The sequence below is a fragment of the Ranitomeya variabilis genome, chromosome 1 (genome assembly GCF_051348905.1).
Source record: "Ranitomeya variabilis isolate aRanVar5 chromosome 1, aRanVar5.hap1, whole genome shotgun sequence".
NCBI classification, from domain to species: Eukaryota; Metazoa; Chordata; class Amphibia; order Anura; family Dendrobatidae; genus Ranitomeya; species Ranitomeya variabilis.
In genome coordinates, this window is record NC_135232.1 from 185566835 (window position 1) to 185800729 (window position 233895).

The 233895-nt window shown below is 44.9% G+C and overlaps 1 protein-coding gene across 6 annotated transcripts; it reads left to right on the forward strand.

Annotated features, from left to right (window-relative positions):
* The first annotated feature begins 40778 nt into the window (after window positions 1-40778).
* On the forward strand, window positions 40779-190988 carry CSNK1G3 (casein kinase 1 gamma 3). Of its 6 annotated transcripts, XM_077291080.1 has the most exons (15): window positions 41124-41254; window positions 50068-50168; window positions 72921-73343; window positions 111700-111740; window positions 112495-112564; window positions 141081-141229; window positions 144093-144327; window positions 151876-151961; window positions 153082-153166; window positions 167406-167554; window positions 169067-169162; window positions 178022-178117; window positions 182110-182216; window positions 182954-182977; window positions 188490-190988. In XM_077291080.1, the coding sequence occupies exons 3-15, from the start codon at window positions 73166-73168 to the stop codon at window positions 188542-188544; spliced, it is 1371 nt and encodes a 456-aa protein (XP_077147195.1). In that variant the 5' UTR covers window positions 41124-41254; window positions 50068-50168; window positions 72921-73165; the 3' UTR covers window positions 188545-190988. The 6 variants fall into 6 exon arrangements, with proteins under 6 accessions (XP_077147185.1, XP_077147212.1, XP_077147222.1 ...); XM_077291070.1 differs by lacking the exon at window positions 50068-50168 and having other exon boundaries at window positions 40779-41254; XM_077291089.1 differs by lacking the exons at window positions 41124-41254; window positions 50068-50168 and adding an exon at window positions 71888-71909.
* The last annotated feature ends 42907 nt before the right edge of the window (window positions 190989-233895 follow it).

Consider the following 233895-nt stretch of genomic DNA (forward strand, 5'->3'; position numbering starts at 1 on the left):
ATTGCCGTTGCTGACTGATTTGTTTGCTCGCATTAAGGGGGCCAAGTGGTTCTCTAAGATTGATCTCCGTGGGGCGTATAATTTGGTGCGGATCAGGCAGGGGGATGAGTGGAAAACCGCATTTAATACGCCCGAGGGCCACTTTGAGTATTTGGTGATGCCTTTTGGTCTTTCTAATGCCCCTTCAGTCTTCCAGTCCTTTATGCATGATATTTTCCGCGATTTTTTGGATAAATTTATGATAGTGTATCTGGATGATATTCTGATTTTTTCGGATGACTGGGACTCTCATGTCCGGCAAGTTAAGAGGGTTTTTCAGGTTTTGCGGTCTAATTCTCTGTGTGTCAAGGGTTCTAAGTGCGTTTTTGGGGTTCAGAGAATTTCCTTTTTGGGATATATTTTTTCTCCCTCTTCCATTGAGATGGATCCTGTCAAGGTTCAAGCTATTTGTGATTGGACGCAGCCCTCTTCTCTTAAAAGTCTTCAGAAATTTTTGGGCTTTGCCAACTTTTATCGTCGATTTATTTCTGGTTTTTCGGATGTCGTTAAGCCATTGACTGATTTGACTAGACAGGGTGCTGATGTTGCTAATTGGTCCCCTGATGCTGTGGAGGCCTTTCAGGAGCTTAAGCGCCGTTTTTCTTCTGCCCCTGTGTTGCGTCAGCCTGATGTGACTCTTCCTTTTCAGGTTGAGGTCGACGCTTCTGAGATCGGAGCTGGGGCAGTGTTGTCGCAGAAAAGTTCTGACTGCGCCGTGATGAGGCCTTGTGCCTTCTTTTCCCGTAAATTTTCGCCCGCTGAGCGGAATTATGATGTTGGGAATCGGGAGCTTTTGGCCATGAAGTGGGCGTTTGAGGAGTGGCGCCATTGGCTCGAGGGGGCCAGACATCAGGTGGTGGTATTGACTGACCACAAAAATTTGATTTATCTTGAGACCGCCAGGCGCCTGAATCCTAGACAGGCGCGCTGGTCATTATTTTTTTCTCGGTTTAATTTTGTGGTATCGTACCTACCAGGTTCTAAGAATGTTAAGGCGGATGCCCTTTCTAGGAGTTTTGAGCCTGATTCACCTGGCAACTCTGACCCCACAGGTATTCTTAAGGAGGGAGTTATCTTGTCAGCTGTTTCTCCAGACCTGCGGCGGGCCTTGCAGGAGTTTCAGGCGGATAGACCGGATCGTTGTCCGCCTGATAGGCTGTTTGTTCCTGATGATTGGACCAGTAAAGTCATCTCTGAGGTGCATTCTTCTGCGTTGGCAGGTCATCCTGGAATTTTTGGTACCAGGGATTTGGTGGCAAGATCCTTCTGGTGGCCTTCCCTGTCACGAGATGTGCGAGGCTTTGTGCAGTCTTGTGACGTTTGTGCTCGGGCCAAGCCTTGTTGTTCTCGGGCTAGTGGATTATTGTTGCCCTTGCCCATTCCTAAGAGGCCTTGGACACACATCTCGATGGATTTTATTTCAGATCTGCCTGTTTCTCAGAAGATGTCTGTCATCTGGGTGGTGTGTGACCGTTTTTCTAAGATGGTTCATTTGGTTCCCCTGCCCAAATTGCCTTCTTCTTCCGAGTTGGTGCCCCTGTTTTTTCAAAATGTTGTTCGTTTGCATGGTATTCCTGAGAATATCGTTTCTGATAGAGGAACCCAATTTGTGTCTAGATTTTGGTGGGCATTTTGTGCTAGGATGGGCATAGATTTGTCTTTTTCGTCTGCTTTTCACCCTCAGACTAATGGCCAGACCGAGCGGACTAATCAGACCCTGGAGACATATCTGAGGTGTTTTGTGTCTGCTGACCAGGATGATTGGGTTGCTTTTTTGCCATTGGCGGAGTTCGCCCTCAATAATCGGGCCAGCTCTGCCACCTTGGTTTCCCCGTTTTTCTGTAATTCGGGGTTCCATCCTCGATTTTCCTCCGGTCAGATGGAATCCTCGGATTGTCCTGGAGTGGATGCGGTGGTGGAGAGATTGCATCATATCTGGGGGCAGGTGATGGACAATTTAAAGTTGTCCCAGGAGAAGACTCAGCTTTTTGCCAACCGTCACCGTCGTGTTGGTCCTCGGCTTTGTGTTGGAGATTTGGTGTGGTTGTCTTCTCGTTTTGTCCCCATGAGGGTCTCATCTCCTAAGTTTAAGCCTCGGTTCATCGGTCCGTATAAAATATTGGAGATTCTTAACCCTGTTTCCTTCCGTTTGGACCTCCCTGCATCCTTTTCTATTCATAACGTTTTTCATCGGTCGTTATTGCGCAGGTATGAGGCACCGGTTGTGCCTTCCGTTGAGCCTCCTGCTCCGGTGTTGGTTGAGGGTGAGTTGGAGTACGTTGTGGAAAAAATCCTAGACTCCCGTGTTTCCAGACGGAGACTCCAGTATCTGGTCAAGTGGAAGGGATACGGCCAGGAGGATAATTCTTGGGTCACTGCATCTGATGTTCATGCCTCTGATCTGGTTCGTGCCTTTCATAGGGCCCATCCTGATCGCCCTGGTGGTTCTGGTGAGGGTTCGGTGCCCCCTCCTTGAGGGGGGGGTACTGTTGTGAATTTGGATTCTGGGCTCCCCCGGTGGCTACTGGTGGAATTGAACTTGTGACATCATCTTCCCTGTTCACCTGTTCTGATTAGATCTGGGTGTCGCTATATAACCTGGCTTCTCTGTTAGATGCTTGCCGGTCAACAATGTTATCAGAAGCCTCTCTGTGCTTGTTCCTGCTCCCAGACATCTACTAGATAAGTTGGACATTCGTCCATGTTTTGTTTTTGTATTTTGGTTCCAGTTCACAGCTGCAGTTTCGTTACTGTGTCTGGAAAGCTCTTGTTGATCAGGAATTGCCACTCTGGTATTATGAGTTAATGCCAGAGTCCTAAAGTAATTTCTGGATGTGTTTTGTTAGGGTTTTCTACTGACCATGAAAGTATGCTTTCTGTCTTCTGCTATCTAGAAAGCGGACCTCAAATTTGCTAAAACTATTTTCCTGCTGCGTTTGTTGTTTCATCTCATATCACCGCCAATATATGTGGGGGGCTTCTGTCTCCTTTTGGGCATTTCTCTAGAGGTGAGTCAGGTCTTATATTTCCCTCTGCTAGCATTATTTAGTTCTCCGGCCGGCGCTGGGCATATAGGGATAAAAAGTAGGACATGCTACCTGGCTACTTCTAGATGATGCGGTAGGTTTAGTTCATGGTCAGTACAGTTACATCTTCCAAGAGCTTGTTCCTATAGAGGCTTATGCTAGTTCTCTGGCCATGGAGATCATGACACTGGTACTTTATTGTGCATACATAGTTTTATATTTTCACATAGAAAGGAGTGGTTAGGGGTTGTCAGGGGTGGTTAGTTAATTACCATATTGTCTAGCTCCTCTGTCAATGGTTATCTAAACATATATGGAATATTGTGACTAATGCTCATATGACAGCGGATTAAGCAACTAAACTTGAGTTCTGTGTCTAGGACAAAGTGGAGACATCTGATCAGCAGTCACCAAACATCTGACACTCTTCTGCTTTTGAGAGATGGAAAACCCCATACAATCTGTCTGGCTCATATCAGTTCATTGTCAGCCATTTTAATCCATTGATTATAATGTATATATTAGCTGTGAGCATATGAGTATATATGATTATAGAGGGGTATACATGCAAGTGAGATCTACATGATATATATATTTCTATCACAGCGGTATGTGCTGAATACATTTTCATATGAATTTGGGAACATTATCGAATGTCTGTTCTATTTCTGATCTAAGGATCTAGGCTTTTAGTTGAGATGAATCTGTGCTGCACTTTATGTACATGCTCATTAGTGAAGCTCCTTCTCTACAGATCAGGGGAAAAAGGCACTGGGAAGGATTGCCTGCACTCATCTCAGAACTGCTAGAGTGAACAGAATTAAGGCAAGTAAATAGCTTGATTATTGTATCATAATGGTGATGAAAAGCCTGCTGTTACCATTATACTACAGTAAATGTATCACTTATACCTGAGCCATGTATGAGGAAGTTGGAGTCAGGGAGATTGAGGAGTCGAAATGGGAGGTTTGGCTTACCAACTCAACAGCCCTGCTCACTAGTGCACTCTTTTTTGGCAGAATGTACAAAACCTGGAATCTACTCCAGACCCTTTACCCGCATTAATAATGATGGATTAAAGAGGGAATAGCCCATGCAGACCCTTAAAGAGCTTCTGAGATAATTGTCCAATTTCTTTTAATCCCTTTAAAAAGAGGAAGCTACACATTAAAAAGCTGTAATTTCTAAACCTTTACTCCAATTAGAAAGGCAGCCTAAGGGGGCGCTAGCGGGAGCACAGGGAGATGAGGAACAAGGCAAGCAGTGCACACAGGACCTGAAATAGGCAGGTCACGTGATCACTGCAGGGACAATGGGGGCGGAGCTACCATGTGAGTTTGGAGGGTCTACCAAAAAACGCAGGACACAGAGTACTAAGACAGAGATGTAGTCAAAGAACAAACTGAGGGTCGGGAGCCAGATGGGAGCGAGGTACCAAGAGGCAAAACAGCAGATTAGTCAGAGACAAGCCAAGGGGTCAGAAAGCCAGGACAGACAGAGAAGTACCAAAGAGAAAACAGGGGCAGAAGTCAGGATGCAAACCGGGTCATACAAAGCTAGGCACACATGCACAGAGGCACAACGATTGCAGACGAATAACCTGGGTCAGCTATCTCAAACCGAGTAGACAGAAGTATAACCGACTCAGAACCCAGGAACTACCAGCATTAAATAGCTGTCCAAGAACCAAAGAGAGGCAGACTAATTTAACCCAGACCTGACCAGGAAGGAGCCAGGACCAGCCCATCCAGAGTCATGACGATCCCCAAATTAAAGCTGTCCTTTAAGCACATATTCATAATATAACTACCGTATATCTTTAATATGTTTTGGTAAACATCTAAAATACCAAAACTTGTGTCAGTGTCCAAATATTTCTGGACCTAACAGTACTTGTACATATTGGTACGGCTATAATATACCGTACTTACATGTTTGTATGGCTATAATATATTTACATGTTGCTACGGCTATAATATACTTGAATATTAGTACAAACATAATATATCTTGTTGGTATGGCCATAATATACATAGAAGATGGTATGGCTATAATATACTTACATGATTGTATAATGTAACAATGCTACTTACTTGGGAGCGATATGAGGTATTACAGTTACCGCTAATATTTAAAAGTCTGGCTGGTTTATTGCAGTCCTCATAAACCACATCACAGAAAACACAAATACAGCCCTTATCCGGCTCAAAGTATAACATAAAGCAAAAAGTCCATACAATAGTGTTGGTTAGCCTGCCTGGCTTAGAATCCAGATCCTTAACCAAAGGTATTCAATCCTGGAGATCTGCACACCTCCATACACACAGCCCTGTGTGAGACAACAGCTCTCAATTTACAAAGTGAACCACACCCAGGGGTGGAGATATGGTGAGCAGGTGTCTCTCCCAACTCTTTACCTGCTCAAAATCAATGTGTCACGTGATAGGTAGATAAAGTCAATGGCACACCCTCTCAAAGCAAAGGAATGGGTCTGAGATTAAGCTAACAGGACTCATAAAGTACCTTCGCCCTCCACCAGCGATGGGTTAGGTAACGATTTCTGACGACTGCATCCAGTAGCACTGTTACCTTTTTCATCAATAAATGCTAGCAAAAGTAAAAAAGTTGTGTATTTTAGGGATGTGACTTAAAAGGGAAAAATTTCAAAGTTAGATATAAAATACAATAATTTTTGGATGACCATTTAAACATTTCAGGGAAAAAATAGTGATATTCATCCCTGACATTGTATATTTTTATGTCAAACCTATGGATACTAATGGAATCTAATGTAGCTTAACTATAACTATAATGAGGCTGTTTGATTTCAATTAAGGTAGCCAGCATTTGGCAGATGCCCTAATGGAAAATAAACAGACATCCATTATAGATAAAGGGATACGTTTGATAGGTTTTGCGTCCATCATGGGACAAATACAGCTTGCACAAAACTGATGGTGGTTCTGGTGGTGTATTCATGTACTGTCAACAGAACAACCTTTAGTACAGTGGGTTCGGAAAGTATTCAGACCCCTTTAAACTTTTCACTTATTGTTTCATTGCAGCCATTTGGAAAATTCAAAAAAGTTCATGTTTCTTCACATTAATGTACACTCTGCACCCCATCTTGACTGAAACCCCCCAGAAATGTAGACATTTTTGCAAATTTAATAAAAGAAAAACTGAAATATCACATGGTCATAAGTATTCAGACCCTTTGCTCAGACACTCAGATTTAAGTCACATGCTGTCCATTTCCTTGTAATCCTCTTTGAGATGATTCTACTCCTTCATTGGAGGCCAGCTGTGTTTAATTAACCTGATAGGACTTGATTTGGAAAGGCCCACACCTGTCTATACAAGACCTCACAGCTCACAGTGCATGTCAGACCAAATGAGAATCATAAGGTCAAAGGAACTGGCCAAGGAGCTCAGAGACAGAATTGTGGCAAGGCACAGATCTGACCAAGTAACAACAGAATTTCTGCAGTACTCAAGGTGCCCTAAAAGCACAGCGGCCTCCATAATCTTTAAATGGAAAAAGTTTGGGACCACCAGAAGTCTTCCTGTACCTGGCCGTCCAAACTGAGCAATTGGCAGGCTGCGCAGAGCCGCCTGTATAATAAAAGAGCTACCAACAGGACCTTTAAAGTAGGGGACCGGGTGTTGGTACTAGTGCCCACTGCAGAGAGCAAGCTCATGGCCAAGTGGCAAGGGCCATATGAGATACAGGGGAAAGTGGGAGAAGTAAATTATAGAGTTTACCAGCCCGGGAGAAGAAAACCTGAACAGCTGAACAGCTGTATCACGTCAACCTGTTGAAAGCGTGGAAGGACCGGGAATGTTTAGTTGCAGAGGCGACCCTGGTTGTACCCACAGGGAACCCCCTGTCACCATCCGATTCCCAGAAAGGCCCTATCTTGCTTTTTTGAGAGGGTTTTTTGGACAGTTTTGGATTGCTTCCACTTTATCTGGAGTTTGATTTCGCCTCTACCTACTACGTGTACAAGGTATTTGGCCTCGTCTTTCCCCATAGCACATTTTTTTTGGATTTAAAGAGAACCCCACCTTCCTAAATGCATCAAACACTGCCTGGACCTTTCCCAAATGACCAATCCGAGCTGAAGATTACGATATTGTCCAGGTATGCTGCAGTGTAATTCTTAAGTGCTTCGAGGATACGGTTCATGGCCCTCTGGAAGGTTGCCGGAGCTCCCTGCAGTCCGAATGGCATCCAGACATATTGGAAGCAACTGTTGGGTGTAGAGAAAGAAAGCAGTCTTCTTGGATTCTTGTGACATGGGAATATCCCTTTGCTACATCCAAGATGTTTAAGTACCTTGCTGGTCCAAGGCTCTCGTTCAGTTCATCGACACGAGGCATCAGATATGCACCAAACTCGGAGACTTTGTCCAGCCTCAAATAATCAATTCCAAATCTCCATTCATCAGGTTTTGGAACGAGAACAATCTGGTTAGACCACCCACTCTTAGATTCTGCAATGACTCTAATATTTAGCAGAGGCTTAATTTCCTTGGAGGTCTGTTCTCGGCAGGCCTCTGGAAATTGTTAGGGCTTTCAATTCGTCCACACAAGGGATTTCTTCAGAACCTCATTTTCTATGACATTTATACACCCCGGCAAATTTGAGGACAGGTCCCGGTTCAGCAATTCCTGACATTGCTGTTTTTGGGCCTTTAACAGTGTTTTGGCTGCTGTGACGTATTCAATGTCCACTACTGGCTTAACCCGCAAACTTGGAGTTTCAACGGGGTCCCTGTCTTAAAATCCTAGAATGTTAGAGTTGGAAAAGACCTCAAGAGTTATCGTGTCCAACCCCCTGCTCAATGCAGCACAGGATTCATTAAACCATCTCAGGTTGTCCAGCCTCTGTTTGAAGACTTTCATTAAAGGAAAACTCACTACCTCTCATGGCTGCCTGTTCCACTCATTCATCACTCTCTCTGTCAAAAAAGTTTTTTCTAGTATCTAATCTGTATCTTCTCCCTTTCAGTTACATTCCATTGCTTCTTGTGTTTCCATGTGCAAATGAAAATAAAGATGATCATCAGTCTACACTGTGACATCCCTTCAGATATTTGTAGACAGCTATTAAGTCTCCCCTTAGCCTTCTTTTGCAAGCTAAACATTCCCAGAACCTTTAACTGTCCCTTGTAGGACATACTTTGCAGTCCGCTCACCATCCTGGTAGCTCTTCTCTGACCTTGCTCCAATATTTCAATGTCTTTTTTTTAAATGATGTGCCCAGAACTGGACATGGTATTTCAGATGAGCCTTGACCAAGGAGAAGAGGGGGATAATTACTTAAAGTGATCTACACGCTTCTCTTAATACCTCCTAGAACTGTGTATGCTTTTTTTGCTGCTGCTTCACACTGTTGACTCATGTGCCCAAGTCTTTTCCACACGTGCTGTAGCTTAGTTCTATTCCTCCCATTCTTTAGATGTAATTTTCATTTTTCTTGCCCAAGAGAATCTTGCATTGCTCCATTCTATTAATCACTGCCCATTGTTCAAGGTTATCTAGATCCTTCTGAATACTTTCTGTCTTCTCTAGTGTTAGCTATCCCTCCTAGCTTTGCATTGTCTGCAAATTTGATCATTTTTCCTTCAGTTCCCTTATCTTATCTAGATCATTTATAAAATTGTTGAACAACACTGCGGCCAGAACAGAGCCTTGTGGTACCTCACTTAAAACATTTTTTCCAACTGGATGTGCTACCATTTATTACCACTCTTTGAGTACGATCACTGAGCTAGTTATGAATCCACCTAACCGTAGCCTTGTGAATCCCATACTTGGTCATTTTTTTCAATAAAGTATGAGATGAATTGAGCAAAGCATTTGATAAACTGAGATATACTATATCTACCGTGTTTCCCTGATCCACCAAGTCAGTGATCCCATCATAGAAGGAAATTAGTTTAGTCTGGCATGACTTATTTGTGACATACTCATTTTGGCTCTGGTTAATTACTGTATTCTTATTCAAGTACTTATATACATGCTGGTTCTGTCTTCTTTCTTTTTTTGAAGATCGGAACAACATTTACCCTTCTCCAATCTTCTGAGACTTCTGTTCTCCAGGATTTTTCAAAGATACTGGCAAATGGTTGTGCAATTTCCTCTGCTAACTCTCTCAGTACCCTAGGATGTAATTCACCTGGACAAGGAGATTTAAATTCATATAAATTAGCTAAGTGTTCTCTCTCCACCCCTCTCGTTATAGATAGCATGGATTCTTTTATTCCTTCGATGGCATAGTGAAGATCAGTTGACATTACATTTGATTTCTTAGAGAGCATACAGTAGATGCAAACAGAGGCGTATCTAGGGTTTCTGGCACCCGGGGCAAGAATTCATTTTGGCGCCCCCCCCAGGACATATGCGATTTGCACACTTAGTCATGTACCCACGAGCCGCTCTCCTTAATGCTCTCAATATTCAGTGAAAAACTGAGAGAAGCAGGAAGAGAAGCTCGTTGTCACAGGACCATAAGTATGAAAATCACATATGAGTGAAGTGTCCATGTGACGACTACTGGAGCCTGCAGAGCTGAATCCTGACATCGCAGCTTCTGAATTCTCACAACGCATGCACTGCACACTTTTAGGATTCTCCCTTGCCGGTGGACAGTCATGTCAGCACAAGCATGTGATTTGTATACTTCTGACCACATTCCGACCAGACGTGCCCGGCCTCACTCAGTTAATTTTCATAGAGTGAGGTCACGCATGTCTAGGCAGCATGTGACCACATGTATGTAAATCGCCGGCACGAGAGAATCCTGACAGCGTGCAGGGCGCACTGTGAGAACTCAGAAGTCTGCAGTCACACAGAATGACTGCAGACTCATTACAAACCTGGACATCCCCTTTAATGCTCCTAACATAAATAAAAACATGAGAATTAGTATCACAAATAACATTTACATCCAGGTACCTTAGTACCTTATAGATGACGTCGTCTCTGGAGCCGATCTCCTTCTTTTCTTCATCTTGTCCAGATCCCATGATGAGTTTTCTCATCTACAGCCGTCTCTGCAGACTTCCATCTTCTCCGCTCTTTTGCATAAAATCTCCACATGATGCCATTAAAGATACAAGTGTCATTATAATGCTCCTGAATAAAAAATTGCCCCTCACTATATTGTCTGCATAAAATATGACCCCCACACTGTCCCTCTTATGGTACATGCTCTTCACACTGACCTCTCCTTTCCATACCGGACCCCTCTTCACACTGTCCTCTCACACTGTGTCCCCCCTATAGGGCCCAGTATTTATACTGTACTCTCTCATCACACTCCCCCTCCTTGGTATACTGTCCCCTCCTGGCTGTGCCCTTACACTGTCCCTCCATGCTACGCCCCCAACACTCAGTTTCTATTCTATGCCCAATCACTTTTCTCCCCCCATACTGTCTCCTCACACTATTCCCCTCCCTCCTCATACTGTCACCTCTCACATCCCTCCTGTTCACCATACTGTCTCCTGATATATTTACCCCCTCACTTTCTATACTGCCTGCTCACCTGACTCCCCATTGTGCCTGCACACATACCATCACCCTCACTCCCCGTACTCTGTAAACATGCATTTTTCACATCGCTACTCATACTGTGCCCGCATACATTCCCCCATTCGCTCCCCATACTGTCTGCACCCATCCCCCCGTACTGTTTCCTTATACATGCCCCACATTGCCCATACATGCCCCCTATTCTCCTTTACTGTTTCCTCATATATGCCTATTATTTTCCTCTACCCCACCCCATCATTGCTCTCTTCACCACCTCCATCTTTGCCTTCTCCACCACCACTATCATTGCTTTCTCCCCCACCACCCCATAATTTCCCATTCCACCACCTCAATCATTTCCTCCTTTGTCTTTTCCACCATATCCATCATTTTCTCTTCCCCCACCATCCCCATCATTGCCCTTTCCACCACGATCATCATTGTCCTTTCCGCCGCCATCCCCATACTTGCCCATTCCACCACCTCCATCATTTTCTCCCCCTCCAATATCATCAGTGTGCTTTCCACCACCACCATCCTTGTCCATTCTACCACGTCCATAATTTCTTCCCCCCCTCATTATTGCCCTTTCCACCACCTCCATGATTTCCTCCTCCCCACCATCATTGCATTCTCCCCCCACCACCATCGACCATTCCAATTTCCACCTCCATCATTGCCCATTCCACCACCTCCATCATCTCCTCCTCTCCCTCCATCCCAATTATTGCACTCTCCCCGTCAGCCCCATCATTGCCCTCGCCTCTCCTCCCCGTACACACTCACACAAAACCATTTACCTCTCTGCACATTAACCCGCAGCGCTACGCATGCACGCACAAACACACACACACATATTGCGTACAGTATAATGGCCACACCTAGTTACTCCTACACACGCGGCTGAGCTCCGTACACCTTGCACACACGGCTCCGCTCCGTACACCTCGTACACACCCAGCTCCACTCCATACACCTTGCACACACGGCTTCCGCTCCGCACACCTCGTACACACCCAGCTCCGCTCCATACACCTTGCACACACGGCTCCGCTCTGTACACATCGTACACACCCAGCTCCGCCCCATACACCTTGCACACACGGCTCCGCTCTGTACACCTCGTACACACCCAGCTCCGCTCCATACACCTTGCACACATGGCTCCGCTCTGTACACATCGTACACACCCAGCTCCGCCCCATACAACTTGCACACACGGCTCCGCTCTGTACACCTCGAACACACCCAGCTCCGCTCCATACACCTTGCACACACGGCTCCGCTCCGTACACCTTGTATACACCCAGCTCCGCCCCATACACCTTGCACACACGGCTTCCGCTCTGTACACCTCGTACACACCCAGCTCCGCTCCATACACCTTGCACACACGGCTCCGCTCTGTACACCTCGTACACACCCAGCTCCGCTCCATACACCTTGCACACACGGCTCCGCTCCGTACACACACGGCTCCGCTCCATACACCTTGCACACATGGCTCCACTCTGTACACCTCATACACACACGGCTCTGCTACATCCACACAAACCACTCCTGACCCCACACAAAACCTTACCCTCATCCCGCACCATGAAAACCAGCCGAGTCCTGCACTACACAGAGGTCCTCCCGTCCCGATCATGTGACTCTGACTCCTCCCCTCCTGTGACCTCATCCTAGGTCCTGTGCGCACAGAGCAGCAGCAGCCATAGTTGTGGTGTGCGGCTCTCTGAGGTGGAGGGGCTCTGCTTCGGGACAAGTGCAGTCCCACTTGCGACCGCGGTAGTTACACTGCTGACACTTGGGATTCCACGCGCAGCACTTTCTCTGAGCCAGCTGTCAATTTGACAGCCGGCTTAGAGAACGGGACTATAATCTCAGTGTGGGGGCGGCAGAATGCCGCCGACGAGGAGCCTCCTTGGACCGCCGCATCATCAGGCGGCCCGCTGGCGCCCCGTCGGCTGTGCCCGGGGCACATGCCCCGGCTGCCCCCCCTCCTGGATACGCCACTGGATGCAAAATAGGAGTTTAAAAGTTCGGTCTTCTCAACATCATTTTTGACCACTTCACCCTTTTCATCCTGTAAAAATCCTATAGCATCTTTGATTTCTTTTTCTTTTGACATACCCCCAAAAACCTTGCCATACCTTGATGGGTAGTGGCATGAGGGGATTTCGGAATGAGAGGTTAACTGGCAGGTGGGATAGGACTTGCAATACCTTAGGATTTCCTGGTGACATCTGGGCCAATTGAACCTCCACACGACCCGTTCTTGAGTTTTGTCCACCCCCAGATGGCCACCCGACATGTGAATGGGCAATTAAACATCCTCCATCTTTAGGGTCCTGGTACCAAAAACTATTCCACTATCTCCTCCCTAACCTTAGTATCCCAGTACAATAAATCCCCACTAAACATGAAATAGGGAAACCTGGTGTCAGCCCCCAGTTCCTGTGCTATGCTGTCTATAGTGCTTACCTTATTGAACACTTCATTTAAAGTTAGGTCCCTATGTTGGGGGGACCCAAAATTTTATCCAGTACTTATTATGTCTGCCTCAGGGAATATTACCTCATATTTCCTCATTACACAGAAGAAATACCCATCAGACTTTGGATTTGGTGAGACTTCTTTAGGGCCAACCCGCTTTTTACCTGAGCACTCGAGGTCTCTGCCCCTCCCCAAGTCCCAAAACACAAAAGTCCCAACCTATGATAATTGGTTGCAAGAAATCCTGGACCACACAAACCTCATGAGACTCAGTACCTCTGGCTGTCTCAATGACTACTTTGGCCACCAGATAGTCTTTGGCATCCCCGTGAATGCTGCGGATGTACACCTTCTACCCAGGGGTCAATTAGGGAGATTGGTGACCCTCGTGAGGATCACACTCCCTCTCCAAGTCTACTAGTCCAGTCATTTTCAAACCATTCACTTTCAGAGGACAAGCTTGAAGCCCTTCTCCGGGTGGACAGTCCAAACTTCAAGCCAGGTATAGTGGGGAATTGTGCAAGTTCTCACACTTAAAAAGATGAGAGAGGCCTGTAATTGACATCATAGGTAGACCACAACTATAAGAGTCAAAATGAGAAAACAAATCCAGAAAATCACCTTCTCTGATTTGGCAAGATTTATTTTGCAAATTATGGTGGAAAATAAGTATTTGGTCACAAACAAAAGTTCATCTCAATATTTTGTTATATATCTTTTGTTGGCAATGACAGAGGTCAAACAATTTCTGTAAGTCTTCACAAGGTTGGCACACACTGTTGGTGGTATGTTGGCCCTTTCCTCCATGCAGATCTCCTCTAGAGCAGCGATGTTTTGGGCCTGTCACTGGGCAACACGGACTTTCAACTCCCTCCAAAGGCTTTCTATGGGGTTGAGATCTGGTGGCTGGTTAGGCCACTCCAATACCTTCATATGCTTCTTACGAAGCCAATCCTTCAATGTTCTGGTGGTGTGCTTGGGATCATTATCATGTGAAAGACCCATTCACGTTTCATCTTCAATGCTCTTTAAGAGGGAAGGTTTGCACTGAAAATCTCACGATACATGGCCCCATTCATTCTTTCATATACATGGATCAGTCGTCCTGGTCCCTTTGACGAGAAATAGCCCCAAAGCATGATGTTGCCACCCCCATGCTTCACAGTAGGTATGATGTTCTTTGGATGCAACTTAGCATTCTGTCTCCTCCAAACACGACGAGTTTTGTTTCTACCAAACAGTCCTACATTCTACTTTCATCAAACCATATGATATTCTCCCAATACTCTTCTGGATAATCCAAATGCTCTCTAGCAAACTTCAGACAGGCCCGGACATGTACTGGCTTAAGCAGGTGGACACGTCTGGCACTGCAGGATCTGAGTCCCTGGTGGTGTAGTGTGTTACTGATGGTAGCCTTTGTTACAGTGGTCCCAGCACTATGCAGGTCATTTACTAGGTCTGTGGTTATGGGATTTTTGCCCGCCGTTCTTGTGATCACTTTGACCCCAAGGGGTGAGATCTTGCATGGAGCCCCAGATTGAGGGAGATTAACAGTGGTCTTGTATGTCTTTCATTTTCTTATTATTGCTCCCACAGTTGATTTCATTACACCAAGCTGCTTGCCTATTGCAATTTCAGTCTTCCCAGCCTGGTGCAGGGCTACAATTTTGTTCCTGTTGTCCTTCGACGGCTCTTTGGTCTTCACCATAGTTTGTAGTGTGACTATTTGAGGTTGTGGACAGGAGTCTTTTATAATGATAACAAGTTCAAACAGGTTAAATTACTACAGGTAATGAGTGGAAGACAGAGGAGCCTCTTAAAGAAGAAATTACAGGTCTGTGAGAGCCAGAAATCTTGCATGTTTTTAGGTGACCAAATACTTATTTTCCACAATAATTTGCAAAATAAATCTTACTAAATAAGACAAGGTGATTTTCTGGATTTGTTTTCTCATTTTGACTCACATAGTTGTGGTCTACCTATGTCAATTACAGGCCTCTCTCATCCTTTCAGTGGAAGAACTTGCACAAATGGTGTCTGACTACTTTTTTTCCCCACTGTATGCCTAGAATGATCACCAGCGTCCCATGCTACAGTCTATTTGCTCGGTGGTCATGGGACAATGGTCAGCTATAAGATCTGGGCCGTGACATCTACAGCAAATTACATTTCCCGATGAGACCCTCAGCATGATCTCCGATGCCCCCTTGGAAGCTCCACCACCTTTTTAGCCTTTGCCCACAGTATGGAGTGGTTTGCCTCCCCCAAGGAACCGTCAACCCCCTGATAACTATCGACCAAGTCATCAGCATTCCGTGGATCTCTCTGGGCAACCCAAGTCTTCATCCGGCTCGTCAGGGAGTGTATAAACTGGTCTATTACAACTCGCTCTACCATCTGCGCTGGGGTAGAGGACTCCGGCTGCAACCACTTTTGGAAGAGGTGCAGCAGATAAAACATTTGGGAATGAAGGAGTTTGTCACAGTGGTATGCCCAGCAGTGGATCCGTTGTTCCCTGACATTGTCACCCCAAGCATGCCAAAATTTCTAGTTTCAATTTTGCATATTCTTGGGCATCCTGTAAGACTAAACCATAGTAGTGTCATGGTCTGTATGTGAATTCTCGTTTAGTGCTGTAGAGGTTAATGCTTTTGGCCTCTCTCTGGTTCTGGGAGGGCTTTAAATAGCCTCATTTGGGCTCTGTCAGTTGTCATTGATACTTTTGACCTCGGCTTAGTTCCGGACCCTGTGTATCTGTGGATACTGTCTGCCTGTGTATGTTTGCTCGTGTATAACCTGGTTCGTTCTTGTTTATGATATTGCTGCCTGACTCTGTACTTGTTTTGTCTCTCTGTTATGACCGTTGCATGTCCCTGACCTCCTGTTCCATTGCTCCTGCCTGTACCGCGCAGCTATCTCAGGTTTCCAGACTCTGCTTTGTGACTGACCATGTCTGTGTCTTGCTCCTCCTGTACTGTGCCATCTCCTGACTTGGACCCGCGCCTGCCCGACTACTCTCTGGGCTTCTCTAGCCCAAGAGCCGGTCTCCGGAGCGCCAGGGCTTGTCTCCGCCCCCAGTCACTCCCCCAGCAGTCATGTGCTTCAGGTCCTGTTTACCTGAAGCCCGCATCTCCACCTCTGCCGCACTGCTTCACAGGTATCTTGGAGCATAGTTTGTTCAACTCAGGACACGCACACTGGCTCAGTGAGCAAGTGCAGTGCGGTGTTCTTGACAAGTAGGCCTTTTTGTAGCTTCCCTGTTAAGTAAGGCGCCAGGACTTCCTGTCACTGCTTTGGCGAGGGTTTTTTCCTATTGGCAACCCTATGGAAAATGTTTAAAATGGCCTCTAATCGTCACTTGGAATCATTTTTTGCAAGGATCTCCTCACCACCTTTCAGATAGAAAAATCATCCGACCTTGGAGTTGGAGCTGCCACTGTGCCACGAACCACCTCTGTAATTCAATGTACTGCTGCTGTTGTCAGTGCAGGAGCTTTTGCGTAAGCAGCTTACCTGTCTCATGCTGTGCCTGCTGTTGCTTCTGCTGGGCTTGCACCAGGTGTCTAATCAGGTCCTTCATGCTGTCTGACATTGTTCTTTGGTTAACAGATGCCTTAATCGATGACATGCAGCACTTCTGTAGCAGTCACTCGTGTTCCCTGGGAATGCTGCTTGCACGTCTAACACCAAATGATATGCAGTATCACAGGAACCGTTTATATTTAAAAGTCCGGCTGGTTTATTTCAGTCATCATAAAATGCATCACAAGAAACTCAAATACAGCCCTTGTCCAACTCAAAGTACAACATAAAGCAAAAAGTCCAATAGTGGTTAGCCTGCCTGGCTGACAGTCCAGACTCTTAGTCCTTTTAGCAAAGGTATTCAATTCAGGAAATCTGAACACCTCTATACACACAGCCCTGTGTGAGACAAATAGCTCTCAATTTACAAAGTGAACCACACCCAGGGGTGGAGATATGATGAGCAGCCATCCAGGGCTGCCACTAGGAATTTCAAGGCCCCATACTGGCAAAATTTTTGGAGCCCCCCCCTTGAGACTCCGCCCAGGCTCCACCCCAGCCCCGCCTCCACCCCTTGTACCATCCACAGTCCCACTGCCCTCTCTTGCAAAAACTCCACTTCTGCACCACATCCTCACCAATCACACATTTACAGTTCCCATCACCACATACATGGCCAGCAGCTTTTGTTTTGGCCAAAAGATTTTTTAATCCACCACCAAGACAAGGTAGACTCTTTAGGCCAGGCTCTACTCTACTGTAACTTACTAAACATTTGTTAAAATATCCAATACAATTTAGGTATATTTTTATTTATTTTTCAATTTTTAAATGACCAATAATATCACAAACAAGATAAAATACCTCCACACCATGATTAGACACCATATTACTACCACATAGTGACCTATAATACCACATACAAGAAATAAATACCGTCACACCATGTCAAGATCACATATTACCACCACATGGTGACCAAAAATACCACATACAAGGGACAACTACCACCACACCATGACCAGACCACATATTACCACCACAGTGACCAAATAATAGCACATACAAGGGACAAATACTGCCATCCCTTGGCCGGACAACATATTACCACCGCATAGTGACTGAATACTGCAATACTGATCATTAATAAAAAAAAACCCACAATACTATCACCATAAGTGCCATTATACACAGGAGATCTGTACTTAGTATGCAGTGTCTGTGTACAGGTAACACACTAACTCACCAGTGACATCACTTGGTGAAGTCCTTCAGCCTCGCTTTCCATCTTCATCCAGCACAGATCGCCATCACTTCTTCCAGCCAGGGCTCGTCTCTGCAGGAAATAACATAGTTATCTAGAGCTCCGCTTGCAGAACACATTGCTTAATTTTTTCCCGAATTCTATACTACACCAGATGAAGAAGTAACAGTAACAGGACCGCCCCCCCCCTTTAAAACAGTATCCTCAAAAAATAAAATAAATACATCACTGCAGTAATATTATCCCTTAATTAGCCCCTATGGTAATAATATTCGCTGTTATGACCTGGTGGTTAGGAGCACCTGGAATGACCTGATGGTTAAACTAGACGACAGGACAAGCTCTGGGGAGTGGGATCTCTGCTGACCGCAAACTCTAATTCTATCACACACACTAGAAATAGCCGTGGAGCGTACCTAACTCTCCCTAGACGCCTCTTCACAGCCTAAGAGCTAACTACCCCTAAAGATAGAAAATAAAGCCTTACCTTGCCTCAGAGAAATTCCCCAAAGGAAAAGGCAGCCCCCCACAAATATTGACTGTGAGTTAAGAGGAAAGTCACAAACACAGGAATGAAACAGGTTTTCAGCAAAGGAGGCCAGACTTACTAAATAGACTGAGGATAGGAAAGGGATCTATGCGGTCAGCACAAAAAACTACAAAAAGCCACGCAGAGTGTGCAAAAAGACCCCCGCACCGACTCACGGTGCGGAGGTGCCACTCTGCACCCCAGAGCTTCCAGCTAGCAAGGCAATATCATTTTAGCAAGCTGGACTAGAACTTAGCAAGTACTAATAAATATATTCAGTACACAATGAACAACAAATGAACTAGCAGGGACTTCGCTTCTGCTGGAGTAGACAGGTCATCAGAAAGATCCGAGAGAGATCTGAACCAGTACCGATACATTAACAGCTGGCATGAAGTAACGATCTGAGTGGAGTTAAATAGAAAAGCCAGCCTAGCCGCAAACGAGGGCAGCTGAGGAAACAACCTCAGAACCAGCAGTTCCACTCACAGCCACCAGAGGGAGTCTGTTATGACCCCAATGGCGAGGGTCTCAGAGAAATCAGCAAGTCTGCGAAGTACAAAAATCCAGCTCATAGGGCAGTGGTAACTGGGTTGACCATATATCTACTCCTAACGCCAACACTAGAAGTAGCCGGGGAACATGCCTACGTTGGTCGCTAGATGTCTCGCGCCAGCCGGAGAGCTAACTACCCCTAGAAGAGGAAAACAAAGACCTCTCTTGCCTCCAGAGAAAAGACCCCAAAAGTAGGATACAAGCCCCCCACAAATAATAACGGTGAGGTAAGAGGAAATGACAAACACAGAGATGAACTAGGTTTAGCAAAGAGAGGCCCACTTACTAATAGCAGAATGTAGTAAGATAACTTATATGGTCAACAAAAACCCTATCAAAAATCCACGCTGGAGATTCAAGAACCCCCGAACCGTCTAACGGCCCGGGGGGAGAACACCAGCCACCCTAGAGCTTCCAGCAAGGTCAGGATACAGATTATATACAAGCTGGACAAAAATGCAAACAAAAACAAATAGCAAAAAGCAAGAAAGCAGACTTAGCTTAATCAAGCAGGAACCAGGATCAGTAGACAAGAGCACTACAGATTAGCTCTGATATCAACGATGCCAGGCATTGAACTGAAGGTCCAGGGAGCTTATATAGCAACACCCCTGACCTAACGACCCAGGTGAGCATACAAGGGATGACAGACATACCCAGAGTCAAATCACTAGTAGCCACTAGAGGGAGCCAAAAGGTAAATTCACAACAGTACCCCCCCCTTAGTGAGGGGTCACCGAACCCTCACCAAGACCACCAGGGCGATCAGGATGAGCGGCGTGAAAGGCACGAACTAATTCGGCCGCATGCACATCAGAGGCGACCACCCAGGAATTATCCTCCTGACCATAGCCCTTCCACTTGACCAGGTACTGAAGCCTCCGCCTGGAGAGACGAGAATCTAAGATCTTCTCCACCACGTACTCCAACTCGCCCTCAACCAACACCGGAGCAGGAGGCTCAGCAGAAGGAACCACAGGCACAACGTACCGCCGCAACAAGGACCTATGAAATACGTTGTGAATGGCAAACGACACCGGAAGATCCAGGCGAAAGGATACAGGATTAAGGATCTCCAATATCTTGTAAGGACCAATGAATCGAGGCTTAAATTTGGGAGAGGAGACCTTCATAGGAACAAATCGAGAAGACAGCCATACCAAATCCCCAACACGAAGTCGGGGACCCACACCGCGGCGGCGGTTGGCAAAACGCTGAGCCTTCTCCTGTGACAACTTCAAGTTGTCCACCACATGATTCCAGATCCGCTGCAACCTATCCACCACAGAATCCACCCCAGGACAGTCAGAAGGCTCCACATGTCCCGAGGAAAAACGAGGATGGAAACCAGAGTTGCAGAAAAATGGCGAAACCAAGGTGGCAGAACTAGCCCGATTATTAAGGGCAAATTCAGCCAACGGCAAGAAGGTCACCCAATCATCCTGATCAGAAGAGACAAAACACCTCAAATACGCCTCCAGAGTCTGATTAGTTCGTTCCGTTTGTCCGTTAGTCTGTGGATGAAAAGCGGACGAAAACGACAAATCAATGCCCATCCTACCACAAAAGGATCGCCAGAACCTGGAAACAAACTGGGATCCTCTGTCCGACACAATATTCTCAGGAATGCCGTGCAAACGAACCACGTTCTGGAAGAACACAGGAACCAGATCAGAAGAGGAAGGCAGCTTAGGCAAAGGAACCAGATGGACCATCTTGGAGAAACGATCACATATCACCCAGATGACAGACATGCCCTGAGACACCGGAAGATCCGAAATGAAATCCATAGAGATGTGTGTCCAAGGTCTCTTCGGGACAGGCAAGGGCAAGAGCAACCCGCTGGCACGAGAACAGCAAGGCTTAGCTCGAGCACAAGTACCACAGGACTGCACAAATGACCGCACATCCCTTGACAAGGAAGGCCACCAAAAGGACCTGGCCACCAGATCTCTGGTGCCAAAAATTCCCGGGTGCCCTGCCAACACTGAGGAATGAACCTCGGAAATGACTCTGCTGGTCCATTTAGCAGGCACAAACAATCTGTCAGGTGGACAAGAGTCAGGCCTACCAGCCTGAAATCTCTGCAACACACGTCGCAGATCTGGAGAAATAGCTGACAAGATAACTCCTTCCTTAAGAATACCCACAGGTTCAGCGACTCCAGGAGCATCAGGCACAAAGCTCCTAGACAGAGCATCGGCCTTCACATTCTTAGAACCTGGTAAATACGAGACCACAAAGTCAAAACGGGAGAAAAACAATGACCAGCGGGCCTGTCTAGGATTCAGGCGTTTAGCAGACTCGAGGTACATCAGATTTTTGTGATCAGTCAAGACCACCACACGATGCTTAGCACCCTCGAGCCAATGACGCCACTCCTCAAATCCCCACTTCATGGCCAACAACTCCCGATTGCCCACATCATAATTTCGCTCTGCCGGCGAAAACTTCCTAGAGAAAAAGGCACAAGGTCTCATAGTAGAGCAACCAGGGCCTCTCTGCGACAAAACGGCCCCTGCCCCAATCTCCGAAGCATCCACCTCAACCTGAAAGGGAAGTGAGATGTCAGGCTGGCACAAAACAGGCGCCGAAGTAAACCGGCGTTTCAACTCCTGGAAAGCCTCCACGGCAGCAGGAGCCCAGTTAGCCACATCAGAGCCTTTCTTGGTCATATCCGTCAACGGTTTAACAACGCTAGAAAAATTAGCGATAAAACGACGGTAGAAGTTAGCAAAACCCAAGAACTTCTGAAGACTCTTAACTGACGAGGGTTGAGTCCAATCATGAATAGCTCGGACCTTGACTGGGTCCATCTCCACAGCAGAAGGGGAAAAAATGAACCCTAAAAAGGGAACCTTCTGTACACCAAAGAGACACTTTGAGCCTTTAACAAACAAAGAATTTTCACGCAAAATCTTGAAAACCATCCTGACCTGCTCCACATGCGAGTCCCAATCATCAGAAAAAAACAGAATATCATCCAGATAAACGATCAAAAATTTATCCAGATACTTCCGGAAAATGTAATGCATAAAGGACTGAAAAACTGAAGGTGCATTAGAGAGCCCAAATGGCATCACCAAGTACTCAAAATGACCTTCGGGCGTATTGAATGCGGTTTTCCATTCATCTCCTTGCTTAATGCGCACAAGGTTGTACGCACCACGAAGGTCTATCTTGGTGAACCACTTGGCACCTTTAATCCGGGCAAATAAGTCTGACAACAGCGGCAAAGGATACTGAAATTTGACAGTGATCTTATTTAAAAGCCGATAGTCAATACAAGGCCTCAAAGATCCGTCCTTTTTGGCCACAAAAAAGAATCCCGCACCAAGAGGGGAAGAAGAAGGACGGATATGCCCCTTCTCCAGAGACTCCTTGATATATGAACGCATCGCGGTATGTTCAGGTACCGACAGATTAAACAGTCTTCCCTTAGGAAACTTACTGCCTGGAATCAAATCTATTGCACAGTCACATTCCCTATGAGGAGGCAATGCACTTGACCTAGACTCGCTGAAGACATCCTGATAATCAGACAAATACGCCGGAACTTCCGAAGGCGTAGAAGTAGCAATAGACACGGGCAGGGAATCTCCATGAATTCCATGACAGCCCCAACTTGACACTGACATTGCCTTCCAGTCCAAGACTGGATTATGGGTCTGTAACCATGGCAAACCCAAAACAACCAAATCATGCATCTTATGCAGAACAAGAAAACGTATCACCTCCCGATGTTCAGGAGTCATGCACATGGTAACCTGTGTCCAAAACTGCGGTTTATTTTCTGCCAATGGCGTAGCATCAATACCCCTAAGAGGGATAGGATTTTCTAATGGCTCAAGAACAAAACCACAGCGCTTGGCAAATGACAGATCCATAAGACTCAGGGCAGCACCTGAATCTACAAACGCCATGACAGGATACGATGACAGTGAGCAAATCAAAGTTACAGATAGAATAAACTTAGGTTGCAAATTACCAATGGCGACAGGACTAACAACCTTAGTAAGACGCTTAGAGCATGCTGAGATAACATGTGTAGAATCACCACAGTAGTAACACAAGCCATTCTGGCGTCTATGAATTTTCCGCTCATTTCTAGTCAGGATTCTATCACATTGCATTAAATCAGGTGCCTGTTCAGATAACACCATGAGGGAATTTGCGGTTTTGCGCTCCCGCAACCGCCGGTCAATTTGAATTGCCAGGGCCATGGAATCATTCAGACCTGTGGGAATGGGAAAACCCACCATCACATTCTTAATGGCTTCAGAAAGGCCATTTCTAAAATTTGCAGCCAATGCACACTCGTTCCACTGGGTCAGCACGGACCATTTCCGAAATTTTTGGCAATACACTTCAGCCTCATCCTGGCCCTGAGACATAGCCAGCAAGGCTTTTTCTGCCTGAATCTCAAGATTGGGTTCCTCATAAAGCAAACCGAGCGCCAGAAAAAACGCATCAATATCAGCCAATGCCGGATCTCCTGGCGCCAGCGAGAAAGCCCAATCCTGAGGGTCGCCCCGTAAAAAAGAAATAACAATTTTCACTTGCTGAGCGGAGTCTCCAGAGGAACAGGGTCTCAGGGACAAAAACAATTTACAATTATTCCTGAAATTTCTAAACTTAAATCGGTCTCCGGAAAACAGTTCAGGAATCGGTATCTTAGGTTCTGACATAGGATTTCTGGTAACATAATCTTGTATGCCCTGCACACGAGCAGCAAGCTGGTCCACACTTGTAATCAAGGTCTGGACATTCATGTCTGCAGCAATCACAAGCCACTCAGAGGTAAAGGGGAAAAGAAAAAAAAATGAGAGAGAGAAAAAAAAACTCAGAACTTTCTTTCTTATAATCCCGCTTCTGCAATGCATTTAACATTTAATACTGGCCTGGCAAACTGTTATGACCCCAATGGCGAGGGTCTCAGAGAAATCAGCAAGTCTGCGAAGTACAAAAATCCAGCTCATAGGGCAGTGGTAACTGGGTTGACCATATATCTACTTCTAACGCCAACACTAGAAGTAGCCGGGGAACATGCCTACGTTGGTCGCTAGATGTCTCGCGCCAGCCGGAGAGCTAACTACCCCTAGAAGAGGAAAACAAAGACCTCTCTTGCCTCCAGAGAAAAGACCCCAAAAGTAGGATACAAGCCCCCCACAAATAATAACGGTGAGGTAAGAGGAAATGACAAACACAGAGATGAACTAGGTTTAGCAAAGAGAGGCCCACTTACTAATAGCAGAATGTAGTAAGATAACTTATATGGTCAACAAAAACCCTATCAAAAATCCACGCTGGAGATTCAAGAACCCCCGAACCGTCTAACGGCCCGGGGGGAGAACACCAGCCACCCTAGAGCTTCCAGCAAGGTCAGGATACAGATTATATACAAGCTGGACAAAAATGCAAACAAAAACAAATAGCAAAAAGCAAGAAAGCAGACTTAGCTTAATCAAGCAGGAACCAGGATCAGTAGACAAGAGCACTACAGATTAGCTCTGATATCAACGATGCCAGGCATTGAACTGAAGGTCCAGGGAGCTTATATAGCAACACCCCTGACCTAACGACCCAGGTGAGCATACAAGGGATGACAGACATACCCAGAGTCAAATCACTAGTAGCCACTAGAGGGAGCCAAAAGGTAAATTCACAACAGGAGTCCACGGACAGAACTCGCTGAAGTACCATTCATGACCACAGGAGGGAGTTCGAGAACGGAATTCACAACAGTACCCCCCCTTGAGGAGGGGTCACCGAACCCTCACCAGAGCCCCCAGGCCGATCAGGACAAGCCAAATGAAAGGCACGAACCAAATCGGCAGCATGGACATCGGAGGCAACAACCCAGGAATTATCCTCCTGACCATAGCCCTTCCATTTGACCAGGTACTGAAGTTTCCGTCTCGAAACACGAGAATCTAAAATCTTTTCCACCACATACTCCAACTCCCCCTCGACCAACACCGGAGCAGGAGGGTCAACGGAGGAAACCATAGGCGCCACATATCTCCGCAACAACGACCTATGGAACACATTATGGATGGCAAAAGAAGCTGGAAGGGCCAAACGAAACGACACAGGATTGAGAATTTCAGAAATCTTATAAGGACCAATGAAACGAGGTTTAAACTTAGGAGAAGAAACCTTCATAGGGACATAACGAGACGACAACCAAACCAAATCCCCAACACGAAGTCGGGGACCAACACGGCGACGGCGGTTGGCGAAACGTTGAGCCTTCTCCTGGGACAATGTCAAATTGTCCACTACATGAGTCCAAATTTGCTGCAACCTGTCCACCACAGAATCTACACCAGGACAGTCCGAAGGCTCAACCTGCCCTGAAGAAAAACGAGGATGAAAACCAGAATTACAAAAAAAAGGCGAAACCAAAGTAGCCGAACTGGCCCGATTATTAAGGGCGAACTCAGCCAATGGCAAGAAGGTCACCCAATCATCCTGATCAGCAGAAACAAAGCATCTCAGATAGGTCTCCAAAGTCTGATTAGTTCGTTCGGTTTGGCCATTTGTCTGAGGATGGAAAGCTGAAGAAAAAGACAAATCAATGCCCATCTTAGCACAAAAGGACCGCCAAAACCTTGAAACAAACTGGGAACCTCTGTCCGACACGATGTTCTCCGGAATGCCATGCAAACGAACCACATGCTGGAAAAATAATGGAACCAAATCAGAGGAGGAGGGTAATTTAGGCAAGGGTACCAAATGGACCATCTTAGAGAAGCGATCACAAACCACCCAGATGACCGACATCCTTTGAGAGACAGGGAGATCTGAAATAAAATCCATGGAAACATGCGTCCAAGGCCTTTTTGGGACTGGCAAGGGCAAAAGTAACTCACTGGCACGAGAACAGCAGGGCTTGGCCCGAGCACAAGTCCCACAGGACTGCACAAAAGAACGCACATCCCGTGACAAGGAAGGCCACCAAAAGGACCTAGCCACCAAATCTCTGGTACCAAAAATCCCAGGATGACCAGCCAACACTGAACAATGAACCTCAGAGATAACTCTACTAGTCCATCTATCAGGGACAAACAGTTTCTCCGCTGGACAACGGTCAGGTCTATCAGCCTTAAACTCCTGCAGCGCCCGCCGCAAATCAGGCGAGATGGCAGACAGAATTACCCCCTCTTTAAGAATACCAGCCGGCTCAGGAACTCCCGGAGAATCAGGCACAAAACTCCTTGAAAGGGCATCAGCCTTCACATTCTTAGAACCCGGGAGGTATGAAACCACAAAATTGAAACGGGAGAAAAACAGCGACCATCGAGCCTGTCTAGGATTCAACTGCTTGGCAGACTCGAGATAAGTCAGATTCTTGTGATCCGTTAAAACCACCACGCGATGCTTAGCTCCCTCAAGCCAATGTCGCCACTCCTCGAAAGCCCACTTCATAGCCAACAACTCCCGATTGCCAACATCATAATTACGCTCAGCAGGCGAAAACTTTCTAGAAAAGAAAGCACATGGCTTCATCACAGAGCCATCAGAACTCCTTTGAGACAAAACAGCCCCTGCTCCAATCTCAGAAGCATCAACCTCGACCTGAAAAGGGAGCGAAACATCTGGCTGACACAACACAGGGGCCGAAGAAAAACGACGTTTCAACTCCCGAAAAGCCTCAACGGCCGCAGAGGACCATTTCACCACATCAGCACCTTTCTTGGTCAAATCAGTCAACGGTTTAACAACACTAGAAAAATTAGCGATGAAGCGACAGTAAAAATTAGCAAAGCCCAGGAATTTCTGAAGGCTTTTCACAGATGTAGGCTGAGTCCAATCAAAAATGGCCTGAACTTTAACAGGATCCATCTCAATAGTAGAAGGGGAAAAAATGAAGCCCAAAAAGGAAACCTTCTGAACTCCGAAGAGACATTTAGACCCCTTCACAAACAAAGAATTAGCACGAAGGACCTGGAACACCATTCTGACCTGCTTCACATGAGACTCCCAATCATCCGAAAAGACCAAAATATCATCCAAATATACAATCATGAATCTATCCAAATACTTTCGGAAGATGTCATGCATAAAGGACTGAAACACAGATGGAGCATTAGAAAGCCCGAATGGCATCACCAGGTACTCAAAATGGCCCTCGGGCGTATTAAATGCTGTTTTCCATTCATCGCCCTGTTTAATACGCACCAGATTATACGCCCCTCGAAGATCTATCTTGGTGAACCAACTAGCCCCCTTAATTCGAGCAAACAAATCAGACAGTAGAGGCAAAGGGTACTGAAATTTGACCGTGATTTTATTAAGAAGGCGGTAATCTATACAAGGTCTCAGAGAACCATCCTTCTTGGCCACAAAAAAGAACCCTGCACCCAACGGTGACGACGACAGGCGAATATGCCCTTTCTCCAAGGACTCCTTTATATAACTCCGCATAGCGGCGTGTTCCGGCACAGATAAATTGAAAAGTCGTCCCTTAGGAAATTTACTACCAGGGATCAAACTAATAGCACAATCACAATCCCTATGAGGAGGTAGGGCACTGGATTTGGGCTCATCAAATACATATCGGTAATCCGACAAAAACTCGGGGACTTCAGAAGGAGTAGAGGAAGAAATTGACAACAACGGAACATCACCATGTACCCCTTGACAACCCCAACTGGACACAGACATCGATTTCCAATCCAACATTGGATTATGGACCTGTAGCCATGGCAAACCCAACACGACCACATCATGCAAATTATGCAACACCAAAAAGCGAACATCTTCCCGATGTGCAGGAGCCATGCACATGGTCAACTGAGTCCAATACTGAGGTTTATTCTTGGCCAAAGGCGTAGCATCAATTCCCCTAATGGAATAGGATACTGCAAGGGCTCCAAGAAAAAATCACAGCGCCTGGCAAACTCCAAGTCCATTAAATTCAGGGAAGCGCCTGAATCCACAAATGCCATAACAGAGTAGGACAACAAAGAGCAAATCAGAGTAACGGACAAAAGAAATTTAGGCTGTACAGTACCAATGGTGACAGACCTAGCGAACCGCTTAGTGCGCTTAGGACAATCAGAGATAGCATGAGTGGAGTCACCACAGTAAAAACACAGCCCATTCTGACGTCTGTGTTCTTGCCGTTCAGCTCTGGTTAAAGTCCTATCACATTGCATAGGCTCAGGCTTCTGCTCAGAGGATACCGCCAAATGGTGCACAACTTTGCGCTCACGCAAGCGCCGATCGATCTGAATGGCCAAGGACATTGACTCATTCAGACCAGCAGGCGTGGGGAACCCCACCATAACATCCTTAAGGGCTTCAGAAAAACCCTTTCTGAAAATTGCCGCAAGGGCACACTCATTCCATTGAGTAAGCACAGACCACTTTCTAAACTTCTGGCAATATACCTCCGCTTCATCCTGACCCTGACACAAAGCCAGCAAGATTTTCTCGGCCTGATCTATAGAGTTAGGTTCATCATAGAGCAATCCAAGCGCCAGAAAAAACGCATCTACATTTAGCAATGCAGGATCTTCTGGCGCAAGGGAGAATGCCCAGTCTTGAGGGTCACCACGTAACAAAGAAATAATGATTTTCACTTGCTGAATGGGGTCACCAGAGGAGCGGGGTTTCAAAGCAAGAAACAGTCTACAATTACTTTTGAAATTCAGAAATTTAGATCTATCCCCAGAAAACAAATCAGGAATTGGAATTCTAGGCTCTAACATCGGATTCTGAACTACATAATCTTGAATGCTTTGTACCCTTGCAGTGAGTTGATCAACACAAGAGGACAGACCTTGAATGTCCATCTCTACACCTGAGTCCTGAACCACCCAGAGGTTAAGGGGAAAAGAAAGACAAAACACACTGCAGAGAAAAAAAAATGGTCTCAGAACTTCTCTTATCCCTCTATTGAGATGCATTAACACTTTGCGGGCCAGCTGTACTGTTATGACCTGGTGGTTAGGAGCACCTGGAATGACCTGATGGTTAAACTAGACGACAGGACAAGCTCTGGGGAGTGGGATCTCTGCTGACCGCAAACTCTAATTCTATCACACACTGTCATGATTCTCAATGGCGAGAGAACATAGCCCAGCATATATGAGAACTAGCTCTTGGAAGATGGAAACTATACTGACCATGAACTAAACCTGCCGCACAACTAGAAGTGGCCGGGTAGCATGCCTACGTTTTTTAACCCTAGATGCCCAGCGCCAGCCGGAGAACTACCTAATCCTAGCAGAGGAAAAGACAGTCCTGGCTCACCTCTAGAGAAATTTTCCCAAAAGGCAGACAGAGGCCCCCACATATATTGGCGGTGATTTTAGATGAAATGACAAACGTAGTATGAAAATAGGTTTAGCAAAATCGAGGTCCGCTTTCTAGATAGCAGGAAGACAGAAAGGACACTTTCATGGTCAGCAGAAAACCCTATCAAAACACCATCCAGAAATTCCTTTAAGACTCTAGCATTAACTCATAACACCAGAGTGGCAATTTCCGATCACAAGAGCTTTCCAGACACAGTAACGAAACAGCAGCTGTGAACAGGAACAAAATGCAAAAACACACAAGGACAAAAGTCCAACTTAGCTGGGAGTAGTCTAGTAGCAGGAACAAGCACAGAAGGCTTCTGATTACATTGTTGACCGGCAAGAAACTGACAGAGGAGCAAGGTTATATAGCGACTCCCACATCCTGATAGGAGCAGGTGAACAGAGGGGATGATGCACACAAGTTCAATTCCACAAGTGGCCACCGGGGGAGCCCAGAATCCAATTTCACAACAGTACCCCCCCCTCAAGGAGGGGGCACCGAACCCTCACCAGAACCACCAGGGCGATCAGGATGAGCCCTATGAAAGGCACGGACAAGATCGGAGGCATGAACATCAGAGGCAGTGACCCAAGAATTATCCTCCTGACCGTATCCCTTCCATTTGACCAGATACTGGAGTCTCCGTCTGGAAACACGAGAGTCCAAGATCTTTTCCACAACGTACTCCAACTCACCCTCAACCAACACCGGAGCAGGAGGCTCAACGGAAGGCACAACCGGTACCTCATACCTGCGCAACAATGACCGATGAAAAACATTATGAATCGAAAAGGATGCAGGGAGGTCCAAACGGAAGGACACAGGGTTAAGAATCTCCAATATCTTGTACGGGCCGATGAACCGAGGCTTAAACTTAGGAGAAGAAACCCTCATAGGGACAAAACGAGAAGACAACCACACCAAGTCCCCAACACAAAGCCGAGGACCAACACGACGACGGCGGTTGGCAAAAAGCTGAGTCTTCTCCTGGGACAACTTCAAATTGTCCACCACCTGCCCCCAAATCTGATGCAACCTCTCCACCACAGCATCCACTCCAGGACAATCCGAAGATTCCACTTGACCTGAGGAAAATCGAGGATGAAACCCCAAATTACAGAAAAACGGGGACACCAAGGTGGCAGAGCTGGCCCGATTATTGAGGGCGAACTCCGCCAAAGGCAAAAAAGCAACCCAATCATCCTGATCCGCAGACACAAAACACCTCAAATATGTCTCCAAGGTCTGATTAGTCCGCTCGGTCTGGCCATTAGTCTGAGGATGGAAAGCAGACGAAAAAGACAAATCTATGCCCATCCTAGCACAGAATGCCCGCCAAAATCTAGACACGAATTGGGTCCCTCTGTCAGAAACGATATTCTCAGGAATACCATGCAAACGAACAACATTTTGAAAAAACAGAGGAACCAACTCGGAAGAAGAAGGCAACTTAGGCAAGGGAACCAGATGGACCATCTTAGAGAAACGGTCACACACCACCCAGATGACAGACATCTTCTGAGAAACAGGCAGATCCGAAATAAAATCCATCGAGATGTGCGTCCAAGGCCTCTTCGGGATAGGCAAGGGCAACAACAATCCACTAGCCCGAGAACAACAAGGCTTGGCCCGAGCACAAACGTCACAAGACTGCACAAAGCCTCGCACATCTCGTGACAGGGAAGGCCACCAGAAGGACCTTGCCACCAAATCCCTGGTACCAAAGATTCCAGGATGACCTGCCAACGCAGAAGAATGAACCTCAGAGATGACTCTACTGGTCCAATCATCAGGAACAAACAGTCTACCAGGTGGGCAACGATCAGGTCTATCCGCCTGAAACTCCTGCAAGGCCCGCCGCAGGTCTGGAGAAACGGCAGACAATATCACTCCATCTTTAAGGATACCTGTGGGCTCAGAATTACCAGGGGAGTCAGGCTCAAAACTCCTAGAAAGGGCATCCGCCTTAACATTCTTAGAACCCGGTAGGTACGACACCACAAAATTAAACCGAGAGAAAAACAACGACCAGCGCGCCTGTCTAGGATTCAGGCACCTGGCAGACTCAAGGTAAATTAAATTTTTGTGGTCAGTCAATACCACCACCTGATGTCTGGCCCCCTCAAGCCAGTGACGCCACTCCTCAAAAGCCCACTTCATGGCCAAAAGCTCCCGATTCCCAATATCATAATTCCGCTCGGCGGGCGAAAACTTACGGGAAAAAAAAGCACAAGGTCTCATCACGGAGCAGTCGGAACTTCTCTGCGACAACACCGCCCCAGCTCCGATTTCAGAAGCGTCGACCTCAACCTGAAAAGGAAGAGCAACATCAGGCTGACGCAACACTGGGGCGGAAGAAAAGCGGCGCTTGAGCTCCCGAAAGGCCTCCACAGCATCAGGGGACCAATCAGCAACATCAGCACCCTTCTTAGTCAAATCAGTCAATGGTTTTACAACATCAGAAAAACCAGCAATAAATCGACGATAAAAGTTAGCAAAGCCCAAAAATTTCTGAAGACTCTTAAGAGAAGAGGGTTGCGTCCAATCACCAATAGCCTGAACCTTGACAGGATCCATCTTGATGGAAGAGGGGGAAAAAATGTATCCCAAGAAAGAAATCTTTTGAACCCCAAAAACACACTTAGAACCCTTCACACACAAGGAATTAGACCGCAAAACCTGAAAAACCCTCCTGACCTGCTGGACATGAGAGTCCCAGTCATCCGAAAAAATCAGAATATCATCCAGATAAACAATCATAAATTTATCCAAATAATCGCGGAAAATGTCATGCATAAAGGACTGGAAGACTGAAGGGGCATTTGAAAGACCAAAAGGCATCACCAAATACTCAAAATGGCCCTCGGGCGTATTAAATGCGGTTTTCCACTCATCCCCCTGCTTGATTCGCACCAAATTATACGCCCCACGGAGATCAATCTTAGAGAACCACTTGGCCCCCTTTATACGAGCAAACAAATCAGTAAGCAGTGGTAACGGATATTGATATTTAACCGTGATTTTATTCAAAAGTCGATAATCAATACACGGCCTCAAAGAGCCGTCTTTCTTAGACACAAAGAAAAAACCGGCTCCTAAGGGAGATGACGAAGGACGAATATGTCCCTTTTCCAAGGACTCCTTTATATATTCTCGCATAGCAGCGTGTTCAGGCACAGACAGATTAAATAAACGACCCTTAGGGTATTTACTACCCGGAATCAAGTCTATGGCACAATCGCACTCCCGGTGCGGAGGTAGTGAACCAACCTTGGGTTCTTCAAAAACGTCACGAAAGTCAGACAAGAATTCAGGAATCTCAGAGGGAATAGATGATGAAATGGAAACCAAAGGTACGTCCCCATGAGTTCCTTTACATCCCCAGCTTAACACAGACATAGCTCTCCAGTCGAGGACTGGGTTATGAGATTGCAGCCATGGCAATCCCAGCACCAAAACATCATGTAGATTATACAGCACCAGAAAGCGAATAACCTCCTGGTGATCCGGATTAACACGCATAGTCACTTGTGTCCAGTATTGTGGTTTATTACTAGCCAATGGGGTGGAGTCAATCCCTTTCAGAGGTATCGGAGCCTCCAGTGGCTCCAAATCATACCCACAGCGTTTGGCAAAGGACCAATCCATAAGACTCAAAGCAGCGCCAGAGTCGACATAGGCGTCCGCGGTAATAGATGACAAAGAACAAATCAGGGTCACAGATAGAATAAACTTAGACTGTAAAGTGCTAATTGAAACAGACTTGTCAGGCTTCTTAGTACGCTTAAAGCATGCTGATATAACATGAGTTGAATCACCACAATAGAAGCACAACCCATTTTTTCGTCTAAAATTCTGCCGCTCGCTTCTGGACAGAATTCTATCACATTGCATATTTTCTGGCGTTTTCTCAGTAGACACCGCCAAATGGTGCACAGGTTTGCGCTCCCGCAGACGCCTATCGATCTGAATAGCCATCGTCATGGACTCATTCAGACTCGCAGGCACAGGGAACCCCACCATAACATCCTTAATGGCATCAGAGAGACCTTCTCTGAAAATCGCCGCCAATCGGCGCACTCATTCCACTGAGTAAGCACAGACCATTTGCGGAATTTTTGGCAGTATATTTCAGCTTCATCTTGCCCCTGAGACAAGGACATCAAGGCCTTTTCCGCCTGAAGCTCTAAATGAGGTTCCTCATAAAGCAACCCCAAGGCCAGAAAAAACGCATCCACATTGAGCAACGCAGGATCCCCTGGTGCCAATGCAAAAGCCCAGTCTTGAGGGTCGCCCCGGAGCAAGGAAATTACAATCCTGACCTGCTGTGCAGGGTCTCCGGCAGAGCGAGACTTCAGGGACAAAAACAATTTGCAATTATTTTTAAAATTTTGAAAGTGAGATCTATTCCCCGAGAAGAATTCAGGCAAAGGAATTCTAGGCTCAGACATAGGTGCATGAACAACAAAATCTTGCAAATTTTGTACCTTTGTGGCGAGATTATTCAAACCTGTAGCTACACTCTGAAGATCCATTTGAAACAGGTGAACACAGAGCCATTCAAGGATTAGAAGGAGAGAAAGAGAGGAAGGCTGCAGTATAGGCAGACTAGCAAGTGATTCAATTAAGAGCACACTCAGAACTAGAGGAAAAAAAAAAAAAAATTGTAGCAGACTTCTTTTTTCTCTCCTTTCTCAGCCAGTAATTTAACCCTTTTTCGGGCCGGTCAAACTGTCATGATTCTCAATGGCGAGAGAACATAGCCCAGCATATATGAGAACTAGCTCTTGGAAGATGGAAACTATACTGACCATGAACTAAACCTGCCGCACAACTAGAAGTGGCCGGGTAGCATGCCTACGTTTTTTAACCCTAGATGCCCAGCGCCAGCCGGAGAACTACCTAATCCTAGCAGAGGAAAAGACAGTCCTGGCTCACCTCTAGAGAAATTTTCCCAAAAGGCAGACAGAGGCCCCCACATATATTGGCGGTGATTTTAGATGAAATGACAAACGTAGTATGAAAATAGGTTTAGCAAAATCGAGGTCCGCTTTCTAGATAGCAGGAAGACAGAAAGGACACTTTCATGGTCAGCAGAAAACCCTATCAAAACACCATCCAGAAATTCCTTTAAGACTCTAGCATTAACTCATAACACCAGAGTGGCAATTTCCGATCACAAGAGCTTTCCAGACACAGTAACGAAACAGCAGCTGTGAACAGGAACAAAATGCAAAAACACACAAGGACAAAAGTCCAACTTAGCTGGCAGTAGTCTAGTAGCAGGAACAAGCACAGAAGGCTTCTGATTACATTGTTGACCGGCAAGAAACTGACAGAGGAGCAAGGTTATATAGCGACTCCCACATCCTGATAGGAGCAGGTGAACAGAGGGGATGATGCACACAAGTTCAATTCCACAAGTGGCCACCGGGGGAGCCCAGAATCCAATTTCACAACAACACACACTAGAAATAGCTGTGGAGCGTACCTAACTCTCCCTAGACGCCTCTTCACAGCCTAAGAGCTAACTACCCCTAAAGATAGAAAATAAAGCCTTACCTTGCCTCAGAGAAATTCCCCAAAGGAAAAGGCAGCCCCCCACAAATATTGACTGTGAGTTAAGAGGAAAGTCACAAACACAGGAATGAAACAGGTTTTCAGCAAAGGAGGCCAAACTTACTAAATAGACTGAGGATAGGAAAGGGATCTATGCGGTCAGCACAAAAAACTACAAAAAGCCACGCAGAGTGTGCAAAAAGACCCCCGCACCGACTCACGGTGCGGAGGTGCCACTCTGCACCCCAGAGCTTCCAGCTAGCAAGGCAATATCATTTTAGCAAGCTGGACTAGAACTTAGCAAGTACTAATAAATATATTCAGTACACAATAAACAACAAATGAACTAGCAGGGACTTCGCTTCTGCTGGAGTAGACAGGTCATCAGAAAGATCCGAGAGAGATCTGAACCAGTACCGATACATTGACAGCTGGCATGAAGTAACGATCTGAGTGGAGTTAAATAGAAAAGCCAGCCTAGCCGCAAACGAGGGCAGCTGAGGAAACAACCTCAGAACCAGCAGTTCCACTCACAGCCACCTGAGGGAGTCCACGGACAGAACTCGCTGAAGTACCATTCATGACCACAGGAGGGAGTTTGAGAACGGAATTCACAACAATCCGCATCCTGGCCTTGTGTATCTCATTCCTGGCTCCAGCCATATGTTCTCCCATCCTGACCTGATGAGTATCCATTCTGCCCCATATGATCTCCCCATCTTGCCCCATGATCCTGCCGCCCCATCTGTCTCCATCGTATCCATCCTGCCCCGTGATCCTGCACCATGATCCTGCCATCTGTCTCACATCCAGCCCCCCTGTATCTCACATTCTGCCCCGTGTCTCACATTCTGCCCCGTGTCTCACATTCTGCCCGTCTCACATCCTGCCCCGTCTCACATCCTGCCCCCGTCTCACATCCTGCCCCCGTCTCACATCCTGCCCGTCTTACATCCTGCCCCGTGTCTCACATTCTGCCCCGTGTCACAAACTCTGCCCCGTGTCTCACATTCTGCCCCCATGTCTCACATCCTGCCCCGTGTCTCACATTCTGCCCCGTGTCACATATTCTGCCCCCGTGAATCACATCTTGCCCCGTCTCACATCCTGCCCCGTGCCTTACATTCTGCCCCATGTCTCACATCCTGCCCCATCTCACATTCTGCCCCGTGTCACAAATTCTGACCTCTGTGTCTCACACTCTGCCCCGTGTCACACATTGTCCCCCTGTGTTGTTTTCATTCCTGCCCCCTGTGTTTTCATTCCTGCCCCCAGTGTTTTCACTCCTGCCCCCCTGTGATGTTTCCATTCCTGCCCCCTGTGGTGTTTTCATTCCTGCCCCCCTGTGATTTTTCCATTCCTGCCCCCAGTGTTTCATTCCTGCCCTCAGTGTTTTCATTCCTGCCCCCAGTGTTTTCCTTACTGCCCCTGTGGTGTTTCCATTCCTGCCCCCTGTGGTGTTTCCATTCCTGCCCCCTTGATTTCATTCCTGCCCCCAGTGTTTCTATTCCTGCCCCCAGTGTTTTCATTCCTGCCCCCAGTGATTTCATTCCTGCCCCTTGATTTCATTCCTGCCCCCAGTGTTTTCATTCCTGCCCCCAGTGATTTAATTCCTGCCCCCTGTGGTGTTTTCATTCCTGCCCCCTGTGGTGTTTCCATTCCTGCCCCCAGTGTTTCCATTCCTGCCCCCAGTGTTTTCATCCCTGCCCCTCTGATTTCATTCCTGCCCCCAGTGTTTCCAATCCTGCCCCCAGTGTTTTCATTCCTGCCCCGTGTTCTTTTCTTTCCTGCCCCGTGTTCTTTTCTTTCCTGTCCATGTGTCCCCCATCCTTCCCTCCTGTCTTTATTATGCCCCGGGCTTGCCGCATTTAGTAAAAAAAAACAAAACAAAAAAACACCTTACCTGGCCGCTGTCCAGCGCCAACATCCTTCCCGGGCATTTCATCGCGGACTCGCCGGCAAATGATGATGACGTCATACGCCGGCGACATGCGTGCTGACGTCAGCTGCCAGCCTCTGATTGGCTGGCGGCCTTAACTGTTGCCTTGCGGGCCCGGACGGGGCAGTATGCCCTGATGGCGGCCGTGCAGCCATCTCTCCCAACTCTTCAGCTGCTTATAATCAACCTGTCATGGCCAATTAATCCCTATTAGTCCTATATGTACTAAAGCATTAGGGTACCGTCTCACAAAACGATTTACCAACGATCACGACCAGCGATACGACCTGGCCGTGATCGTTGGCAAGTCGTTGTGTGGTCGCTGGAGAGCTGTCACACAGACAGCTCTCCAGCGACCAACGATGCCGAGGTCCCCGGGTAACCAGGGTAAACATCGGGTTACTAAAAAAACAGTACATACTCACATTCCGGTGTCTGTCAGGTCCCTTGCCGTCTGCTTCCCGCACTGACTGACTTCCGGCCGTAAAGTGAAAGCAGATCACAGCGGTGACGTCACCGCTGTGCTCTGCTTTCACTTTACGGCCGGGAGTCAGTCAGTGCGGGAAGCAGACAGCAAGGGACCTGACGGACACCGGAATGTGAGTATGTACTGTTTGTTTTTTTTTACATTTACGACGGTAACCAGGGTAAACATCGGGTTACTAAGCGCGGCCCTGCGCTTAGTAACCCGATGTTTACCCTGGTTACAAGCGAACGCATCGTTGGATCGGTGTCACACACACCGATCCAACGATGACAGCGGGAGATCCAGCGACGAAAGAAAGTTTCAAACGATCTGCTACGACGTACGATTCTCAGCAGGGTCCCTGATCGCTGCTGCGTGTCAGACACAGCGATATCGCTGGAACGTCACGGATCGTACCGTCGTAGCGACAAAAGTGCCACTGTGAGACGGTACCCTTACTCCAAGTTTATCTCCCAACCAATAGATGTCCATCTTACAACAGATATAATATACTCACATGTTGGTAAGGCCAGGATATTCCTATGGTATTAAAAGATCAGGGGCCAAAGCCCCAATTATACCTATGCAATTATATACAGCTATATAAACACTAATATAGCTATACCAGGACCAGGGCTGGCGTTAGCAGCAGGCAGACCAAGCAGCTGCCTAGGGCCCCCAGCCAGTGGCGTGCCACCACTATAGGGCCCGTGAGTCAGGGGGCCCGCCTGCCGCCAGCGCCGACTCCCCCCCCCGCAGCCGCATTCAACTATGCTGGCATCTATGACGCCGATACAGTTCAAAGCAATGATGGAGGAGAGAGAGCGTCAGATGATGCTCCTTCTCCCATCAATCCTGTCTGCCTCTGACACTGAGGGTGCGCGATCACGTCACTTCACCACACACCCACTGTGTGCCGCCACTGAGACAGGAGCCGAGCCTGGAGTAGTGCAGGGCAGAAGGAGAGGTGAGAATCGTGTGTGGTTTTTTAAAAAAAATTAATCAGTGAGTACTGGACCGTGGGGCTATTCTAGGGGGGGGCTGTATTCTATGGGGGGTTACAGTATATTCTATGGATGGGCTGTATTATATTCTATGAGGGGGCTGTATTATATTCTATGGGGGTTACATTATTTTCTATGGGAGGCTTTATTATATTCCATGGGGGGGTTACAGTATATTCTATGGGGGGCTGTATTATATTAAGTGGGGGGTTAGAAGTATATTCTATGGGAGGGCTGTATTATATTCTATGGGGGGTTACAGTATATTCAATAGGGGGGCTGTATTATATTCTATGAGGGAGGATTGCGTCATACTCTTTGATGGGGCTACATTATATTCCATGGGGAGGTGGGCTGTATTATATATATATATATGCATTATATTCTATGGGGGCTGTATTATATTCTATGGAGGGCTGTATTATATTCTATGAGGGAGGATTGCATCATACTCTTTGATGGGGCTATATTTTATTCTATGGGGAGGTGGGCTGTATTATATTCTATGGGGTTACAGTATATTCTGTGGGGGGCTGTATTATATTCTATGAGGGAGATTTGTGTCATACTCTTTGATGGGGCTACATTATATTCCATGGGGAGGTGGGCTGTATATATATATATATATATATATATATATATATATATATGCATTATATTCTATGGGGGCTGTATTATATTCTATGGAGGGCTGTATTATATTCTATGAGGGAGGATTGCATCACACTCTTTGATGGGGCTATATTTTATTCTATGGGGAGGTGGGCTGTATTATATTCTATGGGGCTACATTATATTCTATGGGGGGCTGTATTATATTCTATGGGGTTACAGTATATTCTGTGGGGGGCTGTATTATATTCTATGAGGGAGATTTGTGTCATACTCTTTGATGGGGCTACATTATATTCTATGGGGACATGGGCTGTATTCTATTCTATGGGGGGCTACATTATATTCTATGGGGTGCTGTATTATATTCCATGGGGGGTTACAGTATATTCTATGGGGGAGCTGTATTATATTCTATGGGGGTTACATTATATTCTATGGGGGGCTGTATAATCCATGGGGGGTTACAGTATACTCTATGGGGGGCTGTATTAAATTCTATGGGAGGCTGTATTATATTCCATGGGGGGGGGGTTACAGTATGTTCTATGGGAGGGCTGTATCATATTCTATGGGGGGTTCAGCATATTCTATGGGGGGGCTGTATTATATTCTATGAGGTTATTGACGTACTCAGGAGAAATTGCACAACAAATTTTGTGGTCCTTTGTCTCCTGATACCCTTGTGAAAATAAAAAAAAATTGGTTCCAAAGTACATTTTTTTGTGAAAAAAGTAAAATGTTAATGTTTTCCTTCCACATTGCTTTAGTTCTCGTGAAGCACCTGAAGGGTTGATAAACTTCTTGAATGTGGTTTTGCGCACCTAGAGGGGTGCAGTATTGTGAATGGTGACACTTTTGGGTAGTTTCTGTTATATTGACCCCCAAACTCACTTCAAATGTGAAGTGATCCCTAAAAAAAATGTCTTTTTAAATTTTGCTGGAAATATGAGAAATCGCTGGTCCCATTCCATTTGGGCCAGGCTGGAGGGACCGGGTTTTGATGTGGTGCTCCCTGTTCTACATGTCTGCAGTGTGGTATCAGTGGCCCAAAGTCTTTTAACCCTTTGATTAACACCCTTCGGCGTTTTTAGGTGTATTCACATCAGGGTACCTCGCTGAATTGTGTATTATCGCGATGCTTATTTTTTGCTGTTAAACTTATTAAAAAAAACAGAAAAGAAAAAATTGCCGAATAAAAAAACAACTTGAGCCTCGTCAATAAACCTTCCTCCAGTCTATGCAGGGGCGGACATATCCTTGGTGCCCAAGACGTAAGGGGCCCATTTCTACCTTCGAAACAGGTGCACTTTTGCACTATTTTTCTCGCACAGGGGCCCTTTTCTGTCTGTGTCCGCCAGTGAGTCTACGGCACACCAATGCTAGACTGGGCGCATGCGCACACGGCAGGCCGGTTCGGGGCCCCTACACCTCGGGTACATTCCCGGACTCGGCTGAGAGCAGTGTGCCGGCGATTCTCTATGCCGGACATTAGACGCACAGTCCGTGGCGTTGCGCTGTATGAGGCTCTCCTGCAGCTGTCCGCAGGCTGCCGGCCACAGATGAGAATACACCACATCTGGGAAGCCGGCGCTGGCACAAGCGCTCGCAAGCTGTGACGCGGCTGGCTGGCAGTGCCATCCCTATGAGGTGACTGCCTCGCCCCATCCCATTGGCCAGCACCAGCTCTCCCGCCCTCCCTGGGGAATCCCTATGATTGACACCAGCAGCTGACCAATCTGACAATGCGACCTAAGTAAACCCCGCCCCACAAGGAGGCGGAACCGTGCGAACCCCCCAGACCAGAAACACTAGCGTGTTCCCAGTAGTAGGTGATGGTGACCACGCCCCGGTCTCGCCACTGTCTGGAGGATGAGGGCGTGGAAAGCTTCGGGATGCCACCACGTGATTGGTCAGCGCTCTCGAGCAGTAGGCGGGGTTTCTGCGCTCTCCGTTTTCCCCAGCGCTGCCGCCCCCTGGTGGTACCGCGAGTAAAGGGAGGGGTCGCCGTCACTTGGCTGCCTGTTCTTCCAGGCCGGAGTGCGGGGAATGGGCTGAGCGCGGCCCTGCGAGTCCGGAGCCCTGTGTTGTCGCGGAAGAGGCGGGCCCGCTGCCAGGGGTGGTTTCCGCTGCGCGTCCCCTCTGACACGGAACATTTCCCTCCAGTGTGTGAGGTCCCTCCTCCTCCTCCTCTGGCCATCTTTATTACATTCATTACCGCAAAGGAAGAGCGAGCCGGCCCTGCCTCTCACCGACGAGCATCCGCGCCCTCCACAGCAACCGTTACCCGGGGGACGGACGGCGGCAGCAGCGGCGGACTCTACGTCATCGGGAGCCCGGGACATGGTCTGCTGGGATCGGGACGTGTGACCGCGCAGACCCTGGTGGGTGACGGTGTCAGGTAGCGACCCCCGTGTGTGGGGGCTGGGCACATGGCTGCCAGGTCTGTGTGCGGAGGTCACTGCCGGGGCACTCGGCTCCAGCCCTGCCGGCGGTGACATCACGGCGGGGATGACGTCACCGCCCGCATTGTTGTGGTGTCAGCGCACATCCGGGACCTGCTGAGTGTATGCTCTCTGTTATCAGCCGGAGGGCTACCCTCGTGGGTTAGTAGACTTCTGTTATGTAAAGGGATCCTGTCATGTGGGGGACATTGGTGTAATCCTCATTCATTCACATCCCTGGTGTCTGCAGCGTTAAGAGTCCAGTGGGCGGTGCTACTAGTGACTGACAGTCCTCCCTGTATGACTGTGCATGCAGACATAGCTGTCGGACTCTAGTAGGACCGCCCACTGGACTCTCCTACACAGAAGCACCAGGGAATACACTACCAGTCACAATCCGATTTATCGTTCTGCTTCTCTGGACCCCGCTGTCCACAGATCGGAGTACGGGTACAGTGTGACAGGTTAGGGTCGCTGCTCCCGGTGCCTCCACGTGACCCAGGTTTCCTGGTGAGGCCTTAAAACTCCGCTCTAGATAAAACCCCCCATATCTCTGACATTGTATGGTGGATGTAGAAAGCAAACTTACAGGGGAGCAGCAGGAGTAAAATGAGCACCCGGCTGTCGGCTTGGAGCCAGGTACACTCCTGGAAACGTTTTGGCATTTCAGAGAAAACCTACTTTGACGATCCGGCCAGGTAGGACAACCAGAGACCAGCGCAGATGACTGATGGTCGTTCTCTTGCATGTACACGGGGAACAACCTGTCAGTATTTTCCTAAATGTTTCCACTTAGGACCAGACAGGATCATTATTTGAGAGCTGAGTACAGTGCTACAGTGGTGGTAGCATTTATGGAATTCCAGAAAATCCCTTCATAAAGGGCCTATCACCACGTCAGAAGTGGCCACATTTTGTTCCTCTTGCTCCTCTGAGTAGTCCATAACTTATTTTTTTTTTCCAATTGGCCTCTATTTTTCTAGAAAGATGGGCCTTTTAATCTGTTCTTTACTAAGAATGCATTGCTCACGGGATAATAAATGCTATGTATTCACAGACGTAATGGTGATCTGCAGGTAAATGGCATTTAAATCATGCCTGGAAGGCTTACTGGAGCGGCGGCTTCAGGGAGAAAATGAAGCTCTATCTTCCCTGCAGCCGCTGGCTTCCAGTGATCGTAGTGGTGCAGGGAGCTGTTAGTTACCACTCGCGATACAGTGAACGGCTCTGTGATCTGTCTCCGGCACTGTGGCAGCCTCTGCAGAACAGGCTGTTAATCGAAATGTCGGGGGGGTGATCACATGCTGAGTCCATAGTGAGCGGGGACAGTCACAGCTCACGTCTCCACACATATTATTGTGACTGATAAAAAAAAAAAAAAAAAAAAGTTAATTTTCTCCCTGTAGCCGCTGCCCCGGTAAGCCTTCTAAACAGGATATATACGCTATTTACCTGCAAATTACCCCTATTTATCCAGGTAATTAGGTTGCTTTGAAATGACAAGTTCCATTTAAATAAAATATAGGAGGAATAAAATGTTGGCAAAACTGTCCGCTATTGACCCGGCGACAGGTCCTCTTTACACTAGGAGACTCATTATCTTCATGTGTAATATAATTAGAAACCTACAAAGTGATAGAATTGCAACTTATTTTTGGATAACTGCTGTCTAAACCGTGGGCAGCATGAATCCGAGCCTGGCTGCACAATAGGTGCCAGTTATGTGTTCCTCTATAACGCCAGAGAGTCCGGCTCCATCCCCAGCCTGCCTCTCCCAGCTCTTCTACAGGTGATTGACAGGTCTCTCCCCTAGGGTGACCTCTCACCTCCAGCAGCACTGATGGAGCGGACTACTCCAGCTATGGTCCCTGCCTGATGTTTACCTGGCTGCAGTTGTGGAGCTAGGCTTTGTTTCGTGCTTCCCATAGTGTGGGAAGCATGGATCTGGTGACAGGTTCCCTGTTTGTACGTTTCCATACTCAAGGACATGCAGATAGGGAATTTAGATTGTGAGCCCCAATGGGGACAGTGATGTCTGAAGCGCTGCAGAATATGATGGCGCTATATAAGCAAAGCATAATTTAAAATTGGAGATGTCACTGTATCTGGTGTGCACGGAGGCCTTGTGTTTTGAGTCCGCACACTGCTGTCGATATCTAGTACATGTAGGGGGATAATAAAGAGCCGGCTGCAGTCCATCCGTTACAGTAGTGTGTATGCTGTAGAAGCAGATATGGTAATTAGAATATGATACCTGACCCCCTAAGGTAATGGTCAATATGTAGCACGGGAGCCATAAAACTTAGCCATTACTATCCTAAATTAAAATTGCTCACAGAAACAGCAAAAACACCAATCAAATCAAAACCTTATGACAAAATAACGACCATGGACAAAGTGCCCACTGTGACAACCGTGCAGAATAAAAGAAATTGGATAGATCTCACCCATTCCTGTGGAGATCAAGGACCACTCTGGAGGCAATGGGGGATATCTGGTCCCTATTATCCCCTGTCATGCCCCATGCGAGTGGCTCCTGCCCTAAGACGGACAGTACCCGAGTGTAACCTAATGATGAAGCCCAAAGTCCTTGCGCCTCATCACGGCAGAGTGTATTGTGGGGGAAGTATTCAAGAGAAAATAGTGGTGCAGTGTCACTTTAGACGGGTAGATGGGTCTCGCCTTGCAATGTCCCTGATGGCAAGGAGGCTGTGTGTCCGGGGCTGTGTCTGGGGACCCACCGCCTACTTGCTATCGGGCACATTGCTAGGCGAGTCCTGAGAGATCTATCCAATTTCTTTTATTCTGCACTATTGCCGTGGGCACTTTCCTTATTCATTGTCATTATTTTGTCATCAGTTTTTTATTTGGTGTTTTGTCTTTCTGTGAGCAATGTTTAATTTCTGATAGTAAAACGTATGCTGTCCCGGTGTCCATCTAGGCTTCGTTTACATGTAAAGTGGTTATTAATATGTGGTCTTTAGTATCACAGGCCTTCATGGGTAAGCAATGACCCATGTTGGCATTCCAATGACTTTTGAGACCACCTATTCAGAGTGGAGAATGGGTCATTCATCCATCAAAATGAATGGAACAGAAAAAAACAGGCCTGTGTGCTCCTTTTGCACCACTGTAAAGTGAGACCACCTATCTGCCAAGAACAGAGATCCTCTTCTGCACAGGTTAGATGAGATGCTTAATCCCCCATTTATCATGTGTGCCTCATTCCCATAGTTACTGGGGGCATGCCTGCTACCTCCTCCTAGATGGATGCGGCTGCACCCATGGAGCAGGTCACGGTCATGAATTACTTGTGTGTTTAACCTTAATTGGAATGTAGCCTTAAGGAGAATAAATCTACCCCTGGTAGACATGTAAGGATCGTTCATGGTTGGACCGTGTAGGTGACCGTCTTGGACAATGAAGGTATCGGTTGCAGTAATATATTTCTATCCGATCTCTGACCTAGTCTCCGTGTGTAATGATGCACATCTGTCGTTACGGAATGACTACAGCCCTCGGCATCGGTGGTACACTTTTTGGCAGGTATGTGCCATCAGTCGTCATGGATCAGTCTTGTTCATGTGATGATAGTTGGCAGAAAAAGGCCTCTTTGGCCATCTGAATTCTCAAGTGTATGGCCAGCTTTGCCATCCAATTTTTTCTTATGTTTTCGGGATATTTGTGGAGGAGCCAGCAGTGATGAGTGTCGCTGAGATTTGTATGTCTTATGGACGTTTTTTTGAGTGTACATAACTTGAGCTTGTAGGTGTTTGGTCAAGGCAATTGTTACTTTCTCCTGGTAGTCGTCAATGCTTGTTCCTCGTCCTGGAGAGGTAGGTAGCCGGCGTCCTGTTATCCACCCCTGACTGTAGAGGTATTTGGTGTGTTTAACACCTTGTGTTCAGCGGCTCAGACTTCTGGTAATATGGAAGGAACATTTCCCTTACATCAGAGGATCTGTTTATTCCTGGCTATTGATTTTTCCCTTTCAGAATCTGAGCCGGGCGGTAATAGACGGCCGAGGCCCGGTGCTTTATTGGGCGTTTGTTTATGCATTGAAAGGAATATGGTTTGTGAATTCTATAAATTGTTAATGGTAATTATTGTCTCAGAACTGCAGTAGAAGAAATGACCAAGTCTTGGGAGAGGAGCAGCTGTCAATACCTGCCTGGCGGCCGATGCTTTAGGGGTTGTCAGGACTATAAGACTGTAGTCACCACTGGCAATGACTGGGCTGGTGTGATGCTGCTTTGGGGAGAAAGCTGTATGGTTTTCTCCAATTTTTATTGGATGCCATGGGACAGAACCATGGTTGTTCCTCTCTCCATCCATTTCCAATGATCATTTTGGACCAAAATGACATCTCTCCTATACCTAATAGAGTTCTTATGTTTGTATATGATTCTGGCGACCAACTTGAGCTTTTAGTTCCTATGGTTTTGGGGAAAATGTTTTAACATTTTTATGTTTTACTTAATTGTCTTTTTGGTCTACACACAAGGTAAAAGACCACATAACTGCTGCCAAATAGATGGTCATGATTGCAACTTTTTAATAAATAAAAAAAAAAAAAATATATATATATTATTATTATTATTATTATTATTATTATTATTATTATTATTTATATATATTTTTTTTTATAACTCCAGGTACAGGGGTACATAGGGGTGTTTTTTTTTTCTGCAAAGGAAAGACTATGGCATTCAGGGTATTGTGAAAGTGACCCCCATCCTAGCATCAAAATGCTTTAGCTGTTGTTTTGGGACACACAGATTGAATTACCAACAGTGAATGTCCGGGGGGGGGGGGCACACAGCGGCTTGTCAGGTGAGGTGTTGGGCTGTTATTGCGACATGTTTCTCCATTTGACATCAGTAGTGTAAAACCACATGGTGTATGTGTATATATCTAGATCAGTGGCTTGTTGTGTGCTCAGCATTAATAAGCATGTATCCTGCAAAGCGTTGACATATTGCTCCAGCGTCACCCTTGTAGCTTGGACCCTGTGCGCTTTTCGTGATGTTGGTGTGTCTCTAATTTTTTTTATACCCTTAACAGTGCATTAACTTTGTAGATCTATAATTAACGTGCCAGAAGGACGTCTGGTCAGTGAAAGGAAGAGATGGGAGATCTGACTGCAGACCTGTTTATGCCCATGTATTCTACATGCAATAGGTTTGTATTTAAGAATGGCACTAAGGGTATGTGTCCACGTTCAGGATGGCCGGCGGTTTGGACGGAGCGGCAAACCCGCTCCGCCCAAAGCTCCTCCCCCTTCTGTAGACGCGATGATGCCGGATGTGTTCATTGCACACATCCGGCATCATCGCACCCCACACATAGGGCCCTGTGATTTACCTGGCGGCGGCGCAGTGTCGCCGCCAGGTACACGGACATGCTGCGATCTTAAAAGACGCGCAGCATGTCCAGAATCGCAGGGCCGCCGGATGCGTGTTACCATGCATAGTGGAGACGGAATTTCATAAAATCCCCTCCACTATGCTGTAACATCTGGACGCTGCGTTTTTGACGCTGCGGCTCTGCGCAGCGTCAAACGCGCAGCGTTTCCTGAACGTGGACACATACCCTAACAGGAAAACCTCTGTATGTTATGGAGGTGCCTGAATGGCTGCATACTGTGTAGGGCGGTACTGTGCCACCTTAAAACTCGGCTTTTACAGAGCCATAATATGCTTTTTTACATGAGGGCACCACACAGATATTAAAGTGATATCCCAAAAAAAAAAGTCCGCAGTCCCTTATGTGACTGCCGACTCGTGAGAGCCTGCGATGTGCACACTGTCAGGATTTCTTTGTATTTCGTGTGTGGGTGGAATTTGCATGACTACACTTATGTGATTTGCATATATGCGGCCACATTTCGAGCAGTCTTACCTGGATTTTCTCAGTAGAAAATAATTGATAAAAATACAGGAGCTTATTTCACATGTATACGATTTATATATTTGCAGTCACATGCACTTACATGAATGGCCTCCCGCGCTGGTAATGTAGTGTAATAGTCCATGTGCTCAAGGCCCACCATCATGATCCTGTGGTAACATAGTGACTTCAGACTTCTGAGACTGGACAACCCCTCTTTAAGGATGGGGCTACATGGCAGCTTAGTTCGTGACACAGGTTGCTCAGCAGTAGGCTCCCTCCACACGTTCGCTTTAAAAAAAGTATGTTTGAGGCTTTCTGTTTTTACTATCCGTGTGGTTTTCTGTTTGCCGTCCTTGTGTGCCATCCATGTGCCGAAATATAACATTACAGATGTTTAGGGATTAAAGATGTGCAAAGATAGATATGAGGTAAATAGATGATGGATATGTCATATTGGTGCCTTGCTTGTATAGTTTACTGTAAATGTATTAATCTAATGGGGAAAAAAATGACACTGGGTCCCCACCATTTTTGGTGACCAGCAAAGGTAAAGCAGACCGCTGTGGGATGATATTATCAGTCTGGGAAGGTCCATGCTTATTGGGCCCTTCCCAGCCCAAAAATACCAGCCTGCAGCCACCTACAATCCGATTAGATGCGCCAATTCTTGCGCTTTGCCTTCACTCTTCCTGATTACCCTGTTGTGTTGACAGTCGGTGTAATTAGTAGTTGGTGTTGGCTGTGAATTGTCCAAAAACACAGTTGACATCAAGCCCTAGTGTTAGTAATGGAGTGGTTTCTATCTATCTTCCCAGTTTCCGACAGACCAGGACAATCGGGAAGAGCTGGGTAAAGCGCCAGAATTGGTGCATCTCATGTGATGCTCTACTTCTGTGGGCTGGTATTTTTAGGTTGGGAAGGGCCCAATAACCATGGACCTTCTCAGCCTGATATCGGCTCTCAGCTTTACCTTTGCTGGTTACCAAAAAATTGCATTTTTTTTTTTTTTTCATTTATTTATTAGGTTAATACATGTGCAGTAAATTACATGCGCAAAGCACTAATTATATATCTCACGGCTATCTATCTTTGCACATGTTTTAACACAAAAATCTGTCACTTCTATTTCCGTATGTGTCACACTGATGTCATCCTTGTTCGGTGAATGTTATCTGTGCTTCCGGGAAAAAAACTGGTATTTATGTATGTATGTCAGATCGCAGGGTGGTCCTAGTCACCTGCATTACACAGCCATCTAGCATCTGCATAGAATGATTTTTAGTCTCAACCAATGTGGCTAAAATCGTTGTGTAGCCACAGCCTATAAAGGTACCGTCACATTAAGCGACGCTGCAGCGATATAGGCGACGCTGCGGCAATATAGACAAGGATGCCGATCGCTGCAGCGTCGCTGTGTGGTCGCTGGAGAGCTGTCCACAGACAGCTCTCCAGCGACCAATGATGCCGAAGTCCCCTGGTAACCAAGGTAAACATTGGGTTACTAAGCGCAGGGCCGCGCTTAGTAACCCGATGTTTACCCTGGTTACCAGTGTAAATGTAAAAAAAAAAACAAACAGTACATACTTACATTCCGGTGTCAGTCCCCCGACTGTGAGCGCCGGCCGGCCGTAAAGTAAAAGCAGAGCACAGCGGTGACGTCACCGCTGTGCTGTGCTTTACGGCCGGCCGGCGCTCACAGTCAGTGCGGGAAGCAGACGGCCAGGGACCTGACGGACATCAGAAGGTGAGTGAGTATGTACTGGTTTTTTTTTACATTTACAATGGTAACCAGGGTAAACATCGGGTTACTAAGCGCGGCCCAGCACTTAGTAACCCGATATTTACCCTGGTTACCATTGTAAAACATTGCTGGCATTATTGCTTTTGCTGTCAAACACGACGATACACGCCGATCTGACGACCAAATAAAGTTCTGGACTTTCAGCAACGACCAGCGATATCACAGCAGGATCCAGATCGCTGCTGCGTGTCACACAACGATATCGCTATCCAGGACGCTGCAACGTCACGGATCGTTATCGTTGCAAAGTCGTTTAGTGTGAAGGTACCTTTAAAGCAATATTCCAGCAACAGTAATTAGTTTTTGTTTATTTAGTCTGTCATGGACTGTTACTAGAGAATAATGGGCAGGTTCTGTGTAAACCTGTTTTAGTGATTTTGGAAATGGTTGCCCTAAATAAGAGGGGATAGTGTCGTCACCATCTTTTTACTCCTATCTTCCCATCACTCACTTTGGAACACAGCGGAGATGAGTCTTAAAAAAGGCTATGTTCACACATTGTTTTTTTTCCATTGTGTTTTTTTTATTCAAAATTTTAGCTGCGTCTTACAGTACCTGTGAAGTCTGAGATTTCAGAAATCTCATGCACACAGCTTGGTTTTTTTTTTTTTTTTTTTTTTGTTCTCAGTATTTTTTTGCAGTATCTTTTTTTTTTTTTTTTCAAATACAACATGTCACTACTTTCAGTGTTTTTTCACTCATTGAAAGCAATGGGTGGTACAAAAACGCAGATATTTATTTTTTTTTTGGTGCCAAAAACTAAAAGAAAAATGTACCATGCGTTTTTTGTTTTTTTGATTCAAGTTTCTTACTGCTAAGAGAGTAGGTTTTTGCCTGCTGAGAAAGACGCATCTATTATGCAATATGTGAACATAGTCTAAGTATAGGGTCACATCTAAAGCGGTCACCTTGTTGTTGGCTAATGGGTTTTGCAACACAAAAATTGTAATATTTACCTGTTCCTTGTCTCATGCATTTTTGCTTCTTTTGTGATTCTTTAAAAATTAATTTGCTGATGTTTCCAGGGCCAGTGTGTCACTTGTCTCTCCTGTTCTGGCAGCTCCTGTGGCCCACTTGAGATGACGTGGGTGATTGTAGGGCAGTTCTGTCGTACAGTTGTAGTATAGGACCTCCTATAAACGCCCTTGGCAGTTATCAGTGGTAAGTAATACATCACACACTAAAGTGAACATTTTCCGTTATTTAGTCAGTGTTGGGGCTCACGCAAATGGCCATATTTGTCCTACTGAGAAGGTGGTCACTAATGTTCTTCTATGGTGATTTGCATGGTTGAGTGCTTCTATCAGTCGATTTAGGAGAGATGTCCAGATTACTTGACTTCTAGTCTACCTGCTTGAGATTGATTTATGGCAGATCTCATGTTAGAATGCCAAGAGAAAAACAATGGCTTACTTTACAAAGAAGTAATAAAAACTCTTTCTGTGACCGTCCATAAAGTGGTGAAGTGCCATAACCTAGAATTGCTGCAGACATAGGCCATGAATAAGTGTTTTGCTCGTTCATCAGTTGATCGGTAGCCTGTTTACACTGAAAATATCTCTCGCTTCATGATATTTCAGTGTAAGTGGACCTTTAAAAAAACAATCAAGCTGAGATTTAACTACCTTCTCCTGTATATATACTGCTGCCCCAGGCTGTGATGTTTGGCTGCAGCGGTAATGGCATGTTTGCAGCGTTGCAGCCGCTGAACCGATGTAGGCTGCCTGAGCCGCTAAATTTAGTGATTAGCTGCATGGGTGATATCATGTCGACAACACTGCAGCCAAACAGTTGCTTCAGCAGCAGCGATAAAGCTCTGGACCCAGGGAATGGTGTGTGTATGTTTTTTTCAACATGAGACATCCCCTTTTCCTTCATGACAGCTTTGTATGAATTTGGAATCTCAAGATTCTACCTTGATCCGTACATGTTTGATGAGCTGGTGTCTGACCTACTCAGATTCTGAGAATGAAGTAGCCAAGGTTCCTAGATATGTTGTTTATGTCTATGGAGAACAAGGCCACTAAGAAAAAACAAAAAACAACTTGTTACCCAGTTCCATCGCTCCAGAAGGGGTGATAACACAGTCTAGCTTCCTAATTTTGAAAATGAAGTAATGTACATATATTTGGTGGTTCTTTATGCATTCAGTGAAGGCTGCCATACGAGCACCTGAATCCGGCCCGGGTGCCCATTACCTTTGCATTGATTGTATACTTGGTTGCCCTGCCCATAAACGCTGGATCAGTGATGACTCCCCTAATTACGGTATCGTGCTGGCCTCTGCAGAGGGATCTCCTTGCAGATATGGATTACATAACTCAGATGAGAGATTTCTAGCGTTGTACACGTTTAGTTATGTCACATGGACTGGACAAATCTCATGAGCGTGGTAGACAAGCTACTCGAAATGATTGGCTAGCTAGCAACATTTTGGACTTAGAAGTTGAAACTTGGCTCCCGGAGTGGTTTGTCTGTCTGTGAAAGCCTGAGGTAGTTTATCATTGCTTTGTTCAGCTTCAGGGATCAGCTCATTGTGGAAAGAAAAGACCTTTTACTGACTGTTGTCTTCACCGAGCCGATTGTTCACTAAATGTCACACCTAATGCCAAGATGAGGCTGCCGCTTTTTCCAAGTACAGCTCTGTCATATAACTGGTCACTTTCTCAGCCTTTTCTCCACAGTTTACCACACGGAGATGGCGTTAGTAACCCTGGCTGTGGTAAGCGTCGGACTTCAGCAGTGTGTAGGCCTCATCCATAGTAACCAGTCACAGTTAGGACCGCAGCTACAGTGGGGGAAATAAGCATTTGTTACACTGCCGATTTCTGTAAGTTTTCCCACCTACAGAGAATGGAGAGGTCTGTAATTTTTATCGTAGGTGCGCTTTAACTATGCAAGACAGAATCTAAAAAAAACAAATCCCGAAAATCACATTGTATGATTTTAAATAATTAAATTTTATTTTATTGCATAAAACCAGCGTTTTTACCTACCAGCAAGAATTCTGGCTCTCACGGACCTGTTAGTATTTCTTTAAGAAACCCTCCTGCTCTGCCCTCATTACCTGCATTAAATGAACCTGATTGAACTTGTTGCCTGTATAAAAAACACCTGTCCACACATTCAATCGATGACACTCCAACCTCTCCACCATGGTCAAGACCAAGGTGCTGTCCTAGGACACTAGGGACAAAGTTGTAGACCTGCACAAGGCTGGGATGGGCTACAGGACAATAGGCAAGCAGCTTGGGGAGAAGGCAACAACTGTTGGCACCATTATTAGAAAATGGAAGAAACACAAGATGACTATCATTCTTCTTTGTCTGGCGCTCCATGCAAGATCTCACCTCGTGGGGTAAGGATGATTCTAAGAAAGGTCATGAATCTGCCCAGAACTATGCTTGAGGACCTGGTCAATGACCTGAAGAGAGCTTGGGGCAACAGTCTCAAACATTCCAGTAAATAACGCACTACGCTGGCATGAATCAAAATCTTGTGCTGGTGGGAGCAGGGGACCTTGCACGTCCTACATGTCCAGTTTGAAGTTCACCAATGGCAATCTGGATGATGCAGAGGAGGCTTGCGAGAAGGACATGTGGTTAGATGAGACCAAAATAGGGTTTTTTGGTATCAACTCCACTCGACGTGTTTCGGTGCAAGAAGTTGGAGTACAACCCTAAGAACACCGTCCCAACCGTGACGCATGGTGGTGGACAAAAAAAATCATACTTTGGGGCTGCTTTTATGTAAATGGGACAGGATTAGCAAATAGCTTCGGAAAACTCCCTATCCGAATAGCTATAGCGCTTGCTGAATAGCTGCATCATGAATCCGGATAACTGGAGTGCTCCCAATAATCAGCTGTTCAGCGGCGCAGCTGCATGTGTCGCGGCTGTGTGACAGTCACAACATATGCATGGAGAGCCTTTTTGTTGGGTGCTCCATGCATGGGTTGTGACTGTCACACAGCCGCGACACATGCAGCTGCTGTGCCGAACAGCTGATTATTGGGAGCGCTCCAGTTATCCGGATTCACGATGCAGTTATTCGGATAAGGAGTTATCCGAAGCTATCCACTCATCCCTAGACAGGATGACTGCACCGTGTTAAAGGGAGGATGGATGGGGTCATGTATCACAAGATTTTGGCCAACAACCTCCTTTCCTCAGTAAAGGTACCGTCACACTAAGCAACGTCGCCAGCGATCTGTGACGTTGCAGCGTCCTAGGGAGCGATATCGCTGTATTTGACACGCAGCAGCGATCAGAATCCCGCTGTGAAATTGCTGGTCGCTGCTAGAAGGTCTGCACATTATTTGGTCGCTAGGTCGCCGTGTATCGCCGTGTTTGACAGCAAAAGCAACCATACCAGCGATATTTTACACTGGTAACCAGGGTAAACATCGGGTTACTAAGCGCAGGGCCGCGCTTAGTAACCCGATGTTTACCCTGGTTACCAGCGTAAAATGTAAAAAAAAACAAACACTACATACTCACATGCTTCCCCCGGCGTCCGCTTCCCACACTGACTGAGCGCCGCAAATTGAAAGTGAAAGCACAGCACAGCGGTGACGTCACCGCTGTGCCCTGCTACTGCCGGCGCTCAGTCATTACAGGAAGCGGACGCCGGGGGACGCATGTAAGTATGTACTTACATTTTACGCTGGTAACCAGGGTAAACATCGGGTTACTAAGCGCGGCCCTGCGCTTAGCAACCCGATGTTTACCCTGGTTACCCGGGGACCTCGGCATCGTTGGTCGCTGGAGAGCGGTCTGTGTGACAGCTCTCCAGCGACCACACAGCGACGCTGCAGCGATCGGCATCGCTGTCGCTATCGCTGCAGCGTCGCTTAGTGTGACGGTACCCTAAGAGTATTAAAGATGGGTCATGGCTGGGTCCTCCAGCATGACAATGATCTGAATCACACAGCCAGGGCAATTAAGCAGTGGCTCCGTAAGAAGCATTTCCAGGTCCTGGAGTGTTCTAGCCAGTCTACAGACCTTTGGAGGGAGTCGAAACTCAATGTTGCCCAGCGACAGCCCCGAATCCTAAAAGCTATGGAGAAGTGTGCCAAAATCCCTGCTACAGTGTGTGTGCAAACTTGGTCAAGAACTACAGGAAACGTCTGGCCTCTGTAATTGCAAACAAAGGTTTCTGTACCAAATATGCATTTTTCTATTGACTCAAATACTTAATTTCATATAATAAAATGCAAATTAATTAGGTAAAAATCATACAAAGTCCTGGAAGCAGAGGTAGGTGCTGGGGGAGGGTGGGAGGCCAGGAGGAAGTCCGAGAGAGCGACTACCACTGGTCCGCTCATCCCTAATGCTGACATGGCTCCCATTACAGAGGTCCTGCCTCTAATATGGTAGTGATTACAGCTTAGAAATGGTCAAATATTACCATGTGATGAACTGTACCTTGGCATGAATGCCACTAATACAACCATTTTCACATTACCAGGTTAGACTCCTTTTGTTTACGAACTTTGTTCAGATAGGGTAAGATAAGTGTATTGACATGATCCTTGACGTTAAATCGATTGGCACAGTATCCTGGATCCGTGCGAAACTGACAGTATTCAGCCAAATGGACAGGGGGAATGATAAGACCTAGTTGTCATTTTATTCCTACTTTTATCTCTGACATTGCTGAAGATCTCCACATCCTAAGAAAAGATGCTGCAGAATTGTTGGGAAAATCAAGTAATTACTAAATCGGACATTGAGAGGGGTTGTTGTTATGATCTGGTGACCTTGGAGCCGCATGAAACTTTCTCTGGAGTCGGTGGAACCTGTACTGACCGCAAATCCTGAACTAACACCGCAACTAGAAGTAGCCGTGGGGTGTGCCTAACAAACCCTAGACACCTCGACACAGCCGGAGGACTAAATACCCCTATAGATGGAAATAGGAATGCTATCTTGCCTCAGAGCAGACCCCCCAAAGGATAGGCAGCCCCCCACGAATAATGACTGTGAGTAGGAGAAGAATAGACACACGCAGGTAGAAAACAGGATTTAGCAAAAGAGGCCACTCTAGCTAAATAGGAAAGGATAGGACAGATTACTAGGCGGTCAGTATTAAAACCCTTCCAAAAATATCCACAACAGATAATACAAAAAGTTCCACAATCTAACTAAAGACATGGAATGTATATCTGCCACTCCAGAGAATCCAACAAGACTGAGAGAATACTGACACAATCTAAGCTGGACAAGAAGACACAAAGAATAGCACTGAATTGTGAAGCACACAGCATGTGTGCCACAGGGAAAAAAAACCAGACACTTATCTTTGCTGATTTGGCAGAAAGGCAGGAGGAACCAGGCAGAGGTCCTACACCTCCCAACAACAATTGACAACTGGCAAGGACTAATGAATACTGCACACCTAAATACCCCAGTCAGAACTGCAATCAGCAGACACACCTGACCAGGACTGCAACCCAGGGACAACTGCATTACCACCTACTGCCACTGGAGGGAACCCAAAAGCAGAATTCACAACAGGTTGTCCAGTATTAGGACATCCCCGTCTCATTCTGAATATTTGTTGCCTTATAATAGAACACTCGCCTCCCATCCTCCCTGCCGTTCCAGCGGTGTTGGCTCTTGAGTTCCCATGGATCACGCAAGGTTGTTGGATCACGTGAGCCCTCTGCCCAGGCGGCGCTGGTGTCTCTGTCCCTGCCTTTGGATGTATAAGTAATCAACCTGAAGTGAGAGCTGCGGTAAACGCTCTTCCTGTTTATTACGTAAATGTCCGAAATGGGGGACGGTAAGTGCATTTCTGATTGGGCGGAGGGCTGATGTGACATAACAACCTCATGTAAGTGATGGCACTGCTGGAATGTCGCCGGGATGGGAGTATTAGTGTTTTTTACTTTCAGAATGAGAAAATGGTTGTCCTAATAGTGCACAACCCCTTTAAGGAAGGTTGAAAGACTACAGCAGACATGTTTAATAAAAATGAAGAGAGTCTATACTGTTTGCTCTGACAGACTGGTTTAGGTACCTCTATGCAGCTAAACCACCTCTCTAAACCGCTGCGGCCTCCATGATTTTAATTTTTTTATTTTTTCCTCTTCTTAAAGGGAACCTGTCACCCCCCCCCCCCCCCCCCAGGCGTTTTTAACTAAAAGAGCCACCTTGTGCAGCAGTAATGCTGCATTCTGACAAGGTGGCTTTTAGTTCTGGGTGCTGTAACTGCCGAAATAATCCGTTTTGTAATTTGTCCTAAATACCTTGTCTTCAGTCCTGGAGGCAGGCCTTTCCCCCCTGCTGCAGACGCCACACAGCCGTCACTCAAGTCTTCTTGGCACCGGGCGCCGCCTCCTCAGCGCTGTTTTGAATTGATCCGGCTCACTGCGCCTGCACCAGGCAGGAGAATAGAGCGCAGGCGCCGGATCATTTCAAAACAGCGGTGAGGAGGCGGCGCCCGGTGCCAAGGAGACTTGAGTGACGGCTGTGTGGCGTCTGCAGCAGCGGGGGGGAAAGGCTTGCCTCCTTGACTGAGGAGCAGTTATTTCTGACAAATTACAAAACGGATTATTTCTGCAGTTACAGCACAAATAACTAAAAGAGCCACCTTGTCAGAATGCAGCATTACTGCTGCACAAGTGGCTCTTTTAGTTTCAAACTCCTGGGGGGGGGGGGGGGGGTGACAGGTTCCCTTTAACAAGACATTGACTGCTGGAAGCTATTGGGATTTACAAGATGACTGGAGCAGGGTTTTGCCACTACAAACGCGCTGGTCAACCCTAATTTTTTATTTATTTTTTTTTTTTTTTAAGGCTGTGTTCACACGTTCTGGTGTACAACTGCAATGTTGTTGTTGTTGTTGTTGTTTTTTTTTTTTTTTTCTTTTTCTCTCCCAGGGATGTTCCAATATTTTGACACTTGCTGTGGTTTTCCTAAAGTCATGTAAGGGAAGGGGGACAAAATTATTTATATCATTTTTTTTTTCCTGTTCCCATAAATTGCCTGAGAAAATGCTGTGGCTTTTATGCATCATTCTTAAAATCCACTTTGCTATATTTTGGAAGTCTTGACAAAAAAGGAAAGCTTAAGAAGCGGAGTCGCTCCATATGTGAAATCGGTGGGATAAAACTGAGAAATGGAGAAAAAAGGAGCCACTTGCCTGGTAAAGTTGTGCAAATTACAAGCACAACACTGCATAGGGCAAATGGTAGGACATGGCTGCTGCTTTACCTGCTGAACCTAACCAGCCAGGCACGGAACTTTAGGGGGGTTGAATGAATTCATAGTTTTTCTTAGTTTCTTTCATCAGGTAAAGGAGTTGGAATAACTCTGAAATGTGTTGTCGATAACATTAGCCTCTTTCTAACCTCTCGGTTACCCTGCTTCCTCTGCGGGGCTGTGGAGTCAGTGTCCATTTTGGTGGACTCGGTATAAAATGAATGGACTCCGACTCCTAAAATATATAATGCATTGGATTCAGTACAGGAAATTTATGAAATATCCTATAAATGTCTGTTCTATTTCTGATCTCTGTATTTAGTTGAGCTGAATCTGTGCTGCACTTTATGTACAGGCTCAATAGTGACCAGTGCTGTGGGGTCGGAAGTCAAGGAAATTTTGGAGTCTGAGTCGGTGGTTTAGCTTACCGGCTCCACAGCCCTGTTACTCTGGACTCCGCAGCGCCCACAAACACGTTTTCCATATTTTTATTTATTTATTTTTAAACAGGGCGTCAAGCACCAAAGCGATTGTTCATATGATCGGTTATTTGTCACTAAAACCTTCCCTTGTGTAAGTGGGCGTCTGCATGTCTCCTGTAATAGAAACTGTATGGAGGAAGCCGGGATTGGGTTGGGAGCTTATTGTTATTAAAAAAACAAACAACAAAAAAAACCTAACCACGTATCAAATGCTGGTTGATTTATTGGGCTACATTCCCACAATGAGTTTTTGATGTTGCAGATTTTTGAAAAACAACAAGTAGCCTATTTTATTGGGTGCAGAAAATCTGCAACATCACAAACTCCCCCAAAACTCATTGTGGGAACTCTGCCTCATACCATCAATCTGTGCAGTTTGTCTGCTAGTGTGAAAGTTGTAAAATTGCAATGACATGGCCTGATGGTGGGGATTGAGTGAGATTGGGCTCTAGGATAAAGATGATTTTGTGTCTTTGTTCTAAAGTATAATATACTTATGTTCTGACATGAGGGTACCGTCATACAGTGCCATTTTCATCGCTACGACGGCACGATCCGTGACGTCGCAGCGTCGTATGATTATCGCTCCAGCGTCGTAGACTGCGGTCACACGTTGCAATCACGGCGCTGGAGCGATGCCGAAGTCCCCGGGTAACCAGGGTAAACATCGGGTTACTAAGCGCAGGGCCGCGCTTAGTAACCCGATGTTTACCCTGGTTACCAGCGTAAACGTAAAAAAAACACAAACAGTACATACTTACATTCCGGTGTCTGTCCCCCGGCGTTCTGCTTCTCTCCACTGTGTAAGCACCATAGCCGGAAAGCAGAGCGGTGACGTCACCGCTGTGCTCGCTTTCCGGCCGGCAGGCGCTCACAGTGCAGAGAAGCTGAGACGCCGGAGGACAGACACCGGAATGTGAGTATGTACTGTTTTTTTTTTTTTTAAGTTTACGCTGGTAACCAGGGTAAACATCGGGTTACTAAGCGCGGCCCTGCGCTTAGTTACCCGATGTTTACCCTGGTTACAAGCGAACACATCGCTGGATCGGTGTCACACACAACGATCCAGCGATGTCAGCGGGTGATCAAGCGACGAAAGAAAGTTCCATACGATCTGCTACGACGTACGATTCTCAGCAGGGTCCCTGATCGCTGCTGCGTGTCAGACACAACGATATCGTAACGATATCGCTAGAACGTCACGAATCGTACCGTCGTAGCGAAGAAAAAAAAAGTGAAAGCTGCAAATGCCATTAATGTTTATCAATTTAAATTTCTCCAAAAATAGGATTAAAAATCCAATGTTGGATATTCATGACACATCCAGACAGTGGACATCTTCTTCCGCTTTATCTGGCCCATGATATACCGTAGTTGTGTTCTTCTGTGCAGTGTTCTCATCCACGGGCAGCATAAATCAAATGCTGGCTGCCGTCTACTCTGAAATGCTGCAAACGTTGGGGGGAGAGGTCTGAGGAGTCTGAGGATCTTTCTGCAGTTGGGTCTATAACCATTCACCTGTCTTAGGCTACGTTCACATTTGCGTTGTGCGCCGCAGTGTCGGCGACGCAACGCACAACGCAGCGTTTTGTGATGCATGCGTCCATTTTTGCATGGTTTTGGGTGCAGAAAAAACTGCAACTTGCTGCGTCCTCTACGCCCTGACGCATGCACCACAGTGACGCATGCGTCACAAAACGCAAGTGCAACGCATGTCCATGCGCCCCCCATGTTAAATATAGGGGTGCATGACGCATGCGGCGACGCTGCGGCGCCGAACGCTAATGTGAACATAGCCTAAGGCCGACATCAGATGTGTATGAGAAATCGTGTGGCTTTTTGTTTTTATGCATCAACTGTTTGAAATGTATGTGATCCAATGCATTTTCCGATTTCCTGGGTTAATAATGGCAATGGATCTGTTAAAATCAAATGCTATACAGAAAATCTGTAAATTAGATGATCATCTGAGAACTCAGAAGACTAGTGCATGCTATATATTCACATGTATATTATAATACAGAATTTTGTTTTTTTTCCTGTCCACGCGGTCTGTGTGATACACTGGTCAGTGTGCTGGCGGACTACATATGTAGAACGCGCTCATCTGAACTGGTGGTTGGAATTATTCTGCATTTCTGTTGAAGGCTCAGAACTTGTGACTGAAACGAACCGCTCCTATCCACGACATAAATGGCGCCAGATGTTCCCCGTTGCTTTGTTACTGTGCATGTGATTTTAACAGAAAAAAAAAATAGTGCAACATGGTAATGGAGGCCCGAACACAAGTGTGAACCTAGCCTAAGTGTGACATGTAATGCTGAGGAAACTTGGATTGTGCGTGGCTTGTGGCGCGGCCTCGGTCTCCCGGGCTTGTAGCCATAGAGGCGGCCATATTTCCAGGTCTGAGGTTCCCTTGGCAGTTCTGAATTCTTGCAGTTGGTGCCAGTCTGATGTTCCCTGAATGGCTCTTCCTCCTTGTGACCTTCATGAAGTCGTCCTGACCCTCATTAGCTCTCCATTTAGGCTCTACATAATTCTTCTCCTTTAACATTCTCTGTGAGAATCTCTGAAGATCAGCGTTTTCTTTTCCTCCTACAAGTCTGGGCATATTTCTGAACGGTGGTGTGTGAAACACATTGGGAGATGTCATTTACATGGATATGAATAAACACAGGCATTACGGTCTGTGTGGAGAACCTTAGTTGCATACTAATACCTAAGTCAGCAGTTTAGTATTTTTTTTGTTTTTCCCTTTTTCTTGGTCTGTGGTTGTGGTGCACACTTGTTAACAAGGGAATTGTATTATTAGCACCTCGCTCCCCTATGAAAGGAAATGGAGGTGTGAGACGTGTCATGCGTCCTGTATAATGATCTTTAGCCTGTACCCACAAATGCAGCGATACACCAAAACCGTGCAGAGAAAATGAATGCGTTGGGTCAAAAAATAAAGGTTTATGTTTAAATGTAAAGGAAATTATGACTAACACCTAAAGGAAACATATCGGGTCCCCCAATGCTTTTCAACTGCCTCCATTACCTTTTAGAGCTATGCAGAGGTGCTTGCCCAGACTCTGCCTGCTTCATTGTTATTGGCACTGTACTCGCGACAGTCCTATGGGAATGAATGGATCAGAGGCCGAGCATACATCTCTGCGGACTCCAGGTCTCTGGATCACTGGTGGTCCCAGTGGTCAGACCCTTCTCCTATCCATTGGACATGAGAGAACCTGTTAGAGCAGTTGTCTGGTCTTGAGCTCCATGTCTCCACTCTGTGACTGCAGACTTGTGAATCTTCACATCGCGTGCACTGTGCGCTCTGAGGCTTCTCCAGTGCCGACCCCAGGAGCGAGCTGCCATGTGACTGCAGGTATGTGATATGAGTACTCCCAGCTCCATTCTGACACGGACCATCTATTCGGAATGTGTGGGAGTATTAATATACAATATTTGTGGTCACATGAACTCTAGCTCCCGACAGCAAAGAATCCTCAGAGGGCGTAGTTCATTAGATGTGAGGATTGACAAGTCTGCAGTCATAGTGACTACAGACTTGTAGCTTAAAGGGAATTTGTCACCAGGATTTCACTACCTTATCGGAGAGCAGCATAATGTAGGAAAAGAGACCCCAATTCCAACAATGTAGTGCGTAGTTTACTGGTATACAGCTTTCTATATACATTGTCTATTGACCGCGAGCTGCTTATTACAGGATGGGGGTGCTCTCTTAGGCTACTTTCACACTAGCGTCGGGCACTGCACGTCGCAATGCGTCGTTGTGGAGAAAAAATGCATCCTGCAAAGTTGCCCGCAGGATGCGTTTTTTCTCCATAGACTTTTATTAGCGACGCATTGCGACACTTTTTTTGCACATCGTGACCGCCATTTTCAACTGCGGCTGAAAATACACCCCCCCCCCCCCCTCCTCCCTGGGCCTTACAATGGTGCAGCGGAAGCGTCGTAAGACTGCTTCCGCTGCCCACGTCGGGTATTTTTTTCACAGTATGCGTCGGTACGTCGGGCCGACGCAGCGCGACGGCCCCGTACCGACGCTAGTGTGAAAGCAGCCTAACAGACCTGTGAGCCTGGCACTGTTAATATTCTGTTGATACAATGAAGGTTTTAAGTAAATGGCACACCCTAATAGGTGCCTGAATTCAGTATTTTTTTTTCTGTTTAGCACTTCTTCAGAAGCAGGAACAGTATGTACGACATACAGCAGTAATGAGCTGTGTAGCTGTGAATCAAGCTCTGTACTGCTGTATAACATGTTTAAGGTTACAGCATCAGTCTGTCACTGCTGAGGGCTCCCCACCCCCTTCCATTTTGCCACTGAGTGAAACAGGAGATGTAACCTGACACCTCAGTAATTGATCTATTTTTCAGCAATTGTTCAGGGGGGAGTGGAAGAGGTGTCTAGTAAGTGTAGCTAGGATAACTTATACAGTGTTTTACATTTGGCTGTACTATTGGTTTATGAGAATCTTGTTGAAATGCCAGTGGCCATTTAAGAAACACATGCAAAAATCATAATAAACCTGCAATATCTGAGCATGGGCCTTGTAACTACTTTTTTCAAAGCTTTAAACTAGTTGCTTGGAGAGTATAGTTTTATGATGGAATTAATGGTGCTATATAAATAAATAATAATGATGCTGAGGTATGATCCTGGAAGCCAAGGGCAGGCTGATAGTAAGTCCTGCTCATGGGGCACCGTGCCCGTTCAGTTTCAGAGAATGTTAGCAGCTGACGCTTCTGTTCTGGTTTCTGTGATCTCCTTGCTGAGTGCTGCCAGATCGCTGGTTTCTTCAGCAGCACATGGACGTGACAGATGCTTTACCGCCATTGCTGATTTATGCGAACAGTGGGAAATGGATTTGTTTCAGCTAAATATTGTGTGTAGAAAGCCTTTATTTCATATGCAAATATAGTGGAAAGTCCCGAAATGGCTGTGTTCTACTGACGGAAGCTTTGTGTTGCTGCACATGTGATCATGGTGCTCAAAGGTTTCATTACCTGCAAAAATGTATTTTATTTCACATGTAGGAGTGGAATCTTGCCTCTAGTTTTGTCATTATTTGCCTGTAGTTAAATCATTGACCCGCCTGCCCGACTATTGCTGCGTTTTTATATTACATGGGCCAAAACCCGTATATATCACTAAACAGGTAGTGATATGCCTTTTAGGGGTCGGTAGTGTCCCTTTCTAAGAGGAGTAGAAATCTGTCTGCATCCATGGAGAAGTGCTGCATTTCAGTATTCTAAACTAAATTATAATATTCTAAACCCATCTAGGTGAGGGCACAATTGTGTGATAGACATGATGGTACGGATGATTCTGTGATGTTAAATATCTGTGTTGTCAATATGAAATGTAAAGCATTGGGAAAGGGCATCCTGGTGAAGACTGGGGGGTTTGCACCTGTAGGTCTGGCCGTTTGGACTGATATCGCAGAACTATATAGGTCAGAAGAATGGTTTGTTAGGAGCTGTAGCTTGGACATTTGGTCCATTATTGTGGCTCCTTGTCGGCCTCTATCCAGACTCCCGATATGGAAGTATTAAAACGTACTAGTCCATAGAGCCTGTAGGGGAGTCTGACAATAAGAAGCCACACAAGTTCCTCTAGAACAATTTTAAACTCCGATTTTTGTGCTACGTGAATTATGTGCAAGATAATAGTCTACCATCACTGTTTTATTTACTGTTTTTAGAGGGAAAAAAATCATACAACATAGGAAAAATGACTGACTAGGTGTAGGCGAGTAATGGGCAACCAACAGAATCCACTGTCATGACATGCACGCTGCTAATTGGGTGTAATTGACTCAATGAAATGGGTGTGTTCTAATTAATAGTAGTGCGGAGTTCAATTAATAAGGTTATTCATTCTGTGTAGACACCGGTGTCCATTATGGGCCTTATTTAATGGAGGGCAGCAAATGTTGTACCTGCTGGTTGCTTGGTTCCACACATTGTACCAAAGGAGTAAGAACTTTGGATCAGAAAGCTTGTAAAGGCTAGAAAATAATTGACTGCTCTGCTGGAAATATTTGTAATGCTTTTAAAATGGTAAGCAAAGCCCGAAATACGTGGCAGGAAAATAAAAGATCAGAAGCATGGCGAAGAAGCATCCAGTGATCAGGTCCAGGGAGATCTAAATAGATCTTCAGTTACTCAGTCCTGCAACTATCCGAGGATGCCTACATGAAGCCAAACTATAGGCAAGAAGCCCTCGTAAAGTACCATTGCTGCAAAAACATGTATTGACCAGTTTGCCAAAGAACACATTGGCCTAAAGAGAAGTGGCGCAACATTCTATGGACAAATGAGGACAAGATTGTTCTCATTGGGTCTAGGGGCCGCAGACCGTTTGTGAGACGACCCATAAATGCTAAATTCAATCCACAGTACACTGTAAAGACTGTAAAACATGGAGGTACCAGCATAATGGTTTGGGGAGGTTTCTCATGCTATGGATTTGGGCCCATTTATAATACCAGGCACCATGGCCCAGTTTTAATATGTCAAAATACTGGAAGAGCTCATGTTCTTGCTCTTGCAAATGTGTGAATGAATTGACAGCTGAACCCATCCAGATTAGGCTGGTTTCACATTTGTGTATCTGCGCCCAGCGTTTGCTCCGCGTGCGTCTTGCGTACCTATCTTTTACATGGTGTATGCAGGGACATGCGTTTGCATCAGTTCGCATGCGGCGTTTTGCAGTGTGCGGCAGGGTCTGGCAAACGCAACATGTTGCATTACTGTCTATGTGAACGCATTGGTACGCAAGGACATGCCTTCGATGCGCTTGATTACTTCGCATTGCGCATGTCCAGGAACTGATTGGGACATGCCCTCCTGGAGAGAGCAAACACATGCACATAAGCAAAGGCAGGCAAAAACGCATGCACACGCAGCGTTTTTTTTTCTGCCGTCATGCGTAAGCTCATGCAGATAAAAAAAACCGCTGCGTAAACATGCATTTGCATGCGTTTTGTCATGCATTTGCACATGCAGATGATATGCTGCGCACAGAAACGCTAATGAGAACCTAGCCTTAATAACTGTTCATCTACGAGTCCTAAATTTCCAAAAGTAGTAACACAGAAACAGCACAACAGAGTAAAAGGATGCCCTAGAAATGCTATCCCATGGAGAATACCAGTTTTCAGCAAAACAGAGTTCTGACGGTCTTAAAATAAGAAAAATGGTGTCCTGCATGTCTCCTTCCTCCTCTAGCTGTCATCACATGACCGCTGCAGCTAATTAGTGACCCCCCCCAACCACAATTTTTTAACATAATCATGGATTCATTTTACATGAAAGAAAATAACTTGTAGATAACCTGTGGGTTTTTGTTTTTCCCTTTTTTCTTTTCTCTTGTTAATTGTTCTCTGAGCAAAACGCTGGCTAATTACTTACTAATGAGGTTTATGCTAATACATGATGAAGCGGTTTCCATGCATTTAGTGTTTACATACCGATGGCATTGCTTGGCATGGTGGTTAGCTTGGCACGGTGACATACTTCTTGGACTGATCATGTCCCTGGAACACATGTCACATGTACCTTGGCTGACATTCGGGTGTGCCACATACTCTGGCATACCTGAGACTTTACAGCATTACATATTTATAAGTGTTACAATTTGTAGATGATCACCCCTTTAAGGCTATCTCTCAATGTTATGTCTTTCATATCACTCTTACCTGGAGGAGTGCATTATGGGAAAAAGAGTCCTGGGAATGTGGTTCATCAAGATACATTGGGTTCTGATTAGTGAGCTGTCGGTGGAGTAAGGAGAGGTCCAGGCAGCATGCACAACACTGCGTGCATCATTCAGCGTGAATGGTGGCTTATCGTGCGTCAATGTCTGCTGTGATCTTGCGTGCAGATTATATCTAGGTGAGGCGATGGCTGAACTTACAAATGTGTTGTGAAATGTCTGCAACTGAAAAATGGTTTCCATATTTGGGGTTGTTTCTGCAGTATGTGCGTGGCTTTCCATGTGCAAATGTGCCCTAGGGCCCTGGATTGACAAGATACGGTATTTTTTGCAGATGAGAGGATTAAGAATACGTTGAAATTGTGACTTCCTTTCAGAACTGAAATACAATAAAAATGCTCATTTTCCATTACCTTTCATTATTGCCCTGGGCTTTTCTCACGCCGTTCTCTTCTTATAACCTTTTACTTGAAATCCTAGCTGATGCCCCCGCCATGCCGTGCTTGGTCTCTTAATGGAGCAAGGAATTCTGTCTTCCCCAAGTGTGCCCTGACCTTTCAGAATGTAGAGAAGCGCTGACCTTAGCAGACGTATATTGGGGTCTGTTGCTATAAGAACTAGATTGCATTTGTAGTAACTTGTCTTTTCAGTTTACATCCTAGATGCAAATATGAAAGGGGTTAACCCAGCAGCCAGGATGGTGAATCAATAGCCCCAATTCAACAAAGCAATGTTAGACAACAAAATTATGCTATTGCTTTGAAAATCCGCTAAATTTTGGCTCACTCAGTTGTAGAAAAATGTAGCACGTTTGGCAATTTCATGGCAGCTTCTCACAGGTCTGCCAAAATGGACGGAGCCGCGGTGGGATGGGGGGCATGCCCCATTTAGTAAGTCTGGTGTTGTGCATTTCATTAAGAGGCGCACACCACTAAACGAATCTGGCATATCTTACAAGTGGCGTGCGCCTCGCCAGAAATCTTCTTGGTCGGGGTCTGCAGTAACCTTTCTGCAGCAAGGTGCCCTTGTGCCTACAGAATGTGGTAGGTAGTCGTGTAGTTGGAGCTCTTTGGTGAATGGCACTAAGGGCAGCTGACAAGAGCATGGACCATGATTGTCTGCCTATCAGCCTGACGTACAGTATGTCATGGTCCGTGCGCCCGGCTGTGGCCTTCATGGGTTCTTGGAAAGGTTAAACAATGTAGGTCCAGGTTGAGTTTCAAACACCATTTAGCACGATGACTGTGATCAAGTGTCGCTTTTTATTCCCAGTGATCTCTGCGGCCTTTCAAATGGCCAATCAATTTCTTCATTGCTGAAACATTCTCTCTTTTTGCATAGTGATGCCTGACCTCTCTTATGTAGGGCATTGATGATGATTATTCTCTTTTTAAGCTCTTAAGCATTGCAGCACAATGCCATCATTTATTATCTAAAGGCTAAGTAGTAAAGATAGTATTTAGTCTTGTCCCACTAAAACTAATTGTGCCCACCATCATTGATTGTGCACATTACTCCATAAATATGTGTGGCCTCATATTCTGAATATATTGGTCAGTTGTATTTTGGGGTTGTCATCCACACAACTTGATATTTGGGTGATTGTTCAAACCACATCTCCCCATCTATATCTAGTATTTTCTATTTAGTTTTTGGTCAGTAATGATTGCTTAGAGGCGGCTTATGTGCTACAAGCTCCCCCTAGTGGTGGCGTTCAGCAAAAGTTTTCTGATGGAACTCTGTTTTCCAGAGGCAGATTAACAATATACCTTACTGACAAAGCTCTCACTGCTATATGTGTAGGGAACTCATCTAATCTTGGGCTAGGATTGTGAGTAAAATCTTTCCCAACAGGGTTTTTTTTTTTGTTTTGTTTTTCGTTTTAACCCTCCAATGTCTGATAATGTACAGTTTTTAGTTGAGACTGCAAACCAATAGATGCCACTTTAGCTAACCACCCAAATTTTTTTCATTGCACCTTCTGCTTGCAATCTGAAATCTGCAATTAATCGTGGCTAACTTATCATAGAATGTTAGAGTTGGAAGGGACCTCCAGGGTCATTGTGTCCAACCCCCTGCTCAATGCAGGATTCAGTAAACCATCCCAGACAGATGTCTGTCCAGCCTCTGTTTGAAGACTTCTATTGAAGGAGAACTCACCACCTCTCATGGCAGCCTGTTCAACTCATTGATTACTATCACTATGAAAAAGTGTTTTTCTAATATCTAATCTGTATCTTCTCCCTTTTAGTTTAATTCCATTGTTTCTCGTGTTACCATGAGCAAATGAGAATGATGATCCCTCTACACTGTGACAGCCTTTCAGATTTTTGTAGACACCAGGTTTGGCCGATACGAGTTACAGCCACCGCCTTCTAGTGCTGATATACAGCATTCTATAATGCTGTAGATAAGCCCCCGATCTGACCTGTAAGAGAAGAAAAATAACTTTTATTATACTCACCTGTGGGGGGGGGGGGTCTGGTCCGATGGGTGTCGCAGGTCCTGGTCCTGCACCTCCCATCTTCTTGCGGTGCCGTCCTCCTGCTTGCTTCATGGCCTCCCCGGCATCGCATTCCTGTGCAGGCGTATTTGTGTCCTGTTGAGGGCAGAGCAAAGTACTGCAGTGCGCAAGCGCTGGGTGCCTCTGACCTTTCCCGGTGCCTGCTCACTGCAGTACTTTCCTCTGCTCTCAACAGGACACATGAATACGCCTGCACAGGAATGCGATGCCGGGGAGCCTGTGTGGATGACGCAGGGACGCGTCATCCACATGAAGCAAGCAGGAGGGCGGCATCACAAGAAGATGGGGGGCTGTAAATAAGCCCTGAAAGGCAGTGGCTGTAACTCGTATCGGCCAAACCTGGTGACAGGTTCCCTTTAAGTCTCCTCTTAGCCGCCTTTTTTGCAGGCTGAACATTCCCAGCTTCTCGTAGGTCAGTTTGCAGTCCGCTCACCATCCTGTTGGCTCTTCTCTGAACTTGCTCTTATTTTGCTTTCTGGGTAATATCACCCTATCAGTGTCTGGTGCACTTAGAGAACTTTGCGCCTTTTTGCTCTGATTGTTGCTTTTTATATTCTTTGACTAGTCCAGACAGACTTGGTGGTTGTCATGTGTAGCCTGGCACTGGTGTCATGTTTTCAGCATTAAAGCATAGTTGAGGTGACTGCTCAGAATAAGATCTTGGGGCCCATAAGAAAGAACACTATTCCTGCTCATTTGACATGTTTCCCACCAGGTTTCCCCTTGTATGCTTTCTAATTTTCAGTTGTCTCTAAGCTAGTGGATGGAGTGCTGTAATTTTTCACATACTGTACACACAGAAACATGACGGATTCCTGCTTATGTGTGTATCACATGTTCCTAAACAGCAACATGGAGGACATTATACAGTTGTACTGAGCTGTGTAGCTGAGAGTCCATTGAAAGAGGTAAGCTAAAACACAAGGGAGCAGCAGCTCTGGCTTTGATTTTCAACCTGTGCTGTTGGTCCCTCTCGCCCAATAGAATATTTCTATAGACCTCAGTAGGCAGCTGTAATTTGATACCTCAGTGAACCGGCAGTCTGACTTGTTTTTGACCAATTATAGCAGTGTTTGAGAGTGATTAGTCCAGTGGGGAGAAGAAAAAATGCCTTACAAGTGGATAATGAAGCATCTTTTTCTGATTAAATACATTAGTTTGTTCACTAGTCCTATTGATGTATTTAAAGTTTGTTGAAATGGTAGGCTATTGGGATTTTAGTACCAGACTGCTAAATGTACATGATAGTAAGTCATACTCGGTTGCCAGGAAAGATATATTTACCCTGGATTCTAGGTTTTGAGTAGCTGGGATGTTGGCGCCTACCATATGTGTGTGTAAGCTGATGGTATTACAATTGATTGGTCTGTGATTAGTATCTTGTACTCACTCGTGCTGTAAAAACGCCTTTTATTTCCGCATTACTTTTCTTTAACAGCACTAGGTTGTTCTAGCGCCCAGTCTGATAAATGGGCATAAACAGACAGGCTGGCGGGTACTTTAGTTGGGTTGCCTTCCATGTACCGTTCAATTAATAATGTATTAATTCTGTTTATTTCACTTTGCCTCTGAAATGGAATTCTAGAGGTCTTACATACTCGCATGGCTAAAGTCCATAAATCATTTTAATTGCAGGGATCTGAAAATCAGGTTTGGGAAGGATATTTAAGTCGAGGTTTGTACAGGCCCGACAATTGTGCTTTAAATTCTTAGATTATTTCACATGGCCTTTAATCCTGCTGAAACATTTCATGATGAAAGGCAAAATGTCCTCTCCTATATTGTACAATGGACGATGGGAATATCCAGCTCACCCGTGTAGGCTTCAGGTGCAGTTCGGAGCACGGACAATGTGTCTGCTGGACGCGGCAATGCAGCAAGGAAAGGTGAATCCATCTTCATGTACTTATTCGGGTTTAAAATGCACACATGGCTTATAAACACGTCCTTCTACTTACGTACAGTTAATAAAGAAGACTGTTTGTCAAGCTGGATAGAAACATGTCAATCTTTGTTTGCCCGATGGGGAAAAAAACAAACCAAAAACTAATCCTAGCAGAAACGTCTGACGCTCTTCGGCTACGTTCCCACACTGACTATTTGGTGAGTTTTGGTGAAGCACCACTCTAGCATTTTTTTTTTTTTTTTTTTTTTCTTTTGTTATTTTACTTTCAGGACTGTAGTGGTGCCCTAACCCTAGTCACAGATTTGTCTGCTGCCATCCCAGAGCAGCTCTGCCATCTTGTGACAGCATCTTCTCACTGACTGGGAGTCAGAGGGAACGATCATCAGCTTTCAGTGTAGGTCTGAGACCCTCGTTCTGGCTCTTGGATGTTGAGTTGTGACTTCCGGATAGGCCAGCAAACACTGGAACGATCTGTCAGGTGACCACCTACAGTAAACTGACTGATAAGTAGAATACTAAGGGCAGGGAACTTACATTAGTAGCAACGCTGCAATAAAAAAAAATAGCTGGAGTGGGGCTTTAACTAAACTTGGTTACGAGTGAGTTTTTTTTGTTTTTTTATTCTATTTTTTGTGTTCGTTATGTTTTGCTTTTTAGTCTTTTGGCTTTGACAACTTTATTGATACAGTTGTGTGGATTGCATGAGTTTTTTTTTTTTTTTTTCCCTGCACATTTTCCGCATCTAATGCAATGCTATGGGGAAAATCTGCACATATAACTTTGCGTACCCACAAGAGACATTAAAACTGGCAGCGTTAAAGCACATCGGGCATGAGTTTCTATCTATCCCATTCTCCTTGCTAGAACTGCAAGACACCGCTCCTTGCACAGCGAAAATGAGGTGTAAAAAAAAAAAAAAAAAAAATGCTTTTACACAAAAAACTGCTAGAGCCATCATTAGCATTAACATATTTACCGTAGTGAAGTTCCAGCAAGAACAATTTTTTTTTTTTTTTTTTTTTTTTTTCTTTTCTTTTTCAATGAGATGACCCCGGGGGGCTTGAGCCATCAGTCTCGCTGCTGACACTTTACTTTCCAACCATCACTGCAAGGAATATTGTGCAATACCAATTCTATTAATTGGTCGTCAATGTAACGCCAGAAGGTGCTCTTCACAATGATTAGTCACTCTAGGACCTAGTGTCTAGGTGAGCTGAAGAAAGACCCAGTAGGGATCCATCATTGTGATTTTAGTTGCTTTTGACCAACCTGATACAAATTACGGAGTTTGGCAAAAAAAAAATGCCTTCCTTGAAATGGATGCCTAAATTTGGCTGCCTGAGCGCTCAGGATGACCCAGTATGCACAAAGCTGAATGCCTGAGCATGTAAGGAAGTGCTGCAGACGGCGCTGTGACAAGGCCCAGAAAAGGTGAATTTCTACTGATAGTTATCAGCTTTGTGTGGTGTTTGGAGTATTTTATGTAGGTTGTATGTATAACATGGAGCTGGCTCTGTCCTGTAGAAGAGGCAGGATCTCTGAAGACACGAGAGCTGGTCAGCAGACGATGAACAATGGTGTGATTCCAGCAGACCATCTTGGTACTAGTGATGTAACTTGTGCTGACTCTGTGTTTTGGAGGTTTTGTTGTCTTTGTGGTTTGTGTGTTAGAATGTGGTCTAGCAGTACTGAAGTCTTCTACAGAAAGCAATGTGGTCATGTCGGTTCTGCAGCACATTCGCTCAGCTTTCACCTGCCGTCTTATATTACATGACTGGAGGGTATTGATAAAGTTCTCACTATTTTTCTTTCCTCTTTCAGTATTAACTTTAACTGCTTAGTAACCAGACAATGACTAGAATGATTTTTTTTTTTTTTTAATCTAGTTAAAGGGAACCTGTCAACCTGGTTATGCTGCATTGGCTAAAGTTTTGATGCACCTTCCAGGCATTGATTGGGTAAATGGGGACAAACTGTGACGCAGCAGCTTGGGCGTAAAGAAACCCCACATATCATGTATACATCTGACTCCTGCCCTCACACCAAACAGATACGTGAGTTTTCAGGCACTGCATCGCTGTAATATAGAAATGGGACAATTTAGTCAATATATGCAACCAGTGACTGCACAGCTTTTATTTTTTTGAGTACTATAACAAGTGAAAGCCATGCTGTGATTGATTGCCAAGTCAATATCCCGGCTTACATCTCCCCCGCCACACTAATTATCGATTCTCTACAACATCCTTAGGCTAAAAAACCTTATGTCCTCATTCACCAGGACGGCTGGTAGTGTGCCGGTCTAAATGACAAGTGCGCTGGAATAAGCCCCTGAACGAAATAAATCCTCCAGGAAGAGATTGGAGCATACTTATGGCGTAAATTTGTGATTAACTTGTCTGCCGTGTTCTGTTGGTGGAGCTGACCGAATCTGGCATAGAAACACCAAGTCTTTACATTTTTGCGCACCTACGGACTATTCAAAAAAAGTCTTACATTTAAAAGCGTCTTGCCAGTGTTCTGTCGAAATTGGATTTAAGACGAAGGTCCAGATTCATCAAAGTAGCTGCACAAATTGCTCATTTTCAATTATTTTTTTTTCTCCCAGATAGTCCAACATTGACTCTCCAGTTGGGCACCCCTCTTGGCACAGTCGTATTCTGTATTCCTGGCATCGTGACTCTCATTGCTGAGCAGTGATGCTTGTAGACTGCTGAGACCTATGTCCGGGAGCAATGCAAAAGGTTCGGTGGTGGATCAATGGGAGAAAAATAGTAGTTACCGTACGTGTTTTTTTTAATTTATTTATTTTTTTTTATTTGGTTTATACAATTTTCAAGTTCTTTAAAAACAAAACAAAAAAACAAGCAAATGTATAGAAATTGAATGCATAAGGATGGTATTTGAAGATCTGACTCAGGGCAAGCGCTGCAGGTTCCGCCATGTTTTCATTTCCCTGTACATTTCTTAATGGCTATGCTGGGTAAACTACTATGTCCCATCACTTGTTTGTCTTTATATGACTTTATTTGACGTTTGCATTACCAAATCTTTTTCTCTTCCAGGTATCTGGTCCCGGCCATTTGGATTGACGAATTGACGCGGAGGACATCCTTTGCTGTGCGGAAGTCCCCAGTGGAAACTATTTGCGAATGGGATGAATCCGCCTTTGCTGAGCCCTCATTATCAGCTGAGAGAATAAGAACATCCAGAGGGGGGCTTCTCTAGTTATGTTTCCATTTTTACAACACCCCATTTAAGTTTGCTTGTCTTTAAAAAAGAATTCAAAGTGGAGTACCGTAAACTTGATATGGATGGCAAAAAGAAAGACAAGGACAAACCTGATGAGAGGATGGCCCGGCCTAGTGGTGGACGGTCGGGTCATGGCACACGTACTGGTTCCTCAAACTCTGGAGTACTGATGGTTGGGCCTAATTTTAGAGTGGGAAAAAAGATTGGATGTGGAAATTTTGGTGAGCTTCGATTAGGTAAGTGCAATTACCACGCCTGGAGGTTCAGACAGACACCTATAAAAACTGTAGTCTATTCTACTAGAAGTTCCAAACTTATGAAGAAGCATCTGTAATGTATTCAGAGAGGGCAGTAAATTAATAATGAAGTTTTCTCATTTGTGCGCATGAACCATCTGTCAGTTGCTCGAGGGAATGGATCTTCCTAGAGAGTTTTGGATCATTTTTGTCGACTTTTTGCTCCGCTATCACATTTGCTCTGCCAGGCCAATATTCTCATAAATGCAGACTCATCTTAAAGCCTTCCTGTGTCCTGGGTTCTGCTTATTTTAAAGGTAACCTCTCATGTAAAAAAAACAACCAAACAAAAAAAAAAAAACTCTTAACCTGCAGATATGGGGTTAATAGCGTTCTAAAGCCATGTGGTCACTGAAAGCCCTGCTGCTGGGAGGTAATAAAGTTTATTATTCCTTCCTCACGGTGCGGCTCCACTTGCCGCTGTGACTGTAACCTCTCCCGGCACTGACTGACAGCTGGCTGAGCACTGATGCACTGTTGAGCCGGCTGTCAGTCATTGCCAGGGATAGGTTAGAGCCGCCATTCACTATGCTCTAAGGGGTAGCTGTAGCGGCCGCACTTCTGACTGAAAGCCTGAGACTGCTGGGAGGAATAATTTAATTTTCTCCCGACATCTGGACTTTCAGTGCAGCAACGGCACAGTTTTAGAATGCTATAACCTGTCGATTAACCCTCACATCTGTTAGTTAATTGGTCTTTTTTGACCAGACAGGTTCCCTTTAAGGACTATGGGAATAGCTCCTTGTGTGCACCGCCAGACTGTTGGGAAAAATAACTATTACTAACCCACAACTGTTTCTGGCCTGGACAAGGCCAAGTCGACATATTACACAAAGTAACGAGTTATGCGACTCCTTCCCTGAAGGATTTCTGTCTGTTGCTCCATTATGTCTCCCTGAGGTCCCTACTCTCTACTTGTTGGTTGGTGGTCATTCAACTTGTCCCCATGGTAGTGTCAAGCATCGGAGAGGCAAGGGACAAAGTGGGTCAACACAATACCCTCATCTTACAGAAGCTGTGTGGTCTGACCAATTGATGACCTATATTTTCACCAATCTGAGATCAGTGTTGATCCGATACTCGAAACCTCCACTGATTTAGCTAAAATCTTCTGCAGCTGCGTGATGTAGGTGGTGGAAACAGTCAGCATTGAGTAAGCAATGTACAGGGCCGCCGAGTACTGGAATCTCCCGTTGAAGTAAACACACTGCAGTAATGTACAGAGCTGCTCTTCTGCTCTCGCCATTGGTTATATCTGGCGACTATCTTAGCTGACTTCTGCTGATCAGCGGGGGTGAAAGGTGACGGACCCCCTCGACCTCATCTTGATGACCTATCCTTTGGGTTGGTAATCGATTGTTAATTCATTGAAGACCCCTAGAGGTTTCTCCACAGCATAACCAGATTGTTTCTCTGCACTAGTTTTCATGTTTCAGGAGTCTCTTAACCTTCTTGTATATGATCTGGCACAGTATTTCCCAAACTCCAGTCCTCACAGACCCCACGGGTCATGTTTTCAGGATTTCCATAGTGTTGCGCAGGTGAGACAATTCCTGATGCCTTGATGATACTTCCAGTACTTGTGCAGTACTAAAGAAATCCTGAAAACATGACCTGTGGGGTCCGTGAGGACTGGAGTTCAAGAAACATTGACATATGTGTGTGAGCCTGTATATTCTGTGTCTACAGGTCTCATCTGGCATATACATGTTTGATCCTGTGTATTCTGAGGGTATGTGCACACGTTCAGGTTTTTTCGCGTCTTTTCGGGAGAAAAACGCTATAAAAACTCATTAAAAACACATACATTATGCATCCTATCATTTAGAATGCATTCTGCATGTTTTGTGCACATGGTGCGTTTTTTTTCCGCGAAAAAATGCATCGCGGTAAAAAAAAGCAGCATGTTCATTAACTTTGCGGATTTTCCGCGTTTTTCCTGCAATTCTATGCATTTGGAAAAAAACGCACAAAAAACGCGTCAAACGCATAAAAAAGGCATGCGGATTTCTGGCAGAAATGTCCGTTTTTTTTCAGGAAAATTTCTGCTAGAAATCCTGACGTGTGCACATAGCCTGACTCTCTGGGGCTCATCTCGCATATGCTGTGAGCTGTTGCTGGAGTGATAAAGCTTATGTTATATAGTAATGCATGTTGCACTTCTTACATAAGAACAGGACAGGAGCATCCTGCTCCACAGCCGCCCAGGGCTCAGATTACACTGCAGCTCCTCTTGTCAGAGTCTAGGAAGGGGGAGGACAGGACAGTGGTCTCGCAGCATGCCCACCCTATCTGCACAGATACTGATGTAATATAGGACAACCATGTCCAATGATATGATATTCACAAATGGCATTAGATTTCTCCTCTATAGAGCCTGTTCACAACAATATTTTTGGTTTGAGTGTTGTCTGTGGGAAAAAATATAAACGGACAGGTCTCTGGTGCGTGCGTGTGTGTGTGTGCGTGCGTGCGTTTAAAAAAAACAACAACTCCATATGCACAGTTTTTTTTCTCGTGAATTGGATGTCTCGCCCATTTAGGTCTATGGGTACATAAAAAAAAAAACAAAAAAAACAATCTCCTGCAATACAGAGACAGAATATGTAATTTGATTTTTACAGATGCATTGCGATTTTGTAATATGGGAAACTATAAATGGTCTTGCAAATGATTATTAGCCGTTGCTGTAAAAAAACGGATTGTATACGGACTGCACACAGGTGACTAGTAAGAAGAAAAATAAAAGAATCATCCCTCATTTCTGGATGAAACTGAATATATATAAATACTAGCTGAAGAGCCCGGCGTTGCCTGGGCATAGTAAATATCTGTGGTTAGTTATAGCACCTCACTTCTCTTATTTTCCCATCACGCCTCTCATTTTCCCATCACGCCTCTCATTTTCCCATCACGCCTCTCATTTTCCCCATCACATCTTTCATTTTCTCCCTCACACCTCTCATTTTCCCCCTCACTCCTCTCATTCCCCCCTAACACTTGTCATTTCGACCTCACATCTGTCATTTTCCGATCACTCCACTATTTTCCCTCACTCCTCTCATTTTGCACTCACACCTTTTCATTTTCACCTCACACCTCTCATTTTCACCTCAGTATATACATGTTTGTCATCTCCCTTATATATAGTATACACCTGTATGTCATCTCCTGTATATAGTATATACCTGCTGTGTCATCTCCCCTGTATATAGTATATACCTGTATGTCATCGCCTCCTATATATAGTATATACCTGTATGTAATCTCCTCCTGTATATAGTATATACCTGTGTGTCATCTCACCTATATATAGTATATATCTGTGTGTCATCTCCTCCTGTATATAGTATATACCTGTAGGTAATCTGCTCCTGTATATAGTATATACGTGTCATCTCCTCCTGTATATAGTATATACGTGTGTCATCTCCTCCTGTATATAGTATATACCTGTATGTCATCTCCTCCTCTATATAGTATATACCTGTGTCATCTCTCCTCTATATAGTATATACCTGTATGTAATCTCCTCCTGTATATAGTATATACCTGTGTGTCATCTCACCTATATATAGTATATATCTGTGTGTCATCTCCTCCTGTATATAGTATATACCTGTATGTCATCTCCTCCTATACATAGCATATACCTGTATGTCATCTCCTCCTGTATATAGTATATACCTGTAGGTAATCTGCTCCTGTATATAGTATATACGTGTCATCTCCTCCTGTATATAGTATATACGTGTGTCATCTCCTCCTGTATATAGTATATACCTGTATGTCATCTCCTCCTCTATATAGTATATACGTGTCATCTCTCCTCTATATAGTATATACCTGTGTCATCTCTCCTGTATATAGTATATACCTGTGTGTCATCTCCCCTGTATATAGTATATGTGTGTCATCTCCTCCTGTACAGTATATAGTATATACCTGTGTGTCATCTCCCCTGTAAATAGTATATACCTGTGTCATCTCCCCTGTATATAGTATATATCTGTATGTCATCTCCTCCTGTATTAGCCCTCGTTCACACGTTATTTGGTCAGTATTTTTACCTCACTATTTGTAAGCTAAATTGGCAGCCTGATAAATCCCCAGCCAACAGTAAGCCCACCCCCTGGCAGTATATATTAGCTCACACATACACATAATAGACTGGTCATGTGACTGACAGCTGCCGGATTCCTATATGGTACATTTGTTGCTCTTGTAGTTTGTCTGCTTATTAATCAGATTTTTATTTTTGAAGGATAATACCAGACTTGTGTGTGTTTTTAGGGCGAGTTTCGTGTGTCAAGTTGTGTGTGTTGAGTTGCGTGTGGCGACATGCATGTAGCGACTTTTGTGAGATGAGTTTTGTGTGGTGACATGCGTGTAGCAACTTTTTGTGTGTCGAGTTGCATGTGACAGGTTAGTGTAGCAAGTTGTGTGTAGCAAGTTTTGCGCATGGCGAGTTTTGCGCGTGGCGAGTTTTATGTGTGGTGCCTTTTGAGTATGTGCAAGTTTTGTGTGAGGCAACTTTTGCATGTGGTGCAACTTTTGTGCATGTGGCAATTTTTCCGCGTGTGCAAGTTTTGCGTGTGGCGAGTTTTCCATGAGGTGAGTTTTGCACGTGTGGCGAGTTTTGCATGTGGAGAGTTTTGCGCGTGGCGAGTTTTTGAGCGGCGACTTTTGTGTTTCGACTTTTATGTGGCGAGGTTGGTGTATGTGTGGTAAAATGTGCGCTGAGGGTGATATATGTGTTCGAGCACGTGGTAGTGTGGCGCATTTTGTGTGTGTGTTCATATCCCCGTGGTGGTGTGGTGATTATCCCATGTCGGGGCCCCACCTTAGCAACTGTACAGTATATACTCTTTGGCGCCATCGCTCTCATTCTTTAAGTCCCCCTTGTTCACATCTGGCAGCTGTTAATTTGCCTCCAACACTTTTCCTTTCATTTTTTCCCCATTATGTAGATAGGAGCAAAACTGTTTGAATTGGAACGCGCGGGGTTAAAATTTCGCCTCACAACATAGCCTATGACGCTCTCGGGGTCCAGACGTGTGACTGTGCAAAATTTTGTGCCTGTAGCTGCGACGGTGCAGATGCCAATCCCGGACATACACACACATACGTACATACATACACACATTCAGCTTTATATATTAGATATATATATATATGTATGTATGTATTGAGAAGGGGTTGTCCAAGTAGTGGCCATCCCCTTTATGTTGACTGATCCTGCCGAGTCTGCTGTGTATGGGCTCATCCCTACTCGCCACCTCGTGGCATCCTGTTCCACTGCCATCGCTATCAGTGGTCGTATGTGCACAGCCCACCTAACTCTGGGCTTTTTCTTTCCCCATTCCCTTTTTGAGATTGGATCTGTAGGGGGCTCCAGTGGGGCTTAGAATATAACCTGCATTTGTAGTGCACAAAGCACGATCTGTCATTTAATGGTGGTTCTTGCTGTACCTCTATATAATTGCCTTGTAATGCTTTATTTTCCTGTTCTGTCCAGATGTCACCGTATCCCAGAATTCCAAGCGGAGCAAGTTCACTGTCCGCCATATTGGGACACCCAAGTGATGGCTGTCTCAATATGGAAACTGCTGCTGGTACCACCAGCGGAACACCGTCGCAACACTTGCACACTCACGCAGCCTCTTGCGCGGTACCACCAGCGGAACACCGTCGTGAACACGACGGAACACAGTTGTGAACATTTTGTGAGGTAAAATATTTCACTGACTGTTTTTAAAATAATATTTTACCTCACAAAATGTATCCTCTGCGATCTCCTGTGTAATGTCAGTATTGTCTTTTGCTTCCTTCCCTGCCCAGGAGCTGTGGTATGTTCAATACATGGTCAGACACAGACAATTTTTTAAATGAACGTTTGTTCGTAGGAAAACCCCTTTAAAAAGCAAATATCAACACCAACATGGGCTCCTCATAAAAAGTCCGCCAATGACAATGAAAGGAAAGCCGCAAAGACAGAACGTCGAAGACAACAAAGGGCAAATGAGACTCTTGAAGAGCAACAGCATCACTGGGACAAAAACAATGCATATAAGCGTATGGCGTCAAGCACATGAGTCCCCTGATGCAAAAGTCATTACATTATCACAGGATGCCATTAGGTAACAACAGCGCTGCATGCCAGCCCCATCGTGACATTACCACTGTCCCGATGCAATAGCATTGGGCCTCCATCTAGTTCAATGTTTCCCAAACTCCTGTCCTCACGGACCCCACGGGTCATGTTTTCAGGATTTCCTTATTATTACGCAAGTAGTGGAAGTATCATCAAGGCATCAGGAATTGTCTAACCTGCGCAACACTATGGAACTCCTGAAAATATGACCCGTGGGGTCCGGGAGGACTGGAGTTTGCGAAACACTGATCTAGTTGTATAATAAGTATCAAGAATTGTGACAATAGCTAAAGACTCTACAGCTGACACTCTGGGGTTTCTTTTGTGATGTCCTGTTGTCATTATTCGGGCCAGTCCCTGGCATTTTTCTTCTGTGCTGCATGCTGCTTCTGCTGTACAACTGTATTCTCTGTGTAAACGGGTACATAATAATCTCCCATTTTTCTTGCATTCGATTTGTCATGTTAGATTTAATGGAGACTTCACATTCACTGTGGTGACGGCTTCCTTCTATGTGCAGTTTACCCCACGGCAGAACGGCTTTTTCTTTGCATCAGCTGCCCCTCCATATGGCCGGCGTTCTGTCCGCGTGGTGAACGGTCATGTATAATTCAGATTAGATTATACTTTGTCATTTAGGATTCATGCTAAACAATGCACCATTTTACAACCGCCATTAAGGCACCACCTTATTGCAGAGTGTAGTGTTTTTTGTTTTTTTTTCCTTTACATTTGGGTCATGTTCACATGATGCTCTGAACTTATGGAACCAGTTCCACAAATTGCAGATATGCCTGGCTCCATATCAGAGCTATTTACGTGCTGTTGTCTGGTCCGTAAATGACTCAAGCTATAGCATGCTGCAATTCATCTCACACTGCGCATAGGTCCATATGACCTAACATGTAGGCTAACATTGGGTCCTTGTATTTAGTTGTCACACAGTCCGAAAATATGTTCTGTTGAGTGCACCCTTAAAGTGCTGCACGAGCCGTCCATGCTGCCTTGGAGCAGGTGCCTGGCTGTTTAACCCCTCATTTGCAATGCTTACCGTGGTTCCACCTTGACACAATCAAACGCTGGGGACCCCCCTATACAGTCAGTTTGGGGTTCTTGGAAATGACTTCATGGATGTCTGTGCACTAAGAACGCTATAATTCTTCAATGCAGGCCTGTGCAAACCGGCCCATGAGCCACATCTGTCCCTGTGATGGGGAATAGAGGTGAGATACTGCGGCGGTGCTGCGCAGACTTCTAGGGCAGTGTGAACCTAACCATCGTGGACGCGAAGAGACTTGGGTCAGGTGCACACAGGAAGTTACACACTGCGCACCTACGGTGTGCGCTCTTCTGGGTGTTCTCCTGTCTGCAAATACTTATCACAATGTAATAGCAGCTCCAATGCTGCACCGCCTGAAAAGTGCACCCTGTACTCCATAGTAAACCGCCATTTAAACATGTTCAATGGCCCAGTTATCTTTTCACTTGGCACGTAGTGTAGTTCTAGAATAGTGAGTCGTCTGTTCCAGAATTGCTTTGGGTCTGATGATGATATTTGGGCCCCATGCACATGTTGAATGAGTATTAGACTTTAATCACATGTTCATGAGGCACAAATATCCTTTATTGGAAGTTGAAAATGTAACATTACTACATATTCCCAATGTGTAACCCACCCCTTAAAGTTCTATGCTATTGGACAGCCCCCTTTTTTAAGTTCCTTTAAAATGTATTGAGAATATATATATATATATATATATATATATATATATATATATATATATATATATATATATATATATATATATATATACATATATACATATATACACTCACTCACCGGCCACTTTATTAGGTACACCATGCTAGTAACGGGTTGGACCCCCTTTTGCCTTCAGAACTGCCTCAATTCTTCGTGGCATAGATTCAACAAGGTGCTGGAAGCATTCCTCAGAGATTTTGGTCCATATTGACATGATGGCATCGCACAGTTGCCGCAGATTTGTCGGCTGCACATCCCAAAGATGCTCCATACAAGGCAGGATGGATCCATGCTTTCATGTTGTTTACGCCAAATTCTGACCCTACCATCCGAATGTCGCAGCAGAAATCGAGACTCATCAGACCAAGCAACGTTTTTCCAATCTTCTACTGTCCAATTTCGATGAGCTTGTACAAATTGTAGCCTCAGTTTCCTGTTCTTAGCTGAAAGGAGTGGTACCCAGTGTGGTCTTCTGCTGCTGTAGCCCATCTGCCTCAAAGTTCGACGCACTGTGCGTTCAGAGATGCTCTTAGGCCTACCTTGGTTGTAACGGGTGGCGATTTGAGTCACTGTTGCCTTTCTATCAGCTCGAACCAGTCTGCCCATTCTCCTCTGACCTCTGGCATCAACAAGGCATTTCCGCCCACAGAACTGCCGCTCACTGGATTTTTTTTCTTTTTCAGGCCATTCTCTGTAAACCCTAGAGATGGTTGTGCGTGAAAATCCCAGTAGATCAGCAGTTTCTGAAATACTCAGACCAGCCCTTCTGGCACCAACAACCATGCCACGTTCAAAGGCACTCAAATCACCTTTCTTCCCCATACTGATGCTCGGTTTGAACTGCAGGAGATTGTCTTGACCATGTCTACATGCCTAAATGCACTGAGTTGCTGCCATGTGATTGGCTGATTAGAAATTAAGTGTTAACAAGAAGTTGGACAGGTGTACCTAATAAAGTGGCCAGTGAGTGTATATAAAGTCATGGCGCACTTTTGACCAGTCACAAGATCTGTTTATAGTTTACATTTTGGCGCCCTTTCTCTGGCTCAATCATATCGTCCCTGTTCATGGGGAGAGATAACAAGAACCAATCAAACAAATTCATTTAAGCTGTTGCTGAGCCCCCAGTCAGGTTAACCCCTGATAAACTGAACTCTGATTAATACACTGCCAGGTCTGTGACATCATGCAACCACAAGCTTATGCCAACTGTGTGGTTTTCCATGCCAGTTGAGATGTGGTCGGTACAGAGGAAAGTTCAGTGTGTTCTGTGGCTAGCTAAATTTGAATCCGTGACCAAAGTGCTACGTGAATATTGGCGAGATTATAACGAAGTGCCACCACATAGGAATAACCTTACTCGGTGAGATAAGCAGTTGAAGGAAACCGGTAGTTTGGTGGAGAAACCCTGTTCTGGTAGGCCATCAGTCAGTGATGAGTCTGTAGAGGCTATATGGGATAGCTACCTAAGGAGCCCTAAAAAATCTGTGCATGTGTGTGTGCTCGACGGTTACACCTAAGGCTACAGTTCATAAGGTGATAAAGAAACATCTCTGTTTTTACGGGGTACAAGTTACTGTTGCATGCTATCAAACTGGCGGATAGACCCAAACGATGCGCGTTTGCTACAGATGTGCTTCATGAGATAAACGATGCGAGATTTTTGCAGAAGATTGTGTTTGGCGATGAGGCGACCTTCCATATCTGTGGACATGTTCATCGCCATAACTTCCGAATATGGGCTGCTGAACATCCTCATGCCTACGTTGAGTACCAACCAGGGCTGTAGAGTCGGTAAGCCACAGTTGCGACTCCGACTCCTGGATTTTATCAGGTTCCGACTCCGACTCCTTCATAAATGGCCAATTCGTAACAATAAATTTACTGTTGTAAAATATTAACATCGTGCTTATTCAGTTTCTCACCATCATATAAGTAATCAGACCACTTAGAGCAAAAACTATATTTATTAGAATACAATTAGAGTATAGCAAATAAGTTTTATAAACTCTTGTAAGTAAATATGCAATAAACACTGTTATGCAGTTAATAAGAAGAAATCTATACATTTGTCCTCAGAAAAATATTGCCTCTGTCAGATCCTCCTTCATGGATGCCCTCAAATCTGATCTAATTATTTTGAGAGCAGAGAACAACCTCTCTACACTAACTTGGGTTGGTGGCAAAGCAGTAACCACTCGGGCAACATCTCTGACAATGTCCGGATACAGAGGAATCGCTTGTTGCACTGTTATTTTTGATGAACGGTCAAATTTCTCAATTTCTTTTAGTGCACATGAAAAATTCTGCTGAAATGTACTGGCTGTGTTCTTTGATGGGGATGACTCTTCTATGCGGGAATGCTTTGCACGGTCCTTGTGATCCAAATATTTTTCGAAATTAAATTCTTCATCAGTTGATGAGGGTGAAGAATGTGGCAGGACGACCAAATTCTTCTTGTTCCTCCTGACTGTTGTGCAACCCTTTCATCCTTACTGCTATTTCAAACAGAGCTTCTTTTCCTTTAGTTAGCTGTTGATCATCTAGAAGAATCCGATGCATTGGGTCTACATAAACAGCTGCCAAAAGAATGTTATTTTGTAATACTAGCTCCTCTCTCCGTTTCATTGATGTAGCAATGCCACTTGCAATTAACCCTCCTCTTTGGGACAGGCGAAACATCAGGTTCTTCCACTCCTTTAAGAAAATACCTGGAGTTAAGTCCTCTGCTTGTAATTTTTTAGTCACTGTAAATGGGTGCTCTAGCAATTTTTCCAGCTCAGTCACCTGATTCCACTGACTTTCATTTAGCATCAGTTGAGGGTTAGCCATGTCTACAAGAGAGGTTTTCAGTTCAACCAAGCTCTGAATCATTAAGTAAGTACTGCCCCATCGTGTGGCTTGATCAATAATTGCCTCTTTTCCAGCACGTCTCTTCAAAATTGAGTCAACTTTAGGGGTTCTGGCAACAGTAGCCAATTTTCTCACCTTGCCAATCAGTGCAGCAGCATGTCCTTCTTGCAGACTGTCTCTTATGTAGCCAGCTGTAGCGTATGCACAACACAGCGCATGTGATGAATGAAAGAACGTATTGACACAGTTTCAACAAGATCATCTAAACTATCATGTTGCTGTTCATCTGAAGCAACTTCAGTTTGCTCCTCAGTTACAATACTGTGTTCCTCTATTTCAAACATTTCTGTGTCTGTGGACCCAGAATGTTCTTCTAGCTGCTGGTCACCATCATTACTCTCATTCATTAGCTTAATAGTACTTGTCTTATCATATTTGAAGCATTGTCAGTTACGACAGAACATATCTTTTTTAAGTTAATAGTCTTGCAGAACCTTTTCCACCAAGACCTGGAGAAACTCGCTGGTGTGATGAGCTTTGGTGTCTTTTACTGCCAATGTCTTGGTAACTATTTCATTTTTGTCACAAACAAATCGGACATTGATGGCAAAATAGTTCACTCTGTGACGTGTGCAGGCATCCATTTTAAGAAACAGAAAGCGTCCCTTGAGAGTTTTCTTAAGTTCTTCCTTTTGTTTAAAAGCTTCTTCGATAACTAATTTTCTAATACTCTCTCTCTCCAGAGAAACGCCAAGCTTGCGGGCCATTTCCCCATTCAGACACACAAAAGCTGGTCGTGAAAATAATGAAATAGGCACACTATCCTTTATAACAAGCTCTATGATCTGTTTTTTAAATGTATCTACTGTCATTGTCACAATAACTTTGTCACTGACAAAATATCTTGCAACTGATGGCTGCAAAGTTCTCTGCTCCTTTGTTTGGCTGGAAGAGCTGGGCACTGGTTCATTGGTTTGGATGCAGTCTTTCTCATCCACTGCTTTCAGTACTTCTGGATGGAAGCGCTGTAAATGTCTCTTTAGATTAGAAGCTCTGGTAGGAGCATTTTTATCTTTGCCTGAATATGCACTGATCTTGGCTTCACAGCATTTGTTTTCGTCTGGATAATTTGTCATACAGTGACAGACATAATGTTTTCTATCTTGAGTGGTGGTGAAATGTTCAAATACAGCTGATTTAATGTGACGCTTCTTTGACATTCTCAGGTTTTTAATTCTGCATTCACAATCCAAATGACAATTGTTTTTCCTAAAAACAATTGTACAAAATTATTGCCAGGTCGTACAACTGATATAGTGGTCAGTAATACTGTTATTCCTCATGTACTCACAGTTAACTGATACAAAGTTTGTTGAAAGGATAATACTTCTTACAGTCTTCCTCTTCTGAGTAGCAGCTGTGAGATGCTTGGAAGACGCACACCTAGTAAACATCTAGTCTAGAGGAGGAGCTTTACTACTAAGAATTTGCAACACACTTTCACTTTCAGTTTCATACATTGTAAGTAGGGGGGTTGGGGCAGCATGAGGTTAACCAAGTATAAGATTAGATAAGGGCAGTGGAGAACAGTGACACACAAGAAGTAAGAAATGTCTCGATCTCCAGCAGAACTGCTTATCACTGTTCATAGTTTGACAGAACATATATATTTGAGTAACATTTATAAAATTCATATGAAAGTTCAATTATGAAGTATTAATACATTTTTTTTAAAGCTGGAGTCGGAGTCAGTACATTTCTACCAACTCTGACTCCAACCAAAACTAACTCCGACTCCACAGCCCTGGTACCGACGTAACACCCCTAAAATGAATGTGTGGTGTGGCCTGATGCATAAGGCTTTTTTTTTTTTTTTCTGCGGAGCGGTCTGTGACGGCAAACGCGTATCTTGACGTGTTGCAATTGTATGCAGTGCCAACATTTCCAGAAGGTGTCGTCTTTCAACAGGACAGCGCTCCTCCACAATACTCCACCACTGTTCTTGAGTTTCTGGATAGAACATTCCCCCGGCGGTGGATGGGCAGGGGTTCTGTCAAGCCATGGCCAAGACGATCCCCCGATCTGACAACCTTAGACTTTTACACTTTTGGGGTTGTGTGAAGCACCATATTATATGTACATTGAATATATCAACGACATTAATCACTTAAAACGGAGAATCACAGATGTTCACTCTTAGGCTGTGTGCGCACGTTGAGTTTTTTTTCGCATTTTTTCGCCATAAAAACGCATAAACGCATACATTATGCATCCCATCATTTAGAATGCATTCCGCAATTTTTGTGCTCATGATGCATTCCCCCCCCCCCAAAAAAAAAAAAAAGGCATCGCGGTAAAAAAAAAAATGCATCGTGTTTATTTTGTTAATTTTTCCTGCTATTTAATGCATTGGAAAGCTCCGGGAAAAAAAAATACAAAAAACGCATCAAAAACACGAAAAAAGCGCATGCAGATTTCTTGCAGAAAATGTCCGTTTTTACTCAGGAAATTTCTGCAAAAAAATCCTAAACGTGTGCAGCCTTACACCAAATGTCCATACCCGTGTGTGACAAGAACTTCACTATCGATTGGATGTGTGTATGGCAACAAATGGAGCCCACATGGATCTGCACTGAATAGGTATGAAACTGGGAGTTTTTCTTTTATTTGGAGCAGATTTCACATTTCTATTGTTTTTTGTTGCTTTCCAGTGACTGGTCAAAAGTACACCATGACTTTACGGACACACTGTATATAATATAATATTTCCTCCTGCCCTAGAATTCACTTTCATATGAGTGTATGATTAATTCGCGCACTGTTCATGTGTGACACAGTCCTCACAAGGACCATTTAAAAATAGTTTGCAGTGCCCATGGCCGATTTTTCTGACTGACCACTTGTATGGGGAAAAAGGCATTGGCGTGTGCTGCTCTGGGGCCAAATGATTCATGCAATGTAAAGGCGGTTTCGGCCCACGTCTGCGGTCAACTCCATGGCTGCACAAGTACCCAGTCACATCTGCCATTTGCAAATGTAAGGCTACTTTCACACTAGCGTTAACTGCATTCCGTCACAATGCGTCGTTTTGCCGAAAAAACGCATCCTGCAAAAGTGTTTGCAGGATGCGTTTTTTTCACCATTGATTAACATTAAGTTTCGCATTGTGACGGATTGCCACACGTCGCACCCGTCGTGCGACGGATGCGTCGTGCAGTGGCGGACCGTCGGGAGCAAAAAACGCTACATGTAACGTTTTTTGTTCACGACGGTCCGCTTTTTCCGACCGCGCATGCGCGGACGGAACTCCGCCCCCACCTCCCCGAACTTCCCCGCACCTCACAATGGGGCAGCGGATGCGCTGGAAAAATGCATCCGCTGCCCCCGTTGTGCGGCAGAGACAACGCTAGCGTCGGGAACGTCGGCCCGACGCATAGCGACGGGCCGAGCCCGACGCTAGTGTGAAAGTAGCCTAACTCGCCCATTTTTCAGTGCAGCCGTCTGAGCTCATGTTTAAAGTTTATATTCAAGCAAAAAAGTGTATCCAGCGAGCGTTCAAAGAACAGTGATAGACATTTATGCAAAGAACTTATCAATATTTAACCCCTTCCTGACATCAGACGTACTATCCCGTCGAGGTGGGGTGGGCCCGTATGACCACCGACGGGATAGTACGTCATACGCGATCGGCCGCGCTCACGGGGGGAGCGCGGCCGGGTGTCAGCTGCATATCGCAGCTGACATCCGGCACTATGTGCCAGGAGCGGTCATGGACCGCCCCCGGCACATTAACCCCCGGCACACCGCGATCAAACATGATCGCAGTGTACCGGCGGTATAGGGAAGCATCGCGCAGGGAGGGGGCTCCCTGCGGGCTTCCCTGAGACCCCCGGAGCAACGCGATGTGATCGCGTTGCTGCGAGGGTCTCCTACCTTCTTCCTCCCTGCAGGTCCCGGATCCAAGATGGCCGTGGCATCCGGGTCCTGCAGGGAAGGAGGTGGCTTACCGAGTGTCTGCTCAGAGCAGACACTTGGTAAGCCTGCAGCCCTTCACAGCAGATCGTCGATCTGGCAGAGTGCTGTGCCCACTGCCAGATCAATGATCTGTGATGTCCCCCCCTGGGACAAAGTAAAAAAGTAAAAAAAATTTTTTTCCACATGTGTAAAAAAAAAAAAAAAAAAATTCCTAAATAAATAATAATAAAAAATAATATATTATTCCCATAAATACATTTCTTTATCTAAATAAAAAAAACAAAACAATAAAAGTACACATATTTAGTATCGCCGCGTCCGTAACGACCCAACCTATAAAACTGCCCCACTAGTTAACCCCTTCAGTAAACACCGTAAGAAAAAAAAAAAAAAAAAGAGGCAAACAAACAACGCTTTATAACCATACCGCCGAACAAAAAGTGGAATAACACGCGATCAAAAAGACTGATATAAATATCCATGGTACCGCTGAAAACGTCATCTTGTCCCGCAAAAAACAAGCCGCCATACAGCATCATCAGCAAAAAAATAAAAAAGTTATAGTCCTGAGAATAAAGCGATACCAAAATAATTATTTTTTCTATAAAATAGTTTTTATCGTATAAAAGCGCCAAAACATAAAAAAATGATATAAATGAGATATCGCTGTAATCGTACTGACCCGACGAATAAAACTGCTTTATCAATTTTACCAAACGCGGAACGGTATAAACGCCTCTCCCAAAAGAAATTCATGAATAGCAGGTTTTTGGTCATTCTGCCTCACAAAAATCGGAATAAAAAGCGATCAAAAACGGTCACGTGTCCGAAAATGTTACCAATAAAAACGTCAACTCGTCCCGCAAAAAACAAGACCTCACATGACTCTGTGGAGCAAAATGTGGAAAAATTATAGGTCTCAAAATGTGGAGACGCAAAAACTTTTTTGCTATAAAAAGCGTCGCTGGTTTCACACTTGCGTTTTTGTCTGCAGCGTTTTTTGCACAAAAAAACGCATGCTTTTTTCCCTATATTTAACATTGAAAACGCATGCGGTTTTTTTTGTACGCGTTTGGTCGCGTTTTCAAACGCATGCGGTTTTTTTCTGCATGCGTTCATTTTCAGAAATACAACCTGCAGTATTTTCTTGCGTTTTTAAGCACATGCGTTTGTTTGCGTTAAAAACGCATGCATTTTTATCGAAAAAAAAACAGAAAACACACTGAAAAGCCACCCACCACCATCAAGGTGATAAAGGGATCCAAACCCTAACTCTACCCCTAACCTCACCCCTAACCGTTTAATGAACATTTTCTGACAGTCATAGTGCCACGTATTTCAGTGCCACGTATTTCAGTGCCACGTATTTCAGTGCCACGTATTTCAGTCACGTTTAGGGTTAGGGGTAGGGTTAGGGCTAGGGTTGGAGGTAAAGTTAGGGTTGGGGCTAAAGTTAGGGTTAGGGTTTGGATTACATTTACGTTTGGATTAGGGTTGGGATTAGAATTATGGGTGTGTCAGGGCTAGGGGTGTGGTTAGGGTTACCGTTGGGATTAGGGTTAGGGGTGTGTTTGGATTAGGGTTTCAGGTAGAATTGGGAAGTTTCCACTGTTCAGGCACATCAGGGGCTCTCCAAGCGCGACATGGCATCCAATCTCAATTCCAGCCAATTCTGCGTTGAAAAAGTAAAACAGTGCTCCTTCCCTTCCGAGCTCTCCCGTGCGCCCAAAAAGGGGTTTACCCCAACATATGTGTTATCAGCGTACTCGGGACAAATTGAACAACAACTTCTGGGGTCCAAGTTCTCTTGTTATCCTTAGGAAAATAAAAATTTGGGGGGCTAAAAATCATTTTTGTGGGAAAAAAAAGATGTTTTATTTTCACGGCTCTGCGTTATAAACTGTAGTGAAACACTTGGGGGTTCAAAGTTCTCACAACACATCTAGATAAGTTCCTTGGGAGGTCTAGTTTTCAATATGGGGTCACTTGTGGGGGGTTTGTACTGTTTGGGTACATCAGGGGCTCTGCAAATGCAACGTGACGCCTGCAGACCAATCCATTTAAGGCTGCATTCCAAATGGCGCTCCTTCCCTTCCGAGCTCTGTCATGCACCCAAACAGTGGTTCCCCCCCACATATGGGGTATCAGCGTACTCAGGACAAATTGGAAAACAAATTTTGGGGTCTAATTTATCCTGTTACCCTTGTAAAAATACAAAGCTGGGGGCTAAAAAATCATTTTTGAGAAAAAAAATTAAAATTATTTTCACGGCTCTGCGTTATAATCTGTAGTGAAACACTTGGGGGTTCAAAGCTCTCAAAACACATCTAGATAAGTTCCTTAGGGGGTCTACTTTCCAAAATGGTGTCACTTGTAGGGAGTTTCAATGTTTAGGCACATCAGGGGCTCTCCAAACGCAACATGGCGTCCCATCTCAATTCCAGTCAATTTTGCATTGAAAAGTCAAATGGCGCTCCTTCCCTTCCAAGCTCTGCCATGCGCCCAAACAATGGTTTACACCCACATATGGGGTATCATCGTACTCAGGACAAATTGCACAACATTTTTTGGGGTCCAATTTCTTCTCTTACCCTTGGGAAAATAAAAAATTGGGGGCAAAAATCATTTTTGTGAAAAAATATGATTTTTTATTTTTACGGCTCTGCATTATAAACTTCTGTGAAGCACTTGGTGGGTCAAAGTGCTCACCACACATCAAGATAAGTTCCTTAGGGGGTCTACTTTCCAAAATGGTGTCACTTGTAGGGGGTTTCAGTGTTTAGGCACATCAGGGGCTCTCCAAACGCAACATGGCGTCCCATCTCAATTCCAGTCAATTTTGCATTGAAAAGTCAAATGGCGCTCCTTTCCTTCCGAGCTCTGCCATACGCCCAAACAGTGGTTTACCCCCACATATGGGGTATCAGCGTACTCAGGACAAATTGTACAACAACTTTGGGGGTCCATTTTCTCCTGTTACCCTTGGTAAAATAAAACAAATTGGAGCTGAAATAAATTTTGTGTGAAAAAAAGTTAAATGTTCATTTTTATTTAAACATTCCAAAAATTCCTGTGAAACACCTGAAGGGTTAATAAACTTCTTGAATGTGGTTTTGAGCACCTTGAGGGGTGCAGTTTTTAGAATGGTGTCACACTTGGGTATTTTCTATCATATAGACCCCTCAAAATGACTTCAAATGAGATGTGGTCCCTAAAAAAAAAATGGTGTTGTAAAAATGAGAAATTGCTGGTCAACTTTTAACCCTTATAACTCCGTCACAAAAAAAAATTTTGGTTCCAAAATTGTGCTGATGTAAAGTAGACATGTGGGAAATGTTACTTATTAAGTATTTTGCGTGACATATGTCTGTGATTTAAGGGCATAAAAATTCAAAGTTGGAAAATTGCAAAATTTTCAAAATTTTCGCCAAATTTCCATTTTTTTCACAAATAAACGCAAGTTATATCGAATAAATTTTACCACTAACATGAAGTACAATATGTCACGAGAAAACAATGTCAGAATCGCCAAGATCCGTCAAAGCGTTCCAGAGTTATAGCCTCATAAAGGGACAGTGGTCAGAATTGTAAAAATTGGCCCGGTCATTAACGTGCAAACCACCCTTGGGGGTGAAGGGGTTAATGAATCCAAAAAATGTTACATGTATAGACAAAAATTTATATACCTCCACAACACTGTTTCTAATATTATTCCCGATTTACCCACCTCACATTTTAAGATAAAACTCTGAACAGGTTTAAAGGGAACCTGTCACCTCGTTTTTTCGGTATGAGATAAAAATACTGTTAAATAGGGCCTGAGCTGTGCATTACAATAGTGTAGTTTGTGGACCCCGATTCCCCACCTATGCTGCCGAAATACGTTACCAAAGTAGTCGTTTTCGCCTGTCAATCAGGCTGGTCAGGTCAGATGGGCGTGGTGTCTTCCCCCAGATCTTGCGTAGTTTTCCGTTGGTGGCGTAGTGGTGTGCGCATGTCCAAGGTCCCGACTCCTGCACAGGGGTGTGAAAATAGCAGCGATGTCCGTTATTCCATTGGTGGTCGGTGGGCGCGGCCATCTTGATTTGGCCGCGCGTGCGCAGAAGCGGCGCTCTGCTGGTCGCGGCTTCAGGAAAATGGCCGCCGCGATAGCCATCTGCGCACGCGCGGATGCCCGCGGCCATTTTCCTGAAGCCGCGGCCAGCAGAGCGCCGCGGCCAGCAGAGCGCCGCTTCTGCGCACGCGCGGCCAAATCAAGATGGCCGCGCCCACCGACCACCAATGGAATAACGGACATCGCTGCTATTTTCACACCCCTGTGCAGAATTCGGGACCTTGGACATGCGCACACCACTACGCCACCAACGGAAAACTACGCAAGATCTGGGGGAAGACACCACGCCCATCTGACCTGACCAGCCTGATTGACAGGCGAAAACGACTACTTTGGTAACGTATTTCGGCAGCATAGGTGGGGAATCGGGGTCCACAAACTACACTATTGTAATGCACAGCTCAGGCCCTATTTAACAGTATTTTTATCTCATACCGAAAAAACGGGGTGACAGGTTCCCTTTAAATGTCGTCTTGTTTTTTTTCTGAAAGCCTATTTAACATATTAATTCGTGTGAAACTTAAAAAAAAAATAAAAAATAATTATATATATATATATATTAGTACAGTCAACAAAAGTGGCAAACAGATCTTGAACCTATGTAGGAGTTTAGGACTTCATATTCTTAATGGTCGCACCAAGGGAGACTCCCTGGGAAGATACCCATTAAACTCCCATGTAGGAAGGAGTGTAGTAGAGTACACCATTAAAGATATGGACATGGAAAATATCGGCGGCTTCATAGTCACCCCACAAACGCACCTGTCAGATCACAGCCAACTTCTTTTGTACACAAAATCTACAGGGAAACCATCGGCACAAAAGCCTCAGCAGAGCGGCCTCTTCTACCTGCCCCCATCCTATAAATGGTCCAAGACATCGGCAATAAAATATCAAGAGGCTCCCAGCAGACCCAGAATACAGGAGATGCTCCACCACTTTTACAACTAAGAGTACAAGCCTAATCAAGAAGGAGTGAACCAAGCTACAAAAGACCTCAACGATATATTCTACACCATGGCCGAACTGTCCGACCTTAACCCCTTCCTGACATTTGACGTACTATCCCGTCGAGGTGGGGTGGGCCCGTATGACCGCCGACGGGATAGTGCGTCATACGCGATCGGCCGCGCTCACGGGGGGAGCGCGGCCGATCGCGGCCGGGTGTCAGCTGCCTATCGCAGCTGACATCCGGCACTATGTGCCAGGAGCGGTCACGGACCGCCCCCGGCACATTAACCCCCGGCACACCGCGATCAAACATGATCGCGATGTGCCGGCGGTGCAGGGAAGCATCGCGCAGGGAGGGGGGCTCCCTGCGGGCTTCCCTGAGCCCCCCGCAGCAACGCGATGTGATCGCGTTGCTGCGAGGGTCTTACCTCCCTCCCTGCCTGCTCCAGACCCGGATCCAAGATGGCCGCGGATCCGGGTCCTGCAGGGAGGGAGGTGGCTTCACAGAAGCCTGCTCAGAGCAGGCACTGTGAAGCAGCCTGCACTTCTCGCAGATCGGTGATCTGTCAGAGTGCTATGCAAACTGGCAGATCACCGATCTGTATTGTCCCCCCCTGGGGCAAAGTAAAAAAGTAAAAAAAATTTTTTCCAAATGTGTAAAAAAAAATAAAAAAAAAAAAATTCCAAAATAATGAAAAGAAAAATAAATATTCCCATAAATACATTTCTTTATCTAAATAATAATAAAAAAAACCAATAGTACACATATTTAGTATCGCCGCGTCCGTAACGACCCGACCTATAAAGCAGGCCCACTAGTTAACCCCTTCAGTAAACACCGTAAGAAAAAAAAAAAGAGGCAAAAAACAACGCTTTATTATCATACTGCCGAACAAAAAGTGGAATAACACGCGATCAAAAAGACTGCTATAAATAACCATAGTACCGCTGAAAACGTCATCTTGTCCCGCAAAAAACGAGCCGCCATACAGCATCATCAGCAAAAAAATAAAAAAGTTATAGTCCTGAGAATAAAGCGATACCAAAATAATTATTTTTTCTATAAAAAAAATGATATAAATGAGATATCGCTGTAATCGTACTGACCCGACGAATAAAACTGCTTTATCAGTTTTACCAAACGCGGAACGGTATAAACGCCTCCCCCAAAAGAAATTCATGAATAGCTGGCTTTTGATCACTCTGCCTCACAAAAATCGGAATAAAAAGCGATCAAAAAATGTCACGTGTCCGAAAATGTTACCAATAAAAACGTCAACGCGTCCCTCAAAAAACAAGATCTCACATGACTCTGTGGACTCAAATATGGAAAAATTACAGCTCTCAAAATGTGGTAACGCAAAAAATATTTTTTGCAATGAAAAGCGTCTTTCAGTGTGTGACGGCTGCCAATCCTAAAAATCCGCTAAAAAACCCGCTATAAAAGTAAATCAAACCCCCCTTCATCACCCCCTTAGTTAGGGAAAAATAAAAAAATAAAAAAATGTATTTATTTCCATTTTCCGGTTAGGGTTAGGGCTAGAGTTAGGGCTAGGGTTAGGGCAAGGGTTAGGGCTAGTGTTACGGCTAGTGTTAGGGCTAGTGATAGGGCTAGGGTTATTGCTAGGGTTAGGGCTAGAGTTGGGGCTAGGGTTGGGGCTACAGTTAGGGTTGGGGCTAAAGATAGGGTTAGGGTTTGGATTACATTTACGGTTGGGAATAGGGTTGGGTGTGTCTGGGTTAGAGGAGTGGTTAGGGTTACTGTTGGGATTAGGGTAAGGGGTGTGTTTGGATTAGGGTTTCAGTTATAATTGGGGGGTTTCCACTGTTTAGGCACATCAGGGGCTTTCCAAACGGGATATGGCATCCGATCTGAATTCCAGCCAATTCTGCGTTGAAAAAGGAAAACAGTGCTCCTTCCCTTCCGAGCTCTCCCGTGTGCCCAAACAGGGGTTTACCCCAACATATGGGGTATCAGCGTACTCAGGACAAATTGGACATCACCTTTTGGGGTCCAATTTTTCCTGCTACCCTTGGGAAAATACAAAACTGGGGGCCAAAAAATAAGTTTTGTGGGAAAAAAAGATTTTTTATTTTCACGGCTCTGCGTTGTAAACTGTAGTGAAACACTTGGGGGTTCAAAGTTCTCACAACACATCTAGATAAGTTCCTTGGGGGGTCTAGTTTCCGATATGGGGTCACTTGTGGGGGGTTTGTACTGTTTGGGTACATCAGGGGCTCTGCAAATGCAACGTGACGCCTGCAGACCAATCCATTTAAGTCTGCATTCCAAATGGCGCTCCTTCCCTTCCGAGCTCTGTCATGCGCCCAAACAGTGGTTCCCCCCCACATATGGGGTATCGGCATACTCAGGACAAATTGGACAACAACTTTTGAGGTCCAATTTATCCTGATACCCTTGTGAAAATACAAAACTGGGGGCTAAAAAATCATTTTTGTGAAAAAAAAAAAAGAATTTTTATTTTCACGGCTCTGCGTTATAAACTGTAGTGAAACACTTGGGGGTTCAAAGCTCTCAAAACACATCTAGATAAGTTCCTTAGGGGGTCTACTTTCCAAAATGGTGTCACTTGTGGGGGGTTTCAATGTTTAGGCACATCAGGGGCTCTCCAAATGCAACATGGCGTCCCATCTCAATTCCAGTCAATTTTGCATTGAAAAGTCAAATGGCGCTCCTTTCCTTCCGAGCTCTGCCATGCGCCCAAACAGTGGATTACCCCCACATATGGGGTATCAGCGTACTCAGGACAAATTGTACAACAAATTTTGAGGTCTATTTTCTCCTGTTACCCTTGGTAAAAGAAAACAAATTGGATCTGAAATAAATTTTGTGTGAAAAAAAGTTAAATGTTCATTTTTATTTAAACATTCCAAAAATTCCTGTGAAACACCTGAAGGGTTAATAAACTTCTTGAAAGTGGTTTTGAGTACCTTGAGGGGTGCAGTTTTTAGAATGGTGTCACACTTGGGTATTTTCTATCATATAGACCCCTCAAAATGACTTCAAATGAGATGTGGTCCCTAAAAAAAAAATGGTGTTGTAAAAATGAGAAATTGCTGGTCAACTTTTAACCCTTATAACTCCGTCACAAAAAAAAAATTTTGGTTCCAAAATTGTGCTGATGTAAAGTAGACATGTGGGAAATGTTACTTATTAAGTATTTTGCGTGACATATGTCTGTGATTTAAGGGCATAAAAATTAAAAGTTGGAAAATTGCGAAATTTTCAAAATTTTCGCCAAATATTCGTTTTTTTTCACAAATAAACGCAAGTTATATCGAAGAAATTTTACCACTATCATGAAGTACAATATGTCACGAGAAAACAATGTCAGAATCGCCAAGATCCGTTGAAGCGTTCCAGAGTTATAACCTCATAAAGGGACAGTGGTCAGAATTGTAAAAATTGGCCCGGTCATTAACGTGCAAACCACCCTTGGTGGTGAAGGGGTTAAGGTCAACAATAAAAGGCCAAAAGAAAAACAGGCCAATGGTTGGTTCGACAGAATGTAAAGCCATACGGAAGACCCTGATAACAGCTTCAAACAAGAAATACAGAGACCCCAACCATCTGGGTCTGAGGAATGTCTACGACACCATACAAAGGCAATATAAAACCATCCTCAAGAGGAAGAAACAGAGTTACATCTCCACCAAACTTAACCAACTCCAAGACGCCCTCCATGACAACTCCTTCTGGGAACTATGGAACCAAATGGACACAAAAAGCAAGAAAAACATCATCCATATCCAAAATGGCAATATCTGGCTTCAGTATTTCAGAGACCTCTACGAAGACATCCCGAAGAAAGAACTAAACCAAGAACAGAAAAACATAACTGAAAAACTAAAAGCTATGGAAGAAAAAGACAAATTTCTAAAACCCACTGTATACGCCAATCACACTATAGGAAGTTACAGAGAATCTCTTCCATGAGGTGTAGAAAAGCCAGTGGCCCGGATGGAATCCCACCAGAAATGCTGAAATACAGCCCACCGGAAATACAGGCAGCAGTGGTTAAACTGTTCAATATTGCGCTGAGAGCTGGCTACTTCCCTCGTACCTGGAATCAAGGCCTCATCTCACCCATTCACAAGAGTGGGGACAGGTATGACCCTGCCAACTATAGAGGAATATATGTCAGCAGCAACCTGGGGAAACTGTTCAATAGCATCTTGAACAAAAGGATCTTTATTTTCCCTTCCCCCATGACGGCACACCTGAGAGAGGGGATCCGCCCAGTCAGGACAGGAACCCTACTGAAAATAAAAGGGCGGTACCTCTCCCTCGCTCCAGTTGGGTTTCCTGTCCTGACAGGGACCCTTGTGCTGAACACGGCGGTTCGACTTACCCAGGTCCCGTCCCGGCGTGGAAGAACAGGCAGCGCCTGTGCGTCGGAGGTTCGGGTCCTGGAGGCGCCGTCCGCAGGTCCCCCCGGGTCACTGCGTCCGTGCGGGCGTTGTGCAGCATGGTTGGAGGACCGGGTTCCTTCCATGGCTGCCACGCCGCCCACCCCTCTCTGCCGGCGCGGCGGCCGCTTCCGGGTCGCTCTTCTGACGTCGCACGTCAGGCCCGCTGTGAATGGGCGTGCCCGTGTGACGTCGGAGGCAGGCGCCGGATCCAAGATGGCGGCGCCCATGAAGAAAACGCCGGCCGGTGAATGAAGACTCCGGCGGCATGGCAGAGAGGGGGAGGGATCACTATTGGGCACCGGAGAGGCGGGGAGTGCAGTGGTCGCCCCATAAAAGGGTGCTGGACCACAGAAGACGCGCTCATGTCCAAAAACTTCGCCATGGAGGTAGGACAACAAGAGCAGCTGCAGCAGTCTTCTTCACAGCAGCAGCAGCCGGAGCTCTCACCAGATGCCTTGCCGAGCCACCAACATACCAGGAGCAGCCGCTCAAGTGGTAAAAACAGTGGTCGTTCCGTCCGGCAAGATTCGTCAACGTCCAGGAGGGACGCTTCACGTGCATCTGTCCAGCCTCAAAAATCGGTACCCTTGATTGTCGGCGGTGGTGAGTGATCTACGTGAATGTATCCCTTATGGTAACAGGGTCCATTTTTCTGTTTTGATCACTAGGGGTCCAGGAAAGCTACCGGTAAAACAAAGAACCGAGAGTGTGCCCTTTGTAAAAACCCGCTCGCAGTGCAGTATCGGAAGGATCTCTGTGCTGACTGCATAAATAAGACTATTCAAGAAGAAACCCCTAATTTCACCACTAGCCTTAAAGCCATAATACAGGCTGAAATAAAAGACTCCTTAAAATTGGCCCTTAGCGAACCAAGAGGGGGAAGCCGTAGGGCGTCTACAGAGTCGGATACCTCTCAGAGACAAGGGAGTCATAAAACATCCCGATCTCCCTCTACTTCCCCAGCCTCGGTCCACTCTTCAGATTCCTCCTCGGACAGTGATTCAGGAGGTCGTCCGTGCCTTCCCACGGAGGACGTGGACAAATTAGTCAAAGCAGTTAGGTCTGCTATGGGCCTTAAAGAGGAGAAGACACCTAGGTCACTAGAGGATGTTATGTTTGGTGGCTTAGAAGAGAGGAGGAAACGCACGTTTCCAGTTAATGCAAAAATAAAAGCATTAATTGAGAAAGAGTGGAAAAGACCTGAAAAAATGGGTTCTTTGCCCTCTTCATCCAAAAGGAGATATCCCTTTGAAAATAAAGACTCTGAACCTTGGGAAAAGATCCCCAAAATTGACGGAGCGGTAGCCAAATGCTTAAAAAAATCATCCCTTCCATTAGAAGACTCGGGTGTTCTTAAAGACCCGCTTGACAAAAAAGCAGATGGTTTTCTCAGACATATCTGGGAAGCCTCAGCGGGGGGCCTGAAGCCAGCAATCGCTGGAACTTGTACGGCCCGCGCTCTGATGGTCTGGCTACAGCAGATAGAGGATCAGCTAAGGGACAAGGTACCCAGATCCGACATCCTTGCCAATATATCCTTGGTGCAAGGGGCAGCAGCCTTTTTAGCAGACTCTTCTGCGGATTCCGCAAGACTAACGGCCAGAGCAGCGAGCTTGTCTAATGCGGCAAGAAGAGCCCTCTGGCTCAAAGGTTGTCCGGGGGATTTACCATCTAAACACAAGCTGTGCTCCATCCCATGTGATGGCCAACTCCTCTTTGGGAAAAAACTTGAAGAAATCCTGGAACATGCAGGAGATAAAAAGAAAGGCTTTCCCAATATCCCTAAAGAGTCCAAAAAACCCTTTTTTCGGAGGAGAAGATTTAATAGAGGTCGCCCCCCAGGAGAAAGAAAAAACTGGGACTTTAGGGATAAGAGAGGCTCAGGCTACATGTTCAAAGGGCCCTCTACATCGGCAAAGAAATCCCCCCAATGACATTACGCCAGAAGTGGGAGGAAGACTCTCCCTCTTCTTTCCGGCCTGGGTAAACATCTCCCCCAGTACCTGGGTCATAAATATAATCAGAGACGGCCTCAAAATAAAATTCACCTGTCCACCCAGACGAAACTTTATTATAACTCCCCGAAGAAAGTCCCAGCAGGAACAATCTGCCCTAGAAGCCGAAGTCCTGGGACTTATCCACAAAAAGGTTCTTCTGGAGGTTCCGGTTCAGGAGGAGGGAGACGGGTTTTACTCCCCCCTCTTCTTAATCCAAAAACCGGATGGTTCTTGGAGAACTATTATAAACTTAAAAAAACTCAACCAATCCATAGAGAACTACTCTTTCAAGATGGAGTCTATAAATACGACCATAAAACTCCTTTTCCAACACTGCTTCATGGCAGTAATAGACTTGAAAGATGCGTATTATCACATACCAATGCATCCGGAATATCAGAAATACTTGAGAGTAGCTCTCTATGTCCAGAACCAGATGAAACATTATCAATACACAGCCCTTCCGTTCGGTCTGTCTACAGCTCCCAGGGTGTTCACCAAGGTGATGGTGGAAGTAATGTCATACCTCCGGTCCCGGGATGTAGTCATTGTCCCATATCTGGACGATTTCCTGGTAATAGGAAGATCAGAGTCCCACTGCACTCATCAAGTATCAGTGGTAACATCAACTCTAAGGGAGCTGGGTTGGATAATAAATATTCCCAAGTCCAGACTGCTGCCAGTAAAATTACAGTCCTTCCTGGGGTTAATACTGGACTCCGAACGTCAGCTCTGCCTTCTTCCAGAAAACAAGGTAGACAAAATAATAAATCTGACCGGTACAGCAATACGCCAGCCGACAATGACTCTGAGAGAGGCAATGTCCCTTCTAGGCTCGTTAACATCGTGTATTCCGGCAGTAGAATGGGCACAATTCCACCTAAGACAACTACAGTGGGAAGTTCTCTCAGCCCAAAGACTGCTAAAAGGGCATTTAGAAGGAAATCTATGTCTCTCCCTGGGCGTAAGGGATTCCCTAGTTTGGTGGACTGTGAGAAACCACCTGACAATGGGGGTCCGGTGGCAAAATCCGGTCATAGACATCATCACGACCGACGCAAGCGGTACAGGTTGGGGGGCTCACCTGAGGTCTCACTCTGTACAAGGGACCTGGTCCATACGAGAAAAGAACTATGGATCAAACGAAAAAGAGCTGTGGGCAGTGGAGAAATCCCTAAGACATTTTCTTCCTTTACTCCGGGGTCGCCATACTCGAATCCTGACGGACAATCGAGCAGTGGTGGCGTATGTCAATCATCAGGGGGGAACGAGGTCCAAAGGCCTCATGCAGGCATCAAACATACTCTTTCAACTAGCAGAACAACACCTGTCATCTCTGTCGGCATTGCACATCAAAGGCACAGAAAACACTCAAGCGGACTTCCTGAGTCGCAGAGGCTTAAGGCAGGGGGAATGGTCATTAAACCCCCAGATATTTCAACAAATAGTCCAAGCCTGGGGCACACCAGAGATAGACTTGTTCGCCAACTCCCACAACAGAAAAGTCAGGAGGTTCTGCTCCTTGAATCCGAGAGAACATCCCTTCGCAGTAGATGCCCTACTGATACCTTGGAAGTTTTCTCTGGCCTACGCATTCCCCCCGATAGTGATGATTCCAGCTGTGATCCGGAAGATCAGAGAGGATCAGGCGAATATCATCTTCATAGCTCCTTTTTGGCCAAGGAGACCTTGGTTCTCCCTTCTAAGGCAGATGTCGGTAACAGACCCATGGATCCTGCCAGAGGTTCCGGACCTGCTAACCCAGGGCCCAGTGACCCACTCTCAGGTGAAGGGCTTCCATCTCGCAGCCTGGAATTTGAGAGGGCGTTACTAAGTCGCCAAGGATTCTCTCCAGGGTTAGTCTCCACCCTGTTGAAAAGCAGAAAACCCATAACCTCTAGAATCTATGGTAGGACATGGAAAAAATTTCTCGACTTCCTGGGGGAACCATTGGGGGAGGTGGCTCCAATAGGTCCTATCCTAGAGTTTCTGCAAGCAGGATTACATCTTGGGTTAGCAACCAGCACCCTTAAAGTTCAGGTTTCTGCCTTGGGGGCCCTATATAATTGTAATCTTGCCTCAAATAAATGGGTCTCACGATTCATAAAATCTTGTAGTAGATCTCGGCCAGTTATTATCCCAAAAATCCCTCCTTGGGATCTAAATTTGGTCTTAGAAGCCCTGACTAAACAGCCCTTTGAGCCTTTGCAGGAGTTATCACCTAAGTTACTTACCCTTAAAACAGTTTTACTAGTAGCCTTAACATCGGCACGTAGGGTAAGTGATTTACAGGCCCTGTCAATATGCCCTCCTTATACTCAGGTTTTTGATGACAGGATTGTTCTAAGACCAGACCCGGCTTATCTCCCCAAGGTGGTTCAAAAGTTCCATAGGAGTCAGGAGATTACTTTACCATCTTTCTGTAGTAATCCTAAAAATCCAGGGGAACAAAGGTTCCACATGTTAGATGTGAGAAGATCTATGTTACAATACATGTCTGTGACTAATCAGTGGAGGAAAGACCAAACCCTATTCGTAGCCTTTCAGGGTAGCAAAAGAGGGTGCGGGGTAGCTAAAAGTACCATTGCTAGATGGATCAGGGAGGCCATTAGTTTATCCTATTCTGCAAGTGGCACTCCGGTTCCTGACGGCATCAAGGCTCACTCCACCAGAGCCGTGGCTACCTCCTGGGCAGAGAAAGCTGAGGTATCAATTGACCAAATTTGCAAGGCCGCTACCTGGTCCTCACCCTCAACTTTTTTCAAACACTACCGGCTAGACCTTTCCTCCTCTGCTGACCTAACCTTTGGTAGAAGGGTGCTCCAAGCGGTGGTCCCTCCCTAAGGTTTCATTCTACAAAATTCTCTCAGGTGTGCCGTCATGGGGGAAGGGAAAACACCAAGGTTACTTACGGGTAGCCGGTTTTTCCGGAGCCCATGACGGCACCCGTATATTCCCCCCCTTTTTTTCACCCTTTCGGTGTGCACTATTGTTTTGGGTGTGTTTAGTTAATATAATGTGGTGTTGGATTGCCATGTATACTAACCAGGGGGGCCTCTCATGCTCTGAAAACCAACTGAAGCGAGGGAGAGGTACCGCCCTTTTATTTTCAGTAGGGTTCCTGTCCTGACTGGGCGGATCCCCTCTCTCAGGTGTGCCGTCATGGGCTCCGGAAAAACCGGCTACCCGTAAGTAACCTTGGTGTTTCCTCACCGAGCATAACGTCCTCAGCAAAAGTCAAGCGGGATTCATGCCAAACCACCGCACTACTGACCACATCTACACCCTGCACATCTTCATTCAGAGTCACGTCCACAACACAAAGCACGGGAAGATGTACGCTTGTTTTGTGGATTTCAGAAAGGCTTTTGACTCAGTGTGGCACCCGGGCCTGTTATTGAAACTGCAGGAGAGCGGAATAGGAGGGAAGACCTACGATGTCATTAAAAGCTCCTACACCGAGAACCGTTGCAGCGTGAGCGTGAATGGTAGAAGAACGGCTGATTTCCAGCAGAGCTGCGGAGTCAGACAGGGCTACACCCTAAGCCCAACGCTCTTTAACATTTACATCAATGAGTTGGCCACCGTTCTGGAATCTTCCTCGACACCAGGTCTCACACTCCATGATGCCCAGGTGAAATTCTTGCTGTATGCAGATGACCTACTTCTGCTGTCACCAACTGAGAAAGGTCTCCAAGAAAACCTGAAAATCCTGGAGGAATTCAGCTCCACATGGGCACTGCCGATCAATGCAAAGAAAACCAACATTATAGTGTTCCAGAAGAGAAAGCCAAGGCTGAACCAGCATATTCCATTCATGCTAAACAACTGTGCTCTTACAGAAATGGACAAATACACCTACCTGGGCTTGGAAATTCACCAGTCAGGGAGCTTCAAACAAGCCATAGAGACTCTGAAGGACAAGGCCTGCAAAACCTATGCCATCCGAAGGAAACTACCATCTGAAGCCGCCAGTGAGGGTCTGGCTAAAAATCTTCGATGCCATAATCACCCCAATCCTCCTGTACGGCAGTGAAGTCTGGGGCCCTCACACATACCCAGACTGGTCAAAGTGTGATTCCAGTCCAACAGAAATATTCCACCTGGAATTCTGTAAACACCTTCTCCAGGTCCATCGGAGCACCACCAACAGTGCCTGTCGGGCTGAGCTGGGCAGATTCTCACTGCAACTAGCAGTCCTGAAGAGGGTGCAATCCTTCCTGGCTCACCTACAGTGTAGCAACCCAAGCTCCCATCACCATAAAGTCATGGTACATATAGGTGGTCTGCACAAACCAGGACCCCCAAAACAACTCACCCAAACCCAACCTGACCGAACCATCAACCAAAACAACCTGACAAAAGTCACAATCAGGAAGATGGTGGAAGAGGGACAGGAAGTATGTCGGTGTCTGGAGGAATGAGATCAGCAGCTCACAGAAACTGACCGTTTACCAGAGTCTACAGAGAGACTACAGACTGGCTCCATATCTGGAGAAACTCTCGGATCCTAGAGACCGCCAGATCCTGAGCCGGTATAGACTCAGTGCCCACAATCTGGCCATCGAGGTCGGCCGGCACAGACAGAGCTACAAGCCCAGAGAAGATCTCTTCCCGGATTTCAGCTCCATGAAGGAGGAAGAGAAAACATATATCCTGCTGGGGGAAGAAGAGAGCGCAGCGGAGATAGCAGCGCAGTATGTGAGCGCGTGCCATAGACTGCGAGAAAGACATCCATTATATGCCATGGACTTCCTTAGCCCCCTCCCTGTACCCCATCCATCGTCCCCACCCATTATCCCCACAGTCCCTACTCCCTATTCCCTACTGTACACGTGCTTTGGCATAACTAATGTTTATTTGGACCTGCCAATAAAGATTATATATATATATATATATATATATATATATATATATATATATATATATATATATATATATATATATATATATATATATATATATTATAATATATATTATAACATAATATATATTATACGAATGAAATTGTTGCACATGTGGCGATGTTCAGAAGTCAGCTTTACGTTTGTGCACCATCCTCTATACCGGGGGTGGAGGACCTCAGGCCCTGGGTCCATTTACATCCCTCTATGACCATTTATCAGGTCCCCCCCCCCCCCGAACATATTCTCGGGGACCACATTCTTGTGCAGGGAGGTGTATTTTGATTACAACCAGCTCATTAATTTCTTCCTGCTGTTAGCACACACATGAAGGGCATGCAATGAAAGATTACGTCCTGACACCCGTGCCAGTCAGGGTGCACTTTGTGGGCGGAGTTTGTACGGCCCCCGAAGGATGGTAGAAGTATCCAAATGGCCCTTCCAGAAAAAAAGCTTCCCCACCCCTGCTGTATACTGACACAAAAAAAATCACATCAGCATCCTCTCTCCCAAAATAGCCCCACAGAAAACATTATAGTTGGTAATCAATCAAAATCTGTATAATCCTGATCTTTATGGGTCAAAGGGCATTGTCTGATCTACTGTGCCGCGTTACTTTCTCCACTCTCGCCATCCGCTGCTTGCCTCCCAGTGTGTAGTAACTGTCTGGGAGAATCCTTCCATCACTCATGACTGTTTGCGTATGTAGCTGCTCTCTGGAATCGGTCCAGGATTTTTCAGCATTCCCAGGACAATACTGGTATTTTTCTCAGCTTGGGCTGATTGAAATAATTGTCCACTAATGGAACTTTCTGTAGCTGGGTGACTTTGGTGACTCAATTAGCTGCTGTGAATAATTCTGCTTGGGGTCCGTGTGTTATTTCTGCAGAAGGATCTGTGTGTTCCTGACTGTGTCTCCGGATAGATAGCGGATAGCACATATAAAATATTTAAGACTGAAGGCTATTAGAGGCTTGCAAACCGTTCACTTCATGAAAGCACAAGGTCATCAAACTGGAAGCTGAATTCTCTGTAATTATTGATATTACTGCAATTATCATCCTCGGCTTTCTTCACAATCTAACAGATGTTGGGAGGGATCCAGATAAATCCCCGGACCCAACAGGACTCAGTGCGTCCCTTCCTCATTGACATTAAGAGCAGCCCCTACCTATTTCCTTGCAGCACCCTAAGGAATGACTGCCGCTACCTGTGGTCATACAGATGAGTTAGTGCCCAAGTGATACGTGCCCTGGACTGCCTGAGCGCGGCTTACTGCTCTTATTCCAAAGCCTTAAACCACCTATACACACAAGACTTCAGGCTGGCTGTTACCATCTTTATCATTAACTAGATGGTGGCCCGATTCTAATGCATCGGGTATTCTAGAATATGTATGTAGTTTATTTATGAAGTTTTCAGAATAATGCAATTTATACACAGGATTCGGCCTGCCGCAACCAATTAGCGAAGCGTGGTTCAAATTCTGCGCTAATTCGTGGGTGGACTGCGCCTGTCGCTAAATGATCACGCCTGGCCGCGAACAATCAGGGAAGCCAGGGCCGGCTCCAGGTTTTTGAGGGCCTCGGGCGAAAGAGTCTCAGTGGGCCCCCCTCTTTAACACATACCACGATTCATGATGCACAGATACAGCAGAGAAATATAGCACAGCCCACGTAGTATATAGCGCAGCCCACGTAGTATATAGCAATGTGGGCACCATATACCTGTTAAAAAAAAGAATTAAAATAAGTTATATAACTCGCCCCCCGGATCCAGCCCAGGCATTTACCGATGTTCCTCGCAACGCCCACCTGTTTTAAGGCTGTGCGCCCATGGTGCGTTTTTGTTGCGATTTTTGCAGCATTACCCCCCCCCCCTTGCGAAAATGAATTACAAACACTAGGGAATCCTTACGCAAGCTAATTAATGAGAATCCCGAAGTGCTGTGCGCATGATCAGTAATTTTCTATTGAGTATTTGCAGTGCGTGGTTTTTTTTTTTTTTTTTTTTTTTTTGCAGCTTGTCAATTATTTGCTTTGATTTTTAGCCTTTTTCACCCACTAACCTCAATTGAGTCAGTCAAATCCGCAGCAAAAACGCAGGTGCAAAAATATTTGCAGCGTTTTTACAGACTTCCTATGGTGTTTCCCAATCTGTGACAGCGTGAGAAACACCGACATTTCTGACTGGTGGTAACTTTACCCCCGTCAAATCACTGTGGGGTCACGCTGTCAGATGTGGGCATGACCCCGCAGCTGTGACTGAGGCTCGCAGGTTACTGCAGGTGTCGGCTGATGAGACTACTATTTCCATCAGGCTATGTCTGCTGTCACTGATAAGTGATGGCAGTCGCCGCTGATGGAAGAAAGTCTCTTGACAGCCGGCTCCTGTGCTCAAAGTTTAAAAAAAAAAAAAAAAAAATTGAATAAATACATATTCAAATAAAAATATGTATATAAAAAAAACATACTCACCAAATCCCTGATGCCCTTGTCTGCTCTAAACAATCAAATTAATAAACAACCATATATTTTCTTGTCTGCCATAGTCCACGTAATCCAGAGTGTCCCATGGCCATCTCACTTGTAGACTAGTCACATCGGGAGATGTGACTGTTCTAACTGGCTGCCGGCTTCATACTGACAAGCGAGATCACCAGGGCCCATCAGCTGATGAACTCGTGGGACCACTCTCATGGCAGCTCAGCGCTACACACTGCAGGAGTGATTACCTCCGGTGTCAGTCTGTAGCCGGCTGTCCTTGAGCGCAGTCACATCAAGATAGTTGTGGGACATTATGAATTATTTTATCTGCGGATAGGTGAGGAATATTGTTTATTATTTGAATTCAGTTACAGGAGACCATGGCTTCAGTGGATTGACCAATGACATCAGTATGGTTTAACTTTAGATTTAATAAGTCTGCGTAATTATTTCAAAAAGAGAACCTTCAAATAAAGGCTAAGCAAACACCTGTGAGCGGATATTAATAGCCTGGGAACCTTTATGGATATTGGCTCCCACGCAATTTTTTTTAAAAAAATGTAGTTATCGTGGTGCAGGCTGATTTCTGCCAGTTGCTCTTCGGTTACAGCCTATGAAGGTTCATTCTGTTAACGCTGCTACATAGGCTGGTGACTGTGTGTGTGTGTGTGTGTGTGTGTGTGTGTGTGTTTAACTCTTACTCTTACTTACCGATTTAATAATGAGGGTGTCAGGCTGACACCTCTTCATTACTAAACCTAGGCCTTGGTGTCAGCACCTAGCCCTAATCCTATTTCCCTGATGCCACTGCATCAGTATGAAAAAGCAGGTGTTGAACCAAGAAATTACATCATAAAACATTTTTTATATTTTTTTTTATTTTTAGATCTTTATTTAGCTAATAAAAAAAACCTTTATTGCTGTACAAAACCACACTAAAATGCATGTCAAAACGCGTGTTTTTGCTATCAACAGATGCAGGAACCTTGCAGAAATCTCTGCAAGCAAATGCTCAATTTGCGTACATACCCTTAGGCTAAGTTCACACTAACAGTTTTTGCAGCTTGTTTTTAATGGTATTTTTATGCAAATTTTCTTTTGTGTTTTACCGTACCAGCAAAGTCTGATATTTCAGAAATCTCATGCACACAGCTTTGTTTTTTTTTGTGTGTTTTTTGTCATCAGGGTTTTGCGCTTTCCATGTCTTTTTTTTTTTTGCACAATGGAGCATGACACTTATTTCCGTGTCTTTCACCCATTGCAATGAATGGGTAGTGAAAAAAAAAAACAAAAAAAAAAAAGCTGAAAAAAAAAAAGAGGTTAACACGTAAGGAGCGGATAGAAATTGTGTTGATGTCTGGTGAACGCAGTACCCGGGTCATTGCAGCAGATTTCAATGCAAGACACCCTACGCGAGGAAACTGTCACCATTCCCATGTTACATAGGTGTATCCATATAAATGGCCCACCCAAAAAAGTTTGCCTCATCACTGAACATAATGATCTGTGTAAACTGAGGGTCCTGTTCCAATTTTTGTTTTGCCCATTCTGCAAATTTAACGCGGCGATCTGGCATCAGTCGAACATCCCTTTGGGGGATATTAGCTACTCACAAATGGTACCCTTACAAAATCCAACTGCTGCAGCATCTCAATGAGGATGACCCAGATCGGCGCACTGAATTTGCAGAATGGGCAAAACAAAAATTGGAACAGGACCCTCAGTTTACACAGAACATTATGTTCAGTGATGAGGCAAACTTTTTTGGGTGGGCCATTTATATGGATACACCTAAATAACATGGTAATGGTGACCGTTTTCTTGCGTAGGGTGTCTTGTATTGAAATCTGCTGCAATGACCCGGGTACTGCGTTCACCAGACACCAACACAATTTCTATCTGCTCCTCACATGCTAACCTCTGCGACATGTCAATGGCTGTAAACAAAGAGAAACTTGTAAATAACTCATGAAAGACTAAAGTTATGTTAAAACCAAGCACACCATTGTTTTCTTGTGAAATTCTCAATAAGTTTGTTGTGTCACATGACCCTCTTCCCATTAGAAAAAATAAAGTGGCCAACTTCAAAATGGCCACCATGGTCACCACCCATCTTAAAGTTTTCCCCCTCCCATATACTAATGTGCCACAAACAGGAAGTTGGTATCACCAACCATTCCCATGTTACTTGGGTGTATCCATATACATGGCCCACCCTGTAGATACCGGACACTCTGCCAATGCCTGTAAAGTTCTGCATGTCATGTTATCCTTCTTTGCAATTTTGTATCGAAACCTGAAAGTGTGTAACAAATCACCTGATGAGACACAGAACACCTACAAATAAAAGTTCAGGATGTGCGGAGTGTGTACGTGTCTGTGTACGTCTACATGGACACATCACCTGTTCACCAGGAGTAAATGGATGTTGAGTACTTGGATGTGTCCACTGCTGTTTGGATAATGATGTTCAGGTTGTCACAAGTGTTAATGCAGCATTTGCATGCGTTCCTCCATGTGTTTGATGTGTCTCAGTGGGCGTGTCTAAATCAGTTCCTGGACATGCGCAGTCCGAAGTACGCCAGCGCATCGAGCAGATGTGTACGCAAAGACACGCATACGCATGTGTTCCCATAGACAGTAATGCATTTTTTTTACGCACTCATCCGCATGGCTGCGCATTTTTGACGGAAACTTGCCGCCTCAAAAATTCCAACGAGGTGTGTTAGCTGCTCCCCGCCGCACACCGCGAAAAAACACACGCACCTGCGTCTACAATGTTATAGATAGGAAATCAAGACACATGCGGATGTATGCGTCCGAAACGCTGAAGACACAACCGCAAATGTGAAACCAGCCTAAGAGCGACTCATTTTTGGCAGGCACGTTCTGGCTTTGTATTTGGAATTTCTCGCCCAAGGTTTCCTCTAGCAAAATTGTTTGCTTGAGGGGTGTGGAGCAATTGATATGAAGAGAGCGGGGGGGAAAAAAAAGATTTCTGATGAGACAACCACTTTATATATAAAAAAAGTGGGTGACAGCAAATGGTTCTAGAGTAAGGCAAAAGCTGCCTAGTTGCTTTCTGGGATTCATAACTGGCTGTCCTGGGAGCTCCCTTCTACCTTCTCACTGAACTTCAAGTAAGCAAAGTGAGTGTAAAACATGCAGTGTTTGACTGTTTTGTCATTTATTTTTTTGCATTTCAGGTTTTTTTTGCCATTGTAATTGCATGCTAAAGACCTATACCAGATTGAAATGTAACGATTATGTATTAGGCGACATAAATGGCTTTGCTGTTTTCAGATGACCACCCACTTGGGCACTGTCCACTGATAGTTATATTCAGCCATGTTGGATTCTTTGGTTTATGGCCCTTGCTCCCTCCTGACGAGTGCTGTTTATGGCCCTTGCTCCCTCCTGACGAGTGCTGTTTATGGCCCTTGCTCCCCCCTGACGAGTGCTGTTTATGGCCCTTGCTCCCTACTGACGAGGGCTGTTTATGGCCCTTGCTCCCTCCTGACGAGTGCTGTTTATGGCCCTTGCTCCCTCCTGACGAGTGCTGTTTATGGCCCTTGCTCCCTCCTGACGAGTGCTGTTTATGGCCCTTGCTCCCTCCTGACGAGTGCTGTTTATGGCCCTTGCTCCCTCCTGACGAGTGCTGTTTATGGCCCTTGCGGCCTCCAGACGAGTGCTGTTTATGGCCCTTGCTCCCCCCTGACGAGTGCTGTTTATGGCCCTTGCTCCCCCCTGACGAGTGCTGTTTATGGCCCTTGCTCCCTCCTGACGAGTGCTGTTTATGGCCCTTGCTCCCTCCTGACGAGTGCTGTTTATGGCCCTTGCTCCCCCCTGACGAGTGCTGTTTATGGCCCTTGCTCCCCCCTGACGAGTGCTGTTTATGGCCCTTGCTCCCTCCTGACGAGTGCTGTTTATGGCCCTTGCTCCCTCCTGACGAGTGCTGTTTATGGCCCTTGCTCCCTCCTGACGAGTGCTGCTTATGGCACTTGCTCCCTCCTGACGAGTGCTGTTTGCCTCTATACAATTAGTTGTATTTTTAGCTAGACAGGATGGTGATGTCATGGGCACATCTGAATCCTCTTTTTTGGGCAATTAGATGGAAGCCCACAGGGTAATTGAGAATGGTGTGAATTTTGGTGCTCCGACTGGCTGCAGGCCTTGTGATCTTAACTGTCAGCATCCTATATGTCCGAGGCTTCCTAGCCAGCTCAGGAGACACAAGGCCGGTTCATACCACACAGTCTGAATGTGTGAATCTGCCTTTAGACACAACTAGAGGAAAATAAATAAGTACACAGTTATATATGTGGGTTGTTGGCTTGGCCATGTGCAGTTCCATCTTCCATCACTGCAGACTCCTTACAGCTGAAAGTCTCCGAATGAGGGAAATCCGTAACTTTATTATATAGTGAATGGGTTTTGTAACAATCGCCATTCACTTAAGCGGTGGCTGACCGATAAAGGCAGACTGTTTTTTACTTTGCCATTGTCAGTTCTTGGCAAACCTCTTAAATAAAAGGCATTGGTTGGGGCCTGATTGATGTATGTGGACTTTGGATTCTGGCTCATTGCTCACTTGTTTCTCAATGCTTTGCTATAAACCTAGTCCTGGCAACCTCTGACATTCTTGTTTTCTGTTCTTCTCTTCAAGGGAAAAATCTGTACACAAATGAGTATGTGGCAATTAAACTGGTAAGTTTTTAATTAATCTTTTATATCATATACTTGCATTATCCTGTGATGCCAATGTGTACGATTAATATTTGTATGTTACATGTGTGGCATTAAAAAGTCTGAATTTTTTTTTTTTTTTTTCTTTTCAAACTGTAGTTGTACAAAAATGTTATCCTTCTTTGTGTTGCCCATTACACTTTAAAATGAAAAGGGTCATAGTTTTTTTTTACTATTATTTACGTTAGCAACATAATGACATGCATCTGCGCCCCCTCGTAGCTTGTACATTTGTGTCCTCTGGTACATGGGCTGCCCAAAATGTGGCAAACCTTTTAAACAGGGTTGGCACTTAGTAGATGCATTTTAACCAGCACACTTGTAATGAAAGTGAACCCGTCAGCAGTTTTGGCCGATATAAAGTTATATCCGATGCCTGAGCACGCCATGTGCCTTGTGGGACCCCGGTCTTTGGCCTCGGATGTCTGAATTTTGCCCTGTGAAGCGGTGGTGCATACGGTTGGTTACGTGGTACCCTCGGTATAATCCCACGTGGCAGAAGCGTGCATATAAGAGTAACCACCATATTCACATGTAGGGGAGTGTCCACCGCTTTCTCCTACAAACCTGCCACGTGACTGTACTGTTGGTGGCGCCGTAGAGCTTTCTTTTCGCCACTGGCATTGTTGGGTAAAGGGGCATGTGCTACTAGTAGAGTCCTTTAATGTGGCCCGAGTCTCCGTTTTTAATCTTTAGTCTGTTTATTCCTCACCAGGAACCCATGAAATCTCGGGCGCCACAGCTGCACTTGGAATACCGATTCTACAAGCAGTTGGGGTCTGTTGGTAAGTCGTCGTTGATTTTCCGAGATTCTGCACTTTTGTTCAAGGTGAAAAGTGGCATTTAGCAAACGATAAAGCAGTGTATTGTGTGCGTCCTCACAAAGGCGGTGCAGGCAGTGTGCGTTATTGTGCTGTTCCCTGGAGCACGGTAGCTATGGTTTCTGTGTTCTACACGTCGCCATGGATACCACTGTCAAGGCTTTAAGAACTGAGATTGTTGCATGTGTCTGATTATGGTTGGGCTGTGTGTGAGAACATAACCTGTTTTCACTGGAAAACCCCTTTAAAATCCAACTAATGGATTGAATTATTGGTAGTCTCTTGCCTGTTTCTTTGGCTGTGGTGTGTTGCTTTCCTATCCTGCTGTGCTGTCCAATGGGGATGAAGAGTCTGATTGCCGGAGACAACAGGTTGCAGATATTCTAATCCAGAAAACATCAGAAAAGTTTTTGAAAGAAAAAAACCCTTACCTGCTGCTGTTTGGAGGGAGGAAAAAGTCTAAAAAAGATTTTTTTTTTTTTTTTTTTTTTTAAAGTGCTGGGTGTAATTATGACTCCATTTTGCTACTTTAAAACCAAATCTATTTTGTATCCACTAGAAACAGTAGTAGGTGCAGTCATTACTTTTTTTTCTTGATTTTTCTGTAATTACACTGGAAGAATTAAAGGATCAATAAATGCAGAAAATGTCTGCTAACATTGCCGAGTCCTGCTGCTTGGCCAAGAGGGGCGCATTAGAGGGGGTTCTCTTACTATAACAGTTAATCCTGAAGGGCCTAGGAAGGTGCATGGCAAGAAGCAGGCTGTGCCTGGCTGCCTGTCCGGACCGCTCCTCCACTCTGTACTGTTACCCGCCTTTCTCCAGCCGTGAGCATCCGGTAGGGACCGTCAGGTGACTGCTGCAGTGTTGACCTACCAGCCGCACAGGGCGAAATGCAGGCAATCAGTGAAAACTGCAACTGATGAGGAGCACAGGAACCCATTTGTTCGCTGCAGGATTTCTAGAAAATTCACTGTTTCAGGATCGTATAGAAAATGACAGTTGTAATGTTACGTTTGACAGTGACAGTCGGCATCATCGGTCAGCCGGAAATAAAGGGATCCAACATTGCCACTCACATCCGCTGCACCTATTTTGTGTTTAATATGGTCTGTGAATAAAATGTTAATAAAATGAAATATATTCATCATTAAAGGTGATTTCTGGTTTAAAATAAAAATGACTGCAGACTTTTATGAATTCTCCCCCCCCCCCCCTAGTACATGCACTGCGAGGATTTGCTAGTTTCTGAGCTGTGAAAGGCGGTGATGTATGCAATATGCATACTCCCCGGGCAGAGCCTGTCTAGTAGGGGTGGCCTTGCTCCATACACATGTATGCAGCCCACTAGATGGCCTTGCCCCCCTCTCCATACACTTGTATAGATCGAGGCTGTGCCCACTATATGGCATTGTCCCCCTCTCCATACACTTGTATAGAGCGAGGCTGTGCCCACTAGATGGCATTGTCCCCCTCTCCATACACTTGTATAGAGCGAGGCTGTGCCCACTAGATGGCCTCGTCCCCCTTTCCATACACTTGTATAGAGCAAGGCTGTGCCCACTAGATGGCCTCACCCCTCTTTCCATACACTTGTATAGAGCCAGGCTGCGCCCACTAGATGGCCTCGTCCCCCTCTCCATACACTTGTATAGAGCCAGGCTGCGCCCACTAGATGGCCTCGTCCCCCTCTCCATACACTTTTGTATAGAGCGAGGCTGTGCCCACTATATGGCATTGTCCCCCTCTCCATACACTTGTATAGAGCGAGGCTGCGCCCACTACATGGCCTCGTCCCCCTCTCCATACACTTGTATAGAGCGAGGCTGCGCCCACTAGACAGGCTCTACCCCGGGAGTATGCATATCACATCTATCACTACCGTTCCCGGTTCAGAAACTATCAAATCCTCTTAGCACACTGTGCGTGCGCTGGGGGGAGATTTTGAAGTCTGCAAATTCTTCATTTTAGACCAGACAACCCCTTTTAGAGGATTTTCTCACAAATGATGGGTAAGAAATGTCTGATCTCTGCGTGCCTCAATGTTGGGACCTCCACTGATTAATCAAATGGGAAGCTGAGCCCTCATTACTTCCTGGCATTGTATGACATGGCGTTACTTACTCAGCGCGCCGCATCCTCATTCTTGGTCTATGGAACTGGTTGAGACCGCAGAATACGGCAGTTGGCTGTCACTGTCAGTCAATCGATAAGTAGCAGTCATTTCTAAAAAGTGTTTCATTCACTCCTGACTAGAGTTGAGCGAATTTGTTCGCAATTGGTCGCCGAATCTGAATGTGCCAAATCTTCATGTCATATTCGGCACCGTGGCTCAGTAGTTAGCACTGCAGCCTTGCAACACTGGGGTCCTGGGTTCAAATCTCACCAAGGACAACATCTGCAAGGAGTTTGTATGTTCTCCCCGTGTTTGCGTGGGTTTCCTCCGGGTTCTCTCCTTTCCTCCCACATTCCAAAGACATACTGTTGGGGAATTTAGATTTTGAGCCCCATTGGGGACAGTAATGATAATGTGTGCAAAACTGTAAAGCGCTGCGGAATATGCTAGCGCTATATAAAAATAAAGATTATTATATTTGGACCCTATTCTTACCAAATGTATGTTTGATGTTCTGATCCGAACATATTCGGTATTTTTCTACTCCCATTGACTAATGATGTTCGGCTGTGTTCAAGGAATATTACAACAAAACCAGTATTCGCTGCCGATCGTATTCGGAACTGAATCCGAACAAATTTGCTCAACTCTACTCTTGACCAGGGAAGCGGGACCACCCATTCTAGTGATTAGTAGGGCCCCAACAATCAGATATTTATCATCAAAATGATAAATATTTGGAGAGAAATAAATACTAAACCATTTTTTCCTTCTTATCCCTTGGTCTGACTGTCCTTCCAGTCTTTGCTGCAACCACTTGTAAACAATCGGTGGCCTTAGTGGTCATGGGCAGCACTGCTGAGGACATGGCTGCCATCGGGGTGATACCAGTGATTTGTGATTGCTGAGGCTACTGGGGGCAGCAGTCCAAAACTATACATGAAAACATGGAGCATTGCCAGTCTTGATAAAATTTCACCCCACCCCCCTTATGAGAACAGCCCCTTATAACCTCAGATCTTCCGTTCCACCATAGTTTAAGCATACTTGTCATCTTATGAAGGAAGACCTCCTCACTGGTATCCCTACTTGCAATGCAATTTAGATAATATACACAACATTGAATCACTTTAGATTTTCCCTTTTTATATGTGAATTGTGTATTTTGGGGTTATTGGTAACTGTACTTTGTCAGATTACTGGCTGGGATATGGTATAAGATACTGGCTTCGTTCTAGATTGGAGTTACTGCTTAATTTTGATCTTTGTACAAGTAGAGCTGAACATGTGGCAGTGCTTCAATGTAAATTGCTGGCTTGGCTATATAATGCACGGTTTTACCAGTGTGTCTTAAATGACACGTGGCGTGATGAAGTGTTGTGGACCAGTAAAGTGCGGAGTGTCCGGGTTAGTAGGATCAGTGCGAAAACTTCAGTGGGGATTTCCAGGAATTGAAATGTTTTTCAAGTGGTAGCAATGTGGGGAATCAAAATGTCTGCAATTTACCGTGATTACAAGTTGAGCTGGATTGGACTACTCTTTTCTTGTTTCCTTCAACACTTTTTAAGTTCTAAAGTACTCATCTCTGAACGCTGAGGAAACTGATCCCTGGTGGAGATGTCTGTCACCACGTGGCTCAGTATGTCAGGCCTCTCTGCTACAAGCCACAGCTCATTGGTCGAGTTTCCCTAGCATCGGCGGGCTCAGACTCTTCAACAGCATGGCTAATGCCACCCTCCTAGCTCTCCACCCCACATCCTGGCTCCATAACAGGTGGGCGCAAATGTTGTACCCCCGAGGCCCCGTAACCTTGGTGCTTGAGTGGTTATGGCTATTGCCAGGATGGATAGATATGTATGTATGTATGTATGTATGTACGTACGTACGTACATACATACATACATACATACATACATACATACATACATATATATGTGTATGTATGTATCTATATACACATACATATATATGTATGTGTGTGTATATGTGTGTGTGTGTATATGTATGTGTGTGTGTATGTGTATATATATATATATATATGTATATATATATATATATATATATATATATATATATATATATATATATATATATATATATATATATATATATATATATATATATATATATATATATATATATTTTATTATATACTTTATTATATACGCACCCACATGCGTTGTTGCTTTTCGGATGCGATTTAACTTATACCCTCAGGTACATTATCAAGATATTGCACAGCATATCCACTTTACTGACAAGGACAGAAAGCCAGTAGCACTAAAAATATCTTTACAGGAAGATGCAGACTAGGAAATATATATTCCACCTCCTCCCATTACTGCGGCTGCCTCTCGTATTGTCAGTTCATGTAAGTGGGGAAGAGGTTTTCCAGGACGCCTCTGACGTTTGTTCGGGATTTAGCATTGATGACAGATGAGTATTGTCGCCTTTCCTTTGTTGATGGGCGCGGTTATACACATGGCAGATATTATGACATATACCAGCTTTTGCACTGAGGCGTACGTTGTGGGTGAGGTCTGCAGCCATCCTATTGTCATCTCAGGACAGGATTACAGTCATGCCTAATGCCTCTATTATAAAGCTGGAGCAGACGCCACGGTCACCTGCGGACAGTAGGTGGCGCTCACAGCTTGGCTCTTCTTCTTTTGTTTACTATTACTATCCAATCAGAATGGTAGATTCTTCACTATCCTCCTTACTCCTATGATGGCGTCTTTCTCCGTTTCTGCCTTTATATGCCATGATCCTGGCTGCTTGTGTTCTCTTCTGTCATACTCACCTTTTCCCCTGAGGGTCTCGGAAGATCGAGCTTTCCACAAGCATTTTCATTTTTTCTCCCTACAAGAAGTACATTACTGTTGTATCAACAGGCAGCTACTGAAACATTTCATTCCCAGGAGTACATGCAAAAATAACAAGATGTCTGGCGCGTACAACTAGCAGCCTATCGACATTCCGCATTTGAGAGTAGCATGTGAGGGGTTAAACAACCAAGGTTGTAATTCTGATCCTCGATTATACTGAAGTATCAGCTATATTATAATGCTGGCAGACCCTGTGCTGGCCCTATTACATTAACCTCATATTGCCAACGTTGTAAATGTGTGACTCTGTGCCAGTCTTTATTTCGGTGAAGTTGGACATTTTGGTTCTCATTCACTTTTGTTCGACTTCAAGAACGATTAGTCATCACCCTCGTTAAATTTTTGTACTGAAGCCTCTGGCAATACACAGTGGAAATTCTGCACCAAGTTGAGCATTTTTTTTTTTTTTAATAGAAAACAGCAAATCGTTGGAGTAATCTGCATAAGACGTAGACCACTCGATAATTTGGATTTGGTCTTTACATAATTTAAAGTTAAAAATTGAACTCTACCCTTCCATTGAGCAGTCGTAGGTTTGTGCTAGAATGTGAACCTCCTTTTTAAGGCTTCAGACCAAATAAATCTGTCTATGGTTCACACCTCTGCTGGTGAACCAACTGTAGTTTTTCAGCTTTTGGCAAGCACTTTATAAGAAGTAAAACATTTTGTCCAGTTTGCACAAATTCCAATTTTCTAAGGCTCACTTTATGCCAAAAACGGTTGTTTTTACTTTCCGGACTTTAGCATTTTGAGAGAAGAAAAATAGTAGGTAATCCTCAGAAATATCTGCAATAATTAAGGATTGATTGTGGATTTTGGCTTCCCACTTGAACACACAACCTTTGACCATTTCACAAAGCAAGTTTAATGTTTGTGTCCGCTTACCCTAAGATCATTTTCTGAATTGTGGATAAGGTTTGGTACTTTTTATTTTTGTGGCAAATCTAGAGAGAGAACCTGCAGCGCTTCCTCCTCCAAGGCTGAATGTTGCAGAAGAATCAGGCCAGTCCTTAGCATATTCACTTCTAAATAAAAATTTACCGAAAACCTGCTCAACATGGCATTATTAAGGTCAGATGTCAAAAGACGAGAGTAAGGGCAAACCTATGATAAAACCAGAGTCGGAGCCCATTTTGGTGGAGTCGGTGTCATGGAATTTGAGGAGCTGGAGTCGGAGGTTTGGCTTACCGACTCCACAGCCCTGGATTAAACTCGAATCGATGCTTATTTGAGGCCTTTCTACGTGGGGCGTTGCAAACCACATAGGTGTAAGCAATCCTTAATACGATGAGCTGATTTTTAGGCCAACAAAAGATGTGATCAGATGACAAATAAGCTTTGTTTTGTCTGATCACTACATTGTTCACGTGACGCAAGAATCCAAAGCATGTTAGACTGTCGTCTGTTATACGCATGTTCTGTGTACAGGAGACCTGATTTATTGTGGGGGCAAATATCGGTACAGCATGTCCGATTTTTGGCTGATGATATTGTCTCTTGGAGAGGAGACTGTCGAGTAGCGGCTGTCTCATGGAGAACACAGGAGCGCTGAACCTTGATTCTCCTGTGTATGGGAGAGCCGGCCATGGGGACTGCCAGCCGACCACCATCTAATGTGTATGGCGGACCTACGGCACTATTGGGCATGTTTATGGTGGGGGTCGAGAGAGCACTTTTTCTAACCACTACTTTCATGGATCTGGCGAGCTTCCTTATCCCACGTTCTGTTAAACAATAACTTCTCCAGTCTCCACATTCACATTACAGTATTTATGTGGGGATTCTGCATTTTCTTTTTTTCTGCATAGAATCTAAGGAAATTTGCATGGAAATGATCAGTAATGTAGAAAGGTGCAAATAGTTGTTTTCATTGTGTCAACCGGAGCTTCACAAGGACATCAGTGTAGGTGCCACAATCCTCTGACTGCAGTATTGTTACCGCTTCCTTTTACATATAGTACAGCTGGAACCAGCAGCTCTTTATTTCTACCGCGTATTACCGCCCATGTAGCAATAGAAAGTGAGACCACGGTCAATATGATCACCATCTCAGACTGTGGGAAATTCTCTAAGAAAACTTCTCTGGATCGTTACACTGCCCTGATCCCAGTCCTTTGTCACAATAAGTATTTTGGGGATTTTTTGATGTTGCAGCATTTCTGCACCAATTAAGTAAGGTAGGATGCTTGCATTTTTTTTTCTTTTTAAATATGCAGCGTAAAAACAAAAACAAACTTCTACGGAACGTAGACTAAATAATAAAATGGTTAGGTGCAGATTGGTATATTTGTATGAGTATCTAATAAGGCAACTGATCATTTATTGCTAAAAAAGAAAAAAACAAAAACCCAAACATAAAAATAGAAAAATATATGTACCCTTCAGGTCCAGAAATATTTGGACAGTGGCCGAGTCTTTGTGATTTGGGCATTACATACCACTATTTTTAATTTAAAATGAAACAACTGAGTGGCAACTGAAGTGCAGACTTTCAGGTTTAATTTAAGGGGTTCAACAGAAATATCCTGTGAAACATTTAGGAATTGCAACCATTTGCCTTCAAAGCCTCCTAATTTTTGGGGTTCAAAAGTAATTGGACAAATTAACTTTACCATAAAATGTCCATTTTTAATAAGTTGTAGAGAATCCTTTGGAGGCAATGACTTCCTGAAGTCTGGAAGACATGGACATCATCAAGTGCTGGGTTTCCTGCTTTGTGATGTCTGCCAGGCCTTTACTGCAGATAACTTCAGTTGTTGTTTGTGTGTCTTTCTGCCTTAACAGCGTTTCTTTTTCTGGCGACAGGTTCCCTTTTAGTAGTGTTATTAACCCACTTGTCGTCCACACTTGGCCATACGCTGCTGGGAGAAAATGAACTTTACTCTCCCCGCAGCGTTCTGGTTTCAGTCACAAGGGCGCGCCAGTTCAATCACCGGTCTGTATATCGGCAGCTATTACCGCTCCCCTGGCCCTGACAGACAGCTGACCCTAATGCAAAGCAAGTGTCTGTCAGGGCAGGAAGTGCGGATACAGCCGCCACTCTATACACAGAGTAGTGACTGGACCATCACCGCCCCCGTGACTGAACCGGAAGGGGTTGTCTGGTCTAAAACGAGAAGTCTAGAGTGACTTTGTGACTGCAGATTTGTGAATCCGCCCGCACATGTACTGTGTGCTGCAAGAATTTGTCAGTTTTCCCCTGGGACTGACGATCAAGTACGCAATATGCATAGTCCCGGGCAGAACCGGTCTACTGGGCGCCACCTCCCTCATGTTGATCCAAAGATGACAACTCCTATTAAGGTGGTCTGGTTAACCTTTTTTAATAAATACTTTACTTCTGAAGTGCTGATCTCCTGCCTTTTAATCAGGAAAGATTTGCAGATCACACCCTCGTGGCGCACAGACTAAAAGGAGACTGAGTAGTGCAGATGTGTATTGTGGGCGCACGTCGTAGGGCTTGAAGGAACCAAGTTCATCTGCTCTGGAGTTCCTCCTTCCATCTCAGAATAGAATGAGCAGGAATCCTCCCGGCTTATACACAAGTCATCTATTCACGGTATAAGTACAGTGCTGAAATACATGAAAGGCCACAGGATTCTCTTCTTTGTCACAGTCATGTTGCTGAACTGGTTTCTAATGTTTAATGTTTTTTATCTTTAACTTTGTTCTGCATAAGAAAGACCTGACATGCTGAGAGTATAAAATGCTGGGCAACAACGCTTTTATCAGGCTGCAATAAAATAGTTTAATGGTCTAGCGAATCGCCACAAGTAAAGTTGCTAGGGACCTGTGTGGGATTGTAAAGGATTCTGGAAATGTTGGCATGGAGGGCGTTCTCTTTTTGGATTGGTACTGTAATGAAACGTTCTACAACTTAAGTGATCTTTTTGAAGGACTCAAAATTTTTAGTAAATGTGATGAAATTTTAAAAAATCAAAGCCGTGCGAATTCTTTCTGCTCACAGTCCGACTTTGTGGAAGACCACTTTGGTCCATGATGAGAGATGGAGATATATCTATTTTAAAATGGGAAGAAAAGTTAAATGTTTTTGCAGAACAAATTGATTTTCGAGAGAAGCGAAATTGATTGCAGCCTCGTTCCCCCTGAAGATGCCACTAATGGTGAAACTTAATGGGGAGGCAGCTGGTTATATGGTATAAATAGCAAGGAGTTGTATCTGTCCTAACAGGCAGCGAGTGGTGGTCCATGGCCACATAGTGAAGCAGATATAAGAATGAATCTATAGGATTGAGAGTTATAGCAGCGCAAAATCAATTTAAAGGAGGGGATATCAGATCAGTAATTCCACACTAACGAATCCTAAACATACTGTTGAGAAAAAGATTAACAATAATGTATTAAATTAATTGAGAATTTCCACTAACATCACACTAAAAAGTGCATATAATTAAATTAGATACATCTAGCAGTTGTGGATCTTGAATCCCAGATTTTGGTGTACAAAAACATCTATAGATCCATAAAATGATCGGGCCCAACACACAGGCTCTCCATGCACGTGCTGTGACAGGGACACGGCCGGCGAGACATGCAGCTGATCGGCGCTCCAGGTATCCGGGTTCCCTCTGCAGCTTATTCGGCAAGTGCTATAGCTTGCTGAATAAGTGGGGAGCCGAAGAAATTTGCTCATCTCTACCAGTGACTTGTCTCCTACAGGAAACTCAAGGAACCAAGATTTAGGACAATAAATTAGAAGTTATGCTGAATCTTTCCCCACAAAACAATATATCTACCTTCCTGCTCTATAACATGACGCCTGCAGAATCTACTGCATTTTCATTGTGACAGGTTCCCATAGAATTGGCACGGTGGGTGCAGTATTTGCCGTTTTGAAGGACGTCCTGGCACTAGTGATCCTATTACCACTAGAGAACTAGAGGTGGTCTTCCTGGATGGCTCGGCTCCTGATTAATCACCTTTGTGTAGTGTTGGAAGTGACTGTAACAGATCTGCTGTTTCCTGCTGCCGAGCATTTCAGACATGGTTAACTAAAAGGGAGCGTTGTTTCTACATTTTGACTTGCTTAAATTACAGGACTTGCATGTGGTGTCTCAATAACATATGCCATGGCTCAAGCATTTGAACTATTTGGCCCATTGCCATCTTTATACCAAACTACCTTTCTATTTTCCCCTAAACTCTTTTGCTCTTATTTTCCTTCTTTCTATGTTTTGCTCCAAGGAACAAACATTCTCATTTTCTGTTTTTCAGACTTCTGCCGTACAGGCGAGAACAGCAGCTGTTCTGTGCCGTCATCTTTCTCTGGTTTACGGTTATCAGTCTTTTACTAATTTGCAAAGGGTGGTCTTAACTCCTGCTATCACATTTGTACATATGATGTCTGCTGTGGTTTTTATGGGATATTACAGTGAGGGCTGAAAAGGTGTGATGAAATGATCCTTGTATACGCTCATGGTACAGCTGCTAGCCAGCATAAGTACATGTGGGGGTTGCCTGGTAGCTAGGGAATCCCCACATGTACTTATGCTGGCTAGTAGCTGTAAATCATTCAGCTGCGGCGATGAAAACTAAATCTCCGAGCACTAACAAATACTCTGAGGACCCCCGAGCGTGCTCGGGAAATCTCGCGTAACGAGTACACTCGCTCATCACTAGCTAGGTTTCCAAAAAGGGAGACTATTTCTCGTCCACAGTAGATCCCTGATTTGGGAAGTAATCACATTTTATTGGACAAACCTCCCAATGATAACAGGATTTCTTTAAAGCTAAAATAACTCAATGCTCTGTTCCAAATTTTTATGCACAATTGTTTTCAAACATTTTATAGGTAATAAAGAACTGAGACTAATCATTTTGTTGAATTTTGTGCATTAACCAATTCACGACCAGAGGTATTTTTGGTTTTGCGTTTTTGTGTTTTACCCTCTTTCTTCCCAGAGCCATAACTTTTTTTATTTTTCCGTCAATATGGCCGTGTGAGGGTTTGGTTTTTGCAGGACGAGTTGTACTTTTGAACGACGCCATTGGTTTTAACATATCGTGTCCTGGAAAACAGGGAAAAATATTCCAAGATGAAATTGATCAAATTGCGAAAAAAAGTGCAATCCCACAGTTGTTTTTGTTTTGCTTTTCTACTGTGTTCACTAAATGTTAACTGTCCTGCAATTATGATTCTACAGGTCATTACGAATTCATAGACACCAAACATGTCTAGGTTCTTTTTTTTTTTTATCTAAGTGGTGAGACAAAAGAAATACCAAACTCTGTTTAAAAAAAAAAAAAAAAATTGTGCCATTTTCCTATACCTGTAGCATCTCCATTTTTTTGTGATCTCTGGTTGGGTGAGGGCTTGTGTCTTGCGCGCCAAGCTCACATTTTTAATGATACCATTTTGGTGCAGATACGATCCGTTATTGCATTTTAATGCAGTGTCGCGGCAACAAAAAACCCCCATAATTCTGGCTTTCAAAACAGCTGACGTGATGGGAAAGATGTGGGCTCACAGCTGGAGCCCACATCAAAGGCAGGGAGTCCGACGTGGGCGTAATATTATGCCCAACGTCGGAAAAAGGGCTAAGAGGTCACATTTACTGAAATCGAAAGATTTTTCAATCAAATACATCTTAACAGGCCAAATTATGTTATCGTAGTACCCCTCTTTGATATCGTCATAATTCCTGCATCCACTGAACTTGAGTTTTTGGATAGTCTGCTTGATTTTTTTTTTTTTTTTTTTTGCATCTCCTGGCAGAAAATGCAGGTGCAGATTTGCCGAGGATTTTATGCAGATTTTGTGCATTTTTGTTGCGGAATTGATGCGGATTTTCTGAATTTTTTACCCCTGCGGATTTCTATCATGGAAGGGGTCAGAAACGCTGCAGTTCCGCACAAAAGTAGCATGCTACTTCTTTTGATCCGCAGCGTTTTTCATGCAGATTTTTCCGCACCATTAGCACAGCATTTTTTTTTTTTTTAGCCATTGATTTACATTGTACTGTAAATCACTTTGCCGAACTGCAGCGTTTATGTGCAGAAAAATCCGCTGCGGATCCGCACTAATTCCGCATCGTGTGCACACAGCCTTAAGGTTCTCAATAGGATTGAGGGGAGGATGGAGGCCACACAATTAGTTTCTCTCCTTTTATGCTCATAGCAGCTGAAGCATGAAGATCCATTTCACACCTTTAGCCTACTGGCTCTCCCCATGGTTGTGGCCAAAAAATGACTGTCCTCTACTTGCTGATCATGGTGATCCACTAACTGTCCACTACAACATCCATCTGGACCATCCAGGGTTGCACGGCACTCACCAGTAAACAAGACTGTTTTTTAAAATTAGTCTTCATGTTTGTCTGGGCCCACTGTAACTGTTTCAAGTTGTGAGCACTGTTTTGTGGTGGCCAAATAGTAACATAGTTAGTAAGTAAGGCCGAAAAAAGACATTTGTCCATCCAGTTCAGCCCATATTCCATCATAATAAATCCCCAGATCTACGTCCTTCTACAGAACCTAATTGTATGATACAATATTGTTCTGCTCCAGGAAGACATCCAGGCCTCTCTTGAACCCCTTGACTGAGTTTGCCATCACCACCTCCTCAGGCAAGCAATTCCAGATTCTCACTGCCCTAACAGTAAAGAATCCTCTTCTATGTTGGTGGAAAAACCTTCTCTCCTCCAGACGCAAAGAATGCCCCCTTGTGCCCGTCACCTTCCTTGGTATAAACAGATCCTCAGCGAGATATTTGTATTGTCCCCTTATATACTTATACATGGTTATTAGATCGCCCCTCAGTCGTCTTTTTTCTAGACTAAATAATCCTAATTTCGCTAATCTATCTGGGTATTGTAGTTCTCCCATCCCCTTTATTAATTTTGTTGCCCTCCTTTGTACTCTCTCTAGTTCCATTATATCCTTCCTGAGCACCGGTGCCCAAAACTGGACACAGTACTCCATGTGCGGTCTAACTAGGGATTTGTACAGAGGCAGTATAATGCTCTCATCATGTGTATCCAGACCTCTATCCTGTTTGCCTTGGCAGCTGCTGCCTGGCACTGGCTGCTCCAGGTAAGTTTATCATTAACTAGGATCCCCAAGTCCTTCTCCCTGTAAGATTTACCCAGTGGTTTCCCGTTCAGTGTGTAATGGTGATATTGATTCCTTCTTCCCATGTGTATAACCTTACATTTATCATTGTTAAACCTCATCTGCCACCTTTCAGCCCAAGTTTCCAACTTATCCAGATCCATCTGTAGCAGAATACTATCTTCTCTTGTATTAACTGCTTTACATAGTTTTGTATCATCTGCAAATATCAATATTTTACTGTGTAAACCTTCTACCAGATCATTAATGAATATGTTGAAGAGAACAGGTCCCAATACCGACCCCTGCGGTACCCCACTGGTCACATTGACCCAGTTAGAGACTATACCATTTATAACCACCCTCTGCTTTCTATCACTAAGCCAGTTACTAACCCATTTACACACATTTTCCCCCAGACCAAGCATTCTCATTTTGTGTACCAACCTCCTGTGCGGCACGGTATCAAACGCTTTGGAAAAATCGAGATATACCACGTCCAATGACTCACCGTGGTCTAGCCTATAGCTTACCTCTTCATAAAAACTGATTAGATTGGTTTGACAGGAGCGATTTCTCATAAACCCATGCTGATATGGAGTTAAACAGTTATTCTCATTGAGATAATCCAGAATAACATCCTTCAGAAACCCTTCAAATATTTTACTAACAGTAGAGGTTAGACTTACTGGCCTATAATTTCCAGGTTCACTTTTAGAGCCCTTTTTGAATATTGGCACCACATTTGCTATGCGCCAGTCCTGCGGAACAGACCCCGTCGCTATAGAGTCCCTAAAAATAAGAAATAATGGTTTATCTATTACATTACTTAGTTCTCTTAGTACTCGTGGGTGTATGCCATCCGGACCCGGAGATTTATCTATTTTAATCTTATTTAGCCGGTTTCGCACCTCTTCCTGGGTTAGATTGGTGACCCTTAATATAGGGTTTTCATTGTTTCTTGGGATTTCACCTAGCATTTCATTTTCCACCGTGAATACCGTGGAGAAGAAGGTGTTTAATATGTTAGCCTTTTCCTCGTCATCTACAACCATTCTTTCCTCACTATTTTTTAAGGGGCCTACATTTTCAGTTTTTATTCTTTTACTATTGATATAGTTGAAGAACAGTTTGGGATTAGTTTTACTCTCCTTAGCAATGTGCTTCTCTTTTTCCTTTTTGGCAGCGTTAGTTAGTTTTTTAGATAAAGTATTTTTCTCCCTATAGTTTTTTAGAGCTTCAATGGTGCCATCCTGCTTTAGTAGTGCAAATGCTTTCTTTTTACTGTTAATTGCCTGTCTTACTTCTTTGTTTAGCCACATTGGGTTTTTCCTATTTCTAGTCCTTTTATTCCCACAAGGTATAAACCGCTTACAGTGCCTATTTAGGATGTTCTTAAACATTTTCCATTTATTATCTGTATTCTTATTTCTGAGGATATTGTCCCAGTATACCAGATTAAGGGCATCTCTAATTTTGTCAAACTTTGCCTTCCTAAAGTTCAGTGTTTTTGTGACTCCCTGACAAGTCCCCCTAGTGAAAGACAGATGAAACTGTACAATATTGTGGTCGCTATTTCCTAGATGCCCGACCACCTGCAGATTTGTTATTCTGTCAGGTCTATTAGATAGTATTAGGTCTAAAAGTGCTGCTCCTCTGGTTGGATTCTGCACCAATTGTGAAAGATAATTTTTCTTGGATATTAGCAGAAACCTGTTGCCTTTATGGGTTTCACAGGTTTCTGTTTCCCAGTTAATATCCGGGTAGTTAAAGTCCCCCATAAGCAGGACCTCATTATGGGTTGCAGCTTCATCTATCTGCTTTAGAAGTAGACTTTCCATGATTTCTGTTATATTTGGGGGTTTGTAACAGACCCCAATGAGGATTTTGTTACCATTTTTCCCTCCATGAATTTCGACCCATATGGACTCGACATCCTCATTCCCTTCGCTAATATCCTCCCTTAATTAAAGTGGACTTTAGACAAGACTTTACATAGAGACAAACCCCTCCTCCTCTCCGATTTTTACGATCCTTTCTAAACAGACACTAACCCTGTAAGTTAACTGCCCAGTCATAGCTTTCATCTAACCATGTCTCGGTTATTCCCACTATGTCAAAGTTACCTGTAGATATTTCTGCTTCTAGTTCTTCCATCTTGTTTGTCAGGCTTCTGGCGTTTGCGAGCATGCAGTTTAGAGGATTTTGTTTTGTTCCAATCTCCTCGCTGTGGATTGTTTTAGAAATGTTCTTACCTCCCTTCTGAGTATGTTTTCCTGGGTCTTCTTTGTTCGAGTCTAATGTTTTATGCACAGCTGCAAGACTGTGGAGGATCCTACATATTGTTGTTCAGAGACCAGCCGTTTCAAATACCTGTTTGCTGCTTTGTAATGGTATTTTAGCAGCTGCTCTACTGATCCAGTGAATTTGTCAGAAACCTTTCTCGTTATGCCTTTATCTGCACGAATCCGTGTGTGCTCTGTAACAGCCACACGTGTCTTAACCGAATGATGATCATGGTTAAGTTTTTGTGAAATATCTTATATATTCATACTTTTTCCAAGGCATTGCACAATTTGATGCTTTTTAGCAGCAACAGATCCTTTTTTTTCCCATTCTGCTTGAATCATGTGGCCTGCAGCCTGCTTAATGATGTGGAATGTCATTGTTTCTTATTTTTCCGTTAATTGGCTCACCTGGCAAACTAATTATCACAAGTGTTTGAGATTCGTTTCAGTGATCCAAAGAGCCTGAGACCATCCATGAGCTTATTTGAAAAGCAATAATTACATATTTATGACACTTAAATCCAATTTATATAATTGGAAACTTGATGTAGACAGATTTTTATTTTTTACACTGTTAAGCAATAGGGAGCTTAAATAGATAATAGATGAGAATCCTGAAAAGTTACCGATAAAGCCCTATTCACACTGCAGCTATATTGCCTATTTGGCGTATGACGCGGGAAGGCTCCCCAAGCATCCTCTGAACAGGTATCGGTCAGGTCTGCATACTCTTTATTCAGTTACAGTAGGTGGCTCATCGTTGTAAGTAGACTGCAGTATTTTAATTAATTTAGAATGATCACGTGAGCCGCTGTCTAATATGCCACGATGTGTCTCCTGTGGCGTACGTTGGAGGCTTTCTGGGGTATTTCATGCTTTTTACTTTTTTGGGCGCTGCAGAAGCTGCATGAATGAATGGAACCTTTTGTGTGTGCACCACTCGGCTCCAGGTTGTCCAGCCCTAAACTAATGTTGTGAAGAAATTTAGTACATGAAAAATGTCACTATCCTACTCTATGGTGTGCTACCTGGTGTTATTTATTTTTTGAAGCATTTTCAGACTTTTAGATTCATTAATAATAATAATTTTTTTAAGCTGAAAAGCTAGTCATAGGTGTTTGCCCTCACTAGCCATCTCTGCCGACTGCCCTATACACTCACGACTTCTCACGCCAGCAGTTTTTTTTTTTTTCAATCGTGAGAAATCTGTAGCTTATTACCTGGAGGAGAAAAGGGTCGGGGGTCTAAGTTAAGACTCCCCAAACCTTCTCTCCCCATACGGATTATGGCAGGGACGATAACTGTGGGGCAGATGGAATTGGCAGTTCTTCCTTCCATATTCGATAGTAATATTTGCAGACTTGGATGATATAATTTTCCTTCACTGCTCCTATACTGATGTGATCCTGGTGCTTAAGCTCATCTCTGTTGACCGAGGTCTCATGATGTGTTGCATCGACACGCAATTGCTACAGTCTGTATCTGCAAAAAAGCCAAATATATATGGTGATGAACGACCATGCTCGGATAAGGTGTTATCTGAGCATGCTCGTGTGCTAACCGAGTGACGTTGCGATACAGCCATGGTGACTCATATATTTTTCATGCATGCCGAAGTCACTTGGTCAGCACACGAGCGTGCTCAGGCAACTCTTTATCCGAATATTTTTGCTCCTCCCTAAATACAATATTTTATATTGTAACAATGCACACATATATTTCAGAATTGTCCATGTGTTGTCTGGAATTGTATAAGCAGACTATGGACTCTTGCGCTGTGGACAGTTTTCCACTAATCAGGGTGTCGGGGAGATGATGGGATTGACAAATCTTTCAGATCGGTTATTCTTTGGTCCTAGTGCCACTGAAATAAGAGAAATCTTTACTGTTCCTGAATCTCTATTGAGGCTATGCTAAATCTTTTTTTTTTTTTTTTAATGTGTTGTCATGTGGTACTGATCTGTTCTGACCATGGCCTTAAATTCTCCAGGTCTAAAGTAGTAGTTTTACAGTTTCTATATAATTTTTTTTGAAGCAAATGTATTGGACATAACAATCAATCCATCGTAATTGTAGGTGAATGTTGTCCTATCCCGCCCTAGTAGTGCGGCTTTAAAAAGCTCTTCTCAGTAAATGGTACAGTCAGTCCTATCAGCAAGCATGAAACCTTTCTAATCTGTGCGCTCCAATGCCAAATTGTGTCTTGGGAATGGACAAGCAAATTGATTCTAGATGGAATTAGCGGTGATATTGTATGTATTGTATATAATGTGTATGAAGAAGGTCCAGCATTAGGTCTACCGCTCTTCCATTTCTGTAATATTACACCAGCACGCCGCCTCCTCTGTCGCACTAATCATATCGGTCAGATCACTTAAGATGCGTCTTGTTGTGACCAAGAAAAATCTTTTTCTAGTATTGATCTTTTGTTTGTCTCCTTTAATGTTGTCGGCATGTATCATGGAAAAGTGTCATCTGGTGAGGAATAAGAACACTTATAATAATTCCCCCGAGGGCGTCTGATCTCCTAATAAACAATGCTGTAAGGAAGCGATCAGCCTTTCCAAGAAGGTGTCAAATCTGGAAATGTGCTTTTTCATTACATTTGTTGAGGACGTTCAGTCACCGACCTCATTAAAAGTAAAAATATCATAGGACAAAAAATTAAAGTTACCGCTGGGAATAAATTAAACTCTAAGGATCATGTATTCGGATCAGTGCAGTTCCCTCATCTGGACTGGAAAACCAGTGGAATACTGTAGCAATGGAAAATCGTGCACTGCCTAGTTGTAAATCGTGTCAATTCTTGAGAATTTCCCCCATCATTATCTTCAATTCAATAACAAACCCAAAACTTCAAATACTTCTTTATATACACTGCTCAAAAAAAATTAAGGGAACACTAAAATCCCACATCCTACATCTCACTGAACGAAATATTCCAATTGCAAATCTTTATTCATTACTAGTGAAATGCACTGAGAACAATTTATATATATATTTGTCTAAGGGGTACTTCCATCTTTCTGTCGGCAACTTCCGTCACGGAAATCCCGCGTCGCTGATTGGTCTCGCCAGCTGCCTGTCATGGCTGCCGCGACCAATCAGCTACGGGCACAGTCCGATTAGTCCCTCCCTACTCCCCTGCAGTCAGTGCCCGGCGCCCGCTCCATACTCCCCTCCAGTCACCGCTTACAGGGTTAACGCCAGCGGTAACGGACCGCGTTATGCCGCGGGTAACGCACTGTTATCGCTGCTATTAGCCCTGTGTGTCCCCAACTTTTTACTATTGATGCTGCCTATGCAGCATCAATAGTAAAAAGATGTAATGTTAAAAATAATTTAAAAAAAAACAACAAAAAACCTGCTATTCTCACCCTCCGTAGTCCGCCGAGCCGCACGCGGCTGCCGCCATCTTCCGTTTCCAGAGATGCATTGCAAAATTACCCAGAAGACTTAGCGGTCTCGCGAGACTGCTAAGTCATGTGGGTAATGTCGCAATGCAACCTGGGAACGGAAGATGGCGGCAGCCACGCGCGCATCGCGAGATCTTCACTGGATCTCGGCGGGTGAGTATATAACTATTTTTTATTTTAATTTTTTTAAACAGGGATATGGTGCCCACACTGCTGTATACTACTTGGGCTGTGTTATATACTGCGTGGGCTGTACTATATACTACGTGGCCAGTGTTAGATACTATGTGGGCTGTGCTCTATATTACGTGGCCAGTGTTATATACTGCGTGGCTAATATATATATATATATATATATATATATATATATATATATATATATATATATATATATATATATATATATATATATATATATATATATATATATATACATACATACTTATATAGTGCATGGGCCGTGTTATATAGTGCGTGGGCTGTGTTATATAGTGCGTAGCCACTGCTATATATTGCGTGGCCTGTATTAACGCATCGGGTATTCTACAGTATGTATGTATGTATATAGCAGCCACATAGTACGTGGCCTGTGCTATATACTATTTGTCTGCTATATACTACATGGCTCCTATATACTACGTGGCCTGTGCTATATACTATGTGGCTGATACATACATACATACATACGTACATACATACATACATACATACATACATACATACATACATACATACATACATACATACATACTCTAGAATACCCGATGCGTTAGAATCGGGCCACCATCTAGTAAAACATAGAAATGATCAATGTAACTCAAAATTAATTGTCTTTGGAATGATACACAAAAGCAAAGTGGAAAATCAAATTACAGGCTGATTCAACTTCAGTGGAAATGTTTCAAGACATGGAAATGATGCTCAGTAGTGTGTGTGGCCTCCACGTGCCTGTATGACCTCCCTACAACGCCTGGGCATGGTGCTGATGAGGCGGTGGATGGTCTCCTGAGGGATCTCCTTCCAGACCTGGATTAAAGCATCAGTCAACTCCTGGACAGTCTGTGGTGCAATGTAAGAAAATTAAATCACTGCACTCATCTTAGTTCAAGTCAATTTTGCTGGGGTGAATATATTTATTGAGGTAAGGTAGAGTCAATAAGGCAAAAAAAGGCAAAAAAAATTATATATAACGTTTCGGCCACACCGTGGCCTTGTTCACAAATGATGCTGTAAAAATAGAAAAAACAGTGTATAAACATATCATATATACAGTGGTTAAATGTACAATATATACAAGATATACAAAGAGCTGTCCATAGAACTATGGACAAAACGGACAACATGTCAAGAACCCCCTATTGGTAGCCAAAGACAAATGTTTCTTCCACAGGTAAAAACGACCTATATTCCAGAGCAAAGACATACAAGCAAAGAATGGGTTTATAGAGGACAGTACACGCACATATATAACATCAGAGGAGGGGTATTGCGGTAAGTGAAGGCTGAGATGACGTACCCTTGGTGGTTTGTTCATATAGCGCCTTTATTATAGTGGGATGGTATACTCAAAGTTTAGAAGTGGCCCAGATTTCTCCTGTTTGGAGGCAATAGGAGAACATGATGTAGTAAAGAAACATATGGTCTCATATTGATGTGCATATCCAAGCGGTTATCCTATACAGGTGCATATAGACACATGTGGTGTGTGAAATTATTGTGGAGGTCTGTACAGGTGGAATAAAACACATGGAGCGGTATTTACCCAGATAGTGGAGAAAAAGGCCCTCACTTTAAATGGTGACTGTCCAGGACAGTATGTCTATAATTCTGAGACATCTGTTATACGATGGACTGGCTGAAAATATAGATAAACATATGTAGGGTGAGTATAGCACTAGAGTTGTTCATACGGCCACCTGTTAGGTATGTCAGGGGTATTTATACCTTAATCTTTACATGTACCATATAATACCGCAGGACCCGGACGTGGACAGTGGGAGCAAAAATTTCCACCCCGGATTAATTAATCAGTACGGGGTAGGCGTGCCTGTAAAGAGCCATGAATGGGATATATTATAAAGACGTATTATTATAGTACTGTAGTACTTATCTTGTAATGCGTCAGTATTCTCACTAAGATTGGTAGCACAGTGTGCGCGCAATCCGGGGTCGAGGAGTCCGTATGGCAGGTCCGATGGGAAGCGCCGACACAAGCTGTGTCCTGGCGGTGGGAGCGGCATTACCAAGTCAGGGGAAGCCCCGTTATAAATAGAGCGCTAATCGGTCCTTGGACCGGAACTCCGTGCAGACGCCGGCGCCTGCGCAGTACCCAGAGGCAGCGTGTGTTGCCGGCGCCTGCGCATTATGGAGAAGACCGGCGCATGCGCTGTGTAGAATTGGAGAGAGCGGAGCCGGCTAGTGTAATGGGTGGCCAGTATGCACGGTACTTGCGTAAAAGGGACGCAGTTAGCGTAGGTACTGTAAAAGCGATCCGGCTGGGATTGTCTGATTGTTGAAAATAGGTATCATGATATCGTGACTTACTGGGGCTCACTGTATAGCACGACAGTACATGGTGGGTACTAGATAGTGTGTCAAAGTTGTAGCTTACTTGGAGATACTGGACAGTTGACAGGCAGATTGAAAAAAAGGATATACATTTATCAATATACCACAATGCCCCTACTTCATGCTGGGGGGGAAATTCTATAATATCTAAAGCAAGACATACTAATAATATAGTAGGAGTCCAAACTGTAGCTGATTATTCGCAGTAATGGAGGCACCTTGAGTTGAATGGGTAAAAGGAAGACCATATAGTACCATACCAAATGAAATAAATATCATGTTAGTAGATGAAAGAATGAAATAAATAAACAAAGGAAGGAATGAAAGAAAAGAAGGAGAAATGAAAAAATGAAAAAAATAAAAAAATAAAGAATAAAGAATAAAAAATGAAGAATAAAAAATAAAATAAACAATGAAAAAATAAATGGGGTAAAAATGGGAAAAAAAAAAAAAAAAGGGGAAAAAAAAGGATAAAAGGGGGGGAAAAATAAAAATAAAAATAATAAAAATGATAATGAAAATATAAAAAAGTAAAATAAAAATAAAATAATAAAATAAAAAAAATAAAAAAATAAAATAAAAATAAAAATGAAAATGAAAATAATAAAAATAATAAAAATATAAATATAAATATAAATAATAAAAATAAAATAAATAAAAATAAAAATAAAAAAATAGTAAGAGTATACGTCTTACCATCCTGTAGAAGTGCGATATGGTTACCACCAGAGCAGTGGATTAGTTCGCCTAAGGAAAAATAAAAAACGTGTTAAGTTAGCCACTCAATTTCCCTGTTGAGTCCTCTCGGGTGAAGTGTATCTAGCGTGTAGATCCAGAATGTTTCTCTTTGTTTAAGCATCTGAATATGGTTACCCCCCCTCCTAGGACGAGGGACTTTCTCGATAACCTGGAAACGTAGTTGAGCCACTGTGTTGCGCTTCTTTGAAGTGGAGGGGTAGTGGCAGCCAGGTTTTACCACATCTTATAGTCGATTTGTGGCTTGAAATTCTATTCCTGATTGCTTGGGTGGTCTCACCCACATAGAGTAAGCCACAAGGGCACTTGATAATATATACCACAAAGTTCGATTCACACGTGTGATACTCTTTAATGGGAAAAGATTTTCCAGTGCGGGGATGTAGGACTTCATTGCCCTTTATTATATTTGAGCAACACATGCAATTAAGGCAAGGGAATGTACCAGTTCTTCTCTGGCCTGTGAGTGTCCTAGGTAGTGGTGTTCTGGATGTACCCAAATGGGTGCAATGTGGCATTGGTGGATTGAACGAGACTTGATGTTCCAGATGTGCTCGATTAGATTCAGGTCTGAGGAACGGGCGGGCCAGTCCATAACATCAATGTTTTTAGCATGCAGTAACTAGTGACACACTTCAGCCACATGAGGCCTAGAATTGTCATGCATCAGAATAAGCACAGTTCGCTTGTAAATGGTCTCACAATGAGTCTGAGGATCACATCCTGGTACCTAATGCAGTCAGGCTACCTCTGGCGAGCACATGGAGGGCTGTGCGTGGTCCTCCAAAGAAATGCTTCTCCATACCATTACTGACCCATTGCTAAACTGGTCATGCATTCTCCACAGCATCTCCAGACTCTCACGTCTGTCACATGTGCTCAGTGTGAACCTGCTCTGATCCGTAAAGATGACAGGGCACCAATGTCTAATCTGCCTATCTTTGTGTTCTCTGGCAAATGTCAGTTGCCCTGCACACCGTTGGGTTGTAAGCTCAACACCCACTTGTTGACTTAGGGCCTTCTTAACACCCTCATTGAGTAGGTTTCTGACAGTTTGAGCAGACACATGAATGTTAGTGGCCTGCTGTGGGTCATTTTACAGGGCTTTAGCACTGCTCCTGTTCCTCCTTGCGCAAAGGAAAAGGTAGCGGTCATACTGATGGATTGATTTCATCCTATGGCATCCTCCTCATCTCCTGGTGTACTGGCCTGTTTGCTGGTATATGATCCAAGCTCTGGGTACTGCTGACACACAGCTACCCTTCTTGCCGCAACTCACATTGATGTGCCATCCTGGGTGAGCTGCACGATTTGAGCAACTTAAGTGGGTTGTACTGTAGACACCGCCTCATGCTACTGTACCTCTAGGAGTGAGAGCAATTACCATGCAAAAGTGACCAAAACAGCCGAAAAGGATGAGAACAGGGAAATGGTCTGTGGTCACCACCTGCAGAAACACTCCTTTATAGGATTGTCTTTCTAATTGCCTATCCTTTCTACCTCGTCTGTTCCATTTGCACAGCAGCAGGAGAAATTGACTCAAAATCAGTGCTGCTTCATAACTGCAAAGACTGATTTGACAGAAGTGTGATTGACTTTTTTTGTGTGTGTTTACATACACAAATGTGTGGTGACCATGGAATTCTTGTTTTATATGGTCAGCGGGTTTCCACATAATTTTGCTACTGGTGATGTTTTCTGAATTGTTGCTGATTCTCCTCCTCCCCTACCCAGGCATCACACGTGCAGTTTTTGTTGAAGGATTTAATGCAATTTTATTTGTAGCCGGATTCTTGAATGCATACAAATGGGAGGGGACGGATCGAGGTTTCCCTTTTATGCTTTTCATGGTTAATGGATACCCTCCTAGCTTTGGCTCCAAGGCTTTGTACACCTTTTTGACAACCAATTATTTTATTGCTGTCACTGGTTACCTACATTTGGTATATTGGTGTGAGTTAGGGACAGACCAAGTGACATTCTGATCTGCATAGGAGATGTAGACAAAGGAAAAGAGAACCTAAATTTAAAGGGAACCTGTCACCTGAATTTGGCGGGACCAGTTTTGGGTCATATGGGCGGGGTTTTCGGGTGTTTGATTCACCCTTTCCTTACCCGCTGGCTGCATGCTTGCCGCAATATTGGATTGAAGTTCATTCCCTGTCCTCCGGAGTAGACACCCGCGTAAGGCAATCTTGCCTTGCGCTGGCGTGTACTCCGGAGGACAGAGAATTAACTTCAATCCAATATTGCGGCCAGCATGCAGCCAGCAGGTAAGGAAAGGGTGAATCAAACACCCGAAAACCCCGCCCATATGACCCAAAACTGGTCCCGCCAAATTCAGGTGACAGGTTCCCTTTAAGAAGTACTTTTAAAATCAAAGGTTTCTTTTTAATTTTATTTCTGCATTATTATATGAAGACCCCTATCGTCACAGAATATTAACATTTATAGTCTTCAAGGTTCAGCAGCTTTTCTTCGCTTTCCTTGCAAAGTTGCACCCTCTGTTACAGAAATGGCACTCCATTCTTTCTGTGCGTGTCCCAGCAGCCGGACCCCCTCTACCTACCATAACATTAGAATACAGAAAGCAAGAGATTGGTTTTTAGATTTTATAATACAGATATTAGAATGGTTAAGAAGGACTTTTTGATTTACCCTTGGGATCACAGTGATAAACCAATCTAAGCAGATTTGTTGACATCTGCTGAACCCAGCTGCACGGTTGGCTGCGCCGCTGCACTACTGCTCCTTTTAGGAAGAGATTTGTGTTTTTGGGACTGACAGGGTATTGGTATAATTTACTGCATGTATGTGGGCGAGGTTATACGGCTGTGCACACAAAGTATAAAAGTATTATTTGTGCTGTTCACCTTTTGGAAGAAGGTACTGTAGAATGTTATTTATTGCATTTTTTTATCCCTTCTTTTTAGACAATTTTTACACGCATTTGCCTACGCTGGTTTGGCTATTTACACCTTCTGGCTGATGAGATTGTTTGTTTTTTTGGAAAGAATCTGTCACCATGTTTTTGATGGCAGCCAAATGTAGGTGCAGAGACCCTGATTGTAACGATAAAAAGCTGCTCATCTGCTGCAGCTCTTCAGGAGTTCCTCATATATAATATTTGCGATTCATTAGACCTTGCTATCGCCACCCATGCCCTGCAGCTGTCACCAAACGCTGTGATTATATGGAGCTTCTCATTGAGAGTACTAGCAGAGCTGCACCATAGAATACAGTGATTTTATCAAAACTACAGCAAGAAACCCAGTATGTGACACATTGCTGATATTTGGGTCCTGGTGTTTCAATTTTAGGCTGTTGTCAGATTGGGAAGATTTTAACCTGGTGACTGATTCTCTCTTTAAATATTAACTTATTTTCAATTGAATGAGTTGTGAACTTGTGATATGTTTTTGGCTTCATAAATTCCTCAGGCCTGATTTTAATAATGCATTCCTGGCTACTCACTCCTTACAAAAGCAGTTCTATGGTAGTATTTGCTCCTTGTTAGCACCCTCCAGTTCCCTGGATTACCAACATTTATTATCAGTTTATCATCTATCAATGTGTAAAAAATAAATAAATAAATAAAAAAATACCACTGCAACAATTACCGTTTTTAAAGGCCTTAACAAAGCCAATGGGAGACTTGATCCACAGCCTGGTTGTTTTTTTGTGTGTATTTACAAAACACACACACACACACACACACACACACACACACACACACACACACACACACACACACACACACACACACACACACACACGTGGCCCGATTCTAACGCATCAGGTATTCTAGAATATTCTGACTGACAGAACGTGTTCAGTAAACGTGAGTGAATTATGTCGCACTGTGACTGACAGAACGTGTTCAGTAAACGTGACTGAACTATGTGGCGACCAATCAGCGACGCGGGATTTCCGTTACAGACAGACAGAATTATATATATATATATATATATATATATATATATATATATATATATATATATATATATATATATATATATATATATATATATATAATATATTATAATTTTTTTTGGTTTCTTTATAGGTTTGTTTTTGTCTTCTACAAAACAGAGAAAAGAAATGTTTGGGGAGCTATGAATGCTCATTGTACCATGAGTTTATCTGAAATTTAGCACATTTCATGTGTATGTATTTGTGTGTGATAATATTTTGGTGTTTTCTCTTCAAAAACCTAACCGAATAAAAAACTGTTCTCCAGCCTGACCAAAGACCATTTCCCGTCCATTGCTGACGGCTCGCATTGTATGAACACCAGGAGCCGTGCACCGCTCGTCTTGTACCGCTCCTATTGGATTGTGATTCTCCGCTCTATTAGGAAATATGTCATAGATAAATCCTTTTTTTGTCCATACTCCATATGCTTAATCCTTCCTAATCTGGTATATTAAACTGTATTCATGAATACATGGCTAAGCCGGTGCTGGATTTGTGTGTACGAGCAAAGATGGAATCTGAACAATTCCTGCAAACTGTGACTTTTGCTGTATCCGTGCGTGTCTTGCGGCAATGTGTACTTATTCTGTCACTAGAAATGATCTGGATGTTAGTAGCGGCCTCCTTTGGATCACTTCCTGCTGCCATTTGTACTTGTGTGATGGAGTGGAAAATGTGTATTGGAGGACACCACCCTCTTGTTTGCATTGTGTTTTCTCTATGTATTTTGTACGTGTCTTTTATAATATCTGAAGTGCACACAATGGTGAATAGTTACAGCAAATACATTGTTTTTTTTTTTTGCTTTGCCTTTTATTTTTTTGATCTACCGGTATTTTTTTATTTTTATTTTTTTAAGATCTTTTTTTGTTGCCACTTCACAGGAATCTTCGTACAAATGGGCGCAATGGTTTTTGGTTATTACAATACCCAGCTTTTAGAACTGTGACTTACCCCTGCACGCCCATCATGTAGTCAGGACACCTTTATACCCGCTGGAAGTAAACTATGAATTTTCCTATGAAGTGGCTGAAAGTTGAGATCTTGAAAGATGTGACAATTTGATTAAAAAAAAACAAAAGGGAAAATGTGCTTCCATTATTGAATTGCCCAGGTTAATCTACAAGGCACTTTCCGAAGGCCCCAATACACATCAGACTGAAGCAGCTGAGCCAGCAGCTGAATGTGTATGGGGGTCTCCTGACTCTCCCCTGACAGAGGATGTCGGGGAGCTAAGGATCTGCCCTGTTTGATTTCAGCTGCTGACCCTTTTCTCATGGGAGATGTGTCGCTGCCAAAGAAATCTATCAGTGTCTCCTTCATAGAATCAGCAACTTGCCTCCCCAGAGAGGAAGAGGACTAGAACTCTAGCGCCACCTATTGGAAGTAGCAATCCTAAAAGTCAATATTGACCCTTTAACGAGCCGTGCCATACAGCGTTGGATAAAAACCAAAACAGAATCTCCATTTGCAGACATTTTTTCGGGGTATTGCCCCTCGTCAGTGCAAAGTGTGAGATCCGATTTGGCTTAGTGAGAGGCATCTTACCGGGATCCAAGGGGTAACGTTTCTCCTTACAGAGAGTGACGCTGTCCTCAAGGAGAAGCGTTACCCCTTGGATTTCTTTCATGGAGTACACAGGAGCACTCTGCAGAGCGTTTCTTTTGTTGGTGTTGTTGGAAGATGGAGCGGTCTGATCGCCTGATGGCAATCTATCATGTCCACTAATCATCCATTAGGACAGATCCAGCAGCAATCCATTGACAAACCATATTGTACAGACACAACTTTTTTTTTTTTTTTTTTTGTCCAGCTATAAAAAAACAGTCAGCTGGATCTGTAATTAAACAATGAATTTTATGGAAATTGGATCCATTAAATAGCCACCAGTTTTCTTCCATTTGAAAAGGATCTGTTTTTTTTTTTTTTTGCTTACAGGGTCAGTTTCCAATGGAAGAAAACGTGACTATTTAACGGATCCATTTTCCATAGAATTCAATGCTAAGGTTTGTTTTTTTTGTTTGTTTTTTACCGGACAAAAGCCTGCATAATTTATTTTTATTTTTTTAGTCCATGCATTGCTGCTTCATCCATTCTAACAAATGATTACTGGACATGAGGTTATGTCCGCCTTTCCAGGTTTCGACTCTAGTGTCATTAATTTGTTTTTTGAAGCGTTGGACAATAAAGAGAAAATGACTTGCACACACTAGCCAGTTAGGACCATATTGGGGGTATTTAGACACACCGTAGCTTGGATTATGCACTGAATCCAGTTGTCTTCCGTGAAATTTCTAATACTGTAAAGCCATTAATTTAAGATTACTATGTATAGAAGAAATTAATTCTTCTGTTTTGTTGATTATGCGGTTGTATTAATATTTCTCTTTTCTCCTCCATTAGATGGTGTACCTCAGGTTTATTACTTTGGTCCTTGCGGTAAATATAACGCCATGGTGCTAGAACTACTGGGGCCAAGTTTGGAAGACTTATTTGACTTGTGTGACAGAACGTTCTCCCTGAAGACAGTCCTTATGATAGCCATACAGCTGGTAAGCTAGCTTTTCTCCCTTTTTACATTAGTGACTGTGTTGTTCATTGTCGATCAGTTTTTACAGTAAAGTTGCTGCTGTTTGCGGTATCATTAATGTCGCATCACATAACCATGCCTCCACAATTAAACTTGTTTCAAAATGTAAGCTTTTTTCAGTGTTTTCTTTTTTTTTCTAAGTAAAACTTAAAGAAACACCGTGGCATTTTTTGTTGCCTATATATTGCAGCATATGCTAATAAAGAAATTTGTAGGGGCTTTATAGTATGTCTTGTGTATGCCAGTTTTAGTTGATGTGAATTTTATGGATTGTCAGTTATCTCTGCTCAGTCTCCTTCCTTTTGATATAATTTCCCTAAATTTCCTTGATGCCTTTTGCTCTTCAAAGGCATAAGGGTGCAGAGTCTTGACACGCTGTACGCGTGCTTTAGTCAAAATACTATCTGAGGGCAGCAGTTGAGAGATTAGTGATAGACTAGCTGCCTCCTGATGTATACTGCAGTGTCTTGTTGTATTTTCTGTACTACAGATTCAGCCTGCTTCCTGCTTATGATGGGTTTCTCCTTGTCAGCCTGCACAAGCAGGAGTCAGGAGAACAGCGTAAAGCTGCATTTTGTAGGAATACACTAGTGTCTGGATTCTGCACATCCGAAATATATAAACAGAATGTGAGTCAAGGGACATCAGCATGTAATCTTTGTATTGGCTACTTTGTTACTGTACTCCTGGTCCCTTTGGTAGGGCAGAAATGATACCTTCAACAGGGCACACTCAGGAATAAGGAAAGCAGAGCTGGTTGGGGAAGGAGCTTATCGATTTTGATGCTATTCTCAAGTACATATGAAATCAGACCGACGTGTCTACTTGGTAGAGAACGTACTAAAGGCCATAGCAACATGTGACCACTGCAGCTAATCCCTGGAAATACTGGTCATATCTTCAGGCAAACAGCCGCAGAAGCATCAACTTTGGGGATTTACTTTATCATTGATGACCTATCCTTAGGATTGGTTATCAATATCTTATTGTTTGAGATCTGACACCAGGCACAAACACCCCCCCCCCCTACCCCCACCCCGATCAGTCCCTGCTGCCTCCACAACCAGAAGCAGCTCCCCAATCGAGCAGTTCCTGCCAACAGATCGGCGGGGGGTGCCTGGTGTCGGACCCAAACTGATCAGACATTGATGACCTATCCCAAGGATAGGTCATCAATGCTAAAGAAGTGGACAACCTCTTTAAATCCCCGAAGTTGATGCCTCTGAAGTTATTTGTCTGAAGGAAAGGTATGATCAGTATTTCCAGCGATTAGCTGCAGCGGTCACATGTTGCTATGGCCTTCAGTACTCTAGGAATGTAAACAAAGGCTGATGGGGACCACCATAGCATCCATGGTGGAGTAATGTATTTTCCTCTTAGGGGATGTGTCCACTTTCAGGATGGCCGGCGGTTTGGACGGAGCGGCAAACCTGCTCCGCCCCCTTCTGTGACGCGATGATGCCGGATGTGTTCACTGCACACATCCGGGATCATCGCACCCCACACATAGGGCCCTGTGATATACCTTGCGGCGGCGCAGGCGGCGCCGCCAGGTAAACGGACATGCTGCGATCTAAAAAGATGCGCAGCATGTCTGGAATCGCAGGGCCGCCGGGTGCGTGTTACCACGCATAGTGGAGACGGGATTTCATAAAATCCCCTCCACTATGCTGTAACATCTGGACGCTGCGTGTTTGACGCTGCAGCTCTGCGCAGCGTCAAACACGCAGCGTTTCCTGCACGTGGAAACATTCCCTTACATTTCCTTCGTCTACTTTAATGTGTTCAGCTCTCAGACAACCACTATAAAGGAATTTTCTGAGCCGCCCTCTTAATGTAAACATTTCCCTCCATGCTCAATGAACTCTGCAGTATTTCTCTGCCGTTCTGTAAGGCTCGGTTGGACTTGACCCAAGGAATGGTAATACAGGTCTAAAAAGAGAAACCTGATTCATTCCTGTAGACATGTTAGGAACAAGCTTCTGCATTGGAAGTTTGGCGTAAATGCATTGTGCTGCTGGGTGTAAAGGCCAATTCTGGCTCCTCACATGTTATGCCCTGGGTGCTCCTAATGTTAGAGAGGAGAACTTTCCTATGACGTAGGGTGGAAAGCTGATTTCTCGGAACACTACTGCTTGGTACCCCAATGATCACTGCTTGTGGGGGGGGCAGAAACGCATCAAATTGACAAAGGTCATATCATGGTTGTGAACTTTCTAGATAACCCAACTTAAAGGAGACCTCTCATGTTGCACATTCAGTCTGATCTCTGGACAGCTTGGTACAGAGAAGGCGAAGCTGAACAAAATAATCAATAGGCTTGTTGGAGAAGATTCAGTAACGCTTCTGTCTTAATTGAAATCCCTGGTCTTTGTATGTGTATAACGGTCCAGTGGGCGGTCCTAACCAATGATTGACAGTCTTCCCTCTGTGCATTTAGAGAGAGCTGTCAATCAACGTTGGGATCACCCACTGGACTCATATACGTACAATCAGTGATTAACAGCTATCAATGCATGCACAATTAGAAGGAAGGCTGTCAGTCACTGAGTAGCACCGCCCACTGGACTCTTATACATCCGAGCACCAGGGATTTCAATGAATGAAATGCAATGTATACCGAGACTTTTTCCCACAAAAAAATGTACGTCAGTCTAAATGGCTCCTCCTGCTTTACAGCGTCCTCCCTGCAGATCAGATGCCGGTTTCAATATGACAGGTTCCCCGTAACGACGTTGTGACCATTGTGAACATACAACCGTAATAAATAATATTCTTACCAATTTGCTTCAGATTATTAATGCCTGTACGTTTATTTCTTACAGATTTCCCGCATGGAATATGTTCACTCCAAGAACTTGATATATAGGGATGTAAAGCCTGAAAATTTTTTGATAGGTCGTCCAGGAAACAAGAACCAGCAAATAATTCACATAATAGATTTCGGCTTGGCAAAAGAGTACATTGACCCAGAAACAAAGAAGCACATACCCTACAGAGAACACAAAAGCCTTACAGGAACAGCGAGATACATGAGTATAAACACACATTTAGGAAAAGGTAGGTGTGACCCGGCCCGGGGGGTCTCTAAATGTTAAAGGATTGTTCTCTGGATTGTACGTCGTCACCTTTCCATGAGTGAGGAGATTTCTGGGGTCTGACTGTTGCTGGTCAGCCATCTCAAGAACTGGGTTTTGGAACCCAGGGACCGGGCTCTGCAGAGCATCACTTTAATTAAAGCGGAGGAGTGCATACTCTAACTCCGCTGCCCTAGACTTTGTCCATGGGACCGCCCAAAATAAAAGTTACTATATTGCTAACCTCCCTTTTAATAAACACGACCTGGGCATCATTCTGGTGTATTATGAAGCAGTTAACATCCAATAAAGGTGCAGCCAGGGCGCTTTCATAGATTTCCGTTCCTCTTCCATCTGGCATTCTTGTACTGCTCTGGAGGGCAGCTGTTGACAAAGCTGATCCTATAGTTTCCGCTGGTGTCGGGTTTATGTCAATCACTTGTGCTAGATGTTTTATTGAGTCAGTAGCATGCACTAGACAGGTGCTCAAGCTCAAAACAACTGGCCACACACAACTGATATGTGAGTGCAGCTTCAGCAGATAATGTCACTTCTGTGTGGCGTCACTCATCATGAGAACATCAATTACATTGGCATCTTAGGCTGCAGGGGGGCTCTGTGGAGCAATCTATTTTTTTTGTACGCTATGAATAGTTACGTTTTTTTTAGATTTAATTTTAACCTTTTAACGGTGGCAGTTAAGGGTACTTATTCCTCAGCAGTGCTGAGAAATAAGGTTATAGCACCCCCCCAGTGTCTGAAATTTTCCGGGTTCTCGGCTTTCAGGGGTAGCTGAGACCCCGGAGATCGCGATTCATGTCAGTTTTTATCGACCCCCCAGTGTTGCGATCTGCTATTCACAAAGAAGGTCCTATTTCCTATTTATTTCTCTGTCTTCTGATATTATCTATCACATCAGAGGAGAGAGAAATGGGGCTAGGGTTAGGTTTGTGGCTAGGCTTACAGCTAGGGTTAGGGTTGGGGCTAGGCTTACAGCTAGGGTTGGGGCTAGGCTTACAGCTAGGGTTAGGGTTGGGGCTAGGCTTACAGCTAGGGTTAGGGTTGGGCTAGGGTTAGGGTTGGGATTAGGGTTAGAGGTCTGGAGTAAGAATTGGGGAGTTTTCACTGCTTAGGTACATCTGGGGGTCTCCAAATGTGACATGGCGCCCGCCATTGATTCCAGCTAATTTTGCGTTCAAAAAGTCAAACGGTGCTCCCTCCCGACTGAGCCCTGCCAGGCGCCCAAACAGTGGATTTCCCCCACATACTGGGTATCGGCGTACCCTGGGGAAATTGCACAAATTTTGTGGTCCATTTTCTCCTGATGCCCTTGTGAACATAAAGTTTGGTTCCAAAGTAAATTTTTTTGTGAAAAAAGAAAAAATGTAAATTTTTCTCTTCCACATTGCTTTAGTTCTTGTGAAGCACCTGAAGGGTTAATAAACTTTTTGAATGTGGTTTTGGGCACCTTGAGGGGTGCAGTTTTTAGAATGTTGTCACTTTTGGGTATTTTCTGCTATATTGACCTTCCCCCCCCCCCCCCCCCCAACTCCAAATGTGAGATGGTCGCTAAAAAAAAAAAAAAATGCAAATGAAAAATGTCCTGCTCCACCGAATCCGTGAAGATAAAATTTCTTTATTCACAAACTTGTAACATAGAGGGTACAAACTTCAGCACAAACCATATGGGTGTGAACCTCAACGCGTTTCTGGAGTCTACGCTCCCTTAATCATGACTAAGGGAGCTTAGTCTCCAGAAACGCATTGAGGTTCACACCCACATGGTTTGTGCTTAAGTTTGTACCCTCAATGTTAAAATTTCTTTATTCACAAACTTTTATCTTCACGGCTTCGGTGGAGTTGGATATTTTTCTTCTTTTGGACTTTACACGTTTGGACACAGCGGGACCATGCTCCCGAAGTTAAACTAATGTATCACGGGTGAGCTGGTTTATTTTTCTTTGCTAAAAAAAATGGTTTTGCTGGAGAAATGAGAAATCGCTGGTCAACTTTTAACCCTTATAACATCCTAACAAAAAAAAGTTGTTTACATCAGCACAATTTTGGAAAGTAGACATGTGGGAAACCACCACTCTCTGATTTAAGGGCACACAAATTAAAAGTTTGAAAATTATAAAATTTTCAAAATTTTTGTCAAATTTTTGTTTTTTTTCATAAATAAACGCAAGTCATAAATAAGACATTTTACCATAACATGAAGTACAATATGTCACGAAAAAACAGTCTCAGAATCAATGGGATCCGTTCAAGAGCTATAACCTCATAAAGTGACAGTGGTCAGAATTGTAAAAATTGGCCTGGTCATTAAGTACAAAATTGGCGGTGTTGCTAAGGGGTTAAAGGGCACATGTCACCTCGTTTTTTCAGTATGAGATAAAAATACTGTTAAATAGGGCCTGAGCTGTGCATTACAACAGAGATGCGAACTCTGCTTCAGGAAAATGGCCGCCGCGATATCCATCTGCGCACGCGTGGCATCCCGCCAGCAGAGCGCCGCTTCTGCGCACGCGCGGCCAAAGGAAGATGGCCGCCCCCACCGAGCACCAATGAAATAGTGCACATCGCCCTCTTTTAACTCCCCTGTGCAGTGGATTCGGGACCTTGGGCATGCGCAAACCACTACGCCACCAACGGAAAACTAAGCAAGATCTGGGGGAAGACACCACGCCCTTTTGACCAGACCAGCCTGATTGACAGGCGAAAACGGCTACTTTGGTAACGTATTTTGGCAGCATAGGTGGGGAATCGGGGTCCACAAAATACACTGTTGTAATGCACAGCTCAGGCCCTATTTAACAGTATTTTTATCTCATACTGAAAAAACGAGGTGACAGGTGCCCTTTAAGAGATTTAGAGAAGCTCTCCAATACCTAAAATGTCATTTTTACATATATATTTTTACATCCTAATCACTTTCCAAATTTGCTTTATTACACGGCTCCCCATCCAGCTAATCTCTAAATGTGATTTTTTTTTATTTTTTTACATCACTTCCTGGAACTTTCATAGGAGATTGAAACTGGACGTCACAGGAGGCTTAGGCTGCACTCGCAGCATTTATCATCCTTCCTTGGAACGTGATGTCATCAAGGGGTGGCGCTGTAGTTACTGTCTACAGTTTTTAGTTTTACATCGTGGCTCAGTGAATGTCCTGGTTCCTTGGTGCTGATAGAATCTGTGGGAGAGGTGAGCACAGTGCCAGCACTCTGCTTCTGTCTTCGACGGCTACAGCCGCCTTTTATTGTGAAACAACATGTCGTTAGGGGGTGGAGATGATTTTAAAAAAAAAAATGTGCGAGTGACGCCAGCACAGTCCCACAGCTTCTATCGTTGTCCTCAAATGAATTGTCATCAGTGGGCAGCCCTGATGTCACTCGCCCTGCTTCTGTCATTTTACCCTTATGACAAGTGGCATCAAGCTCTGGTGTCACTCACTGTTATTTTTACCTCCAACCCCTGGCGACCTCTTATTTCACAGTAAGAGTCCGCTAACAGCGATAAAAGCAGAGAGCCGGTGCTGCGCTCACCCCTCCCACCGCATCGATCACCATTATGGAACCAGGATATCTTCACAGGGCGGAAATGGAAATAACTGTAGTATGTAACCTGCATGTGTCACACCCTGATTATGTCCTGTACTTGGAGGGGAAAGCGAGTGCAGCTCCAGCCTTCTGAGACATCTTGTTTCTGACTCCGCTTGATCGAAGTGTCACAGGAAGTGAAGTTTAAGATAAAAAATAAAATGCATATTTAGGGATTAGCAGAATATGGAGAATTGCAGCCTATTTTATGATAAAGGTAATTACAAAAGTGATCAAGGTGTAAAAATAAATATTTATAAAATACATTTTAGTTACCTGACCACCCCTTTCATTTTAGTATAGCCAAATATTAAAAATAGAACAAATAAACTTACCTGAACAATGCATTTTTGGCATCCCCAATACTGGCCTGTTTCAGATCATTCCTGTGAATAGTTTGTGTGTGCTGATGGTCTGAGCCATGGTTGTTTACAGATAAGGAGGAAAAGGTGCAGAGACTGGCTGGTTTTGGAGTTGCAGGACAGTAAAAATTGCTAAAGTTAGACTTCTTTTTCCGTATTTGTTCAATAACCAGTGGGAACTAGCTGTAGCCTGTAATATATACAGAGAACCTTCTGCTGCAGTAGCTGGGATCCGAGATATTGCTTATCACAGCCATTTAGTGGTCAATAGTCACTGCGATATCTGAGCAGTTTGACACCGATCATGTTTCTGTTTTCATGTTCAATTGCACACGATACCGTATATAATGGTGTCTGCGGAGTGGAATAAAACATGTTTTGGGTTTTTTTTTTTTCTCCTGTGTTGCAGAGATATTTGCAAAGTCTTTGGCACTTAATGAGTTAAATGGATTAACACCCACCTTAAACTTAAAGGGAACCTGTCACCCCCAAAATCGAAGGTGAGCTAAGCCCACCGGCATCAGGGGCTTATCTACAGCATTCCAGAATGCTGTAGATAAGCCCCTGATGCTGGTGGGCTTAGCTCACCTTCGATTTTGGGGGTGACAGGTTCCCCTTTAACAAAAGTTGAGAGAGTTTTCATTGGGGGCTTGTACTTCTTCCTGTATGATGCTAACCAACCATATGCAAGCAGTAACACACTGGAGAGAGAACACTCCCCCACCATAGCTTAGCGCCGGTCTCTCCATATTATAGATGTAATCACACTAATCTCTGCTGTGCTCAAGCAATTTGTCATTGCTTTACAGTGAGATCAGTGCGGTCTGGACTCCTGTGTGAGAAGTTATGAGCCTGCTCTGGTCTCACTGCAGACCGATGACAAGTTGAGCACAAGTGACTTAACTGCAATACTGACACATCTTTGGGGACACGTAGTGTGGGGTGAGGGGCAGCACAGCAGAGGTGACTGTGCAAGGAGTGGAGGAGAGCTGATAAAAGGGACTGTCACACAGATAAATTCTCCTGTACTGCCCCTACCCAACCTAGACCTGATCTGAAATGTGTTATCTAATCATGCAAGAGGTAATACCAGAAAATAATACCACAAACTCTGCCGGCAGCAGGCTCCTAGTCTTTGGGGGAGTTGGGTGCCCATCAGATATTGATGGCCTGCCCCGTGGATAGGTCACAGGTATGGTATGACTCGGCATCCCATTTAACGTACTGATCGGCTGAATGCATTTTAAGAATGACCTTTTTAGACCACAATGAATGCAGCAGGACACAACCACCTCCCCCCAGCCAAATGAAGAAATAAACTGGTGACCAGTTTGTCTGGCTTTTCCTGTAAGGCCTCCTGCAGTGGCCGTAATGCACTATTGTGGACCTTCTCCCTCCTCTGAGACACAAGGCCGCTGTTCTGCAGATGACGCACTCTTTATTTGATCGGTTTACTGTGAGAAAACGAAGGCACTAAAGTCTTTTGTGTTCTGAAGGTCACAAATCCAGAAATAAGTCGCTCCTATCTGAGGGATGGAATCATCCGGCACAAAAGTATCGTTCCCAAGGCCGATGTGTAACACAACAGGTTCTTCCAGAGGGCACATAGAATATTCTAGCATTGTGTGTTTAAGGGTTATGCCCATCGCCAACACTTCCAGAAGATGTGTAGAATATGCCATACATATGTGAAAGGCGACCACTGAGACTCGATGCTCTGGAGAGGACGCTCGCCCGGCCTGGTGATCTGGCTGCCAGCATGGGCGGCAAAATGGATTTCAGATGTGCCCCGGACTTGACTTAAATTTGGCAAAATGGGTCTAAACTCTGCAGCTTCTCGCTCTGATTGAACCTTCCTTTTCTTCTTGTTCTGTGCGCGGTACGTTTCCCCGCACACCACGTGGTGTTCATGTGAACGTACCCTTAGGGCTTCGGTTGCTCAGCTGTGGACTCATTACATCACCTGGCTTATAGTTTCAGCTGTGGGCCTGTCTGCAATGGGACAGCACGTGAAAAGCCCATTCCCATGAAAGTCTTATTCCTCTCCTCAGTGGGTCAGGACCTGGAGACCCCGGCCGTGCTACTAATTGCACTTTTGTTTTTTTTCTCCATGACAAACGTGTCTAAAAATTCACTTGGACCCGATGGCTGCTCTTCCACCCGACAGTATAGGCTGGCGGACGAGTGCTGGGCATGAACAGTGAGCACACACTACAAGGATCAGCATACCTTCACAGGTCACATGTTTAGAGGAATATACGAAAAATCCACCCCACTGTCCCAAAATCCTGTAAAACCTGCAGTTTGTCGGACGATCCTTCAGGATTTTCTAATATGAAAAATGTGACTTTTTCTCTGGGCCACAAGTTAATTGGTAATATTTTCAAGTCATCTGTATGAGATGTATGCCAGCCCTAAGTTACACAACCCGGATCAGGCTGTGGCATCTCCGACTTTTGGCAGCGATCCTGGCACTGGAAGTCAATAAAGAAATTAAAGAATTTCCGGGCCGGACATAAAAATAAATGTGTACAGCTTAAGTAGATCTCCAGTTTGCAAGCGGGGGAGATGGCATTGATCTGTCTGGTCTCTTTTCCTGTTTCTATGATTACCTCTTCAGGATTTCCAGCTTTGTTAATGGATTGCTCGGCATGCTTGGAAATACTAAGCTGCAGCCATTTCGCCGGCTCTTAGCGACCGGTCACTTTACCGAGTATGGAAACTTGCAGAAAGGGAAGAAAAACCATTCTGACCGTATTCTGGAATCTGAGTAGCTTATTGCTGCCACCTGCTGGCGGAGAATCAGAATGTCTCATTAGTTTGGGGAATTTGATGCCGTGAAGTGTAAACAGGACATTTCAGGTGACTGCGTAGCATTACTGGGCCATGAAAACGCCATCTCCTATGTCGCTGGATAACATGGCCCTGAGCAGCCAGATAAAAATAGCCCAAGGCATTTCTCTTTGCCTGTTGAGAAGCGTTAATACTTGAAATTTCTGTCCCCCCTTGCACAGAAATGCTATTGTATTGACACCCACTGAAGATTGCCGAGCGTCCGTGCTGATTTGTGGTCTAGTGACAAAGGGCATTCATGCCATATTTTATATTCCACAGCACTGGACAATGGCTGGCATTGCTCATCGGTTGGGTGCTACATTGTAGATTAAATTTGGCTTTTAGGTATGTGGGAGGAAACGGGAGCACCCGGAGGGATGTCATACAAATGGCATCCTTACTAGACTTTGACCCCAGGAACCCAGCGTTGCAATAGTATCCACTGAGCCACCATGATATGTCGCCCATACCTGCTCAATGACGATTAGACCAATTTCGGAAAGATGATCCTTTTCTTTCTGAGAAATAAGCCACCGCCAACGATGTCTGACAGTGGCTCTCCCATAGAGATCACAGGGCAGTCGGGCGAGATAGCTGCCGGGTGATCCATCTAAAGTGAACATTGGGGCTCTACCATGATAGGTTGGTATCTGGTTGTCTTCTGAACTGTATTATCTGCTGTGATTGTATTGTCTGCTCCTGTGGGTAACATACTCCTTTCTTTCTTTTTAGAGCAAAGTAGAAGAGATGACTTAGAAGCTTTAGGACATATGTTTATGTATTTTCTACGAGGAAGCCTGCCTTGGCAAGGACTTAAGGTAACCGTTCACTATGGGGCAGACCTTAGTAGTGAAGTTCCCAGCAAGGACCATGAAAGAGTAGTCAACTAACACCTTTTGCGAATATTAAAAAAAAGTTCAAAGATCAGAGAAGCCAGCATGCACAAGTAAGATGTTGTCCACTACTTTTACATTGATGGCATGACCTTAGCATAGGTCACCAATGTCTGATCGCCTGGGGTCTGACAACCAGCTGTTATCGGTGGCGGCAGTAGATACTTGCAGAGTTGCTCCGTCTGCTTGTAGTGGCAGGGTATTACACATCTGCCTACTATTGCTTTTAATAGGAGGCGGATGTTCAGTACCAAGCCCTGGCCACCACAAGCAGAAGGAGCAGCTCGGCAGGTGAGCACTTCCGATAGCTGATCGGGCAGGGGGGGGTGGGTGACTGGAGTTGGACCCCGGGCGATCAGAAATTGATGACCTATCCTAAGGACAGACCAATGTAAAAGTAGTGGACAACCTCTTTTAAAGGGCTTTCTCCCAGGGTGAGCTGGCAACTCTGCTTTTTTACTAAAATATGGAAACGTGATGATGGCTAAAGATGTCTTTCCAGCTTTATCTTACTGATCGGATGGTCCTTTATAAACCTCACACCCGTATATAGAATATATTTCAGCATCAAAGCTGCTGCTAAGTGAGGACCGCCAGCAGATTCTGGGCATCATGCATTTGATGTGCCGCTATCAATACAAATAAATAAATCCCACTGAGGTCATTTGCTGGTGAAGTGGTGCAAAGCTTGTATTAGTGGCTCCCTGACCTGACTGCGTCTGATGTTGGTCTCCGTCCTATTCCTGTCGGTGAAGCTGAGCAGCTATAGCTCAAGCACATCCAATAGGCTAATATGGTGATGTTTTGGGGGAAAACACAGAGCCTTAATGAAGCTAGGAGGGTATACGAGCTCCGCTCTACTCCAGCGCATTGTAGTGACCTCGTGGTATGTAAAGCTTCTCTCCGATTTATAGGACTGCAAATGAAAGAAGCAGAAGCAATATCACTCCTAATGCCGCCATTAATGGTTCTTTTGAGTTGTTCTATTTTTCTTCTATTTTCCAGTTACCAAATCCTCTCAATCTTTGTCTTTTCTTCATTGTAGGCAGACACATTAAAAGAAAGGTATCAGAAAATTGGAGATACAAAGCGAGCGACTCCAATTGAAGTACTCTGCGAGAATTTCCCAGGTAACTAGCTGCTGCCAAGTGGCATCATTTCTGTGTGGAGCGGGCTGATGAATGAACAATGCCTACTCTCAATAACCACTACACGCTCCTTGAAGTGCTATTTAGTTTTTATTAAGATGCCTTCCTCATCTGTATGTAAATTGGGGCTTCTCGGAGCAGGCTGAAGACTTGATGACATTTGCCTCCTCCTGCACTGAGCCCATCTTAGTCTGCTGTTATTGTCTTCTAAATTAGACTAAATGGCAGTAAATGTGCTATTTCTCTGCCGTGGATGTGCATTTCTGCCATCCAGAAGATGGCTCAGGAGCTCAGGAAGATTTGTGTGAAAGAAATGTTACTCGGATTCTCTTCTGAGACCTGGTGAAGCTTCATCCATAACATCTTATTCACAAAGTGCACTTTTACCTGTAAACCCTGGAGTGGATCCCAATGATGGATGGATAAATATATTAGATATAGAGAGAGTTGAGCAAAAAGATTAACAAGACTGGTCCAGCAGCCACCTCTCTAGTCTGGCAGTGGATTTAGTTCCCTGTACACCTTCTTTTATTTACCCAACTTCATTGGCATAACACTGTGGGAACTTACTGATAAGGAGTGCTGGAGATGGCTGTGGGTAGGAGGGGGCGTGCTGGAGATGGCGGCAGGTAGAATGGGGCTCTCTGGGTGCTGGAGATGGCAGCAGGTAGGAGGGGGCTCTCTATGTGCTAGAGATGGCTGAGGTTGGAGGAGGCTCTCTGGGTGCTGGAGATGGCAGCAGGTAGGAGGGGGCTCTCTAAGGGTGCTGGAGATGCAGGTAGGAGGAGGCTCTCTATGTGCTGGAAATGGCTGAGGTTGGAGGAGGCTCTCTGGTCGCTGGAGATGCCGACGGGTAGGAGGAGGCTCTCTGGTCGCTGAAAATGCTGACTGGTAGGAGGAGGCTCTCTGAGCGCTGAAGGTGCTGACGGGTAGGAGGAGGCTCTCTGGGTGCTGGAGATGGCGATGGGTAGGAGGAGGCTCTGGGTGCTGGAGATGGCTGAGGTTGGAGGAAGCTCTCTGGTCACTGGAGATGCCGACGGGTAGGAGGAGGCTCTCTGGTCGCTGAAAATGCTGACTGGTAGGAGGAGGCTCTCTGAGCGCTGAAGGTGCTGACGGGTAGGAGGAGGCTCTCTGGGTGCTGGAGATGGGGATGGGTAGGAGGAGGCTCTCTGGGTGCTGGAGATGGGGATGGGTAGGAGGAGGCTCTCTGGTCGCTGAAGATGCTGACGGGTAGGAGGAGGCTCTGGGTGCTGGAGATGGCTGAGGTTGGAGGAAGCTCTCTGGTCACTGGAGATGCCGACGGGTAGGAGGAGGCTCTCTGGTCGCTGAAAATGCTGACTGGTAGGAGGAGGCTCTCTGAGCGCTGAAGGTGCTGACGGGTAGGAGGAGGCTCTCTGGGTGCTGGAGATGGGGATGGGTAGGAGGAGGCTCTCTGGGTGCTGGAGATGGGGATGGGTAGGAGGAGGCTCTCTGGTCGCTGAAGATGCTGACGGGTAGGAGGAGGCTCTGGGTGCTGGAGATGGCTGAGGTTGGAGGAAGCTCTCTGGTCACTGGAGATGCCGACGGGTAGGAGGAGGCTCTCTGGTCGCTGAAAATGCTGACTGGTAGGAGGAGGCTCTCTGAGCGCTGAAGGTGCTGACGGGTAGGAGGAGGCTCTCTGGGTGCTGGAGATGGCGATGGGTAGGAGGAGGCTCTCTGGTCGCTGAAGATGCTGACGGGTAGGAGGAGGCTCTCTGGGTGCTGGAGATGCCTTTGGACAGGAGGAGGCTCTGGGGAGGGCTCTCTGGGTGCTGGAGATGGCGGTTGGATGCAGCTCTCGGGGTGCTGGGGATGAAGGTAGGAGGAAGCTCTCTGGTTGCTGGAGATGACCGCTTGTAGGAGGAGGCTCTCTGGGTGCTGGATATGCCGGCGGGTAGGAGGAGGCTTTTGGGGTGCTGGAGATGGCTGTGGGTAGGAGGAAGCGGTCTCTGCTCCTGTGACCACTGATTGCCAATATGGCATCCGGACCAGGCTCCTCTGACTTTTTGTATGACTAGTGAATTTCTAAGTCCTACATGATGTGGATCCACTCGAGGATAATGTCATTCAATAAGACTAATCCTCATGCTCTCCAGTAGCAAACTACTTTCCACTCTGTCACATGGGAAATTTCCAGTGCATGTGAATGAGGATACAGATCCCCCCCCCCCATTAACAGGTATGGGATGCAGGCGTAAGCACCACATCTACGCCAAATACTTGTGAACATAGCCGAAGATTAATAAGTTTACACAGCCAGAATGTCTTTTAAGTTGATTTTACGTCAGGTGTGTGGCAGAGCTTATTGTAGAGCTGCAAAATAATATCTGATCCGCTCCATTAGTCATGTGACTGGAACAAACTTCCAATAACCTGTAAACTTCTCTACTATCCCCTATGGAAAATCAGCCAAAAATAAGCTGGTATGTGACCCATTATTAGCTTGTCTGCGAGCCACAAACCTAAATCTTTGCGATTTTTCAATTAGATTTATTTTAATTTCTAAAGTAAATTTGTCAGGCTCCAGTTGACTCTGTCGTATGTGAAGTCCCACCAACTTTTTAGGAAAATAAGTTGCGTAAAAATTGAAATATGTCGCACATCTTTGTATAAAAATGACATATGCCAAAATGTGCCCCTTTTCTAAGTCCTAATAGTGGGGTACTGCCATTGCTAAATTCCCCCTGTGTCATCAGAAAATGAATTGTGTTTTTATGCTGACTGTTCTCTTGCCGTAAGATCCCCTGCCTAAGGGTATGTGTCCACGTTCAGGGCCGCAGCGTCCAGATGTTACAGCATAGTGGAGGGGATTTCATGAAATCCCGTCTCCACTATGCAGTAAAAGACGCATGCGGCAGACCCGAGAAAACTCACATGCGGCGCGTCTTTTAAGAACGCAGCATGTCCTTACATTGCTGAAACAACACATGAAGAACGCAGGTGACCTGCCAGTGACCTCAGGTGCAGATTTGGTGCAGATTTTACCTGCATAAAATCCTGAGGCAATCCTGAGGCAATCCTGAACGTGGACACATACCCTAAAAGGTTCACCAGATTCCTTTGCAACGCGAGTTGCTGGGATCTGCTGCTGATGTCTGACTGATGACTGATTCATCGGCTCCGTGGCCTCAGTTGTAAATGGGTTCAGATGTGATGAAGCAATCGCCAGGCATTTCAGTGATCCCCTCTCTTTTATACTCTAATATCGAATTTGTGTTAGATTTTTACAGAAATATTGGAGGCATCTTTTAAAATACTTAAATGCATGTAATTGGTCTTGCAACATTTTTTTTTTTTTTTAATTCGGATTCATTAAAAATGTTGCACCTTTTTTGCTTTTGCAGGCTTTATTTCAGTGCGCATTCACCTTTGAGGTGGTCCATGGTCCTAAATCAGCTGAGAGGAGCTCAGAAAAGGATACATAATGGTTTTAAGCTCCCTCTGAGTCCTAGCAGCTGACTGATGGGTTCTCAGTTAACTCATGCTGCAGCCAGCAATGGAAAGGCTAGTGTCCAACACACAGGCTAGAGTCCAACACACAGGCTAGAGTCCAACACACAGGCTAGAGTCCAACACACAGGCTAGAGTCCAACACACAGGCTAGAGTCCAACACGCAGGCTAGAGTCCAACACGCAGGCTAGAGTCCAACACGCAGGCTAGGGTCCAACACGCAGGCTAGGGTCCAACACGCAGGCTAGGGTCCAACACGCAGGCTAGGGTCCAACACGCAGGCTAGGGTCCAACACGCAGGCTAGGGTCCAACACGCAGGCTAGGGTCCAACACGCAGGCTAGGGTCCAACACGCAGGCTAGGGTCCAACACGCAGGCTAGGGTCCAACACGCAGGCTAGGGTCCAACACGCAGGCTAGGGTCCAACACGCAGGCTAGGGTCCAACACGCAGGCTAGGGTCCAACACGCAGGCTAGGGTCCAACACGCAGGCTAGGGTCCAACACGCAGGCTAGGGTCCAACACGCAGGCTAGGGTCCAACACGCAGGCTAGGGTCCAACACGCAGGCTAGGGTCCAACACGCAGGCTAGGGTCCAACACGCAGGCTAGGGTCCAACACGCAGGCTAGGGTCCAACACGCAGGCTAGGGTCCAACACGCAGGCTAGGGTCCAACACGCAGGCTAGGGTCCAACACGCAGGCTAGGGTCCAACACGCAGGCTAGGGTCCAACACGCAGGCTAGGGTCCAACACGCAGGCTAGGGTCCAACACGCAGGCTAGGGTCCAACACGCAGGCTAGGGTCCAACACGCAGGCTAGGGTCCAACACGCAGGCTAGGGTCCAACACGCAGGCTAGGGTCCAACACGCAGGCTAGGGTCCAACACGCAGGCTAGGGTCCAACACGCAGGCTAGGGTCCAACACGCAGGCTAGGGTCCAACACGCAGGCTAGGGTCCAACACGCAGGCTAGGGTCCAACACGCAGGCTAGGGTCCAACACGCAGGCTAGGGTCCAACACGCAGGCTAGGGTCCAACACGCAGGCTAGGGTCCAACACGCAGGCTAGGGTCCAACACGCAGGCTAGGGTCCAACACGCAGGCTAGGGTCCAACACGCAGGCTAGGGTCCAACACGCAGGCTAGGGTCCAACACGCAGGCTAGGGTCCAACACGCAGGCTAGGGTCCAACACGCAGGCTAGGGTCCAACACGCAGGCTAGGGTCCAACACGCAGGCTAGGGTCCAACACGCAGGCTAGGGTCCAACACGCAGGCTAGGGTCCAACACGCAGGCTAGGGTCCAACACGCAGGCTAGGGTCCAACACGCAGGCTAGGGTCCAACACGCAGGCTAGGGTCCAACACGCAGGCTAGGGTCCAACACGCAGGCTAGGGTCCAACACGCAGGCTAGGGTCCAACACGCAGGCTAGGGTCCAACACGCAGGCTAGGGTCCAACACGCAGGCTAGGGTCCAACACGCAGGCTAGGGTCCAACACGCAGGCTAGGGTCCAACACGCAGGCTAGGGTCCAACACGCAGGCTAGGGTCCAACACGCAGGCTAGGGTCCAACACGCAGGCTAGGGTCCAACACGCAGGCTAGGGTCCAACACGCAGGCTAGGGTCCAACACGCAGGCTAGGGTCCAACACGCAGGCTAGGGTCCAACACGCAGGCTAGGGTCCAACACGCAGGCTAGGGTCCAACACGCAGGCTAGGGTCCAACACGCAGGCTAGGGTCCAACACGCAGGCTAGGGTCCAACACGCAGGCTAGGGTCCAACACGCAGGCTAGGGTCCAACACGCAGGCTAGGGTCCAACACGCAGGCTAGGGTCCAACACGCAGGCTAGGGTCCAACACGCAGGCTAGGGTCCAACACGCAGGCTAGGGTCCAACACGCAGGCTAGGGTCCAACACGCAGGCTAGGGTCCAACACGCAGGCTAGGGTCCAACACGCAGGCTAGGGTCCAACACGCAGGCTAGGGTCCAACACGCAGGCTAGGGTCCAACACGCAGGCTAGGGTCCAACACGCAGGCTAGGGTCCAACACGCAGGCTAGGGTCCAACACGCAGGCTAGGGTCCAACACGCAGGCTAGGGTCCAACACGCAGGCTAGGGTCCAACACGCAGGCTAGGGTCCAACACGCAGGCTAGGGTCCAACACGCAGGCTAGGGTCCAACACGCAGGCTAGGGTCCAACACGCAGGCTAGGGTCCAACACGCAGGCTAGGGTCCAACACGCAGGCTAGGGTCCAACACGCAGGCTAGGGTCCAACACGCAGGCTAGGGTCCAACACGCAGGCTAGGGTCCAACACGCAGGCTAGGGTCCAACACGCAGGCTAGGGTCCAACACGCAGGCTAGGGTCCAACACGCAGGCTAGGGTCCAACACGCAGGCTAGGGTCCAACACGCAGGCTAGGGTCCAACACGCAGGCTAGGGTCCAACACGCAGGCTAGGGTCCAACACGCAGGCTAGGGTCCAACACGCAGGCTAGGGTCCAACACGCAGGCTAGGGTCCAACACGCAGGCTAGGGTCCAACACGCAGGCTAGGGTCCAACACGCAGGCTAGGGTCCAACACGCAGGCTAGGGTCCAACACGCAGGCTAGGGTCCAACACGCAGGCTAGGGTCCAACACGCAGGCTAGGGTCCAACACGCAGGCTAGGGTCCAACACGCAGGCTAGGGTCCAACACGCAGGCTAGGGTCCAACACGCAGGCTAGGGTCCAACACGCAGGCTAGGGTCCAACACGCAGGCTAGGGTCCAACACGCAGGCTAGGGTCCAACACGCAGGCTAGGGTCCAACACGCAGGCTAGGGTCCAACACGCAGGCTAGGGTCCAACACGCAGGCTAGGGTCCAACACGCAGGCTAGGGTCCAACACGCAGGCTAGGGTCCAACACGCAGGCTAGGGTCCAACACGCAGGCTAGGGTCCAACACGCAGGCTAGGGTCCAACACGCAGGCTAGGGTCCAACACGCAGGCTAGGGTCCAACACGCAGGCTAGGGTCCAACACGCAGGCTAGGGTCCAACACGCAGGCTAGGGTCCAACACGCAGGCTAGGGTCCAACACGCAGGCTAGGGTCCAACACGCAGGCTAGGGTCCAACACGCAGGCTAGGGTCCAACACGCAGGCTAGGGTCCAACACGCAGGCTAGGGTCCAACACGCAGGCTAGGGTCCAACACGCAGGCTAGGGTCCAACACGCAGGCTAGGGTCCAACACGCAGGCTAGGGTCCAACACGCAGGCTAGGGTCCAACACGCAGGCTAGGGTCCAACACGCAGGCTAGGGTCCAACACGCAGGCTAGGGTCCAACACGCAGGCTAGGGTCCAACACGCAGGCTAGGGTCCAACACGCAGGCTAGGGTCCAACACGCAGGCTAGGGTCCAACACGCAGGCTAGGGTCCAACACGCAGGCTAGGGTCCAACACGCAGGCTAGGGTCCAACACGCAGGCTAGGGTCCAACACGCAGGCTAGGGTCCAACACGCAGGCTAGGGTCCAACACGCAGGCTAGGGTCCAACACGCAGGCTAGGGTCCAACACGCAGGCTAGGGTCCAACACGCAGGCTAGGGTCCAACACGCAGGCTAGGGTCCAACACGCAGGCTAGGGTCCAACACGCAGGCTAGGGTCCAACACGCAGGCTAGGGTCCAACACGCAGGCTAGGGTCCAACACGCAGGCTAGGGTCCAACACGCAGGCTAGGGTCCAACACGCAGGCTAGGGTCCAACACGCAGGCTAGGGTCCAACACGCAGGCTAGGGTCCAACACGCAGGCTAGGGTCCAACACGCAGGCTAGGGTCCAACACGCAGGCTAGGGTCCAACACGCAGGCTAGGGTCCAACACGCAGGCTAGGGTCCAACACGCAGGCTAGGGTCCAACACGCAGGCTAGGGTCCAACACGCAGGCTAGGGTCCAACACGCAGGCTAGGGTCCAACACGCAGGCTAGGGTCCAACACGCAGGCTAGGGTCCAACACGCAGGCTAGGGTCCAACACGCAGGCTAGGGTCCAACACGCAGGCTAGGGTCCAACACGCAGGCTAGGGTCCAACACGCAGGCTAGGGTCCAACACGCAGGCTAGGGTCCAACACGCAGGCTAGGGTCCAACACGCAGGCTAGGGTCCAACACGCAGGCTAGGGTCCAACACGCAGGCTAGGGTCCAACACGCAGGCTAGGGTCCAACACGCAGGCTAGGGTCCAACACGCAGGCTAGGGTCCAACACGCAGGCTAGGGTCCAACACGCAGGCTAGGGTCCAACACGCAGGCTAGGGTCCAACACGCAGGCTAGGGTCCAACACGCAGGCTAGGGTCCAACACGCAGGCTAGGGTCCAACACGCAGGCTAGGGTCCAACACGCAGGCTAGGGTCCAACACGCAGGCTAGGGTCCAACACGCAGGCTAGGGTCCAACACGCAGGCTAGGGTCCAACACGCAGGCTAGGGTCCAACACGCAGGCTAGGGTCCAACACGCAGGCTAGGGTCCAACACGCAGGCTAGGGTCCAACACGCAGGCTAGGGTCCAACACGCAGGCTAGGGTCCAACACGCAGGCTAGGGTCCAACACGCAGGCTAGGGTCCAACACGCAGGCTAGGGTCCAACACGCAGGCTAGGGTCCAACACGCAGGCTAGGGTCCAACACGCAGGCTAGGGTCCAACACGCAGGCTAGGGTCCAACACGCAGGCTAGGGTCCAACACGCAGGCTAGGGTCCAACACGCAGGCTAGGGTCCAACACGCAGGCTAGGGTCCAACACGCAGGCTAGGGTCCAACACGCAGGCTAGGGTCCAACACGCAGGCTAGGGTCCAACACGCAGGCTAGGGTCCAACACGCAGGCTAGGGTCCAACACGCAGGCTAGGGTCCAACACGCAGGCTAGGGTCCAACACGCAGGCTAGGGTCCAACACGCAGGCTAGGGTCCAACACGCAGGCTAGGGTCCAACACGCAGGCTAGGGTCCAACACGCAGGCTAGGGTCCAACACGCAGGCTAGGGTCCAACACGCAGGCTAGGGTCCAACACGCAGGCTAGGGTCCAACACGCAGGCTAGGGTCCAACACGCAGGCTAGGGTCCAACACGCAGGCTAGGGTCCAACACGCAGGCTAGGGTCCAACACGCAGGCTAGGGTCCAACACGCAGGCTAGGGTCCAACACGCAGGCTAGGGTCCAACACGCAGGCTAGGGTCCAACACGCAGGCTAGGGTCCAACACGCAGGCTAGGGTCCAACACGCAGGCTAGGGTCCAACACGCAGGCTAGGGTCCAACACGCAGGCTAGGGTCCAACACGCAGGCTAGGGTCCAACACGCAGGCTAGGGTCCAACACGCAGGCTAGGGTCCAACACGCAGGCTAGGGTCCAACACGCAGGCTAGGGTCCAACACGCAGGCTAGGGTCCAACACGCAGGCTAGGGTCCAACACGCAGGCTAGGGTCCAACACGCAGGCTAGGGTCCAACACGCAGGCTAGGGTCCAACACGCAGGCTAGGGTCCAACACGCAGGCTAGGGTCCAACACGCAGGCTAGGGTCCAACACGCAGGCTAGGGTCCAACACGCAGGCTAGGGTCCAACACGCAGGCTAGGGTCCAACACGCAGGCTAGGGTCCAACACGCAGGCTAGGGTCCAACACGCAGGCTAGGGTCCAACACGCAGGCTAGGGTCCAACACGCAGGCTAGGGTCCAACACGCAGGCTAGGGTCCAACACGCAGGCTAGGGTCCAACACGCAGGCTAGGGTCCAACACGCAGGCTAGGGTCCAACACGCAGGCTAGGGTCCAACACGCAGGCTAGGGTCCAACACGCAGGCTAGGGTCCAACACGCAGGCTAGGGTCCAACACGCAGGCTAGGGTCCAACACGCAGGCTAGGGTCCAACACGCAGGCTAGGGTCCAACACGCAGGCTAGGGTCCAACACGCAGGCTAGGGTCCAACACGCAGGCTAGGGTCCAACACGCAGGCTAGGGTCCAACACGCAGGCTAGGGTCCAACACGCAGGCTAGGGTCCAACACGCAGGCTAGGGTCCAACACGCAGGCTAGGGTCCAACACGCAGGCTAGGGTCCAACACGCAGGCTAGGGTCCAACACGCAGGCTAGGGTCCAACACGCAGGCTAGGGTCCAACACGCAGGCTAGGGTCCAACACGCAGGCTAGGGTCCAACACGCAGGCTAGGGTCCAACACGCAGGCTAGGGTCCAACACGCAGGCTAGGGTCCAACACGCAGGCTAGGGTCCAACACGCAGGCTAGGGTCCAACACGCAGGCTAGGGTCCAACACGCAGGCTAGGGTCCAACACGCAGGCTAGGGTCCAACACGCAGGCTAGGGTCCAACACGCAGGCTAGGGTCCAACACGCAGGCTAGGGTCCAACACGCAGGCTAGGGTCCAACACGCAGGCTAGGGTCCAACACGCAGGCTAGGGTCCAACACGCAGGCTAGGGTCCAACACGCAGGCTAGGGTCCAACACGCAGGCTAGGGTCCAACACGCAGGCTAGGGTCCAACACGCAGGCTAGGGTCCAACACGCAGGCTAGGGTCCAACACGCAGGCTAGGGTCCAACACGCAGGCTAGGGTCCAACACGCAGGCTAGGGTCCAACACGCAGGCTAGGGTCCAACACGCAGGCTAGGGTCCAACACGCAGGCTAGGGTCCAACACGCAGGCTAGGGTCCAACACGCAGGCTAGGGTCCAACACGCAGGCTAGGGTCCAACACGCAGGCTAGGGTCCAACACGCAGGCTAGGGTCCAACACGCAGGCTAGGGTCCAACACGCAGGCTAGGGTCCAACACGCAGGCTAGGGTCCAACACGCAGGCTAGGGTCCAACACGCAGGCTAGGGTCCAACACGCAGGCTAGGGTCCAACACGCAGGCTAGGGTCCAACACGCAGGCTAGGGTCCAACACGCAGGCTAGGGTCCAACACGCAGGCTAGGGTCCAACACGCAGGCTAGGGTCCAACACGCAGGCTAGGGTCCAACACGCAGGCTAGGGTCCAACACGCAGGCTAGGGTCCAACACGCAGGCTAGGGTCCAACACGCAGGCTAGGGTCCAACACGCAGGCTAGGGTCCAACACGCAGGCTAGGGTCCAACACGCAGGCTAGGGTCCAACACGCAGGCTAGGGTCCAACACGCAGGCTAGGGTCCAACACGCAGGCTAGGGTCCAACACGCAGGCTAGGGTCCAACACGCAGGCTAGGGTCCAACACGCAGGCTAGGGTCCAACACGCAGGCTAGGGTCCAACACGCAGGCTAGGGTCCAACACGCAGGCTAGGGTCCAACACGCAGGCTAGGGTCCAACACGCAGGCTAGGGTCCAACACGCAGGCTAGGGTCCAACACGCAGGCTAGGGTCCAACACGCAGGCTAGGGTCCAACACGCAGGCTAGGGTCCAACACGCAGGCTAGGGTCCAACACGCAGGCTAGGGTCCAACACGCAGGCTAGGGTCCAACACGCAGGCTAGGGTCCAACACGCAGGCTAGGGTCCAACACGCAGGCTAGGGTCCAACACGCAGGCTAGGGTCCAACACGCAGGCTAGGGTCCAACACGCAGGCTAGGGTCCAACACGCAGGCTAGGGTCCAACACGCAGGCTAGGGTCCAACACGCAGGCTAGGGTCCAACACGCAGGCTAGGGTCCAACACGCAGGCTAGGGTCCAACACGCAGGCTAGGGTCCAACACGCAGGCTAGGGTCCAACACGCAGGCTAGGGTCCAACACGCAGGCTAGGGTCCAACACGCAGGCTAGGGTCCAACACGCAGGCTAGGGTCCAACACGCAGGCTAGGGTCCAACACGCAGGCTAGGGTCCAACACGCAGGCTAGGGTCCAACACGCAGGCTAGGGTCCAACACGCAGGCTAGGGTCCAACACGCAGGCTAGGGTCCAACACGCAGGCTAGGGTCCAACACGCAGGCTAGGGTCCAACACGCAGGCTAGGGTCCAACACGCAGGCTAGGGTCCAACACGCAGGCTAGGGTCCAACACGCAGGCTAGGGTCCAACACGCAGGCTAGGGTCCAACACGCAGGCTAGGGTCCAACACGCAGGCTAGGGTCCAACACGCAGGCTAGGGTCCAACACGCAGGCTAGGGTCCAACACGCAGGCTAGGGTCCAACACGCAGGCTAGGGTCCAACACGCAGGCTAGGGTCCAACACGCAGGCTAGGGTCCAACACGCAGGCTAGGGTCCAACACGCAGGCTAGGGTCCAACACGCAGGCTAGGGTCCAACACGCAGGCTAGGGTCCAACACGCAGGCTAGGGTCCAACACGCAGGCTAGGGTCCAACACGCAGGCTAGGGTCCAACACGCAGGCTAGGGTCCAACACGCAGGCTAGGGTCCAACACGCAGGCTAGGGTCCAACACGCAGGCTATAGCAAGCTGCATTTTAGTTGGGAGACATTTTAGCAAAAGCAACAAATCAGTCCTGCTGCCCTGTTTGTTTGGTGTTTTTTTCCAGCTTTTCTGTTGCGTTCGAATTAAACTATTGTCCTCATTGATAACATATGCCTCTACATAGTGACATGTGTTGCACGTAGCTCTGATCTGTGTAAAGGAAGGCTCGGCAGACTACATGGCATATGTTGCCCATAGGCTTCCTCAGTATAGGAATACTTGGCAGATTATCCTATAAAGTAAAAAAAAAAATATATAATAATAATTTTTTCCCAGAACTAATCAGGTCAATTTATTTTCTTCTTCTCCCTACTATTCGCTGTTTGGTACCTTGTACACAAGCACCAGGGCATGTGGCTTTACAGATCACATCAGACTGCAAAACTTGTGCTCTGGTAGCAATCGTTCTAGTTATTGCAGGGGCACAGTGTGTTTTCTGAGCCAGTGAGCGCTCAGGACCTCTGCTGTGCAGTATGGACCCCTTCACCACCTCCGATGTACTAGTACATTATATGTTGGGTCCCCTTCTTCAGCTCCTAGTCCCACAACCCTCCCTGCAGATGACGGCTGTGTTATTCTGTAAAGGAGCTCCCCTTCCATCGTGGCTGTTAGCAGCTATGTTCACATGTTGCATTTTTTATGCATTTTTTTTTCCGCAGGGAAAAACCTGCTCTCTTAGCAGTGAGGAACTTGTGTCAGAAAAGCAGGTTTTGCTTATTTTTTGGTGCGTTTTTGCCTGTTTTCTGGGTACATTTAGTCTCTTGTGCATGCTGATAAAGTTTAGTGCATAGAAAAAAAAAATCAGATTCTACTGCATCAGGTTTTGGCACCAGAAAGGCAGCAGAAACTGATATCTGTGTTTTTGCAGCGTTTTTTTGCACCATCCATTGCTCTCAATGGGTGAAAAACCCTGGAAGAGGCGAGAAGCGACATGCTTCATTTTGCAAAAAACAAGGTATTGGACAAAATACTGAGGGGAAAAAAGCTGTGTATTAGACTTCTGAAATCTTAGACTTTGCTGGTTCTGTAAAACACAGCTAAAAATTTGCATTAAAAGCAGAAAAAAATGGAACGTGTGACATTAAATACCACCGTCACACCCGGCTAGTGGCACTGTTGAAAGCGCCCCTAAACTTCCCTGCTGTGCAATCTGCTGTACTTGTCTTGATGGTGTGCTTCTCTGAAATCCAGCCTGACTCATGAGGCCGTGACTCTTTGCTCTACACAGCAGTACTTTAGTGTAGTGCGGTGTGTAGGTGCGCATTCACTGTGGCTATTTAACAAGCAGAGCCTTGGATGAATACAAAATGAACAAGCCCCCTGTAGTAAGTAAGGTTTAGTAGTCATTTTATGATCAAACCTATGTTAGTGTCCTTTAGGGTACTGTCACACAGTGCAATTTTGATCGCTACGACGGTACGATTCGTGACGTTCTAGCGATATCGTTACGATATCGCTGTGTCTGACACGCAGCAGCGATCAGGGACCCCGCTGAGAATCGTACGTCGTAGCAGATCGTTTGAAACTTTCTTTCGTCGCTGGATCTCCCGCTGTCATCGCTGGATCGTTGTGTGTGACAGCGATCCAGCGATGCGTTCGCTGGTAACCAGGGTAAACATCGGGTAACTAAGCGCAGGGCCGCGCTTAGTAACCCGATGTTTACCGTGGTTACCAGCATAAAAGTAAAAAAAAACAAACCGTACATACTCACCATCTGATGTCTGTCAGGTCCCTTGCCGTCCGCTTCCCGCTCTGACTGTGAGCGCCGGCCGGAAAGTGAGAGCAGATCACAGCGGTGACGTCACCGCTGCGCTCTGCTCTCACTGTACGGCTGCACTCAGTCAGAGAGGGAAGCAGACGGCAAGGGACCTGACAGACATCAGATGGTGAGTATGTACGGTTTTTTTTTTTTTACTTTTACGCTGGTAACCACGGTAAACATCGGGTTACTAAGCGCGGCCCTGCGCTTAGTAACCCGATGTTTACCCTGGTTACCAGCGAACCTCGGCATCGCTCCAGCGCCGTGATTGCAAAGTGTAACCGCAGTCTACGACGCTGGAGCGATACTCATACGACGCTGCGACGTCACGGATCGTGCCATCGTAGCGATGAAAATTGCACGGTGTGACAGTACCCTTACTTACTACAGGGTATCTGCCCATTGTGTTTTTATCTCCAGGACAGCGATACTTTAGTATTGTGATATGATAAAAGCAATCATTGCCAAAAATACCTTTAACACGAAACCTGTCGTGAAGAATGGGTCATTTTCTGCTGTTCCCTGTAACAGGGAATGAAGTCTTGCTGATATAGTTATTACAGTTAGTGTGTTTCTTTCCACTTATTTGCAGAAGAGATGGCCACGTACTTGCGCTACGTAAGACGGCTAGATTTTTTTGAGAAGCCGGACTATGACTACTTACGGAAGTTATTTACAGACTTGTTCGATCGAAAGGGATACATGTTTGATTACGAGTATGACTGGATTGGTAAGCAACTGGTAAGTTCTGAAATGATAATGAATATATATATTATTGTATGGTATGTACAATCAGCATAGTGTGGGTCGCATCACGGCTCTTGATCTGCTTATTGACAACATGTGGACTGTATGTGAGGGTGGTCCTGTAATACAGATAGGCTTACAGGATTATACTGGACACTGATCTATCTGAATAGATCAGGATTTATATACAAACTAACTGGTGACATATCCAGATTATTGTGCTTGATGTTGTTGCACCCTTCCGTCTTTGTGCTTGATGGGTGTGGCTGTTGCGCCCTTCCGTCTTTGTGCTTGATGGGGTGTCTGTTGTTGCCCTCTTTTGTTTTTGTGATTGGGTGTGTCTGTTGTTGCACCCTTCCGTCTTTGTGTTGATGGGGTGTCGTTGCACCCTTTTGTTTTTGTGATTGGGTGTGTCAGTGGTTGCGCCCTTCCGTCTTTGTGCTTGATGGGTGTGTCTGTTTTTGCGCCCTTCTGTTTTTGTAATTGGGTGTCTGCTGTTGTGCCCTCTCTCTTTTTTTTTTTTTTTTTTTTGCTTCATGGGTGTCTCTGATTTTAAGCCCTTCTGAAAGCTGCTAAATGTCCTTGTATTTTGTATAGATGTATATTGTCAGTCTATTGATGCTCACTGTAAGGTGCAGATATGATGGCCTCAGTACTATACTAACTCATGCTAGGCCAGACGAGGTCAGGCAATGGTCCATGGAAAACGTATGCTATCTGCAGGTGCTAGGTCTCAAATTGTATTTCCTTCCGTACTAGGGATCACTTCCAGGATCTATAGTCTGGCAATGTAGATGACATTTCTCATCTAGCTGACCAGAGCTCTGAAATCTACTGATGAGGTCTATAAAACCCAAAGATCTTTGATTACATTGGTTTGTCTGGCAGCTTAAATCTAGTCATGTCTTTAGTGGTTTTCTCATAATGAACACTTACTACCTAACCAAAGGGTAGGACCCCCACTTGTCCCTAGATTTTGGATCCTCAGCTGCATGACTGCAGGTAGGAGGACTTTGAAGGGGTGGCCATCAGAGTTGTGCTGCTCCAATTAATGTCTGACTGCTGGCAGATTCAGTAAAGAAGCACACTAGCTTTAGTCCGCCAGTCCTTTTAGACTTTGAATACTGTGGCACCAAGCACTCTTCGACAGCGTCATTCAGCGGTCTATACACTACAGTAGTTAAGTGATGAGGATAGACCTGGACTTCTAGGGGGATCATGTTTGTCCTGGAGAGAGTGCCATGCTTGGTAAGGAGACATCTAGGGAATGCTTTTCGGGAAAAAAGAATGCAAATGAACCTCTTCCATGAGGAATACAGAAAGCTTTCTAAAAGGTGGCTACATTCAATAAGTGAGGCTAGAGTCCGTGTAATACAGAGCAGAATGTATCCTGCAGACAGCGACTCCTTGTTCTGTAGTCACTTCAGATTCCACATTGCTGTCCTCAGTAGGTCTTCAGCTTCTTGGAATAATTCTCATTCTTTCTATACTTTTCATTGACTTTAGCCCACACCAGTTGGCTCCATTCATGCCGATCCAGCACTTTCATCAAACAGAGAAGCACATCAGCACAGAGATAAGATGCAGCAAGCCAAAAACCAGGTAAATGTAGGGAAACCTCCTTAGCCACTCGTGGTTTAATTTTCATTTTTTTGTTTTGGCAAATACATCATTTGTAATTAATAAATCTAAATTGTATGGTAATTCAAATAACCTTACTGTAAGCACTCGTTTTTTACACCACCAGCTAACATATTACTTATATTTTATCTTGGCCTAATATTGGGTGATTAGTTTATTTCATTCATGTGCGATTTATGTGTGCCTGGCCTTGTGTACTGTACAGGTTTGGCATCTCCTAGGCATACATATTTAATGGGAGAAAAGCCACTTTTTTACCTTTGTAATTTCGATGCTACATTACACTAGTGCAGGGGTGAGGAGCCTCATGCTTGAGGGCAGTAAATGGCCTGTGATGACCTTTTCTCCAGCACCCTGTTTTTGCCTTTGTGTCCCCCTTTTCTCCAGCCTCCAGACAGATTCTCATGAACTGCAGTGCTCGGACCATAAGCTACGTTTTGACGCCGGCCTGCCCATTTAATTCCTTCTTATTCTGCAAGCACGCTCACACAGTGTTCATTACTGAATGCTGCAGCATGTGTAATAAGATTACGTACACAACTCTAGCCAGAGCCAGTTTGAGGATGGAGTTAGTGTGCTTCCATCCCATAGAAGTAGACTGCAGCGGCAGCTGCTTCTGTGATGTCTGTGCCCCAGCCCTGGCGTTTCCTGTGTGATGTCTGTGCCCCAGCCCCGGGGTCTCTTGTGTAACGTCTGTGCCCCAGCGTCTCCTGTGTGATGTCTGTGCCCCAGCCCCAGGGTCTCGTGTGTGATGTATACAGGTGACCTCCCACTGCTTGAGACATCAGATGATCGAAGCTTCAAGTGCATGGAGACTATTGACGCAAGTGTAAAGTTAAAAAAAAAAAAAAAAAAAAAAGAATAAAATAAAAAATATAAAAGTTTAAATCACCCCCTATTCACCCCTTCAAAATAAAGACAACAATAAAAAAAAAAATACACAGATTTGGTATTGCAGCTTTCGGAATCGGCCAATTTATCAATATATAAAAATAATTAATCTGAGCGGTAAACAACGTAACACACACAAAAAAATCAAACCGCAAGAATGTTGTTTTTTGGTCACCTCAACATTGCATTCACCCCTTAGTGACCGGACCAAGTTTTTCAAATCTGACCAGTGTCACTTTATGTGGAGAATAACTCTGGAACGCTTCAGCAAATCCCAGTGTTTTTGAGACACTTTTTTTCATTGCACATTATAATTTATGATAATGGTACATTTAGATCAATACTTTTGTTTATTTATAAAAAAAAATAACAAATTTGACAAATGTTAAAAAAGATTAGCAATTTTCAAACTTTGAATGATTATTCCTTTAATCCACATAGTCATACCACAGAAAAAATGTTAATAAATAACATTTCCCACATGTCTACTTTACATCAGCAACATTTTTTAAAATGTTGTATTTTGTTAGCATTTTACGAGGTTTCAAAGTGTAGCAGTCATTTATTTATCACCTAAATGTTGCCGGTATAGCTGGCAGACTTTAGCGCCATTATTTGGCCGTGAATTGCCATGGCAAACATCAGGACCACACAATCATGATCTCAGGGTGCCGATGGAGATAAAGTTGAAGCCCCCACACTCTGTAAACCATTTATATGATGTAGTCACTATTGACAGCTAAGGCGTTAAACAGATATGGACGGTACAGCCGACAGCTGCTGGATTGTCACCTGTATGGGGATGCTATTCTCTTATATCTCAGGTCTGTAAAAAGACGGATTGATGGTAATTAAGGTTAAAATAATCCCTCACCCAGCCCCAGATTCCAAGAAATGAAGACAATACTCGTCTCGGAAAATGGCAACTTTTTATTTTTCACAAACTGGATTTTTTTTTTTCATATACATGTTTGGTATCTACAAACTCGTAATAACCTGGAGAATCATCTTGGCAGGTCAATTTTAGCGTTTAGTGTACATGGTTAAAAAATCAATTGTAGATTTGCACTTTTTGTTTGCAATTTCACCACACTTTGAATTTATTTTCCAGTACAGTATTTGGTCAAGCCTCTCTTGTCATTCAAAAGTACAAGTTGTCTCGCAAAAAGCAAGCCATCACATGAACATATTGACAGAAAAATAATAAAGCTATGGCTCTGGGAAGAAAGGAGCCAGAAACTGAGACGCAAAAACAGAAATACCCCTTGTCCTCAAAGAGTTAAAACGCCACTCCAGTGTTTTTTATTTTTATATATTTTACGTCCGGGGTGATATCACTACCTGTTCCCTGCCCCTTGCAATATACTTGCCAGCTGCCGTCTTGTACCCTTCTCAGTGCCACACCAGTCCCACTCCTCCACCGTCCAGCATTCACTGGCAGCTCACACACAGAAGATGGCCGGAGTGGTGCCGAGAGCAGAAAGCAGCGGTGTGAGTGCTGGTGCACACGGGGAGCATTCACTAGAGATACCACGCCTGCTTTGAAATAAAACTGATGGGGTAGTGCTTTAACTCTTGCAAATAGGTCAATCTTACAGAGACAGTCACTATCACAGGGAAACGATTATTACAAGGATGGAACTTATTTTCACCATGGAAATTATTACTTTGGTGTCAAATATTATTCCTTGTTTGACCTTTTCCATACAAACAACTTTGCTCTTGATTTGTGTCAATAAAATATCTGTCATATACACTTGGGGGAGAAAGTCAGTGCTGAAATCTTCTGGTAGCTTTTTTTTACCTCCCCTGAAGAAAGGAAGAGCAGAACAAAAAAAAAAAAAAAAAAAGATAGGACGTGTGAATTTTAACTTTCTCACCATTACTTGCCCCAACACCTCAGATTAGATAGTCTATCACCAAAAATCTGCGGATTCAGATGACTTGGATCTAATGGGTATGGGACTCCATGTTTACAATCTTGCTTATAGTCTTCACTCAATGCTGTAACCAATGGATTGTCCACTACTTTGGTGTGGATGGTGTATCCTTAGGATATGTCATCTGTATCAAGTAGTGGCACCTGGGACAGCACCAATCAACTGGATGTACACGGGGATAGGTTGGCTCCTTACATCTGATCCCCCGTAGATAAGATGCTGATGGCCTATCCTGAGTATATGTACACAGGGGACAGGTTGGCTCCTTACATCTGACCCCCCGTAGATGAGATGCTGATGGCCTATCCTGAGTATATGTACGCAGTGGACAGGTTGGCTCCTTACATCTGATCCCCATAGATAAGATGCTGATGGCCTATCCTGAGTATATGTACGCAGTGGACAGGTTGGCTCCTTACATCTGACCCCCCATAGATGAGATGCTGATGGCCTATCCTGAGTATATGTACGCAGTGGACAGGTTGGCTCCTTACATCTGATCCCCTGTAGATAAGATGCTGATGGCCTATCCCGAGTATATGTACGCAGTGGACAGGTTGGCTCCTTACATCTGACCCCCCATAGATGAGATGCTGATGGCCTATCCTGAGTATATGTATATTATATGATAATATTCTTATAATAAAAAAAAAACACACCACATACGACCTTAGACCGGTGCCAGTTGTTTGACACAAAAAACATAAAAAACAGATACAGGGTGCTCTCAGTCCCTAAGTTTCCGACTATCTGTCCCCTACCTTGCCGCGGAGTTTGGCACCCTATGTATCCTGCGCAATGGCGCCCCCGCTCAACGTAGGCTATCCCTAAATCGCCCTGATGGGCCCTTATGTGCAAGAAATGAAAAAGTAAATCAAACAGAGCATTCACTCTTGAAAAGATAATCACAATGATAGTTGATAATATACAACCTATTGCACATGCCCAGATACACTAGTGCGTATCATAAATATATTTGGCACTCTTTTAGTGGAGTGGGGGCGCCAAATTGCGCAGGATTGTAGGGTGCCAACCCCCACAGGCAGGTAGGGCCACCTAGGTATGTAATACAGGTTACCCTAGTTTGTTGCTTATCATAATAAGTGCAACACTAAAAGAGTGGCAAATATATTTGATACGCACTAGTGTATCTGGGCATGTGCAATAGGTTGTATATTATCAACTATCATTGTTATTATCTTTTCAAGAGTGAATGCTCTGTTGTTTGATTTACTTTTTCATTCCTTACATCTGACCCCCCATAGATGAGATGCTGATGGCCTACCCTGAGTATATGTACGCAGTGGACAGGTTGGCTCCTTACATCTGATCCCCCTTAGATAAGATGCTGATGGCCTATCCTGAGTATATGTACGCAGCGGACAGGTTGGCTCCTTACATCTGATCCCCCTTAGATAAGATGCTGATGGCCTATCCTGAGTACATGTACGCAGTGGACAGGTTGGCTCCTTACATCTGATCCCCCTTAGATAAGATGCTGATGGCCTATCCTGAGTACATGTACGCAGTGGACAGGTTGGCTCCTTACATCTGACCCCCCATAGATAAGATGCTGATGGCCTATCCTGAGTATACAGTTAGGTCCATATATATTTGGACAGAGACAACATTTTTCTCATTTTGGTTATAGACATTACCACAATTTAATTTTAAACAAAACAATTCAGATGCAGTTGAAGTTCAGACTTTCAGCTTTCATTTGAGGGTATCCATATTAAAATTGGATGAAGGGTTTAGGAGTTTCAGCTCCTTAACCTGTGCCACCCTGTTTTTTAAAGGGACCAAAAGTAATTGGACAATTGACTCCAAGGCTATTTCATGGACAGGTGTGGGCAATCCCTTCATTATGTCATTCTCAACTAAGCAGATAAAAGGCCTGGAGTTGATTTTGAGGTGTGGTGCTTGCATTTGGAAGGTTTTCCTATGAAGTAAACATGCGGTCAAAAGTGTTCTCCATGAAGGTGAAACAAGCCATTCTTAAGCTGTGAAAACAGGAAAAAACCCATCCGAGAAATTGCTACAATATTAGGAGTGGCAAAATGTACAGTTTGGTACATCCTGAGAAGGAAAGAAAGCACTGGTGATCTCATCAATGCAAAAAGACCTGGGCGCCCACGGAAGACAACAGTGGTGGATGATCGCAGAATAATCTCCATGGTGAAGAGAAACCCCTTCACAACAGCCAACCAAGTGACCAACACTCCCCAGGAGGTCGGCGCATCAATATCCAAATCTACCATAAAGAGAAGACTGCATGAAAGTAAATACAGAGGGTTCACTGCACGGTGCAAGCCACTCATAAGTGTCAAGAATAAAAAGGCTAGACTGGACTTTGCTAAAAAAACATCTAAAAAAGCCAGCACAGTTCAGGAAGAACATTCTTTGGACAGATGAAACCAAGATCAACCTCTACCAGAATGATGGAAAGAGAAAAGTATGGCGAAGGCGTGGTGCAGCTCATGATCCAAAGCATACCACATCATCTGTAAAACACGGCGGAGGCAGTGTGATGGCTTGGGCATGCATGGCTGCCTGGGTCACTAGTGTTTATTGATGTGACACAGGACAGAAGCAGCCAAATTAATTCTGAGGTATTCAGAGCCATACTGTGTGCTCAGATCCAGCCAAACTGATTGGTCGTCGTTTCATACTACAGATGGACAATGACCCAAAACATAAAGCCAAAGCAACCCAGGAGTTTATTAAAGCAAAGAAGTGGAATATTCTTGAATGGCCAAGTCAGTCACCTGATCTCAACCCAATTGAGCAGCATTTCACTTGTTAAAGACTAAACTTCAGACAGAAAGGCCCACAAACAAACAGCAACTGAAAACCACCGCAGTGAAGGCCTGGCAGAGCATCAAAAAGGAGGAAACACAGCGTCTGGTGATGTCAATGAGTTCAAGACTTCAGGCAGTCATTGCCAACAAAGGGTTTTCAACCAAGTACTAGAAATGAACATTTTATTTAAAATTATTGAATCTGTCCAATTACTTTTGGTCCCTTTAAAAACAGGGTGGCACATGTTAAGGAGCTGAAACTCCTAAACCCTTCATCCAATTTTAATGTGGATACCCTCAAATGAAAGCTGAAAGTCTGAACTTCAACTGCATCTGAAATGTTTTGTTTAAAATTCATTGTGGTAATGTCTATAACCAAAATGAGAAAAATGTTGTCTCTGTCCAAATATATATGGACCTAACTGTATGTACGCAGTGGACAGGTTGGCTCCTTATATCTGACCCCCCATAGATGAGATGCTGATGGCCTATCCTGAGTATATGTACACAGCGGACAGGTTGGCTCCTTACATCTGATCCCCCATAGATAAGATGCTGATGGCCTATCCTGAGTATATGTACACAGTGGACAGGTTGGCTCCTTACATCTGATCCCCCCATAGATAAGATGCTGATGGCCTATCCTGAGTATATGTATTCAGTGGACAGGTTGGCTCCTTACATCTGACCCCCCATAGATGAGATGCTGATGGCCTATCCTGAGTATATGTACACAGCGGACAGGTTGGCTCCTTACGTCTGATCCCCCATAGATAAGATGCTGATGGCCTATCCTGAGTATATGTACACAGTGGACAGGTTGGCTCCTTACATCTGACCCCCCATAGATGAGATGCTGATGGCCTATCCTGAGTATATGTACGCAGTGGACAGGTTGGCTCCTTACATCTGATCCCCTGTAGAGAAGATGCTGATGGCCTATCCTGAGTATATGTACACAGGGGACAGGTTGGCTCCTTACATCTGACCCCCCATAGATGAGATGCTGATGGCCTATCCTGAGTATATGTCCTCTGTATCAGATTGTGGAACCTGGGACACCACCATACTGGATGTACGCAATGTACAGGTTGGCTCCTTACAGCTGATCTGATCCCCCCCCCCCCCCCCATTGATGAGATGCTGATGGTCCTATGACCTGAGGATACGTCATCAATATCAGAAGAAAGAGACAACCTATTTAAAGGGAAGCTGTCGGCTAATGTATGCTACATATGCTACAACAGGCCGCATGTGTTGGAGCTTGGAAAGTGTTGTTCATTCACCTCAAGGAGTTATTTTTTGTTAACTGGAAATTTTAAATAGTTTTGTAAATGCGCTTTTGAATGATGGCCTGCAGTGTTTATACAGTTCCTATGAATAATTGATACTATACTGCCTTTCTTACTAGTTTCTGCTCAAAAAATGATCCTCACCCCTGAGACATAGTTGGTTAGTGACATGACTGTAAGCCCTGGATGAATCTCCTTACGTCAAGGAGAACCTTATAACCGGCTCTATAGAGCACAGACTCGCAATTTTTCCATTGCTGTAGATTTGTGGTGGGTATCTCAAGGGGTCTTCTGCGTTCTGTGCAGTAAGAGAGCACGCATTTTACCAATGTATCCTTATCACCTTGCAATACAGAAAGTAATATAGCATTTATAGCACTGACGTCGTTTTGGGACCCTTTCCAGTAAAACTGTAATTATTGTAGGATTGTGTTCTTTGGACGTGCATTCAGCACGTACAGTACAATAGTACTTATTGTAGAGCTGCAGGGCTTCTCACATGAGAGCAGAGAATACAGTAGGAGTTACATCTGGATAGTAGTCCTGCTTTTTTTTTTTTTTTTTTAAATTCCAAGTTTACTTTTTATGTTCAAAATTGGGCAATTTTCTAAAATTCAAAATGTCCTCCCTTTCTTGCTGCTGTAGTGTTTCGGGAAGTCCTCTACACAGCTGGCTGGTCTATGAAATCTGCCATACAATTTTCATGAGAAATGGCTGCAGAAAATGGAATGATAAAGTACATGACAGATCAGAGTGTGGAAAGGGGGGAGGCATCTATGTTCTCAGGTAGGGCAGAGCATACAAGCTGCAGATGGGGAAGAAGGCACATGAATCTGCACTCATACCCAGCATGAAGCTGTGCGGATACTAGTGAAGACTGCAGCACGCCGGATATCGATCACAAGTCAAGTATCGGGATACAGTTCTAAGTATCTTACCGTTCAGTCAGCGCATGGTAAATGACAACATCTCGCGCTTTCACTGTGAGATGGGGGGGGCAAAGGGTTAACCCAATCATTTGGGCCCAACTTTTCCTAGAGATGCGGCCTTTTTCGTGGCATGTAGGGAGTTTCCTGCGTATATTTTGTAAAATCCCCAGTCTGGGCCTGTCCACTCATATTAAATAAAGAAGGGCAGCCCCAGACTCGTTATGGGCACCCTTCTTGCATTATATGCAGTAAACAGGTATTTATTGTACAGACATGAGGGGGATCCGAATACTGGTGTAACTTACGGCTTACACAGCAGTACACTACATTTCTGAAGAGGCCTTCCCCTATATATTCTGCCATAAGTTCTAGTAATACCGCTGGCCCGATAGTCCCCATAAATGACGCCCCCTTGTCACTTTTACAAATGTGCAGTTTTGTCCACTAGTACAGAAGAGTTGGTGAGACACATCATGTTAGAACTCCGTTTATTACCATTCACCCTTATTTAATATGATTTTTTTGCTCATTAAAATGTACCATTACATGTCATCCATAGTCTCCTGGGTCTTTTGTATAAATATATGCATTTTTGCATTTGTGTGACCGTCCACATGTGTACATTGCAGTATATTTATACAGGTTGTCATATCTGCGCACATTTGTGTCTGAGCACGGCACCACCTTTGGCTCCGCATCTTTGCGAGGAGCTAACGGCGTGAACCCAGAGCTGCAATAAAGCCTAACCCGACTGGCTTCCACTAACCGCGTCCTTCTGCTTCTCTAGTTTGCATGCCATTTTCTGCTTTAAAGTGTAGTGTGCGCTGTGATTCTAACTCTGCTGGGATAATTTGCTTGCTCTCTTAATTTAATTTCACATGTTGTGATGATGCATGAGGTGTTTAATATGTTTTGGGTTTTTCTCCTTCCTTTTCCATGCATGTTTTATGCATTATATAATGAGCAGTCGGCAGACCACAGGGCAGCTTGGGACTCCCAGCAGGCCAACCCCCATCACGTAAGAGCCCACCTAGCAGCTGACAGACATGGTGGCTCGGTACAGGTATTTTCTGCTTCTTTGCATGTCTGCGCGTCCCCCAACTCCCGCGTGCCCCCCTACCTCAGATTCCCATAGCATGCTTCTTGTTTCTAGCTGATGTGATGCCTTTAGTGTGTTCCTGAATGCATTGCTGTTCATTATGTGGTAACACTAACATTTGCATCATTTCTGAGACTTGGCAGAAGTCTTCATTTTACATATCCAACTTTAATTTTTCCATGAAGAGGAAATGACAGAATCACATTTATTATTATTATTATTATTATTATTATTATTATTATTATTATTATTATTATTATCATCCCTATCGCATTTAAAGAGTTAACACATGACCTTAGTGGACATTTTATTTGTGTTCTAAAGTATAAAAAAATACATTTTTTATAATTAAGCACCAACTAAAATATTCTTCCTCACGTCACACTAAGGACCTGGTATTTTTTTGTTTTATTTTCTTGAGATCTGCAAATTGTATAATCTCCCGGAGCCAGTTAGACCACAGTACCACTTTTAGTGGCTTCAGAATACAATCCAATAGCAAATCTCTGGATTCATTGGCTTTCTGGCTCCTGGGCTTGGCTCAGGCTTTAATTTCATGTATTGCTATGCCCCAGTACTGCATGTCAACCATCCAGCATAGTTAAAGGCAGTCTATTATCACACAATAACTGTTCAAACCAAGCACAGCCGTATGGCTACACCGAGGGTGCACCTTCTCGCCTATTTATGTTCCATCTGTCTCCTCCCTTTTCTGTAACACCAGAGAGCTGTCCATCATGGAATACTAAGATGGATGCCAAAGAATTAGCTGGGAAGATGCACTGAATTGTTTGGCCACATCAAGGATGCGATGCGCTTGGTTTGTGCAGTCATTAGTGCTGACAGTTTTCCTTTAAGATAGAATATGCAAAGTGCTCATTGTTTATTTGTTTCCTTGAATGATTACCATTATAAACACACATTTTCTAAAATTGGCTATCTCTAATCCCTCCATCCACTGGTTTGCTGCATGTCACGCACAGCAATATGTGATGGATATATTGATTTGAGCCTGTATGACTATGCAAGGTTCAGCATGAAGCGCAAGGTGGTACTTAATACATAAAACAGCGGGCGGTTCTCTGGTCCCTTAATTATGTAACTTCTCTGGGCAGAAGATGGTCCTCGAAGTGACAAATCTGGTGCTATTAAGGATTTAACTTTTTTGTTACGGGAGGGAGAAATGACCTTGCTATAAAGAAGTAAGCACTTGGCCGTGTAGGGTGGCTTTCCATAGCATATCTGTACTTCTAAAAGTGAAGCACTTCTTTGAAGTAGCGTGCAAGTGGTGCGCTTGGTGCACTGTGGGCAGTCTGTGTCTCCATCCCTCGGTCAGTCTGACCACCGAGCTCCTCCCCATGCTTCAGTCATTGACAGCGCATAATCAGGTGAAGTCAGTTCTGTGGATCGATGAAGCAAGAGGAGGAGATGGGATGTCAGATTGACTAAGGAATGGTGCTCCAGACCACCTGGGGTACATGCTCTTAACTTGAACATACTGCTTACTTTCATGTCCAAATTGTGTGCTGTCTGGTACTCTCAACACACGTATACTGCCTCACCCCTTAACCCATAGTACAGGACATCCCTTATCACATACTTCTCATCTCCACTGTTCTATTTCTTTCCTCCCTGTCTTTGAAGGGATTGTGTTTAACATGCTGGGCAGCAGTTACTGTAGAGTTAGTATGCAACAGAATAGCAGAGCTAACGGGAACTAATTACAGCACCATTAATCACGTCACCAACACACTAGGAGGAGGTTGCTCCTTGCCAATGTTAGAAGCTTTACACGTGGGCCCAAATGACCAGGTCTGGCATCAAGCCATTAGGTGATGAAGTGTAATAGTGTTTTATTTTACATTTACAAAATACTTATGAACTTTTTAGGTCATCAGATTACTTTAAAGATTAAACAGATATGTTTAAGTGTATGAGCCCAAGTTGTGGGGGGAAAAAAGCGTTCTGTATGTTAATATAGGCATTTCTCATTTCTGTGCTTATTTTACTTGTGTAGGCTGATGCACACTTTTAATTGCTTGCACTGCATAAAGGGATGTGTGTTGCATGCTTGCACTGATCTGTTGGGAAACACTAAAAAGAGAACATGGCTCTAGTGATGCCGAAAAACTTAAAGGGATCCTACTGCAGTTTCAGAAAAAAACTGTAGAAAGCAGGAGCCTGGAATGACTTGTCTGAGAATACTAGCCACAGGAGGGGGTCCGAGCCAGCTTCTCCCAGCCCTAGTCAGCTGCATTGTCAGGTCCTCCTAAGGATCACACTGTATAAAATGATGACTATAGATGTGATACACATTTTTCCATATTTGCTGCAAATGGAAATATTACTGATGGCTCCAAAGTCTAAATGAATGAAACCCGTTCCCAGTGTGCCTTCTCCGTGTTTTATCTTCATTTTCATGCGGTAGGGCATAATGGTAACTTGGCAGGCTTTCAGCATATATTAGCCGGTAGAGTATTGTTCATGTCGTTTTAGCCTATTTACCTTCCTGTATCAATAGCGGCTTCTACAAAAGTGCTTCTGCCTTGGCATAGTAATATTAGAGCTAATAGGTACAGCTTACGTCTTGCAAGTATCAATCACAATCAAGCGTTAGAAAAACGTAAAAAATCTGAGAATTAGCTGCATACAGTGCTGGTGTTGTAATGGAAATGGTGGCATTGCTTAGCTAGACATTACTTTTCTGATAGTTCTGCCCGATTCTCTGCCCTCCAGCCCCTCGTTGGCAGACACCCCTCTCTACGCAGATTTAGGCTGCCGTCACTCTGCAAGAATAAATAAGCGTTTCATCTGCAACACTGTGGGGCCATTACAGTCGGTGCAGGTTAACGGTGGAAAGGCCACAGTGACGGGCTGCTGCGGTTTTCAGCTGGGATGTGACCGACCAATTTCTTTCAGGCTGCGTTCACATGCTGCATTGCGGGCCTGGGACGGGCGGTGCAACCTGTGTAACATAAATGTTGCCGGACTCCTCCTGCACAGCGGACTCCTTGAAGGACGTGCACTGCAAAGTTTTAGAAGCATGCCTTCCAAAAACGTCTCCATAAATGACAGACTGCTGAAATGAAATGTGCCTTCAGAGAGGGCAACATAACAGACTTGACATTTTTAAGAATTACGAAAGTACTTCCAGAAATCCTATTATTATTATTATTTATTTATTTTTTTTACATTTGTCCTTAGGGTATGTGCACAAGTTTGGTTTTTGGTGCAGAAAAGTCTGCTGCAAATGATCATATCGGCAGGAAAAAAAGCTGCGTTTTTAACATTTTCTTTTTTTTTTCTTTTTTTTTTTCTTCCTTTATAAGGAATGAGTGAAAAATGCTGAAAAAATTGATGTGCTGCAGGTTAAAAAAATAGTTTGATTCAAATCAGCAAAGAACAAACCGGCATGTTCATAAGATTTCACAAATCTCATTCACTTTGCTGGCTCTGTAAAGGGCAGAGGTTTTTTTTTTTTAACCCTTGGAAAATGTATGGGAAAAGCACTGCAGAGTGTGAACAAGCTTCTTTTGTGGACTACAGATCTGTAATGAAATGTATTTGGCACAAGTTAATTGGACACAATTGAAGATGCCAATTGTTGTAAATTATAGCAGCAATGTTAGGTCATTGTTTGATCTCTTTACTTTTCATAATGAAAATCCATTGAAACCGTCTGCGCTGGCACAGCATAGGCCGATGGGCACTGGTGTTGTTAACCATAACTGGGCACTTTGTCTCCCTATTCCACTGTTTAGTGTTGGCTGTTTAATCCGATGGTTTCCTCTTTACAAGTTGCGTGTTTGTGAATCCCAGTCTATTTGCCTTTTCAAAAAAGCATTAAGGATGACCACGTGGTGCACGTAGAACAAGAATTAGTGTTCTATTTGGAGGATGGTGTCCATAATGAGCATTCAGAAGCACGTGTTTATATCATCTGTACTGTTTTACAGGTCGTTAGTTCAACAAATGGTGAGCTGAACACAGACGACCCCACCGCTGGACATTCAAACGCACCGATCACCGCCCCAGCAGAAGTGGAAGTCCTAGATGAAACAAAGTACGTCCTGCACTGCACCAGCGGCTCGCTCTGTACACACCACACTTTCTGTTGGGTGATCCATCATACCATGTTCATGGGATAGGGTAAACCTGGCTAGTTGTTCCTAGTGGCATCATTTAATTTAATCAAGGAAAGTTAATTTCTCTCACCTGTTATTAGGAGGTCATGCACAAGTGGATTAATGTGAACAACACAAAACCTTAGTTTAATTGCTGTATTACGTTGACCCTGAGGCTGAAACTATGTACTTTTAGTGAAGATTAATTGGGTTCAGGCGAGGCTAGCCACCTTAATGGCCGCTAAACATTACTGCACTATGCAAAGAAGCATGAAAGCACAGAACAAAGCTTATATGTTCATATATAGCAAAAGCACAAGAGTTCACACACTCAACATTCACAGTCCGAAAACCCTCTCCTGACCCTAACTCAAAAGTCTCTTATGGCCAGGTTCTGGTCAGGAGACCCTCGGCCTGCCCAGACTGCACCCTACGTAGTCAGATGTGTGAAAACTGCCCAACAGTTGCCTTACACAATATTTTCTTTATAATAGAGTTTGCACCCAACCACCTGAAATAAGGTAGTCTATTAGGGAAATCAAAGAAATGTAACCCGATCAATGTATGTCACATATAACATATGTTTAAAAGCCGACAATGGTTGAATTTGTTGCGGTTATATGTGGCTCCGTGTCTGATTTTTCTCCTTTTTCCCTTGTGTTCTCCCCGTGCATAGCTGCCAGAAAGTGTTGAACATGTGGTGAGTTGTCCATATGCAGAGGCAGGCAGAACAGGCTCCACTAAAATAACATCGTTGTCACAAGTCCATTGTGAAACATGCCTAGATTTCTACCATAATTGCCTTTACCATCTCATTTTAATACTTTGAGCATTAATACTTCTCTTTCTACGTGTCGGGAGCTGTTTTGCCTGCCGCAGTTTGTGTTTGTGTCAGTGGAGTAGCGTTTTGTGCACAATTGTCTGTTACACGTAATGTTCTCTGTTCACAGCTTCATCTCTGTTGCTTCCTTGATCTGCCACACAGGTTAATGTGTAGTTCAGTGTCCACCTTATCACAGTTCTTTGGTCTAAACCTCACTATAACTTTTTTTTATAAAGTACCCTTTGCCTTTGTGGGACACTAGCACTGTGGCGTCAGTAAGCTAAGGTTCCAGCTCCTTCGTTTTTTTCCAACAATCTTGGCATTGACTCCTTCATAGATGGCCACGAACTAGAAATAGTAAATATACTATGGTAAAATAACATCACCGTATGACGATCACCGATTTACACACACACACACACACACACACACACACACACACACACACACACACACACACACACACACACACACACACACACACACACACACACACACACACTATATATATCTCTCTCTTATAAAGACAGGGCTTCAGATTGACAGAATAATATATACCATACCATTTATATATGGTATTGTGCAAAAGTTTTGGCTTGGCCAAACAATGCTGCAAGCTAAGACTGCTATCGAAAGTAGAACTGTCTCTAGTTTATTTTTATAATCTAACAAAATGCAAAGTGAATGAACAAGAGAGATATAAATCAAATCAATACTTGGTGTGACCACCCTTTGTTTTCAAAACAGCTTCAAGTTCTTCTAGATACACTTGCACATAGTTTTTGATGGAAGTTGACTGAGAGGTTTTTGCAGACATCTTGGAGAACTAGTCACAGGTCTGTGGATGTAGGCTTGTCTAGATCCTTTTGTGTCTACATGTAGTTTCAGACCGGTCAATGTTAAGGTCAAGGCTCTGCTGTGGCAATAGTATAACTTCCAGGACTCCTTGTTCTTTAAGTTTACTCTGACGTTGGTTCTTGTTGACACTGTCTGTATGTTTGGGGTTGCTTTCCTACAGCCCAAGAACTTTGAAGCCAATCAGACCACCATTATTATTGACCAAATTCAAAACTCCTTTTGCTGAAATGCAGCCCCAAGGTTGCCAGGAATGTCCACCAGTCTTCACTGTTGCCTGCAGACACTCCTTATTGTACCACCCTCTATCTTTTTAAATTACCTCTGTTACATCGAAATATTTCAGATTTTCACTCAACAGGCGAAGCACCTGCAGCCCTTTTTGCCCCCCCCCCCCCCCCCCCCCCCCTGCTCCTAGGTTTTTGTCGCTTGACCTTGCTTTGATATTAAAGGTCTTTGGCCACAGTTCTTCCTTGAAGACTACTTTTTAGCCAAACTTCCCCAAACCATTGAGTGTAGCTGGGTCCCGCTGAGTGCACTGCTGGTCATCTTCTGATTTTCTATGTGAAATAAACATTGATATGTCTTTTTCATCTGCTGCACCAAGTTTCCTTTGTCAACTACTGATTCTATGATGCAATACCATCAGGGAGGCATCTGATGGGCTTCAAATTTCCTCTGCAGCAGGACAATGACCTCAGACATACGGCCAATGTCATTAAGAAATATCTACAGTGTAAATAAGTAAAGTACATGGAGTCCTGGAAATAATAATATGGCCCATAGAGAGCCCTGATCTCGGTATCGTCAAGTTGGTCTGGGATTACGATTAGAGGGACAAGGATTTTTGCCAGCCTACATTCACAGATCTGTGGTTAGTTCTCCAGTATTAACAGTTCTCTTACTCTAAGGCTAGGGTCACATTGCATTAGGGCAATCCGTTAAGCGCATAGCGCTAGCGGATTGCGCTAACGCAATGCTTCTCTAGGGTCCGCGTTCGGCGTCCCCGCTAGCGCAGATCCCCGATCTGCACTAGCGAGGAACGGACCTCGGGCGCGCCGCGGACGCTGCAAGCAGCGTCCGAGGTCCGTCACTCAAATGACGGCACATCGCTAGCGCATGCCCAATGTGGGCGGGCGCTAGCGACGCGTTCACCATTACAGGCTATGGCGGCGTTAACGGACTACGTTAACACCGCGTTATGCCGGGGTGTAACGTAGTCTGTTAAACGCGGTCACATAACGCAATGTGACCCTAGCCTGAGGCTGCCGTCACAATCAGTATTTGGTCAGTATTTTACATCAGTATTTGTAAGCCAAAACCAGGAGTGGAACAAATAGAGGAAAAGTATAATGCAAACCTATGCACCACTTCTGCATTTATCACCCACTCCTGGTTTTGGCTTACAAATACTGATGTAAAATACTGACCAAATACAGCTAGTGTGACGGCAGCCTAACACATTCTGACTCTGCAGCATTTTGCACAGTAGTGTGTGTATATAGTATATTTTTCTATAAAGCTGTGGAGTCCGCACATTTCTTCTGATTCCACAGCCCTGGGAGCTACTGCTCTTGTTTCTACAAATTGTGTCTAAATGTGGATGCTAGTGGAGAACTGCTTGTAGCTGTGTCCTGATTGACAGTTGACCTTCTGATTGTTAATGAGCCATTTAATTTGCCAAAAGTGACCTTTGTTGCCGTTCATGGCTGTAAAGCCGTTTTGTCAGTGCGGCACATTTCCTGATGCAGGAGACTATGCCCCTGTTGGCTCTGTTCACACTAGCATTATGGCAGCCTCTATTTTCCAGTTTTCGTGACACTTAATTATTCATTAAGCCCCTTTATTAATATGTAGGCTTGTGTTTCAGTTGTTTTTATTAATTTTACGGGGTAGAATTGAGCAGCATGATGTGCTATTCTGTCCATCAAAAAGCTCAAGGAAATGTCAAGTGTGATCATTTCACGGCAAGTTTTGAGTGTGTATTTGACATGACTGGCGAAGATTTTGTTTTATTATACAAGTGAAACCTCTGAAAAGCGTAGAGCGCCCCTCTAAGGCCGTGTTCACATGTTCAGGAATTGGATAAATCTTAATTGAATCTGATATATTATGTGTAATGCAAATTAATCTGGTTTTTAATATTGTGGTCAAATGGTTCAGTTGGGTGAAAAAGGGGTAAAATGACGTCCCCTTCCCACCCGAGCCCCATGCCATGGGGAAAAAAGACTCACAAACAGAGCATGTTAATTATTCTTGCAGATTTCGTATGGCAAAGCAGCATTTTTGCTGCGGCTACTCTAGAAAAATAAATGTCCTGTTTGCCGTAGGCAAATCCTCAATGTGTGAACTTGTCCTAAAGCCTCATTCACGCATCCATGATTCAGGTGTTTTTTTTATTTGACTGACCGATCATGTACATATTATATCCTATTGGTTCATTCATACTTTGGACATTTGGGGGTTTTGTTCTACTCTTGGCCCAAATTCTCGCGTGTCCATGACTGGGCCTGTGATGTAAGACGAGCCGGTGTCATCCGTGCGTGGATGTGTGATTGGAGGCCTCTTGTTCTGTGTGATTTTGGCTGCTTATCACTGGTTTCATGGTATTTTCTGTGCCATCTATTATTTTGTCCTGTGAGCAGTTTTGTGGTGGGCAGGGTCGTAGTCATTTTATGCTATAATGGCGTTTTTGCTCTATAATTAACGCGTGTAGCAGATCAAACCGCATCGGCTTTACCTCTTGTTCGTGTTCCCACTTGTTCCAATCAGCAGCAATGCTCTCCGCCTTCTCTAGTAATATAGTAACTATCTGTGCTCTGAAGACCACATCCGGTTTAATGCTTCCACTTTTATTACATGTCTTTTAGACGTGGCTTATATTAAAGGTGTAGAATGGCACTGTGCTCCTTTAATTTCAAAGTAAATGAAGTGAACCATTGATTATTCGAGCACTGCATTTCTATTGACCTGAATTCTAGCTCGTCTTGTCACTTGCCATATTTAGGTCCGAAGAGCCGGGCTCAGACTGGTTTCCATGTGCATCTGTTATGCAATGCTTCTCGCAGCTGTTGCTCTTTGACAACTGAATCGTTTTCCCTTAGAATAATGCTGAAAGCCTTAGCCACTAAATGTGTACATGTGAATTGCATGCTAGATGTACTTTTTTTTAATTCTTTTAATTCATATTTTGGAAATGACAAACTAACTAGACTGTTATATACTGTACTTGGCCCATATATAAATCCTCTAAAAGTATATATGTAATTGCTTTTAAAATTATTTTTATTTCATATGCAAATGAGGTGGCTTTGGTGTGGCTAAGACCTCACTGCACCTTTCCACCCTCTCGGTTTGCATTCTGAGCCTTCCTCACTTGGCCTGACCAAGCTTTGCCTGAACCCTAACCGCGTGCTGCACAGAGGAGGTGCATGTAACTGATCCTATCCTCCTCTCCAAAGACACTCACTACACTTGTGCATGGGGAGCATTGGCCACTGGCAGGAAGCAATGAGGATAGCGGGTCCGAGCTCCCACACGGCGAGTGAGCTGCTGACTCAGTCTACAGGCACAACCTGGTTCAGGCATGGCTCGCTGTGACCAAACGAGTGTCGATCGATCAAGTGTACTGCTTTAGTATGCAGTTTTGAGGGGGTGTAACAGTGCACAGAGCTCTTGGCCACACCAAGGGTGCACCTGAGCCACCTCATTTGCAAAGTAATGAAATGTATACTGCTTTGTCTGCCTTTTGTAGGGCGAAGTCCCCTATTTCACTGTTTTAATATGCGTTTCAGAGTTGACAGACACCCTTTTTTGTTGAGAGCTGGTAGGGATGGTCATTTTTCCATAGCATTTAGCACTTGCTGCCTTGCAGTGTTACAAATAAACTGTCAGAGATCTGATTAAATATCTGTCATAGAGAACATCTTCACTTCACGTATAACCGGACACTATTGGAAAAACACTTATTATATGAAAGTGAAAAATAAATTGATACCTGCAGGACGCACCAACACTCCTCTTTACTCTGCACTGCATGTCGCCGGCCTGCTGGGATCTGCATTTGCTGGGGATGCAATGGGAGTACTGCAGCCAGTCAGCCACACTTTTTATCTGAGCTGGAGCAATTGTGTTCCCTCTGCTTGGTTAAAATGAAAAGTCACAGAGAACTTTACACAAGATTGGTAAGAGAATGTTGTTAAAGAACAGGAAATCCTTGGCACACACGTTGGTCAAAACAGTAAAAAGTTCCCATTTGCCACTTCAGGAGGGATTTAATCAAGTTGCTCCACTCTAAAATAGAGCACTATCACCATTTCTGCCGCACTGAGGTTGTGTATGAAGAACCTCTAGAGGGACTGAATTGGAAAAGACTTTTTTAGATTTTGTGTTCCCCGTGAATGTTGAGTCCAGAGAACATGAGCTTGTATTCACCATAGTGGTTTTCTCTAGATGTTTGTGCATGCCAAGTTCACTTCATAAGTCTAGCATTGTAACCCATGACTGTTCCTAATGGCTTGTTACTGTTTTTTAGGTGCTGTTGTTTTTTCAAGAGGAGGAAAAGGAAAACTATTCAACGTCACAAATGACTCTGGAGAAGGGCAGACCATGGGGAATTACTCACTTGTTCATCTGCTGTCCTGTGATCACAAACGTCATCTCCACAACGACCACATGTTTCTTTCTTCATGCGTCTTTAACCATTACAAAATATCATGTTCCCATGCTTCTGTTTGATTGTTTTACATTTTACGTCCAACCTTTTTAGAAGCTTTAAAGTTTTGTCATGTTAACGTTATTTCAATGGACCAATGAAGTGGTACAGACGCGAATACCTGTCTTCAGCCAAAAGTAGTTGCACCACCCTTGGGAACGATGAGCTGTTCATAGATGGATAACTCTTCAAGAGGCCATTTTGCATACAAATAAAGGATAAGGACTGTTTGCTAAAGCTTTAATATAACACACTAAAAGTCTTAACCCTTGGAGATTTGCAGTTTGATGTTGGCGAGATTCACAGTATTACTGAAATGGTACTGCATTAGTCGATGATCGCATTGCCTTTTTCTCCACCATGTGAATGGTACAGCCGCCGGCCAGAGGTACCGAGGATGAACCCGTCTAAGAGCAACATTCAAAGCAGTCGGAAACTGACTCCAACGAAACATATCAAATTGTTTAATGTTGTACCTCTTTCAGTGATGGAGAGAAGTGGAAGCCACAAGAACAGCAATCCTTAATGTATATTACTGTATAAGGAAAGGTGGGCTTCACGGTAATGTCTAGAAAAATATGGTCATTGTAAAGAAACTATTGAACTGATGTAAGGAAATAAACACTACATGGAGGAGAGGGGGGTTAAGAATAACTGAATTATGCATAGTCTAGCTGGAGAGCACTTTGTTACTGCTCGATGCAGAAGAGCTTATTACTCCATTGGTGGCAATCTCCAGATCCGTCATGTGGTTGGAGTGTAAACCAATGTCTTCTGGCACGGAGCAGCTCCGCTGATGGACGCTTCACTGCCCTCCACATACCTACACTTAGTTGGTGCTTTCAGATCCGTTCTCACCTTGACCCAACTTTTGCAGTTGTTGTAGAGCATGTGGAAAGAAATTAGCCTGACACTTCATTCTCCGTAGGTTTCTTCTGTTATAGAAGAAGCGTCTACATAATGGGAGACTGGCTTTTTCTTCTCTTTTGTCTTTTTTTTTCCCCCTTCCTTTTTTGCGGAGTGAGGAGGTGACCTACATAATTTAATCATTTAAAAATTGTTACAAAGTCCAGCAGTAAATGTTCTGACACAGAACTTTGTAGCCTCCGAGTCCTGAAGCCATGATTTTTTTGTTAAACTGGTGGATTGGCCGACGTTTCCTTGAGATTTTTTTTTTTCTTTTTTTTTTTTTTTTTCATGGGGATGTGGCTAGAACAAATACATTAACCAAACTATGGTTAATTTATGTAAAAAGACAAAAAAAAAAGGAAAAAAAATCTACAAAAGTCAACTAGATCGAACCTGTATTTTTTTTTTTTCCCATGTATTTCCATGCACGCCCTATGGTTAATTTATTTATTTTTTAAGTCTGGTTTGTGGTAACATTAAACAATGTGTATTGCAGAGAAAAAAATGCACATCTTTGAGTTCATTATTGCATTTACAGGGATTTTAATTGTAATTTGTAATTTATTTTGGTTAATAACCAAGAGTGCAGTGCTTCTTTTTGATGGTTTATGCGCTCACATAAAACGCTGAAAATTACTGATCTGATGGTTGTTTATTTTCACTGTCGCTGTACATTACTTTTTTTTTTTTTTACATTGGTCAAATACATGAATTCAACCCTCTATCAACTACAATATCCATACTGCAATTCTCAGTCTGCCTTGTTTGTGTTATTGTCTTAATCTCAAGAATGATATATAAATATATATATATAAATATAAATACATATATATTTTTTTTTCGTTATGAAAGATGAGAGTTGTGGCCATTCTAATGTGAAATCACTTCTGTCTCTACAGTATTTGACCAAATTTTGTTGCACCATATTGTAAATACATGCAGCAACTTGTGTTTCTTATAAGACCTCTATTTCTTTTGTTTCTTGGTAGACCTTTCTTTTGTGTGGAGAGAAGAAGCTATTTGGCCTGTACAGTGTTTATATGATCTGAGCTCAACACACATAACAAGGAAATGTGTATATTAATCCAATGGTGGACTTCAGATATTTAAAATACAAAACCCTTTATTTGCTGCAATGACCAGTATGTAGACATTTTGCTTTTTAGCAATATTTAAGTGCTCCATTTACTGCCGTTTAAAGGGGATTTTTTTTCTCTTTGGCAGCACAAAACTGGTCAATAATAGGTAATGCAGGTATGTTCAGGTTAAGCCAACGATGTTTTGCATTTATATGCTTTTTCCCTGTCTATACTAATGAAGTCAACATTGCCTGAATGTTAAAATAATGAAATACATCCCTGTTTAAAAAGTATGTAACTGAAGAAATAAAAAATAAAGGTAGTTTTTTTTAACTTGCCGGGTTTTTTTTTTTTTTTTTAAATTCTTAGAAGACTACTCCTAATTTATTGGTTGTCTTTATCAAGGCAGATACCTCAACCTTTGTGTCCTCATCTTAGTAAAAAGAAGTTAAGTCTTTTTGGTATTGTCAGACGAATATTTTTAAGAGGTTATCGCCTCTAAACCCCTTCACAACCTTGGACGTATAGATACAGTGGCATGTAAAAGTTTGAGCACCCCTGGTCAAAATTACGTTTATTGTGAACAGTTAAGCAAGTTGAACTGAATGATCTCTAAAAGACTGAACGTTAAAGATGACACATCTCCTTTGTATTTTAGGCAAAAAATATACAGGTGCTTCTCACAAAATTAGAATATCATCACTTCTTCAAAACAAAAAGTAAAACTCATATATCATATGGAGTCTTTACAAATGGTGATCTATTTCAAGTATGTATTTCTGTTAATGTCAGTGATTATGGCTTACAGCCAAAGAAAACCCAAAAGTCATTATCTCAGTAAATTAGAATACTTTATATCACCAGCTTGAAAAATTATTTTAAAATCCAAAATGTTGGCCTACTGAAATGTATGTTCAGTAAATGCACTCAATACTTGGTCACGGCTTCTTTTGCGTCAATGCGGCGTGGCATGGAGGTGATCAGCCTGTGGCACTGTTCGCAGGCTGGAGCGTACCGGAAGTTGTGCTCCGATGACGTGTGAGGTCATGGAGCGTGCCCTGGAAGTCGCGCTCCGGAAGCGCATGAAGTTCAAAGGTGGGCCAGCGGTATCCAGAGATGATCAGCCTGTGGCACTGTTGAGGTGTTATGGAAGCCCAGGTTGCTTTGATATCAGCCTTCAGCTCATCTGCATTATTGGGTCTGGTGGCTCTCATCTTCCTCTTGACAATACCCCATAGATTCTCTGAGGTTTGCTGGCCAATCAAGCACAGTGATACTGTTGTTTTTAAACCCGGTATTAATACTTTTTCAGTCATCCATGACGACACCATGAGAGAGGGGATCCGCCCTTCAAGGACAGGAAACCTTCAAGATAAAAAAGGGTGGCTCCTCTCTCTGCATCAGTTGGTTTCCTGTCCTTGATGGCGATTCCTCAGGATAAAAAGCAGGAAGATAGAAGAGGATGCTTGGACCAGGGATGGCTGGGGTTTGGGAGATCTGAGCGTGGGCAGGCCTTTTTTTGCCATGCCACGCCACCCAGGAGCACATTGTTGCCCGGGTGGAAGAATTAGAAGAGGATGCCTGGGGCGGCCAGTTTTGGGCAGATCTGCTCTGCTGCGGTCGCTGCCGAGGTTCTGATAGTGCCACGGAGGCCAGGATAGCTTGCCCTCCCTGTGGGTTCTGAGGCTGGACTCAGGAACATGGATGTCCGGACCTCTCTCTCCCCAGCACCGGTGACGTGCCTCATCTGCCTCCCTGCCTAGGAGGTCTATACTCCGGAGGATCTGTGCCTTCGGGGCTTCCCTGGGGTTGCGGGCAGGCCTGGCTGTGGGGCATGGGATAGGACGGGGAGCTCACCTTTCGGCCACGTGGCTTCTTCAGCAGGCCTTCCCCCGGCGTCGGGCACGCAGGCTGGAGCGTACCGGAAGTTGCTCTCCGATGACTTGTGAGGTCATGGAGCGTGCCCTGGAAGTCACGCTCCGGAAGCGCGCAAAGTTCAAAGGTGGGCCAGCGGTATCCGGAGGGGGATCCCACTGCTACCACCACTAAAAAAGAAAAAAAAAGCGGCTGCTGCATGCGTTCAGGCAATTCCCAGAGGGTATGTAAAGGGATCGCTGGCAGTCAGCAGGTGGCAACATGGAAGCTCACACACCAGAGCAGCCGCAGCCAGTGCAGGAGCAACAAGTGTTGCCTCAGAAGGCGGACAAAGTGACCCTCGCATCCTGACCGGAGAACGCAGGGGCCTCAGCAGCTGTGCTGCAGCAGCAGTGGGAGCCACTCGCGCAGCACACGGGCTGACCATCATAACACCAGGAAGGAGGAGTCGATAGTCTCTGGGGGAGACCTTACTGACATCCCAACCTCCGGTACCCGTATAAAGTGTCCGGGTGGGGAGTGATCTACGAGAAAGTACAGTACACTAATGTCTGTTTTTTCTTTGTCTTGTCTGGCTGTCTCTCCTTGCTCTGTCTATCTCTCTCTATTGTTGGTGGGATGGAGAGTAGGGGGTTCCTAGGAAGTGCATGACTAAGTTGAAGAAAAGGGAATGCCGCCTTTGTGGATCTGTTTGACAATACCTGGACAAAGACTGTCAGGACTGCATAGAACAAACGATATCAGAAGAACCCCCTAGTTTTTCAACCAATCTAAGGTCCCTGATTCAGTCTGAAGTTTGAAAAATGGTTAGCGCCCTGGGGGTCCCTACAAATAGCAGTATGGGGAAGGAAAGGTTCAGTCCATCCCCCTCTACACCAGAGGAGCATTCAGGATCAGAGCTGGGAGATTCAGACCAAACGGAGTAATCAGATAGCAGTTTGGAGGAAAGATGCTGTTTTCCGGTTGAAGAGACGGATAGGCTAATTAAAGCTGTACGTTTAACGATGGGCCTGGTGGAAGAAAAAACAGAGGTCAGCGCAGGACCTGATGTTTGGAGGCCTGGGAAGAAAGAAGCGTAAGATCTTTCCTATAAATGAGCAGATTCGGAGCCTCACAAAAAGAGAATGGGAGAGGCCGGACAGGAAGTCGCAAGGTCTTATGGGGTTTAAGAGGAAATACCCGCTTGAGGAAGCAGCATTCTCTTGGGATAAAGCTCCGAGTTTGGATGGGGCTGTTTCCAAAATTTTGAGGAAGTTTTTCCTCCCGTTTGAGGACCTGGGGTTGTAAGAGAGCCTCTTGATAGGAAGACAGTTTTCTTAAAGCAGCATAGGAATCCTCGGCGGGAGCCTTAAGACCAGCCATTGCAGCCACATGCACCGCTAGATCCTTAAAGATTTGGGTGGACAACCTTGAAGACAACTGAATCAATGGGTTCTGAGAGACCCCATCCTAGCTGCTGTACCCACCATCAAGGCCTCCGCAGGGTTCTTAGCAGATGCCTTGGCAGACTCGGCAAAATTGGCTGCCAGGTCAACAGCATTAACCAATGCGGGGCGCCGGGCAGTTTGGCTAAAGTATTGACCGGGAGATATGCAGGCCAAGATTAAACTCTGCTCCCCCCTGTGAAGGGAGCTTCCCATTTGGATCGGCCCTCGTTGATGGAGAAGGCGGGGGATAAGGGGTTTCCAAAGGCTCCCTATCCATCCTTTCAGCTGTCCTTTCGCAGGGGACGGAGATCCGGCAGACAGTCATACAGAGACCGTGACAAGCCAGGAAAGCAAATTTAAAAATAGCTGACCGTCACATCCAAACATAGTCTAAGTGTGAACAGGTCCTGGTATAGATGGAGATGCCTTAATGTGGCTACCAGGTACACATGAATTGGCCAATTTATGCGCTAAACGCTCTCATTTTTTCATATTTCTAATGTAGTAATGCAGTTCGATTTTCATGTTTGCATGTTTTGGCGCCGCAGTGTGCTGCTTTGTTTATTTAAGCCAGGAAAGCAGTCCAGAAGGGAAAGGTTTTTCTATTTTGGAAAACCTGCCAGAAATATAAAAAAAAGCCCCCCAATGACTTTCCCAGGTGGGTGGGAGGCTCATGGGCTTCCTCCCGGCCTGGGAAAGGATTTCTTCCAGTGCCTAGATCCTTGAAATTGTAGTATCAGGCCTAAGACTAAGATTCCACACTATACACTACCTCAGAGATATGTGGAGACCCTAGTACAACAAAAGCAACTGGCACTGGAGATAGAGATTCTATCCCTAAGAGAAAAACATGTACTGGAAGAAATTCCCATAGGGGGAAGGGGTTATATTCCCCACTATTTCTTATTAAAAAAAAAATGGGTATGTCATGGAGGACCATTATAAACCTAAAGGCCCTAAACAAATTTCTTGGTAATGGCATCATTCAAGATGGAATCAGTGAGGACGGCGGTGAAGGTTCTTTCCCACATTGCTACATGGCGGTTCTGGACCTCAAGGATGCCTACTATCGTGTTCCTATCCGTGAGCAAGATCGAAGATTCCTCAGTGTGGCGGTGCAGAAAAAATCACAAGTAAAGCACTTTCAGTACAGAGCCCTCCCGTTTGGGCTAGCGGTAGCACCCTGGGTTTTTACAAAACTGATCTTGGAGGTGACTGCCCATCTCCGAGAGAAGGACTTTTTTTTGTGATTCCATATTTAGACGATTTTCTGATTGTGGGAAATGTGCTTCTACAGTGCCAGAGACATGTCAGGTGAATCATAGACAACTTAGAGTCTCTGGGGTGGCGTATAAACCTACAAAAATCGAGGCTAGAGCCAGTGACAATACAGGTCTTTTAAGGGTTAGTACTGGACTCAGTAGTACAGGAGTGTCGCCTTCCGGAAGAAAAGAGAGACATATAAAGAGTAATCTCATCAGCAGCTGCAGCAAATCCGAAAATTACCCTCAGGGAGGTGATGTCACTTCAGTTGTGCATTCTGGGGAACAAATTGGCTGTGCAAGGCTGCTTAGAGAGGAAGATAGTACTCCCACAGACAGTTATCCGGTCCCTCAGGTGGTGGCTACAGATCAATTTTGCTCTCAGAGGAGTTCCCTGGATAGTCAGGGTATCCAGAGTAGTAGCAGACTCCAGTCCCTGGAGCCCACCTAGACGCCCTCTGGCTGCAGGGAGCCTGGTCGTAGGAAGAAAAATTGCTTTCATCAAACAGATGGGAGGTCCTGACGGTGGAAAGGGAATTGAAGGGATTGTTTCCTCATCTACAGTCATCATGTAATAGGTCTACTTGTAATTCAGCTCCATCGCCTAGCCCCCCTCTTTGGGATCTAAATTTAGTTTTGTCAGCATTAACAGAAAGCCCATTTGAACCGTTAGCTTCAGAGAAAGTGGTCTTGTTAAAGACGGCCCTACTGGTATCGCTCACATCTGCCCGTAGGATAAGTGATGTGCAGGCTGTCAGCAGACCCTTTTTATATGCAGGTCATGGAGGATAGGGTAATCTTGAGGTTGGATCCAGCTTACCTTCCTAAGGTGGTTACAAAATTTCATAGGGCTCAGGAAATTTACCATCCTTTTGTCCTAATCCCAGTAACCAGAAGGAGGAAAAACTACATTCTTTAGATGTTAGGAGGTGCCTTCTGCATTATCTAGAAATAACAGAGCCATGGAGAAAACAGAGTTCCCTGTTTGTGTCCTTTCAGGTGTTGAGGAAGGGCCTTAGAGTGTCTAGGCAGACTATAGGAAGATGGGTGAGGGATGCCATAGGCTAGTTTTATGTCCGTGCAGGTAGGGTTATTCCTGAAGGTCTGAAGGCCCATTCTACAAGAGCCATGGCGACGTCCTGGGCAGAGAGCAGATGCCTCCATTGACCAGATATGTAAGGCGGCCACATGGTCCTCTCCATCTATTTTCTTTAAACACTATAGGTTAGACCTGTCTGCCTCCACAGATCTTACATTCGGGAGAAGGGTGCTACACGCTGTTGTCCCCCCCCCCCCCCCCCCCCAAAGCTACAAGTCTCTGAAATTCTTGCTGTGCCGTCATGGGTGACTGAAAAACAACAGGTATTACTTACCTGCTAATGTGTTTTTTCCTAACCCATTACGGCACCTGTTCCGTGAATTTTAGTCAGGCACTTTCTTGGGTGTCGGTAGTTAGGATTAAATATAAAGGTGAATGTTATTTTGTGTGTACACTAATCTGTGGAGATCCTCTCGTGCTCTGTAAAACAACTGAGAGAAAAGCCGCCCTTTTTATCTATAAGGTTTCCTGTCCTTGAAGGGCGGATCCCCTCTCTGGTGCCATCATGTGTTATGAAAAAACATTACCAGGTAAGTAATACCTATGTTTTGGCAGTGTGGACAGGTGCCAAGTAATGCCGGAGAATGAAATTTCCATCTCCAAAAAGCTTGTCGGCAGAGGAAAGCATGAAGTGCTTTAAAATTTCCTGGTAGACTGATGCGCTGAGTTTGGTCTTGATAAAACACAGTGGACCTACACCTGCAGATGACATGGCTCCCCAAACTATCACTGAATGTGTAAACTTCACACTAGACCTCAAGCAGCTTTGATTCTGTGCCTCTCCACTCTTCATCCAGTCTCTGGGACCTTGATTTACAAATGAAATGCAAAATTTACTTTAATCTGAAAACACCTTGGACCGCTAAGCAACAGTCCAGTTCTTTTTCTCCTTGGCCCAGGAAAGACTCTTCTGGTGTCTATTGGTCATGAGTGGCTTGACACAAGGAATACGACACTTGTTGCCCATGTCCTGGATACGTCTGTGTGTGGTGGCACATGAAGCAATGACTCCAGCAGCAGTCCACTCCTTGTGATTCTCCCCCAAACTTTTGAATGGCCTTTTCTTAATCCTTTCAAGACTGCGGTTATCCTGGTTGCTTGTACATCTTTTTCTACCACAATTTTTTCCTTCTACTCAACTTTCCATTAATATGCTTGGATTCAGCAATCTGTGAATAGCCAGCTTCTTTAGCAATTACCTTTTTGTGGCTTATCCTCCTTGTGGAGTGTGTCAATGACTGCCTTCTGGACATCTGTCAAGTCAGCAGTCTTCCCCATGATTGTGGAGCCTACTGAAACAGACTAAGGAACCTTTTTTTAAACGCTTTGGAAGCCTTTGCAGGTGTTTTTTCTTAATTGTTCTAATTTACTGAGATAATGACTCTTGGGTTTTCCTTGGCTGTAAGCCATAATCATCAACATTAACAGAAATAAACGCTTGAAATAGATCACTTTCTTTGTAATGACTCTATATAATGAGTTTCACCTTTTGTATTGAAGAACTGAAATAAACTTTTTGATGATATTCTAATTTTGAGAAGCACCTGTATGTCTTTTTTTTTTTTTTTTTACATTTTAAAAAATTACAAAAAGTAAGATGCGCAGATGCAAAAGCTTGGGCACCCTGCATGGTTAGTACCTAGTAGCACCCCCTTTTTGCAAGTATCACAGCTTGTAAGTAGAGGTGATCAAATGGGGAGAGCCTGTGTTTTTGGCCCTCCATGAATGTGTTGTGATTGTCACACAGGCGTGACACATGGAGCTGTGGAGCCGAACAACTGATCAGCTGGAACGCTCCATGCATCTGGGTTCCCGCTGTAGCTTATTCAGTAAGCGCTGTAGCTTGCTGAATAAGCAGGGACCCGAACAAATTCACTTTTTTTTTTGTAACTAGACAAGCGTCTTTCAATTCTTGTTTGAGTGATTTTCATCCGTTCTTTCTTGTAAAATACTTCCAGTTCTGTGAGATTTCTGGGTCGTCTTGCATGCACTGCTATTTTGAGGTCTAGCTACCGACTTTCAATGATGTTCAGTTCAGGGAACTGCGAGAGCCATTGTAAAATATTTAGCTTTTGCCTTTTGAGGTAGTCTTTTGTGGATTTTGACTTGTGTTTAGGATCATTATCAATTTTGTAGAAGCCATCCTCTTTTCAACTTTTGTGTTTTTTATGGTGCTAAATCTTTCTGAAGGTCTTTTGCAGTCAAGCAAGGATTCTGATTTGTCTCTTGCAATTCTATGAACAGCTGTTACTGAAATTTTGCTTGGTCTTCTGGACCTTATCTTGACCTCCAATGTTCCTGTTAACTGTAATTTCTTAATTACATTTTGAACTGAGGATAGTGCAACTTGAAAGCTCTTTTCTTATAGCCTTCTCCACCATTTTCAGTGCTAGGCAGCTGCTTAGAAGAACCCATGACTGCTGATTTTTGGCACAAAGTTGCAAGAGGCTGGGTTTTTAAAAAGCTGGTAAATTTGCATCACCTGGCCTTTCCTAATGATGAAGTTGAACAAGCCCATAACCTTTACAGGCAAATTATGATTTGAAACCTTGGTCAAAGCTATCTAAGCACACAAATCTCCAAGGATTCCTAAACTTTTGCATATGCCCATTTTTCTTTTCTGTAATTTTTAAAATGTAAATGACTCTTTTTTTGCCTAAAATACAAAGGAAATGTGTCATCTTTAACTTTAGGACCTTTAGACATCATTTCACTTTTACATGCCACTGTACGTCCAAGGTCATGTCCCTATATTTGCTGCTGTGGAGCTGATCCCTCACCTTTTCCTGCACATGACAGCTGATTGGATTAGCTTTGGATTAGATTTTGATTCACAATACACCCGCGGCTGTTAACAAGTTAAATGCTGCTGTCAATCTGTGACAGCGGGATTTAACACTCGATAAGTGATTTAAAATACCCGCCCATCAGTGCCCCTGTCACATTATTGTGGAGCGCCGATTGTTTCTCATGATAATGGGAGGTGGGGGCTAACCTGCAGAACACCCCCCCCCCCACCGTGTCTGTAATTGTAACTCCATGAATGATGGCCCTTGGCCAGCATTTATAGGAGATGTTGATTATGATCACAGCTTAAAGTCTCCCAAGAGGACTATTGAAGCAAGCAAGTAAAGTTAAAAAATAAAATAGCTTAAAATCACCCACCTTTTGCTCCATTCAAAATAAAACCTTTAAAAAAACCTTCATTGCTGCTTTCAGAAATGTCCGATCTATCAAAATATTATTTTTTTTGTTGTTGCTGCAATATTGAAATAAAATGCAATAACAGAAGATCAAAACATTGTGTCTACCCCAAAAAAGGTATCAATAAAAACGTTAGCTTGGTGTGCAAAAAAATAAGGCTACTTTCACACTAGCGTTAACTGCATTCCGTCACAATGCGTCGTTTTGCCGAAAAAACGCATCCTGCAAAAGTGTTTGCAGGATGCGTTTTTCACCATTGATTAACATTAAGCGACGTATTGTGACGGATTGCCACACGTCGCACCCGTCGTGCGACGGATGCGTTGTGCAGTGGCGGACCGTCGGGAGCAAAAAACGTTGCTTGCAACGTTTTTTGCTCCGTCGTAAACGTCTTTTTCGACCACGCATGCGCGGCCGGAACTCCGCCCCCACCTCCCCGCATCTCACAATGGGGCAGCGGATGCGCTGGAAAAATGCATCCGCTGCCCCCGTTGTGCGGCGGAGACAACGCTAGCGTCGGGAACGTCGGCCCGACGCACAGCGACGGGCCAAGCCCGACGCTAGTGTGAAAGTAGCCTAAGCCTTTACCCAGCCCCAGATCCCCAAAAATTTAAACACTATGGGGCTTGGAAAATACAACTTTGTATATATCTGGGTCTTTTTTTTAACAAAGTTTTACATATTTTTAATTTAAGCGGCTAAAAAAAAAACCTTCTATGTTTAGTATTTACGAAATCACACTGACCTGTACAATTATATTGGCAGGTCAGTTTTAACATTTAGTGAACGTGGGAAATAAAGTAAAAAACAAAACTGGAATTGCACTTTTTTTTGTTGCAATTTCATTGCACTCAGATTTTTTTTTCTCCCATTTTCTAGTACACTATATGTGGTTGAATCAATGGTGTCATTCAAAAGTACAAGTCGTCCCGCAAGAAACAAGCCCTCACACTTCTATATTGACAGAAAAATTCAAAAGTTATGGCTTTGGGAAGAAGGGGAGCAAAACAATTGAAAATTGCAAGGTGGAGAAGGGGTTAAAGAGAATCCATCACCAGGTTTTTGCTATGGCATCTGAGAGCAGCATTATGTGGGGGTAGATACCTGGATTCCAGTGATGTCGTATGCCAGGCTGCTTGCTAGATCTGTAAGATTTAAAATGGTGATTTCAGCAAAACTACCAGTTCTCTGAATGTTGAACTCTGTATAACCCCATCCACACCAGTGATTGACGGCTTTCTATGTACACTGTGCATAGGCACAAAGCTGTGACTCGGTGGTGTGAGCAGGGTTATACAGAACTCATGAATGTGGAGGTAGCAAATTTGCTAGTACTCTGGTGATAATTGCCTGCTGATAACAGTGATTTTTATTGAAACTATAACAATCAGCCCAGTAAGTCTCACATCACTGGAATCGGGGTCTCTATATTACACTACTCTCAGAATACGTGTCAAAAACAATATATTCGTAATCTTGCTATTTTCATACTGACACAAGAAAAGGTGTACAGCATGCGTCATATCACAGATGACAATGACACAGGATGTACCAATCACAGTTGTACAGTGTTGTCACAGCGGACCCTGCTCCTCCCTTTACAATGACCTATGCGCAGGCTCTTTAGACACTTCATACAAAAGATAGGGTCTGGGTCTGACCATTGTGGCCTTCTACATGTGTTTATTGAAAACGGAAGTTAGTTTAAAAAAGCCTCAGTGGCCAATATGAAATTTTGCATGATTTATCTAAGGCAAATATTTTTTTTTTTTTAGTTCCAAATCAGTATAACACAAAAACTTAATTTAAACAATAAAATTATTCTCGGGTAATGACTTCCTTTTAAGGTGCTAATGGCGCTGCATGTCACCACTATTCCAATTGTGCTTTTCTGGTTCACTTCTGGTATTTACCAACTACTGGATATCGGGAAAACGTTAAAAGATCTGCCGTTCTGTAGATGTTCTGACGAGTTGTCTAGTCGTCATAATTTGGTTCTTGTCCAAGTGGGCAGGTCCAGCATTTTTCCTGCTTCCAGCACTTCATCTTTTATGACTGGACTGCTCTTTTGCTGCTTTATCTCGCCGACGGAAGAGACCCTGTTGTCTACAAAATCTGCTATTCACCTGTAGATTACCACTGTATCTTCAGATAAAAATAAAGTTGTATTCACCCTGTAGCCCAGTGTTCCCCAACTCTGGTCCTCAAGAGCCACCAACAGGTCATGTTTTCAGGATTTCCTTAGTATTGCACAGGTGACTGAATGCTTGCCTGTCCAGGTGATGCAATTATCACCTGTGCAATACTAAGGAAATCCTGAAAACATGACCTGTTGGTGGCTCTTGAGGACCGGAATTAGGAAACATTGCTAGCCGATCACTTCCCGTCATCAAGAAGGAGTAAAGTCCTAACTCCTAATACAGTGATTTTGCTTTAAAGAAGTTTTCCGCTACTTGGTCAACTTCTTGTCATACCACTTGTTTGGCCCCGATAAAATAATAAAACCTTTACTCGTGTCCTGTGCCAGCGCCGTTCATGCAGTGTCAGCACTTGTTTCCCCAGGGTGCGCCCCGTGCTGTGACACATGATGCAGGCACCCAATCAGCGCTGGCCTCACTGTCCCGCCTTTGGACAAGTTGAACATGAACTGGATGTCTGGGTTCACCTTCAGTGTCACGTGTCACAACACCGCATTAGAGCCCTAGGGAGAGCGAGTGTAGTGCCGACACTGCTGGCACGGGAGGTGAGTGTAGGCTTTTTCGTTTTATGGGGGCCCAACATTTTGATCAAGAAGGGGTTGTCCTAGTAGTGGACAACCCCTTTTATCACTCCCCTGTACATTGATTGACAGCCTACTTTACAAACATACACTACAGAGCAGACAGTCGATCACTGTGTCAGAGAGTGAATACAGCTGTGCTCACTATAGCAGTAGTGTGAAACTCAAATTCACAGAGGGCCAAAGTTAAAAACTTGGATGAAGTCTTGGACCAACCATGATATTTATTTTAAAAAAGTCTACAATTGAGGAAGTGTTTCCTTATCATATATGACAATGAACTTTTTCATATAGAAACAAACTTAAAAAGGGGGTGTCCCACAAACAAAGTACATTTTAATGAATAGAATAAAATAAAAAATAAGGCATACTGAAATAATGTTATATAAGAGCAGTAACCGCATATGACCCAGTGGCCTAATTTTAATATGTAATAATAAACCTTGAATAATGCAGATAAAGTATGATGCAAACAAAAGTTCTCACCAAACCGTGAGATGCCACCACAGTGATTTCCTCCACACACACTGTATCATGACCCTTCTGTGCCCCCCTCAAACCCCAGGCAAAGTATGGGAACTCCATCACAAAATGACTCCCCAACTGTGATCCCCACACAGCTACCATACAGTATAATTGGCCCCACATAGTCCTCAATACAGAATAATGGGCCCTGCATTGCCTTCTATACAGTATAATAGCCCCTGCATAGTCCTACATACAGTATAATGGGCCCAACATCCTACTCCATACAATATAATGGACCCTACATTGCCTTGCATACGGTATAATGGCTCCACATAGTCCTCCATGGATTATAATGGCCCCTCCTTAAAAATAAATACCTCTCCCCAGTTCCCTACTGCTCCAGTCTCAGTAGCGAGCACTCTAAACCACTACACTCCTCTGTACAGCGGGCTTGAAATAGTGATGTCATAGCTCCCACTACGCTGAGACGTCAGATGCAGAGGGAGAATGATGGAGGGAGCATCAGCTGACACTCCCTCTTTCATCATTGTTTTCCACGGTATTGGCATCCAGGATGCCGATACAGTTGAAAGTGCCTGCCCAGTGTCACGGGCCAAATAGACTCAACCCACAAAGTTTGAAGTGTGCTCTATAGTGAGTGGTGACTGTAATTATTCCCTGCACTGCTCCATTGATTGGAAATGAGCAGCTGCAGGGAGCATAAAACTTCATTTTCTCCCTGTTCCTGGTGCTCCAGCAAACCTGCCAGGCATGATTTAAATCCTAAGAAAACCTATAGAGAAACAGCACTCAAGAACCAAAATATAAAGCTAAATTCTTTATTGAATAACCAATAAAATAACAACATACATATTAATAATTAGGGATGACAGAAATGACAAAGATTCACCAGAAATCATGACAACACAAAACCCAACAGGTATATAATGTTACAACACTATACATAAAAGTATGCAGCCACACAATTTGTACCAAAAGTGCAAGTGCATTGTGCAAATGAAATGATAGTAGCACCAGGCCACCATGAAGGAATAAGTATTATCTAATGTAACGGCTTAAAGTGCAATATTCACCCTAACATGGTGGTCGTGTCAGTAGTTACAAGTAAGGGTAATACATGGAACTAATGTGGGCTGTCAAGTAATATTACCTGGGGAATCGCACTGCCACTTGCCCCAACGTGCGTTTTGGCGCAGTGCCTTCTTCCGGGGGTGAACCAGCAACACAGGACACAAAATGCAAAGAGAACTAAAAAACAACAAGTTAAAAACATGCCAATTAAAAAGCATGGGACAAATGATTCAAAGGAAAGAGGAAAAACTCAAAGTCTCATTAAGACCATGCGGTTGCAAAGACCGAAGCCTCCAAATCCATATAGTTTAAAATGCCGAGGAACCATTTTGAGGCATTCGACATTGACCTCTTTCTCAGCTGCTAGGATGTCGCAGACGTTCTCGTGTTCGCACCTTGAGGGCACGTGTCGTAAGTCCAATATAGATTTTGTTACAAGGACATGTCCTGTGATACACCACCATAGTAGTGGAACAATTAATCGTTTGTGTGATTGCAAATTCTCGACCGTGAGAAGATAAAAAATGGGTTGCATTGTCGATTTTAGGACATATTGCACTTTAAGCTGTTACATTAGATAATACTTATTCCTTCATGGTGGCCTGGTGCTACTATCATTTCATTTGCACAATGCCCTTGCACTTTTGGTACAAATTGTGTGGCTGCATACTTTTATGTATAGTGTTGTAACATTATATACCTGTTGGGTTTTGTGTTGTCACGATTTCTGGTGAATCTTTGTCATTTCTGTCATCCCTAATTATTAATATGTATGTTGTTATTTTATTGGTTATTCAATAAAGAATTTAGCTTTATATTTTGGTTATTGAGTGCTGTTTCTCTATAGGTTTTCTTGCTGTCTTTCTTGCACTGAACCCATGGTATACATCCCAGCACCCTTGGTATTTTAATTTGAGGTGTGTGTGGTCTGGTACATATGCTTATGATTTAAATCCTACTGACTTTCAGATTACATCAATATCTGCAGGTAAATAGCATTTATTGGAGGTGACAGATTTCATCCCTTATAAAAAAAAAAATGAATATAACAGAACATTTAAAAGTGTTCTGGCTGCTCATTCGAACACTCGTTCATATCTCTACTTACTACATTTTACAGATATAGGGAGAGAGCTGGAGCTGCTTGGTCCTAGGAAACCCAGTCTGCTCTGCTTTGCAGGCATAAGGCTGAATTTTTCCTGTAACTGGGGCTAATATCCCAGCACCAGTTTCAGGGGAAATCAGTAATAAAAATAATGTATTAATATTCTTGCATAGCTGAGAAGGACATGGTTAATCCCAGCTCTGCAGGGTCTTGATTAGATGCACATGTAGGGTTTTACTAAGAACCAGGGAGTAGCTTAATGGAGTGGCAGTCTCCTGCGGTAGTGTCAGTCTGCAGAACGTTGAGCAGAGTCTAGTGTGTGTGTGTGACCAGCGAAAGTGGGAGTCTGCTGGGGAAGCAGAGCAGACTGGAGGTAACATAGTAAGGCCGAAAAAAAGACATTTGTCCATCCAGTTCAGCCTATATTCCATCATAATAAATCCCCAGATCTACGTCCTTCTACAGAACCTAATAATTGTATGATACAATATTGTTCTGCTCCAGGAAGACATCCAGGCCTCTCTTGAACCCCTCGACTGAGTTCGCCATCACCATCTCCTCAGGCAAGCAATTCCAGATTCTCACTGCCCTAACAGTAAAGAATCCTCTTCTATGTTGGTGGAAAAACCTTCTCTCCTCCAGACGCAAAGAATGCCCCCTTGTGCCCGTCACCTTCCTTGGTATAAACAGATCCTCAGCGAGATATTTGTACTGTCCCCTTATATACTTATACATGGTTATTAGATCGCCCCTCAGTCGTCTTTTTTCTAGACTAAATAATCCTAATTTCGCTAATCTATCTGGGTATTGTAGTTCTCCCATCCCCTTTATTAATTTTGTTGCCCTCCTTTGTACTCTCTCTAGTTCCATTATATCCTTCCTGAGCACCGGTGCCCAAAACTGAACACCGTACTCCATGTGTGGTCTAACTAGGGATTTGTACAGAGGAAGTATAATGCTCTCATCATGTGTATCCAGACCTCTTTTAATGCACCCCATGATCCTGTTTGCCTTGGCAGCTGCTGCCTGGCACTGGCTGCTCCAGGTAAGTTTATCATTAACTAGGATCCCCAAGTCCTTCTCCCTGTCAGATTTACCCAGTGGTTTCCTGTTCAGTGTGTAATGGTGATATTGATTCCTTCTTCCCATGTGTATAACCTTACATTTACTATTGTTAAAACTCATCTGCCACCTTTCAGCCCAAGTTTCCAACTTATCCAGATCCATCTCTAGCAGAATACTATCTTCTCTTGTATTAACTGCTTTACATAGTTTTGTATCATCTGCAAATATCAATATTTTACTGTGTAAACCTTCTACCAGATCATTAATGAATATGTTGAAGAGAACAGGTGTGTTGGAACTGAGAAGAGTCTAGAAAGGCTGTGTGCAGAGAACTGCAAGTATCAGTGGTTGCTATGGACAATAGCTGTTTTGTATGAGTAGCCAGGGTCTGTTTTGTTTAGTTAGCGCCTGGACAAGACAAGGGCTATATGTTTGAGTTTTGTTTTTGGTGCTGTGCAACCACTGGAAAGCAGTAAAAACTGCACTTGTTTGGACCAAAACTGCATTGCCCGTGTGAACACTAGCTAAGGCTTAATGCCTAACGCCTATAGGAGCATGAATTCCTACAATATGTAACCTTAAGATATTCAAATACCCCCTCTACCTGCTTCCCAGGATCTGTTTACGCCTCATGGGGGACACCGTATCTGTTTTATAGTCATGCCCCATCGGGGAAAAAAAATACATCCCATACACAAAAATATTTTCTAATGGAGAAAAGATCTCAGTTTTAAATGTTTTTAGTGGTCCTTTGTGGTTGTAAAAAAGATAAAATGTAATGATAAATGTGAAAAATACATGTATTTCCTATTTTTCCTTATATTTTACCCTGATATGAGCAAAAATAAAAAGGCATATAAAAGTGACAAAAATTAAACCCCATCTATTATTTAAAATTGAGTATCAAAGAGAAATTAGAGCCATTTAAAAACGCATGTACATGAAGACCCGAAAACGTGCTTCGTGAGCAGTGGATCAGTTAAAATATGACAGAACACTAATGGAACCCTGAAAGAAAAGTGTATTGTATTTTTCATCGATTTTTAATAAACTTTAATGGCTGATTTCCTAAATGTAGGGGAATAGGACCTGCTCTGAGCTCGCAAACCATAGATCTGGTTTTAAAACAGATGTGTGTATGGATCAATTAAAGTCTTTGCTTCAGAGTGCTGTTCGAGAAAAAAATGGACATCACATGGATATGTACAATGGAAGTGTGAATGTCACCTAAATAGTACTCTAAATATTGCTGTGTTGAGACTAATAGGTATTAACACAGAATACACTGTACTCATCGCACCCTAGTGTCTGATAGTTTTTGCATTGCTGTTGTGAGAGTGAGAATGCTTCTATCATGAATACAGTGGTCTCACAACTGTAACAATGGCACAAATAAGGCAGCTTAAAGGTTATTATTTATATTGTACCATTAGTTCCATGGCGCTGTACATGAGAAAGGGGTTACATACAGAGTTATAGATATTGTTTACAGTAAACGAATTTACAATGACAGACTGGTACAGAGGGGAGAGGACCCTGTCCTTGCGGACTTACCTTCTACAGGATAAAGGGGAAGAGACAGAAGATCGGGGTGTAGCAGCTCTGGTGGTGGTGAGGCGGCAGCTCGGGTGGTGGTGAGGCAGCAGAATAGTTATTGCAGGCTGTAGGCTTTCCTGAAGAGATGGGTTTTTCAGGTTCCATCTGAAGGATCCGAGGGTGGTAGATAATCGGACGTGTTAAGGCATGGAATTCCAGAGGATGAGGGATATTCGGGAGAAATTTTTGAGGCAGTTGTGTGAGGAACGAATAAGTGTGGTGGAGAGCAGGAGGTCTTGGGAGGATCGAAGATTGCGTGAGGGAAGATATTGGGAGACTAGTTCAGAGATATAGGGAGGGGACTGGTTGTGGATGGCTTTGTAGATCAGTGTTAGTAGTTTAAACTGCATTAGTTGGGGAATTGGGAGCCAGTGGAGGGATTTGCAGAGGGGAGTAGTGAGGAGAGAGGTGGAATAGGCGGGCGGCAGAGTTGAGGACAGACTGGAGTGGTGCAAGAGAGTTTTGAGGAGGCCACAGAGGAGGGTATTGCAGTAGTCGAGGCGGGAGATGAAGAGGGCATGCACAAGAGTTTTAGTAGTTTGAGGGCTGAGGAAGGGACGGATTCTGGCAATATGTTTGAGTTGGAGGTGACATGAGGTGGCAAGAGTTTGAATGTGCGGTTTGAAGGACAGGGCAGAGTCGAGAGTTACCCCGAGGCAGCGGATTACAGGTGTGGGAGAGAGCGTGATGCCGTTTACCATAATAGATATATTGGGGAGGGGAGATACGCGAGTTAGAGAAATGATGATGAGTTCGGTTTCGTCTACATTGAGTTTTAAGAAGCGAGATGTGAAGAAGGAGGATATGGCTGATACACTCCAGGATTCTGGACAGCAAGGAGGTGACATCTGAGCCAGAGAGGTAGATCTGAGTGTTGTCCGCATAAAGGTGGTACTGGAAGCCATAGGACTTTGAGTTGTCCTAGGCCAAGGGTATAGATGGAAAAAAGTAGGGGCCCCAGAACAGAGTCTTGAGGGACACCAGCAGGGCGGGAGGTACACCGAGAGTGCGGGATGAAGAGGCAGTGTGGGAGTGGGAAACGCTAAATCTGCGGTCGGAAAGGTATGAGGCAATCCAGGACAGGGCAAGGTCTTTGATGCCAAGGGAAGAAAGAATCTGTAGCAGTAGGCAGCGGTCGACTGTGTCCAAGGCAGAGGACAGGTCGAGAAGGAGGAGGATGGAGAACTGTCTGTTGGCTTTGGCTGTGAGTAAGTGATTAGTAATTTTGGTCAGGGCAGTTTCGGTGGAGTGGTGGGGGTGGAAGCCAGACAGGAGGTTTTCAATGAGAGAGTTAGATGAGAGGTGGGAGTGTCATGGTTCCCAATGGCAAGGGAACGTAAGAAACATATAAATAACGAACGAGCTCTCGGGAGATGGAAACTCAAGTTGACCGTGAGCTAAATCTACCACACAACTAATAGTGGCCAGGGAGCATACCTACGACTTCCTAGATGCCACGCGCCAGCCGGAGGACTAACTACACCTGGTAGAGGAAGAAACAGACCTGGCTTACCTCTAGGGAAATACCCCAAAAGATGATAGCAGCCCCCCACATGTAATAACGGTGAATTAAGAGGAAAAAACATACACAGTATGAAAGTAGATTTAGCAAAGAGAGGTCCACTTACTAGATAGCAGAAGGATACAAAAGAGGACTTCACGGTCAACTGAAAACCCTTTCAAAAACCATCCTGAAATTACTTTAAGACTCCTGTGTCAACTCATGACACAGGAGTGGCAATTTCAGCCCGCAAGAGCTTCCAGCTACAGAGAATTACAAAAACTGCAAACTGGACAAAAGATACAAAACAAAAGGACAAAGTCCACTTAGCTGATCAGCAGACTAGTAGCAGGAACATGCAACCGAAGGCTCTGGTTACAATGATGACCGGCAAGGAAATGACTGGAGAGCAAGGCTAAATAGGAAACTCCCAAACACTGATGGAAGCAGGTGAACAGAAGCAGCAAAGGCAAACAAGTCACCAGTACCACCAGCAACCACCAGGGGAGCCCAAAAAGCGGATACACAACAGTACCCTCCCCTTAAGGAGGGGGCACCGAACCCTCACAAGAACCGCCAGGGCGATCTGGATGAGCCCTATGAAAGGCACGAACCAAATCCGAGGCATGAACATCAGAGGCAGTTACCCAAGAATTATCTTCCTGACCATAGCCTTTCCATTTAACCAGATATTGAAGTCTCCGTCTGGAAATACGGGAGTCCAAGATCTTCTCTACGACGTACTCCAATTCACCCTCCACCAGCACAGGAGCAGGAGGTTCAGTAGAAGGAACCACCGGTACCTCATATCTCCGCAACAACGACCGATGGAACACATTATGGATAGCGAAAGATGCCGGGAGGTCCAAACGAAAGGAAACAGGGTTAAGAATCTCCAAAATCCTATAAGGACCGATGAACCAAGGCTTAAATTTGGGAGAAGAAACCCTCATAGGGACAAAACGGGAAGACAACCACACCAAGTCCCCAACGCGAAGGTATGGACCAACACGACGACGACGGTTAGCAAACTGCTGAGTCCTCTCCTGGGACAATTCCAAATTATCCACCACTTGTCCCCAAATCCGATGCAACCGATCCACCACCGCATCCACTCCAGGACAATCCGAAGATTCAACCTGACCAGATGAAAACCGCGGATGAAACCCTGAATTGCAAAAGAAAGGAGAAACCAAAGTGGCAGAACTAGCCCGATTATTAAGAGCAAACTCCGCCAACGGCAGAAAGGCAACCCAATCATCCTGATCCGCAGACACAAAACACCTCAAATAAGTCTCCAAAGTTTGATTAGTTCGCTCCGTCTGGCCATTGGTCTGAGGATGGAATGCAGACGAAAAGGACAAATCAATGCCCAACCTGGCACAGACTGCCCGCCAAAATCTAGACACGAACTCGGTACCCCTGTCAGAAATGATGTTTTCCGGAATACCATGCAAGCGAACCACATTTTGAAAAAACAGAGGGACCAACTCAGATGAGGAAGGCAACTTAGGCAATGGCACCAAATGAACCATTTTAGAAAAACGGTCACACACCACCCAGATGACAGACATCTTCTGAGAAACAGGGAGATCCGAGATAAAGTCCATAGAGATGTGCGTCCAAGGCCTCTTAGGAATAGGCAAGGGCAACAACAACCCACTAGCCCTAGAACAACAAGGCTTGGCCCGAGCACACACATCGCAAGACTGCACAAAAACACGCACATCTCGAGACAGGGAAGGCCACCAGAAGGATCTAGCCACCAAATCTCTGGTGCCAAAAATTCCCGGATGACCTGCCAGAGTAGAAGAATGAACTTCCGAGATGACTCTAGTGGTCCAATCGTCAGGAACAAACAGTCTACCAGACGGACAACGATCCGGTCTATCCGCCTGAAATTCTTGCAAAGCACGTCGCAGATCTGGAGAGACAGCAGACAAAACCACCCCATCCTTAAGGACACCAGCAGGTTCAGAATTCCCAGGAGAGTCAGGTTCAAAACTCCTAGAAAGAGCATCTGCCTTCACATTCCTAGAACCCGGTAAGTACGAGACCACAAAATTAAACCGGGAAAAGAACAACGACCAACGTGCCTGTCTAGGATTCAGGCGCCTGGCAGACTCCAAATAAATTAAATTCTTGTGATCAGTCAAAACTACCACCTGATGTCTGGCACCCTCAAGCCAATGACGCCACTCCTCAAATGCCCACTTCATGGCCAAAAGCTCCCGATTACCAACATCATAGTTTCGCTCGGCGGCCGAAAATTTTCGCGAAAAGAACGCACAAGGTCTCATCACTGAGCAGTCGGAACTTCTCTGCGACAAAACCGCCCCCGCTCCGATCTCGGAAGCATCGACCTCAACCTGAAAGGGAAGAGAAACATCAGGCTGGCGCAACACAGGGGCAGACAAAAAGCGGCGCTTAAGCTCCCGAAAGGCCTCCACAGCAGCAGGGGACCAATTGGCAACATCAGCACCCTTTTTAGTCAAATCCGTCAGAGGTTTAGCAACGCCAGAAAAACCAGCTATAAATCGACGATAAAAATTAGCAAAGCCCAAGAATTTCTGAAGACTCTTCAGAGAAGTAGGCTGCGTCCAGTCGTAAATAGCCCGAACCTTGACAGGGTCCATCTCAATAGAAGAAGGGGAAAAAATGTACCCCAAAAAGGAAATTTTTTGAACCCCAAAAACACACTTTGAACCCTTTACACACAAAGAATTCTCCCGCAAAACCTGAAAAACCCTCCTGACCTGCTGAACATGAGACTCCCAGTCATCAGAAAAAATCAAAATATCATCCAAGTACACAATCATAAATTTATCCAAATATTCACGGAAAATATCATGCATTAAGGACTGAAAGACAGAAGGTGCATTAGAAAGGCCGAAAGGCATTACCAAATACTCAAAATGGCCCTCAGGCGTATTAAATGCGGTTTTCCACTCATCCCCCTGCTTAATTCGCACCAAATTATACGCCCCACGAAGATCAATCTTAGAGAACCACTTAGCCCCCCTTATGCGAGCAAACAAATCAGTCAGTAAAGGCAACGGATACTGATATTTGACTGTAATTTTATTCAGGAGTCGATAATCAATACAAGGCCTCAGAGAGCCATCCTTTTTAGAGACAAAGAAAAAACCGGCTCCTAAAGGTGATGAAGAAGGACGAATATGTCCCTTTTCCAGGGACTCCTTAATATACTCGCGCATAGCAGCATGTTCAGGTACAGATAGGTTAAACAAACGACCCTTTGGAAATTTACTGCCAGGAATCAGATCTATGGCGCAATCACAATCCCTGTGAGGAGGGAGTGAACCCATTTTAGGCTCTTCAAAAATATCACGATAATCAGACAAAAATGCCGGAATCTCAGATGGAATAGATGACGAAATGGACACCAAAGGAGTGTCCCCATGAGCCCCCCGACATCCCCAGCTTAACACAGACATAGCTTTCCAGTCAAGGACTCATTCAGACCTGTAGGCGCAGGGAACCCGACCATAACATCTTTAACGGCATCAGAAAGGCCCTCTCTGAAATTTGCCACTAAGGCGCACTCATTCCACTGAGTAAGCACAGACCATTTACGAAATTTTTGGCAGTATATCTCTGCTTCATCTTACCCTTGAGATAGGGCTATCAAAGCTTTTTCAGCTTGAATCTCCAAATTAGGTTCCTCATAAAGCAACCCTAAAGCCAAGAAAAACGCATCCACATTGAGCAGCGCAGGATCCCCTGGTGCCAATGAAAATGCCCAATTTTGAGGGTCACCTCGCAGCAAAGAAATTACAATCTTGACCTGCTGGACAGGATCTCCTGAGGAGTGAGGTCTGAGAGAAAGGAATAATTTACAATTATATTTGAAATTCAGAAACCGAGATCTATCTCCGGAAAATACCTCTGGTGTAGGGATTTTAGGTTCAGAAATAGGAGTATGCATAACAAAATCTTGTAAATTTTGAACCTTCGTAGCAAGATTACTTAAACCTGCAGCCAAACTCTGAGGATCCATCTTTAAACAGGTGAGCTCAGAGCCATTCAAGGATTATAAGGAGAGAAAGGCAAAGGCAGTAATTAGAGCTGAAATACAACTGATCCAACTATGGAGCAAGCATAGGGAAAAAGAAAAAAAAAAAAATTTACAGACTTCTTTTTTCTCTCCTTTCTTCTGCCAATAAGTTTAACACTGGCCGGTCATACTGTCATGGTTCCCAATGGTAAGGGAACGTAAGAAACATATAAATAACGAACGAGCTCTCGGGAGATGGAAACTCAAGTTGACCGTGAGCTAAATCTACCACACAACTAATAGTGGCCAGGGAGCATACCTACGACTTCCTAGATGCCACGCGCCAGCCGGAGGACTAACTACACCTGGTAGAGGAAGAAACAGACCTGGCTTACCTCTAGGGAAATACCCCAAAAGATGATAGCAGCCCCCCACATGTAATAACGGTGAATTAAGAGGAAAAAACATACACAGTATGAAAGTAGATTTAGCAAAGAGAGGTCCACTTACTAGATAGCAGAAGGATACAAAAGAGGACTTCACGGTCAACTGAAAACCCTTTCAAAAACCATCCTGAAATTACTTTAAGACTCCTGTGTCAACTCATGACACAGGAGTGGCAATTTCAGCCCGCAAGAGCTTCCAGCTACAGAGAATTACAAAAACTGCAAACTGGACAAAAGATACAAAACAAAAGGACAAAGTCCACTTAGCTGATCAGCAGACTAGTAGCAGGAACATGCAACCGAAGGCTCTGGTTACAATGATGACCGGCAAGGAAATGACTGGAGAGCAAGGCTAAATAGGAAACTCCCAAACACTGATGGAAGCAGGTGAACAGAAGCAGCAAAGGCAAACAAGTCACCAGTACCACCAGCAACCACCAGGGGAGCCCAAAAAGCGGATACACAACATGGGAGGAAAGTTGAGCATGGACAAGCTGCTCAAGGAGTTTTGAAGCAAATGGGAGCAGTGATATGGGGCGATAGCTGGGCATAGCAGTTGGGTCAAGGTATATTTTTTTGAGGATGGGTGTGATGGTGGTATGTTTGAAGGCAGAGGGGAAGATAGCAGAAGATAACAACAGGTTGAAGAGATGGGTTAGGGCTGGAATGAGCGTGTTGAGGTTGGGGAGCAGGTGGGAAGGGATGGGGTCAAGTGCATAGGTGGTGAGGTGTGATTTAGAATGGAGGTAAGCTCTCCTTCAGTGATATTGGAGAGGGAGGTCATTAGGGAAGGGCAGAGATCTGGTATATGGAGTGGTTGGGGTGATGGAACAGTAAAGGTTTGCCTTGTTTGGTCGATCTTATTTTTTAAGTAGAGGGCAAAGTCCTCGGAAGAGATGAAGGGAGTTGGAGGTGGCAGTGGTGGGTGGAGGAGAGAGTTGAATTTGCTGAACAGTTGTTTTGGGTTGTAGGATAATGAAGATACAAGGTTTGTGAAATAGGTTTGTTTAGCAGAGGTGAGTGCTAATTTGAAGGCAAGTGTAGCTTGTTTGAAAGCAATGAAGTCGTCTGGCAGGCGTGTTATCTTCCAATACCGCTCCGCGATCCTGGATGCTTGTAGAAGTTTTTTGGTGAGATTGTTATGCCAGGGTTGCCTATTGATTCGTCGCACTTTGCCATGCATGAGAGGTAAGCCAACAGCAGAAGAGTGTTTGGCACCACTGCGTCGCCTTTACCTCAAAGTGATGAAATGAGGTTAACCACACTAAATCACGAACGCCATACAGCCTCCAAAAACATCGCTGTAGGTGCTCAATCCATATGGAAAAAAACATGCAGGAAATCCACAATAACCAAAGAAAATGATGGATGGCACTCACCAATGCTGTTTTCTCTTGCTTTATTAGATGCTGTGCCGCTCAGGCACGGGAGACATGTGTAAGGTACGGACTACAACTGTTTCACGCTTCAGCGCGTCAATGTGTCCAGTGTGCTCTATAGCCATAGTGCTCCTTAAATTGACCACATTTTTTCCAAAAAAACATTTACATTCCCATTGAGGGATTGTGGCTGGAGCAGCTTGGGGCCATAGCATTCATCTCCAGGCAACAGGACCTGAAGGCTATGTCTGTGAGCACCACGTGTGCCATTGTCCTATCAGATTATTATCTGAGTGCATGTAAACTAGTGGAAATTATCCAACATCTGATTAATGCAGTTTCGGGTGCAAAGATGTTAGGTCCTAGAATGCAAAACATTGCATAATACCTCTATATATACAGTGGGTGCAGAAAATATTCATACCCCTTTAAATTTTTCACTCTTTGTTTCATTGCAGCCATTTGGTAAATTCAAAAAAGTTCATTTTTTTTCCTCATTTATGTACACTCTGCACCCCATCTTGACTGAAAAAAAAACAAATGTAGAAATGTTTGCAATTTTATTAAAAAAGAAAAACTGAAATATCACATGGTCATAAGTATTCAGACCCTTTGCTCAGTATTGAGTAGAAGCACCCTTTTGAGCTAGTACAACCATGAGTCTTCTTGGGAATGACACAAGTTTATCACACCTGGATTTGGGGATCCTCTGCCATTCTTTCTTGCAGATCCTCACCAGTTTCATCAGGTTGGATGGTGAACATTGGTGGACAGCCATTTTCAGGTCTTTCCAGAGATGCTCAATTGGGTTTATGTCAGGGCTCTGGCTGGGCCAGTCAAGAATGGTCACAGAGTTGTTCTGAAGCAGGTGATGAGCAGTGCCTCGTTTTCTCAGACAAGAGAATCTTATTTATCATAGTCTGGGAGTCCTTCATGGGTTTTTTAGCAAACTCTATGTGGGCTTTCATATGTCTTGCACTGCGGAGAGGCTTCCGTTGGGCCACTCTACCATAAAGGCTCGACTGGTGGATGGCTGCAGTGATAGTTGACTTTGTGGAACTTTCTCCCATCTCCCTACTTCATCTCTGAAGCTCAGCCACAGTGATTTTGGGGTTCTTCTTTACCTCTCACCAAGGCTCTTCTCCCACGATTGCTCAGTTTGGCTGGACGGACAGGTCTAAGAAGACTTCTGGTGGTCCCAAACTTCTTCCATTTAAAGATTATTGAGACCACTGTGCTCATAGGGATCTTGAGTACTGCAGAAATTCTGTTGTAACCTTGGCCAGATCTGTGCCTTGCCACAATTCTGTCTCTGAGCTCCTTGGCCAGTTCCTTTGACCTCATGATTCTCATTTGGTCTGACATGCACTGTGAGCTGTGAGGTCTTATATAGACAGGTATGTGCCTTTCCAAATCAAATCCTATCAGTTTAATTAAAAACACCTGGACTCCAATGAAGGAGTAGAACATCTCAAGGAGGATCACAAGGAAATGGACAGCATGTGACTTAAATATGAGTGTCTGAGCAAAGGGTCTGAATACTTATGACCATGTGATATTTCAGTTTTTCTTTTTTATTAAATTTGCAAAAATGGGGTGCAGACTGTACATTAATGTGAAAAAATGACCTTTTTTAAATTTATCAAATGGCTGCAATGAAACAGAGTGAAACATTTAAAGGGGTCTGAATACTTTTATAAATGGCGCTATAATAATAAATAATAATAATACTTTCCGTACCCACTGTATAAGCTTATATAGCACTTAAAAGTGAACATACATTTAAAACCTTTGAAGAATATCTTACATGCTTTTTTCTTCCTCCTGTTATAGATGTTCATTGTTTTTTTCCTGCTGAGCGGCGGCGGTCCTGAAAGTAAGGTTCATTGCATGTTTGTGTTTGTACGGCAGGAGTTTTTGATAGTATATGTTTTGTACTGAGTGGTCCCATTTAAGAGAGCACAATGTGTGTTCTTTAACTCTGTGTGAAAAAGCAGCGCACTCTTCTTTCCTATATAGAAGGTTACCGTATACCTTTTACCTCATATTCAGCTGCATAAGAGCTGTCATGTCAGACCTTTCTTCATACATCATAATGAATCCCTAACTTGTATATAAGTGATATATTTGCTTTGAGCGATAATTCTATTTTATTAGTAAAAATTGTATATTATGTACATTGTCAGTAAAGGAAGCAAAAATACATTCATTTTCAACAGCTGTGAATAGGGTCCTCTCATGACTTTTATGTCATTGATCTCATGCCACAATTACAGTTCTCACTGAGGTGCGCCATATCACTGCTTCAATAGTGTCCTGTTCTCAGTCAACGATGCCGCGGGTCCATCTGAGCTATCCAGTTTTCTCTGTGCTCTTCAGGAAGAGATTGCTGAATGAATTCTGCTTTGCCACGTGGTCTATACCAGAGCCTACGGCGATACATTCCCTCTCGAACACCCACTAATGATGCTGACATTAAAGAGGCTGCCCACTACTTTTACATTGATGCCCTATCCTTAGGAAAGGGTATCAATGTCTAATCGGCTTACTTGTGGAGCTGGCCGTCTACTTGTAGTGGCCACTGTGGGGTACTGCACATTCTCCTCCAATTCACTATCAGGCGGATGTGCAGTAACGAGCCCCAGCCACTACAAGTAGACGGCCAAGCTCTGAAAGTTGGTACTTCCGGCCGGTGGCCGCCACCGCCAGCAGCAATGACAGTTGATCGGCGGGGTGCTGAGTGCCGGACCCCGGCCGATCAAATATTGTTGCCGTATCCTAAGGATAGGGCATCAATGTAAAAGTAATGGATAAACTCTTTAAGGCTACTTAATAATAATAATAATAATAATTTTTATTTATATAGCGCCAACATATTCCGCAGCACTTTACAGTTTAACAGTTTCAAACACAACAGTCATAGGTAACAACGTTAACAATACAGTAATAAAGCAAAATAAGACAAAATAAGATGACCCTGCTCATGAGAGCATACAATCTACAATGAGGTGGGGGAGATACAAAGTACAGGTGTGTATTTACAATGATGAATACAATGATGGTCCAGCCGTCTTCAGGGGGTGGGGGGTAGATGGAGATAGTGAATGGGGTACACACACACAAACATAAAATGACTTTGATTAGTTACTTTCACACTAGCGTCGTTTGCAATACGTCGTAATGCGTCGTTCAGGAGAAAAAAGTTGTCTGCAGGATGCGTTTTTTTCCCCATAGACTTACATTACCGACATATTGCCAAACGTCGCAATCGTCTTGCGACGGTTGCATCATGTTTTGGCAGACCGTCGGCACAAAAAAAGTTACATGTAACTTTTCTTGTGCGTCAGGTCTGCCAATTTCGACCGCGCATGCGCGGCCGAAACTCCTCCCCGGACCTTGAAATGGGGCAGCGGAAGTGTCGTAAGACTGCTTCTGCTGCCCACGTCGGGCAATTATTTCACAGCATGCGTTGATACTTCGGCCCAACGCACTTCGACGGGCCCGTACCGACGCTAGTGTGAAAGCAGCCTAAGCCTTTCTCTGTGCTAGACCATCAGGCATGTTACTACTGTTCAAATCATCCCTAATTAGCAGAGAAATGGTCAGGATCTTTTTAAAGCAGGAAAAGTAAATGGGACTTAAGGTACCTTCACACTAAATGACTTTGCAATGAGAACGACAACGATCCGTGACGTTGCAGCATCCTGGATAGCGATATCGTTGTGTTTGACATGCAGCAGCGATCTGGATCCCACTGTGATATCGCTGGTCGTTGCTGAAAGTCCAGAACTTTATTTGGTCGTCAGATCGGCGTGTATCGTCGTGTTTGACAGCAAAAGCAACGATGCCAGCAATGTTTTACAATGGTAACCAGGGTAAATATCGGGTTGCTAAGCGCAGGGCCACGCTTAGTAACCCGATATTTACCCTGGTTACCATTGTAAAAGTAAAAAAAAAACACTACATACTCACCCTCTGATGTCTGTCACGTCCCCCAGCGTCCGCGCTGCTGCTCAGAGCTTCCTGCACTGAATGTGTCAGTGCCGGCCGTAAAGCAGAGCACAGCGGTGACGTCACCGCTGTGCTTAGGGCCGGCGCTTACACAGTGCAGGGAAGCGGACGCCGGGGGACCCGACAGACACGGCAATGTAAGTATGTAGTGTTTGGTTTTTTTTACATTTACTCTGGTAACCAGGGTAAACATCGGGTTACTAAGCGCAGCCCTGCGCTTAGTATCCCGATGTTTACCCTGGTTACCCGGGGACTTCGGCATCGTTGGTCGCTGGAGAGCGGTCTGTGTGACAGCTCTCCAGCAACCACACAGCGACGCTGCAGCGATCGGCATCGTTGTCGATATCGCTGCAGCGTCGCTTAATGTGACGGTACCTTAACCCCTTCCCGACATGTGACGGTATAGTACGTCACATGTCGGGACCCCCGCTTTGATGTGCGCTCCGGCGGTGAGCGCACATCAAAGTCGCGACATGTCAGCTGTTTTTTACAGCTGACATGTGCGCGCAATAGCGGCGGGTGAAATCGCGATCACCCGCCGCTATTAACTAGTTAAATGCCGCTGTCAAACTCAGACAGCGGCATTTAACTACCGCATCCGGCCGTGCGGCCGGATATGAGCGCATCGCCGACCCCCGTCACATGATCGGGGGTCGGCGATGTGTCAGGAAGGTAACCATAGAGGTCCTTGAGACCTCTATGGTTACTGATTGCCGGTGGCTGTGAGCGCCCCCCTGTGGTCGGCGCTCACAGCACACCTGCAAATCTGCTGTGTAGCAGCGATCTTATGATCACTGCTGCATAGCAGAGCCGATCGGGCTGTGCCTGCTTCTAGCCTCCCATGGAGGCTATAGAAGCATGGCAAAAGTAAAAAAAAAAAGTTTTTAAAAATGTGAAAAAAATAAAAAAAATATAAAAGTTTAAATCACCCCCCTTTCGCCCCAATCAAAATAAATCAATAAAAAAAAAACCCAACCTACACATATTTGGTATCGCCGCGTTCAGAATCGCCCGATCTATCAATAAAAAAAAAGAATTAACCTGATCGCTAAATGGCGTAATGAGAAAAAAATTCGAAACGCCAGATTTACGTTTTTTTGGTCGCCACGACATTGCATTAAAATGCAATAACGGGCGATCAAAAGAACGTATCTACACCAAAATGCTATCATTAAAAACGCCAGCTCGGCATGCAAAAAATAAGCCCTCACCTGACCCCAGATCACGAAAAATGGAGACGCTACGAGTATCGGAAAATGGCGCAATTTTGTTTTGTTTTGTTTTTTGCAAAGTTTGGAATTTTTTTTCACCACTTAGGTGAAAAATAACCTAGTCATGTTAGGTGTCTATAAACTCGTAGTGACCTGGAGAATCATAATGGCAGGTCAGTTTTAGCATTTAGTGAACCTAGCAAAATAGGCAAGCAAAAAACAAGTGTGGGATTGCACTTTTTTTGCAATTTCACTGCACTTGGAATTTTTTTCCCGTTTTCTAGTACACGACATGCTAAAACCAATGATGTCGTTCAAAAGTACAACTCGTCCCGCAAAAAATAAGCCCTCACATGGCCAAATTGACGGAAAAATAAAAAAGTTATGGCTCTGGGAAGGAGGGTAGCGAAAAACGAAAATGGAAAAATGGAAAAAGCTCCGGGGGTGAAGGGGTTAAGCTTCATTGTCTTCCCTATCATTGTGTAGATCAGTGCCAGTCCTGAAAGTGTTGGGCTCATTGTATGCTTGTGTTTGTATGGCAGGAGGTTTTTACACCATATGCTATGACTTTGCAGTAGGGTGCAATATAAGAGACAGAGACCACAATTTGTGTTCTTTGTTTAACTGTATATGAAAGAGCATCAGGCTTTGCTTTCCTATACAGAAGGTCAACACATAAAACATACAGTATACCTTGCAAAACTGTTTTCATTAAGTTTTGTTTTTCTGTTGCATCAAATACTTATTTCATGTAATAAAATGCAATTTAATTATGTAAAAATCATACAATGTGATTTTCTGTTTTTTATTTTTGTATCTCTCACAGTTAAAGTGTACCTACAATAAAAATTACAGCCCTCTCCATTCTTTGTAGGTGGGAAAACTTGCAAAATTGAAAGTGTATCAAATACTTATTTTCCCACTGCATATTACTGTATGATAAAAAGAAAGCTTTTTTTTCTGAAATCAAAATGCCATTTAACACATCATCTATTAGTGGTCCCTTGTCCATGTGAACATACCCTGCAACATTCCCTTTAATGGTATATAACAGTACCTGCTGAATGTTTGCTAAATCCATTTGTTGCATTAACCCCTTCCCGACCTGTGACACAGCGTATGCGTCATGAAAGTCGGTGCCAATCCGACCTGTGACGCATATGCTGTGTCACAGAATGATCGCGTCCCTGCAGATCGGGTGAAGGGGTTAACTCCTATTTCACCCGATCTGCAGGGAGAGTGGGAGTTGTACTTCAGCCCAGGGGGGGTGGCTTCACCCCCCCGTGGCTACGATCGCTCTGATTGGCTGTTGAAAGTGAAACTGCCAATCAGAGCGATTTGTAATATTTCACCTATGAAAATGGTGAAATATTACAATCCAGCCATGGCCGATGCTGCAATAGCATCTGCCATGGCTGGAGACCCCGATCTGCCCCCACCCCACCCCACCGATCGCCTCCCCAGTCGTCCTTTTTGCCCCGATCTCCGTTCCGCTCCCCTCCTCCCTCCTGTCGGCTCCCCCGGTCCTCCTGTCCGCTCCCCAGGTCCTCCGATCCCCCCCCCGTGTTCCGGTCCCACCCCCCCATACTTACCTAGCTCCGATGTCCCTCTCGGTGTCCGGCCGTCTGCTTCATGGGCGCCGCCATCTTGGAAAATGGCGGGCGCATGCACAGTGCGCCCGCCGAATCTGCCAGCCGGCAGATTCGTTCCTGCACATTTTGATCGCTGTGATAAGTTCTATCACAGCGATCAAAATAAAAAAAATAGTAAATAAATCACCCCCTTTATCACCCCCATAGGTAGGGACAATAATAAAATACAGAAAATATAATTATTTTTGTTTTTCAATTAGGGTTAGGGTTAGGGGTAGGGGTAGGGTTAGGGGTAGGGTTAGGGGTAGGGTTAGGGGTAGGGTTGCACTTAGGGTTGCACTTAGGGCTAGGGTTGCACTTAGGGTTGCACTTAGGGCTAGGGTTGCACTTAGGGTTGCACTTAGGGTTGCACTTAGGGTTGCACTTAGGGCTAGGGTTGCACTTAGGGTTGCACTTAGGGTTGCACTTAGGGCTAGGGTTGCACTTAGGGTTGCACTTAGGGTTGCACTTAGGGCTAGGGTTGCACTTAGGGTTGCACTTAGGGTTGCACTTAGGGCTAGGGTTGCACTTAGGGTTGCACTTAGGGTTGCACTTAGGGCTAGGGTTGCACTTAGGGTTGCACTTAGGGTTGCACTTAGGGTTGCACTTAGGGTTGCACTTAGGGCTAGGGTTGCACTTAGGGCTAGGGTTGCACTTAGGGCTAGGGTTAGAATTAGGGTTAGAATTAGGGTTAGAATTAGGGTTAGGGTTGGAATTAGGGTTAGAATTAGGCTATGTACACACGGTGCGGATTTGGCTGCGGATCCGCAGCGGATTGGTTGCTGCGGATTCGTATCAGTTTTCCATCACGTTTACAGTACCACGTAAACCTATGGAAAACCAAATCCGCTGTGCCCATGGTGCGGAAAATACAGCGCGGAAACGCTGCGTTGTATTTTCCGCAGCATGTCAATTCTTTGTGCAATTCCGCAGCGTTTTACACCTGCTCCATAATAGGAATCCGCAAGTGAAATCCACACAAAAAACACTGGAAATCCGCGGTAAATCCGCAGCTAAAGCGCACTGCGTTTTACCTGCAGATTTTTCAAAAACTGCGGAAAAATCCACACAAATCCGCAACGTGAGCACATAGCCTTAGGGTTGGAATTAGGGGTAAGACTAGGGTTAGGGGTGTGTTGGGGTTACGGTTGTGGTTAGGGTTGGGATTAGAGTTAGGGGTGTGTTGGGGTTAGTGTTGGAGTTAGAATTGAGGGGTTTCCACTTTTTAAGCACATCAGGGGGTCTCCAAACGCGACACGGCGCCACCATTGATTCCAGCCAATCTTGCGTTGAAAAAGTAAAATGGTGCTCTCTCCCTTCCGAGCCCCGACGTGTGCCCAAACAGTGCTTTACCCCCACATATGGGGTACCAGCGTACTCAGGAGAAACTGATCAACAACTTTTGGGGTCCAATTTCTCCTGTAACCCTTGGGAAAATAAAAAATTGCGGGCTAAAAAATTATTTTTGAGGAAAGAAAAATGATTTTTTATTTTCACGGCTCTGCGTTATAAACTTCTGTGACGCACTTGGGGGTTCAAAGTGCTCACCACACATCTAGATAAGTTCCCTTGGGGGTTTAGTTTCCAAAATGGGGTCACTTGTGGGGAGTTTCTACTGTTTAGGCACATCAGGGGCTCTGCAAACGCAACGTGACGCCCGCAGAGCATTCCATCAAAGTCTGCATTTCAAAACATCACTACTTCACTTCCAAGCCCCGGAATGTGCCCAAACAGTGCTTTACCCCCACATATGGGGTACCAGCGTACTCAGGAGAAACTGATCAACAACTTTTGGGGTCCAATTTCTCCTGTAACCCTTGGGAAAATAAAAAATTGCGGGCTAAAAAATTATTTTTGAGGAAAGAAAAATGATTTTTTATTTTCACGGCTCTGCGTTATAAACTTCTGTGAAGCACTTGGGGGTTCAAAGTGCTCACCACACATCTAGATAAGTTCCCTTGGGGGTTTAGTTTCCAAAATGGGATCACTTGTGGGGAGTTTCTACTGTTTAGGCACATCAGGGGCTCTGCAAACGCAACGTGATGCCCGCAGAGCATTCCATCAAAGTCTGCATTTCAAAACATCACTACTTCACTTCCGAGCTCTGGCATGTGCCCAAACAGTGGTTTACCCCCACATATGGGGTATCACCATACTCAGGAGAAACTGGACAACAACTCTTGGGGTCAAATTTCTCCTGTTACCCTTGGAAAAATAAAAAAATCAGGGCTAAAAATCATTTTTGAGGAAAGAAAAATTATTTTTTATTTTCACGGCTCTGCGTTATAAACTTCTGTGAAGCACTTGTTGGTTTAAAGTGCTCACTATGCATCTAGATAAGTTTTTTGGGAGGTCTAGTTTCCAAAATGGGGTCACTTGTGGGGGAGCTCCAATGTTTAGGCACACAGGGGCTCTCCAAACGCGACATGGTGTCCGCTAACGATTGGAGCTACTTTTCCATTCAAAAAGTCAAATGGCGCGCCTTCCCTTCCGAGCCTTGCCATGCGCCCAAACAGTGGTTTACCCCCACATATGAGGTATCGGCGTACTCAGGAGAAATTGCCCAACAAATTTTAGGATCCATTTTATCCTGTTGCCCATGTGAAAATTAAAAAATTGAGGCTAAAATAATTTTTTTGTGAAAAAAAAGTACTTTTTCATTTTTACGGATCAATTTGTGAAGCACCTGAGGGTTTAAAGTGCTCACTATGCATCTAGATAAGTTCCTTGTCCTTGGGGGGTCTCCTTTCCAAAATGGGGTCACTTGTGGGGAAGCTCCAATGTTTAGGCGCACAGGGGCTCTCCAAACGCGACATGGTGTCCGCTAACGATGGAGATAATTTTTCATTCAAAAAGTCAAATGGCGCTCCTTCCCTTCCGAGACTTACCATGTGCCCAAACAGTGGTTTACCCCCACATGTGAGGTATTGGTGTACTCAGAAGAAATTGCCCAACAAATTTTAGGATCCATTTTATCCTGTTGCCCATGTGAAAATTAAAAAATTGAGGCTAAAATAATTTTTTTGTGAAAAAAAAGTACTTTTTCATTTTTACGGATCAATTTGTGAAGCACCTGGGGGTTTAAAGTGCTCACTATGCATCTAGATAAGTTCCTTGGGGCGTCTAGTTTCCAAAATGGGGTCACTTGTGGGGGAGCTCCAATGTTTAGGCACACGGGGGCTCTCCAAACGCGACATGGTGTCCGCTAAAGATTGGAGCCAATTTTTCATTCAAAAAGTCAAATGGCGCTCCTTCCCTTCCGAGTTCTGCCGTGCGCCCAAACAGTGGTTTACCCCCACATATGAGGTATCAGCGTACTCAGAACAAATTGGACAACAACTTTCGTGGTCCAGTTTCTCCTTTTACCCTTGGGAAAATAAAAAAATTGTTGCTAAAAGATCATTTTTGTGACTAAAAAGTTAAATGTTCATTTTTTCCTTCCATGTTGCTTCTGCTGCTGTGAAACACCTGAAGGGTTAATAAACTTCTTGAATGTGGTTTTGAGCACCTTGAGGGGTGCAGTTTTTGGAATGGTGTCACTTTTGGGTATTTTCAGCCATATAGAACCCTCAAATTGACTTCAAATGTGAGGTGGTCCCTAAAAAAAATGGTTTTGTAAATTTTGTTGTAAAAATGAGAAATCACTGGTCAAATTTTAACCCTTATAACTTCCTAGCAAAAAAAAATGTTGTTTCCAAAATTGTGCTGATGTAAAGTAGACATGTGGGAAATGTTATTTATTAACTATTTTGTGTCACATAACCCTCTGGTTTAACAGAATAAAAATTCAAAATGTGAAAATTGTGAAATTTTCAAAATTTTCGCCAAGTTTCCATTTTTTTCACAAATAAACGCAGAAATTATCGACCAAATTTACCACTAACATGAAGCCCAATATGTCACGAAAAAACAATCTCAGAATCGCTAGGATCCGTTGAAGCGTTCCCGAGTTATTACCTCATAAATGGACACTGGTCAGAATTGCAAAAAACGGCAAGGTCATTAAGGCCAAAATAGGCTGGGTCATGAAGGGGTTAAGGTACCTTCACACTAAGCGACGCTGCAGCGATACAGACAACGATGCCGATCGCTGCAGCGTCGCTGTTTAGTCGTTGTGTGGTTGCTGGAGAGCTGTCACACAGACCGCTCTCCAGTGACCAACGATGCCGAAGTCCCCGGGTAACCAGGGTAAACATCGGGTTACTAAGCGCAGGGCCGTGCTTAGTAACCCGATGTTTACCCTGGTTACCATTGTAAAAGTAAAAAAAAAAAACACATACTCACATTCCGGTGCCCGGCGTCCGCTTCCCTGCACTCCTCCTGCATCCTGTGTCAGCGCCGAACATCTCCGGCATCTCCCACAGAGCAGAGCGGTGACGTCACCGCTCTGCTTTACGGCCGGCACTTACACAGGATGCAGGAGGAGTGCAGGGAAGCAGACGCCGGGCACCGGAATGTGAGTGTTTTTTTTTTTACTTTTACAATGGTAACCAGGGTAAACATCGGGTTACTAAGCGCGGCCCTGTGCTTAGTAACCCGATGTTTACCCTGGTTACCAGTGAAGACATCGCTGGATCGGTGTCACACACACCGATCCAGCGATGTCAGCGGGAGATCCAGCGACGAAATAAAGTTCTGGACTTTCAGCAACGACCAGCGATCTCACAGCGGGATCCTGATCGCTGCTGCGTGTCAAACACAACGATATCGCTATCCAGGACGCTGCAACGTCACGGATCGCTAGCGATATCGTTTAGTGTGAAGGTACCTTTATACTCACTGCTGTGTATCCATGCTGGGGTCACAGGAGATGTTATCTGGTGCAAGGTGTTACAGCATATGGATGTAGCCAGGCTCAGTGCCTTTGATCATCTTACCTCCCCTGGTGTGTTGGCCAATTGCTAATTTATCCCAAATTGGCTCCCACAATCCCTTTCACCTGATCCTCTACTTAGTCCCATAAATTTAGTAGCATATTATTTTATAACTTGAATATAGCTTTTCTATTAATCCATCTTACTCCTTTCCCATGTTTACATATGCCCTTACAGTGTTTGCTCCACTTACCCTCACTCTCCTTTGCTATCCCCAAACACCAGCACCCTCTAACCAAATAATCATCTCCCCTTCCCTCTTTCCTCCCCACCTGACCTCCTCTGCTGACCTGGTCTAGACGCCATTATGACATTGGCATCCACAGCTCGTCTTTGCAAACTTCCCTGTTTTCTTTTTTTCGGCTGCACATCCCAACATGGTACCCTTAAAAATAACAGTGTTGCTATAATGGTCCTGAAAAAAATATGTACCCATGGTGAGCCCCTCTATAAAAATTGACACTCACTGTGCTTCTTGCACAAAATATGACTCCCAACATTGTACCTCTGTTCTCGATTTGATGGTGCTCCAGGGGATCTCCAGAGATTGAAATCATTTGTATAACTCAACCCTGACTTGTACTTCTCAATAACTTTGTCCCTGACAAATCGGGAATTGCAGCTCAATTGAGATAATTTGCATATTCCTGGTGCATTCTGGCAAGAGTGAAGATCTGTTGTGAGTCTGAGGATCTTTGGGTGTAGCTGGATGGAGCTGCTTGGAGGAAATCATCAAACCAGGAATTAAAGCTCAGATGATACATTCCTTGAGAGGTCTAGTTTACAAAATAGAATCACTTATGGGGGTTTTCCACTGTTTAGGCACATCAGGGACAAGGCAACATAACACCGGCAGGCCATTTCATCAAAGTCTGTCTTCCAATTTGTCGCTCCTTCTTTTCTGAGCCCTGTCGTGTACCCAAACAGTAGTTTTCCACCACATATGGGGTATCTGCATACTCAGGATAATTGCACAACAAATTTTGGGATCTATTTTCTCTTCTTACCTTGCAAAAATAAAAAAATTGGGACTAAAAGAACATTGTTGTGGGAAAAAATGTGATTTTTATTTTTTATTTTCACGGCTCTACAATTTAAACTTCTGTGAAGCACCTTAGGGTTCAAGGTGCTCAGAACACATCTAGGTCAGTTCCTTCAGGGGGTCTAGTTTCCAAAATGGTGTCACTTTTGGTGGGTTTCAACTGTTTAGGCACATCAGGGGCTCTCCAAACGTGACATGGTGTCCACTAATTATCCCAGCAAATTTTACTTTCGTAAATTCAAATGGCACTCCTTCCCTTTCCTGCTGTGCGCCCAATTAGTAATTTTCTTCCACATATTGGGCACTGGCATACTCAGGAGAAATTGCACAGCAAATTGTATGGTGCAATTTTTCCTGTTACCCTTAGGCCGGCGTCACACTGGCGAGTTTTACGGACGTATGAGCGCAGAAAATACATCCGTAAAATATGCATAACACACGGCCCAATGATTCTCTATGGCCCAGCTCCTATCAGCCGTATTTTACGGATCTGTATTATACGGTCTTGTACGGCCGTAGAAAATCTCAGCATGCTGCGTTTGTCACCATATTGCGCAAAAAAATCACCAATGAAAGTCTATGGGGGCGAGAAAAATACGGATTCCACACGGACCAGCAGTGTGACTTGCGAGAAATACGCAGCGGTGTTAGTGAAAAGCCGGTAATTCAATTGCCGGCTTTTCATTTCTCCTTCCCAAACCCGACAGGATATGAGACATGGTTTACATACAGTAAACCATCTCATATCCCTTTTTTTTTTGCATATTCCACACTACTAATGTTAGTAGTGTGTATGTGCAAAATTTGGGTGCTGTAGCTGCTAAAATAAAGGGTTAAATGGCGGTAAAAATTGGCGTGGGCTCCCGCGCAATTTTCTCCGCCAGAGTGGTAAAGCCAGTGACTGAGGGCAGATATTAATAGCCAGGAGAGGGTCCATGGTTATTGGCCCCCCCCTGGCTACAAACATCTGCCCCCAGTCACCCCAGAAAAGGCACATCTGGAAGATGCGCCTATTCTGGCACTTGGCCACTCTCTTCCCACTCCCGTGTAGCGGTGAGATATGGGGTAATGCACCTGAAGACCCTCGCTCTGCAAAATAATAAACCAACAATATACATACCTTCTGTTGATCTGTCACATCCCACAAAGTAAATCCATCTGAAGGGGTTAAATCATTTTACAGGCAGGAGCTGTGCTAAAGCACTCGCTCGTGCCTGTAAACCCCGGGTGCTGAAAGGAAAGCTGGGTGATCTGTACTTACATTGAGTCGCGGTGAGGCGCCCTCTGCTGGATGCACTCATATGAACTCGAGCGTGGGAACTTTTCCAAGGCTCCAGTTCATGAGTTCATCCAGCAGGTGGATTGAGAGAGCAATAAAATATTAAAACAACATGTGTGTTTATTTCATTAAAATACTTTTTAATCATGTGTGTGTTTTTTTAACCCTTTCATACAATTGGATTAATAATGGATAGGTGACATAATTGACGCCTCTCCATTATTAATCTGGCTTAATGTCACCTTAAGGTGACATTAACCCTTCATTACCCCATATCCCACCGCTACACGGGAGTGGGAAGAGAGTGGCCAAGTGCCAGAATAGGCGCATCTTCCAGATATGCCTTTTCTGTGGTGGCTGGGGGCAGATGTTTGTAGCCAGGGGGGGGGGGCAATAACCATGGACCCTCTCCTGGCTATTAATATCTGCCCTCAGTCACTGGCTTTACCACTCTGGTGGAGAAAATTGAGCGGGAGCCCATGCCAATTTTTACCGCCATTAACCCTTTATTTTAGCAGCTACAGCACCCAAATTTTGCACATACACACTACTAACATTAGTAGTGTGGAATATGCAAAAAAAAAAGGGATATGAGATGGTTTACTGTATGTAAACCATGTCTCATATCCTGTTGGGTTTGTGAAGGAGAAATGAGAAGCCGGCAATTGAATTACCGGCTTTTCACATATCTCGCGCTGAATTAAATATAAATACAGAATATATATATATGTGTCTTAATGACATATATATATATATATATATATATATATATATATATATATATATATATATATATATATATATATATATATACTGTATATATGTTTTAACGAACATTTGAGAACATAAATCCATTAGATGTCGGTTTTGCAAGCCTGCGAGAAAATATCGCAGTACGGATGCCATACGGATTACATACAGAGGATGCCATGCGCAAAATACGCTGACACACCCTGCCTACGGATGACATACGGACCACTATTTTGGGGACTTTTCTGCATATTACGGCCGTAAAAAACGGACCGTATTTACATACACTGAGTGTGACGCCGGCCTTATGAAGATGCAAAATGTGGGTATAAAAAAACATTTTTGAGGGAAAAATGTGATTTTTTTTTCAATTTTCACAGCTCAATGTTATAAACTTCTGTGAAGCACCTAAGGGTTCAAAGTGCTCACCAGACATCTAGATAAGTTCTCTGAGGGGTTTAGTTTCCAAAATGGTGTCACTTGTGGGGGGTCACCACTGCTTAGACACACAAGGGGCTTTCCAAACGCAACATGCTGTCTGCTAATTATTCCAGCAAATGTTGCATTCAAAAAGCCAAATGGCGCTCCTTCCCTTCCGAGCCCTGCCGTGCCCCCAACAGTTGTTTTACCCCACATATGGGGTATCAGTGTACTCAGGAGAAATTGCACTACAAATTTTAGTGTCCATTCTTCCCTGTGAGGCTACTTTCACACTAGCGTCGCACGACGCACCGACGCATACTGTGAAAAAAAAGCACAACGGGGGCAGCGGATGCAGTTTTTCAACGCTTCCGCTGCCCCATTGTGATGTCCGGGGAGGAGGGGGGTGGAGTTCCGGCCGCGCATACGCGGTCGGAAATGGCGGACACGACGCACAAAAAAGTTACATGTAACGTTTTTTGTACCGATGGTCTGCCAAAACACGACGCATCCGTGTGGCAATGCGTCGCAATGTGTCGCTAATACAACCCTACGGAGAAAAAACGCATCCTGCGGGCAACTTTGCAGGATGCGTTTTTTCTCCAAAACGACGCATTGCGACGTGCGTCGTATGACGCTAGTGTGAAAGCACCTTTACCCTTGTGAAAATAAAAAAATTGTGTCCAAAGTAAAAAATTTTGTGAAGAAACAGTTAAATGTTCATTTTTTTCTTCAACATTCCAAAAATTCCAGTGAAGCACTTGAAGGGTTAATACATTTCTCGAATGTGGTTTTGAACACCTCGAGGGGTGCAGTTTTTAGACTGGTGTCACTTTTGGGTATATTCTGTCATTGAGACCCTTAAAAGTCACATTAAGGCTATGTGCACATGTATTTTTTAGATCTGCGGATTTTTCCGCAGAGGATTTGAGAAATCCGCAGGTAAAAGGCACTGCGTTTAACCTGCGGATTTACCATGGATTTTATGCAGATTTTGTGTGGATTCCACCTGCGGTTTTACACCTGCGGATTCCTATAGAGGAGCAGGTGTAAACCACTGCGGAATCCGCACAAAAAATTGACATGCTGCGGAATGTAAACCGAAGCGTTTCCGCCCGTTTTTTTCCGCAGCATGGGCACAGCGGTTTCTGTTTTCCATAGGTTTACATGGTACTGTAAACTCATGGAAAACTGCTGCGGACCCGCAGCAAAATCCGCAACCTGTGCACAGAGCCTCAATGTAATGCAGTCCATAAAAATATGGTTTTGTAAATTTTGTTGGAAAAATGAGAAATCGCTGCCTTCTAAATTCCTTAAAAAAAACATGTTTCAAAAATTGTGCTGATGTAAAGTAGATATTTGTTTTTTCTTTATTAACTATTTGAAGCAAATTTTTTTTAGATTTTCATGAAATGTCCATTTTTTTTTCAAATAAATGCAAGTCTTAGCAAATAAGTTTTACTATTATCATAATAGTGGTCAGTCACATCATATGAGAACAGACCCAAAATAGAACATCTTTCATGCGTGGAAACAAAATATGAGGTATGAGGATGTGCTATACTGCCCCAGTTTGCAGCCTAAATTCACCCATTCAAATGAATAAGCCAGTGAAAAAGGTGGACAGCATATTGATACCATCCTAGATTAATCTGGTCCGTGTGCTGTTCTTTTTAAACTAACTGTTTGCTAGTAGAAGCTTGGGAAACCTCAATATTTATTTTTTGCATATGAGAAAGCTAATGAAACTCTGATAGTAAGCAAGGTGATGTGGAAACTAATATGAAGTACGTAAACTAAATAATGCTCAGAACAGACACCTGATCCAAAACTGATGAAAATTGGATCCAGAACACTGATGGGAAAATGGCAGGGCCGGACTGGGACTAAAATTCAGCCCTGGCATTTGAAGTTACACAGGCCCACTTGTCACATGGTGACTGTATAATATCTTTGTACACTTGTAGGCAGGGACGGTTTTAGGCAAAGTGGGGCCCTACGCCTAGGCAAAGTTTAAAATGGGGCCCCAAATGCTAACATATTGCACATCACACAAAAGCATTTCGGTTGTATTTACATGCGCTGAGTTCAGGCCGCTAAATGAGTTTAATCGACCATACTGAAGTTGTTCAACGCTTGTTTCCCGGCCTCTTTCCACCGTCTGAGACAGAATAATGGGACAGAACGATCACTTACAGATCACCATACAGTATCATGTTATCAGCAGCACATCTACAGTTTACACCGGCGATGTGCTGCTGAGAACAATGATTTTTGTTCCGGCAAAAACAATCTGAATATGCAGCATTTTACTTGTTTAGTAAAATACACCCCATTGTCCTCCATATATTATAATGTGCACCACAGTCCTCCATATAGTATAATACACTCCCTATAGTCCTCCATATATTAAAATACACTGCTCAGTCCTCCACAGAGCATAATACACTCCTCATAGTGCTCCATATAGTATAATGCACCGCTATAGTCATCCATGTAGTACAATTCACTTCCCATAGTATAATACACCCTATAGTTCTTCATATAGTATAACGTATTCCCCATAGTCCTCGATACAGTATAATGCAGCCCACATACAGTATAATGCAGCCACCACCCTACAGAGTATAATGCAGCTACCCCAGAGTATAATGTAACCCCCCATAGAATATAATGCAGCCCCCCCATAGAGTATGATGAAATCACCCCTCATAGAATATAAATATAATACAGCCCCCCATAGAATTTAATGTAGCCCCGAATAGAATAGAATACAGCCCACCTCCCCATAGAATATAATGCAGCCCCATCAGAGTATGATGCAATCATCCCTCATCAAATCTAATACAGCCCCCCATAGAATATAATACAGCCCACCTCCCCATAATATATAATGTAGCCCCCATAGAATATAATGCAGCCCCCCATAGTATATAAGACAGCCTCCCCCATAGAATATAATATACCCCCGCAATAGTATATAACACAGCCACATAATATATAACACGGCCTCCCCCATAGAATATAATATACCCCCTATAGTATATAGCAAAGCCCGCATAGTATATAGCACAACTTGCATAGTATATAGCACAGCCTGCATAATATAGCACAGCCCGCGTAGTAGTATACAGCACAGCCCGCGTAGTAGTATACAGCACAGCCCACACAGTGCTATATACAGCACAGCCCACACAGTGCTATATACAGCACAGCCCACACAGTGCTATATACAGCACAGCCCACACAGTGCTATATACAGCACAGCCCACACAGTGCTATATACAGCACAGCCCACACAGTGCTATATACAGCACAGTCCACACAGTGCTATATACAGCACAGCCCACACAGTGTTATATACAGCACAGCCCACACAGGGGTATATACAGCACAGCCCACACAGGGGTATATACAGCACAGCCCATACAGTGGTATATACAGCACAGCCCACATCTCATCTCTCCCCCACCAACCCCCCGATAATGGCCCCACAGTCCAGTTAAAAAAAAAAAAACACTCTCCTCACCTTTCCTTTTGCCCGCGCTGCTCCCTGCTCCTGTCTCGGCGGCTGCAGTCTGCCCAGGACACAGCAGGTGCGCAATGATATGACGTCATCGCGCACCCGCAGTGTACTGTCAGAGGCAGAGTGGGGAATGATGGGAGAGGGAGCGTCAGGAGACGCTCTCTCCTCCATCATTGCA

Coding starts and splice junctions, on each gene's coding strand:
- CSNK1G3 (XM_077291070.1), top strand. CDS start 73,166: ATGGATGGCAAAAAGAAAGACAAGGACAAACCTGATGAGAGGATGGCC. Junction 169,163..178,021: donor TGCAGCAAGCCAAAAACCAG/GTAAATGTAGGG, acceptor TATAATGAGCAG/TCGGCAGACCACAGGGCAGC. Junction 178,118..182,109: donor GACATGGTGGCTCGGTACAG/GTATTTTCTGCT, acceptor ACTGTTTTACAG/GTCGTTAGTTCAACAAATGG.